The sequence below is a fragment of the Vulpes lagopus genome, chromosome 5 (genome assembly GCF_018345385.1).
Source record: "Vulpes lagopus strain Blue_001 chromosome 5, ASM1834538v1, whole genome shotgun sequence".
Classification (NCBI taxonomy): domain Eukaryota; kingdom Metazoa; phylum Chordata; class Mammalia; order Carnivora; family Canidae; genus Vulpes; species Vulpes lagopus.
In genome coordinates this window covers 7,207,019-7,448,613 of record NC_054828.1, presented here as the reverse complement: position 1 = coordinate 7,448,613, position 241,595 = coordinate 7,207,019, and the positions used below count along the sequence as shown (strand labels likewise).

General features: G+C 48.7%; 7 protein-coding genes, 2 long non-coding RNA genes and 1 pseudogene across 25 annotated transcripts; 5 read left to right on the top strand and 5 right to left on the bottom strand.

Annotated features, from left to right (window-relative positions):
- Positions 1 to 3,037: 3,037 nt before the first annotated feature.
- On the bottom strand, positions 3,038 to 11,483 carry SNU13 (small nuclear ribonucleoprotein 13). Of its 2 annotated transcripts, none has more exons than XM_041757440.1 (3): positions 11,371 to 11,483; positions 5,096 to 5,216; positions 3,038 to 4,256 (listed from the first exon to the last, which is right to left on the bottom strand). In XM_041757440.1, the coding sequence occupies exons 1-3, from the start codon at positions 11,371 to 11,373 to the stop codon at positions 3,994 to 3,996; spliced, it is 387 nt and encodes a 128-aa protein (XP_041613374.1). In that variant the 5' UTR covers positions 11,374 to 11,483; the 3' UTR covers positions 3,038 to 3,993. The 2 variants fall into 2 exon arrangements, with proteins under 2 accessions (XP_041613374.1, XP_041613373.1); XM_041757439.1 differs by lacking the exon at positions 11,371 to 11,483 and adding an exon at positions 6,675 to 6,824.
- Positions 11,484 to 29,143: 17,660 nt separating this feature from the next.
- On the top strand, positions 29,144 to 102,544 carry MEI1 (meiotic double-stranded break formation protein 1). The gene is made up of 31 exons (XM_041756057.1): positions 29,144 to 29,314; positions 32,232 to 32,355; positions 33,153 to 33,203; positions 35,000 to 35,073; positions 36,767 to 36,872; positions 37,396 to 37,599; positions 38,095 to 38,225; positions 42,651 to 42,765; positions 43,542 to 43,658; positions 45,244 to 45,343; positions 45,466 to 45,600; positions 50,046 to 50,160; positions 51,026 to 51,117; positions 51,855 to 51,996; positions 54,171 to 54,282; positions 56,263 to 56,323; positions 57,536 to 57,633; positions 60,170 to 60,338; positions 66,824 to 66,971; positions 75,795 to 76,070; positions 82,273 to 82,438; positions 83,529 to 83,633; positions 85,838 to 85,948; positions 86,266 to 86,426; positions 89,306 to 89,387; positions 89,576 to 89,751; positions 99,253 to 99,334; positions 99,780 to 99,886; positions 101,193 to 101,324; positions 101,511 to 101,620; positions 102,381 to 102,544. Exons 1-31 carry the CDS (start codon positions 29,144 to 29,146, stop codon positions 102,424 to 102,426), a joined length of 3,819 nt encoding a protein of 1,272 aa, XP_041611991.1. The 3' UTR covers positions 102,427 to 102,544.
- Positions 71,743 to 72,290, top strand: LOC121490478 (annotated as a pseudogene).
- On the bottom strand, positions 100,736 to 103,685 carry LOC121491289. Its single transcript, XR_005987921.1, has 2 exons — positions 103,523 to 103,685; positions 100,736 to 101,318 (listed from the first exon to the last, which is right to left on the bottom strand). It is a non-coding gene; the product is annotated as an uncharacterized LOC121491289 (long non-coding RNA).
- A 95-nt stretch (positions 103,686 to 103,780) lies between these two features.
- CCDC134 (coiled-coil domain containing 134) lies at positions 103,781 to 121,283 on the top strand. Of its 2 annotated transcripts, none has more exons than XM_041756058.1 (7): positions 103,781 to 103,930; positions 105,698 to 105,816; positions 106,672 to 106,793; positions 107,009 to 107,093; positions 109,160 to 109,413; positions 109,707 to 109,778; positions 117,185 to 121,283. In XM_041756058.1, the coding sequence occupies exons 2-7, from the start codon at positions 105,714 to 105,716 to the stop codon at positions 117,308 to 117,310; spliced, it is 762 nt and encodes a 253-aa protein (XP_041611992.1). In that variant the 5' UTR covers positions 103,781 to 103,930; positions 105,698 to 105,713; the 3' UTR covers positions 117,311 to 121,283. The 2 variants fall into 2 exon arrangements, with proteins under 2 accessions (XP_041611992.1, XP_041611993.1); XM_041756059.1 differs by having other exon boundaries at positions 103,782 to 103,930; positions 109,232 to 109,413.
- A 1,204-nt stretch (positions 121,284 to 122,487) lies between these two features.
- On the top strand, positions 122,488 to 185,370 carry SREBF2 (sterol regulatory element binding transcription factor 2). Its single transcript, XM_041755377.1, has 19 exons — positions 122,488 to 122,740; positions 148,087 to 148,497; positions 149,514 to 149,695; positions 150,540 to 150,686; positions 152,148 to 152,369; positions 154,104 to 154,218; positions 154,440 to 154,621; positions 157,666 to 157,858; positions 158,496 to 158,677; positions 161,583 to 161,859; positions 164,404 to 164,573; positions 172,496 to 172,664; positions 173,910 to 174,027; positions 174,829 to 174,938; positions 176,580 to 176,712; positions 179,277 to 179,445; positions 181,630 to 181,815; positions 183,034 to 183,145; positions 183,603 to 185,370. The coding sequence occupies exons 1-19, from the start codon at positions 122,653 to 122,655 to the stop codon at positions 183,821 to 183,823; spliced, it is 3,387 nt and encodes a 1,128-aa protein (XP_041611311.1). The 5' UTR covers positions 122,488 to 122,652; the 3' UTR covers positions 183,824 to 185,370.
- A 2,217-nt stretch (positions 185,371 to 187,587) lies between these two features.
- SHISA8 (shisa family member 8) lies at positions 187,588 to 193,548 on the bottom strand. The gene is made up of 6 exons (XM_041755351.1): positions 193,396 to 193,548; positions 192,688 to 192,994; positions 192,029 to 192,530; positions 189,400 to 189,530; positions 188,491 to 188,634; positions 187,588 to 188,224 (listed from the first exon to the last, which is right to left on the bottom strand). Exons 1-6 carry the CDS (start codon positions 193,546 to 193,548, stop codon positions 187,830 to 187,832), a joined length of 1,632 nt encoding a protein of 543 aa, XP_041611285.1. The 3' UTR covers positions 187,588 to 187,829.
- Positions 193,549 to 201,530: 7,982 nt separating this feature from the next.
- TNFRSF13C (TNF receptor superfamily member 13C) lies at positions 201,531 to 204,214 on the bottom strand. 6 transcript variants are annotated; one of them, XM_041757393.1, is made up of 3 exons: positions 203,160 to 204,214; positions 202,534 to 202,866; positions 201,531 to 202,198 (listed from the first exon to the last, which is right to left on the bottom strand). In XM_041757393.1, the coding sequence occupies exons 1-3, from the start codon at positions 203,497 to 203,499 to the stop codon at positions 202,017 to 202,019; spliced, it is 855 nt and encodes a 284-aa protein (XP_041613327.1). In that variant the 5' UTR covers positions 203,500 to 204,214; the 3' UTR covers positions 201,531 to 202,016. The 6 variants fall into 6 exon arrangements, with proteins under 6 accessions (XP_041613327.1, XP_041613329.1, XP_041613328.1 ...); XM_041757395.1 differs by having other exon boundaries at positions 202,561 to 202,782; XM_041757394.1 differs by having other exon boundaries at positions 202,534 to 202,785; positions 203,160 to 204,210.
- Positions 204,215 to 204,219: 5 nt separating this feature from the next.
- CENPM (centromere protein M) lies at positions 204,220 to 223,734 on the bottom strand. 10 transcript variants are annotated; one of them, XM_041757396.1, is made up of 7 exons: positions 223,616 to 223,734; positions 223,034 to 223,113; positions 220,804 to 220,911; positions 217,438 to 217,517; positions 215,982 to 216,073; positions 211,873 to 212,080; positions 210,870 to 211,499 (listed from the first exon to the last, which is right to left on the bottom strand). In XM_041757396.1, exons 1-7 carry the CDS (start codon positions 223,670 to 223,672, stop codon positions 211,384 to 211,386), a joined length of 741 nt encoding a protein of 246 aa, XP_041613330.1. In that variant the 5' UTR covers positions 223,673 to 223,734; the 3' UTR covers positions 210,870 to 211,383. The 10 variants fall into 10 exon arrangements, with proteins under 10 accessions (XP_041613338.1, XP_041613330.1, XP_041613331.1 ...); XM_041757397.1 differs by having other exon boundaries at positions 220,804 to 220,896; XM_041757398.1 differs by lacking the exon at positions 223,616 to 223,734 and adding an exon at positions 223,217 to 223,362.
- Positions 223,735 to 229,440: 5,706 nt separating this feature from the next.
- LOC121491412 lies at positions 229,441 to 233,477 on the top strand. The gene is made up of 2 exons (XR_005987972.1): positions 229,441 to 229,745; positions 232,108 to 233,477. It is a non-coding gene; the product is annotated as an uncharacterized LOC121491412 (long non-coding RNA).
- Positions 233,478 to 241,595: the final 8,118 nt, after the last annotated feature.

Below are 241,595 nucleotides of genomic sequence, written 5' to 3'. Positions count from 1 at the left end.
TAATTTTCTCTATCTTGTTTTGACATTTGGGATGAGGGGTGCTTATAGGACTGGGGAGAGAATGCCCCATGGCAGGGCTAGCTAGTTCCTGAACATAGTTAACCTACTTGCCAGCATGCCTCTCTCATGCGAGCCAAACAGCTTACCAACCTTGCCGCTGCCCTAAATCATCCCAAGGCCAGCAACACGGCAACTGGAAACCACTCATAGCCCAAAGCCCACTGGAATTGTTGACTGGGCACCTCTGCCCTGCCTTGCCTTTGCCACAGAAACCCCGATACCAGCTGTGCCCTAAACTTTCCCCTTGCTCTTGCTCTACCTCCTGGCCAAATCCTTGCACAGGGTGCTTCCCCTGTGGCCCTGTGTGGTGATGCATGCCTCCTTCTCTTGGAAAATGTGAGTAGTAAATTCTTCCAATGGCATCAACCTCTCCTCTCCTTGAATTTATTAGTCCTGTAAATTAAGATCCTAGGAGTACAGATGAGACAGAGGCTCATTGCCATGGCTGGCAGTTAGCACTAGCTGTTGGGTAGACACCTTCGGACCTCTTCACAGGTTGCCTAAAGGACTTCATAACACAGCTGTGACTTCCCTCATAGCCAGTGATCCAAAGACATGAAGGCAGAAGATATAATGTCTTACGGAGCCTTGGAAGTCACACATCTTTGTGCCGTGTTGGGCATGCAGTCTGGTTCTGAGTTGGTGAGGGCTGTGACCGCACAGGGCATGAATTCCAGGTCAGGTTCCCTGGGGGCCATCTTGGAGGCTGGCTGCTGTAGCACATCATGGAAAATACTGACTTTCTTTCTTTTTCTTCCTTCAGAAGAGAACAAGCAATAATACCCACCCACCCCTGGCTTCCTCCTGTAAGCAGAAATGTCTGCCAAAGCCAGAGACACATGCCTGATTTTTCAAAATGTAACTTAGCTGACATTGAGAGGGAAGTGGGGTGATACTAAGTGTCTAGAACAAGCTCCTCTTCCTTCCCTATCACAGTTTGGGATGAAAGATAATGAAAATGCATTGTTCAGTACTTAACATACTACAAATGACCTTTAGCAAGATCATTATTGTAAGTGTAAAAACATCCCCTAATCATGGGTCCTTTCAGCAAACTTTAGATTCTAAAATAGAAGTTCTGGGCAGCCCGGGTGGCTCAGCGGTTTAGTGCCACCTTCGGCCCAGGGAGTGATCCTGGAGACCCAGGATCGAATCCCACATCGGCACCCTGCATGGAGCCTGCTTCTCACTCTGTGTCTCTGCTTCTCTCTCTGTCTCTCATGAATAAATAAATAAAATAAAAAAATAAAACAAGTTCTTAACCAGTGTTTGTTTGAGATCAGAGGACCCTTTCAAACCCGATGAAAGCTATTGGATTCTCTCCAGAATGTTTATATGCAAAATTCGATAACCACCTTCATAAATGGCTAGTTGGAAATTACTAAATGTCCCTCTTGCCTACATGTTTCTAGGCTTTAGGAATTACTCATTCCACACTTCTGCAGCATCTGTTAGGGCACTGCCACAGGTGCTAGGGCATCACATAAATTTCTGCTCTCTAATGAGGGCAATAATTGGAAAATCACCTCTGATATTAGTTAAGGACAAGTTAAAAATCAAACGTCACAGCACTAGGGGAAAGAGGCGAGATGAGGTGGTTTGTACCTCAGGCCCTATAGAGGGATGCTTGAATTAAGACGAACATGAGGAGAAAGGCACCAGAGCAATAAAGGAACACCAGATACCAGAAGAAAGTAGGTTTGCAATGTCCGAGAAACCAAATGTGAAACACTGAGCCAAGACAGGACATAGTGGAGAGGCAGAAGGCCACTAGGAGTAGGGGCAAAAGGCAAGGGCCAGTTTTTTCAGAGGATGATAGATGGACACCCAGCCCTTCGAAGGCTCAGTGTAGCTGTCGCAACTGGACTAACACTCCAGAGTAAACTGGGCCTTAGGGATGAAGATCCCAGGAGTCCCTGCCCCAACCCACTCCTTAGGGCTCTAGTGGAGATGGCCATTTCCAACAAGGTGGAGATCGGAATTCTCGATCTTTGTGCACCTCCCAAATTATTTGTCTTTTAAAAGTATTATTATAGGGACACCTGGGGGGCTCAGTGTTTGAGCGTCTGCCTTTGGCTCAGGTCGTGATCCTGCGGTCCTGAGATCAAGTCCCACATAGGGCTCTGTGTATGGAGCTTGCTTTTCCCTCTGCCTGGGTCTCTGCCTCTCTCATGAATAAACAATCTTAAAAAAAAAAAAAAAGTAGGATTATAAATGTACATACACAACAAAAGACAATAAGCACCTCAAACTCTACCACCCACAAATATAAAACTGCTTGGGGTATTTATAAACACTGGCATGACCTGGGACAATGACTAGCCCAGGAGGCACAGAACAGGCCTTAGCAAGACAGGGTGGTTTCCTGCATATGCTCCCAAGCTGGCAAAAGGACTAAGTAAAATCCTCACTCATCTGCCTATTATGGTATCCAGTTCTCTTTACTTCACAAGAAAACCTCCCTTGCTGAGGTACAAGTAACTCACAGTGCTTACCCTAACAGAAGAGGCAGGTGAGGTGGCAGTGGCTTCAGTCATCACTTCCCCTCACCCCCAACTCTAGCACTTGCCAAAGGCTACTGGGACCCCTAGTTCTAGAAGTTCTCAACTAGGGGTGACTTCACCACCAGGAACATCTGGCAATGTCAGGGGTGAGAGATTGCTACCAACATCTAATGGGTAAAGGCCAGAAAGGCTGCTAAACATTCTACAGCGTGCAGGGCAGCCCCCTATGGTAAAGGATTATCCAGCCCAAAACCACATCTGTAGTGCTGTGGCTGGGGAAACCTTTGTAGCACGAGAGCATCTCAATGATCGTGTCTGTATAAGACACTCTGAGCAACTAGAAATCACCTGAGGTAACGGCTTTTCCACACCTGGGTAAAAAGATTGAGAAGCTACAGCCATTCTAATAATGCTAAGCAATTCTTCATTCAGTTTTTAGCTGGATATGTATCAAGAATCACACTTTCTTTAAATTGGAATATGAATATATTTCTTTATTAGGATGCTCACAAGAATGACACACTAGCACTGTCCTTCTGATGTGATAAAGAATACATACATCTGACCCACATTCTGGCAGGAAACAGGCATAAGGGCTCTCAGAGCTGGTACCAAGTGTCCACTGAAGACAACTCCATTCACCAGAGAGGATGTTTCCTTGATTCCAGTGTCTCTGCTGTAGCTTCCAGTCAGGGCTCTGTGACTTGCTCAGACTTCATTCCAGCGTCAGTGGACCCTCTTTTTTTTCCTAGCCACTTCTCAACTCCTTACATCAGCTTCCCCATGTCTAACTCACCCAGGTAGCCTCTGGAATTTTGCAGCACATCTCTTTGGTATGCTGCTGCCCTGCCACCCTCAGGGGCATGGTTGGGATTTGGGGGAAAGGGGAACATCACATTACCAAAGCAAACAGCAGGAGCATATTGGCAAATGACACTTGGACACACATCTAACAACCTCAAAGAATACATGCTTTCTCCCCTAATGATCCATAATCCCCTAGAGACCAAACACATATGGAATGATTCTGTACTCCAGGCACAAAGGATACAAAGTGAATGGTGTTTACATCCACCATGTCCTACATGCAGCGGGAAGTGAGCTCGAACCAGATCTCTAATGAGGCTCTTCCCTGCATCTGAATGGTGTCACCACTCTGTTTCTGCCTGTTCTCGGCATTAGTTCATTTTTCAAAAGGGAGGATAGGATGGTAGAGAGAGAGTAGAATGGGAGACAGAGGTGGGGTGGGGGATTAATATATGGAGAACAACCTGTAAAACAAAAATAATACAAAAATGCAAAACCCGGATTTAGTACTAGAATATAACAAGAGAAGGTAGCTGGAGAAACTATATGCGAACAGACGATATGATACACAACCCCAGGGGGAGGACTGGACTCAGTGAGGAGTGGGACAGAGGCCAGTGGTTTACACTAAGAGCCTTTCAATGGACTGCTGAATCGACTGGATCTGCTGCTTCAGCTGCGAGCCTTCTTTGATGGTGACAGAACAGGCAATGACAGGCCTGGACACCCCACAGGCCCGCCCGAGGGCCTGCTTGGAGCGCACAAACACGTAGGGCACGTTCTTATCTTCACACAGCAGCGGAAGGTGCAGGATGATTTCCAGGGGCTCAGCGTCTGCAGCCATCACGATGAACTCAGAGATGCCTCTGTTGAGGGTTTTGGTGGCTGAGGAGAGAAGCACAGGAAGCCAGTAAGTGATGGGGCGGTTTGGGCATGGAAGCTACAACAAAGCAATTTCCAAGGGAAAGAAACACAGGTGCAAGAAAACTGGGCAAAACTCCTCAGATACAAGCATTTTCTGTGTCCTACAGTGGCCTGGAAGTGACAACGGATTCAATCGTCAGCCCTCCTCCATGCCTTTCTCAAACCCTACATCAAACCCACCAGTTCTGTCAAAACACATCCTGAAACAGACCACTTCTTTCCTCTCCTCTGCTACCACTTGTCCAAGTCACCACCACCTCTTGCCCAGTTGACAGGAACAGCTTTCACATATGCTCTGCCAGCATGAAGCTCTGCAGTAGAGCACTTCTCAAACTCTGTGATCATGGAAGGATCAGGGTTCAACCCACCCCAATTTGTCATGAGCAACACTTCTGGAAAGCTCACATCCTACCCAACTCACCAAGGAAAATCAGCACCCCACAGCACTGTTGAAACACTTACTCCTGACTGCTCACCTCTGTGGCCCAGTGCTAGTCCACTGATCACATTCTTGTTAACGCTGGAGTAAGGATGACAGCACAGACTCTGCAGCCACAGTGCCCAGGTTCAAATCCTGACTCTCATTCTCATTAGAAGGTAAATGCTGCAAAATGTTATCAACTGGTGGATCTAAACTAATTCTTAGTCCATTAACCTGTTAGCATCTGCTGCCAAAATGCTGCTCCTACATCCTTCCACAGGTTCCAATCCAGAGTATCCAGCCCGCTTTCCAAATGGGAAGTTGAAGCCAGAGACTGTGCCTTTATCACTCTACCTGACGCACTCTCCGGCTGCCTTACCTTCGTTGGCTCCTTTCCGAAGCTGCTTGTAGTTACATGACTGCTGAACAAGGTCCAGTAGTTTCTTGGTGAGGTGGGCATCTGCAAGGGGGTAGGCCTTCGGATTTACATCAGCCTCAGTCTGTGAGGTGGGAAGTGGGACGGGGGTGGGAGAGTCATTAAAGCATCAAACTGAACCCGAACTTGTTTCAGATCTGTCACTTCAATTAAATAACTAATTAATTAATTAAAACACTTCAATTAACAACTGAGACAGAGACAATGATCAGCTTAAAAATTTTTTAGCAATTACCTAGTTCAGTGATGGACACTAAAGCTTATATACTTTTATTTGCCTCTCCTTTGCTTGGTAATATTATAGCAAATGGTTTATAAGTAGGCTCTCATGGCTTGGTATCCACTTGAGTCATACAGATTTGCTCAATCAAAATTAAAGTATAATTTTTAGAAATGTAGCACATTTTCTCTCTCTATTCCCCATTCAATATTCAAATCTTCCACTCTCCTCAGTAAGAATCCTGGTTTCCAAACCTCATTTTCTCATTTATCTGACCCGAAAATACATACAAAATGGCTGGTACCAACAAAATGGTTGGTACCTCTACCAACAAGCTCACCAAGGTCAACATTTTTTTGTTCTTAGAATATATCTAAGGCCATCTAGTCAGAGTATTATATTCAAGTTATTAAAGTCAATTTTCCCCCTGTGGTTATCAATTTGATATACAATTAAGGTTCCTTTGTATTCAGCTTGCTTAAAAAAACTAAGATTTTACTTTTCAAATATATAAAACACCTACATGTTTCCAAAGTCAAAGCTGTTAGTCAACTAAGTGTTCTGAAAACTGGTAAACAGTAAAACATTTGTCCCGCCTTTCCTACACAGATGTATCACTAGGTAACAAAGAGATGACAACTTTCTCTTGTATCATTATTCCATCTAATGGAATGATTCAATCAAATCTCACCATCCCAGCAGCCCACATTAATATTAAGCAATTAATCTAGACATCAGCTACCAATATCACAAGATGCCATGTGATCCTCACCCCTCTTGAAGAACAAAACATCTATGTTCAAGTAGTCTTGGGGGGAAAACAAAAGGATAGAAATCTGATCAAGCCTTTAATTCTAATATTAGGTATTTAATGTTACGGGGAATTATTAAATTTGGGGGTATTATAATGGCATTGCAGTTGCTAAAAACCCTAAATTTCACAGATACTTTAATACCTATAAATAAAATGCTACGTCACTGGCTTTGCTTCAAAATCACCCATGTACGGAATGAACTGGATGGGCACTGCTTATACCACCATCCTTCCTCCTCATCCCGACCTCTCGAGTTCAACCATTTTCATTAATTTCTCATTTGTTTTCCCTATGATTCTTTTTATAAATAAACATATTTGTCTATGAAATTCGGGCGCACCCCACGTTCTCATCGTGAGCACTGAGCGGTCCGCTGCGGCGGCCCGATCTAACCCTGGTTTTGGAGGCTGGACCGCGCGGCACGTGGCACGCGGCACGGCAGTTCTAGGCGGAGACCCGAGGGTGACGGCCTGGTGGGAACACTCACCATCGCGCCTGCCGCGGTGGTCTCCTGCCCGGTACCGCAAGGACACAGAAATGACCCACCGGCAGGGAAGCAGGAAGTGACCCGGGGTGACGTCAGCGGAAATGACATCAAGAGAGATTGCACCAAAACGCCTGGTCCTTAAAACACTGCGGCAGTCCCAGTGAGGGCTAGAGTTCCCCCAAGTGGGGAAAAGGTCTCTTCATTATTGGTCCGCTGTTCTCCATACATTCTAGAATCCACTTCTCAGGGACCACAAAAATCGGCTGGGATAATCTGATTTGTAGATTGATGTAATCTCAATTCCAGTAAAAGACCTTTAGGGGGCGCCCAGGTGGCTCGGTGGTTTACCACCGCCTTCTGCCCAGGGCGTGATCCTGGGGTCCTGGGATCGAGTCCCATGTCGGGCTCCCTGCATGGAGCCTGCTTCTCCCTCTGCCTCTCTCATGAATAAAAAAAAAAAAAAAAAAAAAAAAAGACCCTTAGAATGCAGAATCTGTCAATCACTGAAATATATATACGTAGCTTAGACTGTTCAATATGGCATTACAATTTTTCCAAAAGGCTTAATATCTTGGGATCCCTGGGTGGCGCAGCTGTTTAGCGCCTGCCTTTGGCCCAGGGCGCGATCCTGGAGATTTGGGATCGAATCCCGCGTCAGGCTCCCGGTGCATGGAGCCTGCTTCTCCCTCTGCCTGTGTCTCTGCCTCTCTCTCACCGTGTGCCTATCATAAATAAATAAAAATTTAAAAAAAGGCTTAATATCTTTTAGATTTGCTCCTAGATTTCAGGCTAAGAAAATTCAGTATTTCCTACTGTATTAAGAATTTCTTCTTTGTTAAACAAATTGGTGTGGAATTTTATCAGATTTTTTGTGCTGACTCAGATGAAAAAAACCTTTTTCCTTTAATTTTTCTGTTAAACCACTTTTGCATTCCTGAGATAAAAATCAACTTAAATAGGTTTTATTTTTACATCTATTAGCTAATGGACATAAGGCTTTGTGTGTGTGTGTGTGGGGGGGGGGGATTATAAAAATGTTCTAAATTCCATAGCAGTGATTGCAAAACTGTAAATATATGAAAAACCACTGAACTATATATACTTCAAACAGGTGATGAACTTTTTATAGTACATAAGTGATCTCAAAGGTATTTTCAAAACCAGATATAGGTTTTTTTTCATGAAAAAACTTTCTTTGCTCTTCAGTTTTATTTCTACTTAAATTGATTTTGATACTTTTTTCAGGCATTTTAACATTTTATAGAAACTGTTCATCTGTTTCTATATTTATAGTGATCAAACTTCGTAATACCCTTAATATCTGCAGATTATGCCTCCATGTTTGTTACTCCTATTTATACCTCTTTTGCTTTTTTTCTTGATTAATCTCACTGGAGGGGACTTTACAAAGAAAATCTTCTGTCTACCCTACAACAGTTGCATCTATTTGCTATTTCATTAATTTCTGCTTTTGTTTGGTGTTTTGTCCTTTTATTCTTTTCCTACCTTTTTATAGTTCTTTTCCCTCCAACATAAGCATTTTAAGGTCCAGGTAATACTTTATAGCTGTATCCTACGTACTCTGGAGTGTGGTACTCTCATTATTGATTAGTTCTGTTTTCAGATTTCCAACATAATTTTTTTTTCTTTAAGATTTTATTTATTTATTCATGATAGACACACACAGAGAGAGGCAGAGACACAGGCAGAGGGAGAAGCAGGCTCCGTGCCAGGAGCCTGATGTGGGACTCGATTGTGCCCTGGGCCAAAGGCAGGTGCTAAACCACTGCGCCACCCAGATTTCCAACATAATTTTATTCACTAGATTCACTATGACCACCAGGTCAAGTTTATTGATGGTAGTGTTCAAATCCTCTATTTCCAAACTGATGTTCGGGCTTTATTGTCTACCATTTATATATTTAAATGCTATATAATTGCATATTTGTCTATTTCTTCTTGTAATTATGTCACTTTTATTTTATTCATGCCTTATTTTTTTAGCCACTGTTTATCTTCATGGATGCCGTTCACCTTAAAACCTATTTTTTTTTGTTTATAGAGGCTACACACCTTTTAACTTGGTGTACATTTACCATTCTTCTTGATGTCTTAACTGGAGCACTTTCCATATTTATAAAGTACTGATATGTTAGATTCGAATCCTTCTTTTGTGCCCTCTGTTTGTTTAAAGATTTTATCTATTTATTCATGAGAGACACAGAGAGGCAGAGACATAGGCAGAAGGAGAAGAGGCAGGCTCCATGCAGGAGCCCGATGTGGCCCTTCATCCCAGACACTGGGATCAAGTCCTGAGCCAAAGGCAGACGCTCAACCACTGAGCCACCCAGGCGTCCCTGTGCCTTCTATTTGTTCCAACTGATGTTTCTTTTTCTTTCTTTACTTCCTTTGGGTTTATTATTTTTTCATTCTACTATCCCCTTTACCAGCTTGGGGTTATAAGTCTTTATTCTTTTGGTGGCCACCAGAGAGATTTCAAGACATGTCCTTGACTTATCAAAATCTTATGTTCATCAACAATAAAGGACCCAACAACATTTTATTTCCAATCACTCCTAAAAATATGCTTTTGGTCAGGTATTTCCAATGCAGTTCCAACAACCCATCTCTGGAATTTAGGATTCTCAACTCTCAACAAAATATCAAAAAGGGAAGACTTCAGGAGCCGGAAAAGTTATCAGAGGCCTCACCTTATGTTTTAATTACAATCAATAATAAAAGGTCTGCTCATGAATAGTAACTGAAATTTGCTTAGTGCATATTTATCCACCTTTAATTTTTTCAAGGGTTATTTAAATGAGTGAATGAATGAAATCATATTCCTAGCTATTTTTTTTTTTAAAGATTTTATTTATTTATTTATGAGAGACACACAGAGAGAGAGAAAGAGAGGCAGACACATAAGCAGTGGGAGAAGCAGGCTCCATGCAGGGACCCTGATGCAGGACTCGATCTCGGTCTCCAGGATCATGCCCTGGGCCGAAGGCAGCGCTAAATCGCTGAGCCACCCAGGGATCCCACTAGCTAATTTTCATCCCTAGCTTGATCTATTTGGTCTCCCTTACACCAGAAAGCTAAAAAAACAAACAAAAAACAAAAAACACCCCACAAGGTTTTGATTTAACAATAAATACTGTGTGCTCATTAACACCATACCAAGTATTAGGTGTTTAACATGCATTATCTCATTTAATCAAAACAAAAATTTTAAAATTAGAGAGAGAGAGGGAGAGAGAAAGAGAGAGAGAGGGCTCACGCAGGGGGAGGGGCAGGCAGAGAAAGAACGAGAATCCCAAGCGGACACCACCCTGAGCATGGAGCCAGATGCCATGCCCAACCCAGGGCCCTGAGATCATACCCAAGCGAAAAATTAAGAGTCGGATGCTCAGGGGATCCCTGGGTGGCGCAGCGGTTTGGCGCCTGCCTTTGGCCCGGGGCGCGATCCTGGAGACCCTGGATCGAGTCCCACATCGGGCTCCCGGTGCATGGAGCCTGCTTCTCCCTCTGCCTGTGTCTCTGCCTCTCTCTCTCTCTCTGTGACTATAATAAATAAATAAATAAATAAATAAATAAATAGTCGGATGCTCAAACCACTGAGCCACCCAAGCACCCCTGTATTATCTCATTTAATTCAGCTCTCACGACATCCTCATGCATCTTATCCCCACTTTAACAGTTGAGAGAAATTTAAGTTCAATTTGAGACCACCTTCCTCCAAAACTTTTCGTGGAATGGTGTAAGATGAGCTGGTTTAGAAGCTTCAAGTTCTAGGCTCAGCCACATACTAGCTTCAAAATAGGAGATGGGGGGCGGGGAGGAACCCAACGGGATCCAAGTTGGGATCCAAGCTCCGCTGGAAGGATTAAACCTCACTATGTTAAGTGGAAGCTCTTTGCAAACTCTTCCTTCTTACCAAGTACTAAACAAAACTAGGTACCAAGCTACAGGAGTTGATTAAAGGCTGGAAACCACCAACAGCTTAGAGAAGTTGCACGTGGTGCTACCGATTTCCAGGACCTCTGATTTCTCAGACCACCGCCTCACAGAAGCCTTTCGTCAACCCCAGGCCGGGGTCTGGAGTCACTCCACACTTCCCACAGCCCACAAACGCCAAGGGCTCCTTTAAGTCCCTGGCACGTGTAACTCGCGGCGGGCACTACAGGCGCAGACCCACGGAGATCCAAATCTCTCCCAAACATCAACAAAGGGGGAAGTTAGGGTAGGGGAGATTGACTGAACCCAGGGTTCCACACCATCTTCTAGCGATCCCCCCCCCCAAAAAAATAAAAGAAGATGGAACCAAGTCTTCTCATCCAACTTTCTCCTCTCTCCCACGTGGGTTGGTCTCCTTCTCCCACGCTAGGCCAGGACTCCTCCACCCCACCCCCTGACACTTTCGGCCATGTGCACAGAGTGCCGGAAAGTACCCCCGACCACGGCAGTGGGGGCCCTAAGGCTTCCCGAGTTAGAACCTCGAGCGGGGCTCCTGGGGTCCCGCGGCTGCCCGAGCTCTCACTCGGGGCGCGGCAGCTGGGAGTTCTCGGCCGCCGGAGGTCTAACCCCTGGGGGGGGGCATAGACAGCATACGTTCCGTTCTAAGCCCCGGCAGGCTAGTGCGTGGCCTGAACCCGGAGGCTCCCGCTTCCCAGCCCCGGCGCCAGGCGCAGGGACTCACCATCTCTGCGATTCCGCGGTCCCGCCACCCCTCAGGGAGCGCCGGCGACGTCAGAACGGGAGCGCGCGCGCCGCGGCCGGGAAGTCGCGCCGGACGAGTGGAAATGGCCGCGTGCGGAGGAAGCGGAAGTAACGTCACGAGAAGCGGGCGGATCTCGAGCTCTAAAGGCGCCTGCGGGGACGCGTAGGTTTTGGGAGAGGAATCGCAATTTGCTATTTTTGTTGTCATTATATTATAAATCTTTGGCGGTATCATCATTCCATTGCCTGTTTATCTTTGAGCACGTTCTTGTGCTTTCAGAAATCGTCTTTTTGACCCTGCACTAGCGAAGGAATGGCATGGAGATAATCATGGGTAATCCTAAATGTTTTTCTTCATATTTAGATATCCTTTTCGGGATCCCTGGGTGGCGCAGCGGTTTGGCGCCTGCCTTTGGCCCGGGGCGCGATCCTGGAGACCTGGGATCGAGTCCCACGTCGGGCTCCCGGTGCATGGAGCCTGCTTCTCCCTCTGCCTGTGTCTCCCCCCCCCCCCCCGTGATGACTATCATTTAAAAAAAAAAAAAAAAGATATCCTTTTCTTTTTTTTTTAAAGATTTTATTTACCTGTTTATTTATTTGAGAGAGATAGCTCTAGCAGGAGGGGGAGGACGGAGCAGACTCCCTGCTGAGCCAGAGCCCAGGAGCCCCTTGGGCTCTCTCCCAAGATGCGGGAGATCATGATCTGAACAGAAGGCAGATGCTTAGACCAACTGAGCCATCCAGGCGCCCTCCTACTTATCTATCCTTGCTACAATACTGGTGGGAAACGTAGAGTCCACCGGAAACAATCCATTGAATAGGGAATTCAGGAAGAAGAGCAGGTTTGCGGGTGAGGGTTGAGTTTCTGTCAGCTTGAGTTTGGATATGTCGAAGAACACTGATTTTCTTCTGCCCAGCATACTGCTCTTTTCTTTATGCTGCTCCAAATCTCCATTATTTAAAGGTAGACTCATGCCTCACCACCTCCAAGAAGTCCTTCCTGATCCTTAGGGCCCTTACTCATTTCTCTCCAACATGATGCACATCTTGGGACCATTTGAATCTAACCCAAACTAGATCATTACAGGCTAGTTCTAGTTAATTATTTTGGAAACCTAGAGGTAGAGACCTAGCAGGACCCTTAGGAATCATGCAGCAATTTCTTCATGTTACAGATACTAAGGACCAGAGAAGGGAAGCTGCTTGCCCACAGTCATAGTGAGGCAGTGGCTGAACCAGAACTGGACCTTGGGTTCTTGTCCAATCCCACGACTGGGATTTTGGCTATTGGCTTGGGTTACTTCGGCCAAATCTGGCTGCTATGCCTAGACCAGTTGCAGTATGGGGCAACAAGATGGGTTTGAACTGGCTCCAGGATGGAACATAAATTACATAAAAAATTGCTCCATCAAACTTCACCTCATGCGAATCTTATACAATTTGTCAAAGAACAAAATTTGTCTCCAAGTTAAGAAATGCTCATAGATGGTTCTTGTGTAAGAGTAGAACCTGTAGTTTGGATTCTGTTGCTCACTTTTCAGATTCTGTTTATGTTTGCATATTAATGGGACATGTCAGCCACCATTGTTGGAGGAATTAAAAAAAAATTTATTTATTCATGAGAGACACACACAGAGAGGCAGAGACACAGGCAGAGGGAGAAGCAGGCTCCATGCAGGGAGCCCGACGTGGAACTCAGTCCTGGGTCTCCAGGATAATGCCCTGGGCTGAAGGCGGTGCTAAACCGCTGAGCCACGGGGGGCTGCCCCATTGTTGGGGAATTAAACATAATTCCAATTTATAGTCCTAGATGTGGCCTTATTTGCTTTTTAAATATCCTTTGTAATAATTTCCATTTGTTAATCTGGCCTACCTGGCACCTAGGACCATCATATCTCAGGTCTCCTCAGTAAAGACTGATGAGGACTTGATTTTTTAAAAAAGATTTTATTTATTTATTTGAGAGAGTGTGTGAGAGAGAGAGCATGAGGAGAAAGAGAGGGAGAAGCGGACTCCGTGCTTAGCATGGAGCCAGACACGGGGATCGATTCCAGGACCCTGGGATCATGACCTGAGCAAAAGGCAGACTTAACCAACTGAGCCACCTAGGCATCCCTGATGTTTTTATTACTGTAATGAGACAGTACATCATTACTGTAATGGCTCAATTTCCAAATTCTCTTAAAGCTAGGTCACCCTTTGTGTTTTGTTGTTTCCCTTGCTAGTAAGTTGTGTTGACATATGCTCAAGATCAGTCTGTCTTAGAAATTTGTCTTTTACCACACTTTTGTGCTTAAAATCTTAAATCCTTGCCATAGCTTACCAGTTCCCTCTCCACCGGTCCCCACCTGCATCCCCATGAAAACAGCTCTGCCTACCTTCTTTTTCTACCCTGATTTCTCCAACCCCATCCATCACCCTTCGTTGGGAGTCATGTGCTCCACTGTTTTGCTTAGCTAACTCCTGTTCATCATGTCTTCAGTGAAGCCTCCCTGATCACCTAGACCAGGTAACTGTCCCCGCTGGATAGACCCACAGCTCTGTGCACTTGCCTGTATACCACTTGTCAACCTTGCCCTTATTTGGTATCCACCTTTTCAACCACACTTAGAGCTCTATGAGAGCAGGTCTTGTAGATTCCTTGGGTACTCTGGATACCTATCTTCTGGCACTATTACTGGCCCAAGGGTAGTGGGCATGCAGCCAAAAAGGAATTTGGGAAAAACTCTGTCACGAAGTCCATAGATTCCAGGGGAGTTAGTTGTGAGAGCAGAACCAGCCCTACAGTCTCACTCCACCTTCAATGCCCTCCAGCCAAGGATTAGCAGGAACACACCTTATAGTCTTATTACTTACTGCACCAAGGGAGAATGTACATGAGGAATGATAAGCCTTCTCAATAAGAGGACGTTAGAAAGTATTTACTGTAGGATTTGGGTTGTATTAGGTGATTTTAGGGAGTGTCTAAGGGATTGTGAGATTTGCTCTGGATTAGATGCCATCAGAGAGTGTGAATAATTCTGTGATGGTCACCATTTTTAAAAAAGATTTATTTATTTTAGAGAGAGCGAGCACACAAGGGCAGAGGGAGAAGGAGAGAATATCAAACAGACTCCTTACTTTTTTTTTTTTTTTTAATTTTTATTTATTTATGATAGAGAGAGAGAGAGAGAGAGGCAGAGACACAGGCAGAGGGAGAAGCAGGCTCCATGCACCGGGAGCCCGACGTGGGATTCGATCCTGGGTCTCCAGGATCGCGCCCTGGGCCAAAGGCAGGCGCCAAACCGCTGCGCCACCCAGGGATCCCCAGACTCCTTACTTAATGTGGAGCCCAATGCAGGGCTTGATCTCTTAACCCTGAGATCATGACCTGACTCAAAATCAAGAGTTGGCCCCTTAACTGACTAAGACACCCAGGAACCCCTAAGATGATTAGGCGTTTTAATAATCTTATCTATAAGGTAGAAGTAATGAAGTGGGGCTAGGGCAGCCCGGGTGGCTCAGTGGTTTAGCGCTGCCTTCAGCCCAGGACGTGATCCTGGAGACCTGGGATCGAGTCCCACATTGGGCTCCCTGCATGGAGCCTGCTTCTCCTTCTGCCTATGTCTCTGCCTCTCTCTCTCTCTGTGTCTCTCATGAATAAATAAATAAAATCTTTTTTTTTTTTTAAGTGGGGCTAAAGCTGTAATTGGCAAAGAAATATTGTCACTCATATTAGCCAGGATAAGAGGAATTTGGTGATTTTTGTGGTTTCAATAATGTTTGTGTTTTTGTCTGTGTTCAAATGTGATTAAAGAATGATCTTATTTTTGTCTTGATTATCACAGAGTGGTTTTGTCTGATGTTGATAACCCATGAAATCATTTATGTTGAACAGGTGGATACCAAGGGTCAGCTCCTAGGAACACCAAACCTTGACTGATAGAAATGGGCCAGTTCCTAGCTGTCATGGGCTGCTTTTCTTTTTCTCACCATCTTTCTATTCCAACCTTGGATCTCTGTTATTGACATTAAGAGCCCTGGTAGAGAAAGCCCAATTGGCCAAGCTTAGGTCACACACCTGCATTCCTTGACTGTCTTGGATCTATGGGAGAGTATCAGGTATAAGCTGGGGTGACATTCAGCCAGGATACATCATGTGACATATTAAGTTCTTAAAATAGAGAAATACATCCCAACTGGTTGGTAAGTAGGTGATGCCCCTCTCCTGGAATGCTCAGGAATACATACAATGCAGTTATTAAAGGGTTAAGGCCTGGGCACCTGGGTAGCTCAGTGGTTGAGTGTCTGCCTTCAGTTAAGGGTGTGATCCAGTCCCGCATCAGGCTCCCTTTGGGAGTCCTGCTTCTCCTTTTGCCTGTGTCTCTGCCTCTTTCTCTCATGAATAAATAAATAAAATCTTAAAAAATATAAAAGGTTAAGGCCTGGCCCTTCTAATTAGGCTGATGTTCCTTCCTGCTCCACTGTTCAATATTTTGAATATAAACTTTGGGTGAAAGACAATCTTCAGGGTAGCATTTATTCCTCTACTATCACCGATCCTGAGATGGGAAAGGTAATCCCCAATAGAAAAGCAGAATACTTTGAGCAAAGAGGAAGGAATGCTGGGTGGTCAAATGAGAATACACATGTCCAATACAGTGTTCATTATTAAATGTTTGGTATTGGATGGACAGATGGACACATGGATGAAAATACCTAATAGGAAGAAATAAATCATGCAAATGACAGGTTACATCACCCCATCACACATGGGGGGAATGTAATCTCTTCACTCTGGAGGACAGGATATCTAAAACAAATTCTTCTTCCTCTTAATTTCTTTTTGGCAGTTCCCCAATGCGGTTCTTTTTTTTTTTTTTTTTTTTTTTTTTTTTTTTTTTTTTTTTTTTTTTTTTTTTTTTTTTTTTTAATTTTTTTTTCCCAATGCGGTTCTTACCTGCACTGAGGGCATGTTAACCAGCTCTGGTGCTGGGTTCAGGAGCTGGACCTGAGGCTGTGGCTCCTTTGTGAGGTAGCCTCAGTGACAGGGGTACTATGAGGCAGGGGCTACTTCACCCCAAACGGGCGTGAGGCGTGAGTCAGGCATACCAATCCTGCCCTCCAACTCAACTAACACCACCTGCTCACCTAAGCTTCGTCATGTTGCTGCCACTGCTGGGAGCCTGTGTTGTGGTGGGGCCATTCCAGGGCCCTGAGTGGGAGCCCGTGCTGGGCCTACTCTCTGAGGATCACAGCTGTAGGGACCCTCGGTGTTGTGGCAACCTGCTGGTGCTCTGCCTCTTTCTGATCTGGCAGGTCCAGCATTATTGGCAGCGGATCACCAGGACCCATCCCAGCATGAAGAAGGTCATCAAGGTGAGGGGATCCCACACACCTCCTTCCCTCAGCACCATGATGGTCTCATTCACTTGTTACAAGGACCCTGTTCTAAGCCCTATGTACCAGAGATGAATCACATGGGGGAACTTAAGCCTGGTCAGGGAAAGCATCACCAGGCCCCAGATCCATCTGTCACCCTGGTCTCTCTCCCTCACTCCACACATTCAATCCATCTACAGGTACTGTGGGCTCTATTTGCAAACCATATCTCATCTGATCACTTCTCAAAACCTCATCACAGCCACCTCGGCAAAGCCTTGCTCATATCTCACCTACACTGTAGCACTGCTTTCTGCCTGGTTCCTGTGGCCTCTCTCATCCAAGCACAGACAATATTCCACTTGGCTGACAGAACGACCTTCTTTCTTTCTCTTTCTCCTTTAAAATTTTAATCCAAGGATAATACACATACACAGATTATCTGTGTATAGATCAATGAATTTTTACAAACTTAATACATCCGTGTGCAGCACCCAGGTTAAGAAATACCACTACTGCAGCCCAGAAGCTTGCAGTCAGAACTATGCTGATTCCTAATAACCTAGGCTAATTTTGCCTGTATGAAATCATATGGTAGGTATTCTTTTGCACCTGGCTTAACATTATACTTGTGAGCAAGAACTAACATTTAAAAATAGATCATAGCCCTTTGCCCTTCAAAATCCTGCAATGGCTCTTACCAATATATACTCCCTGTCAAACTCAGAATAAAATTCAAACTCCTAAGCATAAATCCAAGGCCCAGCTGATCTGTCCTACATTTCTCTCTGACCTCATCTCCCAGCACTCTTCATCACCTGTTCCATTCTTGGCATAGGGACTCCCCTCCCCTCCCCTTTTTTTTTTTTTTTAAAAGATTTTATTTGTTTGTGAGACACACACACAGAGAGGCAGAGACATAGGCAGAAGGAGCAGCAGGCTCCCTGACAGGAGCTCAATGTGGGTGGGACTTGATCCCAGGATCCCAAGATCAGGACCTGAGCTGAAGGCAGATGCTCAACCACTGAGCCACCCAGATCCCCTGGCACAGGGACTCCTTAATGTTCTTATGCATGACCTTGTTCTGACCTCTGGGCCTTTGCACTAACATCTCCTCTGCCTTCAGTCCTCTTTCTTCAGATGTCACTTAGTTGCCTATGGTTTCATTCAGGTCTCCAGTCAAATGTCACCTCCTCTGAGAGGCTTCTGTGACCAGCCTGTCTAAAGGAGTTAACTAACTTCATATCCACTCTATTTTTATTTCCATCAGAACACTTTTCAATACCTAACATGTTGTATACTTGATTATTGTGTCTTCCATGTCTGGAAGATAGTTCCTGACAAGGACTTTGTCTTGGTTCATGCTGGTAACCCCAGCATCAAGAATAGTGCCTGGCCTGGAGTAAACTCTTTGTCTTTCTTGATTGAATGCCCTAAGGGAAGTGATTCCCTCTTTTCTGAGCCCTAGCATCCTCATCTGGATACTGGATTGTAATTCTAATCTGTGAGCATTAGATGAGACAATGTGTGACCAAGGATTTTGCTTCTCCATTCTTAACAACAGGTGCCACTGCAGAAGTGGGCAGTGCCCTCCACAAGACATGACACTTGTTTCAGGATGACCCGTGAATTCTTCAGCCTTAGTGATTTCAGTGGCCTGGATGCTCATGTCCAACAATGGGCACAAAAGAAGAGACATGAATACGGGAGGAACCTCCAGGAATCATGGAACCAATACCTGCTCTCTTGGCAGCACCCATGTCAGGGTTCATCTTGGGATTTCTGCACCCCCTTTGAGCCTTTCTTTTGCACCACATCCTTTTCAAGCACCTGTATGCTCTCTCAGGACAGTTCTTGGGAAGCATGGCAGGTACCCTGGTGTCTCAGTGATGAGCAGACTCACCTGATTTGCAAGCCACTATCCTCACCCTTGGACAGGTACCAAAAGATGGAGCAGCTGCTGGTCCACTCCCAGGAAGAATTGATGCCACTGGAATCTGTTGTCAGCATGAGGTCTCACCTCAAACCTATGATTTTAGCCACCTCTCTCTCAAGCCTCCCTTCGTCTCAGAGGCTGCAGTTCTCCTCCAGAGACTTCTTGCCTGATCCTTCCAACCAACAAGTGGGAATGTCCACCTGGAAGTCCTGGGGCTGCTCACAAAAAACCTGGGTACCAGAGAGGGAGAACCACATGCTAGTCAGAGAGGCTCTAGAGTGGGGAAGCCAGACAGAGAGTAGTGGGGAAGATACTTGGGAGATTCAAGCAACTGTGGGGCAACTCCCAATGAACTTTGAGATGGTGGATGATGCAGAAACTAAGGTCCTGGAATGGAGAAGCCAGAGACTAGTAATAAGTAAAACTGATGGAGATATCCTGACACTAGGGTCAAAGAACCAGGACCAGATGGGAATTGAGAATAGAGCCAAAATTCAGGAACTAGGAAATATAAATGAGAGGGAGGCTGAAGGTGAGAATCCTCCTGAAACTCAGGCACATATAGTAGAAAAACAGAAACAGTTAAGATGTAAAACTGATGCAGAGACTCAAACGCTAGAGTGGAGGAACCAGGATAAGAATAGAAATGATGATGCTGTAGAGATCCAGGCATTTGAGAACAAGAAAGAGGCCAGAGAAGAGAATGAAGGAGAGACCCAGGCCCAAGGATTGGGGAAGCAGGACCAGACTGGAAGTGAGGATGGTGAGGAAAACCAGGTGCCCGGCTGGGGAAAACAAGACAAGATTAGAGATGATACTGGTATAGGAATTCAGGCACAGGAGTGGACAAACAAGGTCCATGTTGGAGGTGAGAATGATATGCAAACCCAGGTATCTAGGAGGGAGAACCTGGCAGAAGTAAAACAAGAGGAAGGTGTGGAGACCCAGGCCCTGGGGTGGGAAAAACAGGAATGCATTGGAAGTGAGAATGTTATAGGGATCCTGACCCCAGGGTGGGGAAAGCAGGATCAGGGTGGAAGTGAAAAAGTTGGGAGGATCCAAGCATCTAGGGAAGAGATCTGGAAACAACTAAGACATGAACTTTTAGTGGGTTGGAGAAATCAAGGCCTGAGAAAGGGGGAGGTTACTGGGGAAGCCCAGTTATCTAGAGGGAAGAACCTCAGGGAGATAAGACAGGAGGACTGGGTAGTGATCCATACACCATGGTGGGGAGACGAGAGACCAGTAGCAAGTGAAATTGACAGAGAATGCAAGATATCATATTGGGGGAATCAGGTTCAGATTGGAGGCAAAATGGACAGAGAATGTGAGATATCACGTTGGGGGAATCAAGATCAGATTGGAGGCGAAATGGACCGGGAACGCGAGATACCATGTTGGGAGAATCAGGATCAGATTGGAGGCAAAATGGACAGAAAATGTGAGATACTATGTTGGGGGAATCAGGATCAGATTGGAGGCAAAATGGACAGAGAATGTGAGATATCACGTTGGGGGAATCAAAATCAGATTGGAGGCAAAATGGACTGGGAACGTGAGATATCATGTTGGGAGAATCAGGATCAGATTGGAGGCGAACTTAGAGCAGAAACTCAGGCACCTGAGAAAAGAGACCAGAGAAAAGGTGGAGATGAGGGCGATACCAATACCCTAGCTCCTGAGGAAGAGAGTCAGGGACAATTAAGATGTGAAACTCACATAGATACCCATCCACCAGAGAGGAGGAACCAGGAACAGTTTGAAGATGAGAATAGTATAGACATTCAGGCACTAGAAAAGAGAAATAGAAGGGTTAAAGATGAAGACGGTAAAGAGATCCAGGAACTTGGAGAAGAAAACCAGGGGCAGTTAAGCAGTAAACATAATGCCAAGATTCACACACCCATGTGGGAAAATCAGGAATACATTAGAGGCAAGGATGGTGCAAACACCCAGGCATCTGAGGTGGAAAACGGGGGAGAATTGGCAAGTAAAATTGATGGACAAACTTATTCAGCAGAATGGAAGAAAGAGGGGCAGGTTGGAGATGAAATTGGTGCAGAAATTCAGGTTCCAGAGAAGACAAGTCAGAGAGAAGCTGGAGGTGAGGATGATACAGACGCCTGGGAACCTAGAGAAGAAAACCAGAGCCAGTTAAAAGGTGTTATTGATAGAAAGACCCATTTATCAGAGTGGAAGAACCAGGAGCAGCCAGGAGGTGAGAATAGAACAGAAATTCAGGCTGGAAGTGAGGATGCTGTAGAGAACCAGAGGTCTGAGAGAGAGAAACAAGGACGGTTAGCTAGGGAAACTAGAGAGAGCCACTCACCAGGAAGGAGCAATGGGGAGCAGACTGGAGGAAAGAAGGAGGAAAATCAGACATTGGGGAAAAGAAGCCAGAGAGAGGCTGGAAGTGAGGATAATGGAAAGGTCCAGGGACTTAGGGGAGGGCCCCAGAGACTAATAACAACCAAAATTGATGAAACGAGCTGTTCATCAGAGTGGAAGAACCTGGAGCAGGTGGGAAGTGAGCAAGGTGCAGAGACTGAAATACAAGGGAAGAGAAACCCAAGAGGGACCACAGGTGGTGATGGTACAGAGACCCAGGCTCCGGGGGGAGATTACCAGGGACAGGTAAGAAGTGAAGTTGATGGAGAGATCCGGATACAAGGGCCAGGGAACCAGAACAAGGATGGAGATGAGGATGCTGCAGAAATCCAGGGTGTACGGAGCCAGAGAAAGTGCAGAGCTGAGGCAGCGGCGGGAGGTCCTCATATTCCAAGGGAAGGAAACGAAGAGCAGGTCAGAGAAAAAGATGCTGCTAAAGGTAATCTCCTAGTTGACTCTTTGGAGGGTGAGGGGTCCCCAGCCATCACTGGCTCCGGACATGAGGCCATGGCACAAGAACCACCAGACACCTCTGCTCTCTGTCCTGAGAAGAAACCTCTCCCCAGTTGGAGTCAACTCTCCCTGCAAGCCAGTGGGGAGGGAAAGCATTTGGTCAGCCAGAGCATGGCCTCTGCCAAGAAGCATAGAGCGGGGGTCAGTCTAGCCTTCCAGCAGGCCCCACCTGAACCCTGGAGAAGCCAAAAACAGGATAAAAGGGTGGTGGATCCAGGGAAGACTGCTGGCCTGACTCAGCAACTCCAGAACTTACAATCTGGAGAATTTCTGGCTGCACCCCTGGGCCTGCCCTCCGCCTGCTCCTCTGTCTTATGTGGCCGAGCCCCTCAAGCTGCCACAGCTCTAGCGGGTATTCCCACTGTCCTTACTGTCCTGCCCAAGGGGCCAATCCTCAAAAAGAGTCAACAGCTCCTCCTGGAGTCCCTCATGCGATGGAAGATCGTACACCTGAAGTGGGGCTTCCCCCAGAGGATCCTGGAGTCCCATTTGCTCTTTAACTTGTTAGAACCGTGCTCACTACCCCTTGCTGGCGTGAGGTTCCCTGGATTATACACAGCCTGTGAGCTCCAACAGCAGCAGGAAAGACATTGTGAGGCCCAGGGCTTCAGGCCAGGTCTTAAGTCAACTGAGAGATCCCAGAGAGTTCAGCTCCCAGAAAGAAAAAGCCCAAAACTTCCCACCCAGGACACAGCTCTGGAGAAATGTGGGTCACACCAGTGTAAGTCCATGGGCATTTCCATCCATTCTGAAAAGCCTGGGAGAGTCAGGCCACCAGGAGGCACTAGAGAACCACTAGATGTCCAGGAAGAGGTTCCTCCTAGAGCCAAGGCTGCTGCTCCCAGGAGGAGCTCTAGGCCTGCAGCACAGTCTAGGAGCTGGTGTGGCCCAGAGCTGCCCAGTGAGAACAGCAGAGACAGGAAAATGGTCGGGCCAGGAGCCTCCCAGATGGTAGAGATGGCTCCCTGCAGAGGGGGGACCTCATACCCCAGGACGGGCCATGACCACTGGAGGAAGGAGCGCATATCCCAAGAGGCCCCTAAGCCCCCCAGTCTCAAATGTCAGCGACCTACACATGGGAAAAGAGGAAGCCAGGAGGCTGCCGGGAGCAGCCAGGCTGGGCAACAGCCTTCCTCCTGTTTCACAAACACCTCCAGCTTCAAAGATAGTCTCCACTCTGCTGCAGCAAGGTTGAGTATGACCCTTCTAAACAAGGTATCCTGCTCCTCACACCTGGCCAAGCCTCGGCACTCAGCTCCCAACTTGAGCCTGAGGGATCCTGATCCTACCCTGCTTCCCAAATTGGGTGACCAACATACACGGGATGGCAGCAGTGGAGTCCATATTTCTCTGAAGAGAGACCTTCAGCCACCAGGTCACTACTCTGCCGAGGCCACTCTTCCTAAGACAGAGAGCTTCCGGGGTCAAGGGGAACCTGAGAACATAAATGGAGCCCCACAGAATGCATCGACCCCCCAGAAGTTTGGTTTTGTGAAGCATTGGAGATGTTATCTGCTCCAGCATGGCTTTAGAAAGTAGGCCACAGGCCCAAGGTCCTCAGAACACATAAGAGAAGGCACAAGAATGGTCTGCTCACCCTAAAAGCTTCTAATAAAATTGATTATTTGGGCCCAGTTGGGGTTCTAATATTTCTGACATATATTTTCTGAGTGTCCCCTTTTGGAGGTTGAGATATTTTGTGGGTGGGGTAGAAGCTATTCTAAGGTATTGAAGGTTTTGGGAATGTGGGTCAACCCAATGTCATCATCTCCTTAACATGTTAAGGAGATGTTTCCCTAGCCCCCCACAGTAGATTTACTGAGGTTTCTATCATGGATCTGTCTTGCCCTGGTCCAAGATAATTCTGATTGAAGTAGGGATACTTAAACTGAGCCTCAGCTGCTTGTGAGGAGGGGTGGCGATCTGCACTTAGACACTGTCTTTTAGTCACAAGGAAAGGAACTGATCACGGGGCATCTTCCCAGCTGGAACTCTGCTGCCCATGAACATACTTTATGGAAAAAGCATCCCTCCTACCACTTCTCAAGCACTGTCAACCATTATTACTTGTTGTCTTGCCTGTCTCACCAGGGAGACATCCTGGACCCAATTATTTGTTTTAATCAAGCCTGAAACTTTTGAGCCAAAAGACATTATGTCTTATGACATTCCCATAGGCAGCTTCAGCATGTGGAGGTAGATTCACAGAGTCCAGATCAGTGAGTGCTGGAATTGGGAATTTAATTCAGGTTTTCTCCCTCCCTCTCCTCCATCCTCCCTTCCTCCTTTCCTTTCTCCCTTCTTTTCTTCCCTTTTATTTAACTTTCCTATTAACTCATTGTAAAACCCATACATGCTCATCATAGAGAGTTTAGAAAATTCAGAAAAGGAAAAGTAATCCATAATCCTATTACCTAGTTACTGTTTTGATGTTTTTCTTGCTATGCATTGCTGCCTGCAAAGGTGTTTCCATAGCAATTAATGCCTACGTCTACTACAGCATTTATACTGTGATAGGTAGGCTCTAAGAGGACTTCCTTTTTTTAAATTTTTATTTATTTATTCATGAGAGACACAGAGGCAGAGACACAGGCAGAGGGAGAAGCAGGCTCTATGAAGGGAGCTAGTCGCGGGACTCGATCCCGGGTCTCCAGGATCACGCCCTGGGCTGAAGGCGGCGCTAAACCGCTGGGCCACCTGGGCTGCCCTCTAAGAAGACTTCCAATGCTCCCTACCTCCCAGCATTCATGCCCTTGTATATTCTCCCCTTGCCTAGATTGGATCTAGTGCCTGGCTTCTGACAGCTACGATACAGCAGACATGATGGAATGTCACTTCTGAGAATAGGTTAGAAAGTCTGTAACTCCATCTTGGTCATTTCTCTAGTTCCTTTGCTTGCTTCCTGAGGGAAGCCATCCTCCATGTTGTTAACTGCCCCAATGGAAAAGCATATATGGCAAGGAATTGAGGCCACCGGAAAATAGTTGTCAAGAAAGTGAGGACCTCACCTAGCCTTTGAAGAGATGAATCCTGCCACCAATTACATGAGTGAGCTTGGAAGCAGATCCTTCAGCCTTAGTGAGTCTCGAGATAACCAAAACCTTGTGAGAGACTTTGAACCAGGGTCACTTAGATAAGCTGTGTCCAGATTCCTGGTGCACAGAAACTATGAGATAATCAATGTTTCTTGTTTTAAGCTGCTAAGTTTGGGGGGCATATTAGTTTTCTATGGCTACTATAACAAGTTACCATAAACCTGATGGCCTAAAACAACTTCTGGAGGCCAGAAGTATGAAATCAAGATGTCAGAAGGCAGAGGAGATTGAGAGCGCCTCAATACATCTTGTATTGTATGAAATGAAGATGTCAGAAGGCAGAGGAGATTGAGAGCGCCTTCCGGGCCCTGAGCTCCGAGGGAAAGCCCTACGTGACCAAGGAGGAGCTGTATCAGAACCTGACTCGAGAACAAGCCGACTACTGCGTCTCCCACATGAAGCCCTATGTGGATGGCAAGGGCCGCGAACTCCCCACTGCCTTCGACTACGTGGAGTTCACCCGCTCGCTCTTTGTGAACTGATCCTGCTCCCAGCCTAGCCTGGCCTGCGCTGCCTGCCCCACCTTCACCTTGCTGCATGTCACCTCCTCTCTGTGCTCAAGTATTCCAGTGTCACCTCCCACTGTAAGCTTATGTCTGCTTAGCTTGGGATAAGACTTAGTAGAAATGGTGCTTCACTAAGCCACTTCTGGTCCAGTGGCACTTGCCCTGTGGTTGTGGGACCCAGATTCCTGTTGTGAAGCCAGCTGCCCCATTCCGACTCGAGAAATCTAAACAGCTGGCTATTTCCCTTCTTGTTCTCCCCTCTCCATTTTGTTTTCATGTAAAAGACAAATAAAGGACTCTTCCCCCCCGTAAAAAAAAAACAAAAACAAACAAACAAACAAACAAAAAAAACCTAGATGTATGAACAAGATCTAGAGATCTTGATAAAGATCTAGATAAAACAAGATGTATGAACCTTCTCCAAAGGTTCTAGAGGACAATTCATTACTGGTTCTTTTCAGCTTCTGGGAATTGCAGGTGTTTGTTGGCTTGTGGCACCATCACTCCACTCGCCTCCATGGTCACGTTGCTTCTTTCTTTTAATCTGTGTGTCTCTTCTTAAGACACTTGTCATTGGATTTAGGGTCCTCTGTATACTCCAGGATGATTTCCCCTCAAGATTCTTTTTCTAATATTTTTTTTAATTTTTATTTATTTATGATAGTCACAGAGAGAGAGAGAGAGGCAGAGACACAGGCAGAGGGAGAAGCAGGCTCCATGCACCGGGAGCCCGATGTGGGATTCGATCCCGGGTCTCCTGGATCGTGCCCTGGGCCAAAGGCAGGCGCCAAACCACTGCGCCACCCAGGGATCCCCTCCCCTCAAGATTCTTAATCACAGCTGCAAAGATCCTTTTCAAAATAAGGTAACATGGGGATCCCTGGGTGGCGCAGCGGTTTGGCGCCTGCCTTTGGCCCAGGGTGCGATCCTGGAGACCCGGGATCGAATCCCACATCGGGCTCCCGGTGCATGGAGCCTGCTTCTCCCTCTGCCTGTGTCTCTGCCTCTCTCTCTCTCTCTCTGTGACTATCATAAATAAATAAAAATTAAAAAGAAAATAAGGTAACATGGACAAATCCTGGGGATTAGGATATTTTATAAGTCTGCTCTGGCTGCTACAACAAAATACTATGGACTGGGTGGTTTAAATAACAGAAATTTATTTTCTCACAGTTATGGAGACTAGAAGCCCAAGATCAAGGTTCTGGTTGATTCAGCTTCTGGTAAGAACTTTCTTCCTGGCTTGCAGATGGTTGCCTTCACATGGCTTTTCCTTGGTGCATGTATATGGAAATTGATGTGAGAGATATTTCTTTCTTTCTCTCTCTCTCTCTTTAAAAGATTTTATTTGACACAGAGAGAACACAAGCAGGGGTAGTATCAGGCAGAGGGAGAGGGAGAAGCAGACTCCCCACTGAACAAGGAGCCCGACGTGGGGTTCAATCCCAGGACCCTAGGATCATGACCTGAGCTAAAGGCAGAAGCTTAAATGAATAAGTGCTCCCCTTTTATTTTTTTAAATACATTTTTATTTATTTATGATAGTCACACAGAGAGAGAGAGAGGCAGAGACACAGGCAGAAGGAGACGCAGGCTCCATGCACCGGGAGCCCAACGTGGGATTCGATCCTGGGTCTTCAGGATCGCGCCCTGGGCCAAAGGCAGGCGCCAAACCGCTGCGCCACCCAGGGATTCCCAGTGCCCCCCCTTTTAAAAAATATTTTTAAAGTAATCTCTACACCCAATATGGGGGGCAAGCTCATAACTCTGAGATCAAAAGTCACATGCTCTACTGACTTAGCTAGCTGGGTGCCCCTCTCCCTCTTCTTATAAGACCACCAGTCATATGGGACTAGAACTCCACCCTTACGACCTCTTAACTTTAAATATCTTTTAAAGGCCCTCTCTCCAGATATAGTCACATTAGACATTAGGGTTTCAACATTTCAATTTTGGAGGGCACAATCCATAGCAGACATGGAGACATATTTTTGAAGGTCACCATTCAACCTATCTCATGGAGTAATTTGTTACCCAGCAATAGATAACTAATAGAAACATACTCTATTGCAATAATTTGCTCATCTGTCTCCTCGACTGAACTTGAGGACAAGAATGGTCTCTTGCTCATTAAAATTTTTTTTTAAATTTATTTATTCATGAGAGACACACAGGGAGAGATAAAGACATAGGCAGAGGGAGACGCAGGCTTCTCTCAGGGAGCCTGATGTGGGATTCAATCCTAGCCTCCGGGATTATACCCTGAGTCTAAGGCAGATGCCTGGGATCCCTGGGTGGCGCAGCAGTTTGGCGCCTGCCTTTGGCCCAGGGCGCGATCCTGGAGACCCGGGATCGAGTCCCACGTCGGGCTCCCGGTGCATGGAGCCTGCTTCTCCTCCCTCTGCCTGTGTCTCTGCCTCTCTCTCTCTCTCTGTGACTATCATAAATAAAATAAAATAAAATTCTTAAAAAAAAAAAAAATAAGGCAGATGCCCAACCACTGAGCCACCCAGGAGTCCCTCCTGCTCACTTTTGAATCCTCTAACTCCTAGCACAGTTCCTGGCTCAAAACTTTGTCAAAAAGGATACGTACTTTTAAAGAATATACAGGATAGGGGGATCCCTGGGTGGCTCAGCGGTTTGGCGCCTGCCTTTGGCCCAGGGCGTGATCCTGGGGTCCCGGGATCGAGTCCCGCGTTGGGCTCCTGGCATGGAGCCTGCTTCTCCCTCTGCCTGTGTCTCTGCCTCTCTCTCTCTGTGTCTATCATAAATAAATAAATAAATAAATCTTAAAAAAAGAATATACAGGATAATATTTAATGATATGGAAATGTACATGATATATTTTTCTTTTGGGAGAAGCAGTTTACAAACTTTTGTATGTTACTGTTGTAAAAATCTATAGACTAAAATAAAATATATCAAAATATAGTTTTTTTTCTCATTGCCTTCGTTGACTATGTATTACTGCTATAATGTACTTAAGATGTGTTGAATAAATGTTTTTGCTTGTTTATTTCACATACTTGTATACATAATTCCGCATCTTTTGTGCACAGTATTTTAATAAGAACTTGTCCGTGTTAATACCTATTTATCTCAAACATTACTTCATAATGCTACACTGCACAATAAACCATTGTTTTCTGAACTATTTTGCCATGGAAATAATTTTTTGTACTGTCATACTGCTTCTGAATGTAGAAAACACCTCCTGAACTTACCTCCATCACCATTAGCCATTTGCTGGACACCCTGGTGCTAAATAAGTCCCTGTAGATTGATAGACTTTTACAGCTAATAGGTCTAACAGTAGACAATCTTTTCTTCTGCAGTGTTCTTTGCTGCTCACAAAGCTTCAAGTGTCCTGCAGCCCTCTGTGAGAGGATATCTAATGGGAAACGTCTTAGACTCTTCGAGAAAGGGGTCACGTAAATTTAAAATAATACAGCTTTTAGATCCTTGAGATCGTTTAATTTTTTGATAGTCGAGTTACTCCCTTTCTTTCCTTTCTCAAGCTTAATGATAGCTCCTTTATAAATATTTTTCAACCTACAGAGCGGTGAAGGCGAACTCTTGCGGTCTTAACTGACTGAGCCACCCAGGCGCCCCCCCTAAAGATTTTATTTATTTATTTGAGATAGATCAAGTGCGAGAACGCATGAGCGGGAAGGGGCTGAAGAAGAGGGAGCGACCAGCTTCCCACGGAGCAGGGAGCACCCCTGAGGACTCCCTCAGCAAACTGCCTTGTCCTGGGCAGACACCCGCCAGTCCTCGCCGGAGCGCTTCGGCCGCCTTCGTGGGGGGCTGCTTGCAGGAGATTGGGGTTGCGCAGGCGCATTACCTCGCTTTTCCCTCCCGCGCGCGGCGGAGGGCGGTCTCCCCAGTGCGCTTGCGCACACGCTGCGCGGGAAACGGTGCTGGTGCCGTGGCCGTGGAGTTCCCGGGGAAGGCATGGCTGTGAGGGACGCGGCCCGAGGCCCTCCCGGGCCCGGAAGGGACGAGGAGACGGCGCTGCTCTTCGAAAGGGCTCATTACCGGCATGACCCGTGCTGGCTGCTGCCCGTGCCCCCGCGCCTCTGTGTGGCCTGCATGCTGGAGCTGCTGCCGGAGCCCTGCGTATCGGTGCGAATGGGGCCCCGGTATTTCCCCCCACCAAACTGGGCCTTCCCTCCCCAGACCAACTCCCTCGAACCAGACGCACCTTTCCTAAACCAGGCCCACTCGCTTCGTTAAATCTACCCCCTGAACGGGCCTGCTCCCTCGCCAGGCCACAGCTGCCGCCTTTGCGACTCCACCTCAGCCTCGGTTTACCCCGCAGGCCGCCCCGCCCTGAGCAGAGTAGCCCTTTGCAGACTGGCCTCTGTGCCTCAGCTAGGCCTATGCATGCCCACCCCAAGCCCCCCACCCCTCCGGGACTCACTGGCACGCATGCCCTCCTCCCCTTCCCTTCTCTATGGCTGCCCTGCCATTTCTCCAGGATTTAGCCTTGGCTCGGCCCACGGCCGGGTACTCGCGCCGGGGAGGCTCCTCATTCTCTTCAGACTTCTGAGGGTGTAAGTGTGCCTTGGGCTCTGCGATGGCAGAGATGACACGTGAAGTTAAAGCCAGGCAGTGTGGGGTGAAGAGGGACAGACCTTTCTCATAAGCAGAGCTGGCTGGAAAATGGGATGCCTTTTTTCCTCACTGCCTACCCACCGTTGTAATGAACTTCTTGTCCGTGGAAGCATCCAAGAAAAGTGCGGGAGATCTCTTTCCTCTCAGATTTGTGGGAAGGGAATTCCTGCCTTGGAGGGAGAGGGAATGGGCTAGATCAATGGTTCTCAAGTTTTTTTATTCTCAGGGTGCCTTTACACTTGTAAGATGTGTTGAGGATCCCAAAGAGCTTCTTTTATGTGGGTCGTATCCACTGATGTTTACTGTATTAGAAGTGAAAACAATTTCAAAATACTACTTTAAGAATAGTAGTAAGTCGATTACATATTAGCATAATTGGTTTTATTGTGGCGAAATACTCATGATGTAAAATCTACCATTTTAAGCGTACAGTTCTGTGGCATAAGTAATTTAAATAAGAATAATGATATTTTCCAAAACCAAAAAGATGGGGAAAGGAATGGCTTTGTTTTATATTTTTGGCAAGTCTCTTTAATGTCTAACTTAAGATAGCTGGATTCTCATATATTTCTGCATTTCATTGGTTGTATACTGCTTGTGTAATCTTTGGAAAATTTCACTGTACACTTGTGAAAGAAAAAGAGTGAAAATAACAAACCACATCTTAGGGATCCCTGGGTGGCGCAGCGGTTTGGCGCCTGCCTTTGGCCCAGGGTGTGATCCTGGAGACCCGGGATCGAATCCCATGTCGGGCTCCCGGTACATGGAGCCTGCTTCTCCCTCTGCCTGTGTCTCTGCCTCTCTATCTCTCTGTGACTATCATAAATAAATAAAAATTAAAAAAAACACATCTTAGTATTATATGAAAGTGGTTTTGAACTTTTGTATTCTCTGTAAGGATTTTGGGCACCGTCGGTGGTTCCTAGGCTATGCTCTGAGAACTGCTGGCTAGCTGACTATACTTGAGATTTCACTCAGGCCAGAAGTTCTGAGGCTGCCCTTCTTGGATAGTGAGTCAGAGATACAGAAAGAAATAAGATTGATGTCGGGGAGAAAATGAGAAGGCTAAAAATTACTGGGAATTTAGTAAATAGACATTTGTGGTCAACTGCTGCTGGGATAGGGAGGGAAATTGATTGTGAAAAGGTTTTTTTAGAAGAGGAAGCATGTGAATTAGGCTTGAGAAAATGAGTGATATTTAATATTTAGACCAGAGGAGATGGGGGAGCTTATGCCAGGAACTAAGTATTAGCAAGGATGGGTTTGGGGAAGTAATCATAGTGTTCGAATGGAAGTTGAGGGAAATGAGATTGAAAAGCCAGGTTAAGATGAGTTCCTCCAAGAGTTTGAATCCAAGCTAAAGAGCTTGGACTTAATCTGATGGGTGAAAGTGAGTCATCGAAATTTTTTGAGTAACTCATTTAGATCACTAGCTTAATGTATTATGTGGGAGGAACTGGTGAAGGAATACATGAGATTTGAAATCACACAGGTTACAGGCAACAGGAAATGTACCTTCATCTTTTATTGAATGCACTTTTTTTTTAGCTTCAGCTCTCCCCAGTTGAAAGGGTGATGTAGTTAGTTGTACCCATGCTCCTGCTGTATCCTTGGTGCATTCCCCCTCCCCTGCCCTTTTTTAAATCAAACTTTTGCTACTCTCTTGAGCACTTTACACAGCTACTACCCAGTTCCCTGTACTGGGAAGTAAATTGACTGTGAAGACTTATGTCCATGTTGAATGGAAGGACGCATTTCTCTACTGACCTCTTTTTTTTTTTTTTAAAGATTTATTTATTCATTCATGATAGACAGAGAGAGAGAGAGAGAGGTAGAGTCACAGGCAGAGGGAGAGGCAGGCTCCATGCTGGGAGCCCAACGGGGGACCCGATCCCAGGACTCCAGGATTGCGCCCCGGGCCAAAGGGAGGCGCCAAACTGCTGAGCCACCCAGGGATCCCCTCTACTGACCTCTTTGAGGCTCATGCAGGGTTTCCAGAATTACTCTCCTGGACTGTTGAAGTGGAAAGGGTACTAACCTTGGACAAGAGCTGGTTGGAGACAGATTTGAGTCCTTAGGAATGTCTCTGGGCCTCTGTTTTCTCATCTGTAAAGTAGTGACAATAATACCTATTTTTGCCAACTTGTTAGGTTTAAATGAGCTAGCAGACAAAAGAGTGATTTGTGAATAGTAAAGTAAATATAGGGTAGTAGAAATCTTAGCTCATGTATAATCCTCTGTGTAAATACATGGATTCCTGAGTGTAAATGATGCCCTTTCCTATAGTCTCTTCAGGGATTATGACCTTACCATAGTTTAGATGAACCTTCCAATATCATCTTGTGATTATATTTAGAGATTATTTGTTTGGGTTCAGAATGGCTGAGACTTGCTTGCTACTGAATATTATTTTATCTGCCTCAAGTTGGTGCGTAAGAAGCATGTGCTGTCCTGCTTCCAAGATGCTCTCTTGAGGCATGCCTCCCTGGTCATGCCGCTGGTGGCTCGGGACCAGAGAATCTGTATCCACTTCATAAGCATGCTTTTTGGTAAGATTAAAGGGGAAACTTGTCATTAATTTTGCATGGATAGCATGTACATTTGGGTTTGGAGAAATGGTCTTGGTCTTTAGTTTTTTTGCCATGCAGCAGTTTAACTTATTAGTAAATTGTTTTGTCATAATGATGAAGAAATGATCCCATTTCTAAGACACATGATGCATTGTATGGTAACTGGCTTTACTACACCCAAGAGGTTAGTAAAAGTGTGAATATGAATATGGGAAATGTGCTATCTTTCAAAGAGTCCACTCTGGTCTTTGAACAGGATCAGAAGATCCAGACTAGACTCCCTTGTCCTGGTGTGACCCTGATTGAATTACTTCCCCTTTCCTGTGCCTGAGATGGATTAAAAGGTCCCTTTTAATACAATTATAATGTCCTGTGGAAAGAGCCCTTTCAGGGAGGAAGAGGAGCTAACTCATATTGGGTACTTTACTGTGCTAGAGGCTTTTCAGGCTTTATCTGCCAAGACAGTCCTTTAAGGGGGAGAGGATGATCCCTAAGGCTAAGGGAAGTCATAGCTAACAACTGGCAGAACTGGAATTTTATCCCAGGTCTATTAGAGACTCCAGAGTACTCAGTTTTTATGCTGTGCCACATTGACTGTTTTTATCCTTTTAAAGCCAGAGTGCTCTGGTCACTGAAAGTCTAGGTGTTTGGTGTTGAGGATAGCATTTATCTGGGACATTGCTTAAAGCTGCTATTAGTCTAGAATTTACAGCGTGCCTTTGTGGATTTCTCTTTTAACTATGAACCATCCTCCTCTCTCTTGTCTTGGCTCCAAGAGCTATTATGCAATGTGGAAGATGGGAGTGTTACAGACCTCTGTATTGAAGGTAAGGTGAAACTCTGTTTACCTAGCATTTGAAGCTGGGGATATTAGCCTGAATTGCAGCTCTAGTTGTTTGAGACCTTGATGAAATAAATGTCTCATTTTAGAAACAGATCAAGAAGACTCACTTGTCAATCACTAAGTATGCACTCCTTTCTCAGGCACCTATTCTGTACCATGTACGGTATCAGACACTAGGAATGCATAGATAGGTAAGACATGGTTCCTGCCCTCTAAGAGTTTACAGTCGGGGGGAGAGATTGGGTGGCAAATAATGAGAACTGATAAACACTGTTAGAAAGGCATGTATAAACTCTGTTTTCATTCCATCCACATTGGTTGGTTGGAAGTTGTCTGCACATAGATGATGGTAAAAAAGCTGTGGAACTGTGTCAGTTTACTTATAAAGGGCTCAAGGAGTGGAGTGCCTGATCTTGGGGTTGTGAATTCTAGCATCCTGTTGGGTATGGAGATTACTAAAATAAATCAATAAACTTTAAAGGGCTCAAGGAGAAAGAAGACAAGAGCATTGGGATAGGAGGATTCTTGCAGAAAGAGCAAGAATTGTATCAGAGTCTATTCAGGAATCAGAAACCACACAAGTTATTTCAATGGGAAAAAACTTTAAAGAATAGTTAACTGGCTAACTGGAGGCAAAAAGAGAACACCAAGTTTTCACAGAGGTAGCAATTTCAGAAAGCAGCTCCCACCCTTAGACCTGGGGAAACAAAAGGAGGTTGGAATTATTAAAACATAAATTTTCTCTGAGGAGAAGATGCTGCTTGGCTGCCTCTCCATCCATGACCATCCAACCACACAGCAGCTGTAACAGATCATAAGCAGGTCGTAAACTGTATATACTTCTGACCGTCTCTCAGTCTAAATAATGTGCACAAACAAATGTACCGCTTGAAGTTCTGACTACTGGCAGGAATGGGGAGATTTCCCTTCGCCATTTAGCCACTTTTGAGTGGGGCTATAATCCTAAAGCCATCCACCTCTGGATGGTGCCAGTGTAACTTGGACACCTTCATCAGACCCCAATAACTTTACTGAGGTGGTAGGTACTTGGTAGAGACTGCAAAGCCAGAGAGAGAAGCAGGACTTGCTTCTTTCCCACTGTTTCCTGCTTGCCTTCTTCATGTTTCTATCATTTTAGAGTACTTCTTTACCTTGGAAGTGGCAGTCTTCCTGCAGCAGCAGCTGAATCTATTTTGTAGCTTTTCCCAGACTTGCAGAGCCAGCCTCTTTACCGCTCCTCAAACATACCAGCAGAAGCATCACAAATGATTGTATACAAGGATGAGTTTGGGGTTGAGAGATAATATAGGCAATTATTGGCACGGGAACTCACCCATAATTCTGTTTTCTAGTATATGAAGGAGCAAATTGTGAGGAGGAAAAAAAAAGTAGAGATAATATAAAATAATTTTCAACCTTAGTTTCCCAGTACACTTACCCAAGTAGCTTTATTTTTTTCTTTTTTCTTTTTCCAAGTAGCTTTAAAAATGTCTAAATGCTTAGGCTTTTTCTCTAGAGATTCTGATTTGATTGGTCTAGAGTGGGAGTTGAGCATTAGTATTTTTTTTTAAATTCCTAGGTGATTCTAATGTGCAGCCTAATTGTGAACCACTGATATAAAACAATGAAGAAGCCAGAAATCCTTTGGTTTTGATATTTACACAATTGAGATAGAAAAGACTATACCACAAGAAAATGGCTTTGAGTAGAAGGGCTATGAAAGGTGAAATATGGGCCAGGGGTTGTCTTCTGATTAGTAATGCTACTGTATCTGCTCAGTCCTTATCCAGCTTACAACTCAGCTGAAGTTAGAGCAGACCATCCATTGCCTGCTGGATGAGTGCCACAAAGAGGTCAGTAAATAGTTGTGGGTTCTTGAGTACCCCTCAGAATCTTCAGATATCAGAGCTGGGCCCACCCCTCTTTGGATGGATAGGCGGGGAGATTGAAATACAGAGAGAGAAAGGGACCTGCCTGAGGTCACTGAGTCAGTGGCAGAGCCAGAGGTAGGGCCTGGGTTTTCTGATGCTACTCCATTACTTTTATAGCTTCTCTCCTTCCTCCTTCAACCTTCCAAATGCTACCTCTGTGTGCTGACATAAACATAATTATCCCATGGCTATTTTATTTTTTATTTTAAATTTTTAAATTTTATTTATTCATGAGAGACACAGAGAGAGGCAGAGACACAGGCAGAGGGAGAAGCAGGCTCTATGCAGGGAGCCTGACATGGGACTCGATCCCGGGTCTCCAGGATCACGCCCTGGGCTGAAGGTGGCACTAAACCGCTGAGCCACTCAGGCTGCCCCTCCATGGCTATTTTCTATACTTTTGTAAGTACAACACAGATTTCCCTGATCAATTTATCAAGGAAATCTGTTTACTATGTCTTGGCTTGGTATTTTTTTTTGCTGGAGTTGTATACAATATTTTATACTGAATTTATTTGCTTTTATCAGCATCTAAGGTGAGCACTGAGTAGTTAACCTGCCTTCTTCAAGATAGTCAAAAACACAAATTCAACAAGCAACTTGCATTGTGTTTAAGATTTAGGAATAATATCAGAATCACTTTTTATTTTTTATTTTTTTGCAAAAGGAAGACAGATGCTCATCTAACCCCAAGAACAACATGTAATTATAAATTATACTGGGATCTCTGGGTGGCTCAGCGGTTTGGCGCCTGCCTTTGGCCCAGGGCATGATCTTGGAGTTCCGGGATCAAGTCCTGAGTCGGGCTCCCGGCATGGAGCCTGCTTCTCTCTCCTCCTGTGCCTCTGCCTTTCTCTCTCTCTCTCTCTCTCTGTGTCTATCATGAATAAATTTAAAAAATTATACTAAATTATAATTTCATTATTATTATTCTCCATATGATTATACACCAGATTGAATTCATAATTATATACAATTATATGTATATCCATACTTGTCATTATGATGATACCACTTAACCCTTTAGAGCACTTTCTATATGCAAGGCATTGTTAGGTGGTTTACTTGCAGTATCTCATTTAGTCCTAACAACCCTATGAAGTTGATACTATTATTATTTCCCACCAGGGGAGTTAAGAGTCTTACTTAAGATGCTATAGCTAGTCACTAGAACAGGAGAAATATATACTATCAACTCTCCCTGTAAACCATCAAGCATAGGGCCTGGCAAATAGAGTGTTCAATAATAGCTATGATAATGATAATACTTTTTTTTTTCTGTACTGAGCCAGAATTTTGTCTTTATGATGTTCCCAACTTTCACCCTGAAATTTCAGGCTCTGTACAAGACAAAATATGCTAATTTTAGTTCAGTTTAACAGTCATGTACTGAGAGAGGTACTGAGCACTCTGAGAGGAATTGGACTCAGCCCCTTTCCTGGAGGTCTTCCCAGTCCAATAGGGGAGATAGACACATAGTTAAAGGGGCTGATTACTGATTGCGTTGAGAGACGTATACAGTATAGGCTTTGGTGTGGATAGAGGAAGATGCATTTCGGTGGGGGAATCTGTCCTGATCCTAATTTATAGAATGGAGTGTATTCACTTTCTATAGCTGTGTAACATGCCCTCCATGAGAGGCAGCCTGGCCACCCTGACCCTTCTCGGCAAGTTGGTGGATGCCATCCCTCTCCTGGCAGACAAGCTTGTAATGGAGCACAGTGAGTGACCTCTGGGGAAAAGCTGCTACTACCCTTTACCTGCTTTGATCACACTTGTATCTGGGTGATCCATTCACTATACACACCTGGGAAGTCATTACTTTCCTTTTTTAGGCTTTAGTTTTCCTGTCTGCAAGATGTGCTCTATGTTGGCCAACTTGAAAAAAGTATTTCTTGACTCTGGTCTTGAGCTATTTTTGTTCATTATGTTAACTCAAACTAATTAAGTACCTACTTCTGAACTCTCCTTTGGGTGAAAGGAGGAATTAATTCTGGAATATAAAAGTACTTTTTTTCTATCAGTAAAATGCAAATGAATATCTCACAGAGTATTTACCCAAGGGTAAATCACTTAACTTCTCTAAGTCTTGGTTTTCCCTTTTGATTAAGTGCCCAGAAATCATTTATTATGGGGGATTATAAGGGATTATCATTACTACCCCACTGGGCACAATGGTTTGGAGTTTTATATAGCGGTTGACATTGTGAGGTTTCCATGGCCCCTTGGTTGTTTTCTGGACAGGTGATCTGATGGAGCATCTGTTGAGAGGTTTAGTGTATCCCAATGAGGGGGTGCAAGCTTCTGTCTGTTACCTCTATGGGAAGCTATACTCCTCACCAGTGGCAGCTGAGATGCTTTCGGGCCATTTCCGGGAGAAGCTGTGTCCTCTCTTCCTTTCCACCCTGGATGGTGCCCAGACAAAGGAGCTACAGATCAACTGTTTGGGTAAGACATAGGACCAGAGAGAAAAGAGAGAAAGCTTTTGATATTTTGCTTCAACACTTGTTAGCTCTCTAGTGGTGGAGAAATTTGCTGCTTTGTAAGGTAGAAGTCATGGGTTCTGGAGATAAGATGCACAAACTGTGACAGATGCCTAGAGTTGGTGTGACATCTTAAGAATGTTGCCTTTGGGTGTGTGGGTGGCTCAGTTGGTTAACCATCTGCTTTCTGCTCAGTTCATGATCTCAGGATCCTAGATTGGGCCTTATTGGCTTCCTGCTCAGCAGGGAGTCAGCTTCTTCCTCTCCCTCTGCCCCTGCTTTGTGCTCTCTCAAATAAGTAAGTAAGTAAAATCTTACACACACACACACACACACACACACTCAGGGATGTCTAAGGAGACATGAAGAAGTTTCCAGAGGATGTATTAGGGGCTACCTTGGGTATATTCTTGTGCCTATACTCCTTTTGCCTCACCTCCTGACCCTTTTGTTTTCCTAGGTTTGCTGAGGCAGTTGCTGAAGTATGATCTCTTTGTGTCTCTAATCATGAACAAGTCTGCACTGGCAGAAAGTACTGAGGGTGTTGAGGGAACACCAGGAAAGACCTCATTGCCTTTGGTGCTCAAAAAGGTGATTGTCTTGTGATTCCTGGTCTCTAGATTCAATAACAAGGGAGCCCAAATGGTTCCTGGACCTTGTATCACTCCTACCTAAGATTTCCAAGGTATTTTCTTACTGGTCCAAATAATGTGCTATTAGAGTACTGAAAATACAGTTGACCCAAGGGGTCAATGCAGGGCTTGGGGCACTGACCCCGGTGCAGTTGAAAATCTGCATATAATTTTAAACTCCTCCAAAATGTAACTACTAATAGCACCCTGTTGACCAGAATCCTTACTGATAACATAAGCGGTCAGTTAACACAAATTTTGTATATTATATGTATTATATACTGTATTCTTTTTTTTTTTTTTTAAGATTTTATTTATTTGGGACGCCTGGGTGGCTCAGCAGTTGGGCGCCTGCCTTCAGCTCAGATCCTGATCCCAGGCTGTTGGATCGAGAGTCCCACATCGGGCTCCATGCAGGGAGCCCGATGTGGGACTCGATCCCTGGTCTCCAGGATCATGCCCTGGACTGAAGGTGGCGCTAAACTGTTAAGCCACCCGGGCTGCCCTATATAGTGTATTCTTAAAGTAAGCTAGAGGAAAGTGTTATTTTTTTTTAAATTTATTTATGATAGTCACACACACACAGAGAGAGAGAGAGAGAGAGAGGCAGAGACATAGGCAGAGGGAGAAGCAGGCTCCATGCACCGGGAGCCCGACGTGGGATTCGATCGCGCCCTGGGCCAAAGGCAGGCGCTAAACCACTGCGCCACCCAGGGATCCCGAGGAAAGTGTTATTAAGATAGTCATAAGGAGTAGAAAATATTTATAGTTCTGTACTATATTTATTGAAAAAATCCATGTGTAAGTGGACCTGTGCAGTTCAGACCCATACTACTCAGGGGTCAATTGTAGGTTTTATTTCAGTTGTGAACCCTCAGATACACATCTTCTTAATGTCTAGGCTGGCTGATAATGCAGAATACAGGCAGTGACAGAAACAATGCTGTCTCAGTAGTTTTAGGGATAAAACTCAAGCTTCTTAGCTTGGTACCTAGAGCCCTCTTTCTCTGGATCCTGCTTACCCCTTCAGCCTTATTAGCCTATCTCTTCCACCCCACAACGCAGTGCTCCAGCCATATGTAACTTCTCCCTGGCCTTGCGTGTACTAGGACAGCCTGTTTCTGTGCCTGTGTGGGTGTTCTTCCCCTTTGCCTTTAAAGCCTTTTCTCCTCTCCTTTGTCTCTTGATCCTTCCAGGTCTATAGGGTTCCCTGTCCTCTTGGTTCCTTTAGGTAGAAAGTGCCTTATGTCACAGTGCTTACTTCATATTATGGTTGATCTATTTAGAGTTTCTTTAGGACAAGACCTGAGTCTGGCTGGATCTCTCTGCAGTGTTCAGCACAGGGCTTGGCAGAACTATTTATTCTCATCTGCTTTGGGGATATCATTGATTGACCAGATTGTGGCACTTCTTCTGTAGGAAAGAGGAGGAACCCTGATCAGAAGTGGGAAAGGGAGAGTTGGGGATAGATAAGGTAGGTATTAAAAAGCCAGTGTAAAAAAAAAAAAAAAAAAAAAAAAAGCCAGTGTAAACCGCTCCTCCTTGTTTCCTTGGGATGCCTCTAGAAATATCCATGCAGGGCCTGTGAACTCTGAAGAGCAAGTCCTGTATGTCTGAGCCAGAAAACCTCATATTGGGTTCTTTTCTGTGCTCATTTTGTTGCTGCCATCCTGGAGTCCATGGTAACATCTAATTAGAACATTTGATCTCAGGCTCAGCAGGACACAAGGTCTTGTGTCCTCACAGTGCACCAAGGCAGCATAATGGTGGCAGGGACAGAGATTAGAGAGCACTTTCCTAGGGGGACATGACTTTATAGAGATAGGAGTCTTGGTTTAGGGGTCCTAGCCTCCATTCATATATGGAGACTGTTCTCTTGACAATTTTGGATGGTCAATGTATTATTTTACAACAGCAACCAGCAAGATTGGGGCTAGGGTTAGATGAGGGAGGCACTTGCCTTTGGTGCAAAATATAAGGGAATGCTAAAAAACTCAGCAATCAAGATAGCTAGTATTTTAATACAATTTTTTGAAAAAAATCAAAGTTAATGCAAAAAATTCAGAATGAACAAAATACCAAAATATGTATCCCTTTACCTCTATTCTGGCATTTTTGTCAGAGTCTAATGTTATTCCTTCCTGTCTTTGGCTGATAATCAACTTATTCTTCCAAAATTCAGGTCCCTGGGAATATAATGTCAATGTTTGTGTCCCTGCTATTGCAGTGTTGATTCATTCATTTAGTCAGATATACACTGAGCACTAATGTGATATGTCAGTCACTATGTTAGGCACTGGGAATATCATGGTATGTAAACAGATGAGTTCCATGTCTTTGCACAGTCTAGTGGGGAAGGCAGGTAATGAACGAGTAAGTGAGCAAGCAAGGTAATTCTTGTTTTGCTACAAAGGAAATAGGAGATGAGATAGTGAGGAAGGCCAGCTACAGGTTGGGTGGTCAGGCAGGGCCTCTGAAGGGTTGATGCTTGAGCTGACACTTGAAGAATTAAAGTAAGCCAGTGGTTAGTTATACCTCAGGGGGATAGTTGATATATTCTAAAAGCAGACGGAGACCAATGGGATGGATGGTGGGTATGATGTGAAGGGGCAGGAGATGAGTCTAGAGGGAATATCATGCAGGTCCTGATGGGTCATGGTAAATAATTAGGACTTTTTTAAAGATAAGTTTTCATAATTTTGTTTTTAATGGAAAAGTAGAATTGGAGTGTTTCTTTCTCAACACAATGAGGAGTATGTACTTTTAACCAGAATCATTGTTTTGCTTAAGGATTGAATATCATTTTTGTAAGAGACATTTTTTTCACATTTTAGCAGCTCTGAAATTGGGAGACATTTTATCATCAACGGTGTGTCATAGTTTAATTATAGCTCTTTTTCCCTAGTGGCATATAAAATAATGGTTTGCCTTACATCAATAGCATCTTGAAATACATGTCATTTTCTATATAAAGAGAACACATAAAAGATTAAGATTATCTAGAAACTCCTTTACATATTAACAGAAGACTAGTCAATTATGTGTCCATTTTTAAGTCTAAGATGACTGAGATGGTTTAAGTTTGCAGTCCTCAGATGCATTTCTATCAGATATGATTGGGACTTAGTCCTTTTCCTCTGAAACTTTAAAACCAGGCACACTCTCTTTTGTCTCATGATATATATCTACTCGCCGTTTTCCCACAGGAGGCTAGTTTCTCCTACACTTAAAGTCTTCAGTTGCATTAACCCTTTCCTTGATTTCTGAGAGTGTTATGGGACTCCTAATAGGTAAGGTGTCCAGTAGGAGTTTAGATGTTATCCAGGGTACAATGGAAATTCATTGAAATATTTTGAGTAGAGGAGAAACCTGATCTAAAACTCCGCTGTAGGAAGACTCCTAGATTTGGACGTGGCTGACCTGGGTTTCTGCCTTAGCTTTGCCACTCATTAGCTGTGTGGCCTGCAGTAAGTGACTTAACCTCCTTGAGCTTTAATTCCTTCCTCTGTGTGTTGAGAGTCCCCAAGACCACCCGTAGGTTCAGTGATTCTTTAGGAGGACTCACAGGTTTAGTAGATAGTCATATTCATGGCTAGTATTTATTTCAGTGAAAGATACAGAACAAAATCGGCAGAGGGAAAGTTCAAGGGAAAACAAGGCACAAGATTCTGAATCCTCTCTTAGTGGAGTCAAACAAGGATGCACTTTATTCCTCCAGCAATGAATTGTGGCAACATATGAAATGGTGCCTGGCAGGGAAGCCCATTAGAGTCTCAGTGCCCCAGATTTTTATTGGGGGCTGACTGGTCATGTCAGCACCTTCTGGCTAACACATACCAAAGTTTCAGACTCCCAGAAAGATGACAGGTATTCAGCATAGACACCATTGTTTGTGCAAATAGTTTAGTCACAGAGAGTCACTCCCATTGGTTCTAGTAGTGGCAGGAGCCCTCCTGAAACCCAACATCTGAAACCCAGTCAGTGACCAACTTTATAGACGGGGCTTTCTAAGGATAACAGCCTCATGCCTGCATTTTTAGTTCTTTTTAGCACAGTCTGTAAAGGGGACTCATAGTAGAACTTTCCCTTGTTACCTCTCAGGTTTGTTGCAAGCATCAAAACCAGATGAGGGCTGTGAAAGTACTTTTGTCAATGAAGGCCCAAACCCTTCGTGGTGATGGTTTTAGTGTTCTTTGATGTCGTTGTGTTCTTTTGTTGTTTCCCACCTGCGGTTCTTTATAGAGACCCCTTTCCATGATCGATAAGTGCTCTCCCTGAGCACCCGCCTTGTGCCTTATGCTGGATAGTGCAGGAGGCACTCAGACTGCCGCCTTCTACCCATCAGTGCTGTGACTGTGGTACTTTTTGTTGCCTGTTTCTCCAGCTTCTCCTCTCTAGAGATGAGACTCTGCAGGTGGCCAGTGCCCACTGTATAACTGCGGTGCTTGTCCACTCCCCAGTGAAGCATGCCCCGGCCTTCATCCATGCTGACATTCCAGGTAGGGAGCTCCTTTTAATCTTTTCCTCTGAGGACCCCAGAGTTCTGACTGGAGACCCTGGAGTCACAGCAGCAACAATCATATTGGGGTCCTTTGATAATGTGTACTGGAGAGATGGGTTGATGGCAGGCTCAGTTGTATAGGACAGAGTCTGGGAAGTAGGCCTCATCAAGTGAATCTTTTTGCTACAGCTCTCTTAGATGACGGTGAGCAATCTGTTACTGATAGGGATAACACCTAGTATGGAGTGATAGAAAGACCTGTGGACCAGGAAGACAAAGGGAACTAATGTTTCTCATGACTTGTTATGACCAGGAAATATACCCTAAGGTGCGCTGTCAGCATTGCCACATTTAGGTCCTCAACTTGGCTGTTTTGTGGATAAGGAAATTGAGGATCAGAGAAGGAAACTAACTGGTGTAAATTTACAAGGCTAGTCACTGGCAGAGAAGGGATATGCAGTCAGCCTCTCTGGCTCTAAAAACCTCTCTCTGCATCCTGGAATTAAGAGACCTCGGTTCCAGTCTCACCTCTACCACTAGCAATACCTTTTTCTGGGTCTCAATTTCCTCAACTGTTAAAAAGATGAGGTTAGACCATACCCCGAGGTTATTTTCCAGGTTTATCTGTGAATTCATGATCACATCTCATGGAGAGGGTGCGTAAAGAGATGAAGTAAAGGTGTGAGATGCTGAATAAATCCAAGGCCCTAGCTTTAGTGAAGAGATCATAGTCATACAACTGTCATTTATTGTTTTCTCCCCTCTCCTGGCCAGAGTTCCTCTTTGAGCACCTGTCCTCTTCCAGTGAAGTGCTTGTCTGGTCCAGCTACAATTGCCTGATACTCCTGGCAGAAGAGCCACTCTTCTTTTCCAAGTGCCACACGGTGTATGGTTGGTAGTGGGAATCCTACACTAGCTCTGGGTAGGGTGGTGGTCAACCTTTTTTTTTTTTTTTTCTTTTTAAGTAGGCCACATGCCCAACATGGAGCTCAATGTGGGACTTGAACTCATGACCCTGAGATCAAGACCTGAGCTGAGATCAAGAGTCAGATACTTAATTGACCAAGCTACCCCACACCCCTAGGGTGGTCAGTACTTTGAAGCTGGGCATCAGTAGGAATGATGGGGGACTAGCCTGCACCCTGGAGAGGAGTACTGGGTCTGGTCATTTCCATCAGCCCAAACTCATCAGTTTCCATATGCAAGCAGTGATATCCAGACAGCTCCCTTCACTGATTAGCAGACATATGTATGTTTGGCAAGAGAAAGGTATTCCTTTTAGCCCCTGAATGAATTCCTGCTGTACCTTAAGAACAATTTTACTGGCCTTGGACTTGGGCTTTTCCTGTCCCCCAGATATGTGTCTGTCTAGTTAGTCCCTAAGTTTAGCTGATTCATTCTTTCATGGTTTCTTTTTTTTTTTTTTTTTAAAGATTTTATTTATTTATGACACACACATGCAGAAAGAGAGAGGCAGAGACACAGGTAGAGGGAGGAGCAGGCTCCATGCAGGGAGCCTGACGCTGGACTCGATCCTGGGTCTCCAAGAGCATGCCCTGGGCTGAAGGCGACGCTAAACCGCTGAGCCACCCGGGGCTGCCCTCTTTCATGGTTTCTTGAAACTGTCCCATCCTCTTCTTTTTTTTTTTTTTTTTTCTTTCTTTCTTTTTTTTTTTTTTTTAATTTTTATTTATTTATGATAGTCACAGAGAGAGAGAGAGAGAGGCAGAGACACAGGCAGAGGGAGAAGCAGGCTCCATGCACCGGGAGCCCGACGTGGGACTCGATCCCGGGTCTCCAGGATCGCGCCCTGGGTCAAAGGCAGGCGCCAAACCGCTGCGCCACCCAGGGTTCCCTGTCCCATCCTCTTCCTTCCTGGTGATACTTTTTTGGTCTGGGACTTTTTATATCATGTCTGGATTTTTAGACTGGGCACATTCAGTCATTCATTTTATATTCTGTGTTCCTGTTCTGTGTCAGGCACCAGGATGGGACCACATTTATAATGTAGTCCCTGTCCTCTAAAAGGGGAGAGAGATGCAAATGAACCAACTGGAGCTCTGCTAGAGTGAAGTATAGGAGGTGTGGGAGCTCAGCGGAGGTCCATAGCTCTACGTGAGTGGATTAGGAAAGGCTTCCGGGAGGAGTGGAGGTCTGACCTGATTCTTTGAGAAGAAACGGGAGTGTGACTAATGGAAAAGGCACAACTCTGTCAGTAGGCATTTACTAAATACCTTGAGTTCAAGGGCTTGTGCTATGGCTTATGCTGGGTTTCAGGGAGACAGAGATGAATCAGATAAGTGCCTGCCCTCAAAGGTCTCACAGTCCTATCCCATCAGTTTGATCTTGTCAGGACTCCTCCATGAGGGGACACAAGCAAATGTGTGCTGTCCAGAGCCTCTCACTTTTCCTGGGCAGGCAGTGAAGGAACTACCAAGCCCTGATCCCTGGCCTCTGCCATGTCATTTTGAGATAGGGATCGAGTCAGTGGTGAGGAGTTTACAGGGAAGCCTGAAGACGAACAACACAGAGCTACATAAGCAGGGCCTGCTGCTTTTTGCTGAAATCCTGACTCGGTGAGCAAAGTGATGGGGTATCAGGCCTGTAGGGGCCAGACTGGAGATGGAAAGAAGTATTTATTCCTGGTGGCATCAGTGATAGATATTCACTTATTTGTTATTAATTTATCATTTCTCAGGCAGCCAGAGGAGATCAAGCTGTTCACAAGCTCAGCCATATGTAGAGATGCTGGCCGTGCTCTCCAAGAAGCAGTAAGCAGCCCTGTGTTGGAGGTGGCTGCTGAGGCATTGAAGGCCATTTCTGCCTTTCTAAGGTGAGAGATCTAGGCAGGCTGAACTTTCTACCTTTGTATGCCCCATGGGTTAGGCCAAGCCAGGGGATACTTGTCCTTTAGGTCAGGGAAATTTTCTTGAATTTCTTCTTTCCAGTATGCTCTTTACTCTGTTTTCTCTTTCTGGAACTGCCATTCAAATGTTGAACCTGGATTGGTCCTCTAATTGTCTTTCTTTTCTGACAGCTCTTCATCTTTTTGTCATTATACAATAGTTTCTTGGAAATTTTCTTGACTTTATCTTTCAACCCTCTTATTGTATGTTTTATTTTTGCTTTCATATATTTTTTTAAAGATTTTATTTATTTATTTGACAGAGAGAGAGCGAGCACAAGCAGGGGGAGTGGGAGAGGGAGGAGCAGTCTCCTGGTTGATCAGGGAGCCCAGTGCAGGGCTCAGTCCCAGGACACAGGGATCATGACCTGAGCCAAAGGCAGACACTCAACCAACTGAGCCACCCAGGCACTCCTGCTTTTATATTTTTAGTTTGGAAGAGTTCTTTCCAATTCTCTGCATGATTTTTAAAAAAAAATTTATTTTTTTATTTTTATTTTTTTTATTTAAAAAAAAATTTTTTTAAAAATGTATTTATGATAGTCAGAGAGAGAGAGAGGCAGAGACACAGGCAGAGGGAGAAGCAGGCTCCATGCACCGGGAGTCTGATGTGGGATTCAATCCTGGGTCTCCAGGATCGCGCCCTGGGCCAAAGGCAGGCACCAAACCGCTGTGCCACCCAGGGATCCCTAAAAAATTTTTTAAATATTATATATATTTTTTATTTTATTTTATTTTATTTATTTATTTTTTAATCTATTTATGATAGGAACACAGTGAGAGAGAGAGGCAGAGACACAGGCAGAGGGAGAAGCAGGCTCCATGCACCGGGAGCCTGACGTGGGATTCGATCCCGGATCTCCAGGATCGCGCCCTGGGCCAAAGGCAGGCGCCAAACCGCTGCGCCACCCAGGGATCCTTTTTTTTTTTTTTTTAATCTATATATATTTTAAAATAAGCTTTACACTCAATGTGGGGCTGGAACTCATGACCCTGAGATCAAGAGTCGCATGTTCCACTCACCAGCCAGGTGCTCCATCTGCATTTTTTTTTTTTAAGATTTATTTATTTATTTATTCATGATAGACAGAGAGATTGAGAGAGAGGCAGAGACACAGGAGGAGGGAGAAGCGGGCTCCATGCCAGGAGCCCGACGTGGGACTTGATCTTGGGACCCCAGGATCGTGCCCTGGGCCAAAGGCAGGCGCCAAACCGCTGAGCCACCCAGGGATCCCCCCATCTGCATATTTTTAAATAGCATTTTACTCTATTAATTTCATGGATATAATTTTTAAAAAATCTCAGTCTTTTGTTTTAGTCCAAACTTTCCCCCTATTTTCTTCCTACAAATTGTTCTTTCTGCCCAAAATGCTCTTCCCTAAAATCTTTCCATGACTGACTTCTTCCCATCATTCAGGTTGCATTCAGAGCATGATTCCCTAACCTACCCATTAGGTTGTTATAACACCTACCAGACGCTTGATAGTTCTTGCTAATTCATTTGTTTTGTGTCTCTTTCCACTTTAATATAATCTCCAAGAGGTCAGGGACCCTGTCAGTTTGTTCACTACTATATACCTCACTCCTGAAAGCATTTGAATGAAGGATATCAAAATGAATGGTAAGACTAAGAGATCCTAAGGTCTTTACTCATTTTGATTTTAGTTTGGGTGATTATCCCCCTACATCTAGATAATATGTTTATATAATGCTGTTTCTTCATTTGTCAATTTAGGACATTATTAATTGAGTCACCAGTAAGAAAGGCCAAGACAGATCATATTATTTTGTCTTCTCTACATTTCCTTGGCATTTTTGCTAGTTAATATTTTGTCTTGAAATCTTTAGATCGTATGCTTAAATCTTGTTTTTCTTGTTCCCTCAACTCGAAGCAGTATCTTTTGACTCTCTGCTTGGTTAGCTGAGTTTATGAGCATCCAGCTTTTCCTTTTTCCTCCCTACCTTCTGCTTTTCAGGGTCAGTCAGCTGTACTTTTCAATTTTACATGGTAAACGTTGTTAATATTTATAGTCTCTTCTGTAACCATATTTAAATCTTCTTGATTTGACACTAGGTTGGTTCTAAAAATGGAAACAAAAAATAACATTTACATTACAATGACTTCAGTCTATTTCTTTTCCACCTCTGTCCTTTCCTGGATTTGAGTCTCTAAATCTGGGGCATGAATCCAAGTGAGGGTGAGGTGACTAAACTAACAGTAACAAAGGCACAGAGTAAGAGCAGTGTCAATTAGAGGTGCCCATGTAGAACTGGAAGTCTCCCAGGAGGTCAGTGTTATGGGGGGACTGATAGCACCTTTCAGGCAGGAGGTGAGTGGTGTTTGAGCTGTGCTAAGAGGGATGAGAGAGATTTAGGTTTGTGGAAGGACCATATGCATGGGAAAGTTTAGGGGATTACTTAGGGTATAGTAACCAGTCTGGCCAGAAGGTTGTGTGAAGGTGAGTAATACATGAAGAAGCTGGGAAAGCTGGTTGGGTCAGAATTGTGGAGAGTGCTGAATAGGGGGCTAGTTCTTAATCCTTAGATGATTTTATTTTTCATGTTAATTTCCCAGAATGTGTATTGAGATGGTCCTTCTGAGGTGGAGTGGTTCACTGAGTCTCTGGGAAGCATCACTGGAAGAGGGAATGAGGAATGAGAACTGCCGAAAAGAATTTAAAGATAGTGGAATCAGGGCTTGGCAATCAGTATGGATAGAAACTTAGAGCTTCTAGAAATGAAGAAGGAAAGGAAAATCAAGCCTTAACTATCAGGATGCCTGCTGGCTCAGTGGTTGAGCATCTGTGTTCAGCTCAGGTTCTGATCCCAGGGTCCTGGGATCGAGTCCCACATTGGGCTCCCCACAGGGAGTCTGCTTCTCCCTCTGCCTGTGTCTCTGCCTCTCTCTCTGTGTCTCTCACAAACAAGTAAATAAATTATTTTTTAAAAAAGCCTTAACTATCAACAGTAAACTGAAGGCCTGTTAGAAGGCCCAACAAATTACTCTTAGTGTTCAGAAAAGGCGTGGTGATGAGGGTTGACATAGATTTCTCCTTTGTTACTGCACTGGGTTGAATAGCGTCCCTCTAAAATTCAGGCCCACCGATAACCTGTGAATGTGACCTTATTTGGAAATAGGGCCTTTGTAGATATAATTGAATTAAAATGAAGTCATATAATCTGCGCTCCTAAATCCAAAGACTGGTGCCCTTATAAGCAGAGGGGGATTTGGACATATAGTAACACAGACACACACACACACACAGGGAAGGTCGCCATGTGAAGAAGAGGCAGAAAGTGGAATGATGCAGCTATGAGGCAAGGAATGACAGGGATTGCTGGCAGCCACCAGTAGCTAAGGGGCAAGGCAGGATTCTTCCCTAGAGTCATTAGAGGGAGGCAACCTTGATTTTAGATTTTTAGCCCCCAGAAATATGTGAGGAAATTTTTCTGTTGTTTTAAGCCGTGCAGTTTTGATGATTTGTTACAGTACCCCTAGGAAACAAATACTACTACTAATACAGCTACTTTATACCCTGTCAAGTAGTCATTCATTCATTTAACATCTTTTAAAATTTATCATTAGTTTATAATGCATCTAGCTCTGTTTAGGTAAAATGAAAAGACAGAGTTGGTCTCTGGCCTCTTGGAGCTCACATTTAGACTAGTCTATGACTCTTGCCTCCCTGAATCAATGGAATATAAAAGTTCAAATGGACCCTATGTGTTACTTTCCATATTTACCCCACACTCACAACGATTGAATCTCCAAAGCTAGTTTCTAGTCTTTGCTTATAATTTCTAAGAATGGGGAGCTCACCCTGCCTAGATTTTTTTTTTTTACCTTTATAGAGTTTGACTCTTAGAAAGTAAATTGTGGTTTTTCTTACCACGGTAACAGAGAGCAAATTTGGTCTCTCTTCCCCATGAGAGTGTATTACTAATTTGAGGACAGTGGCCATATATATCTCTTGAGGCACCTTCAGTTCTAGATAGTACTTCGTTTTGAGAAAGCCCTCTGTCTCCTTAATAACAGCAATAATAGTCAACACTGTTATTTAAAAGGGCTTTCTATCTATTAAGCATCATGCTAAGTGGTTGGCGTACATTATCAAATTTAATCCTTAAAAGAATTTAATGAAGAAAGTACTATTACCTCTCATTTAGTAGGTGAAGAAACTGAGGATTAGGGAGGATGAGGAATGTGCACAAAGTCATGCAGCTAGACAAGTGTTGGAGCAAGGATTTTTATCAGATCAGATCCTGAACCTGTATTTTGATCCATCACATTGTCCCTCATTGCTTAAGAACCTGAGGGTGTCTTGGAATACCCTTATCTTACCCTACGCTTGCTGTTGTCTCTCTGGCTGCAGGAAGGACCATCAGAGTACTCCACCTGTGCAGTACAGGGAACTGCGAGCCTTGCTTGAAGCCATGCTGAGTCGCTGTGCAGATTTTTCCCAGACCCCGCTGAGCAGGAGGCCCCTGGTCAGTACACTGTATGCAGCCTGTCTCTTCTGGAGATCATGTATGGTGTGTTTTAAGAAGATAATTGCTTTACCTTTGTATGCTTCTTTATAGCTCTTTCTCATGCACACATATCTATAATGAAATGTTATTTTTTCCCCCTTAATGGCAGAGCTGTGAAGCTTAATAATTGCTATCTTTGTCTTTGCAGATTTGGAAACTGAAGCCACAGGGTTAACTAATTTTTCTCTAAGGTCCAAAACTAGCAAGTATCTGATTTGGATAGTAAATCCCAAATAGTACAACCCAGTAAGTTGTACCCAAACCTACTATATTATACCATTTTGTCTTTTATATCATCCAAGCAGTTAAAGGTAAACATGCTCACAAAATTATTTAAGGCTGGAGTCACTAGGAGCTTAGAAAGAATCTGACCAATGTGCAATGTGTTGGCTTTTAATGGTCCATGGACTTAAAATATCAGAAAGATATGGGTAATATGGATGTTTGTTATGTCTTTCAGAATTAACTTTGGAAACGAAGTTTATCACACCTGATAGGGTGGGATTTTCGTGTGTTTTGGAAGCAACTAACATGGGCATTAGAGCCAGTTAGGCTAATGTCCACCAGCCTGTGACAGCTTTCTGCATATAATAGAACAAGAGCAGTCCTGTGGTTCACCAGGAGACAGATGATTAATGTTCCCCCAGAGCTGTTAGATGACTAAATCTGCGAGGATATATATAACCAGGATCCCCTGGAAAGTGTTATGTGTGTGGGAATGCCAGGCTCCAGTGAGAGGAAGAAGCCTGTGGTCCTCCAAGCACAAATTGGGACACAGAGTAGGTACTTGGCTAATAGGTGCCCTGTCTCCTTCTCACTTCAGGGCCATGCCTCCAGTAGAGATTCTGGGAATGCCATTCTTCGAAGGGGAAAATTCCTGCTGAGCACCCTGGAGGGGTTTAGAAATGCCTGCAGGTGAGGGGCCCTCTGTGTTCTGAGGCAGTATTATGGAGGGTCAAGGTGGAAGAGAATCAGACTAAGGATGAAGTTTTCTTGATTTTTGGTGCTTTGTTGCATAGTGAGAATGCTTTGGCTGGGACAGAGGTTGGGGATGTGTGTGTGGAAGGGTATGGAGAGGAGGTTTGAGGAGGAGGAGCTAGGGTAGGAGGTTTCTAAAGATTCCCTCCTGGTGAAGTTTTTGTTACTCTACATTGAGAATGTGTCTCATTCAGCTTTGTTCCTCTTTCCAAATAATGTGTCAAGCCTGTGGCTAGACAGTGGGAGTAGAAAGATAAGGTCAGATTGACTCCTGCCCACAAGGAGCTCACAGTCTCTTGGGAAAGAGGCAGTTTTGTGGATATATATGGGGAATTCATTAGGTTGTCACAGATCTGGGGAGGGCATTCCTGGGAGAGGGAGCAGCATCTGTAAAGGTAAAGAGATGTGAAATAGCAAGTAGCATGGTATGTTCAGGGAAGTACATGTAGTAGGGTAGAAGAGTCATGTATTATGGGAGAGGAGGTGAGGAGCACGAAGCTGGAGCTGTAGCTAAGGACCAAGTTCTCCATGATTGAGGCCTCTCGAGTTGTCTCCAGATCTGCTGATGGGGATATTTTCCCTGAATCCTGAGCTCAGGTGTCCCTCTGGGAGGATGCTTCTAACCTTTATGTTGTATAGGTAGTAGTGGTTATACTCACATATTGATTTCTTAGGTTGGCTGTGGAATTCCAGAGCGAGCCTTCAGCCCAGGAGAATCCATTCACAGCTCCCAGTGCCAAGAAGGAAGACACTTTGGAGGCCTTCTCAGAATTTCTTCTTAGTGCCTGTGACTCCCTTTGTATCCCCATGGTGATGGTGAGTTCCCTTGAGCCACAGATAGCATGAATTTTGAGGAGGAGAAGAGTATGATACTGAGCCAGGCTGAGACAGACAGCAAGTACTCATCTAGATCTTCTGAGGGTCTCAGCACAACAATACTGTTGTTTAGGCATTTTTCCTTTGGTTTTGGAAACAAAGTGTAGCAGCACCTGGCGGGCTCAGTCAGTGGAGTGTGTGACTCTTGGCCTTGGGATGTGGGTTTGAGCCCCATGTTGGGTGTAGAAATTACTTAAAATTTTTTTAAATTTAAAAAAAAAATTTTTAATCTTAAAAAAAACCCTAAAAACCCAAAAAACTCCAAAGTGTGTTCTTCTTTTACATTAATACATGCCTCTTAATAAAAAATAGAAAGCAGTAATAGTAAAATAATAAATAAACAGTGTTTATGGGGTGATAAGTGCTTCGTATTCATTACCTAATTTGATCATCCTAGTGATTATATGAGATGGGTACTATAATTATCCCAATTTAAAGATGAGGTTGTCAAAAAAAAAAAATAAAGATGAGGTTGTCATGTTCCAATAGTTGTAAAGCAAGTGCACAACAATACTGAAATTTGAACTAGTGTGTCCTTATGATTAGTAAAGAACAGTGGTGAATGTCTATGATTCAAGTTTCACTAAGGAACACATCTATTCTGTAAAATGAGATTCGCCACTCTAAAGAGAGACCTGATCCAAAAGTGCTTTGTTTGGAGCTGACTTGAGATGGAGGTGGTAGGAAAAGCTGGGTCCAGAGCAGCTGACTGCTTGGTTGACTTTAGGTAATAAGTCTTGTCCTCTTTGAGGTTTGGACATCCTGTGATTCTGCAGTGCCTTTTAGTCAGGGCACCTCCAAACACCTACCGGAAATAGTAGGTAGCAGCAGGGAGTTTCAGTAGCAGAACTCTGGTTCTGGGGGCAGAGACCTCTTGGAAGAAGCCTTTAAGCCAGCCTACCAGAGTCTTCGGGTGGGTAACCATCAGGAGCTATAGGCTAGATGCATGCTCTGATTGGCACTCACTAAGCAGTAACACTTAAGTGTTTCACGATGGTTTCCTCATCTGTTCTGCCTTCTTTCTATGAAGTGTTAGTCAGACCTAGAACTAGATGATAGAATTATTATATTATTCTTTCTACTTTTCTGTATTTTATACATTTTAATTAGCATGTATTTTCTTTCTTTCTTTCTTTCTTTCTTTCTTTCTTTCTTTCTTTCTTTCTTTCTTCAATTTCATCTACTTATTCATGAGAAGCACAGAGAGAGAAAGGGGGGGGCAATGATACAGGCAGAGGGAGAAGCAGGCCCCATGCAGGGAGCCCGATGTGGGACTTGATCCTGGGACCCCAGGACCATGCCCTAGGCCGAAGGCATGTGCCAAACCACTTAGCCACCCAGGCGTCCCTTTATTACCTTTCTAAATAAAAACCTTTTTGTTGTTGTTTAAAAACCAAAGGAAAGGTATCTTTAAGAACCACATCCTTGAGACTCTAGCTTTTACATGTAGGGAACTGAGACACTGAGAGGGGAGGGTAACTGACCCATGGGAACAGTGACTTTTTGCAGAGCTTGACTGGAACCCAGGTTTGTTTACTCTTAATCAATCCAGAGCTCTGTCTGCTATATCAAGCTGCCTAATGACTAGTGTTTAGAGATCACATGAAAAAAAAAGTGAAGATAGTTTGTAAACCATATGACTATTACTAACGGCAATGGTCTTAGAAACTTGAGTGTCAGGGAGGGGTGCTTGGCTGGCTCAGTCGGTAGAGCATGACTCTTGATCTTAGGGTCATGAGTTCAAGCCTTTCATTCAGTGTGGAGCCTACTTTAAAAAAAAAAAAAGAAACTTGAGTGTTACTCTGCATTATAGTTTAGAAGGTACTTTTTACAATCAGATATCATTTGTTTCTCGGATATAGGTCTTGTTGTTATTCCTGTTTTATTCTTTTTGGTGCAGAAGCCCAGAGGTAATGCGTCTTATACAACTTATTAAATGGTGGATATAAGCCTTGGATGCAGGCTTGTGACTTCAGGTTCCCTAGCTTTTCTTGTGCCCTTCAAGTGAAAGGAGGTAGTCTACTGTTGCTAGATTTCGTGCCAGTTTTGCTGATGCTTTCTTCTTCAGAGACTCAGTCCTGGTGTGCTGTGTTCTTCCTTCTGGTTCTTTGCAGAGACACTCAGAACAGGCCACCCATCCAAACCTGATGGAAGTTTTCCTCTCGATTCTACACAGCCTCTTTATCATCGTCCCTCACATGAAGGAGAAGTTCTCCAAGAAGCTCGGTAGGCAGCAGGCAAGTGTGAAAGTCAGGAGGGAGGCAGGTGCTCAGAGTATTCAAAGAGAGCCCACTTCCTGTTGACGGAGGTTTATGTAATCACTCAGAGTCAATATCCATATTCTGCTCAGTGTTGGGTGGAAGGGAATACCATCCAACAATCAAAGGTACTTAAAGTAACTTCTCAAATTTACTGATACTTCTCTGAGAATGTCAAGGAGTTCCACCTCAGAGCCCACAGCACACGTCTTTCCATATTGCTCTCCATACTTCATACTCAGACCTCACAAGATGTTTTAGCATCTCTGACTTCTGACTACTGAATGTCAGAAGTACCCCCAGTCATCGTGACACCTGAAAATTGTCCCCACATACTTCCAGATGCCTTGGTAAGGGGTGGCACTCCATGTGAAAGCTGCTGTCTATCTGTATGCTGAACTGCCTTCTTAAAATTGAACCCCTGTGGCTCTCAACTACCTTAGCCATCTCCAGGCCTTCTTGCATCTATTTATTTTCTTCTCTTACTAGTCATTTTTTCCTCCGAAGCATAAACCTTCCTTTCTCACTTTTCCCGTAGTCACCTTGTAGATACTTCAATCTGCAGAATAAGCCCAGGAGTCAGAGTCAGAGTCTGCTTTATTTTCCTTAGAAAGTAGTAGTGATGGTGAGAATGGGAAGGGGAAAAGAGCCAAAAACAGTAAGGGAGGAGAGAGAAAGGTAATAATAATTAATAACTAATAACTAACATTTATTACACTCTTACTATTGTCAGATACTGTCTTTCTTTTTTTTAAGAAACAGACTTTTTTATTTTTTATTTTTTTTAAAGATTTTATTTATTCATGACAGAGAGAAAGGCAGAGACACAGGCAGAGGGAGAAACAGGCTCCATGCAGGGAGCCTGACGCAGGACCCAATCCCAGGACCCTGAGATCATGACCTGAGCTGAAGGCAGATGCTCAACCACTGAGCTACCCATGTGCTCCAGAGCTTTGAGTCTTAGATAAGATTGGTAGAGTCAGATTTCTGTTTTAGAAAGATCATTTGTGGATTAGTGTGGACCATGAGTTAGAGGGAGGCAAGATTGGAGAAAACAGTTCAATCTCTTGCATTAACTCAGTCTGGTGATAGGAACTAAGGCAGTGTTAGGGGATGTGCACCAGCTGACTGTGGGGCAGGAGGGAGAGGGAACAGCTCAGGGTAATGCCTTGGGTTGTAACTGCCATCTAGGTGGGTCATGATGATTTTTATTGAGAGGAAGCTCGCTAGAAGAGAATTTGATTTGGGAAGGTAGTAGAGGATGTGATCAGTATGAGCCAGGATGAGCGTGTCCTAAGTCTGGTTTAAACTGCTCTCAGTGATTGAATGTCTGCCTTTGACTCAGGTCATGATCCCGGGGCCCTGGGATTGAGTCCCTGCATCAGGCTCCCTGCATGGAGCCTGCTTTTCCTTCTGCCTATGTCTCTGCCTCTCTCTGTGTATCTCTCATGAATAAAGATATAAAATCTTAAAAAATAAATCTATCGGGGATCCCTGGGTGGCGTTGCGGTTTGGCGCCTGCCTTTGGCCCAGGGCGCGATCCTGGAGACCGGGGATCGAATCCCACATCGGGCTCCTGGTGCATGGAGCCTGCTTCTCCCTCTGCCTATGTCTCTGCCTCTCTCTCTCTCTCTCTCTCTCTCTCTCTCTCTCTGTGACTATCATAAATAATAAAAATTAAAAAAAAATAAACCTATCAAAAAAACAACAACAGCTGGGCAGCCCTGGTGGCCCAGCAGTTTAGCACCGCCTTCGACCCAGGGCGTGATCTTGGAGACCGGAAATCGAGTCCCGCGTCGGGCTCCCTGCATGGATCCTGCTTCTCCCTCTGCCTGTGTCTCTGCCTCTCTCTGTGTGTCTCTCGTTGATAAATAAAATCTAAACAAAACAAAACAAAACAACAAACAAGCAAACAGCTACTCTCTGCTTTCTTCCCACTTCTCCCAAGCTTCCTCATCGTTCATACGACTAACCCTGGAACTGAAGGCCAGGTTCTGCAGCAGTCTGAGGTATGTATGGTCTCAGGCAGAATTAGTGCCAACCAGCCAGTGTCCTTGATTGGACAAGTAGAAATTTCTGACTGGTGTGGTTTTTTCATGGGGGGATTGACACAGTGTCAGAATTGCTCAGCAGCTGGTGGTATGAGCTGGACGGGCTTCTACAACTTTTATTTAATCTGGTTCTGTTGAGACACTCATTTCATGTGATACTTGGATGGGCATCTGTTACATCAAAGCTGGAAAGCCTCTTAGAGATCATTTGTCTAACCCCAGTCGTTGTACAAATGGGGGAATGGAAGCCCTCAGAGGGTAATGAAAGAAGAGACCAGAGAGAGAGAGAGAGTGAGTCATGTTCTAGATACTGCTAGCTGAGCATTTCCAGAGGAGAAGCTCTCTTGTTCAAGGTAGAGACTTCTGGAATGCCTGGGTGGCTCAGTGGCTGAGTATCTGCCTTTGGCTCAGGGCATTGTCCCAGGATTGAGTCCTGCATCAGGCTCCCCTCAGAGAGCCTGCTTCTCCCTCTGCCTGTGCTCTATCTCTGTGTCTCTCATGAATAAATAAATAAAATCTTAAAAAAGTGAAAACAAAACAAAACAAAAAAACCAGAGACTTCAGTCTCTGTCTTGTTACGTTTCTAGAGTAACCTTTTCTTCCTTCCCATTTATGGTTTTCTACCTGTCTCTGCGTTTACTTGACAGAGTCCATTTGTACTGCCTATAGCCTGCAAGGTGACCATAATGCACTAAGTCTCCTTGCATATCTCTGAATAAAACACCAACCTTCAGGAGGGAATACAAACACAGGGATCTGTCTGGATTCAAAGTCACAATTTTGGATTGGACAGGTAGTTCTTCTTGACTACTTGTCTTGATTCAATAGCTTCGTTTTAAACTAGTATTCCCAAGCCCTTTCCTGGCTTAGCAGCACTCATTTTTTGTTAGTATGGTTTGTTAAGTTGGAGTTCAGTAGCCCTCCTTGATTTATTTTTTCAGTTAAATTTTAGTGAATGCTTGTGTATCTAAGTTACAGCTGTGGCAGCAGGTTCCATATTTATTATTCACAGCTACCTCCAGAACTCTTCTTCTAGGGCCACGGATGGCTAGAATTTCACAGGGCTCTGGCACAAGGCAGTGGTGCCCCGGTATATGGCAGGGATAATGCTGTCCCAGCCAAAGTTGCAACATCCTCTCTCCTGTTCTCTCTTCCCCTCCACCCTCTAAGGCACTCAGCCCTAAATCAGGTATGTTCCAGCTTCCTCTATTACATGATCCTCAACCTCCTCTCCACTCCAGAGAAGACAGAACCACTTTCCAAAGAAGGTAAGACGCTGCAGCCTGACCATTCATCAGGTCAGTGGTGATCTTTTACAGTCTGGATGCCTTTGTTGATTAGCTGGGTAGTGAGTCAATATCACAATAATTATGACCTCTTTGCTAGAAGCTGCCCAGAGGAAACATGAAGTCATGGAATGGTGGGACTGTAGGTTAACACCTAGGGAGATGAGATAGTAGAGTCAGAAAACAATAAGAACCTGAGGTTGCTGGATCCTTAGACTCAAAAGTTGAGAAAGACCCCAAAGTTTATCAAGCCTAGTTCCTCATCCTGGCCATCTCTTCTGTAACTTCCCTTACACCAGACTTTTCGCTCTCTGCTTGTTACCTCCAGAGACTTCTCAAAATACTTTGAATGGCCTGTTCCACTTCTTTGTTTCTTCATTCAAAAAGTATTTCTTGAGCATCTTCTGTGTGCCAAGTGCTGGTTATAGAATTTCAAAGTTCTGTCCTTATGGGATGACAGAGGTAGACAGTAAACACACAGATACAATGTCAGAAATGAGTTAAGTGCTATGAAAAAAATAAAACGACAAAGGGATAGAGGGTGATGGAGGGAGAAGATGCAGGTTAGGTAGGTGGTTAGGGAAGGCCTCTGTGAGTACGTAACATGTTAGCAGAGGTCTGAGGAAGTTAAAAGAGGTATCTTCAGAGTCTAGAGGGGGAACAGCAGATGTAGGGCTGAGAGCTGAAGTTTTTCCCTCTATTGAATATTCACTGAACTGTTACGCCAGGAAGGCCTCAGGGCTGCTGTGAACACAGTGATAATTATGAAGTGTTCTCTTCCCTAAAGAGTTCGTCTATCCTAGACCTCTTTTGGTATAACATAAAATAATCTAATCATTGTTCTGTTCATTCATTCATTCATTCATTCATTCATTCAGCAAAGATGATACCTTCTTTGTAGTACTGGCCATGTTTCCTCTTTTTTACATTTATGAAGATGTGTCATGTCTCCCTACTTCCTAAACCTCTCTTCCTCTTTCTTTTTTTCCTGACGCTGTGCAGAGAGAGACAGAAGCCTAGGTGAATATTTTCATTCCTTCCAACATGGCTTGGCAACTAGTTCCCACACTATAGCATCCACTCCTCTCTGCGTGGTGTCCTGCTCTCTGCCTGTTCAGGTGTGGTCTGGCCTGCAGAGAGACGAGCACAACTACTTCTGCCATGGTTGCTGCCTAAGATATCGTTGGTAGCCACTGCATAGCACCTCTTCTTGTGCTCACCTTGCTAGCCTCACTGCTGCTGACAGCGCCCTCTCTTTTGGGAACAGGACACATATTTGCCACATATCTGCCTTGTCAAATCTGAGTGCCAGGAAAAACAGCAGACCTTACTTACATTGTAGCCTGCTTCTTTCTTTTATATATCAGGAGAACGGGTGGGTGGATATATGAAACTCAAGAATATTAGTTTCATTTTGACGATAATGATCATAGTGTGCTTTGGTGGAGAAATCACCTAAACTTAGAATTAGGAGATCTGACCTGGCTCTGCTATTAGATTGCTGTGTGACATTCTCTATCCTCACCCTCCATTTGGCCGTAAGTCCACTGTACTGGTAGGACAGATTTCACTTGACCTCTCACTTGGCTTCCTGCTTTTGGTCTTACATCCTCCAACCGATCTCCATCCACTGGTGGAAAGATCTATCCAAAAACCAAGTCTTATCATCCTAACACCCTGGCCTTCAGCTGTGGTCCCCAAACATCAGTCTGTGGGGCACTGTGATGAAGTGATGAAGTGATGATCATTGCTTCACAGTGATGAAGGTTCCTCTGATCTGTGGTGAAATGTGGAAAATAAGGGTAATATAGTGAATTTTCTATAAAGTTGACTTTATTGAAAGTTTAAACTCTGAAGTCTTTTCCGAAACGGAGGTTTCATAGGAAATGTATTCTTAGGATAAAATCTAAATTCTTCACTCAGCATTCAAGCTACAAATAATGTCACATAGTTCTGCAACTCCTGAGACTCCATATCTATTCATCACTGGTTCCGTCAGCCTGAACTCCTTGCTGTGCCCTAAACGTGTCCTCTTATGCCTCTGGGCCTTTCAGCACCTTGCTTCCGGTGCCCAGGATTCTCTGCTCTCACTTTTTTTGCCTGTTTTCTGCTTACCATTCATAGTCCCCTCCTTTTGGAGCTTGTCCTCCAAACCCCAGGTGATACAAGTCATACCCTCCTCCATGCTTGAACAGGGTACTTGCTCACATGTCCTATAACCGTCTCATTATGTCTTTTCTCAGCCACCAGCTCCTGGAGATAGGGCCTATGTGTCACAGCCTGGCCTAGAGGAGCCACTCAGGGAACATTTGTCAGTGAATGAATGAAGGATTGTATCCATGTTCTTTCACATGTTACCTTTCATCCCTCCTGGCAGACTGAAGGCTGCATAAAGGAAGCAGAAACTCTGATTTCCCTTTATCTTGCATGTACCCTGCTACCCTTTGCAGTACTCTTCATATAGTAGATACTCATATGCTGATTATGTGTGGCTTTCTCTTGCTTCTTTCTTCCCCAGAACTCTCTGTGGTATCCACGTTCCTACAACATGGGCTGCCCCACATAAGCAGCAGGAACCCTGAAAGCCTTGCCTTCTTATCAGATCGCCAGTATATGGAGAAAACTGCTCGCCAGAGACAGTACTGCATCTTGCTCCTCTTCTACTTGGCCTACATCCACGAGGATAGGTCAGTGTTCCATGCCAGTGGCTGGCAATGCATCCTAGGACTCTCATCTGTAGCCCAATTTAGTTCAATAAATATTCACAGAGACATCTGCTCCAAACCTGGTGCTGAGCACTGGGGACATGGATAAATGAGAAATGGGTTGTATTCCTGAGGGGCTCACATGTTGGAGGGGGGTTAAGGCAGCTGGGTAATCACGGTGTTGAAACCAGAGGCCTAGAATGCTAATGAAGTTTTTTTAGTATGCTTAAAAGGTATTGTTTGTGCATAGAAAAAAAATTAGTGGTTTACTTTGGTTTTAAGAATTACTATATAGGGGCAGCTGGGTGGCTCGGTTGGTTAAGAGTCTGCCTTCAGCTCTGGTCATGAGTCCTGGGATCAAGCCCCGTGGGCTCCCTGCTCAGTGGGGAACCTGCTTCTCCTACTTGTGTCCCTCCCCTCCCTGGTGCTTGTGCACATGCTTTCTCTGTCTCTCAATTAAAATATTTAAAAAGAATTACCACACAGGGGTGGCTTAGTCAGTTGTCTGCCTTCGACTCAGGTCCTGATTCTGGGGTCCTGGGATCAGGCCCCATGTTGAGCTCCCTGCTCAGCGGGGAGTCTGCTTCTCCCCCATACTCCTAGCTCATGCACTCTATCTCTCTCTCCAATAAATAAATAAAATCTTAAAAAAAAGAATTACTATACAGTTTAAGGGGCTCCTGGGTGGTACATTCTGACTCTTGGTTTTGGCTCAAGTCATGATCTCAGGGTCCTGAAATTGAGCCCCACCTCGGTCCCTGCTCTGGGCATTAAGCCTGCTTAAGATTTTCTTTCTCCCTCTCCCTTTGCTCCTCCCCCTCCTTAAAAAAAAAAAAAAAAAGAATTACTGTACAATTTATCAACATTTTAAAATCAAAGCTTAAAAAATGTTTTTTTGAGCTAGAATTCCTATAACGTAGAATTAATATTAAAGTTAACAGTTCAGTGGCATTTAGTATATTCACAGCATTATGCAACCACCACCTCTCTCTAGTTCCAAAACATTTCCATCACTCCAGAGTAAAATCTCATACCTATTAAGCATTCACTCCTTGTTCCTCCTTCTGCTTAGCTTCTAGGAACAACAATCTATGATCTGTCTCTATGGATTTACCTATTCTGAATATTTCTTATAGATGGATTATACAGTAAATGACTTTTTGTGTCTGGCTTTTTCCACTTAGCATAATATATTTGAGACTCATTCAGTTAGCATAATATTTGTAGCACATATCAGTACTTCATTCTTTTGCATGTAGCTTATGTAGATTTGCAGCATCACATGTTACAAAGGCTATTCTTTCCTGCACTGAATTGTCTTGGCACCCTCATTGAAAATCACTTGACCCATGTGATTCTTTTTTTTAATTGAGATATAATTGACATATAACATTAATTTCAAGTGTACAACATAATGATTTCTATATTTGTATATATTGCAAAATGATCACAGTAAGTTCAGTTAGCATCCATCACCATGTGTAGTTGCAAATTTTTTTTCTGGTGTTGAGAAGTTTTAAGATTTGTTATCTTAGCAACTTATTTATTTATTTTTAGATTTTATTTATTTGAGAAAGAGAGAGAAAGCACAAGCAGGGGGTAGGAAGGAGGGGAAAGGAAGGGCAGGGAGGGGCCAAGGGAGAGGGAGGTGAGGGAGGAGGAGGGGGAGAGGGAGAGGGAGAGGCAGACTCCCTGCTGAGCAGGGAGCTTTGTGCAGGCTTGATCCCAGATGACCCAAGCCAAAGGCAGATGGTTAACTGCCTGAGCCACCCGGGTGCCCAGCAACTTTCAAATATGCAGTGCAGTATTATCAGCTGTAGTCACCATGCTGTGCATTACATCCCCAAGGTCTCTTTATTTTATAACAGGAAGTTTGTACCCTTCACCCATTTTGCCCACTCTCAACTCTCATCGCTAACAGCCACAACAGCCACCAATCTGTTCTTTGTATCTATGAGTTCAGTTTTTTGTTTTGTTTTTTTTAAGATTCCAAATATAAGTAAGATCATACAGTTATTTTTTTTCTCCCTTTCACTTATTTCACTTAGCCTAATGTCCCAGGGTCAATCCATGTTGTTTTAAATGGCAGGATTCCCTTTTTTTAATGGTTGAATAGTATTCCATTTTGTGTGTATATGTAGGACATTTTCTTCATCTACTCATCCACCAGTGGACACTTAGGTTTTTTTCCATGGCCGTAGTAAATGGTGCTGCAGTGAAAATGGGGGTGTAGATATCTTCCTGAGTTCAGATAAATACCCAAAAGTAAAATTGCTGGATCATATGATAGACTATTTTTAATTTTTTGAGGTAACTCCATTCTCTTTTCCATAGTGACTGCACCAATTTTACATTCCCACCAGCAGTGCTCACGTATTCCCTTTTCTCCACATCCTTGCCAACACTTGTTTTTTGTCTCTTTGATAATTGCCATTTAACAGATATTAAGTGATACCTCATTGTGGTTTTGATTTACGTTTCCTTGCTGATTAGTGATGTTGAGCATCTTTTCATGTACCTGTTTGTCACCTGCATGTCTTCTTTGGAAAAATGTCTATTTAGATCCTCTGCCCATTTTTACATTGGACGTATTTTTAATTTTTTTTTTACTATTAAATTGTATGAGTTCTTTATGTGTTTGAATATTATTTTTTATCAGATATTATGATTTGCAGAGATTTTTCTCCCATTGAATAGATTGCCTTTTCATTTTGTTGTTCCTTTGCTTTGCAGAAGCTTTTTAGCTTGAAATTGTTCTATTTGGGGCACCTGGGTGGCTTAGCTTGGGTCATAATCCCAGGGTCTTGGGGTCGAGCCCTATGTCAGGCTCCCTGCTCAGTGGGGAGTCTGCTTCTCCCTCTCCCTCTGCCCCTTCCCCCCACTCATGTTCTCTCTCACTCACTCTGCTCTCTCTCTCAAATAAATGAATAAATAAATCTTTAAAAAATGCAATAGTCCCATTTATTTTTGCTTTCAGTGTAGGATCCAAAAAAAATCATCCCAAAGACTGATGTCAAGCAGCTTACTGCCTGTGTTTTCTTTTTTTTTTTTTTTTTAATTTTTTTATTTTATTTATGATAGTCACAGAGAGAGAGAGAGAGAGAGAGAGAGGCAGAGACACAGGCAGAGGGAGAAGCAGGCTCCATGCACCGGGAGCCCGATGTGGGATTCGATCCCGGGTCTCCAGGATCGCGCCCTGGGCCAAAGACAGGCGCCAAACCGCTGCGCCACCCAGGGATCCCTGCCTGTGTTTTCTTTTAGAAGTTTTATGGTTGCAGGTCTTACATTCATGTCTTTAATTCACATTGAGTCAATTTTTGTGTATGGTATAAGAGATTGGACCACTTTTTTTTTTCCATGTGGCGTGCAATTTTCTTAATACCATTTATTGAAGAGACTATGCTTTCCCCATTGTATATTCTTGGCTCCTTTGTTGTAAATTAATTGACTGTATATGCATGGGATTATTTCTGGGCTGTATGTTTATCCCATTGGTCTATGTGTCTGTTTTATGCCAATAACATACTCTTTTGATTACTGACCATGTGATTCTTAGAATGTTTTTTCTTAAAAATCATGTAAATATTCTAGTAAAATAGTTGGGTATAAAGTTAAAGTACATTTCTTTTTTAAAAAATATTTTATTTATTTATTCATGAGAGACACAGAGAGAGAGAGAGAGAGAGGCAGAGACACAGGCAGAGGGAGAAGCAGGCTCTATGCAGGGAGCCTGACATGGGACTCCATCCTGGGTCTCCACAATCAGGCCCTGGGCTGAAGGCGGCGCTAAACTGCTGAGCCACCTGGGCTGTCCATAATGTACATTTCCATACACCTGCTAGAGTTAACTACTGTTATGTACCCTGTGTGAACTTGTCTGTGTATCAGCAAACAAACATATGCTTCTTTTTTTCCAATATACAGAATGGGATATTATATAAGGTCTTCAACTTGTCTTTTAATCTAGCAATTTATCTTGGAGATCTTTTCATATTAGTGTTTGTATTAATAGATCTACCTCATACTTTTAGTAGCTGTATAATATTTATATTATACCTATCATTTATTTTATTTTTATTTCTTAAATAAGCATTTTATTTTGGAGTAATTATAGATTTATAGGAAAGTTGCAAAGAATAGAGAATTCTTCACTAATTTTCTCCTAATGTTAACACGACTGTGGTACTAAGACATCAACCTTGGTACACTGGCATTTTTTCCATTTTTTTTATTGTGGTAAAATACACAAACATAAAATTTATATCTTAACCATTATTAGTGTACTGTTCAGGAGTACTAAATACATTAATATTGTTGTGCTACCATCACCACTATTCATCTCCAGAATTCTTTTCATCTTGCAAAACTGAAATTCTGTACTGGTTAGATAACTCTACTTTTCTCCTTCCCAGCCAACAGCAACCACTATTCTACTTTCTGTTCCAATGATTTTCACTATTCTAAGCGCTTCGTATAAGTAGAATCATGCCGTATATATATCTTTTTGTGACTGGCTTATTTCATTTAACATAGTGTCCTCAAGATTCATCCATGCTATAACATGTTAGAATTTCCTTCCTTTTTATGCTAAATAATGCTCCACTATATGTATATACCACATTTTGCTTATAGATTTGTCTGACAGACACGTGGACAGCTTCCACCTTTTGGCTATTGTAAATAATACTGCTGTGAACATGGGTATACAAATACCTCTTTGAGACCCTGTTTTTAATTCTGGGTATATACCCAGATTGTTGGATCATCTGGTAGTTCTATTTTTAATTTTTTGAGGAAATGGCATGCTCTTTTTCACAGCAGCTGTACTGTTTCACATTCCTGCTAATGCTGTATAAGGGTTCCAATTTCTTTTCTTTTTTTAAAAAAAGATTTTATTTATTCATAGGCACAAAGAGAGGAGCAGAGACACAGACAGAGGGAGAAGCAGGCTCTATGCAGGGAGCCCAATGTGGGACTTGATCCTGGGTCTCCAGGATCACACCCCAGGCTGCAGGCAGTGCCAAACTGTTGCGCCACCAGGGCTGCCTGGGTTCCAATTTCTCTACATACTCACCAATGCTTGTTATCTTCTGCTTTTTAACAGTGGCCATCCTAATGGGTGTGAGGTTATTATCTCATATTTTGATTTGCATTTCTCTAGTGATTAGTGATGTTAAATACCTTTCCCTATGCTTATTGGACATTTGTATGCCTTCTTTGGAGAAATATCTATTCAAGTCCTTTGCCCATTTTTGAATCACCAAGTTTTGTTGTTACTGAGTTTTAGGAGTCCTCTATTATTCTGAATATTAATCCCTTATTAGATACATGATTTGCAAATATTTTCTCCCATTCTCTGAGCTGCTTTTTCATTCTGTTGATGGCACTTTTTGATACCCAGAGGTTGAAAACTATCAATTTGTCTATTTTTTTGTGGTTGTTGTCTATGCCTTTCGTGTCATATCCAAGAAAATCATTGCCAAATCTGGTGTTGCAAAGCTCTTGCTTTATGTTTTCTTCTAAGAGTTGTATAGTTTTAGGCCTGGACCCATTTGGGGAATATTTTTCTTTAAATATTTTATTTATTTATTCATGAAAGACAGAGAGAGAGGCAGAGACGGGCAGAGGGAGAAGCAGGCTAACCATGGGGAGCCTGAGGCAGGATTCGATCCCAGGACCCTGGTATCATGCCCTGAACTGAAGGCAGACACTCAACCGCTGAGCCACCCAGGCGTCCCGGGGAATATTTTTTATATCATGTTAGGTGAGGGTACAGTGTCTTTCTTTTGCATGTCCAGTTTTGCCAGGACCATTTGTTGAAAAGCTTGTCTTTTCCCCCATTGAGTGGTTTTGGCATTCTTGTTGAATTTCACTAGTTTTTCCTCTACTGTCCCTTTTCTGTTCCAGGACATTATGGTTATTTAGTATTACCCATTTTAAAATGTTTAATTTTTTTGGAACTAATTCAATAGGTAGTGAAGTGATGGTGGAAAATTCAAAAGGTATAATAGGGTATATGTCTCTTATATTTCACCAAAAAAAGTCAGTCTCCTTCTCACCCCCATTTCCCTTGCACATACAAGCATTGATGTATCCCTTTCCCAGAAAGTAGCCCATTGAACACATCAATGTTTAATGATAAAGAGTAATGGATTGGTGGCCAAAAAAAGGGACTCCTAAACCCCAGAAGTAGCATTATTCTCTTTAACAGTGCTAGTCCAGTCAGCAGACCCTTCACCTCCTAGTTACTAGTGTGGAGTCTCTGGCCCCTAACAAGGCCTTGTGCAAAGCATAGAACCATGTGCTATGTGCGTATGACAATGTTTTGTAAGTATATGTAGCATGCTCTGTGCAAAGGTGTCATTGGGTTGTGGACATGCTGGGGCAGAGGACAGAAGGAAGCAGGAAGATGTGGCAAGGCAGGACAGCCATTTCTGTCTTTTTCACTCACTCTCCTTGGTTGACAGGTTTGTCTCAGAGGCAGAATTATTTGTGGCTGTGCAAAGCTTCCTCCTGTCTCTGCAGGACCAGGGTGAGCGCCCTCCACTGGTGGTCTTCAGAGCCTCCATCTATCTGGTTTCACTCTGTCAGGACAAAGACAGAGCACTAGATGAGGTATGCACCAAAATGGTTGGGACTCTTCCTTCTCCCGCTATACCCTTTATATCATGGGTCCTTGAGAGACCATGGTGGCACATATATAGAGAGAGATAGGAAGAGAGGGAGAAGGAGTCTTGGTGGAATGGGGAGGGAGCGGGGGCTGACCTGTTCAGAGCCTATGTAATTTAGCTAATTCTCTCAATAGTCCTGAGAGGAAGATTATTATTTCCATTTTTTACAGGTAAGAAAATCAAGACTTGGGTTAAAGTAACTTTCTCTAGATCACACAATTAATTGATGGGGGAGCCAGGACTCCAGTTCAGACTTGACCAACTACCAAGGTTCTTTTCTTAGAAGCACCACCTCTGGTTTGAAAAGGAAGAGAAAAGTGTGAGGTATATATTTCTATAAACAGTTTATCAAAGTGGGTGATCAGGTGATCTTGGAGCACTCTGATAGTGGTTGTTTTCTCTTTCCAGATTCTTTATAAATTCTTATGGATCAAGGACTATATCTGATTCATCACTAAGTCTTTTGCCTCTTTCATTGAATATTGCTTCTACTCCTTAGATATGGAACTTCAGCCTCAACCTAAAGATACTCTTTCTTCACTGACTGAATTTTTCCTCTTTTTAAAAGGTTTTCTTTTCTTTTTTTTTTTTTAAATCTTTTTTTTTTTTTTAAATTTTTATTTATTTATGATAGTCACACAGAGAGAGAGAGAGAGGCAGAGACACAGGCAGAGGGAGAAGCAGGCTCCATGCACCGGGAGCCTGATGTGGGATTCGATCCTGGGTCTCCAGGATCGCGCCCTGGGCCAAAGACAAGCGCCAAACCGCTGCGCCACCCAGGGATCCCTTTTTAAAAGGTTTTCAAAAATTTTATTTAACCTCTACACCCAACCTGGGGCTCAAACATGACCTTGAGGTCAAGAGTCACACACTCCTCCATCTGAGCCAACCAGGCACCCCATAATTCTGCCTCTTTTTGATTACTGTTGAGGCAAAAACGATGTAACTAGACCTGGTTTAATTTGAATGGAAGCAGAAAGTTGTAGTTGAAGTGCATGAGTTTTCAATAAAGTAGACCTAGATATAAATATCCCATTATATCTTTTTTTGTGACATTTAAAGCCATTGGTGATCATTGCCTACTATTAATTCATTAGGGGTTGCAAAATAATGCTATCTTAATTCTGTAATTTAGTCTTTGTTTATTAACTGGGATAGTTGCATAAAAAGAAGCTTCCTTTATCAACTATTCAGTTGCTCAGAATGGTAGATTGTATAGGAAGCATAGGTTGAATATTTGAGTCTTTCCTTTTAATTACAGTTTTTTACAAAAAAGGAATTGGTTGTCTAGAATTCCCTAAGGGGAGCAAAGAGATTTTTTTAGTGTCATTATGAACTCATGGATTTAAAAATATTTGGCATGTTTCAATCTACTGTAGTTATTATCCTTTTGTTATCCTATCTTCAGTCAGTGGGAGCCATTCAGGGTAGCTCCTGAGTCCTTGACATAACCCTCGTAGTCTTTGGCAGAATTTGGGTTTTCTACTCTGATAAGATGCCTTAAGCTTATATATGCTTCCTGCTCTCCCATTTGCTTTTGAACCTACCCCAGTTAGGCTTTCACCCCTACCACATCTGTCACCAGTAACAGATACTTGACTAAAGCCAGTAATCAATATTTAGTCATTACCTTACTTGACTTGTCAACAATGTTTGTTTGTTTGTTTGTTTCTTTCTTTCTTCTTGAAACATTGCCTTTATTTGGCATCTAGAATGCTGTGTACTCCTGATTTTCCTCCGACCTCTCTGGCAGTTATATCTTAGTGTTTTTTGCTGATTTTCTCTTATCATTGGGACCTCTAAGTGTTGTAGTGCCCCAGGGCTCAGTCTTTGATGCTCTGCTTTTCTCTCTAAATTTATTTCTTTGCTAATCTCATATAGTCCCATGGTTTGATTCATGGCTGAATTAAAAAAGATGACTCTGACTGCTAGGACAATAGACCAATCGGGTACAAGGTGGAAGTGTAGAAACCAGTTAGGAGGCTACAGCAATAATCTGGACAAGAGATAGTAGAGGAGGTGATGAAGAGCATTATCTTCTGGATAGATTTTAAAACTAGAGCCAAGAGAATCTCTTGATGGATCAGTGTGAACTATAAGATATAAGAATAAGAGAATAAAAGGATATATATTTTAAAGATTTTATTTATTCTTGAGAGACACCGGGAGGGAGAGAGAGAGAGGCAGAGACACAGGCAGAGGGAGAAGCAGGCTTCATGCTGGGAGCCTGACGTGGGATTCGATCCCAGGTCCCCAGGATCAGGCCCTGGGCTGAAGGCGGCGCTAAACCGCTGAGCCACCCAAGCTCGCCTAAAAGGATATTTCCAAAGATTTTTGGTTCTGATGGAGGCTGAAGAATTGTATTGAAATAGTAGAGAGAATGAGCTGGAAAGATAGTGGAGTGGTGGTAAAGTGGGATACTTGAGTTAGGATTATTGAGGAACATCAGTTCTTGGTAATGGTAGGACCTAGGGGCATGACTGGCTGAGGCAAATAGAAGCGATTAGAAGGGAGAAGAGAATTTAGAGGCCATGTTTCAGGAACTAGGGAGGTGGGAGCAAAAATAGCCTCAGCTTGAGAGATTGTAGGCAAAACAGGTTTCTGGAAGAGGATCAAAGCAACAAGGTGAAGGGAACATTCAAAGAAGAGGCAGAGGACAAGGAATTTGCTGATAACTGTGAGTGACTTCTCTAGAGGGCACTGTGAAAGGGTCTTGGGAGCTAGGAATGAGTGGGAGATGGGAACAGAAGAGGGCATGTTTTGAGCCATATGGGATCATCTAGAAGTTCTGGACTTTTGAGGTGATTAATGTAAACGGGAGAAAAGGATAGGATTGGAATAGTTCTGACCGTTTCAAGACTAATCATGATGGTAAGATTGGATTTGGGAGGCTTCTTTACATATCTACCAGTGGTGGTGTGGAAACTAAAGGAGCCCATGGAGCTCCAGGCTTTCCCTCTAGGGTTGAATACATAAATGATATATAACATTATTTTGCATGCTTAAAAATTATATATAAATACATAAATGATAATACATCATCACAGATTGATTTTTTAACCAATTTTACTTTTTTATCTTTATGTATTATTTATTCAGGATTTTTTATTGTAGTAAAACACAAACAAGATTTATCATCTTATTGATTTTTAGCATATAGTTCAGTGGCATTAAGTACATTAATATTGGGTAACTACTACCACCATTCATGTCCAGAACTCTTTTCATCCTGTAAAACTGAAACTCTATACCCATTAAATAATAACTCCCCAATGTGGATTGACCACTTGACAGGTGCCATGTGGGCTCTTGTCAGGATTAGGGTGAATCAAACATGTTCCCTGCCCTCAAGGAGCATCAATTTGGCAGGAGAGACCAAAAGATTCTCTATAAGAAGGCAGTAACAGCAATGAGTGCTCTCCTGGAGCTGGAGGACTTGTCAAGAGGTATGAAAACACGCAGAGAAAGATATTGTATCTGATTATGGCATCAGGAGAGGCTTCATTGAGGAGAGAATTAAGATACAGAAGTAGGGAAGTTTTCTATTCTATCCCTTCAAGGGAGAAAGTCTAGTCTAGTCTAATCTAGTATGCCTTAGCTAAGTCATATAAGAGACAGAGTGGAGAGAAGCTGGAAAGGTAGATTTAAGTCTTTAACATGCTCAAAAATAAATTTAAGAAAACAATTCCAAGATGCCTGGGTGGCTCAGATGGTTAGGCATCTGCCTTAGCTCTGATCCTAGGGTTCTAGGATCAAGCTCCACATCAGGCTCCCTGCTCTGTGGGGAGTCTGCTTCTCCCTTTCCTTCTGCCCACTCCAGTCCCCCCCTCGTGCTCTCTCTCTCTCTGTTACTCTCTCGGTCTCCCCTCTCCTTCCAAATAAATAAAACCTTAAAAAAGAAAAAAAAGAAAACAATTCCATTTGTAATAGCATCAAGAAATAAAATACATTAGAATAAATTTAACAGAAGAAGTACATTTCTGATCATTGAACATTATAAAACATCATTAAAAGAAATTAAAGAAGACCTAAACAAATAGAAAGACATCCTGTGTTCATGAGTCAGAAGACCATAACCAGTTAAAAGATAAAAAAAAAAATTCTAGGATATAATGTACAACATACTGACTATAGTTAACAATTCTATTTTACATATTTGGGAATCACTGGGAGAGTAGAGCTTAAATGTTTTAATCACAAGGAAAAGGATTTTGTAACTGTGTGAGGTGATGGATGTTAGCCATACGTGTGATCATTTCACAATATATATATTTATCAAATCATTACATCATATATGTTAAACTTACAGAATGTTATATAGCAGCTATATCTCAATAAAACTGGGGAAAAAAGAAGACTTAATAGTGTTCAAATGGCAATAATCCTCAAATTGGTCTGAACATAATCCCAATCAAAATCCCAGTTGCCCCTCCCTCCCTTCCCTTCCTTCCCTTCCTTCCTCCCTCCATCCTTCCCTCTCTCCGTTCTTGAAATGGACAAGCTGATCCTACAATTCATATGGAAATGCAAGGAACCCAAGGTAACCAAACAGTCTTGAAAAAGAATAAAGTTAGAGGACTCAAACTTTTTGATTTCAAACTTACTACAAAACTGGAGTAATCAAGGGAGATTCTGTAGATGTAAGAAGAGCTGCTTGGAGGTGGTAAATAATAGCTCTTCAAGTCTGCAATAAAAAATGGCCTCCAAAAAAAAAAATGGCCTCCAGTAAGAGTACATTGCAAAAAATGGAAAAAAACAGAATGAAAGAGTAACAAAGTAGAAGAAGCAGAGCCTGAAGAGTTTGTGGTGGAAACAGTACTGGACAATAATGCAATGAATGAGAAGGTAGAGTATTTATTTCCTCAAGTGGAAGGGATTTACAGATGCTGACAGTACCTGGAAATTGGAAGAAAATTTAGATTGTCCAGAATTAACTGAAACATTTCTCAATTCTCAAAAAGCTGGTAAAGAAAAAGATGGTACAAAAAGAAAATCTTTATCTGAGAGTGAATCTGATGATAGCAAATCAGAGAAGAAAAGATGCTGCTGATAAACTAAGAGGCTTTGCCAGAGGTCTTGATCTGAATGAATAATCTGCTAGACAGCAGGGGGAGAATTCATGGTTCTCATGAAATGGAAAGATTCAGATGAGGCAGACATGGTGCTGGCAAAAGAGGCAAATATGAAGTATTCTTAAATTGTAATTGCTTTTTTTGAAGAGAGACTAACTTGGGATTCTTGGCCAGAAAGTGAAGTTCCATAATTGTTATATTGCTTTATATATACATATATAATTTATATGTACATGTATATATATGTGTATATATATGTGGGTCTTGGTTTTTTATTAGTGTGAAGAAATAACATTCTAATGAAAAACCAGTTAGGTTGGTTTTGAAGTAGTATTGGGGGAGTTGTTAAGGTTCTTTTGCATCTATAGCACTAGTTACACTGAACAAATAAGTTTCCTGTAGTTGCTTCCTTTATCAGAAAAGAATATTTGCAAGGCACCTGGGTGGCTCAGTGGTTGAGTGTCTGCCTTTGGCTCAGGGCATGATCCCAGAGTCCTGGGATCGAGTCCTACATCGGGCTCCCTGCAGGGAGCCTGCTTCTCCCTCTGCCTGTGTCTCTGCCTCTCTCTCTGTCTTTCATGAATAAATAGATAAAATCTTAAAAAAAAAAAAAAAGAATATTTGAGACTATGGTATATTATTTCCCTGCATTCAAGAACACCTTTTCTAAGTGTTGGGGGAAATCTTCATAGTTGTTACTGAATCAGAATTTGTGTTTACTTCCCATATGCCTAAGGACAATTCTGGGCTTTTTGTTTACTTGGGGTTTTTTGTGTGTGTATACATTAAATTACATACTTAAATAGTTTCCTTATCTATCTCTCTCTCTCTCTCTCTCTCTCTCTCTCTCTCCCTCTCCTTCCTTTCTTCCTTCCAGTCTCTTTCTCTGGCTTTCATTCTTTCACATTTACCAAAACAAAAAGAACATTTCATAAACACGGATAAGCCCATGTTTCTGGAATGCCATCATTTTCAGCAAACTAAGAAATAAATCACTTAAAGTTAAATTGAAAATTTTCCTGAAACCTTAACCTTTCAAATTTTGTAGTTAATTGGGCAATTTAAATATAATGTAAACAATTTAAATTGGACAATTTAAAAGCAGCCGTATCAGAATCCATATCTGTATCTATAGTTATGTGAATGCAACTTTATTTGCAAAACCCCTGGGAGGAAAATTTTATCACAACCTCCCCACTCAGATAAGAAAACTAGACAAGTCCTGGTGTGTTTTAATTAGGTGAGCAAAACTTAGTTAAATGGACATTTAAAGGATCCTTTTAGTAAACCATTCCTTTTCAAGAAGTTGAAAGCCCTGTGCTGTTTTGGCTAAAAGGTCATGATTCATGGAATATCTAAGACTTCTTTTTTTTTTTTTTTAAGATTTTATTTATTTATTCATGAGAGACACAGAGAGAGACAGGCAGAGGGAGAAGCAGGCTCCATGCAGGAAGCCTAATGTAGGACCCTCCAGGATCACACCCTGAGTCAAAGGCAGGTGCTCAACTGCTGAGCCACCCAGACATCCCAATATCTAAGATTTCATTCATGGAAACATAATCATAATTAGATTGTTAGAGATATTGGCAGTTTAGGATCTGCTGGAATAAATGAGTGAACAAACTGCTGTAATCTAAATTCCTGACCTGTATGTTTTTTCTTTACCCCAACTCATTCATTGCATGTAGGCTCAATTTTCTCAGTATTTCGGTTACTGGTTCAGCAGAAGCTAGGAAAAACAATAACTTTGTAGTAATCAGAATGTTTTCCAACTGTATATAAATTTAACATTTTTAACATTTATTGAGGATTCTTGCCCGAATCTGTCCATATCCTAATGGTTACAAACTTTCTAACTCTACTACTCCTTCCAGTACATTAGAGGGGGAAAATTTTTTCATAATCTCCAAATCCACAACAATAAAACAATGTTGGAAACTGCCATAAGAACACAAGTGAAAAAAAATCTTTTCTAAGAACCACAGGACTATAAATTTAAGAAGGACACAAAAAATTCTAAATGAATCAAACTCATCAAATTATATACATTAAATGTATGGCTTTTTAAAAAAAGTTACTCATATTTCATTTGAGTGGTTTTAAAAAAGAATCACCAACTATATATTGTTTATTGTGAATCCTGGTAAATAGTGATCAATAGTTTTCCTTTAAAAAATACTAGAATAATCAAGACTGGGTTTCTGACATAAGGATAGTCATCTAGATCAATGGAATAGAATTGGCATTCCAAAAATAAACCCACATATTTTTTTTATAAGGATGCCAAGACAATTCAGTGGGAGAACAGTCTTTGTAACAAATAGTGCTAGGACAACTGGATGTCCACATGCAAAAGAATGAAGTTGGACCTTTATCTCCTAGTATACCTAAAAATTATTATTATTTTAAAATATTTTTATTTATTCATGAGAGACACACAGAGAGGCAGAGACAGGCAGAGGGAGAAGCAGGCTCCCTATGGAGAGCCCGATGCAGGACAATCTCAGGACCCCAGGATCATGGCCCAAGCCAAAGTCACACTGTCAATCACTGGGCCACCCAGGCGTCCCAGTGTACACAAAATTTAATTCAAAATGGATCAGACCTGGGCAGCCTGGGTGGCTCAGCGGTTTAGTGCCGCCTTCAGCCCAGGGCCTGATCCTGGAGACCCGGAATCGAGTCCCACGTCGGGCTCCTTGCATGGAGCCTGCTTCTCCCTCTGCCTGTGTCTCTGCCTCTCTTTCTGTCTGTGTCTCTCATGAATAAATATATAAAAACAAAAATCTAAAAAAAAAAAAAAAAGGATCAGACCTAAATGAAACAGCCCAAACTATAAAACTTTTATAATAGCATATTAAGGACTAAGCTTTGCTATATGTGCAATGGGAAGAGATGGGTTTTTGAGGGTTAATAAATGATTCAACACATATACCCTTTGCCGCCTCTGTGCCAGGTCCTATGCCCGGTGCACAGATTAATCTGCATCAGTCTGTTCCCTCAAGCAGCACAAGTCTAGTATGGGAGGTAGACACCTACACTGATAATTACAGCACACCGTGGTAAGTATCATTATAGAGCTGGGTTTCTCAGCCTTGGTGCTATTAACATTTTGCACAACATAATTCTTTTCTGTGGGAGGCTGTCCTGTGCATTGTGGGATATTCAGCGGCATCCCTGCTCTCTCCCACTAGATGCCAGTAGTACTCCCTAAATCAAGAAAATAAAAAATGTCTGTAGACATTTCTAAAAATCTCCTGTGGAACAAAATCACTCTAATTTGAGAACCACTGTTAAAAGGTAAGCACAATGAGTTTTCTTCTCACCAGAGGGCACCGGTTGAGCCACTGAAGATGTCCTAGAGTACTGAGATGCCAAATACATTTTTCCCACTTACATCTTGGCTATGTTTGTTGGGCTCTTTGGGTCCTCTGCAAGATTTATTTAATTTCTTTTTTCTTTCTTTCTTTCTTTCTTTCTTTCTTTCTTTCTTTCTTTCTTTCTTTCTTTCTTTCTTTCTTTCTTTTTTTCTTCCTTCCTTCCTTCCTTCCTTCCTTCCTTCCTTCCTTCCTTCCTTCCTTCCTTCTTTCTTTCTTTCTTTCTTTCTTTCTTTCTTTCTTTCTTCTTCTTCTTCTTCTTTCTTTCTCTTTCTTTCCTTTTCTTTCTTTTCTTTCTTCTCTCTCTCTCTCTCTTTCTAGGCTGTGGTCAGTGCCATCAGAAAATTTTTAGAGGACATCCCAGACCTACGCCTGGTTTACACTCACCATCCCCTCCTGCTCAAGTTCTTCCTGTCGTATCCTGAGCTGATGAGTAGGTTTGGGCACCGTGTCCTGGAACTTTGGTTCTCCTGGGAAGAGAGCAGCTATGAGGAGCTGGATGATGTCCCCTCTGCTGGGCAGTCCCCCCTTCCTGCCAGCTTAGCAGCCCTATTCCACATGCTCAGAAGCAGCCCCAGCATCCTGCTCATTTTGCTAGTAGGTGACCTCTTCCTCCTTTCTGCATTCATAGGTGGTGGGGCTCTCTCTGGGAGTTGGTTTACTGAGGTCAGAGGCAACTACAGTTGCTTCTGCCTGCTTCCAGATTTATTGCTGTTTCCATGTGAATGGGAGGTCCTTTTGGCTGGCAGGTGCCTGGTTTCTATAAATCCATACTCAGAATTTTCTAAGTCTGATGGAGGGCTGCTTACTGAGAGATCTGTCCCTCTGTATTTCTCAGGAGATAGAACTATGAAATGCTGACCTCAGTCACCATTCCCTCTCACCTCCCTGTCTTTTTTCAAGCAGATTCTACTAACAAGGATTGAATATCAGAGGAGATCCTTGGGGCATGGAGATGGCTGATTGTAGAGGATCCAGGCCTCTTTTTTGCCATAACTCACAGGATAATGTTATATATGCAGTGCACTCCCTTGGGCAAATCCAGAATTGTCAGAAATTCTAGCACTTTTTTTTATGAATTAAGACATTCCTATAATTTCTATCAGGTATATCAGATAAATCAGCTGCCTGTTGTCTGGAGTTTCTTTTTTTTTTTTTTTTTTTAATTTTTTATTTATTTATGATAGTCACAGAGAGAGAGAGAGAGAGGCAGAGACACAGGCAGAGGGAGAAGCAGGCTCCATGCACCGGGAGCCTGATGTGGGATTCGATCCCGGGTCTCCAGGATCGCGCCCTGGGCCAAAGGCAGGCGCTAAACCGCTGCGCCACCCAGGGATCCCTGTCTGGAGTTTCTAATATGCTAGCTTTAGTGTTATCTTTTCTTCATCCACTCAAGAAACTGAATTAATGAAAGTGACATTATTTTATTACAGAAGTAACTGCTATAATTTATTTATTTTAAAAAGAAAATCATTTGCACCATTTGACACTTTGTATTTAGTGAGTGACTACTAGTGGCAGGTGCCAAACTGACCACAGCACAGCAGCATAGGAGACACTTAGTTTAAAACCACTGCTTTTCGGGCAGCCCCTGTGGCACAGTGGTTTAGCGCCGCCTGCGGCCTGGGGTGTGATCCTGGAGACCTGTTATCGAGTCCCACGTGGGGCTCCCTGTGTGGAGCCTGTTTCTCCCTCTGCCTGTGTCTCTGCCTCTCTCTGTCTCTATGAAAAAATAAAATCTTAAAAAAAAAAAAAAACAAACCACTGCTTTCAATGCCAGCTCACCAACTTTGCCCTTTCCTGGACGATGTTCTTAATCATCAACAAACATGGTTTCTTAGAGTGTTTTCTTTTCTTTTCTTTTTCTTTTCTTTTCTTTTCTTTTCTTTTCTTTTCTTTTCTTTTCTTTTCTTTTCTTTCTTTTCTTTTCTTTTCTTTCTTTTCTTTTCTTTTCTTTTTCTTTTCTTTCTTTCTTTCTTTTTTCTTTTCTTTCTTTCTTTCTTTCTTTCTTTCTTTCTTTCTTTCTTTCTTTCTTTCTTTCTTTCTTCTTTCGATTTATTTATTTATTTATGATAGACATAGAGAGAGAGGCAGAGACACAGGAGGAGGGAGAAGCAGGCTCCATGTTGGGAGCCCGATGTGGGACTCAATCGTGGAACTCCAGGATCGCGCCCTGGGCCAAAGGCAGGCGCCAAACCACTGAGCCACCCAGGGATTCCCCTCCCCCCCCCCCCCCCCCCCCGCCTTTTAAAAAAGATTTATTTATTTATTTATTATTTATTTATTTATTTATTTATTTATTTATTGTAAACATAGAGAGTCTTAGAGTGTTTTCTATTGGACTATTAGAGTGACTGTGGTAGAAATAACACCTTCATGTTGTATACCTCACTTCCTTAGGTACGTACTAATGTCCATATTCACAAATGCATGCATGCACATCCCCCTCAAACTTAAATCTTCACCGTCCACCCTGGAGATCTGTCATCTTGTGAGGTCATGTGTGTTGGCTTGATAGGGGCTGCATTCAGGCTTTGACTCAAATTCTTTCTTGGAGGAGCAAGGAAGGAGAAACAATGGGTTAAAAATAAATTATCAGTTCATAGAGGAGGAAGGCAAGATGGGTGCCAGGGAAAGTAGCAATGGACAAAGTGAGATACTGGATTTTCTTTGCCAGATGAAGCATTCAGGGTTGGTTTCTCATACACAGTAGGTACTTATAAATATTTGACCCTTTGAATTAGGGTTCTGGACAAAGTCTCAAAAAAAAAGCAGATCTTCTGAAATATTTTTTTTTCTTTTTAAACAAATGAAGAAATAGGTTTAGGAAAATTTTCCATAGGTCACAAAAGTTGAGATTAAAACCCAGATTTTGACTCCCTGTCTAATGTTCTTCCCAGTAAACTGAGCTAATTCTGAGAACAAGAGAGAAATAAATCCTGATCCAGTGTCCTATATAACAGGAGAGCTGTCTATTTGAGCAGGGAGGGTATAGGGAGGAACTGGACCTACAACCTGCCTTATGGGCCAGGGAGGGAATCAGACACAACAAACCAAACATACCTGTCATAACAGTGTGGCAATAAAAGTCAGGCAGAATGCTTGGGTGGCAGGGAGGTTAGAAAGGTGTCATTTCTGTCATATATTGCAAAAGATTTGATAAGTGAAAGTGTTGGGGGAGAATCCTGCTAGGCCAGCACAGCAAGCATCCAAGTGCTTATTGCGATTCAGGGACAGTGAATGAGTGGTCTGGTGTGATTTTGGAGCATGGAGGGTATTTCACCATGAATTGAGATTGGAGAAAGATAGGAATGAGCAGGTTTTTAGAAGCCCTGAGTTTAGTTGTTCACTTTTTCTTTTATCATGTATTTATTTGGTTTTTATTATTAGGCCCTAGATATTGATATACAAAGATAATTCAGATATGGTTGGTCCTTGCCGTTGAGGAAATCACAGATGCTTGTTTCATCTGTAACCTTGTAGAGACTTTTAAAGCATCACTGGAAGGAGAAAATCAAAGAATGGTGAGACTAGAAAAAAAAATCTCAGATCATGACCGTGGGCTGTGGGAGTGGTAGGCAAGTCTAAGTTCCTATAGACTTACTCCTGGTTATTCTGGTTATCTTCTACTCGGACCCAGACTCTCCCTGGTCCTTGCCCTCCTAACCCTTTCCATGTTTTTGTCCTTCCCTTTACAGTCAAATTCCTAGAAGTAGTTTTCTAGCTCTCAAAATTGTCATTTTTTATTCCCTCACTTATTGGCATTTGCCTCCATTGACACTTGAACCATTCTTACCAAGATCAACAGCAATGTTCTTGTGACTACTTACAGTGGACTTTTTCTCATCTTACATGACCTGTTATTTTTTGACAATTGTCCACTTTTTATTGGCACATTCTTGGTTTTGGCAATACGAACTCCCTTAATTTTTCTTTTACCTTTATTGGTGCGTCTCTCAGTCTCTTACAGTTTTCTTTCTGGCTAGTGCTTGAAAGTTGATTGTTCCTCAAAGTTTTTTTCCTAGGCTCTCTTTTTATTCAGTTTCTTCTTTCTAGGCTGTGTCAATAATTCTCATGGATTTGGTTGCCTCCTGCTATATGCTGATGACTTAAATCTCTTTCTCCGTGACTTTTCTCCTGAGCTCCAGCTCCATAAAGCTAACTATTAGACATTTCTGTCTAAAACGGAGCTCATTATCTTCCTCCCCTAAGTTTTCTTTTTCAGTCTGGGTTTTTCTAGGGTTAAGATCCCTCCCTGGTTGAAGACTTATCTTAGGCTACTAGCTTTAAGGAACATAAGTACTTAAAAAGGCCAAATAGAAAATGAATCTCGAGAGACCAAATCCTCAGATAGACCCTGTGTCAGGGAAGCTGAGCAGGTGCCCCACCCTTTGTTGTTGGTGACTCAGTTTTTGTCCTTGAATGTGAACCACACACCACCCCTCCTTCGTGGGCAGAGAAGGAGCCTTGTACTTTGCTGGCCTAGAGTTCAACAGGAAGGATCTATCCTTAGGGCTGGATCCGATGTAGAGACCCAGGAAGATGAAGACTTTTCTGAGCTTTGGTTTCCTTGTGTATAAAGTAGAGATAACATGTGGATAAATATATGGGAATAATATGTGGAAAGAATACGTAGGGACACTCTTGCTATTCTATACACCATAGGATATCATTCACTGATCATTGACTAACTCTGAATCAGAGAATGTTGATCTCAGAACAGCGTATTGAATTGTTCAAGGTCATGTAACTTATAAGGATCATGACTGTGATTGGAGCCTAAAGTTAATGAGATTTTCACTAAATTGGATCCTGGAAACATCAGTGGTGAAAAAGAATAGCCAGGAACAACTTTGCTGTCTGTTTATATATATAATTCTTACCATTTCTCCCCAACTTCTAGCCACAGGAGGGGAAGAGTCTTAAAATATATGTTGGTACCAATTTCTGTTTTTGACATGGGTAATTAACAGCTGAAAACAAACGTGTTAATTGCCACTCTTATCAATGGGTGGTCTTTCATGTAGGTTGTTTAAATATGAAAAACGGTAATGTCACAGAAGCTCTGTTTGTTCCCTCCTTGGCCACATCACCCTAGTTGATCCAACCCCAGAAAATTCTGGACAGCTCTGGGCAGGAGCTGGGCCATGTTCCACCCAGAGCTTTCCCCACTGACCCACACAGTGGGGTGCAACTCATCCCCCCCTCCCCCGCCCCTGCATTTACCATAGCCACCAAACGCTGAGTAGCTCTCTTTCTTTTGGACTATTAAGATTTAACTCAGGATTCTGCAGGACTAGGTCTTTGGTTAGGCAGCCAAGTGCTGGTGATGAAGCAGGATCAGGAAATTGGTTTGACCTTGGGCAAATCATGCTTCCTCTGGGCTTCAGCCTCATACCCTGTAAAGTAAAAGGGTGGATGTAAATGAACCAGTAGTCTCTCTAGCCCTCCTGTTCTGTGATCCTTTCCTTCCAGAGATGTTTTCTGAGTCCCTGCAAGGTAACAAAGATGAAGCCAATCTTATCAGTATTTTTCATTAACTCATAGTGTAGGGATCCCTGGGTGGCGCAACGGTTTGGCGCTTGTCTTTGGCCCAGGGCGCGATCCTGGAGACCCGGGATCGAATCCCACATCAGGCTCCCGGTGCATGGAGCCTGCTTCTCCCTCTGCCTATGTCTCTGCCTCTCTCTCTCTCTCTGTGACTATCATAAATAAATAAAAATTTAAAAAAAAAAAAAATAACTCATAGTGTAGTAGAATTTACAGTGCCACTGCTGTCTTAATAGGCAGACCATTTAATTTACTCATTTGAAAAATTAGGGTGACATCTACCTGGAAGAGTTATTAGGAAGATACAGATAATGTATCAGCAAACATACAGCTACAATTTGAATACATTACAGTGCCTGATTGAGCAGTTGCTGTTGATTTATAGTTGTTTCTCTGGCAGCTATGGACATTTGTGAAGAGCCAAGCCCTGATGCCCATGTGTCACTCAGTGATCAGCACATCTGGAGTTGTCTAGCTGGGTGCCCTGTAGCCATGTCTCTATGTGTCAGCTGTCCTCCCTGGAAAGGGAGTCTGTGTGTGACCTTGGATTCATAGCACTCAGCATGTTAACCTGTCCAAAGGAATTGGCTTGTCTGAGCTGGTAGGTGCCAGGAGCTATCAGTAGGATAGTCTCTGGTGTGACTTCTGACTGGCTTTGCCTTTAACATATACTCATTAAAATAACTCTGAGAGCAAATAAAAAGTGATGTCCTTTCCTACTTTCTGAACCCAAGGCCTTTACAGCTTGGGGCAGAAATAGCCAGATGCCATGGAAGAGAAGGGGCCTGACCTGGTCTTTGCTTCCCTTCCTGTGCCCTGAATCTGTCCTAACCTATCCTTTTCCTGCCTTGTGACATCACCACCTCCCTCTCTTTTCCTCCCTTAAGGCACATTCAGGTCCTCTGTCCCGAAAAAACCTCTTCTTGACCCTAAAACTTACATTTGTCAGAGAAAGGCATCCTGGAAAGTAGAAAGATATTTGGACTTGGAGGTAGGAGATTCAAATCTTAGCTGTGCCACTTACCGGGTTATGTGACCTTTGGCACACCATATAATTTCTCTGAGGCTGTTTCTTCCTAATTAGGATGGACCTGTTCAGCAGATTAGTACATAACAGGTGTCAAGTAAGGGACCACTCCCTTCCCCATATTTTATGACACCATCATCCTGGGTCCTTCCCCAGTCTCTGTCTTCTTCACTGTCCCAATTATGATATTCTCTGAGATCTGGCTTCCTTTCTCCTGCTCAGGATCTCATCTATTCCAGCTCAGTGGACACAGCCCACAAGGTACTAATTGTCCTAAGAATGTTTTTGAGGAGGAATGAGGATGTTGAAGTGGGTGGTCTCATCCGAGGCCACTTCCTGCTGATCCTACAGCATCTATTGGTGGAACATGGGGCCTCTCCCTCAGAAGGTCAGTCTGCAGCTGTGGGGGGCATGTTTTGACCTGAAACTCAGAAGTGGGCATCTCTGCCCTGATGAAGTCTGCTCTAGGAGAAAGAATCAGTTTTCTTTGCAAAATAAAAGTCAGGCCAGTGTGGCATCAAGCTAAACTTTACCTCCTTCCTCTCATCAAAGAGTGAGCACTCAGCATATTTGGGGTGTGTGTGTGTGTGTGTGTGTGTGTGTGTGTGTGTGTTACATATGTTTATGTTTAATGTCTCTGTTTAGCATAGGTGGGTGTGTTCAGTGTATGCATGCATGTCCCCACCCTGCATGGCATGTGCTTAGAGCTGTTTGTCACAAGAATGGTAACCTCCAGTTGGGAAGAAGAAAGAGGGAAATAAGGGGGAGGCCAGGAAGGCAGCAGCAGTGCACAGGAGTGGATCTGAAATGTCTTAGAAGCTGCCAGTGAGATACAGAAGGATAGTTTCTAAATCTGGAATGGGACTCCTTAGAGTCAAAGAAGTTTGATGTTTGGTACAGTATAAAGACACTGAAAAGGTTGGCATTGGGTTCTCTTTTCCTATTTTTAAAAAGTTGAATTTTAAAATTTCCAAGCAATTAAGAGGAAGTGGGAGAACTATGGTTCACTTGATCTAGTCCTGACTGAGGATGGAAGTTTGGAGGTAGATTTAAGGGTGTCTGGAGGAGATGAGTCCTTCCATTTCAGGAAAGGATAAGTCCCGTCTAAACGATAATAATGTATAAAAACTATGAGATTTCGTGGAAACAAAATTGAAAAAATGTGGACGTTGAACTCAGATTTAGGTTCAAGTCCTGGCCCTGCTACTAACTGGCTGTGGGAGCACTCAGCCTCTCAGCCTGTTTTCTTAACTACAAAATAGAAATAATCCCTATTTCACAATGGGGATTGAGATATCAAATTTCTGGTACCCAACCCAGAGTTGCCACTCAATATGTCAGTTGCCCCTGTGCCCAAAGAAGAAGACAGAAAGTAGCAGTGAATCCTGACAAATATTTACAAAGGGGTAGGGTATCTGTCCGACCTTGGGGTGATCTGAGTATCAGGTCTCCTGATCAGCCCTCCTTGTTCCTCACAGCCTCAGGGAACCTGCCATTGCTACTGAGCCTCCTTTCTTTAGTGCAGCTGAAGAACACGTCAGAGCAAGAACTGGACAGCATGGCCATGAAGCTTCTTCACCAAGGTGCTTGGGCTTGGGACAGTGCTTAAGGGCCCAGGGCTGGGCATGCTCCTTTATTCCATCATTCAGCCCTTTGGAAGAAGCTAGTGGGTCACTGTTCCTGTGGGTTTCTTGCTATGGGACATTTTAGATCTTTCTCTAGTTGTACTATGGGACTATTTGGGAAATGAAACAAAAACAAAAACAACATTGTGTGACAGATACACCTCTAGAGTCAGAAATGCCTGGGTTTATTCTCAGTCACTAGCTATGCAATCTTGGGCAATCACCTAGCTTTAGGTTCCTTACAAGTTGAATAGTAGTAATTAGCTGATTTAGGGTTGAAATAAGGGGTAACTAGATGTGGAATGCTCACAATGCTTGGCATGCAGGAGACCTCCAGTGGAACTCTTTGTGTAGACTCACTTTTCCTGGCACAAGGTCAGTTCTCCACCTCACTCCACAACTAATGACTAACTCCTCACTCCACAACTGACTAATGACTAACTGACTAATGATCTACTTTACAGTTCTCTAGACCTCTTCCACCCATACCAAACCACATTGGGACCTTTCACTACTGATTAATGTAGTTGCCCTTCATAGGCAGCATTTTTTTAAAGATTTTATTTACTTATTCATAAGAGACAGAGAGAGAGAAAGAGAGGGAGAGAGAGGCAGAGACACAGACAGAGGGAGAAGCAGGCTCCATGCACAGAGCCTGATGTGGGACTCAATCCCGGGTCTCCAGGATCACGTCCTGGGCTGAAGGCGGCGCTAAACCTCTGAGCCACCCGGGGTTGCCCCAATAGGCAGCATTCTTAGGAAGATTTATGGAGGAAATACTGAAATCAATAGGAAAAATGGTGTGTGTTCAGTACCTGCGGACTGTCAGGTGTCGTGGCCGCAGATGAGGATGGTTTCTCCTCACCTGGAGCCCAGGCCTCCTCATGAGATCAGTGTCAAGCTTAAAAAGGGCCTTCAGGCCTGGCCTGGTGTTGGACCCAGCCTATTTGTCAGATCAAGGATAACACTTAGCTGGGAAGGAAGATTGCCTGTGACAAAAATCAAACTGCTGTCAAAAGGGCCTCTGGAGGGGGTAATGATGACCTGAAATATACATGTGAAATGTAATATACATTTACTTATAATCCTTGAGTCTTTTATTTGAGAGCATTGTAGGCAGAGGACAGGGGTGAGGAGGGGGGCTGCTTGTCTGGTTGACCACAAGCCAGTTAGGAGTCAAGTATGATTTGGCTGCCAACACAGTGAGTGGAGACTTGGATAGATTTCATATTGGGGATGGTGGGCAGGGGAGCAGAGAGTATTGAATCTTAGGAGGAAAGGGATGTATAGATATACACTATAGATATCTACAGTGTAGAAACTACTCTGAGGAGGGCTAGGGGAGCCTGAAGAGGCATCTAATCTTGCCTTGAGAGGTTACAGAGGGCTTATGGAAGAGATAAACTTTGAGTTGAATCTCAATTGCTGAATAGGAGTTAAAGATTTAGTCAGATGAGGGTGATGTGAGAGAGAGAATATGGCACGTTAAGGGAACTGCACACTGACGGTGAAGGAGTCCCCTGGGAGGGTGGTGAGTACCCATTGCTGGAAGATTTCAGAGGCTGGATCTTCTCTTGCTCAGATGGCAGGTTAGCCTGGATAACCTCTGCAGACTCTCCAACCTGGAGTCTTTGCCAGCAGGAATGCTGTTACAGGATGCCTGTAGGTCACTTCAACTTGTGTAGTCTGTTTTTTTTTTTTTTTAAGATTTTATTTATTCATGAGAGACAGAGAGAGAGAGAGAGAGAGAGAGAGAGAGGCAGAGACACAGGCAGAAGGAGAAGCAGGCTCCCTTCAGGGATCTTGATGTGGGACCCGATCCCAGGTCTCCAGGATCATGCCCTGGGCCAAAGGCAGGCACTCAACCGCTGAGCCACCAGGGATCCCCTGTGTAGTCTGTTCTAAGTACAGCTGAGGGCTGCTTGCCTGAAGTTTTTTTAGATGAGAGTGTGAACATACCTTCAGGTTTGTCTGTATTTGTTTCTTTCCATTGGCTGTATTACCAGGGACACTTAGTTTGTGCTTGGTCCCCAAGACTGACAGATTGACATCTGACATTAGCCAGCAGAAGGATAGGTTAAAGATAACCTATGAGAATTGTGAGTGCTGGTAAGCATTTAAAACATGGAATGCTACATAAGGGGTGCCTGGGGCTCTTGCAGTGAGCAAGCTGTGTGGGAAATGCAGCCCTGCTGATGTGGATATCCTGCAGCCCTCCTTCAACTTCCTGTATTGGAGCCTTCATCAGACTACACCGAGCAGTCAGAAAAGAGGTGCTGGGGCCCCAGCTGAGACAACGAAGAGAAAAGGGTGTTGGGTAGTGTCTGTAGCCATTGCTGCCCTTAGTTTCTTCCTCTTATAAAAATATATAAGGGGAGGGTATAGCTGGGCCAGATGGTCATAAGGTCCCTCTGGTTCTGATAACCTGTGGTTCGAGAATGAAGTTGGAACCCTTAAAGCCTCAAACTGATCTGTTTGTTTATTCACTATGTGTGCATGAAGTTCCCCTCAGGTGCTAATCATGAGGCTGGCACTGAGCCGGGGCTCCTGCATAACCTCTGTGGCCCTTGCTTCACCAAACCATCTACAGCTGCTGCAGTACTCCTTAGCAGTACTGCCCTGATTGAACTTCTGGAGAAGACTCTGGCACTCACCTGGACCAAGGTGGACTCTCCCAGGACTGAACTCCTTTGCTCTGCCTGGCTGCTCACTGCCTCTTTCTCTGCTCAGCAGCACTTTGGCAGTCTGCAGGTTAGTCACTAACTCCTGTGGCTTTGGGGCATGGGGAGGCATACAAGGGAGTGACAAAGTTCCTGAGTTCTGGTTCTAGCTCTGTGGCTTATTAGCTGAGTAACCTTCATAAGGTATTTGATCTCTGAACTTCAGTTTCCTTGCCTATGGAATGGGGAAGAAAACATCCAGGGTTGTTGTCAGGTTGGTTTACATTAATTTACCATACATGGATAACCTACATGCCCGTCTGTGTTCTAAGCACAGAGAAATAAGAAATACACCATGTACCCCACACTTGGGAAACTTGTAGTCTCTAAGCAAAGCCTTGAAAGGTAAGTAAGACTGTACCAGGCAAAGATAGTGGGGAAAAGATGTTCCAAGTAAAGAGGAATATTTGAGCAATGACATGAAACTACGCAAATTTAGGACATAGTGTACATACTTGGAGACTGGTGAGGTGCTGTGTGATTAGAATGTACAGAGTGGATGGTCAGATTGGACAGGAAGACAGAAGCCAGCCTATGATCTTGTGCTGGGTGGTAAGCTGTTTAATGCCACATATGTAAGCTGTCGTTTTGATTGTTGGGGAAGGGAACAGTGGACACAGCCACAGAGCACCTCCTTTCTTCTCAGTCCCTCCCCACCCCCTTGTGTAGGACCTTGTCATCATAGAGCCCTGCAGGAGGGCGTCTGTGGGCTGCTCCACATTCAGGTGTCTCCTTCCTCAGCCTGACTGCACCTTGTGGATAGAAACCATCTTCTAGCCTTTGAGATATCTTTGCCCTGTGCCCAACTCTGTGCCATTCTAGGGCCAGGCACATGCTCCTTTGTGTAGAAGTGAAGTCATTTTTAAAGTTTGGCCTCTAAAAAAAACCAACCAACCAACCAACCAGCCTCTAAGATGGCATCAGGCTGTGGCAGATCTAAACTATAGTAAGTCTTCTGGTCGTTGACCATGCATCAGTTTGGGATAGGAACCTTTTCTGCTTTTCTGTATGAGGCTGTTGGGCCCACCTGTACCGCTGTAGTTACCTGTCTGGATGGAAGCCTGCACTGTGTCCCTGGCTCTGCCCTGGTCCTCAGCTTACACCCAGCCAATTACCTACTAACCACCTCCACTCTAAGTCCTCCCCACTCCCTTAGCTCAGGCCTGATAGTTCATCCTCACCACTAATGTGGCCTATTCAGTCTCCTGGCTCCTCTCCTTTCCCTAGCTCCACATCTCTTGTCCCAGTAGCCAGTCTCTGCATTCTCCACATGGCCGCTGAGACCCTGCTTACCTGGCCCTTCTGCAGCCTTACTTTCTGCCATTCTATCCTCCTCCTCTGTCCTCTGACCAACTGTTAGCTCTTATCCAGATCAGCACTACTCTTTCGCAGCTCCATACTGTTGATGGTTTGGTTTTGATCAATTGATTTTTAAATTTTTTTAAAGATTTTATTTAATTTTTTTTATTTTTATTTTTTTAAAGATTTATTTATTTATTTATGATAGACAGAGAGAGAGAGAGAGAGAGAGAGGCAGAGACACAGGCAGAGGGAGAAGCAGGCTCCACACAGGGAGCCCGATGTGGGACTCAATCCCATTTCTCCAGGATCACGCCCTGGACTGAAGGCGGCACTAAACCGCTGAGCCACCTGGGCTGCCCTGATTTTTAATTTAATTGTCCTCTTAAAAGTTGTTTTATTTATGAGATTGAGAAAGAGAGAGGGGAGGGAAGGGGAGGGGGAGGGGGAGGGGGATAAGTAGCCTGGGCTGAGCGTGGAGCCTGACTTGGGGCTCAATCTCAGGACCCTGAGATCATGACCTGAAACCAATAGTCAGACGCTTAACCATTTGAGCCTCCCAGGCACCTCTAATGGCCTTTTTTTTTTTTTTTTAAAGATTTTATTTATTTATTCATAAGACACAGAGAGAGAGAGGCAGAGACATAGGCAGAGGGAGAAGCATGCTCCCTGCGGGGAGCCCAATGTGGGACTTGATCCTGGGACTCTGGGACCACACCCTGAGCTGAAGGCAGACACTCAACCACTGAGCCACTCATGCATCCCTATTTTTAAGACAGTTTTAGGTGTGCTGAAAAGTTGAGCAGATAGCACAGAGTTCCCAAATAACTCCCACACAGTTTCCTCTATTAACATCTTATATTAGTATGTTATCTCAATACCTTTGTACAAGTTGGTTCTTCTGCCTAGAACCTGCTGATTTCACTAGCCAACAAGCATTATTGAGGAACTGCTTTGTGTCAGACTGTGATAGATCCAGTAGAGAAGTAATTCCTGCCTTGAAGCAGCATGTGTTCTCTGGGTAAGGAGAGCAGAGCAGACTTGGCTTTGAACGTATCCCCTCAGTTTGGACATTGCTTTGGCTTTATTTATTTTTATTTATTTTTATTTTTTTGCTTTTTTTTTGCTTTGGCTTTAAAGAGCACATTCACTAATGCTGATCCTCAGCTCTTCTTCACAGTAGTTCTGGAGGGAGTGAAAGCAGGTGGCCTTGTTCCCATTTCATACAGAAAGGCTGGGAGAGGGGCAGTGATTTCCCCTTGACCACATGGCTAGCTAGTGGCAGAGCCAAGGTTTTGATTCTGTCTGACTCTAGATCTAAATTAGTTGGATGCTGGGCTGAGGTGGAGACTCAACCACAGATGAGGCCAGTGAGGCTCCCTAGTGAGACAATGGGGGATATTTGGGAAAAGAAAGGTTTTCTATGTACAGGTTAATTTGCCTCCTCACATTCCTGAATCTAGGACTGGTGGGCTCACAAGACTGTGTTGTCCTTTCTGTCCCTCTGAATGTAGTGGGTATGTGTGGGTACCTGGGAGATATTGGGACAGCTTATTTTCTGCTCAAGCTGCCAGACTGTGGGAGCTATCCCCTTACCCCCTGTCCTACCAGGTTCACCAGACACTGTCCGTGGAACTGGACCAAGTATTGAAGGTCCTCAGCTTCCCAAAGAAAAAGGCTGCGCTGCTCTCAGGTATGGCCTCAGGGGCCACTAGCAGGAAAAGATGAGCTTTTCCCTTTGGCTGTGAGATGGGGCTATCCCCCACCAGACCAGCCTATGGTCACCCCATTGTTATCTCCACTTTCTTCCCCCTGTGATAGAGCTAGGTGGGACGTGGGGAAGGGGGCAGAGACTGGGTGTAAGGGATTTCTTGCTTTCAGCTGCCATCTTATGCTTCCTGCGGACAGCCCTGCAACAAAGCTTTTCCTCTGCCTTTGTGACCCTGGTGCCCTCAGAGGCCCAGCCACCACTGGCCCCTGAGAACACTGTCTTAGCTCCACTGGGAACATCACAAGTATTGTCCCTGGTCATCGGACTGCAGAACCTCTTGGTGCAGGTAAGGTGCTTGCTGAGTGGGACCCTGTTGGTGGAGCCTGCTTTATCCAGAACAATAGGAAGAGATGGCTATCTGTCAAGAACCTGGTATTTCCTCCAGGATTGGAGGGTGGATTAATTGGGACCTTTAAAGTTACAGTGATAGAAATGAAACTCAAAATGGGTCATAACTGAGAAGGTCAGGGGTTAGCACTGGCTTCAGGCCCAGCTAGATCCCAGAGGTTCAGACAATGTTATCAGAACTCTGTCTCCAGTCTTGGTTCTGCATTCATCTCAGCTTTGTTCTCATGGGATGGTAGGATAAGCAACAGAAGCACCTGGCTTATATCTTTCCAGGAGCAAGAGACTTTCTCTTTCCCAACAGTACCTAGAACTGAGTCTCATTAGCCTGGCTCGGGTAATGTGCTGTTCACTGTGGCTGGGCCATGGGATGCTTTGGTTGACCTGGCTTGGACAGCACCCTTTCCCAGAGGATGGGACATATGGTGAGCTTTCCATAACTCAGTGTAGACTGAACATGAAAGAAGGATGGTTCTCCAAAAGAAAACTGTTCACAGAAAAAGGAAGGGTGAATTTCATGTAAGCCAAGACAGTAGATGTTTACTCCAAAGGGTTTTATGTTTCACAGCTTAGAGGACTTTTGGAGTTCATTGTTTATCCAGCCATCAAATACTGTGAAGAGTGGTGAGGGCATGGAAATATGTCAGGTGCCTGCCTTTGAGGAGTGAACATTTGGGGAGGGACTGCCACAGAAATAAAAGGTGATAACACTGTGATCAGTTTTGGGGTAAAGGGACACACTGCACTGTGGGAGTTCAGGGTAACTAATGGGCTAGTGTAGGGTTAGTGCAGAGCTGTCAAAGGTTTCCTGGAGGAGGTGCTTGAGCTGGGCTAGAAAAACCAAGTGACTTGTCCTACCTCCCCAAGGGCAGAGGGGGCATCAGAAATGGGACTGATCTTGATGGCAACATTATTTTGTTCTCTGGTATGGACTTATTTGCTGTCCCTGGTCTCGTAACCTGTCTCTCATCCTTGATTCTCCAGGACTTTCTTCTTTTTTTAAAGAGCTTATTGTGTATTATTTTCAAATATGAGCTGGTTGCTATGGGGTGACTGAAGCCCTAGATGTTATTCTGTTATTCTTGGACTCTCTTTTCTTGCCCTTTGGAGCTTGTCCAAGGAGACAGTCAGATCTGGTCTGATTTGATAGCAAGTCATTCATGGGCCAAGAGGAGGGAGGTGAGAGGAGCCAGCAAATGAATGAGAGGAGTTATAGAAACTTCCTGGGGGCGAGGTGAAGGCCTTGATTTGAGTATACTCTATTTGGTGTCAAGATAATTACTGTGCATATAGAATATGGCTGTTGATTGTGGGAGATTATGTTTAAGTATTGATCCCTACTGGGCCTGTGCACAGTATGGAAAAAGTTGGAGATGTAAAGGAGATAGAGGATGCTCCAGGAGTGGCTCTGTGCTGACTCTGTGGTTGCTGAGACTTGTCCTGCCAGCACATCTATGCACAAGGCTCTATACCTTTAGCATTCTCTGTTGTACGTTCCCATTTTCATACCAGTCTTCACTGGTATGAAAGAAGTTCCTTCTTAAAGGAAGGAACTGTGTTTGACTAATCTTTGAGTTTTATTCCCCTTGTGGGTTCAAAACCAGATGAGAAATCAGGAATCAGATGAGAACCAAAACATTGGCTTTATTTCTGGTAAACACTGTAGTAGAATGTAGCTGGGACTTCAGGTCATATGGGCTTTTTTGGCCTGGAATTTTTCATATAGAGCAAAGGTAAAAGAATTTTATAGTGGAACATTCACACACCCACCACCTAGATTCCACTATTAACATTGTAGTATCTTTATATCTCTCCAAAAAGAGTGTGTGTGTGTGTGTGTGTGTGTGTGTGTGTATAATTTTTTCCCCCAAAGAGAGCTTTTATAAGTGTTAAAGGGGGCACCCCGGGTGGCTCAGTGGTTTAGTGCTGCCTTCAGCCCAGGGCCTGATCCTGGAGACCTGAGATCAAGTCCCATGTCAGGTTCCCTGCATGGAACCTGCTTCTCCCTCTGCGTGTGTCTCTGCCTTTCTCTCTGTCTCTCTGTCTCTGTCTCTGTCTCTCTCTCATAAATAAATAAAAGAATCTTAAAAAAAAAAAAGTGTTGAAGGGTTTAAACCACTCTCTTTTCCCCCAGGCCAGATCAGAAGCCCATAGGCAAGGATATTATGTTTACTTTATGGACACTTTGCCACCTAGCCGTGATCTTAAGAGTTTAAGTTTAGGGACGCCTGGGTGGCTTAGCAGTTGAGTACCTGTCTTTGGCTTTGGGTATGATCCCAGAGTCCCGGGAGCCTGCTTCTCCCTCTGCCTCTGTCTCTGCTTCTCTCTCTCTTTGTGTCTTTCACGAATAAATAAATAAAATCTTAAAAAAAAAAGTTTAAGTTTATGGGAGCATGACCTTTAATACCTTGATCCTGTTCTGATGGCACAGTAAATGTTAAGCTAGCATTTTACCTGTTAGATAAATCTCTCCTTGGGTGAAGAGGAGCCAGTTAAATGTGGGAGCAAGGAGAAATGCTTTTTCTCCAATGTTTTTAACAGGCTGAGGTTACTATTTTAACATTCAGAAGTAAGAGAAAAATGACTCTCTTATACTCAATATCCAGCATAAACCCTGGCACCAAATTAGCATTCAGTGTTTGTTGAATGAATGAATGAATGAAGACATAGAAATGAATATAATATGGTTCTAGCTGAAGTACACAGATTATAGGAAGCATTAATGATTACAATTAATGCCAAAATGACCTATTATTTGAATCAAGAAAGTCTCTATAGGAGAGGTTGCATTTGAACCAATCCTTAAATGATTGAAGAACTTTCCTTAAACCAGTAGCCTAAACACTAAGGGGTCAGTGACTTCCTGTACCACCATTACTATTCACCTCCCCTGCCCGAGCCTAGGGGTCACCAGGCCTGGGACACTCTTCTGTGCCCCTGGCAGTTTTTTTTAATCATGCTAAAATATTACATAACAAAATTAACCATTTTATTTTTTTTTTAATTTTTATTTATTTATGATAGTCACATACACACACACACACAGAGAGAGAGAGAGAGAGAGAGAGAGAGGCAGAGACACAGGCAGAGGGAGAAGCAGGCTCCATGCCGGGAGCCCAACGTGGGATTCGATCCCAGGTCTCCAGGATCGTGCCCTGGGCCAAAGGCAGGCACTAAACCACTGCGCCACCCAGGGATCCCAAAATTAACCATTTTAAAAATCATTTTAAGGTATAGTTCTGTGGTAGTAAATATATTTATGTTGTTATACAAACACTACCACCTTCTATCTCCAAAACCTTTTCATCTTGTCATACTAAAACTCTGTCCATATCAAACCATAACTTCCTATTGCCCCCTCTCCCCATCACTTGATAACCACTGTTCTGCTTTCTCTGTTTGGCTCTTTTGACTATTCTAGGTAGCTCATTTAAGTAGAATAATATCTCTGGAAGCTTTTTGCTATCTTCACCAGTCCTTGGAAAGAGGAATCAACTTGAATAACTCATGAATTCTTCATGAAGAGGCTCCTGGGTCTTTGCTGGGAGTTGCTCAGCCTCACAATCACTGTCCCTGATGAACAGGACCAAGTAGCCTCTTCCTCCCTTCTCTCAATGACACACTTCTGAGAAATTCCCTGGCCTTCTGCTTTCAGCCATAATGACCTTTCTATCACTGCCCTTGACCCAAGGAAGTATATGGAAGAGCCATTTTGTTTCTCTGTCCTTCCCCCAGGACTGGAGCTAAGCCTCCTTCAGACCCCTCCATAGGTTTGCTGTTTAAAAATAGTTCTGTATTTGTTCAGTCATTCATACATTCAGCGAACATTATTCCACAGTAATCCAAGAATAGAGGAGGTCTGTCCTCCCCTCTTTCTCTCCCCCACCCCCACTTCTGAGCTCCAGAATGGTTTATTCAACCCTGTAATGAGGATCGCATTTATCATATTTTATTATATGATCAGTGATTTGCATTTCTGTTTTCTTCCATAAAACTGTAAAATTTTTTTAGGCAAAAACTTCTGCTTGCAGGGGTCAGAGGAGGCCTCACAGAGAAGGTGACATTTGAATTCAGCCTAAAACAATGTCTAGGAAGAGGTAGAGGGAAGGGCATTCTGGGAGGGGAAGACAGAATGAGCAAAAGTACATGATATAGAAGTGTGCAGTGGGGAATGGGGGCAACAAGAAGTAGATGACAGTGAAGAGCTGGGCAGGGGCCATGCTAGTCAGTACCTTATATACCAGGCCAAGAAGTGCTGAGAGAAGCCACCAAGGGCTTCTATCAGACTGATCATTGGCAACCTCAGTAGGGAAGAGGGAGGAAAAAGCCTGAGGCAGGGGGGACTGTGGAGCAAGAGGTTGTTGCAGTGACCCAAGTAAATGAGTGAGGCCCATTTCACACCCACTGGGATGGATAGCTAATCAAATAATATCAAATTTTGGTGAGAATGTAGAGTAAGTAAAACTCTCATACATTGTTGGTGGGAATACAAAATGATGCAGCTACTTTGGCAAACAACCAGGAAGTACTTCAAAAAGCTAAACACGGAGTTACCGTATGACCCAACAATTCTACTCCCAGGTATATGCCCAGGAAAATGGAAAGCATTTGTCTACACAAAAGCTTGTGTAGACAAACAGATGTTCATAGCAGTACTATTCATAATAGTTCCAAAGTACAAACAACCCTAATGTTCACCAGCTGATAAATGAATAAATTGTATGTACACACACTTGAATACTGTGTGGCCATAAAATGTAATGAAGCAGTCACATGCTACAACATGGATGAACCTTGAGCCTCCATTTCTCTATCTAAAATAAAAGGAGTCTTTCAGTGTTAAATGATTTGGGCCTATGAGAACTGCTTTAATTCCCCCAGGAATGGAACATAGCAGGGAAGTGCTGGTTGCAGTGAGGATGGAGACGGTGTCCAGAGTTCATTATGCTGGGTCACAGAGGGGAAAGAAGGGAGTTTAGTAGCAGCAGTGGAAGGGTCTGAAGAAGGGCTGTGGTCACTGGCATGATTTGCATTGGAGTAGGGCGAAGCCAGGGCAAACTTCCCTTCTGCTTAGTTCTTAGAGGAGCCACCAGGATTGTAAATCTCTGAATGTCTCCAGAATAGAAATATAGTAGGTTTGTTTTGGGTTTTTTGGAGATGGAGACCATGGCCAGGAGGTGGAGCTTGCCTTTTCTTGTGGGGCAGGACTGTGTAACTGGATTCCAGTCCAGTTGCTACATTCCTGTGGAAACCTAGGGAAGGGTAAGTGTGGGCCTGGGCAGGGAAGAGGCAGTTTTTCCTTGTGCTCAGACTTGGCTTTGTGATCGGGGTGGGAGTGGAATGTTGTTACTAATTTGGAAATCAGTGAGCTAATTAGTTTTACAAGATGTGAGGTTTTGATCTCAAGGATCATTCTTACAAGAGCAGAGGTTCATGTCAGGTTAAGGTTCTAGGAGAGTAGGAGGTGGGGAGGGGACATCTACTGAGTGCCTACTCTGTGTAAGCACTTGGCACATGTCATTTATTCACCACAACTCCTCTAAAAGGTAGAAATTACATCTTGGTTTTTTTTTTTTTAAGATTTTATTTATTCATGACAGAGAGAGAGAGAGAGAGGCAGAGACACAGGCAGAGGGAGAAGCAGGCTCCATGCAGGGAGCCTGATGTGGGACTCGATCCTGGGTCTCCAGGATCACACCCTGGGCTGAAGGTGATGCTAAACTGTTGGGCCACCGGGGATGCCCGTTTTTTTTTTTTTCTTAAGTAGGCTCCAGTGCAGAGTCCATTGCAGGGCTCGAACTCACAGCCCTGAGATCAAAACATTGCATGCTAACCGACTGAGCCACCCAGGTGCCCCTGATCTCAGTTTTATAAACAAGGAAACAGAGTCCCAGAGATAGTAAGTAACTTGTCAAAGGTCACATACTTTTAGGTCAGAATTCAAACCTAAGTCTCTTTGGCTACAAAATCCATGTTCTTTCAGTGTTCCAAGATGCGCATCTTGTGAACAAGTGCCATTGTTACCTGAGTGGTAGTACCTAGCTTTCCTAATGCCCAATGGCCTTGGCTCTTCATCCACCTTTCAGCTGGCCCTCATTGGATATATAAGGTATTATGGACACTGGGTCAGAGGTGGCACTCAGGCCACAGCTCTTCACCAGATGGGGAAGCCAAAGGCAGTGGCTGGGTATTATACCAAGTCGTCTTGGGTATTTGGGAAGAAGCTGGAAGTTCCCACTGGTTAAGAGTTAATTTTAGATTGGAGAAGGAGAAAGGGCACAAAGCCTAGGGTTTTCTAGACCTGCCACCTATTGATATGTACAGGTGTCCTCAGATCAAGTATTTTTTTTTCCTCTGGCTCTCATTTTCTCAGCTATAAAATGAGGTGAGTAGATTAGCTCAAACATTTGAAGCTATGTGCCTTGGAGGCCTTAGGGTTTCTGTGGAGAAAACCCAGGGGTTGTTAAAGAGGGGAGTGTTCTTCTGTTGTGCATTTTATGAGGCTGCTCTCACCCTTTATTGTTTACTCTGTGTCAAGCACTGGCTGAATAGTCTATACCATTCTCATCCAACCCTGTCAGCAACTCGGTAATTTTTTTTTAATCCCCAGTCAGCAAGGATAAGTGACTTTAGCCAGAGTCACCTAGAGTAAGTGATTAATAAGCAAGGATGCAAGCCCAAGTCTGTCCCATATTCTTTTTTCTTTCTTTCTTTTTTTTTAATTTTTAATTTTTATTTATTTATGATAGTCACAGAGAGAGAGAGAGAGAGGCAGAGACACAGGCAGAGGGAGAAGCAGGCTCCATGCACCAGGAGCCCGACGTGGGATTCGATCCTGGGTCTCCAGGATCGCGCCCTGGGCCAAAGGCAGGCGCCAAACCGCTGCACCACCCAGGGATCCCTCTTTCTTTCTTTTTAAAAGATTTTCTTTATTTGAGAGAGAGAATGAGAGCATGGGCAGGGCATGTGGCAGAGAGAGAGAGGGACAAACAGATTCTCTGCTACTGCTGAGCAGGAAGCCCAACTCAGGGGCTCAATCCCAGGACCCTGAGATCATGACCCAAGCCAAAGTCAGACACCTAACCAACTGAGCCACCCACATGCTCCTGTCCCCTCTTCTTAACCACCACATTGCTGCCTTCCAAAGAACAGTGTGAAGACAGCATAGCCTTTTTGGGGGTTAGTTTTTGCATTTTAAAAAATGCAAGTGTTAAAAAAAATAAATAAATAAATAAATAAATAAATAAAAAATGCAAGTGTTTTTGAGATGTAACTTACATGCAATAAAATTTACTGGTTTTAAGTGTACAATTAAATGAGCTTTTACAAATAGTTTTGTAAACACTACCACAATCATGGTATTGAACATTTCCATCACTCCAGAAAGTTCCCTTGTGCTCCTTTTAGTCCATCTCTTCTCCCTATCCCTGTCCCTCATAAACACTGATCAGCTTTCTGTCACTATAGTTTTGCCGTTTCTAGAATTTATATAAATGAAATACATAATGTGGTCTTGTGTGTCTAGCTTCTGTCACTTAGCCTAATGCTTTTGAGGCTCATTTACATTGTCATGTGTGTCAGTACTTCATTTCTTTTCATTGGTGAGTAGTCATCCATTATATGGCTATACCACAACTGTTTATCCATTCACCTATTGATTTGGGACTTCTAAATTTTTGGCTATTATGCATAAAGTTCTTAAACTGAAGTATAAGTCTTTGGACATATGGCTTCATTTCTCGTGAGTACATATCTAGGAGTAAAATTGCTGGGTCAAATGACATACTCACTTTCTAACGTGTGTAACAAGTTACCACAAATGTAATGGCTTAGCCCCACACTGTGTATTATCCCACAGTTCTCTACTCAGACTCAGAAGTCTGGGTGGGTTTGACCAAATTCTTTATTCAGGGTTTCACAAGGCTGAAATCAAGGTGGTGGGTGCTTATCTGGAGGAAAGATCCACTTCTTGGGACGCCTGGGTGGCTCAGTGGTTGAGCATCTGCAATCTGCTCAGGGCATGATCCTGGAGTCCTGCACTGGGCTCCCTGCATGGAGCTTGCTTCTCCCTCTGCCTGTGTCTCTGCCTTTGTGTCTCTCATGAATAAATAAATAAAATCTTAAAAAAAAAAATCCACTTCTTCCTCAGCGGCCTCTTCCAGGTTCTTGAGGTTGCCCACATTCTTCCTTACCCAGCCCCTCTATCTTTAAACCACCAATGCATGCTGAGTCCTCACACCTCCAGGTTCTCTGGTTCTGTCACCAGCCAGACAAAACTGTTTTTCAAGGGTTGGTGTAACTAGATTGAGCCCAGACAATCTTCCTTTTGCCATATTTCGTAGCATAATCACAGGAGTAAAATCTGGGGGCAAAAGTCAGGAGATTGTCTTAAAATTCTGCCTACCACATAAGGTAAGTATATGTTTACTTTATAAGAAACCATCCAACTGTTTTCCAAAATGACTGCACCATTCTACTTTCCCACCAGAAGTTGAGAGTTCCAGTTGCTTCACATTCTGGCCAACATGGTATTGTCAGTCTTTTTAGCTATTTGTGGTTTTTTGTGGTGTCTCATGGAGTTTTCATTTGGATGCCTAATGATAGGCATCCAAATGCCTGATGATAATGAGATCTTTTGGTATGCTTATTAGAGCATAAAATTTTGTTTGATGTAAGGTTCTGCTTGAAAAAAAGGTTGAAAGAGGGGTGCCTGGGTGGCTCAGTCTGTCATTTGCCTTCAGCTCAGGTCATGATCCCAAGGTCCTGGGATGGAGCTCTGTGTCAGGCTCTCTGCTCAGTGGGGAGCCTGTTTCTTCCTCTTCCTCTGCTTGTGTTCTCTGTGTCAAATAAATAAAATCTTAAAAAAAAAAAAAAAAAGGTTGAAACCTACTGGCTTAGATAAACTGAGGTTCTTACAGAGTCTGTAATCTGTGAATCTCTTAGTGGGGCTCAGGGCTTAACCACTTTTCTGAAACAGTGAAACAGTCTCTCTTTTCTTTTTTTAAATATTTTATTTATTTATTTGAGAAAGAGAGCAGGAGTGGGGGCGTGTACAGAGGGAGAGGGAGAAGCAGACTCCTCGCTGATCAGGGAGCCCAAAGTGGGGCTCTGACATGGGGATCTATCCCAGAACCCTGAGATCATGACCTGAGCCAACAGCAGCAGCTTAAGCAACTGAGCCACCCAGGTGCCTCTCCTTTTCTGAAACAGTCTCTTGAATGTAGATAAATGTAGGTAAATCGTCAGTATAAGCACTATGCTCCATGTGTGGTTTAGAGATGAAAGCAACAAACATTTCTTGATTATCTACAGGGTTACAATCCCAAATCTGAAATTCTGAAATCCAAATTATTCTGAAAACCAAATGATTTTTTCTTGGTTGGTATCAAAACTCATTGGTAGCAAAACTTGACATGAATGGGTTTTGTTTATTTTTTTACAGAAGGACCCTCTTTTGTCTTATGCCTGTGTTGGCTGCCTGGAAGCCTTGCTTGACTACCTGCATGCCCGGAGCCCAGACATTGGTAGAAGCCCTCCCCATTCTCTGATGTTCCCCTAGGGCTGGCCAGCCCCTGACACCTTTCTGTCCCAGACTCCCAACCTCTGGTTTTTGATTTACATTCATTTTGTTTAATTCTTTTCACAACATGTAAGGGCATTGAAATGCCCATTATATGGATGAGGACACTATGGTCCAAAGAGGTCAAGTAACCTGTCCAACCAAAATCACAAAGCTCCAAAGTTGCAGAACCCTTCCCACAATAGTGGAATATGTGGTCTCCCTAAGCCAGGCAGCATAGGTGGATAGAAGCCCAGGGAAAAAAGAAACTTCCAGTGGCCAGTTTGTCCAATGCCCTGCCTCTAGCTGAGCAGCCCCTTTTTAAGCCAATAAAAGAAATTCCTCTTCATCAATGTTCCAAGGCCTATGGAAAAGCAGTAACAACCCAGGGTGACTGATGTTTCCTATAGCATTTCATGTGGTCTCCCAGCCCTGGAATCGGTTTTTGCTGTTTACCCTCCTGGATGCTGGAGAGAGTTCCTTCCTCAGACCTGAAATCTTGAGGCTCATGACCCTGGTAAGTACAGAATGGATGGTCCTATGGGGTGAAGAATGTCATTAGCTGGGTGTTTTTGAAGAGTCCAGGTAGAAGGGTAGAAAGTAGAGGGGCTGGGTAGGCCTTTACCTTACAAGAGGCATGCTCAGAGAATTTCCTGTAAACACCCACATCTTTTCACCCCAGAAGACCCAAATACTCTAATTCATTCACACATGAAACATTGGCCAGGGCCTGCTGCCACATCTAGATCCTATGCTAGGGACCAAAGAGGTCACTGAGCCAAATGCTCTGGCTTTTAAGGGTCCCTCAGTCTAGAGGATATAGATAAGGAAACTAATAGTTAAAACATGACAGTATTAGTGGCACAGAAGATACGCTAAGTGCTTGGAATGCAGTAAGTGCCTATTGAATAAACAACAAAGCAGTGAGCCTGTGAATGATAGTGAAGTGGATCAATGAATAAATCAGTATTTGGTATGGGAACACAGAGAAGAGTACAGTTGACCATTGAATACTATGGGGGCTAGGGGTGCTGACCCCCTCACAGTTGGAAATCTGCATGTTAGCTTTTGACACCCCCCCATACTACTAATAGCCCACCGTTGACTGGAAGCTTTACCGATAACATAAACACGTATTTCACATGTTCTATGTACTAAATACTGTATTCTTATAATAAAGGAAACTAGAAAAATGTTAAAATCATAAAGGGAAACTACTTTTACAGTACTATACTATATTTACCCCAAATAAATCTGTGTATAAGCAGACCTGTGCAGTTCACTCCTGTGTTGTTCAAAGGTCAACTGTAATAGCTTCTGCCAGAGCCAGAAGGGAGAGGTGAATAAGGATGTAGTAAGCACTAAGTTAATGCCTGTATTTCTTTAATGAAATGAAAGAACATTCAACAGGAAGGTAACATTTTAGCTGAGACTTGAAGGATTAATAGGCCAAGAAGAAAAATATTCCAGGTAGTGGAAGTGAAAGCAGGTACACGAGCACATGGTGGTATATTTGGGTAACCACATGTAGTCTATTTTGGCCATGAGTGTGAGGTGACAGGCCAGGGAGTGAGGGGAAGAGTACTGAAGGGGTCAGCAGGACCAACTCTCAGGGTTTCACAGTCTGCCTCATTTACCCCACTCTTCTATGATACAATCCCACCACCTCTGCCCACCGACCCTGAGCTCCTGAAGGCAGGGTTCTCTGGGCTTCAGATCTATGCCCTCAGCCCAGTGCCAAACACAGCAGAGGCACAGGAAATGTCAGTGAATGAAGGAGATACCAAATCCCTGTGTATTTGGGGCTTTTCTCCCTGGCCTAGTTTGTGCGGTTCCAGAGCAGCAGTGCCCTCTCTCACGAGGAGGTGGATCATGTTCTTCAAGGCGCAGCTTTGGCTGATCTCTCCACCCTGTCGAACACCACGCTTCAGGCTCTGCATAGCTTCTTCCTGCAGGTGGGTGGGAAGGGAATGCTGTATAGCCACCATAAGGCTAGATCCACTCACCACCATCTTTGCTATGGAGAATGGGCACTCTAGCCACAGTGGCCAATGGGAAGCCAGGAATGCAGAGGGTAGAGGGTAGAGAGGGTCTGTATGGAGTGGCCACTGAGGCCTGTATTCCCTGCCACCTTTTCTCAGGTCCAGAGCATGGGCCTCCTGGGTGATCACAGCATGGCTCAGACCTTGCAGACCTCATTGGAGGGCCTTGCCCCCAGCACCTCCTCCGCCCAGCCGCCCCTGGACATGCTGTATCCTTTCTTGCATCTGGGAGCCTTGGTCTGGGCAAGGTCACCCAGGCTATGGGAGGCTGTGGCATCATGCTTCAGAGGGGTGACTCTGTAGCCTTGTCCTTTATATGTGTTAATGAGGATAATTAATAGTGATAGCAAGGACAATGACTTACTCTGTTTTAAGTTCCCACCAAGGACGAGACACATTACATGCACTGTGTCTAATCCTCACAGAAGGTAGAGGTGTTAACATAGCTGTAACTTAGACCAGAGAGGTTAAATGACATGCCCAGAATCACACAGTGATAGCATCAAGATGTGACCCCTGTTTGTCTCCAAAGCCACATCACCAAACTCAGGAAGGAGCCAGTCTTTCCCCAAGAGTTTTAGAGAAAGTAGTCCAAACCCAGTTCATACTGGTGCTTCCCTCAGCCTAATGGTGCATGTACGCATGCGCTCGATGACTGACCTGTCCCCGAGAAAGACTGGGGCTGTGGGCTAGAGGCCCTCTGGGGTGGTTGTGGTGCTCCAGACACCAGTGGAGCTGGTGGGTGTTGTGTGGTCGTGCTTCCTCCACACCCCCACTGGCTACCTCCCTGTCCCTCCTCCTTCCACTGTGCCTGAAACGGTTCTCTGTTAAATAGCAACTACCTACCCAGGTGTTGAGGTCCCAGTGTTAGAATCCGGCCCACAATTCTGAAGAATTCTGGGCTCTGGAAGTGTGGTTCTCCCGTGGTTGGCTCTACCTTTCTGCTGTTCTCCTCTCATGTTCTGCCAGTTACCTGGGAGGAGTGGCTGTATCCCTGTCCCACATCAGAGACTGACCCTCAAGACTCGAAGGCCCAGAAACAGAGAGAAGAGAAAATCAGAGCAGAATTATTGGGGAAATGGATGACAAGTGTAGCCATTTACTCCATTGTTGACATGGAATCAGGAAATAAAATGATACACTCGCATGTCTCTGTTGGCTCTGTAAAAACATTTCAGTCTCAACTTCTCTGGACTCCCTGGAGCTGGTAACTCTGCCAGTCAGATAGTGGATTGCTTCAGAAAGGAATGTGTCCTGGTAACATGTAAGGAGCACCAGCCGGTTGCCTCAGCTGTACTCAGAAAATACCCGTCCGGGGGGACCCCTGGGTGGCGCAGCGGTTTGGCGCCTGCCTTGGGCCCAGGGCGCGATCCTGGAGATCCGGGATCGAATCCACCGTCGGGCTCCCGGTGCATGGAGCCTGCTTCTCTCTCTCTCTCTTTCTCTGTGTGTGTGTGACTATAATAAAGATAGATAGATAGATAAGAAAGAAAGAAAGAAAGAAAAGAAAGAAAGAAAGAAAGAAAGAAAGAAAGAAAGAAAAAATACCCGTCCGGCCATCCACGGGGCTAGAAGTGCGAGAAAGGCTAAGTGTTCGCTACCCGCTACCTGTGCGATCCAAGTGCCCTAGAGGCACTCTACCTGCTGCCTCACCTCATGTGAAGGTGGAGAGAGGTGCAATGCCCAGGTAAGGAGGCTGAGCAGGGCAAATCTGCCTCGCTAGCCGGTCCCCACTGTTCCCTGGCTGAAGCAGGCCCCTCGTGTTTCCCTGGGCTCTCCCCAGCGCTTGTATTTCTATGTCCACGTGTGCGGTTCTTTCACTGTCGACTCTCCACACCTGTGCCTGCTTCCTGCTTCCTGCTCCTCCCAGCTCAGCCCACCGCGCCTCTGCCTCCCGGTCCCCCACCCCCACCCTCTGGGTGCCGGGAACTGGGCAGCCCACCCTTACTCCTGGGGTCTGGCTGTACCGACCCTGCACAAAACTGAACTCCGGCCTAATAAACGGATAGGGAGGCCCCCGAGACTGGGTTTAGAAGCTGGTGGGACTGGAGCAGAGGCGCCAACTTCGCACTGCAGGGTTCTTAGAAAAACAACAGCGAGTCGTGACCCACCGAACCGATCCGGTCAACTTCGGTTTAACACTGTCAGCTGATGGAAAGTTTCGGTCAGGGCCCCAGTCCGCTGACGCGCCCTCTGAGTCGGGCCCAGACCCCACGCAGACTTCACTTCCTCCAACCTGAAGGAGACGGGGCGATCAGCGCGAGCGCCCCGCACGGGGTGGGCGGGACACAACACCCCTTCACTGCGCCCGGGCCGCGGGGGGCGGGGCCGGAAGTGAGGTCAGCGGGGCGGCGGTCGCGGCCCGCGCTCATTGGCCGGCAGCGGCGCTCGGAGGTTCCTGCGCTACGGCTGGCGCGTAGCGTGAGGTCCCGCGCCTTTGCTACTCGCCCGGCGGGTCGTGGAGCGGGGTTGCTCGCCGGAGTCCTGCCCGCGCGCCCCTTCCCGCAGCGCCCGGCCAGGTAGGTGGGGGCAGGGGTCGGGGGAGGGCGGGCTCCCTTGTGGGGGGTGGGGAGGCAGGACCCAGGGGCCCTGAACCTGCTGCTGGGTTAGTGGATGAGACTCGCGGCTCCGAACACTTCTTGTTGGAAGGACTCGTTCCCTCCCCTGGGGAGACCCAAAGGGCTCGGGGCAGCAAGCCGGGTCCGCGAGCCCGCGTGGCCGGCTCAGATCCCACCGTCGCCATATCCACCCTCACAGAATGGGTTCGGAGTAGCGTACCCAGCACCCAGCCAGGAGGAGCGCTGGGAGCGCACGCGGCGGGATTGAGAGGCAGGGCGAGCGGGAGTAACTAGAAAAAGCAGAATCCGCCTCCCCGGAGTCCGCTTTTTCGGTTTTCCTTCCCAACTTCTTTTCCCTTTCAGTCATTTACGCCTGTCTAATACCCCCAGGCTTCAAGTTCTGCCCTAGCCCAGGTCTGGTTCCCTGAGTTTAGAGCTTCACGTGGAAGGCAGGTGGTCCTGGGTGCACTTGGGCTACTCCTTCCCATTTTTAAGGCTTCAGTTGTCTCCTCTTCGTAGGATGGTTCCGAGGCGGTTCTCTGAATGATCTCTGCAGGCTCTGTCAATAACAGCATCTTTCCCCTGGAGCAGGTGTCCTGATAGAACAGTGGCAGCTTTGAGGTAGCCTGTGCTCATTTAGAATCTTGGTTTAGCCTGCGGATAGCTGAGTTCTTTGGGCAGTCACCTCACTTTTTTTGTGCCTTGGTGTCCACATTGGTAAAATTGTGCCGCTCTCATCTCAGTGGGAGGCTTCCTCTGACCACGGTTTCATATTGCATCCCACCAACTCCCTCATCCTTCTCTGCTTATTTTACAAGTTTATTGATTGTTTCCCCTACTACAGACAAAAGTACCACGAATGCAGTGATTTTGTTTGTATTAGACACTGCTGTATTCCCAGCTCTAAATGAATGTGGTACTCAGAAAATAATTAGGGAATGGTGCTCCAGTAGGAACAGGTGTTGTGGTGCCCGTGGTTCCATAGTGAATGAGTGGCAGCCTTCTTACCCAAGCCTGTGCTGCCTCCTTTCCTGCCCTACATCCCTTCTTCTGTTCTTTTTTTCTTAAAGATTTTATTTTTAAATAACCTCTACACCCAGTGTGGGGCTCGAACTTACAGCCTCAAGATCAAGAGTTGCATGCTCCACTGAGTGAGCCAAGCAGGTGCCTCATTTCTTTTGTTCTGATGATAGAAGTCAGAGAAGGAGGGAAACTGCAAGTTTCATATGTCCCCTGACTGCTTGGGCTTCCTTTACCAGATACTTTCTTGGGATCCAGCATGGGATGTGTTGAAAGGAAATAATGACCAGCCCCTCTTTCCCCAGGCTAATACTCACCCAGTCCTTTCTCCCTACAGCAAGGAGATGACTTTCTTATCTCTGTTTTACAGGTGGAAAAGCTGAGGCTCAGAGAGGCTGAGCAATATGCCTGAGGGCCCACAGTCAGAGGCAGAGCCAGAGCTCCAGCCCACAGTTCTAGACACTGACTCCTGTGCCTTAAGCATCCCTAAATTACCAATATTATCTGTTTCATCCTTTCTACCATCCCACAGTGTTTGTGTGTCTGTTGGTCACAGGCCCTGGGCTGAGACTGGTGCTCCAGAGCTTCCCAAAACTGAATTTGTGGTATTTGGAGGCCATGTTATGTCAGGAAGTTGCCATTCACTTGCACTCTGTGTTTTATATAACCAAGCTCTGGATCTCACCTCTCTCTGGGTTATTTTCCTAGCTCTAGGATCTTACCTATGGATCTTCTTCAGTTCTTGGCCTTCTCCTTCATCCTGCTATTGTCTGGGACAGGAGTCACAGGCGCCCTGAAAACCTCCCTGGATCCTAGCCTGGAAATCTGTATCCTTTGGGATGGCAGGGGGGTTAATGAGCTGTTTCTGAGGAGATCTATAAACAGTCTTTCTGTACCCCTTGGATTCCAGGGTTGGAGCAGACCCAGCCTAAGGGGACAGGGGAGAAAAAATGAGGTTCTCTAACCAAACTTTGATCAAGTCAATTCTCTTCTGATCCTCAGGTTCCTCATATGTTAAATGGAGAAGGCAAGGCAACCCCCACAGGGGCTCTGAGGATTGTGCATGTGTTTTGCATGTTGTGGGTAAGACTCAGGCCCTGGTATACTAGGCTCCCTACTTTGGCCAGGCTTTGGGGACACAGAGAAGAGTCAGGACCAGTCAGTCCCTCTCTTTGAGGAATTCACAGGCATCACACTGGACTCTGTAATCAGCACTAATGAACCATGGACGGGGAGGAGAGGCATGTAGATACACGGTGCTTTGGCTTTGGAACTGGGTCTTAAAAGAACAGAAACTCATGGAGAAGGGGTGGTGGCATCCCAGGCAATGTACAATATAAAGTGTACATTATAAACAGAGGAGTGGAGGTTCTGGGAATAGTGAATGGTTGTAAAAGGTGGCAGGAAGACCATGGGAGGGGAGGACAGGAGCCAGTTCCTAAGAGATGTGTTCAGGGTGTTGGATATAGAATCTTGTGTGAAATGGACAAATGATACATTGCAGGATATCTGTGCCTCTCAGTTTTTCTTCCCTGGAGGTGGGAGGATGGGGAATGTTTCAGCTATGGGCATCCATGGCCCTTGCAGATACTTGCTGGTCGGGAATGGGCCCTCTAGACTGGGACCAGTGGATTATCCAGGCAGGAGTATGGGTGTAAGCCCCTTAACTTAATGCTGTTCAGACAAGAAGATGTTTGAGGTGAAACGACGAGAACAGCTGTTGGCATTGAAAAACCTGGCACAGCTAAACGATGTTCACCAGCAGTACAAGATTCTTGATGTCATGCTCAAGGGGCTCTTTAAGGTGCGTAGGGGCTCTTTAAGGTGCGTGTGGGCATGGGGTAGCTCATGGCAGGCCTAGTCTTTGTTCTGGGCACTGATGATGGGTAGGAGTTCCCTAAGGGGTTGGTGTTCAATGAGGGGGAACTATATGCACAAGATTTGAAATAGGGTTTAAATAAATAGGGCCATCTGTGAAGGGTTCTGCAAAGCCGCTCAGCCTGGGTGGGGTTCCCTCAGGTGCTGGAGGACTCACGGACAGTGCTCATTGCTGCAGATGTGCTCCCAGATGGGCCCTTCCCCCAGGACGAGAAACTGAAGGATGGTATGGTCTTCCCAATCCTACCCTTTCCTCCTCCCCACTACCTTAATCTTCTACAGCTGCTCCTTCCCTCCTATTCTCACTTTTTTTCTCTGGAAGTATCCTCTTACAACACCTTGTCCCATATTTCTCCAGGCATTTCTAGGCTTCAGAGCCAGTTTTCTGGGCCCCTGATGTGGGTATATTCCTTTGTCCTGTACTGTGCTTGGGGCATGAGAGACAGAGAAGCCTCTGCCCATGACCCCACCTCAGGGATTCTTGCCTTTTCTACCATCGTGACCCTTGTAGAGAAGGCAAGGGTTGTTCGTATTTATAGGAGAAAAAGCAGTTCTGTTGAAGAGACTGGCCAGTGGGGGCAGTTAAGAGTGCTCTTTACTACTGTTTTAAAGCCCCAATTCCCTTAAATCCTTTTTGAGACACTGGGAAGAACAGATAAGATAATGTTCTGTGTCCTCTTATCTCCTCTTCCAAGAATTGTTCTCCTGTGGTAATTCCCCCCTCCCCCATTAAGTGGTTATATTCTAACAATAAAACTGGTTAGATTATACTGTCTGGGAGAAGATGGAAATAGCACTTAAATGTCAAATGGTGGGGACTTTACAAACATCATCTTAAATCTCCGCTCTCAGAGGAAGGCACCATTGCCTCCATTTTCTAGATAAAAGAGGACAAGTAGTTTGCTCTTGCAAACCTGTAAACCAAGCTAATTCCTGAGCTCTTTGAGGTTTAAGATTGTTCTGAAGCCCAGAGGTTCCCACTCCACTTGTCTTGGACCCAACCTGGCATCTACTTATCTCTCTGTGTGGCCTGGCCAGTGCTGGTGAGGGCTGCCTGGGCCTTATCTGCAGTGGTGGCTCAAACAGGGACTTATAGCAGGGCTGGGTATGTAGTTATAGTTCAAAATAGCCTAGGTTGCGGGGGGACCTGCTGCCATGATGGACATACTAACTTAGTCTGAACTGATCTGTTGATGAGAAGAAGGACATTAATGGGAAAATTGGTGAAATTCAGATAAGGTCTAATAATTAATATCGATGTTAATTTCCTTGTTTGGATAGTTGTACAATAGTTATATTAGATGAAGACATTAGGGGAAGCCAAGTGAAGGAATTTTATAATATATGATGGAAGCCTAAAATTATTTTAATATAAGGTCTTTTTTTTTAAAAAGGTTTTATTTATTCATGATAGAGAGAGAGGCAGAGACACAGGCAGAGGGAGAAGTAGGCTCCATGCCCGGAGCCCGACACAGAACTCGATCCCGGGACTCCAGGATCATGCCCTGGGCCAAAGGCAGGTGCTGAACCGCCTAGCCACCCAGGGATCCCCTAATATAAGTACTTAAGTAGTTAAAACATAATAAAATCGGGAGGTGCCTGGGTGGCTTAGTTGGTTAAGCATTTGCCTTTGGCTCAGGTTATGATACTAGGGTCCTGAAATCTAGCCCCACACTGGGCTCCCTTCTCAGTGGAAAGTCTGCTTCTCCTTTCTCTCTGACACTGCCCTGCTTGCGTGCCCACGTGCTCTCTCTCTCTCTCTTTCTCTTTCTCTCTCTCTCAAATAAATAAAATCTTTAAAATAAAATAAAACTGGAAAGAGATTTAAAAAACCGCCAAAACCCTAATGTGTTCCCTGGTTGTCCTAATAGTCATGACCCCTCACACATACTACAGTTGTGTTAACTGTGGGGCCTGGCTCTGGATATTTAAAGGCCAAGTTGGGGAAATAAGATCCAGCCAAGCCTCATGTGATGCATGTGTCTTCATGTGCAGAATGGCACCCGTCTCTCTGGTCCCCACAACAAATGACATACAGGGGGAAGAGCATGGCCTTTGGAGTCAGACCTGGGTTTGCAGCCCAGATTTGCCACTCACCAGCCATCTGAGCCTCATTTTCTGTCTGTAAAATGGGAACAGCAGCCTTATCTCCCTCAAGGTGGCTTTGAGGATTCATTGATCTGGTGGACCTACAGCCATTAGCACACACTATACACGTGGTCAGCACCTGTGGATAGTGGGCACAGTTCCCTTGTCTGATTAGTAGGCTTAGTGGGCTTCTACTCTCTGTAGGGTGGCTGGGGCTGGCCAGATGGGCAACAGAAGGGCATCTGCCCAGGCCACTCATCAGGATCCTCTTGCCAGCTTTCTCCCAAGTAGTGGAGAACACAGCCTTCTTCGGTGATGTGGTGCTGCGCTTCCCGAGGATTGTGCACCACTACTTTGACCACAATTCCAACTGGAACCTCCTTATCCGCTGGGGCATCAGCTTCTGCAACCAGTCGGGCGTGTTTGACCAGGGGCCCCACTCGCCCATCCTTAGCCTGGTAAGGACTAGGGCAGAGGAGGTTCAGGAGCCCTCTGCCTGGTGGTGTGCTGTGAACCTTGAATCTGCCTTCATTTGGGCCTGAATGTCAGCCCTTGGTTGTGCTTTCTGTGATAAGCCTCAGGGCGCCTTGAGATGCTATCTCAGGGAGTTCTGTGCTGACCTGGGTCCCTAGGGGTCATCACCTTTTTCACATCTGCCTAAGTGTTGGGCCTGGGTCCCACCATGGAGGGAGTGGCTGTGGGTAAGGAGTCAGGAGAAGGCAGAGGATGACTAATTTTTCTTCATCCATAGATGGCCCAGGAGCTGGGGATCAGTGAGAAAGACTCTGACTTCCAGAACCCATTTAAAGTAGACCGCCCAGAGGTAAGCTGTTGGGGCCTATGGCCATGTGTGGTCTGTCTCTGCCAGGTCATGGGAAGCCAGGTCATATAGGGGCTGGAGCATGAGGGCTTTCAACTTGGAGCCAGACATACTTGAGGTTGGATCCATATTCCATCACTTGCTCATTGGTGCCTTTGAGTAAGCCCTGTCTTCGTTTCAGGCTCGCTGTCTTTTCATGGTATATGGACCCCAGCTGCAGGGGAGGCAGTCAGAGGCTGCAAACACACCCATCCCGATGTATAATAGGCATCCAACATCAAGTGGATGCTGGGGAGATCAGGCCATGCTTCTCTGCCCTTGAGCTTCTGAGCACTCAGCCAGGCTTCTGTCTCACATTCCTGCATATGCTTTCATCCAGAGGTGGGCTCTAAGGGCTGAAGGCTGCAGGGTAGGATGACAGATGGGGACACATACAGTAGAGGGGAGAAGGGAATCAGGTAGCAGGGGCAGGAAAGGCTGGAGGACTGGACTTATCAAATCACAGGCTCTCAACTCTGGTGTAGGGAGATGTGTCAGGGTCTTCGAGGGACCTAGGATTTTAGCCTGCTACTGTCCATAGATGCTGAGAGGTCAGAGACATCGGAGTTTATTATAGCAAAAGCAGTATCCAGACTGTTGGCCTGGTCATATGGGTTCCCCTTGTTCCCCAAGTCACCCATGCAGATGCTATGCATGCAGTGGGTTTGTGTGAATCTGAAAAATACCAAGCTTGAAATATTTATAGCCTTTATAGTGAATAGAAGCAAACCTACTCTTAGGGGGGCAGTTGTCATGTCATCCTTCCCAGTTTTCTGCAAGCTGTCCTGACAAATAGCCCAGATACAGACTGATCGGGGCTTTTCTTTCTTGGTGTACCCAGTGAGAACATGGAGGGATGTTCAGGGCCCTGGTTGATTGCCTCCCCCACAGTGTCCCCCATCCCTCCCCACACCCCCTCCCCAGCCCTCTTAGCTTAACTTAAATTTCCACATGAATGTGCTATTCAATCTCATTGATCTGATAGGTAAAGGCTAGGACCAAATATGTTCAGTTTATTTCATACTGCCATTAGATTAAAGCTTCCATCATAGGACTCTGAGCAACAGAATGAAGCCAGCCTGCAGTGTTGAGCTCAACCCTCTAGTGTTGCAGATTCAGCTAGCTGTGATAAGTCGTGGGTAGGCCAGTAGGTCTTAAGTTAGACAATCAGAATGTGCTCTAAGGCCAGTCAGTTACTTGTTACCGTCCACACATCTTTGATGTCATTGTCAGTAGTTACAGGGAGCAATAAATGGACCCAAAGCAGCCCTTATCCCCAGCAAAAGGACATTTCTTTTTTTTTTTTATTTAGAGAGAGAGTATGCACATTCATGTGTTAGTGGACAGGGTGGGAGGGCAGAGGGAGAGAGAGAGAGCAAGAGAATCTTAAGCCGGCTCCATGCCCAGCATGGAGCCTGACATTGGGGCTCAGGGCTCCATTTCATACCCCTGGGTTTGAGAGATCATGACCTGAGCCGAAATCAAGAGTCTGATGCTTAATCAACTGAGCCACCAGCACCCCAGTAAAGAGGCATTTCATGGCCCACTGCTTCCCACATGCTACTACTTGATTTGAGTCATCATTATATTATTGACCTGAGCCCTGAGGGCAATATCACTATGGAGTTGCAGCCTCAGTTGCCCTACTTGGCATAATGGAAGGGCACTCAGGCATCAGGAGAAGCAGATGGATTTTTATCTATCAGATTAAAACAGGTTGTACTGCCATCTATGTCTGCACAGGGTCATTTTGGGAACTGCTTTTGATGGCATTGGGCACATTAAAATAGTTCACTACTGACCATATCCATAAGAGTTTTCCTATCACAAGGTTGAGAGTAACATACCCAACAGCTGATCAGATTGTCAGCTGCAGCTGCCACTTGGCTTGGGCAGACTCTAGAATTATTTGCCAAATGGCAGGGCTAGATCTAAGAGACCAAGAGGATTAATTGTTCCTTCCCCAGATGCTAAGATTATTGCTACAGAATCAGTGTGCCATATCCCAGTACCCATAATTCCACTTTTTCTCTAATCGTCCCCTACTCTCACCTGGACTTTCTTTCCTCCAGAAGGGTCAGATATGAATGGGACAAGAGCATTTTTACAAAACATTCAAAGACACATATTTTCCTGGGGAGATCAGGCCATGCTTCTCTGCATGGGCCTGATCCATCATGGGCCACATGGGCCACTGTAGGGGGACTAGAGGGAGCATACCCAACCAAGTGGTCATTGTCCTAACGATCTCAGGTCATACCATTCCAACCAGGGAGTCTAGGTGGTCAAGTCAGAAATACAGAGTCCTCTGCTTTGCTCCTGTCCCTGGTGGAAGGTATGTCGCCAGCCTAGTACAATGATGCATTTAGGTGGCAATGCTAGTTAACTGGGCATTATAGTCTTGATCAGTGTTTTGATTCTGGTTGGTCTCATCAGGGAATGGGCCTATGACAGGCATCTAAACAAGTGATCTGGATTATTAAATTATCAACCACTATTTGTTTTCATAGTTTGTGGTCTCAAAGAGGAATGGTTGTCTTTGATCTGCCCATCCATAGTCTTCTGAGTGGCAGGCCATTAGCATAATGACAGTCAGTAGAAATATGCTGTGCGTGATATTAGGAATATTATCTAGGCAAGGCTGGTGGCTTCTAATTCTGATTATTATCTGACTGGCCTTGTTGCAGTCAGTCTTCCAGCATTGTCACTGGGGCTGCTGCTGCCAATAGACAAGAGTGTCTAGGGTTCCCAAGAGCACTGCATGCTTGATGAGGTTTGATGAGGACTGAGTGTATAGTTCTGCTCATGGCTGTAATTTAGGATACAATGCAAAATCAGGAGAGGGAAAAGGCTCATAGGGTGAATTTTGAGGGAAACCAGGCACAAGCCTCCAAGAGTCCTCCCAATAGAGTTCTTTAGGACTTCATTCCCTCAGCAACAAGATGTGACATGTGAGAAGCTGTCTGTCAGGGAGGTTCATTAAAGACTCGGTGCCTAGGTTGTTTTGGTTTTTTTTTTGCCTAGGGTTTTTATCAGGAGCTGGTCACTTAAGCGCCTACGGCCCAGTGCATACCAGAATTCCAGACAACCAGGGGAAAAGCACGTGTTCAGCATAAACCACATTGTTGGCAAAGTTTAGGCTCATCACTTAAGGTGGTGAGAGCCCTCCCAAAATCCAAGTTTCCAGATACCAGCCAAGATCCAACTTTAGAAGCAGGCCTTTCAAAGGATAGCAGTTAGACTGGCTATTTAACTCTTCTGGACAGCGCCATTAGCTCTTAATTTAGGTGAACAATTAGTGGATCAGGCATCAGTATTTAGTGGAACCTCTGAATCAAGGCCCCCTTTGAACCAGAGGCTTTGCTTCAGGCAGTAGAATGGGAGATGTGGGTTTTCCTACTAGGGTTGCTGTCACCCTGTCATGTAACATCCCTCAAGGTTGCTTGCTTCCATTGCAACCCTGATAAATGGCCAGTGTAAGAGCAGTCAGAGCATATCCAACAAGAATATTCAGGGACACTCAAGGCCATGGCCAATTGCCTTTTTCAGTGAGGGGCACCCACAGGGATGCTTTATTGCTGCGATACTGGCTCTCCTTGCCCTGTAGATCAGGAATGCCTCTGACATAGGAGGAGGGTGAGAGCATTCACCAGAGAGAATGGGTATAGGATAGATTTAGTTTGGCGCTGTCCCAGTGTGCTCTGCTTGGAAATAACCATAGCAGTAACATCCTTGCCTTACTTCTTGTTGGCTGGGGACATTCTCAAGATTTTACCCACTGTTTGGCATTCAGTAGGGACCTGTCCTACCAGCAGCAGTTCAGGTTTACTCAGCTCCCCTCATGTACTCTCCATGCTAGGGTGTATTCTGGGATGTCCTCTCCTCCTTCTTAGGTACCCATCACTAGAATGAACTCCCACCTCTCTGCAGGCACATCCCAGACCTCAGCCCTCTGGAGGCTGGGGAGGAACCAGCAAAGAAGTCCTAGAATGACAGTCAGTGTGAGAGTAGAAACCCAGGAGGTGATTGTTTCCCAGAGACCCTGTGAGGAGAGTGTAGCAAAGAGAGAGTGAGTGGCTTGTAGCAAGCATCTGCTGGAAGGCCGAGGAGCGTAAGGCCTGAGAACTGGCCCCTGGCTTTAGGAATATGGACACTGGCTATCAGAGATCCTAATATAAGCTGTTTTGGTGGAGCAGTGGGGACAGAGATTAGATTTCAAGAGAATGAGAGTCAAGGAAGTGAGCACAGCAAATGCAGACTACCTTTGAAGAGCTTTCTTTTCAAGGGGAACAGACCAATGGGAGAATAGCTGGAAGGAGTGTGGATTCCAGGGGAAATTTTAGGTAGGAGAGACTAGGCATTTTGGCATGTTGATGGAAATAGCACATTAAGGAAGAAGAATGGATGGTGCAGGAGCGGGAGAGTTGCTGGAGCTTCATCGCTGAGCAAGTAAGGCAGGGGAGATTTGGTGCCTGGAAGAGCAGTGTGGGCACAGAAGCAGCTGGGTTGATGGATGTGGAGGTAGGAGCTTGTGGAAGTTGTCTTGTGAGTGTTTCTGTCCTCTACAATGGTGTGTGGGGGAGGAGTGGAGTAGGGTTGGGGGCTCAAAGTGTGTCTAGGAGAATGGCTGAGTGAGCAGACCAAGGAGACATCCCAGATTGCTAGGCAGCACGAAGGGCCCACTTGAGGTTAACATCAGGAATTTTTTTTAAGTTTTTATTTATTTATTTATGAGAGACACACAGAGAGAGGGAGAGACATAGGCAGAGGGAGAAGCAGGCTCCATGCACCGGGAGCCTGATGTGGGATTCGATCCCGGGTCTCCAGGATCGCGCCCTGGGCCAAAGGGAGGCACCAAACCGCTGCACCACCCAGGGATCCCCCTTTGTTTGTTTTTAATTTCTACCTTGATCAACATTTGTCACATTTGCCCTAAATAAATGGGCATATTTCACAGCAGAGTTAACTTGAGTTTGGGGTACTATTGCTGCATTTCATATTCTAACATGGTTCATTCATTTATTTAAAAAATACATACTGGGATGCCCGGGTGGCTCAGTGGTTGAGCATCTGGTTCGCCAGGGCATGATTCCAGGGTGCTGGGATCCAGCCCCACATCAGGGTCCCTGCTCAGCGGGGAGTCTGCTTCTCCCTCTGCCTCTGCCTCTCTCCCTGCTTGTGTGCTCTCTCTCTCTCTCTCTCAAATAAACGAATAAAATCTTAAAACAACAACAACAACAACGTACTGAGTGCCATCTATATGCCAGGCAGGGGATGCCTAGGTGGCTCAGTGGTTGAGCATCTGACTTCAGCTCAGGGCGTGATCCCAGAGTTCTGGGATCGAGTCCCACATCGGGCTCCTGCATGGAGCCTGTTTCTCCTCCCTCTGCCTGTGTCTCTGCCTCTCTCTGTGTGTCTCTCAAGAAATAAATACACAAGACCTTTATTTTTTATTTATTTATTTTTTTAAATTTTTATTTATTTATGATAGTCAAAGAGAGAGAGAGAGGCAGAGACACAGGCAGAGGGAGAAGCAGGCTCCATGCACCGGGAGCCCGATGTGGGATTCGATCCCGGGTCTCCAGGATCGCGCCCTGGGCCAAAGGCAGGCGCCAAACCGCTGCGCCACCCAGGGATCCCTACACAAGACCTTTAAAAAAAAAAAAAAAAAATATATATATATATATATATATATATATATATATATATATATATATATATATAAGCCAGGCAAGTCCTGTGCTAGGGGGTAGTATCGCAGTGAGCAACACCTGACAGGATCCTCTTGTCCTTGGAGAGTGTTTGGGGGGGGGGGGGGACAGGCACGAAGCATGTGATCATGAGGGAGGAGCCAGCCCCAGCCCCAGCCAGGAGTCAGGGCAGGTCCCTGAGAGTGGTGACTGCTGAGCCGGAGCTAATGTAGCAAAGGGGGCAGGGACAGGACCACAGCATGTACAGAGGCTTGAAGTGGAAGCGAACAGGGCATCCAAGAACCCAAGGCAGGGAGTGTGAGGGGGGAACACGGGTAGGCAGCATGGGCCTGCAGATGCAGCATTTGGAACTTGATCCTGAGAGTAATGCAGAGTCATGGAAGGGTTTAAGCAGGAGTGTGACATGGTCAGATTTGCATTTTGCTTTTTTTTTTTTTTTTTTAAAGATTTTATTCATGATAGAGAGAGAGAGAGAGAGAGGCAGAGACACAGGCAGAAGGAGAAGCAGGCTCCATGCCGGGAGCCTGAGGCAGGACTCATCCCCGGGACTCCAGGATCTCGCCCTGGGCCAAAGGCAGGTGCTGAACTGCTGAGCTACCCAGGGATCCCCACAGATTTGCATTTCAAAAAGAACTAACTGCTGTGAGGAGAATGACTAGAGAGGGACCAGAGTGGGTGGAGAGAGTCTTAGGAAGCCCGGAGAGTCTTTGGGAGGGAAGTGGAGATGGTGATGGGGTTAGTGATAGGAGAGACGGAGAGAAGTAGATGAGTTTGGGAGAGACTTAGAGTTGCAATGAGCCATGCCTTGGCCAAGGACTCCATGTGGAGGGAGAAGGGGGGCAGCATGGAGCCCTGCTGTTCTTGAGGACAGGGACACTGGAAGAAGATTGGGTTTTGGGGAGATGGAGGCATGCCAAGTCTGGGGCATATTTGGGACATCCTAGTGGCGTTTAGATATGGAGATGTAGATTTGAGCAGCAACTGACATATACACGTAACAAAAGCCGTGGGTTTAGATGAGCTAGTCTGCAGAGAGCAGACGCCCTGGGGATTGCAGTTGAGGAATGCCTCCACTGAAATCCTCTTCTTCCCACCCTGGCTCGCCCTGTGTTCCTGTCTCCTCACCAGGACCACCATCCACGTACCATGGAAGCCAAGAGCCTGGGCACTACCATCTTCTTTTCCACCTCCTTTTCAGGGTCTGCCAGTTTGACCTCTGACCCACTGCTTTCTGTGTACTCTAATGCCTGGGCTTCTCTGCAGCTTGTTTGAAAGCAGCAGGATGCCCACAGTCCCTGCTCTCACTGGTGCCCTCCCCTCCTCAGGGTGTGGGGGTGGGGGGTGGGCCTATGGTCATCTTGGGCACTCAGCGGCCTCATCTTGAGGAGTCTGCTTATGGTTTCTCAGATGTCCCATGCAGGTTCACACCTTAGCACCTGCCCCTCTCTCATCCTGTTTGCCTGGTGAGCTCCTGGTTATCTTTCAAAATGCTCTAAGCTTTTCCCAAGCTTATTGAACTATCTCCTTGTCTGTAGGCTCCATGAGGACAGGGCCTGAGTCTAAGCAATCTTCCCACCACCAGAAGCCTACAGCAGCCTAGCTCAGAGCAAACTCTTTGCTGCCTGCAGACTAAACCAGCCTGCTCTGCTCTTCTCTCAGTTCATTTCCAGCACCGACCCTTTCCAGAAAGCCCTGAGGGAGGAGGAGAAACGCAGGAAGAAAGAGGAGAAGCGGAAAGAGATCCGAAAAGGCCCACGGATCTCAAGATCCCAGTCTGAGTTATAGCCATGAGCAGCCCAAGGCTCAAGGGGCCAGGAGGAGACCAGTTCAGAGGAAGAGGTGGAGGTATCGACTGGTGGTGAGAGCTGGCCCTTGTGAAAGAGGAGGTGGCATTCCCTCAGCCCTCTGGAGCCGGCTCTGCGCCCTAACAGAAGTGACTGGGCCACAGAGGGCTGGATTTCCTCCCAGGGGCCTCCCTGGAGGGAGTTCCAAGGGGGCCTTCAGAGGATGCCATGCTGCAAATCAAACCACATCAAGATGCTGGGGGATGCTGAAGGGATCCCAGCTGGACTCTCCCTTTGGGTTAGTACTGCTGGCCAGCTGGCTGCCACCCTTCTGGAGGAGGCAGCAAAACCAGGCTCTGAGCCACTTGTGGAAGTGCCATGCCTGCTGCTGGCCCCACTGTGGCACTAAGCTGCCCAGCACAGGTCCCAGCTCCCTGCAGTGATATAATAAAAGCCAGCAAACCCTCCGAGCTAACCAAGGCTGGTTTGGGCCCCAGGGAGCTGTGAACCCTTTCGTGGGGCAGGGGCCCGGGTAGGGGGACCAGGAGTCCTCCAGGATGTAGAGACTACCTTAAAGGATATTCCCACCTCATTACAAGGAGCCCTAGGCCCTGGCAAGGCAGTGAAGCAGGGCTTTGGCTTAGCTTTCCTATTCCCTTCTCAGCACTGTCCTTCATGAAGGAGTGAGCAACACGATCTCTGTCCTCAGATCTCTGGAGACAGTTCATGAGCAGGTGCAGGGTAGAGTCAACATGTAGTGTCTGGCAACCCTAGAAGTCCCTTGGCCTGTGGGTAGAGGATGTCAGGGGACAGGCTATAGCTCTGCAGCAGGCTGTGTTTTGCAATGGCAGTGCTGCCCCAAACTGGATTGGTCAGATGGAGAGTTCCCCATAGCAGAGTCCAGGGGCCATAGAGCAGGGAATCTGTAAGAGGGAATTAGGCCCTGAATGGGCAGCTACCCTTGAATCATGCTCCTCCCAGGCAGAGGAAGGAGGGACTCCGATGGGAATTCCAGTTCAGTTTCTCTGACCTTGCCAAGTCATATCTGTCTCTTAAAAGAGGAGAAACACATGACTATCTCAGAACCCTCCACCACCACCCCCCACCTCTGACAGAGTCCAAGAGGGATGGGAGTTTTGTCTCCGCCCCTCAGACTTGCTGAGTGACCTGACCCAGCCCTTCCCTGTGCTGTGGCTTCATTGGTAAAATGAATTTTAGTCTGAATCCTCTGCCCAGCCCTAAACTGCTTCTCTGAGTCTGGGGCCTGGCTTCTCAGTGACAGATGCTCTTTTCTGATGGGTCTTATGTCACCCTGTATGTACAGTTAAAGAGAGGGGTCAGTCTTACCTATCTTCACCTCTGTCCTGTCTGGCTCCCCTCTCCTTCTAGGCTCTACCTTCTACACCTTCAGCCTCTCCATCCTCAAATGGGCCCAAGTTTCCCCATCTGACACCTTCAAAGAAAGAAACAGAACCACTCAGCTCTCCCCCTCTCTCCTTCCCTTTGATGCCACTGGTGAATTGTTCCTGGAACTCCACCTCAAGTCTTAACTGTAGGCAGAGCCTTCCCATTTCCTTGTCAGGAAGTATAGAGGCCGTGGTTCCTTGCATCTAGTATTCAGTCCTCTGAGCAAAGTGCCATTAACCAGATGTACCAACCATAATGGGAGTTGTGCTGGTGGAGGTAGTGGCTGCTGGGACTAGAGTTATCAGTGGGGCAGGGGATGAGGGCGGTTCTAGTAGCCACACTGTCCTCACTGGTGTTTTCAGCATGGTCTTAGATATTGTTCCTGTCTGCTGAGCTTCAGAGTCCAATCTGAGGCACCCCTGGAGAATCTCAGAGCTCCCCTGTATCCTTAGAGGCAGGGTTTTTCAACAGTGGCATTTATTTACATTTAGGGCCAGATAATTCTTTGTTGTGTATATGAGGATGGCTGTTGAGTGTTGTAGGATATTAGCATTCTTAGCTTCTGCCTACCAGATGCTAGTAGCAGTCTCTGGACTTTACTAGATGACCCCTGGGGGCAAAATCTCCCTGGTCCACAGCCCTTGTTCCTCCTTATCCCAGCCCCACATCTTTGTCTGCTGTCCCTGGTTCCTGAGTCAGTGCCCCCAGGGAGATGCTGTTGGAAGCTCTCTGAGATGATCCTTCCAGGCTTCTGGGCTAGTATGTTGTCCTGGTTCTCTACCCTCAGCCTGAGTCTGCTCTGTCTCTTCCTGATTCCTCTTTCCTCACCTGCCCCTTAAACAAAACATTTTTTTAAGCTAAATCTCTTCTCTCTGCTCTTTTTTTCTTAGCAGTTGCATCCTCTGAGACTCCAAAGCTGATGGCACCTGCCCTCTTGCCCCTTATAACCCTCAGTCCTTATGTTTCAGTTTTTCCAAAACCAAATTTACTAGTTCCCATCCCCAAGCCCAATCTCTGTGTCAATCCGTAGGGTACATGTTCTTGCCTAATCCTGGAGGAGGTGACAACTAAATCTGGGGGAGGAGGGAGGGCACGCACGGTGAGCAAAGCCCTAAAAAGGGAGGTGTCAAGGTAGTAAATGAAAAAGGATATGCAAAGTTCACTTCTCTGGCCTGTAGTAATTGCCCTGTATGTGGTATATCTCTGGATATATGGTTGTCTGCTCCCTCCCTTTTCAAGTGGAGAACCTAGGTCCCCCCCCCCTTTTTTTTTAAGATTTATTTATTTATTTATGATAGAGAGAGAGGCGCAGAGACACAGGAGGAGGGAGAAGCAGGCTCCACGCCAGGAGCCCGACGCGGAACTCGATCCTGGGACTCGATCCCGGGACTCCAGGATCGTGCCCCAGGCCAAAGGCAGGCGCCAAACCGCTGAGCCACCCAGGGATCCCCGAGAACCTAGGTCCTAAGGAGTGACTTGTCTAAGGCTGCTCCAGCCCCGAGAGCCAGTCTCTGTTTTCCCAGTCAGGACAAAGTGCCAACTGAAAGAGATGTTCAGTTAGGTGGGATCCAGGGCCACAGGGAGAATGCCAGTGTTCTGCTGAGGCTGGGTGCAGCAAAGCCACCTTTCTTTGGCAGTTTCTACTGAGCCTTCATGTGTGCCTCTGGAGGGCACTTTGTTAGGCACTGCAGCCTCTGGACAGGTCCAGTTGGGAGTTGTGGGGACAGTGCAGAGTGAGAGTAGGATGTGCCTACTTACCTGTTCATGTAGCCCTCTTCTCTGGGTTGGGAGACCACTACACCAAAGTGACTTATGGTAGGCCAGCAGACAGTCACCCTTCAGTGTGGGGAGCCCTGCAAGAGGCTTAGTCAAAGGTGGCACTGCCCAAGTCAATGCCTGGTGCTGAGCAGAGCAGCAGGGTTTGGTTTTCTGTCTCAGGGTAAGACTAGTAGGTGTAGTCTGCATGTGAGCTCTTCTACATGTGAACAATGAAGAAACATTCTTGTCCTTTTTTCCCCCCAAAATAGGCAACCTTTTTCTTGTTATACATGTTCATTATAAGAAGTAATTTAAACAATGCTGAAATACCAAGGAGGTAATAAAATTAACCCTAAATCCAACCACCCTGTAATCAATGACTGACAGTCAGCTGTTGGGCCTTCCAGCCTTTTAACTCTTTTTTTTTTTCCCCAGCCTTTTAACTCTTAATGTGAACACATAGATCTCTATTTTGTTGGTTACAATAGCTACTGTGTATGGGCACATACAGTATGTCAGGCCTTATGCCAAGTGTGCGCTGGCAGCAGCAGCTCCTGCCTTAGGGTCTTTGTCCATATCTGTTCCCATGGCTACGCGAGACATGATTCCTCAAAATTTTAGGTTTCTTCTGAATTGTCAGAGTCCTTTGTTAGTTGCATCACACCCACTACTTTCCCTTGGTGATTTGTGCCATTGTCTGCTTTTTACTTTTGTTTAATGTCTGTTCTTTCACTACCGGAAGCTCTCAGAGGGTCAGGAACTGCCTCTTTTTGCCTGTCAGAGACGTTCAATAAATATTGTCGAATGAATGTGCAAATGATCTCGTTTAATCTTCAAAACTGAGAGAGCACTGTTTCCCCTGCATTTGAGATGACAAAACTGAGGCTTAGAGCAGTTATTTAGCCAGCCCAAGGCCACACTGGATCCACCTGTCTGCCTCCACGTGGCCTATGTGCTCTATGTGCTCTCACCTCTTGACCACAAGAAACCTACTTTTCCTTTTTAACAATATATTGTGAGAGTCTTGGTCAATAAATAGACATTTATGTACCTAATCTTTGATGATGCCATGGTATCCCATCGTGTGGCTGTAATTTGTTCATCCACTGCTTTATTGGGCTTCCCAATTTGTCCCAGTTACAGAGGGTCTGTGATGAACGTCTTTGAACTAACATGTTTGGGCACTTCTTTGAGCACTCATGCTTTTATTCTATAGGGTAAATTCCTATTAGTCTGCACATTTGTTTATACTGTGACCAACTGCAGGAGGGGGCCACGGGGCGCGTGAAGGAGTGGGACTCCGAGCGGGCTGCAGTACCGTGACAACGCTCATGCCTGGGCCACACCTCAGGAGGCCTTTGGTGGTCTCGGGCGCCCCAGGGCCGCCTTCTGAGGCGCCAGGGGTGACGACTGTCGGAGTGGGCGCGTGGCTGCGACAGGTGCAGAGAGGCTTAGAGGTTGTATGATGCACTCCGCACTCGGGACAGCTCGCGGCCCGGGCCGAGCCTCCGTTTCTACCTTTTTAAGAAGCTTGCAAGGAATAGCGACTTGAAAGATCCAGACTCTTCGGGGCCCCAGTGTTGGGGGGCCAGGTTTGATTCTACCCGCTCTCCCGGGCTGGCTGGGCGGGGGAGCAGCTGGGAAGATGACGTAATGTGCTCCCAGCTCCGGGGGCGGCCAGCGGGCGGGGGCGAAGAGTGTTAACCCTTCAACCCCCAGCCCGTGGGTGCGAGAGCTTGCCGAGGCAAACCCAACGGAAAAGGGAGCGGCGCCTTTAACCGTGGGGAGGAAGGCTGGGCCGAGGACCTGCGGGCTACTCTCCGTATTTGCTACGGGCCCGCGAGGGGTGGGGCCTCGCTATGCAAATCTAAGCTGCTGATCGATGACGCGCCATCACCCCACGCGCCGCTTCGTTCGCCGATTGGCCGCGATGGGCCTGGTCCCATAGACAACAAACAAGGGGGCGGGCGGCCTGGGGGCGGGGCCGCGGAGGGCGCGGGTTGGGGCGGGGGAATCCCGCCCCGCCCCTCCCGCGCGGCGCAAACATGGCGGCGGCTGGCACCGGCCGGTGAGGCGGTACCGGGAGGGGACTGTCGGGTGTCATGGGCGGTGGCGGCTGCACCGCCCCCGCGTCTCCCTGAGCGGGACGGCAGGGGGGCCTCCGCGCCGAGCCGGGCGATGGACGAGAGCGGCGAGCTGGGCGATCTGGAGACCATGGAGACGCTCACAGAGCTGGGCGACGAGCTGACCCTGGGGGACATCGACGGTGAGTGCTGGTGGGTGGGTGGGAGTGCGGGGGCGCGCGGGGAGGAAGGGGTTACGGCGGCGCGCGGGTGCGCGTGCGCCCACCCCCCGCAAGCCCTGGCGCGCGGGAAGGCTCGGCACGCGCGGTCGGCCCGGCGGAACCCAGCCCTGCCGAGCGCTGCGAGTCTGGGCCCCCGCGCGGCCGCCGGGTTCTGCGGCGCCGCGTGTCCGGAAGCGGAGCTAGGGTCGTGGGACCGGGGGCGCGGAGCCGGGGGCGTCCCGAGCCCCGGGGGAGCAGCCTGAGGAGAGCCGCGGCCGCCGCCTCCCTCGCGCGCCTACACGCGCCGCCCGGGGTCCCGCTCTCCCGCCGCCCGCAGCTCCGCGGCGCACCTGTCACTCCCCGCCCGGCTGCGGGGGCGGCTTGGGGATCACCGAAACCGGGTCCCCAGGCTCCGCGCGCTGCTCTCTGGGCTTGCCGGGGCTGACCCGCCGCCGGGTCCCCTGGCGCTCAGGGAAACTTTGGGCAGGGAGCGGCTGCAGAAGCAAGTTGCTGATGAAGCGAGCGGTGGCGGCGGAGTGTGGACACTTCTCTCCGGGGTGGAGACCCGGGCGCTCCTGCTGCCGCGCTGCAAAGGGAATTGAGCAGCGAGAATTTTGAGTTGTGGCCCTTCGGGGACAGGCTGGGGAGCGGGTAGCCTTTGTTCCGGAGACCTTAACAGCGGAGTGGAAGAGCTGGTAGGAGCCCAGGGATTCTCTCTTGCAATGCTCTCATTTTGTGACCATGGGAACCCAGTGTTTGGAGAGGGTCATCTACTTGCCCAAGGTCAACCAGCTGGTTAGAGAGCCCATCTCCTGGGCTAGTGTTGGGGTCACTGTATCAGGCTTTCATCTGACTCTTGGTAGTGAGGAGTCCAGTGAATAGGTTAATAATCATAATAGTAACTCAATAGCTGGGTTCTTCTGGTGTTGTAGTCCCCAAATTCTTTTTATTGTTTCACTTCTCACTAGGGCCCCATGGGAGACTGAGGCTAGATGTTTGCTTGTCTAAGGTCGCTCACCTGAGATTCTCCAGAACCCATGCTTTTAAGCAGTGACTCAAGTGCATTGCGCTCTTAGTTTATAAAGTGCTGTCGTGTCCAGGATTTCACTACAGTCTTGCAGGCAGAAACAGTGGCTACATCCCCATTGTACAGATGAAGATACCGAGGCAGCAGAAGATTCTCTTCTAGAGGGAGAGATAAGTGGCAGCAGCTAATTGAAAAGGTTCTGTTTCTCATTTTGCTTCTGTGACGTTTAACCCCTTGGCTTGTCCTTGCCTTCTGTTTTTGGCCCTCCTGGTGGTGAGCTAAGACCCTTAATTGAAGCCCCAAATCTAACCACAGATTTTTCCACGAAGTGCTCCTAAATAGAGATGTATTAACAAATGGAGAAGAGAGGTTCTTGGAACTTAACAAGGACAGCTAACATATTTTGAGCATTTATGTGCCAGGCACGGTGTTAAGCACTCATACGTGTTAATAATCTCAATCCTTGACAACACTTTCGCCAGGTAGAATAACATGTTATACTACTCTCATCTCCTTTCATAAGTCCTGAAACAGAGGCTCAACGTGGTTCATTAACTTAGCCAAGGTTACCCAGCCAGTAAGAAGTATGTCCAAGGCTGCCCACCAGCAAGCTCACACGAAGGAACTCATGTGCATTTTGCCTTCTCATTCCATAACTGATTCCTATTTATATTAATTTCTAAAGTGTTGAATTCCCTAGTAGTTAAATATTAACCTTTCCCCTATAGTCTTCTGAGTAAAATATACCTTATGGAAACTACCACCGTGGTTCCGTGGCTTCACAGGTCCCCATACCAGAATTGGGAAAAAATGACTCCCTGTCCAAACTGGTCAACAAGTATTCAAGTGCCAGCTGTGGTTTCTCAGCTGTAGGGAACATGAGAGACAGGAAAGAGAATTTTATGGCCTCATGGAGCTTAAGATGAACAACAATAAAACTAGTAATGCCAGGATAGAATAGCTTATACTTGCTCAGAGCAGTAAGTGAAAGTCATCACTGAAGGAGTTTGGTAAAGACTCATACCAGGAAGACCACACCAAGGAGGTGGCCTTTGACCGGGGTCTTGGAGCACAAGAAGGGCTGGGCAGGGTGAAGGCCAGTGGTCTGCAATTACAGATATCCCTGAATTCTACATCCATTCCTCCTCCAGAATGTCAGCTTCATGAGGGCCAGATCTTTCTGTTTCCTTCATGCTGTATTTCTTGCACTTAGAACTAAATACTTGCGAATGCCTGAATAAGTCCAGCAACCTTGGGCTGGACTATCTAAGTTATACTAGATAGACACAGCCCCTGGGGTTGGGTTAGATCAGTTGCTTCTAGGAGCTAGTCAGGTAAGGAAGAAAAGACTATGAATATGAGTACGCATACTTTGTGTGTGATGGGGGGTGGGGGGTGGTACTTGGAACATCGAGCTCTCATGCCTGCCTCCAGGAACCAGGTGGGCAAGGATGCTTCACTGAGCAACATCATGCCTGCTGTAATCCATGAGGGTCCTTTGAGGATGTGAGTCCAAGGAGGCCGCATCCGTTCATTTGTCCAGCACATCTCTTAGGTGGCTTCTAAGGACCCATTCGATGGACAGAGTGCCGAGGAGAGATTTGAACAAGACATACACATTCTCTTCTCCCTCAGGGAACATAAATTCTTGAGGGAATAAACACAAGCTGAACAAATAACTGAAATGAACACTCTGGCAGGATACATGAAGAAAATAAAATGGGCCCGTATTCTAGAGAATGACTAAGGCAGACTAGACTAGGTAGGTAAGGGAAGCCTCTTGGAAAAGGGATCTGTCATCTGTGAAATATCCACATTTTAAAATGTTGGCTCAAAGTGGTTTTTGTTTGTTTTAAAGAAGCATACTGTAGGCCCAACAAAGAAACATGTTGGTTGGTCTCCAGGACCTTGTTCCACTGCAGGATGCTCTGTTGTCCCAGGCTACCAGCACCACCCCTCCCATGATGGAATATCTAGAGTACTTTCTTTTGTGGCAGATAGCTGTATTATGAGAAAGTGCCTCATGGATTGTGATAAACCAAGTCTTCTGGAAAGGCAGAGAGGTGAGATATTTTTTCCCACTGGGATCAGGAAAAGCACAGTGACAGAGGTGTCCTTCTTATGAGACCCAAAAGGGTGGGTAGCAGAATCAGCGTGACAAGCACATGGCAGAGGAGAATCAAGCTTCCTTAGAGATAAAGGATTGCTTGCAAGTTCTTGGACTCTTATGATGTGTGTAAGGAAACGGTAGAAGATAAGGTCTGAGAGGTGAGTTGGAGCTAAACTGGAGAGTCTTCATACCTGATGCACATGTTTTGTGGAATGTACAGAGGGAACTGCTGAGGATTTTTAAGTAGGGTGATGACACACTAACCACTTATTTTAAGAAAATTTGACTGTGGCGATGAGCAAGGAAGATTGGAATCAGGGAGACCAGGTCAGTGGGAGGGAACTGCAGCCATTTCCAGGTGTGAGATGATGATACTAAGGGTGATGGGGTTGGGATAGGAAGTGGCCATCATGCAAGATGGTGGACCTAACACAATGGGGCCTCAGCGAAGGCCTCACCCTGAAGGCAGAGTAGAGGTGGAATTCTAAGATTCCATCACAGCTTTGATCCTGGGGCATTGGGAAAGTTCAGGAGCCAGCAGGAAGAACTGGTCTAGGAAGATGATAAACATTTGTCTTAAGTGGGCAGAAATTGAGGTGCTGGGGGTGGGGTGGTCATCCACAAGGTAATCCAAGGCCAGTGCTCAGGAGGAGGTCAACTGGGGATGGAGATTGAGGAGTCATCACTGGAGTTGAGGCTAGAGGTGAGAGAGAAGATAGAACGGAGAGGTCAGATCAGGTGAGGAAAGTGTAATGAAAACTAAGGGAAGGAGAGCTTCTCAAGGAATGGCTAGTGGATGATGATGGGGATAGTGCTGCAGAGACAGCAAGGAGGACAAAGCCATGAAAGGAGTTGCAGGATTTGGCAGTTTGGAGGCTGACATGGGACAGAGCAGTTGGATGAAGGGATCAAGTCTACGTAAGCCAGAAGGAAGTCAGGAATGAGTGGGTGAAGGCAAGTTGAGGCAGCTGTTTTCTTTGGAAAAGATTGAAGAGACCTCTCAGTGAGCTCATTTACCTTCGTCTTTGTGGATTTGCCCTATTCTGAACATTTTACCTACATGGACCTACAAGATGTGGCTTCCTTCACTTAGCATAATGTTGAGGTTCATCTCTGTTGCAGCATAGTGTTCCCTTGTGTGGATACGTCATGCCTTATTTACCCATTCATCAGTCAGTGGACACCTAGGTTGTTTCCACTTTTTGGCTGTTATAAATGAAGCAGCTAGGGATATTTGTATACAAGCTTTGTTTGGGCAGACGTTTTTATTTCTCTTGTGTAGATCCTCTACATTTTTTTGTTGCTGTTTGTGTTTTTCCTCGAACTTAAAATAGCATCAGTTATTCACTTGCTTACTTTCCATGTTCCTGCAATGAATTCAGCCCTAATTCTTGTGACAGAGATTCTCAATAAGGGGTTAGTTGCTTTTATCCCCCTATTGGGATAAAAAGGGAAGCTCTCCTTCCCTTAGTTTTCATTACACTTTCCTCACCTGATCTGATTTTATCCCCCTTGTCACTGTCTCTTCTGAAGCCCTCCGTCCTTTTGCCCCATGTCATATTTGTCTAGCTCTGCTGTCCCACACTTATCCTGGGATTGCTTTAGCCATCAGTAGGGAGCGGTGACCTTGAGGCCCCTGTTCCCTGGTTCTTGTTTTTTTTACTCCCTAGTTTTGTTGGAGCACATCCTCCAGTAGCTTTCTGAGAAAAGGTTACATTAGAGGGAAATTGGGGGGTGGGATGGGGCTTTGTCTATCTTAAAACATCTTTATTCTGATTTCATGCCAGTTTGCTAGTTTGGGCGGGTTTAGAATTTTAGGTTGGACGTAATTTTATATCAGATGTTGGAAGGCATTGCCTGATTGTCTTCTAGCTTTTGGTAGTTGAGAAATATGATACCACTTGATTCCTGATCTTTTGTGTGCCACCTGTTTTCTCCTCTGGAAGCTTATAGGCTCTTTATCCTTGGTATTCTGAATTCCATGGTAACATACACTGATGTGAGTGATTGTCAGCCACTGTACCTACATGGTGAGCTCTGGGGGGCTCACTCTGTCAGGCACTTACACTTATGTAGTCCTCCTATGGCTAGTCCATGCTGAGCCCCAGCCTGCCAAGGAACTTCCAGTTCCTGAGCCTTTGGGTAGCACTGCCTTGTCCTCTGCTGTCTTCATTCTTGCAGTCAGCCCTGTCTTTGGCAGAGACCCTGACACTACCTAGTACTGGAGAGGCGCTCTGGAAAGGTGTGTCTGATAAAGGATAGCACCTCAAGCCCAGGGTGTTGTGTGGGCCCCCAGCCAGGTGTCCACATCCATGGGGAGTTTGGTGTGACCAGCATACCATTGGGAGGCCCAGGTCAGGAGAGGGATGGAAACCTACTACAGGCTTCTCTAGGGAGTGTGTTTGGGGAAATTGCTCAGTAAGGTGAAGCACAGATCTACTTTTTACCCTTGGGTGTATCATTTTCAAGACCTAAACTTTGTTTTGACTCTTGAACATAGATCACTGTAGCTAATGTTTGGGTGGGAAGAGCTGCTGTTGCTCACAGCTTGTTTATTTCCTACCTCATCTTAGTTCCTGATCTCCTCTAGTTCAGTTTCCTAGGATATAAAGTTTTCTGAGGTTGCTCAGATCACTGACTCCTCCTGGGGTCTGTCTGGCTATGCCCTTGACAAACACTGTTCTGCATTCACACCCAGGCCTTTGGCCTTTATTGAACAGTATTTTTTTTTTAAGATTTTATTTATTTGTTCATGAAAGACACAGAGAGGCAGAGACATAGGCAGAGGGAGAAGCAAGCTCCTAGTGGGGAGCCTGATGAGGGACTCGACCCCAGAACCCCACCACCTGAGCCAGAGGCAGATGCTCAACCACTGAATGACCCAGGTACCCCCTGAACAGTCTTTTCTGTCGTTCTCCTACTCAGCTCATGTATTGGCATAAGATATATATATAATATATAATATGTAATATATAATATATATATATAATATATAATATATATATATATTTCTCTTCTCCATTTCATAATTTAAGAAGTTCTTTAACAACTTGATTCAGAAAGCGCTTTCTGACTATCAGATTGTCAGTATCCTCTGGATTCTGTGTGAGTTCTATTAATGTATGCACAAATTGTTACATTTTTATGTAGGGGTTGCTAGGTGTTGAAATAGTTTAGGTGGAATAGCCATATAATCCAGTGTAATCCACCCAAATAGGCAGGCCCTTGCATATCCACATCCCGTGGAACATTTGCGTCATTTGCAGCTTTTCATAACATAAGTACTATTGTCCTGAACACGTAGGAGCAAGTCACTTTGGAGTCAGTTCATTGGTGTATGTTTCCCAAAGAGGACTCCATCACGAGGTGGGTTATAGCTCCTTCACAAGACCAGCTGTGGCCCTTCCAGTTTGGAAACTCTCCAGGGCTTTACATTTGCTGGGATTGCTGTGCTGATTGGGACTTAGTACTCGGAAAATATTTTTATTTATTCAAAAAGGCAAGATGTTCATATGGTGAAATAAAAAAATGTGAGAGGGTACTGTGAAAAGTCATGCTCCCAGCCCTTCCCCCTGGTGCTTAGCATCTACCAACTCTGCCTCCTCATAAGTAATTCATTTTTTAGTTTCTTTTACCTTTTTCAAAACTTGCTTAATGCAAATATAAGCAGATAAGTGTGGATTTTAATATTCGCTCCCCTTTTTTATTTCTGCACAAATGGGTAGCATGTGACAGGCTTTTCTCTTCTGTATCTTACCTTTGTTTTTTTCACTTAACTGTATATATTAGAGATCTTTCCAGTCTTCATTGCTGCATGGTTTTCCATTGCATGAATGCCTGTAACACATTCATCCAGTCCCTTTATGGTGGATATTTGAGGGTGTTTCTAGTTCTGCTATTACAAACAATGCTGGGGCGGCTGGGTGGCTCAGTAAGTTAAGCATCCAACTCTTGATCTCAGCTCAGGTATTGTTCTTAGGGTTGTGGGTTCAAGCCCTGTGTTGGGCTGGTCCACACTGGATGTGGAGCCTACTTAAAAAAAAAACTTAAAAAAAAAACAAAACCACAGTGCTGTGGTAACTAGCTTTGTAAATTCAGAATTTTATACACATGCAGATCTAAGTGTGGGATAAATGACAAAAAATGGGATTGCTGGGTCAAAGTGGGGGTGGTGATACCTACATCACAGATGCTGCAAGAATCAGATAATATAAGACGTATAAAAGGAAGAGACAGGAACTAATATTCTGTTCTGGCCCTATGAGTTTGCAGTTTTAAGATATCCTAGGAAACTTCTGTCCACAGTGGATGTACCAATTCACATCACTATCAGCGTGTAGAAGAGGGCCTGTTTCCCCTCAGTTTCCTGGTAGAGTCCAGAACTCTGTCCCTTTAGTCTGCCTGTCTTTGCCACCTGTGTGCCATTCTAGAGCTCACAGCGCTCCCTCAGCCCCCGACGACACACATATAACAAACCCCTCTGTCCTGGCCTCCAGAGCCTCACTTGACATTTCTGTATTTGAGGCTCCTGGATAGTCAATGGGTAGCAACCAGCTTTCTGAATGATCCCGTCCTGTGCCTCAGATGTTCTCTTTGCTTGCCCAGGACCCTGGTTCTTGTGACCTCTGCCACTTTTGGTTTCTTGGAGCGATCGTTCATATGGTTTGCTCACTCTCTTTACTTTTCAAATTGATCCTTGGGGCGCAGGGTGCTTGGTCTGTTGAGCCTCCCACTCTTGGTCTCGGCTTGGGTCTGTATCTCAGGCTTGTGGGTTTGGGCCCCAGGCCCAGCATGGATTCTACTTAAAAAAACAAAACAAAACTCCTGAATGTACAGCAGTTCCTCATTTTCAGCTTTCTACTTGGGGGGACTTGAAAAATGATTTGTTTTACCTTGTTTCGTTGGGACTCTCTTCTCTGGCTGTGCTCTTTCATATAGCTTCATGGTAGCAACCCTTGCTGCCCTGCAATTGCAGTGCATCCTCTCAGAAAAAATTTTGGGGGCTTTCCATCACTATAAATGGTGTCCTGGAAGTTGTTTCCTTTTACCCGAATTCTCTTACGATGACTTTTCACCAAAATTGGCAGACATTTTAGGAAGTATCGTTTGTTATGAATAGCCCCGTTCTCATCATACCTTCCTTTGAACTTTAAAAGTCATTGGTGTTCTCTCAAAGAATGTGACTCATCTTTTTCTTTGTTGTTATTGACTGCCTCTGCAGTTGCCCCTACTTTTCCATCCTTCAGCAGGTTTTGAAATCACTGTGTCTGCAGCACCAGCCGTGGGCCTTGCAGTGTCTAAGCAGCCCTGCAGCTGAGACCTTTACCCAGGGCATGTGTTGTGCTGGGCTCTGTGTGCAGCGCTGGCAGGGGAAGCAAGGATCCTGCCCTTCACACAGCACATATGGCCTTTTGTCTACGTTGTCTCCTAATATGTTTTGCTTTTAATCCTTTCTCCCAATTCTGTGGTACGCTACAGATGAGAAACTGAGGCCCAGACCACACAACTAGTAAACGGTAGAATGGTGACCTCAATCCAGACCTGCCTCACTCCAACAACACCCGTGTCCTTTTCCTATACCTTGTGCTGTCTGACGTAAGTGAGCTTCCGAGTTGCAAACAAAAGATGGTGTGGTGGGCTAAGGCCAGGGGGACTGAGGAGCCTCTGCTCACTTCTCATTTGGGTGAGAAGGGTCTAGAAGGTCTAGAAGGGTCTGCTCTGTGCTGCCCTTCAGGTGACTTCCCTGGGTCCTACAGCACTTCTCTGAGTCTTAGTTTCTGCTGTGAGGTGGAGGCTGGGGATAGCTACGTCACATGCTGCAAGAAGTAATCGAGCCCAAGCATATAAAAGGAAGAAGGCAGGAACTGACGTTCTCTTTTGACCATATCTGAGAATGAATGAGGAACTTCACATTGCAAGTTGACTCTTAGGACCAAAGGGCCTTTTTTAGGATACGGTTTTGAAATGTTTATTTCTCCCTTTTGAAAGGGCTTTTGTAGGTGTGGTGGGCAGGACACAAAGGAGTAGTCACAGAGTGCAGGGGAAAGTGTTCCATTCTTGGACCACAGGATTCAAGGGTTAAACTTGTTGACATGATGGAATTTTTTAAAGAGTAGCAGGATCTCAGAGGCTGGGCCTCTAGGTAAGACTCTCTGGGGATCCTCTGTTTAGAAACTAATCCTAAACCATTGACAGGCTTGGAAACTGGAAAAGCAGAGCTCTTTCTGCATTACTTAGGCCCTTTGGAATTGCTAATGAATATGTGTCTAAATGGCCCTTATAATCTGGCTTTATCATCTGGCCTGTGGAACTGGTCTGTTTGGTTCAGAGTCTGGTTTGGACCAGTGATGAAATTCTGTCTGCCAAACCAGATGTAGAGCTGCCTTGTTAAACTGGTGTCTGCCCAGCTCAGGCCTTCACCATCCCACAGCAACAGGGGAAGATAATGCTTCTTGCTAAGTATGAAATTTATGGTGAAGCCTTGGACTTTACAAAAGTCCTTCTGATACATTCATCTTCCTGACAGTGCCGTGAGGTAGATGCTTGATTTTTATTCCTGTTTTGCAGATGAGACACTGAGACGGAGAAATAGAATGAACTGCCCAAGGTTTCCCATGCTGACAGAGTCAGGAGTTGTATTTGGGCCTTCTAACGTGGGTTCCCATACTCTTTCCTGCCCTGTGGGAACGAGGTGGGAGGTGTCCTGACTCAGGAAGCCTGTCTAGGAGCCCCTGCTCTGGTCAGAAGTTATTTAAAAATTTTTAAATATAATTTTTAAAATTTGTTCAAACCAGTTCAGCATGAATGAGTACCAACATATTCCCAGCACGGTGTTAGACTCTTTGGGGGTATTGGAGATGAGTGTGAAACAGTCCCAACATTCAAGGAGCTGAGCTCCAAACAACCTGACCTAATACAAAGCGAAATGCAACAGAGGTCATAACAGAAGGACAAACCTTCCCAAGTTTTTTGAGCACTAAGGAACAGAATTAGCAAAATTTTCACAGAGACTTTGGCATCTGAGCCGAGATGTGAAGGATGAGGGGATAGAACTTTAGGGTCAGGGTGTTCATTGAGAATAATTTGGCACACTCTGAGAACATGATTCAGGGTGGCCAGAATACAGTGTAGGACTGAGGTTCTCGAACTGCCAAGTGTCTAAGAACCCACAGGTCTGGGATGACATCCAGGAGGGGCACTGAATGAGTGGAGAGGTGGGATCAGAGAAGGTTCTTATGGAGGTACTTTGTAAGCTGAGGCCTCAAGGCTAAAGGGGCAGGAGAGAGGAGTCATGCTCTAGGCTGAGGGACCAGCCCTTCCGAAAGGCACCTGCCTTGCTGTGTAGGCCATGGGCTGGCCACAGTCCTGATAACTGTTATCTTTCTCAAACACGATTTTGATCAGCTCCCTCCCTCTGCTGCTTCAGTGTGCTCTCAAGAGTCTGGGTGATAAGCAGCAAAAACTGCCTCTGGGTAGCCTAAACAGAAAAGGAATTTATTGGAAGGACAGTGGTGCACGAACTGGCCAGAGAAGCTGCAGAGCCAAACTTGGAAAATGGGCCAGAACCAAGGGAGGTTCAGCTAAGGATAGCCCAGGGGCAGTTGCTAACCCAGTTGGGTTAGGACCCCATTGCTTTCCTGGGTCACTCCCAGTTGGGGGTATGCATGAATCCAGGCTGGGTGACAGAAAGCCTTACCTCCTACCAAGACCACCTGATAGGGGTTCTCCACTAGGAATATCAGGGTGCTAATGGGGTGCGTTGAATGATGGACAACCCACAAATGTCCACTAGCAAATGTCCACTACATTCCCTATTCTCTCCTTACCTCCAAAATAAGAGCCAAATGCCTAAGGGTGCCACTAAGGCCTTTCACAAGTTAATTAGAAGCAGCTCCTTCTATCTCTCCACTTCAGCTGCTTGCAGGGCATTTCCTGGTGCTGTGGTTTTGCTCAGCCTGTTTCCTTTGCCTACAATACTTCCTTCTGTCTAACTCCTAAACCTCTTCATCCACTGCCTTCCAGCATGGATCCATGCTGTCTCTACTCTCTGACAGCTCTTTCTTTGTGGGGCACTTGTCTGTTCTCACCCTTGTCACGGTGCATGGTAGTTGGTTGGCTTTTTCTTCCCTGTGAGATGGGGAGGTGGGAAGGGAACCAGCCCGTCGGAGTCCTTGCTCTGAGCTGGAGCCATGGTAGGTGCTCAGCATCCTCCAGCTCTCAACACCATAACACACAGGATATGCAGGTGCTGGTTGGGTTTTTTTTTTTTTTAATTTTTATTTATTTATGATAGTCACAGAGAGAGAGAGAGAGAGAGGGGCAGAGACATAGGCAGAGGGAGAAGCAGGCTCCATGCACTAGGAGCCCGACGTGGGATTCGATCCCGGGTCTCCAGGATCGTGCCCTGGGCCAAAGGCAGGTGCCAAACCGCTGCGCCACCCAGGGATCCCTGGTTGGGTGTTTGTAGCACAACTTAATAACCTACTTTGCAAGTATTTGTTTTGTCCTTAGTCTTAGGGAGGTTTGGAGGTGGTAGTGAGTGGAAGGATGGGGTGGTGGGTTATAGAGGTCTTTCACCTTTTCCTGGCTGGTTTCAGGACCGAACACGGTTGAGAATCCTCTCAATGGAGACTCTGCCCCCAAAAGAGTCAGGAGGGTGGTTCAGCTCGCTATTGATTTCATGGACCCTCGGTTCCCTGCCACTGTGAAGTGTGATGCCCTTGTCTTCTAGAACAGGACCATACAGTATTGGTTCCTTGGAGTTGTACTCTTTGCATCTTGTTTACTTTTCACTCTTTCCAGGAGAGTGAAAGCAATATGATGCAGGGCAGAGCAGGTGAAGAGCCGAGAAATAAGGGAAGACCAGAGATGACAGTCCTTCCCTTTTCAGTGGGGGATGTTGGCTCTCATTTGTAAGTGAGGCACTAAATGACCATCTGCCCGGTGCCAGGTTCTGTTTGGTGACGTCCATTCAATAATAGAACCGAAGCATCTGTACGGTGTGGCAATTAAGAGCTTGACCTCAAATTCCAGCACCATCACCTGCTGACTGGGTGATGTTGGACAAGTTACTTAACCTCTCTGTGCCTCATTTTCCTTGTCTGCGAAATGGAGGTGATACTGGTGTCTACCTCAGAATGTTGTGGAGATTAAATGAGGAAATCTAGGCAAAGCGCTTAACACAATTGCTGACACAACAGTTATATACTATATTATTGCTACCACTAATTGGCTCAGATGTTTTCATCTTAGTTGTCGTTCTTAGAATCTCTTCTTAACCTCTTGCTAAGAGTAGGCATTTCAAAGTAATGAGTGGAATAAGAGGGACAGCCTTTCAAACGTGGGGTGCCAATAAACTGACACCTCTCATTTGGCCTTAGGTAAGGATTGGAGGCCTGGGTTTGCTGGCTGGGACCTAGGGTGGGGCTCTTGCATGGGTGGTACGGCCTTTGGTTATTGACTGCAGCATTCATTCTGAGCCCAGGCCATGAGGCGGGGCATCCGGAAAGGAAGCTCCATGGTGTGATGGTTGGGGCAACTTCTGGTGCAGGGTGCTTGCAAAACGATCACAGGCTTTGGAAGAGGAGACTGCCACACTCTTACCCACCTGCCTATGACCATGTGCAGGTCACTGCCTCTTTGGACTTGGACTTGTTTCTTCTGTGTAACCACCGCCACCACCACCTTTCAAGAACTTTTGTGTCAGGCACTGTTCTCTGGGCTTTATACATACTAACTCTTTAAAAAGAGTACTTGAAACATTTACGTCACAGGGTGATTTGAAGATTATATACTACCATATGTGTGAAAGTGCCAGCAAGGTGTTAAAAGCAAAAACAACTGGGTGACAGTGCTAATGAGGTTCTTTTCCAGTTAAGAAAAAAAAAAGTCATGCTTAAATTTTGCATATAAATGTATACTTACACACAAACACCAGATAAATAGCAGTAAAAATCAACAACAACAAAAGCTTTTTAAGCAACATAAGCCACAGGTACTTTTCACATTGTGCACCTTCTTTTTATCCTAACAGTTGGCACCTGGCCACGGCAGATGTTTTATACAGGGTTTTGCCATCAAAACACATACCTCTTGAAGGCATTTAATTTTGTGTCTGGCACATAGCAAACTCTGTTAATGTTTGTTAACTGCATATCTTAAAGGATGTGTCTTTATTGATTTGCTTTGTATTTTAAAGGAGAGAGACTTGAAAAAGCATCTTGTCGAGGCAGAAAGTCTCATTTGGAGAATAATGTAATCATTTGAGTAGGAAGGTATGTTCACAAAACACAAATAGCCAGGCAAAAATATCTCTCCCCTCTTCCCCCGGTGAGTCAGTTACATGCATGCTTACCTTGAGATTAATCTTCCATTCACATTGAACTTAATATTGGAAATAATGAGATGGATTACATAAGCACCCCCCCACACACACACACCTCTAAATTCTCATTTTATTGTCACTCCAAGTCTCTCTTGAGTCTCTCTTCCAGGTTGTGATGAGCATAAATGTAAAATCCAAGAAATGTTTGTTTTATAGGGGAAAATTGTGTGCATAGAGGAGAGATTCAGATAAACCTAAATCTATCTCAATTCAAATCTTGGTTCAGCCACTTTGTATCTTATGAGGGGGGCTCCAGCAAGTAATTTAATTTCTTTGAACCTTATTTTCCTCACTTGAAAAGCAAAAGAATAATACTGGTCTTAGGATTTATATAAAGTACTAAGTAGGTGTCAGTGATAGCTATTATTATGTTGTTCACCTAGAATCAATAAGAAATTAATTTTAGTCATAGCCACCTCTGTACTTTTAAATAAAATATAAGTGTGATATCTAATTAGAAAATAAGTTTATTAGCTTCATCACTGAGTTACTTTTGCTTTTAAACATCAATAATGTGGAGCGCCTGGATGGCACAGTCGGTTAAGCATCTGACTCTTGGTTTCAGCTCAGGTTGTGATCTCAGGATTGTGGTATCGAGCCCCATATAGGGCTCCGTGCTCAGCACAGAGGCTGCTTAAATTTCTCCCCACTCTGCCCCTCCTGCTCATGCTGTCTCTTTCTCAAATAAATAAATCTTTTTTAAAAAAAATCCATAGCGTGACCATTGGTTTTTATTCAAGGGTTAAATTAGAATCTAACCTGGAGATGATGCCCTTTCATATTTGTTATGTTTAAAAATAAAACAACACTATGAAAGAATCAAATACTTTTTTATGTTCTGGGTATATTCATATATATGTTTATAAAATGTATATATGTGTGTGCATTTATGTATACACATACACATGTGTGTATGTGATATATATACCTATATCAGAGTTTGGTTAATTCCCATATCTAAAGGAAATGGACGCTCAGGGAGATTTCTTTTCCAAAGGCAGCTTGACAGTTGCACTGCTAGATTCATGGCCCAGTGTTGCTAATCCAATAGCCAGGTCTTCTTCAGCCAGTTCTATGTGAATTTATACTTGGGAATCCCTTTTCTGTTTGGCCTTCCAGTTTGTTCTTAGTTTTTAGCTTTTTGACCTCCTGCTTTTCTCCCTTACTATGATTCTTTGCCATATTTCCCTTCACAAAGTCCCTAGGAGGTGGCCTGTTTCCTGGTGTGGGCCATTTTCTAGAACCTCGCATATAACTAGAACTTTTCTTGAATCAGTTTTCAGAAGATTCTCTTCATCAGTTGAAGTTACCCAACTTTTTGTTCCAGCTGTTCTGATATTATCCTCTCAAGTCAGAATTCAGTCCTAAGTTTGTGCTTAGGATGATACTTAATGTGTTCATGATGTGTTCTGGGGAAGCCAGCACCCCCCCTGTACAAACCAGCATGAGCAACCACTGAGCTAGAGAGGCCTCCCCTTCCTAGAGCATTGTTGGATGACTTGATGTGGCATCTCCTGTTTTAATAAGGAGAAAGACCAAGTTCATCACCATGAGCTATAGAACCTGTCATGATTTGACCTTGACCTACCTGGCCAGCCTGGTGCCCTACCAGTTGCCCATTCTCTTCCACAGCCCACCATGCTAGCTTTGTGCCTTCAAGCCTTGGCTTGTGAGATTCCCTGGGCCTAGAATTCATTTTGGGTGCCCACCAGCCTTCAATCTAGCTCCCTCAGGAAGCTGTTCCATTGTCCCTTCCCAGTGTCTTCCTTGCTGCTGTGATTATGTCACTTGCAGTAACTCATTGAGGTTAAGGAGTTTTTTTTTATCATCTCTCTAGGCCAGCACACAGTGGGTGCTCAACATGTTTAAATCCTTTTGCATTTATGTACCCACTCCACCAAAAGTAGAAGCTTTGCAGAAATTGCAGATTTGTCCAGATTTTCCAGGATAACCTGGATTTCAAAAATATCTTGTCCCATTGTGAGGTGATATGTCCCTTCCAGTTTTGGTTCAGAAAGCATAATTGCCATTTTTACAGATTGCCTGAAAGTTGCTTTGGGGAGCATTTCAGTGAATTGATGCCAGTTTTTTTTTAACTGCCAGAGTGGTTAGTGCTTGGAGAGGTACAGGGGAACAGAGTTTGTCTGTGCACTTGTGAAGCATAAAATATAAGAAAAGCATTTAAAAATATAACTTATTACATGTAATGTGGCAAAATAAAATTTTTTAATGTTATAAACCTACTCTTAGACTGATATCAGCACATATCAGAGATTTATTAACATTATTAATGAGAAAACCGTCAGGATGACAAAACTGGATCCAAAGAGAATGTAAGAAACTGATATTTATGTAGTTTAAAAGAGGATGCGGGAATAAGATTGCAAATATAGATGCAAAACTGGTCAGTGTCCTACAGGGCAATAAAAAAACAAAGCCTTTGAGTTCATCTTTTTTTTTTTTTTTTTTTGAGTTCATCTTTTTTTAAATCATTTGCAGCTTATCGATTTTCTATAAGTGAACATCTAACTTTACAGAATGTGGGCCTAATCCATAGTAAATAGAAAGTCAAACAAGTTTATGTTTACACAGCATATCAGATGGCCTTTGTGTAGACAGGGTAGACATGACTACCTCTAGTATGACTCTAAAGGAACTTTTTTTTTTTTTTTTTTGGCCTTATTTTCAAGTTTCGGTAATTTTTTCTTTTTTCCTTTCCTTTCCTTTCCTTTTTCCTTTCCTTTCCTTTCCTTTCCTTTCCTTTCCTTTCCTTTCCTTTCCTTTCCTTCTTCTTTTCTTTTCTTTTCTTTTCTTTTCTTTTCTTTTCTTTTCTTTTCTTTTCTTTTCTTTTCTTTTCTCTTCTTTTCTTTTTTCTTTTCTTTTTTTAGAGAGCATGTGGGATCCCTGGGTGGCTCAGCGGTTTAGCGCCTGCCTTCGGCCCAGGGCACAATCCTGGAGTCCTGGGATCGAGTCCCACGTAGGGCTCCTGGCATGGAGCCTGCTTCTCCCTCTGCCTGTGTCTCTGCCTCTCTCTCTCTCTCTCTCTCTCTCTCTCTGTCTTTCATGAATAAATAAATAAAATCTTAGAGAGAGAGAGAGCGCATGTGCAAGCAGGGGTTAGGAGGGCGGCAGAGGGAGAGAGAACCATAAGCTGGCTTCATATCTAGCAAGGAGCCAGGGCATGATCTCACCACCCTGAGGCCTGAGCTGAAATCAAGGGTATGCTTAACCAAATGAGCCACCCCTCAGATAATTTTTCTTAACAAATAAATCACAGATGGGTCCAAGAGCACAAAGATGACTGGATCTGAGATAGAAAAGAGTGTCCTGGTTGAGAGTAATTTTAAGTGATTTTGAAATAGAATTGTGAAATTCAGAAAGGAAGAGGGTGGTAACAAGCAGAAAAGGTGAGGCATGGCAGTCACAGAGAAGGATTCCCTCCCTAATCCTGCCAAAGGTATGTGCAGGAAAGGGTGTGGGTATTTTCCCCAGGTGGATGATGAGCTAAGGAGAGTGGGAAGTGAAATCCTTTGGAGTAGGAGGGAGCAATCGGTAAGAAGCTTTGAAGCTTGTGTTTGAGAGATTTGAGAGATTTGATTTGAGAGACTGTTGGACCAACAAGATACTCAAAGAAGACAGTTGTCACTAGGGAGGAGGTTACAGTTAAAATCAAGGTCGAGTATAGAAGTTAAGCAAAGAGAACTCTGATACCATGAAAGAACTCTTGATACCAATCAAGGTAGAGTATAGAAGTTAAGCAAAGAGAACTCTGATACCATGAAGTTCGTAGTAAACTTCTGGTAGAGTAAAGAAGAAAGACCAATTGAAGGTGATGCTGAAGATCATTCTCCTGGTTGAAACTGAGAGCTGCTTGGGGGCCCTGCTGTGTTGGACAGAGAAGTTAGGACTGGCCGGCCCAGCTGGGATTCTGAACCTGCCCCTGACACCCAGCCTGGCAGATAGGGAGAGAGAGTCAGACAGAGCAGACCAGAAGACCATTGGAGAATGACTTTCGCTTCCCTTTGTGCTTTCTTTTACTCTTAATTTTCAAATGTTTTATTTCATTATGTAATATTTGATATATGCAGTGATACATTTGTGTTATGTAACACGAGCATTTGAGAATCCCACCTCCCTGCCCGATTTTCCTTTGTGGTTTCTTTGCCAGTAAAAAGAGTGTACTCATCCCTTGCCTAAAATATAGGATGCCTGAGTCACTAGTTTGCCATCCGGTGTCATTCAGCCCTCCTCCAGACTCCCTGTCTCCCAGGAAGGTGACCCAGAATTCCCTTGATGTACATGATGCTGTCCCTGTGCTATGAGCTTCTTAGCAAATGTGCTCCCTGGTGTTTCGAGTGATTTTAGGCACGAATAGCCTGAATCTGTTATAATTGTCCCTGCGTTCCTTATATTATTGCATTCCAGGGTTTCTACAGCGAAGGGTGTAGGTGTCAGCCCAGCTCCTGAACTGCTCTTCTGGGTGACCTAAAGGGGGTAACTCATGTTTGAGGTCCTGAGAAAGCAGTGGTGATTACAGATAGCAAAATGGTAGAGAAAGAAAAAGCTATCTCACTATTGACCTTCAGGTTTGATACTAGTCTACATTTGATTTCTTTTTTAATTATTAGAAAAAAAAAATCCTAAGAGGGAAGATCGGATCATCAGCTTGAGTGCAGGATACTTGTTTCTTAAAGAAGCATACTTGTTGGGAACTAACTTTTGTGTTTACCTCTTGCTCACTGGTTGTGGTCCATCTAATTCCCAGCAGCCTACAAACATCACATACCACACTTACTCTGTCTTTTATGTTGGTTGGGCAGATCTAATGTGAAAGATTAAGTGAACGACACTAAATTAAGAAAGTTTAGATGAATGTCCTTATAATCTTGGGGATGAGGAACTTTTTCAGTGTAACACAAAAACCAGGTAATTTCATTACACAGTATTAGCATTTGCATATAGTCAGTTCTGCTATAATACAACATATACATTCCTAAAAATCACTGCACTGAGCAAAATCATGTGATGCAAACCAGAAGGCTTATGAGGGAAATGGACTTTTTTTTTTTTTTTTTTAAGATTTTTTATTCATTTATTCACAAAAGACAGAGAGAGGCAGAGAGAGAAGCAGGCTCCATGCAATGAGCCCAATGTGGGACTTGATCCTAGGACTCCAGGATCACGCCCTGGGCCGAAGGCAGGCTCTAAACCGCTGAGCCACCAAGGCGTCCCGGGAAATGGGATTCAGGTCACAACACTCAAAATCTTTAGAAGTGATTAAAAAAAAAAAAAAAAAGATACCTGAAAAAACTAAGAGCTAAAAACCTAATAAAACAGCTTAGTTTTATAGATTATTAAGTCAGTAAGAAATATGAAATACCACAAGAAATGGGGCCCCTTACCCTAAAAAAGACCTGAGGTTTGCTTGTGGAAGTGAGTGTTAGAAGTTGTAGCTTCTGAGTTATTGTGAGGTGATGGACGAAGGGATGTCTGCAGTCCGATGGAAAGTTCTGATCCAGATGTGGATGGTTATGATTCCTAATACATGCTGTGACCTGACAAAGCTGGTGGATGTTTGAGGTGTGCACCTGTGCTCATTTTGTATACCCCTATGTGGCTCATTTCAGCTGGGTGTGTTTTGCATTTCCTAGTGTTTCTCTCATGCATAAGTAAACACAAAATTCGTGACATGCCCAAATTGTTCCCTAATATAGCCAAATGCATTGGAACAAATTCACATTTGCAAAACAAGAATCCAGGCAAAACTGTCAAAAAAACCTGCCACAAATAACATGCACTAGATACTACTGAGTGCCAGGCACTGTGCTTTAGACTCCATGCAACCTCTCTCTCAGCAGCCCCATGAGGTAAATATAATTTCAACCCCATTTTATAGATGAGAAAACTGTGACCCAAAAAAGTAAAACTTACCCCCAAGTTATAGGGCTAGGGCATGATAACGTAATCACTGTGGCATTATATTTTCTCAACAAAAAAAATTTTTTTGAAGATCTTACTTGAGAGTGAGAGAGCATGTGAGCAGGGGGGAGAAAATGGGGGTGGGGGGGGGAGAAACAGATTCCCCACAGAGTAAAGAGCCTGAGGCTGGGCTGGATCCCAGGACCCTGAGATCTTGAGCTGAGCCGAAGGCAGATGCTTAACCGATTGAGCCACCCAGGCACCCCTCTTTTTCTCAACAAATTAAAAGAAAAATAAAGTGGATTGTATTGTCAACCATACTTCAATAAAAAATAGGGATCCCTGGGTGGCGCAGCGGTTTGGCACCTGCCTTTGGCCCGGGGCGCGATCCTGGAGACCCGGGATCGAATCCCACATCAGGCTCCCGGTGCATGGAGCCTGCTTCTCCCTCTGCCTGTGTCTCTGCCTCTCTCTCTTTCTCTCTGTATGACTATCATAAAAAAAAAAAAAAAAATAGTGTGGCAGATATATGCACATATATAAGGAGGAAATACTCATAGTATATGAAATTTTTTTGTATCAGTAAAAAGAGACAACCCAATAGAAGAATGCATAAAGATCAAGAGCAGGCAATTTAGAAAGAAAGAAATACAAATAGTCAATAAAATTGGCAGGGAGACATCCAGCCTCATTAGCGCTCATTCATCCAAGCCGAAACAGTTTGATGTTGTTCTTTCCCCACTGTCTGGATGACAGAAGCAGATGTGGGGAAATGCTGGCAGAAGCATAGGTTGTTACAGCCTCCCCAAAGCACACATACCTGTCTTTTGACCCAGCCAGTCAATTTCTAGAAATTTATCCCAATCATCAAATCAGTGGGAAAAGATTTTTGTAAGACTGGGTAATGCTGAGGCCACCTGGGTGGTGCAGTCGGTTAAGCATCTGACTCTTGCTTTCAGCTGAGGTCAGGATCTCAGGGTTGTGAGATCAAGCCCCACGTCAGGCTCTGTGCTCAGCTCAGAGTCTGCTTGAGCTGTCTCTCTCCCTCTGCCCCTTCCACTCATGTTCTCTCTCTCTTAAATAAATCCTTTAAAAAAAAAAGTTTCTAATGCTAAAAAATTGAAAACAGCCATTTGTCATCACTAAGTGGTTAAATTCTAGTGTGTTGATACAATATGCTATGATACAGTACTGAGGGACTCAAACAAAGGATGCTGCTAAATCCACAGTGGTTGACACTGAATACTTTGTGTTTTATTAAATAAAGGGGGCAGGGTACAAAAAAGCATCTTCAGTGTGATCCCACTTTTAAAACTGTTCTCACACGTGTGCTTTTGTGCACAAGCAAGCCATGCCTGTGTAGAGGAAGGACACATCAAAACATTGACAAGTAGATGCCCCAGGGAGGTGGAATTGCTGGATTTTTTTTTTTCATTTAACTTTTTTCTAAATTTTTTAATAGTTTACTTTTATGATTTTTAAAAAAAGGTTGTTATTTAAAACATTATCTGGGGTGCCTGGGTGGCTCAGTTGGTTAAGCATCTGCCTTCGGCTCAGGTCATGATCTCAAGGTCCTGGGATGGAGTCCCACATGGGGGCTCCCTGCTCAGTGGGGAGCCTGCCTCTCCCTCTGCCCTTCCCCCCAGCTTGTACACACTCTCTCTCCCTCACCAATAAATAATCTTTTTAAAAAAAATTATCTGGGCAGGGGCAGTCCAGGTGGCTCAGCAGTTTAGTGCCACCTTCAGCCCAGGGCCTGATCCTGTAGGCCCGGGATCAAGTCCCACATCAGGCTCCTTGCATGGAGCCTGCTTCACTCTCTGCCTGTGTCTCTGCCTCTCTGTGTGTGTGTGTCTCTCATAAATAAATAAATAAAATCTTTTTTAAAAATTATCTAAGGGATCCCTGGGTGGCGCAGCGGTTTAGCACCTGCCTTTGGCCCAGGGCGCGATCCTGGAGACCCGGGATCGAATCCCACGTCGGGCTCCCGGTGCATGGAGCCTGCTTCTCCCTCTTCCTGTGTCTCTGCCTCTCTCTCTCTCTGTGTGTGACTATCATAAATAAATAAAAATTAAAAAACATTATCTAACACAAGGGGGTAATAAATACGAAATATAAGAGTATCAGTGACCTTTCTAAAATCATTCTCTCAGCACATACCTAGGCTAGGTAGAAAATTCCTGCTAAAGGATATTGGCTGACATGACTATGCAGTTTGGAGACTATGTTACCTCATTTGGGGGCTTTAGATTCTATACTCCTGACCAAAATTAATCTGCCCAGATTTCAGACCACCTCCCTCTCAGGAAGATGTTGCTAGCTGGGCAGGACAAAGTGCTTGATGTTACCTCCATGTTGCAAACTCCATAAAGTGCACATGAACTTGGGGTTTCTTCGGATGAAGCTCATGACTGGTTGCAATGCACAGGTGACAGCTGCAGTCTCTGATTTTGATCACAAGCTTTAATGAGACCAAAACTCAGGAGTAATTTCTTGGGGCCCAGCTTCCTTGATGCAGCAAAATTATTCCTTATAAGAAGCAACTAAAAAGGGCAGCCTGGGTGGTTTAGCAGTTTAGCACGGCCTTCAGCCAAGGGTGATCCTGGAGACCCGGGATCGAGTCCCATGTTGGGCTCCCTGCATGGGGCCTGCTTCTCCCTCTGCCTGTGTCTCTGCCTCTCCATCTCTGTGTGTCTCTCATGAATAAATAAATAAAATATTTAAGAAAAAAAAAAACAGCTAAAAATAGTTCTGTAGCTTATTTGAGGAGGGTAACACCCAGGAGCACCCCTGCTGTAAGCTAGGATTTGCAGGCCAGAGGGTGGCCTGCCTAGCTCCCAGGAGGCCCATCCAAGTTTGGCCTTCCGCTCTAGGGACCACAGCTCATCGTGCAGGATCTGGAACTTCATTTTCAAAGCCCCATAAAGCTTGTGCCTTCTTCCAGGCCTCTCTTTTCTGGGTTTCACGGCTCTCAGAGGAAATGAGAACTTCTATAATTGCGGCACTCCAGTGATTGGAGCAGGGAACACGAGACATTAGGATACTCCCACGGGTACAGCTTGGAGCTTTAGAGCAAAACTGTACCCGAGGTGGGCCTTTGGCATCTTGGTTCTCCAGGCCTCGTTCTGGCTGGTGGGGCCTCCTCTCCTCTGTCACTGCAGACCAGATGGGGTCCTGGGAAGGCCCCACCTGCCTTGCTGGAGCTGGGGCTCAAAGAGCTTCTTCCCATCACTTCTTCCTTCAAATGCTTGGTCTTAAGGGGCCCCTCTGTGCGTCTCAGCCCAGTGCCTATCTGCCTTGCTGCAGATAACACCACCGGAGCTTGTCATGTGTGGGTTGAAAAGGATTTATTTTTTTTTAAGTCGTTGCATCCCATTTGCCTCCATTCTCTTAACCTGCTTTGTGAACAAGCTTTAGGACCTCTGCAGGTTACTTCACCATGCCAGCCCAAGTCTTTCTCCGCGAAAGGTTTTAGAGAACACTCAACTAGATGAGATCAGTGGAGCCAAGTGCCCAGGCGGTAGGTGCTCTGGAATTACCACTGATAGGGACCCTTATAAGGGTCTGCCTCTCACCAAACACTTTGCACAAATTATTTATCAATCCTCACAACAGAGAAGCCAAGTATTCTTAAGGCAGCCTTTTGTGGTGAGGAAACCCACGTGTAGAGAGGTGACTTGCCCTCTTGAGACCCTACCTAGTACCGAAGTCTGTGCCCATCTGCCAAGCCTCTGGCCTCTCTTGCCTTGTGCCCTCCTTAGCTTTCCATAGATGAAAAGAGTCAATCAGGGATTGACGTTCTTTTGGCTCACAAAACACCTCTGGGCTGATTCCACAGGGTAAGAACTTTATGGGCATTCTGAAAAGTTCAACAGGTTATTAGGTTTCTCTTAAGCATTTTCTTAAAACTTTTTATAAATCTTGTGTTGTGCTTGGATTGTTTAGCGCTAAAGTGTGCTTTGTTTAAATTCTGTGCTGAGTTTAAGGACATTTCTTAGTTTAATCATTTACAAGGAACTGGAATTGGTTGGTACCAATTACAATATCTGTGGCAATGTGCCCATTTCTCCTTCCCACACACAGCAGGCTGAGTGTCGAGGGGACACAGCAGTGTTGAGGTGTTGGTAAATAATACTACTACATAGTCATTTAATCTTATAAGATGCTGTTTTGTCAGCAGGTTGAACTGATGAAACGCTGGAAGTAATGAGCTGCTAAACTCCAGTCGTCCTGTATGGTCATCCTAGAAACCCCGAGTAGCTTTCTGCTTGCATAACATAGGACTCTTCATAGCCCAACCTGCTACCACCACACAGGAGCATGTGCATGTGCACACGCTGTTAGAGACCTGGGAAGGTGGGAGGGACTTGGCTGGTAAAGGTTTGGGAGAATGAAAAGAGTTGGTGTGTTTTTTGTTTGTTTTTGGTTTGGGGTGTTTTGGTGGCTAAGTCAGAGCATCGAGCGACCTTGAATGTTTAGAGAGGAGCGTGTACAGTTCAGAAACAAGCAGCAGCTCCTTGGGAATGTCTTAGAGAGGAAGGGGGAGGGAATGGAAGCAGTGTGAAGAACCTTAGGTCTGAAAATACCCATGAGAAAGCCAAGGTTCCAGACTTCTAATGGGGACCAGCCCTGTGGGGAGGCAGGAGTCACAAGAGATGAATTTTAGTTGTGGATTAAGTTGGGTTTTGGTAAATTTCAGGGTGAACTAGGGGAAGAGATTTGGGGCCCTTTGGGCTGGGAACTTTAGGGGTCCCAGGTACTTGGAACACACATCCCAGTGGTCCCACAACTCTTTGCCCCGAGAGAAGGAGCATGGCCAGGGTGGGCCCTCTAGAACACAGAATCCAGGGCCGGGGTTGCTCTGCCCCAACCTTCTGGCCGTGAGTGTGCTGTGGTGCAGTAGAAGAGCCTGAAGCTGGGAGGCAAGGAACTGGTCCTAGTCCTTGCTGTGCCCTGATGAGCTGTAGGACCTTGGCCAAGTTATTTCCCTGTTCTGGACTTCCATTATGATCTTTCCATCCACTCCACCCCCTGAAGTTCCAGGACTTGGAGGCTATTGATTTTGTCATCCCTGAGTGTTCCTGAGGGTACCAACAGTGCCCAGTGCCCAGGGCTATGTGCTTTCTGGGGAGAAGGCCCAGAGGCTACCTGTGGTAAGGAAGGAAGGCTGCCTGAGGTGAGAGCAGTTTAGGGTCTGGCCAGACCTCCTGACCTCCTGATTCCATGCATGGTCATGGGGAGCAGTCCTGGGTTGGCGGTGGCTTCACACCTGAGGCTACTGAGCTTGAAATCCTTAGGACAGAGACTACCCACTTTCCTCCCCAGTGTCCCCAACTGCAAAACGAGCCTCCAAAAGCAATACTTACCTAGCCCAGGGGTGGCTCTTGTTTGGCCTGATATAATCAGGAAAGTTAGTGGAAAGGGCCTGGAGGTGGGGTGGGGAGAGAGAAGAACATCAGACAGATGAATCCTGACCTGTTGTTCTTCGGTTGGCCACCTTAGCTCAGGAGGCTCTCCTCCTGGGAGGGAGGTGAGGGTCTCCTGACCCATTTCTGCTATGCTCGTGGGAAAGCCTTTAGCTTTGCATGCCTCGGTTTCTTTTCTTTTCTTTTCTTTTTCTAAGATTTTTTATTTGTTTGAGAGAGAGCCTGAAAGCAGGAGTGGGGGGAGGGGCGGAGGGAGAAGCAGACTCCCCACTGAGCAGGGAGCCCGACTATGGGCTCCACCCTAGGACCAGCCCCCGCCCCCCCATCATGACCTGAGCCCAAGGCAGACGCTTAAGCATCTGAGCCACCCAGGCGCCCCCATGCCTCAGTTTCTTAAGCAAATTTGGAAGTTAATAGATATTTTGGATGGCAATAAAATTACTCCTTTTCGTTTCTTTCCAGAGATGCTGCAGTTTGTCAGCAATCAAGTTGGAGAGTTCCCTGACTTGTTCTCCGAGCAGCTGTGTAGCTCCTTCCCTGGCGGCGGCGGCGGCAATGGCAGCGGCAATGGCGGGGGCGGAGTGGGGGACCCCGCAATGTCGCGGTCCTTCAGCCAGGTCCCGCTACCTGCCTTCTCTCCCGCTGCCGCCTCGCCGCAGGCTCCCGCCCTGCAGGTCAAGGCTCCCCCCACCACGGTCCCCACCCCGCCGCGGGCCACGCCTGTTCTTCAGCCCCGCCCCCAGCCCCCGGCCCCGCCCCCGGCCCAGCTGCCGCAGCAGACGGTGATGATCACCCCCACGTTCAGCACCGCTCCGCAGACGAGGATCATCCAGCAGCCTTTGATATACCAGAATGCAGCCACCAGCTTTCAAGGTGATTCAGAAGTCAGAGATGATGGTGGTTGGTTGGTTCAAAAGTTTATGTGCCAGGTTGCAACCACATCCCTCTCTGGGGATGATGGAATCAGCAATTTGGTCCTCTTCTGATTGAGTTTTGGGTAATTGCAACAAGGATCGTAGTGTGGGGATAGTCCACACTCTGCCTCTTCAGATACCCTAATATCTGTTGTGCCTGCTTCAAGGATATTGGGTCAAAGAATGGAACAAGCAGAGCAGGTGCAGGGCCGTGCTGGTAACTGGAGCTAGAGGCTTGAATAAAGTGAGTCTAGAGACTTACCTTACCTGAACAACAGCCAGATCTTGGCACCTCGAAGTTGAGAACTATTCCTTCAGCAAACATCTCCTGAGCAGCCACTACAGAGACTATGAATTAGAGCAGGTGCTACATCTCCGTTCAGCAGGCCCTCAGGTGTGTGGTGATCTAGTGAGTGACTTTCTGTTGGGCTGTGCCCAGTGCCTTTGCGGCAGACCTCCCTCCGTTTTCGGACCCTTTGGGGGAGCCCCAGGTGGGATTAGTATTACTCTGAATTTCAAAGGATCTTAAAGTTCTTCAGTGGGCTTCTGAGGGTTTAGGGCCTACAGAGAGGCAGCAAAGCAAAAAGCTGAGACTGTCATCCCAAAATGCACTGTCATCCCAAAGTGCACTTTCTCTTCCTTCCATGAGGAGCAATGGAGCCATATGGAATTGTTGGTTCTCTGTATCTATCAATTCTCCTACTGGGTGCAGTCTTTTGCTGATTAAGCTCCCCTCATGTCTACCCCTCACCCAGAGTAATAAAATAATCTGTTCTCATTCCCTCAGAAATTGATGCAGCTCCCATGGAATGTTCTTGTTATCTAGACCAGCCTGTAAATGGCTGTGTACATCTTCTTCAGCAGCAGGTGGGGAGTTGGGCTCGTTCTAAGGCACCCCATCCAAGGTGGCTACTGCAGCTACAGTGACATAATGCATTCCTCGTCTGTGTGACTTTTCCCTCCTCTTCTCCCAAGTCCTTCAGCCTCAAGTCCAAAGCCTAGTGACATCCTCCCAGGTGCAGCCAGTCACCATCCAGCAGCAGGTGCAGACGGTACAGGCCCAAAGGGTGCTGACGCAGACAGCCAACGGCACGCTGCAGACCCTCGCCCCGGCCACGGTACAGACAGTTGCTGCACCCCAGGTGCAACAGGTCCCGGTAGGTAGCCGGTGAGGATTCAGGAGGGTGCTGGGTGGAGCTGGGGGCTGGTCTTGAAGATGTGGTATACATACTAAGAAGGACCAACAGAGTGTAAGGGAGCAGCATTTGGGCCGTGGTGAGCTGGGCATGGAGACCTAGCTGGGATGGCATCTGTGGAGGTACACTGGCCCTCGCACAGTCCCAGTGGAGGTGGATTATTATTTTTTTAATCTTTTTTTTTTTAAGATTTTTATTTATTTATTCATGAGAGACAGACAGAGAGAGACAGAGAAAAGCAGAGACACAGGCAGAGAGAGAAGCAGGCTCCATGCAGGGAGCCTGACGTGGGACTGGATCCCGGGTCTCCAGGATCACGCCCTGGACTGAAGGCGGCGCTAAACTGCGGAGCCACCGGGCTGCCCTGGAGGTGGATTATTTACCCCGGTCATGGGTAACTGGAAAGGGATGTGCCAAAATGTCTTGAATTTATGTATTACGGTGGATTGTAGTTTCTCACTAACAAGGTAATTTATCTATAAAAAAAAAAACACGCAGGTTTTTTTCCCCCATCTGCTTCTCAGTCCTGTTCCTGGCTTTGCTGGGTTTGTCGAAAATCAGCCCTCTGTCCCGTCCTCCATCCCCAGACTCTGCCCCTGCCAGGCCCTGGCGTTACTCTCCTTGAAGCCTTCCAGCCTTCCAATGCAAGACCCTCTTTAGCTATACTCTTTCTCCTTGTCATCAAGTTGTGTTCTTGGTTTTAGGGAAATGTTATTTTTTCTTCTTTCCTGGAGGGAAAGAAGCTAAAGCAAAAGAAAAAAAATAACACTGCCTTCCTTTTTCCTTTTCTTCATTCTCCGTCCAGGTCCTGGTACAGCCTCAGATCATCAAGACAGATTCCCTTGTTTTGACCACCTTAAAGACAGATGGCAGCCCTGTCATGGCCGCAGTCCAGAACCCAGCCCTCACCGCCCTCACCACCCCCATCCAGACAGCTGCCCTTCAAGTACCAGTAAGAGCTGCCTTCCTCCCTCCACCCCCTCCTTTCCTAGAGGTGTTAGGCCCCAGAGATGTTAACAAAACCTCTACAGAGTGGGTAGGTGCAGAAGCTCTATGGAATGTGTCAGATTGCAAATATCACCCCCTTTTAGGTTCCCTCCCCACTGCCTTGAGAAGTACCATCAATGTATGTTATATGGGAGTACTAGGGACTGAGGGAGGAGAGAGGACTAGCAGAGGGTCCCCGGTTCCCATGTAGCAGCTCCACACAGGAATGTCTGCCTCTTAGGTCCTGCTGATAGAGGTTTGACTTCTGAGGGACCCTAGACCCATCAGGCAGGAAGGGGCTATAAGGTGAGGGACATGGAAGGCCCCCATCCTTGGGTTGCAGGGTCACAGCCGCTTTGGTATGTTATGGCAAGAGAGTCTGATAGAGTAATAGGTGATCAAAATTTGAAAGTAAGCTTTATTCATAAGAGCCAAGAACTGGAAATAACACATGTACAAAAAGAACTATTGATACATATGACTGCTGAACCTCAAAAATAGTATGTTGGGCAAAAGATGCCTATCACAAAAGAGTTCATGCTGATGATTGCATTTATATGAAGTTTTAAAAGAGGCCAAACTAAGCTGTGGTGATAGAGGTCAGAGCAGTGATCACAGAGGGGGAAGGGGCAGACAGAACTGGAAAGAGGCACAAGAGAACTTTCTAAGGGGATAGGAATTGTCTGTGTCTTGGTCTGGGTTATTTTGGTTACATACATTATATCCCTATGTAAAAATGTATCAAGCTATATACTTAAAATGTGTATTTTTTTATTATGTGAGAATTATTTCTTAGTGATTAATGAAGTTGGGTGGTTTTTTTATTTGTTCGTTGGCTATTTGGATATTGAAGCCATTTTTTGAAAATAAAGCTAAAATGAGTAAAAAATAGAAACAGAGAGGGGAAAGCAGAGTTGAGGAAAGAGGAGCCTCTACAGTTGGCCTGTTTACTCAGTAGAATGGCTCTATCGGTTCTGCTCTTGTGCTTGTTGATGGCCAAATTATATAAGGAAAGGCAGCAAGTGATTTTACCGTCATGTGAGAGGAAGAGATGTATCCTACACCAGGAGAAACTTTGCCTTGGAGCCAGAATGCTATGGTACATTTTATGCGAGCTCAGAGGTGGCTAAATGGTTTGACACCAAAGCAGAAATCATAATCTTTCAAGTACCCTGAGACCAAAGGTTAAAATATATTTACCCACATTAATCCTATTGTGGTGTGATTTGTTGACAGTGGTTCTGGAGGGGGCTTAGTAACTCAGATACTGTGGCTCCTGAGGTTTCTTGGGGCCTGAGTTAATACAGCCAGGAAGGGCATCAGACCGGGCAAGGCCACATGGCCAAGGCTGCAGGTTTGTGTTCTGGGATTGCTTCATTCAGACTAACCATGGGCTAATTCTGCTCTGTGTCTGTGCCTGTTCTAGACTCTTGTGGGCAGCAATGGAACCATTTTGACCACAATGCCTGTGATGATGGGGCAAGAGAAAGTGCCCATCAAGCAGGTGCCTGGGGGAGTCAAGCAGCTAGAGCCCCCCAAAGAAGGAGAGAGGCGGACGACACACAACATCATTGAGAAGCGGTATCGCTCCTCTATTAATGACAAAATAATTGAGTTGAAGGACCTGGTCATGGGGACAGATGCCAAGGTGGGTGCCAAGCATTACGGTATTTCATGGGCCATCATCTCCCCATCTACCTATCTTTGCTTTAGGAATTTAGGAAAACCCAGGTCCAAGTGAGTGAATGTAAGGATGGCTAGAGGTGCTTTCTTTCTGTAGCATCTTGGGGTTTTTTCAAGATTATAAAATATTAACCAACATAAGGGAACTGTTGGGTTTGGGAAAGTAGCAGCCTGGCTGGACCTTTGACTCTGCTCTGTGGTGATGATGGATCCCAGGATCCCAGGTGGAGGGCTGCCTACTGCTCACTGGCAGTCAGGTGGAGATTGTATGTACCTTGGAGTCAGCTGGTGGTGTTTCTGGCATATGTTTAATTGTGTTCATGGGTGGTTAGCAATATTTTTACCTTGCAGGGAAGAAAGAAAATGGAGATCAGGTCTTTAACCAACAGCAAATAGAGGGAATAGATTGTTCATTATTTTGAGTTTTTCAGTGAATGTGTCTTCTGTCACATAGTTTTTTTGTTTTTGTGTTTTACCTATTTATCTTCATCATCTCTATTTTATTTTGTTTTATTTTATTTTTTAAAAGATTTTATTTATTTATTCATGGCAGAGAGAGAGAGAGAAGTAGGCTCCATGCAGGGAACCCAATGTGGGACTCGATCCCGGGTCTCCAGGATCACACCCCAAGCTGAAGGTGGCGCGAATCCCACATCAGGCTCCCGGTGCATGGAGCCTGCTTCTCCCTCTGCCTATGTCTCTGCCTCTCTCTCTCTCTCTGTGACTATCATAAACAAATAAAAATTTAAAAAAAAATAAAATAAAAAAAAAAAATAAAAGAAAATTTGATTTTCCTCATAGCCTATAGATCTGAAATGTGCTAACATAACTTAAGATGGCTATCCAACAGTCCTCCGCTTTTTTGTCAGTTGTTTTCTTTAAAGTTTGTTTTGGCTCTAGGATTATTATAAGAAAGAGGAGTACTAGGGACTCCTGGGTGGGTGGCTCAGCGGTTGGGCGTCTGTCTTCGGCTCAGGCCGTGATCCTGGGGTCCTGGGATCGAGTCCCACATCAGGCTCCCTCCATGGAGCCTGCTTCTCCCTCTGCCTGTGTCTCTGCCTCTCTCTCTTTGTGTGTGTGTGTGTGTGTGTGTGTGTGTGTGTGTGTGTGTGTATGTCTCTTGAAAAAATAAATAAATCTTAAAAAAAAAAAAGAGGGATCCCTGGGTGGTGCAGCGGTTTGGCGCCTGCCTTTCGCCCAGGGTGCGATCCTGGAGACCCGGGATCGAATCCCACATCGGGCTCCCGGTGCCTGGAGCCTGCTTCTCCCTCTGCCTATGTCTCTGCCTCTCTCTCTCTCTCTCTCTCTGTGTGTGTGACTATCATAAATAAAAAATAATAATAATAAAAGAAAGAAAGAAAGAAAGAAAGAAAGAAAGAAAGAAAGAAAGAAAGAAAGAAAGAAAGGAGTGACAATATTTATTTATTGTCACTATGTACCAGATCGGGGGCTACTCTCTGTACATGTATTATCTCATTTTACTCTCACTACAAGTTCATGATTCATGTATCATCATTATCCTCATTTTAAGGAGGTTCAGAGATGCTGAGTAACTTGTCCTGGATAGCACAGCTAACCAGTGATTGAGCCCAGCATCTCAGTCCGGAGCCATGCTTTCACCCCATGAGCTCTGGCCTCCCCACTCTCATTGTGCCACCTGCAGTGATGCCACTGTGTTTTTACCTGGCTTCCTTCCAAGATGCACAAGTCTGGTGTTCTGAGGAAGGCCATTGACTACATCAAGTACTTGCAGCAAGTCAATCATAAACTACGCCAAGAGAACATGGTGCTGAAGCTGGCAAATCAGAAAAACAGTGAGTGTGTGCTCATTGAGAGAAGGATTATCAGGCCTTCTGGTTGTAGAAGTCCTATGCTAGGCACTGGGGAGAGCCCACGGATGCTGTGTACAAGGTACCTTTGGGGGTGAAGCAGAAGCAAGGACCATGTGCCCCTTACCCAGCTCAGCCCTGGTCCAGGCACCCAGGCAGGGGCTCTGTACAAACAGACTATTTGCCAGATGCGGTTTTCTTTGCAGAGCTCCTGAAGGGCATCGACCTAGGAAGCCTGGTGGACAATGATGTGGAGCTAAAGATTGAAGACTTCAATCAGAATATCCTTCTGATGTCCCCTCCGGCCTCTGACTCAGGGTCCCAGGCTGGTTTCTCCCCCTACTCCATCGACTCCGAGCCAGGAAGCCCTCTGTTGGATGATGCAAAGGTATGAGCTTTTGAAATCCTCTGATCCCTGGAATCTCTCCCATATCTCCTAAGTTAACTGTGGAGAAGCTGCCGGTGGGGAGGCAGGCCAGGTGTTGAGAGGACTGGGGCGGGAGAATAGGAATTCTGTGAAATCAGGTCCTACTGTGTCCCCCACAAAATCCACTTAACTGGTTCAGTGTAGTCCAGTTTAACTGGTCCTTGCTGAAAGAGCCCATCTGAGAGGAATAAGGGCCAGATCCAGAATGGGAACACACAGCAGCTGTCATGCGGGTGCTAGGAGTTGCCGGAGGCACCTCATTACATCCCTCACTCATAATGGGCCTGGCAAGACCATTTTTTGATGTTGCTTGGTTGGTTTAGGGCAAGGCTGCCTCTGGGCCCTCTTCTGGAAATGATTACAGTTTCCAGTCTAACAAATAACATTCCAGCCAAGGGCCTTTCATCGTCAAAGAAAGCCCCTGGCAATTGTGGTTTAATGGAATTAGCCAATAGAGAGGCTCAAGCCTAATGATCTAGTAGTCCTGGGAACCCGTGGAGGCCACTGGCAATTTCTAACTTCAAAAGCACAAACTTCCCTTCTAGCCTGTTTTTTTGATCAAACTATTTATAGTATCATGTTCTTAATCTTAGTGACGAAGCTCTGTTTGTGAAATACTTTGTAAATGTGATTCTGTTTGGTAACAGAAGGCCATATAATGTATACATTGAATTAGCTAGGCATCTGTCATCAGAAGAAATTTTCAGATGGCTTTAAAATACTGAAAAGGAGTGGTGTGTAGTATGTGCACACTGGAAGTTGGGAGAGATCTGGCTCCAGCCTTCCTCCCTGCCCCTCTCTCTGGGCACCCTGGGCAGACAGGGCTCCTTTCTCCAGTCCTCCCTCTGTAGGACAGGGAGGGGGAGAAAAGCAGCCTTCTGGTTTTACCACAGGCAAACTCCTGTAAATAGATCCATACTGAAGTTGTATGGGTTTTTTTGGTTTTGTTTTGTTTCTTTTTTGGTAAAAATTTTGTTTATTTGAGAGAGAGAGAAGAGACCATGAGAGAGAGTAGAGTACACGCAAGTTGCAGGGAGAGGCAGAAGCCGACTCCCCACTGAGCAGGGAGCCTGATATAGGGCTCAGTCCCAGGACCCTGAGATCATGACCTGAGCTGAAGGCAGACGCTCAACTGACTGAGCCACTCAGGCACCCCAGTTGTAGGTCTTTAATCAGGTCTGTTGGTGTTTAATTTACATGAGATAAAACCCTTATTTTACAGTAGCATGAAATACTGGCATACAGTGTGAGGAGTTTTGAAAAGCAAGGGTATACACATATATAACTATCACTATAATCAAGATATAGAACACTTCCATCACCCACAGAGCTCCTTCATACACCATGGCAGATAGTTCCCACACCCCTCTCCAGCCTCAGACAGCTATTGCTCTGATTGCCGTCACTTTAGATTAGATTAGCTTGCCTGTTGTGGAATTAAACAGAAGAGCAGCCCCGGTGGCTCAGCGGTTTAGCACTACCTTCAGTCCAGGGCGTGATCCTGGAGACCCAGGATCGAGTCCCATGTCGGGCTCCCTGCATGAAGCCTGCTTCTCCCTCTGCCTGTGTCTGTGCTCTGTGTGTGCGTGTGTGTCATGAATAAATAAGTAAAATCTTTAAAAAAATAAATACATAAATAAATAAACAAACAGAAACAGGGATCCCTGGGTGGCGCAGCGGTTTAGCGCCTGCCTTTGGCCCAGGGCGCGATCCTGGAGACCCGGGATCGAATCCCATGTCGGACTCCTGGTGCATGGAGCCTGCTTCTCCCTCTGCCTATGTCTCTGCCTCTCTCTCTGTGTGTGTGACTATCATAAATACATAAAAAATTTTTTTAAAAACTTAAAAAAAAGATATTGAACATTTATTTAAAAAAAAAAACCAAAAAAAAACAAACAGAAACAGAATCCTACAGAATGTTCTCTTTTGTGCTCTCCTTTATAAGCAGGACTCCCACGGGATCCCTGGGTGGCGCAGCGGTTTAGCGTCCGTCTTTGGCCCAGGGCGCAATCCTGGAGACCCGGGATCGAATCCCACATCGGGCTCCCGGTGCATGGAGCCTGCTTCTCCCTCTGCCTGTGTCTCTGCCTCTCTCTCTCTCTCTGTGTGTGACTATCATAAAAAAAAAAAAAAAAAAAAAGTTACAAGCAGGACTCCTCTCCCTCTGGTCTTCGGAACATATTCTTGTCCCAGGTGGCAAGAGGATGAGCATTCCAGTGTCTGAGAAGCAGTCAGAGGGAGAGCTATGGGCTTCTTACCTGTGTCCCATGCTTTTCCTGTCTGACTTTGTTTTTTTTTTTTTTTTTAAGATTTATTTATTCATGAGAGAGAGAGAGAGAACGAGGCACAGACACAGGGAGAGGGAGAAGCAGGCTCCATGAAGGGAGCCTGATGTGGGACTCGATCCCCAGTCTCCAGGATCATGCCCTGGGCTAAGGCAGTGCTAAACCGCTGAGCTACCCAGGCTGCCCTCCCGTTTGACTTTGTAGTCTTGAGTTTAAATCTCATGGTCTGCCTTCAGTTCATATAAAAGCAAAATGCTATAAAAACCCATGCAGGGGATCCCTGGGTGGCGCAGCGGTTTGGCGCCTGCCTTTGGCCCAGGGCACGATCCTGGAGACCCGGGATCGAATCCCACATCAGGCTCCCGGTGCATGGAGCCTGCTTCTCCCTCCGCCTGTGTCTCTGCCTCTCTCTCTCTCTCTGTGACTATCATAAATAAATAAAAAATTTAAAAAAAAAAAAAAAAAAACCCATGCAGGGATCCCTGGGTGGCGCAGCGGTTTGGCGCCTGCCTTTGGCCCAGGGCGCGATCCTGGAGACCCGGGATCGAATCCCATGTCGGGCTACTGGTGCATGGAGCCTGCTTCTCCCTCTGCCTGTGTCTCTGCCTCTCTCTCTCTCTCTCTCTCTCTGTGTGTGACTATCATAAATAAATAAAAATTAAAAAAAAAAAAAAAAACCCATGCAGTATTTAATTCCAACCTCTTGGCCCTGTTTTGAAGGTCAAAGATGAGCCAGACTCTCCTCCTGTGGCGCTGGGCATGGTGGACCGCTCTCGGATTCTGCTCTGTGTGCTCACCTTCCTCTGCCTCTCCTTTAACCCCCTGACTGCCCTCTTGCAGTGGGGAGGGGCCCACAGCTCTGACCAGCACCCATATTCCGGCTCTGGCCGCAGCATCCTGTCACTTGAGTCAGGTAGGCAGAGGACCCCTTGTACCACCTAAGCGTGGGTGGGCGGCTGTGACAGGAGATGGGCCCTGTGTGTACAAACTGCTCAGCTTGTCCACCAGGTTCCAAAGGGCTTTTGTAGCAGGCCTGATAGGGACTGGCATAAGTCCCTATTTGGAAGTAACAGGGCACACCCAAGCTCCATCAGTAAGAACAGAAGAAATCAGGAACCTACACTTCTATTATTATAGGGGTTGGGGATAAGGGAAGGGAGGGTACCTATTTGAAGGAGATGTGATATTTTTGTCCGAGTCATGAAATCAGTGGTCTAACCAAACCCACCTTGATTGACGGTGATTTTTGCTATCTTTGTTATCTAGCTATGGTACCTAGTTCCATAGTGACAGGGGCTACGGAGCTCCTATTTAGGCTACAGAACTGTTCCAGATTTGCCTATTGTGTGGATTAAGGTTATGTTTTATTCTTATGGAAAGCTTTTAGACATTGTTATTAAATGAAGCAATCTTGTTACCCACACTTCTGAAAATGAGGTAGAAGGCTTCTAACCTGTTAAATGCTGGAGGTTAGTCAGATGCCCTGCAGTCCCCTAGGGCTGCTCTAGGAGGCCATTCCTCATGGGCTCAGTGGAGACCTTCCTTTTTAGGTTCTGGGGGCTGGTTTGATTGGATGATGCCAACGCTTCTCTTATGGCTGGTAAATGGTGTGATTGTCCTGAGCGTCTTTGTGAAGCTGCTGGTCCATGGAGAGCCAGTGATCCGGCCACATTCACGCTCCTCAGTCACCTTCTGGAGACACCGGAAGCAGGCTGACCTGGACCTCGCCAGGGTAAGTTCTGCAGCTGATAACTCAGCGACTTATATTGAATACCCTGGTATATAAATATGCCCTGTGGTAGGTGCTTGTGGGTGGTAAGAGTAGGAAGGGACCTGGCCCCTGATGGTCATAGGCAGCAGAGGACAGGACTCCTATGTGTAAATTATTGCATGAACACGAGATAATCAATCTATAGTCTGGGTTATGACAGAGGAAAAGTAAAGTTCTACGAGAGTTCAGACAGAAAGGACGAGTTCTGGTCAAGAGGATCTGGGGCTTGAGCCACACGGTCAGAAGCAGGAAGGACCTTCTAGGTGGAGAAGTCATGAATAGATGGGGTACTTGGGAACCAGCAGGTAGACAGGTATGTCCAGAGTGCAGGATATATCTGGGACAGATGAGATCTAAGGCTGATAGTGTATCTCTGGCCCAAATTGGAGTTAGTAGTCGAAGTAACTGGGCTTTTTTCCCAGTTCTCTGGAGAAATCCAGGAAGGTTTTTGAGCAGAAAAATTAGCTGAAAGTTTTCTGTTGAAATCAACAAAGAATTTCTAGGAAGGATTCTGGGGCAGCTCACAGCATCGAAAGAAGAGTTCAACGTCACATCTCAGAGAAACAAGAGCCAGAACAGTCCTCAGTTTCAGTAAACCACAGGCCGGCTCTCCCCTCCTACAGGATGCCATGGCCACCAGAGAGAACCAGACTGACCAGCCTGGAACTGTAAGCCATGCCTAGGGCTGTGGCACCTGGAATACAGATGTCATTGTTAGGGGCCTACCCCTTGAAGTGAGACTATTCCTAGAAAAAAAGCATTCCAAGCTGTATATCCTAGAGGCAGATTCAGGTCCATGTTTCAGGATTGTTACTCTGGCAGCTGCATGAAGGATGGGGTGCATGAGGGGGCACAGAAGTAAGTTGGGGACTCTTGGAATAGACCAGAGGAGAGGTGGCAAGAACCCAGAATTGAAAGGAAAAACTGATTCCAGAAATATTTGAGATGTAAAGTGGAGAGGAGGTGATGGGACACTGACACCAGGGTGGGGGAGTCTGGAGCTGTGGTAGCCTCTGTCTGAGCCATGTTGCTCACAAGTGGGGTGAGAAGGGACCAGGAGGCAAGGCTGAGGTGGGTCAGGACCAGAGTGTGCTGGAAGCTGCTCATCAGCCAGGAGAGAGGTGCTGCCCCTGCACTGACCACTTCCCGTAGTGATGCCAGAAGGAAGTACAGGTGTGCCCACTGCAGGACAGGGGAAGGGAGAGGACAGTCTCCTTGTTTGCCAGTGATGAGAGAAACAGGTGTTCAGTACAGGGCCATAGACTCTCCACTAGACCCTCTCAGGCTGGCCAAGAGTAGTTTATCTAGATCCTTGGTTATAGTAGTCTAGCCAGGTATTTTTTTTTTCTGTTTATTTTTACTTTTATTTTTTTTTAATTAATTTTTATTGGTGTTCAATTTACCAACATACAGAAAAACACCCAGTGCTCATCCCGTCAAGTGTCCACCTCAGTGCCCGTCACCCATTCCCCTCCAATACCCGCCCTCCTCCCCTTCCACCACCCTTAGTTCGTTTCCCGGAGTTAGGAGTCTTTATGTTCTGTCTCCCTTCCTGATATTTCCCAACATTTCTTTGCCTTCCTTTATATTCCCTTTCACTATTATTTATATTCCCCAAACGAATGAGAACATACACTGTTTGTCCTTCTCCGATTGACTTATTTCACTCAGCCTAGCCAGGTATTTGTGTAAAACAGTGGTTCTCAGACTTTAGCAGGCAACAGAATCTCCTGGAGGGCCCCAACCCCAGAGGTTCTGATTCAGCAGGTGGCGCAGGGTCGGGCTAGAGCACCAGGAATTTGCATTACTTTTTTTTTTTTTTAAGATTTTATTTATTTATTCATGAGAGACAGAGAGAGAGAGAAAGGGGGCGGGGAGGGAGAGGGAGAGAGAGACACACACAGGCAGAGGGAGGAAGCAGGCTTCATGCAGGGAGCCCTAGGTGGGACTCGAAGTGGGACTCAAAGTAGGACTCGATCCCAGGTCTCCAGGATCACACCCTGGGCTGAAGGTGGCGCTAAACCACTGAGCCACCCGGGCTGCCCAGGAATTTGCATTTCTGACAAGATCCCAGGGGCTGATGCTACTGGTTCCAGGAATCACACTTTGAGAACCTAAAAGCCTAAAAGATCACATTAGCCTGAAAAATGATCATTGTATCCACTTTATCATCTTATGTGTAAAACTACTGTGGGAAATTGTGAGTAGTATTTGCTCCAAAGTAGACCAGAGTACAATCCCAATTTAGTAAAAGGCGAGGAGAAAATACGTGTAAATGTCAGCTATCATTCTTCCTGGGGTGTAAGGTCACAGGTGATTTCTTTTTACTTTTTCATAGCTTTCTGAATTTTCCTGGACTCTTCAATGAGCATGTATTACTCTGGTAAACTAGGGAGTGAAGGGAGAGTAAAAGTTTTTGCTAAAATAAGAAGAGGTGGGTGCTTGGGTGGTACAGTCTGTCTGACTTCAGCTCAAGTCATGATCCCAGGCTCCTGAGATTGATTCCACAGCAGACTGTCTGCTGAGTGGGGAGTCTGCTTCTCCCTCTGCCCTTTCACCCTGCTCGTGATCTCTCAAATAAATAAATAAAATCTTTTTAAAAATTAAAAATGAAAATAAAATAAAAAAGGGCACCTGAGTGATGCAGTCAATTAGGCGTCCGACTCTTGATTTCAGCTCAGGTCATGATCTCAGGGTCGTGAGATTGAGCTCCGCATCAGGCTCTGAGTTTAGCAGAGAGAGTCTGCTTAAGATTCTGACTCCCTCTGCCCTTCTCTCTCTAAAATAAATAAATATTTAAAAAATAAAGCAAAATAAAAAGGCCACAGCAAGGCCAGTGAATGTCACACCTCTCGCTGCTTTCTAGGGGGATTTTGCAGCTGCTGCAGCCAACCTGCAAACCTGCCTGTCGGTGTTGGGCCGCACACTGCCCACCTCCCGCCTGGACCTGGCCTGCAGCCTCTCCTGGAACGTGATCCGCTACAGCCTGCAGAAGCTGCGCCTGGTGCGCTGGCTTCTCAAGAAGGTCTTCCAGCACCGGCGGGCTGCCCCAGCCACCGCCGCAGGCTTTGAGGACGAGGCGAAGGCCAGCGCCCGGGACGCGGCCCTGGCCTATCACAGGCTGCACCAGCTGCACATCACAGGTGAGGGTTGGCCACTGCTTCCTGGCTGGCCTCAGGGTGCCCGATGCCATCTCTCCACCTTGGCTGGGTTTGCTAGTTCTCTGGCCCATCGGAGCCCTCTTCCCACTGCTGCCCTAGAACAGTGGGACGGACCTTCCACCCACAACCATGGCCACAAAGCTGGCTCATTACTGTAGCCCATCAGTTTAAGATGCACATTTTTTCACATTAATGTCTCTACGTTTAGGCTATGTTCTTTATATGGTGGCATGGTACGGTTGAGTTGGCACTGTTTTTTCCTTAGTGGTTCTTAAATTAATAGTAGACTTAAAATTGATGTCATCTTAGATTCAGTGAAATATTTATTTCGTTCAACTGCTGCTCTGCTAATAGGCAGGCAGGTCAGCAAATGAATTATGATTTAGTGTGGTAGAGGTAGGAGAAGGATCGGGCTTCAGTTGCAGGGCGGGGGTGTACTGCTGAGGAGGGTTTCAGGAAAGGCTTTCTGGAAAGTCTTGGCTTTGTATGACAGGATGGGTTGAGTTTGCCCGCTGTGTGGAAAGGGGTGTGCCTTCCAGGCAGAGGGATGTTCCCAGGGAGGAACCCCACCTGGGGTGGCTCTTGAGAAGAATATTTCAGTTGTCCTGGAGCCAGCTGCCAGGCAAGGGGAGGGTGATGGGAGCCAGGCAGTGAGGGGCATTCGGACAGTGATGACACCATCAGATTCTGATGAGAGTGGATTCACTCTGCTGGCAGGTAGGAGGTGGGTGGAGAGGATTAAGGATTGCATCAGGGAGTCCAGGTAGGAGCAAATACAGCTGGAGACGAGAGGTGACAGGAGGAGAGAGAGCAGAAGCTGATAGACAGGACTTGGGGAGCCATGGGATGAGAGGGGCAGGAAAGGAGTGGCAAGGTTGGTTCCCTGGTTTCTTGCTTGAGAGTTTGGGGAAATGGTGTTGCTGCCAATAAAGGTGAGGGAAACAGGCCAAAGAGCAGTTTTCCAAGGAGAAGGTGAGCAGTTTAGTGGAGAATGATGAGCGGCGGTGGACATGCTGGCTCCGCAGCCTAAGAACAGGGCTTGGTCTCTGGCCTACAGTGAGAAAACTGAGGTTGCTGATGAGAGGCTTTTGGTGAAGGGGACCTTCAGGGGACCCAGAAAACACCACATACTACGTGCAGGCCAAGGGCAGGTCAGGTAGAGGCTGCCCGAGAGGTTTGGTGTTGGGGAAGCAAAGTCAGAGGGTTTGAGAAGGGAGGTTGCCATGGGGATATCCAGTGAAGGTCAGAAAGCAGCAGTGGGATGTGGTCCTAGGAAGGTGATGGAAGTGCCCTGGTGATGAGGGAGCTGCAGGCCCCAGGGGTGACATGAATGGGAGATGGGACCTGTGGGGCCAGCCGTGGGGTTTTCACACCTGGGGTCATGGTGATTTCCAGCAGAGGGCCCTTGTCTGCAGACCGTGCTTCACTCTTCTCTGACCTCTCAGTGTGCCCTTGGGGGATGGAACCAGCTCCCTCCCTGTGTTCTCCCAACTGTCATGTTCTGGAGAGTTCCAGCTGGAGTAGTTCACATCACTCATTCCCTCCACGTTTGCTGAGCACTCTGTGGGCCTGGCTTTAATCAAGGCACTGAGAGGACAGGTGACTAAAACATGATCCCCTTGTTGCCGCCCAGCCTCCCTCTCCTGAAGAGAGAAAGCCAGCTGGTGTCTCCTGGGGGAGAGAGAGACCTGATGTCTGTGCAGAACAAAATGTAGGGGCTGATAGAAAGATGAGGGAGGCAGGGTGGCCCCAGGGGGGAAGAACGTGGGGCTGATGAGGTCAGGAGGCCTGGCTTGGCCACTGTCTGGACCTTTGACAAGGGGCCGCCCCCAAAGTGCAGCCTCCCTCAGTAAAGCTCGTGTTCCCTGGTGCCCTTCCAACCCCGTAGCAGGGACCAAAAGCTCGGCCTCAATGGGACCTCGTACCCGTGCAGGGGCACTTTGGCCCCTGCCTTCAGGGTCACACCACATGACTGCAGCCCTCACGTGGGAGCATGTAGGAAGCCTTTTCTAGCCGTCCACCTGCTCACCCAAGACGTGTCCACCATCAACACCGATTTGTGTTATTTCCCCTGTGGAAAGGGATGTGCTCATTACATACCGTGCGTTCTTTTACAGTGAAAAGAAATTCATGTCGGTTTCTCTTGTTTTGTTTTTTAATTTATATTACCTCTCTCCATGTTTGGAGACGCAAGATGTTTCAGCAGAAGTGGAAAGTGTGGAAGTGCCTACCTGAGTCCCATTCAACGACCTGCAGTCATAATTGCTCTCATTTCCACAGCCCATGTGCCACGTGGCAGGCACTTAACATACATTTTCACTTGTCCCGACAACCTGTGAGGTGGAAAGGAGCACACAGCTACTTTGGTCTCAGAGCCTCGCATCCCATCCAGGACCATCTGATGACAGAGTTCAAGCACTTTTTTCAGTCCTTGTGCTCTTGCTGTGATGGCACTACAAAAAACAGGAAAAAAAGCTTGGTTTGGAGGAATCCGGCCACATCAGTATCTGTTTCTGCCTGCTACAGGGAAGCTTCCTGCGGGATCCGCCTGTTCAGATGTACACATGGCTTTGTGCGCCGTGAACCTGGCGGAATGTGCAGAGGAGAAAATCCCACCGAGCACGTTGGTTGAGATCCATCTGACTGCCGCCATGGGGCTCAAGACCCGGTGTGGAGGCAAGCTTGGCTTCCTGGCGGTGAGTACCCTGCAGCTCCCTGGCGGTGAGTACCCTGCAGCTCCCTTCTGGGGACTTGCATGAAACCCCCTTCCCTGCCCAGGAGCTAAGATACAAAAATGGGTGTGGGCTCTGCCTTTGGGGGCCGACTACCTAGAGGGTTAGATAGCCAGTCAGTGGGTCGTTTCACAAATATTTAGGCACTGAACAAAAGAGACAAAAAAACAAACAAGCAAAAAACCAACAGAACCCCTCCTGGCCCTTAGAAGCGTAAGCAGACATTTCAGCGCCTGAAGAAAGAAGATTGATTTCAGTGATACAGTGACCTATATTCAGGGGGTTAAATATATGACTCTCCTGCTCTTCCAAGTGGTCATAAAAATTTTTGACATTTTCTGGTTGTGTCTCCTGGTGTTTTTACTCATACCAAAGGTAGCAGTTGCATTCCTTGTAGTAATCACAGCACTCTGAATCCTGAAATGAAAAATGGTGCCTGTCTTGGCGGAGCCCAGGTCAGCCCCAGGGCAGGAACGGGTGTTTTCAGGCGCCTCCATTGTGCCTGGCATAGGGCCAGCCTTGGGAATTCACTGTTGGCGAATCCACAGTCCTTGTTATCAGCTAGCTCGCAGCATCTGCTGACCTCAGGCTTTCTCTTACTCCAGCGGAAAGAGGCACATTCTGTTCGGTGCCCGCTTCGAGGAGGCTGCTGAATGCATCAGCCGTGTTCAGCACAGAAAGATGACATCTCCATTTGTTGCCTTATCTCCAGAATGGCACCGATGAGCTGATGAATAGGAATGTGGCCTGTGGTGACACTGATGTTTCCTGAAGTGTGTCACCCTCATCTAGGTGACAGGGCATGAGGAAGCCCAGTGTACTCTCTGTGTCTCAGTCCTGTTTCAGGGACCTTAGATAATGATGCTCATTCAGCAAATGTCACTGAGTCCCTGCTCCGTACCAGGCATTCCCTAGAGTGGAAATGCAGTGGAGAGCAGAACATTCACCCTGTCCTCAGGGAGCGCACAGTCTGGCAGGGAATCCAGACTAGGAATGGGGCTTCTTGTTCTGCCCAGAGAACACCCTGTTCTTGACCCAGGCTTAAGGAAGTGAGGGTGACATTTCTGCGCAAGGTTAGTCTAGGCTGAGAGCAGGAGGTGTGGGCTAAGCTGCTTCCCTATCCTGTTTGTTTGTCCTAGTGCTCTGGGTCAATGTCATCCCACTTGTAACTTTTCTGCCCCCAGAAAGCATTTCGAAGACATTAGTTGTATCAAAATACAATGCACATATAGAAAAATGTGAGCATTTTAATTTACAGTTTGTTGAATTTTCGCAAAGTGAACTCACCCATGTAACAGCAGTTGTCCAGATCAAGAAGTAGGACTTCTGGGGCGCCTGGCCAGTTCAGTGAGTGGAACACATGACTCTTGATCTCAGGTTGTGAGTTCGAGCCCCACATTAGGTATGGAGATTACTTAAAAATATGGGATCCCTGGGTGGCGCAGCGGTTTAGCACCTGCCTTTGGCCCAGGGCGCGATCCTGGAGACCCGGGATCGAATCCCACGTTGGGCTCCCGGTGCATGGAGTCTGCTTCTCCCTCTGCCTATGTCTCTGCCTCTCTCTCTCTCTCTCTCTCTCTCTCTCTCTCTGTGTGTGTGGCTATCATTAAAAAAAAAAAAAATCTTATAAAAACAACTGAGGCATAGTAAGAGGATAAAATAAACTTGCTTTTAAAAAAAATAAAAAATAAAAAAATAAAATCTTTGAAAGAAGAAGTAGAACTTCCCATCACCCCCAGAAGCTTTTGCGGGCTTTTGTTCACACTGCCCCCTACAAAGATAACTGTTATTCTGAATTCTGGCACCATAATTTAATCTGCCTCTTATTTGTTATTTCTGTAAATGTTTTACTGAAGTATAATATCCATGTAGAAAAGTGCACAAGTCCTAAATACACAGTTCAGTGACTTCACAAAATGAATATACTCATACAGCCAGCAGACAGATCAAGAACAGAACAGAACCAGGACCCCAGAAGCATCCCTTGGGCCCCCTGCAGTCAGCATACTCCCCCTACTGCCAAGGCCTCCCACCAGGGTAACCACCATCCGGATCACTTAGGTGTTTTGCCTGTGTTGGAACGTTATAGGAGAGTCACACAGCATGTAGTATATGTGTCCAGCTGCTTTCACGCAGTGTCGTGTGTAAGATTCATTGTTCTACGGTATTCCATTCTGTGCCTAGACTTAGAGATGGACTTTTTGAGTTGTTTCCTATTCTTGGTTACTATGAACAGCACTGCTGTGAACATCCTTGTTCGTTCTTTGGTGAGCGTGTGATTGCACTTCTAGGGATGGTATTGCTAGGTCAGTGGTTACACGTATGTTCAGCTTCAGTAGACAATGCCTAACAGTTTTGTTTTGTTTTTTTTAAGATTTTATTTATTAATGAGAGACGGGGGGTGGGGGGCAGAGACACAGGCAGAGGGAGAAGCAGGCTCCATGCAAGGAGCCTGATGTGGGACTCGATCCTGGGTCTCTAGGATCAGGCCCTGGGCTGAAGTTGGTGCTAAACCGCCAAGCCACCTGGGCTGCCCCCTAACAGTTTTCCAGAGCAGTTGTACCAGTTGCCACTCCTCCCGCAGTGTATGAAAGAAAGTTCCAGTTCTACATCCTCTCCAAACACATGATAGTATCATTTCTGGCCTTTCTGGTTTTCATTGGTAATTTCTAGGGCGTTAATGATGTTGAGCACCGTTTTATTGGCCATTTGGATAATTTCTTTTGTGAAAATCACGTTCAAGTGTATTACCTGTTTATTTGACATGTCTGTCTATTGATTCAAGGTTATTTATTTTGGCTTTGATCCTTTGTTGGATATGTGCTTTGTGTGTATCTCCCTCTTGTGCTTGCCTAGTTTCTCTCTTTTTTTTTTTTTTAAGATTGATTTATTTGAGAGAGAGCACGAGCAGGGAGAGGGAAGAGGGAGAGAGAGAATCTCAAGCAGACTCCTCACTGAGATAATGACTTGAGCCAAAACCAAGAGTCGAATGCTTAGCCAGCCGAGCCACCCAGGTGCCCCTATTTATATTAGAGAGAGAGAGCGGGGGGTTGGGGGAAATGGGGGAGGGGCAGAGAATCTCAAGCAGACTCCACCCTGAGCACAGAGCCTGACTTGGGGCTCGATCTCACGACCCTGAGATCATGAGCAGAGACGAAACCAAGAGTCAGACCTTCAAGGAACTGAGCCACCCAGGGGTCCCGCCTAATCTCTCTCTTAATGGTGTCCGTTGATGAGCACAAGTTGTTAATGTTCATGAAATGAGACGTTTAGTCTTTCCTATCACAGACACTTTCTGTCCTGTTCAGTGCATTTTTGTCCTGTCTCAGTTACAGACACTCTACTGGGTTTCTCGCCAGTCGCTGTGCTTTCTGTTTCCACACCCAAACCCATATCCACCTGGAATTGACTTTTGTGTGAGGTGAAGGTAGAGATGCAAGATCTACTTTATTTTCCTATATGGATATCTCCCTGCCCCAGGCTCTATTATTAAAATGCTTGTCATTGCCCCGTTGGACAAACTGGCACTTTTGTCATAAATCAAGTGCCCATGTGTAACGAGTCTGCTTCTCGATGCACCACCACCACACACCCTAATGGTTGAGTCTTCTAATGTGTCTGATATCTGGAAGTGTCAGCCCTCTAGCTTTAGTGACTAGCTTGTGCCCTTTACCTTCCCCTATAAATGTTGAGATCATCCTATCATACTGAAAGCCCCCCCCTGGGGTTTTGACTGTCCTTACTGCCAAGACGCAGCAACGCTTCAGAGGGACTCAGCCTGCTTGAGGAGGGTATATGTGTGGCAGCCAAGGATCAGGAAGATGGTGCCCTTGAAACTGTCCCTGCCCATGAGCCCCTCTCCCCAAAAACATCTGATATGTCTAACAAAGGGTAAGCAGTCACTGTGTATTTCCTCAGAGTTTCCTCCTTGCATGTACTAACATACACGCATTATCTATTTAATGTGATCCTACCAGGGGATCCCTGGGTGGCTGAACGGTTTGGTGCCTGCCTTTGGCCCAAGGCGCGATCCTGGGGTCCCGGGATCAAGTTCCACATCAGGCTCCTGGCATGGAGCCTGCTTCTCCCTCTGCCTGTGTCTCTGCCTCTCTCTCTCTCTATGTCTATCATAAATAAATAAATAAATCTTTAAAAAAAAAAAATGTGATCCTACCAGAAACCCTGTTCTGCCACTTGCTTTGTCAACCAAACAATGAGCCGTGGGCCTCTTTCTTTGCTACCTTCTTACTCCACAGAGAGGTACCTGGTACTCTAGCACGTTTGCCGGGGCATGTTCAGTTGCCTCTAATATATGCAGTTACGGTGCTGCCGACAGTGTCACCACACACTCTCCTCACCCACTTGTTGTATGAGTCTCCCCTGAGGTGAAATCTCTCAAAGTGGTGAGCTCGCTCAGAAGGCATAAATATCTGGAACACCGATGGTATTGCCAGATTTGCATTTCAGTAAGGTGGACAAAGAAGAGGAACTGATTTCTAGGAAAGTAACCACTCCTTTCATCTGTTGGCTTCTCTTGAGAGGTGCCAGACTAGCAGACCCAGACAGTACTTAAAGAGGAAGAAGCTTTGAATTCAGTCAAATGCAGCTGAATTCAGTCAGCTAGCAAATGAGTCGGGCTTTGAGGGCAAGCAGAAGGCTGGACTCTGTGAAAATGGTTTAAACCAGAGGTTCCCAGTCTTTCTCCATTCATGGCACTCTTTGTGTCCTCAGTAATTTTTACATGGTTGCCCTGGGCTAAAAGAAATACCTAACTGTTCTGTTTATTAATTAGTTATATACAGACATCTTAATGCACATTTAGGTCTTAACAATTTAGTAGCCAATAAAGAAATAGACACAAAATTGAAAGAAGAAATAATATTTTTATTTATTTAAAGATTTTTATTTATTTATTCATGAGAAACACAGAGAGAGGCAGAGACATAGACAGAGGGAGAAGCAGGCTCTCTGTGGAAAGTCTGATGTGGGACTCGATCCCAGGACCCTGGGATCACGACCTGAGCTGAAGGCAGACACTGAACCACTGAGCCACCCAGACATCCTGTATTTTTATTCTTGATAACTGTAAATAATTGACTGCTGGGGTACATACATGTGCCTGTTGGGTGTTGCAAACCTTCTCAAGCCTTGAAATCAGAGTAGCACCACCAACTTCTGGTAACACCACCAACGCTTGCTTTTTACTACAACAGCCTCTAAAAACTCAGCTTCGTGAAGCTATGACATCATCCAAAGGAAGGTTGTGCAGTCTCACGTCGAGACTTCAAACTACCACCACTTAGTAGTTTAAGTGGTGTCTGACTCATGTTGGGCACGGCTATATTTACCTCAGAAATGTGAAATATCCAGTGGTGCACCTGCAGGCTCCCTGTGGTGCTTGGGGGTACCTGGGCACACAGTTTGAGAACCATAGGGTAAGCCTGGTGTGGGAAGACAATGTAGAATTGGGACTTCAGGGTGGCTCTCAGGATCTAAGCAGTTCTGAGTCTCCTGACATGGCTGCTCAGTTTGGCAGTTAGCAGATGAGTTAGAGGAACGGGGGCTCATAGGCCATAGCTTGGGTGGATTCTGGTGTCTGTAGAATTTAGAGAAATTAGGGCAGCCCAGGTGGCTCAGCAGTTAAGTGCTGCCTTCAGCCCAAGGCGTGATCCTGGAGACCCGGGATTGAGTCCCACGTCAGGCTCCCTGCATGAAGCCCGCTTCTCACTCTGCCTGTATCTGTGCCTCTGTGTGTGTGTGTGTGTGTGTGTGTGTGTGTGTGTGTGTGTCTCATGAATAAATAAATAAAATCATAAAAAAAAAAGAATTTAGGGAAATTATCAGAGTGATAATGCCAAGAAAATTAAAAGAGCAACAGAAGTTATTCTTTCAGTTTGCCTTCTAGAAATTATACTGTAGATGATTATATCTCAGGATTTATATGTCTTATTAATTCAAACCACTAAACTCCAGCTCTCTCACACACGCACGCACGGGCACTGAGATAGATGTCTTAAAACTAAGGTTTTTCTTAAGAATTAAGCTTTAAAATGTACTCTAACTGAATGATTTCCTTAATCATTCCTTGGGTTCCTCTTGTAAAACCACCTATCAGGCTTTATTGCTGCTTCATTTGGTGACGTTTGGGCCCTTCTGAAGAACCAGTGGTTTTCAGCTTCCCCTGAAGCAGCACCCTGCTCCCTTGCTTATCAGGCAAGTGGTAGAAGGTTCTCTGACTTCAGAGGCCCCGGGATTGCCACCACCCCACCCCTAACCTCTCTCTGTTCAGTTCAGGCTCCTCCACTGCAGTTACTGGCTCAGATTCAGCAAGCACTCTGTTGACAGTCAGGAGGTGGTCATGGATTTCCTCCGCACTTGATCTCCAGTGTCCCATCTCAAATACAGCGGTCTGCAAAGAGTAGGGGAGGCCATTAGTGCTGCTGGCCCCGTGATGAGAGACTTCGGGGAAGATTCGTGATTGTACTAGAGTTTCTCCATAGAGCAGTTTGGCCAGGTCATTTTCTCTCAGATTCAGGCTCCACTCTCCAGATCTCCTGCCCCCACCCCAGGAGAGTCCATCATCTCTGTCTGTTCCCTGAGTGGCACTCTGGCTGGTGGTGCTATTTCTGACCCTGGCATTCAAGTCTTCTGAAGCTGTTATATTAGCTGATGGCTACTTAGAGCCCAGTAAAGGTCAGACCCATCACGCTGAACCAGACACGGAGGCGCTGCCCTCATTGTGGGCGCCAGGGAGGAAGTGCGAAGGCCGAAGGCCGAGAGCATGTCCCAGTGGCCCCTCTGGGCTTCCTGAGCCCTGGGGGTTGTACTTCTGCCTCCCTCCCATCCTTCTCTGCTCAGCTCCTCATTCAGATGAGCCTGCATTGAGCAGTTTCATGGGTTGGAAATCATGGGTTTTAGAGTAACAATATCCTCACTCAGTAATTGACAGGATTTCTGAAAACATGGAGAGACAGCGTGTCTGCAGTTCTTCCTGGGAGCCTGTTACCTGCAGGTAGAGGAGGGTCCTGGAAGATGAGGGCACTGGCTTCGAGCTTCCCAGAGAAGGGGCTCTCAAAGTCTTTCCTAGCCTTCCCTCTCAGGCTAGTGTTCACATCCGGGAATCGTCTAGGGATGATGTGGTGGTCCCTTTAGGGTTAAATAAAGCCCTTCAGGGGCAGTTCTTGGTGGGGAGACATCATCATATGCACACATGCCTGCATGGGTCCTTAGAGGAGCCTCGGGGCTGCTACCCTTCACTTTGGTGCCTTCCAGTGTGACTGTTGCTGTGTGCCTTTTCTATACTCTTCATACTCAGAAGTAAAAGAGATGAAAAATCAGTCAAAGCAGAACACAGTTTTGCCTAAAAATATCCTAAGAGATAAGTAATAGAAAGGACAGAGAAGGAAAAGCCCCAGGATCCAAGGGGCCACCTGGCTGGGACACAGGCCTTCACAGGGCTGTAGGTGGAAATGCAGCTGGGGGGCCCCTGTGACCTCTCCCACATGATCCACCCCCTCCCAATCCCTGCAGGTTGAATGCCAGCAGGGCCAGAGGGAGATTCCAGGAGGGGTGAGGCAGACGGAGCAGGGCAGGGTGCCACGGGTCCCCACAGGTACCCTGAAACCCTGTCCATCCCTCCTGCTGCAGGCTGTGCCTGGTCACCATGCCCGGCAGGCTCTACTAGAGCCACTTGCTCTAGTTTCACTGGTGGCGTTTACTCCCGGGGATGGAGGCGGCGGGGGGGGGGGGGGGGGGGGGGGTTCCGGCCCTCCCGCTGATCTTTCCCAGCCTGTTTCCACCGTCATCGTGCTTTCTGATGACCCCAGGGTGGCTGCAGCCAGCATTCTGCCGCCCTGAAATCACCCCTGGTCCTTGTCTGTCCACAGAGCTACTTCCTCAGTAGAGCCCAGAGCCTGTGTGGCCCAGAGCGCAGCGCCGTCCCTGACTCACTGCGCTGGCTGTGCCACCCCCTGGGCCAGAAGTTTTTCATGGAGCGGAGCTGGTCGGTGAAGTCGGCTGCCAAGGAGAGTCTGTACTGTGCTCAGAGGAACCCAGGTGAGAATTCTGCAGCCACTGGGGATTGGCAGCAGTCACGAGAGCCACCAGTACTTCAGGGGGACTGTGCTCCAAACACATGGGGACACAGGTGGTCTCAGTCTTGTTTTCCCCAAAGCTCGGGGACGCCACAAGCCTGGTTAGCTAGGCTCGGTATGCAGCTCGCCTGTCTCTGACATTCAAAGCCTGTGGTCCATACCTCTCCACCCTGTTCTTGCCCTCGTTCTGGCTGCTTTGGAGACACACAGGATGTGTGGAGTTACTGTTCTCTGGCTCCCACCTTCTGGGCCCCCTGGAAAGCAGATGTGTATAAGGAGCAGTTAGAGAGCAGTAGGTGACAGGCGGTCATCAAGTGCTCAGAGTGGTGGTGGCGACAGGGCTCCAGGGAGCAGAGGAGACACTGGCTTGCAGTCCCTGGCATTTGACAGTGATTGGAGGCGACTTGTCCCACTCTCAGACTTGAGCGGTCAGTGGCTTTCTGCTCCCCGCGTGCGTTCCCCTCTAAAGTGGGAGCCTGGGGAGAGTGAGGCATGTTCTGCAGGTATGGTCTGTGTGTGAGCTTCTGCTACCCTTTTTTTTAATGATAACTTTTTGCTCAATATAAGAATGGTGCATGACATAAAAAGAAAGGATAAAAGTGAAACCAATCCTTAGTCTCAACTCCATCCCCACAGTCTGCTTTGTCTACACTGCAGACTTCACAGGCCTTCTCGCCTCGCACAGGCTCTTTCTAGGCCTCATTGCCCAGAATGTGCCCTGCCTCCCCATCCTTGTCAGATGGAGGCCCCCACATCTACACGTGTGAGGGGAAGTAAGGGGCCACTGCCACCCTGCTTCAGGCCTGCCATTGGGGACTTGGTAATGACAGCCGTTGCAAGCACGGCAGACCATCGCTGGCCACAGAGGTCTGGAAAGCAGGTCTTCTGTGTCATGTCAAGGCAGTGGCCACCTCCTTGTTCTCCTTGGCTGACTGTCCCTCCCATTTTCTGTTTACTGATGAGGCTTGCAGCCCCAACCTTGAAGTACTAAGTACTGTGCAAGGAGACAGCACCACACACCTCCCCACCACCTTCCGGCCACCTAACAGGGTGGTTCCAGGCTTTGGTTGAGAAGGGGCTTTGATCCTCATTCAGAGAGGAGAGCTGTTCCTCAGGTCCCTCTCCCCACCCTTCATTTTCTCTGCAAAGACAAAATGGGCTCACGATAAGACCAGCTGACCCTTTTGGCTTTTCCCCTCTTCTTCAGCTGACCCCATCGCACAGGTCCACCAGGCCTTCTGCAAGAACCTGCTGGAGCGAGCAGTTGAATCACTGGTGAAGCCTCAGGCCAAGAAGAAGGCTGGAGACCAGGAAGAAGAGAGCTGGTAACGTTCCCCGGATGCGCCCCTGCCTCGGTCATCTGCGAGGTTCACACACCTGGCAGGAAACAAGCCTTTGTGCAGGGTCTGCAGGGAAATGGAATGATTCCTTGGTCTTTTTTTCTCAAACCTGGGAGCCCTGTGAGAGTCCCGAGTGAGCTCTGACCTGACCTCTTTGCCCTCTCACACCAAGTGTGCTGCTTTTCCCCTCGTCCTTTCCCCATACCTCCACAGAGGCAGTTCTTGGAGCGGATCAGAGATGTGGCTAGGTTGCGCTGCTTTTTGGGGTGGGGAGGGGTGGCCTGGAGGGGGCATAGGAGTAGAACGTGGAAGGCTGAGCAAAAGGCAGTCTTCTGGGGAACGCAGTGTGCCAAGCAGTTTCTTTCTCTTACACAGCAATTGAGTTACCTCCTCAGAGTAACAAGATAAGACCTGTAGGGCAGACAGGTGCCGGGGTCACTGCCCTACAAAGCCCAGGTCCTGCCCAGAGTGCATGTGAGCAGGGCAGGGAGGGCAGTTCTGTCCTGTGACATCAGCAGCTTTGTGGGAGGAGATGATGCTTGAATTAGGCCTTGAGGGGAGGAGTCAGAAAGAGAAAGGCTGGAGCATCAGGAGTGGCCCAGGGACAGGCAAAGAAGGCCTGTGGAGACTGACTGGCATGGGGGCAGGGCTCAGGGTGTGCTTGGTGAGGGGGGGTAAGGGGCCACAATGGCCACTGGCTTTCAGAACTGGGGCACAGGTGCTAACCACAAGGGTGGGCCTTCTGTACATCCCAATATACAGTAAAGCCGTTTCTTTTCTCTCTAGCGAATTCTCTAATGCTCTGGAGTACCTGAAATTACTGAATTCTTTTGTGGACTCTGTGGGGATTGTGACCCCGCCCTTCTCCAGCAGCTCCGTGCTCAAGTCGGCCCTTGGTAAGCACCCTACAGGGTGGCTCTGCGGGCCTCATGTTGCATAATTCACTCCTCACAGCCCCTTTGTCCCAGGGGCTCCAGGGCAGTGATGAGTGTGCACCAGACACTCTTCCCTGGACCTGAAGCATGGGTCTGTGGCCCACACGTAGCCCCCACCCATAGTTACCCTGCTGAGTGGGATTCTGGAGATAGGAAATAATGATTCTCCTCAAAGTATGACGGTGAACAGTGAATATATTTCCTGGGCCCTAGCCGAGTGGGGCAGACATCTTCCCAAACACCCAGACTGGGCAGCAAGTGGTGCAAGTAGTGGCGGCTCACTCTCTGATGCACAGTGGTCCCAGGGCTGCTTTTGGGTTTGACGCTGTCTGCTGAAGAGACTTTTTGATCCGGGTATCTGTACTGCTCTGCAGCTACCCATTGGTTGAGCTGGTGCAAGCCACTGACTGAATAGGCACCAGGACATTCTTTGTTTCCATCTCTCGACTGCCATCAGGATGATGGCCTAGCAGCTGTTTCAAGGCTGCTGGGAGAAGGAGGCTGTCAAGCTCTCTCCTGGCCATTCTCCCCAGGGAGGAAAGGATTCCAGAAAAAAGGAGCTGCCCCATCATGATCCCTGACCAGGTGGCCTAGCTTTATTTATTTATTTTTTTTGTTTTGTTTTGTTTGTTTTTGTTTTTGTTTTTGTTTTTTGGCCTAGCTTTAAAGAAGCAAGGCTCTTCCACCTTTTATCTTACTTAACACTTCCGCCCCCCACCCACCACCCACCCCTGGCTTTGTGAGACCACTAACACCATCATCCTGCAGCTGAGAAAACTGAGCCTCTGATAGGGAAACACTAAAGATTCTAACAAGAGCTTCTTACTGCAAACACTTGAGAAGCCCCGTTTTTCATGACTCTTAGAGATTCAGGTTGTTTCCAGCATTTTACTGAAAAAGTACACTATAGGGGCACCTGGGTGGCTCAGTTGGTTGAGCATCTGACTCTTGATTTTGGCTCAGGTCATGATCTCAGGGTGGTGAGATTGCTGGGAGGGGCATCTGCTTGAGATTCTCTCTCTCTCCCTCTGCCCCTCCTCCCTGTTCGTGCGCATATGTGCTTTCTCTCTCTCTCTCTCTCAAATCTTTTTTAAAAATTATACTACAGGGATGCCTGGGTGGCTCGGTACTTGGGCGTCATCTGCCTTTGGCTCAGGGCATGGTCGCATGGTCCCGTGGTCGAGTCGCACATTGGGCTCCCTGCGTGGAGCCTGCTTCTCCCTCTGCGTCTGTCTCTGCCTCTTTCTATGTCTCTCATGAATAAACAAAATCTTTTAAAAAAAATTATACTATAGTAAACATCTTTGTTCTACTTTTTTTCTCTATTTAGGCCAATTTTTTGTGATAGCTTGCCCAAGATGGGATTACTAGATTAATAGGAGTGAGCATCTTTAAGGCTCTCCATACAGATTGCCAAACACTTTCCAAAAGATGGTCCTGGCTCGTGACCACCAGAATTGCATGAGAGGGCAACCCAAAGGTCCCCAGCCCATTACCAGATGGTAGTGATGGCTTGTGCACACGGGGACTAGGTGCAGGCAGCCAGGCTGAGTGCCGGAGGTCTATGGTGCTAGAGTAATGTTTGGTACTATTCCCTCCTAGGTCCAGATGTCATCTGTCGGTGGTGGACATCCGCCATCACTGTGGCCATCAGCTGGCTCCAGGGAGACGACGCAGCTGTACGCACTCATTTTACCGAAGTAGAGCGTGTCCCCAAAGCCCTGGAAGTAACAGAGTACGTAAGCCTCCTTGATGACTTACTTGCTTCTTTCCAGGGGATTCCCTAAAGCCAGGGGTGCCAGGCCCACTGTTCTGTGTTAGCAGGAACAGGCAAGTCTGAGTGGTCGTTGGAGTGAAAGGTCAGGCAGCCCAGGGACTACATGATAGATGGAAGGAGAGAGCCAGCGGGAGGAAGAGGGCGGCATGGAGATACCAAGCTTGGCAAGCACCCCATCCGTGCCTGTGCTGTCCTTGCAGCTACCTGCTGATTCCAGGGCCACCTCCCCCATTGTCCATGGAGCCACAAGCTAGAGGGAGGGCAGTGTGGCTCCTGGCATCTCTGGAAGCTCATGGAAGGTGGCTCCCAGCCAGCACGGGCTGTGAGGGGCCCCGAAGATCCCTCTCTTGTGGGCCAACACTGGACCCATTTTCCTTCTAGCCACCTCAGCCATATCACTCAAAGGGCCTTGGGCCCATAGCACAAGGCATAACTGGAGAGCTTTTGACATTCCTCCTGGGAGACTCACGCCTGCCTCTTGGATGCCTTTGGCACTGCCTGCTGACACTGGCTGTTTCTGACTGAGTGTCCCTAACATCTTCTGCAACCCCAGAGAAGTAGTAAAATGCTCCAGCAGGTCCTGTCCTCAGAGCCAAGGCTGGAACATTTCCTGTCAAGCAGACTATTAACCAGGAGAGCAGGAAAGAGCTGAGAAAAGAATGTCTAGGCAGATTCTCTAAGGTAGGGCAGCCCTGGTGGCACAGCAGTTTAGCGCCACCTGCAGCCCGGAGTGTGATCCTGGAGACCTGTTATCGAGTCCTACGTCGGGCTCCCTGCATGGAGCCTGCTTCTCTCTCTGCCTGTGTCTGCCTCTTTCTCTCTCTGTGTGTCTCTGAATAAATAAATAAAATCTTGAAAAAAAAAAAATATTCTCTAAGGTAGGTCTGACACCCCCATTTCACTTAAGTAACCTGTTGTCGGCACCCCAATCCGTCAGCACCTACCTTGCACCCTACCCTGTGTGTGTTGTCTCCCAGCCAGTGTGCCTGAGGACATGGCAAGAAATTGTCCAAATTCCCCTCATGTGAGCAGCAGAGCCCTAGCATCAAGCTAAGACCCTCAGCAGACATGCCTCACCCAGAATTCAGTCACCCTGGGGTCCTTAGGGATAATGATGCTGTGGGACCCCACCCCCACCCTCCCCAGCCTCTCCCCAGTCTGCTCTATGAAAAGACACTAGTTTCTCTAGAGAGTTGAACACCCAGCTTCTGAGGGGATGGCCCCTCAGCAGGTGCAAATCATGGAGTCAATACTTTATGCCCCCATAGGTGGCAGCAAGTGGGACTGTGGCCACTTTATAGATTGTTTGACGGTTAGATGGCTCCTTAGTGACAGTCCTGGTGGTTGAGCCCAAGTCTCTGATCCTTTCCTCTTGGCCACATGCCCTGTTTCCGGGCCTCCTGGACCTCTTCCATGATTCCATCATTTATTTGGTGGATGCTTAACTGAGGGCCCTCTCAGTGCCAGCTGGGTTCTAGGCTCTGAGAGGCAGCAGGGAACACGAGCAAATTACAGCCAGGAGCAGGTAGATAGTGGCCAGACCTGCACAAGCTCTTCTCCTGTGGGCACCTGGTGCGATTGCCTTTGCCAGGCCAGCCGTGACTTCCGTGAGGCAGCCAGTGCCTCTCTTCCCTGGGAGGTGTCTGGGCCAGAGGGAGGGAGGCCCATCAACCACAAGTTGGTGTCAGGGGAACCGGAGGTGGATACGAAGGGCCTGACTCAGTGGGCAGCCAGAGGAGGCTAATAGGGGGCAGGACAGGAGAAGGCAGCCCAGGGGCACAGCAGGAGGACTAAGTCTCAGGGGACAGGCTGGTGAGAATGGGCACGCCCCTGCGTCCACGCCAACAGAGGCACAGGAATGTGAAAGGAAAGGAGGTGAGCTCCGCATGCCCGCATCCTGTAGCAGGCAGAGGCAGGGGTAGGGTGGGGGTGGGGAACGGGGCCACGGCTGGGCTGAGAAGGGCCTGCCCTCCCTCTGCTCTCCTTGTTTCCTCCCCTCCAGCCACGCTGGCCCCCGGATATTCTCCGGTGTGTCAGAGACTCGGGGCTTTTGCACCTATTGCTCCTCTGCCCGGAATCCTCCATAGAAAGCCACACAGCTCACTCCTCTGTTTGTTAAGGTCTCTGCTAAAATCACTTTTCCAGAGAGGACATCCTTGACCACCATCCTTTATAAGATGCCTCCTCCTTCCTCTGCCTGACTTTCCTTCCTGGCGCTTACACCACCTGGCGTCACATCTTCAGTGTCCAGTGCATTTATTACCTGACTCCTGTGCTAGAGAGTGCGTGCCCGCAGGCAGGGACTTGGGTTGTTCACCGCTACATCGCCAGGCCTGGGCTCTGCCAGCATTCCTTGGATGAAGGGGGTGCCCGCCCTCATCCAGGGCTGGTATTTCGGATCTGGGGTCATCATGGCAGCATTGGAGTGGACAGGCCCACGTGTCACCAGCTCAGGCTCCTCCTCGTGGTACCCCGGTGATGCTCACTGACCTCTTGCCTCTTGCCTCCCTCTCACTGCCCAGGAGCCCCCTGGTGAAGGCCGTCTTCCACACCTGCAGAGCCATGCACACCTCACTCTTGGGGAAGGCGGATGGGCAGCAGAGTTCCTTCTGCCACTGTGAGAGGGCCAGCGGCCACCTGTGGAGCAGCCTCAACGTTAGCGGGGCCACCTGCGACCTCACCCTCAACCACGTGAGTGGGGCTTGTCTGGTGCCTCGGGGAGGTGCTTAGCTGTGGTGGGTAAGAGCACTCGGACCCAGTGTGTGGGGCTACGTAGGAGACAAACCAGGCCAGCTGTCCCTTTCCCCCAAACATAGCCTCTTGACTCAGTCGGGGTCCCTTTGAGTCCTTCAGGCAAGCATGTTTTCACCTGCACTTTTGCTGAGTTTTCCGGGTCCCAGATCTTGCTGGCCAGGGCTCTGTGTTTACTCCAGGCCACTTGCACAACTCCCCCAGGCTGCTGAGGGCCAGCCTGCGAATGGGCGCCTACCTGCCACACACGCAGCCTGAGCTGACTGACCACCCCGGACACTCCGTGGCCAGACGGGCACCTCCTAGCGGGCAGCTGTGGTGCATTGTAGTTGCATTGCATGTTCTGGCGGTACCCGTGCAATGTTTCCACAGTGCATCATGGAGGCCTGCCTGGCCCTCGAGAGACTTCTCCCTATGCCTTGTTAGAGGGCACCGCTGTCATGTTAGACCCCGAGGCATGGCCATCCCGGGAGAGGGGAGGGAAGGAATGCACACAACTAAAAGCAAAGCATCACCTGCTCCCTCAGGAGGGAATGGTTTTACTCCACAGAGGGAAGGGCGAGCTATGGTCAGACTCTGAGACTCACCGAGGTTTGGTCCCGAGTGGCCAGCCTGGCATTTATGGCTAGAGGTGGTCAGTGGTCTCAGATACTGGGGTGAACCCAGGAAGCAGGCCCACCCTGCAGGACAGGCAACGTGCAGAGAGGGCCCAAGAGCACAGGCCCGTGGAAGAGCCACATCTCACTTTGCACCTGTCCTCTGCTGGTCTCCTGTAGAGTTTGTCTTCGTGAGGGAACCGGGTAGTCTCAGCTGAGTTTGGGGAACATGAGAGAGGCCGTAGCACCCTCGGGTGGCTCAGTCGGGGTCCCTTCAAGTCCTTCAGAGTTGATGGGAGTTTATTCTTTATGGGAGAATGGGCTGGGAAGAAAGAGACCCCCTGGATCGTGGCATCTCTCAAAAGACAGAATCCAACCCAGGCTGCCACCCCTGCCCAGAGGTGCTCCCCCAACACTCACCTCTTAGAAATGTCAGGTTTTGTTTGAAGAGGAAAGCCTTACCTGTGTCCCCTTGAGGCTGTCATCAGCCAGAAAACAGTGTGGCAAAGGGTCAGGGGCACTGAGCGGACATGAAGCAGGGTCCAGGGTGGATCCAGTGCCCTGGTGAAGGGGCAAGAAGAGGAAGGTCCTTAAAAAAAAAAAAAGGAAGAGGAAGGTCCTGGGGGAGTCCACGTGTGATCCCTCTCCAAAAGGACTGGGCTGTCTCCTCACCCTGGTGCTGGTGGGAGCCAGGCAGGCAGGCAGCCCAGCCTCGTGGGTGTCATGCAGACAAGAGGATCTCTCTACCGTGCCCCACACCTGTGGCATCCGTGCCCAATAGCAGCTGGCATTTACAGTACTTCCCAAGGCTGGGCATGGTACCCACAACAGTGCTCTCATGTAACACAACAGCCTTGTGGTGCCATGTTGTGGATGAGGAGACTGAGAGCTTCAGTCGTGTGCTGGTCAGTGGCAAAACCACAATTGATTTAGGTCGGTGGGTCCAAACCCAGGCATTCCATGGCTCCATGGTTCCGCCTTCTTGGGCTCCTGTTTCCCCAGCTGCAGGGACCACCTGGGCTGAGCCTTGCTGCCTTCTGTTGGAGTGAGCCGCTCCTCCTTCCCCTCCTCCATCCCCTGGCTGTGCTGCCATTTCAGGCCCTTTGATCCTACTTGATGTACTAGCAGGGCCATGGCACCTTTTGTGTATCTCAGCCTCCAGGCCAGCCATGGGGTGCTCCTGCGAGGTGGGAGGAACCCCAGCCTTTCTGTCAGATCCACGAGGGTTTATTTCCTGGCCCTGCCCCGTGTGTCTCCCACACACAAGCTACTGCCCCTCTCTGGGCCTCACTTCCTCATCCACAGAATGGGAAGAACAGATCTCCCACCCGGGGCCACGAGAAGGACTAGGTGCTGTGACTCGAGTTCGCCCATCAGCTGTTCTCTTGCTCCCTGCAGAGTGTCTTCCAGGCTGCTACTCCTCGGGGACACTCCACTTCCTCCCGGAGCTGCTGAGTGTCGGGCTGGGCGGGGCCTGTCCCAGCAACGGGCCGGTCACCCTTCTCCTCCCTTGTGGCTCATCACACAGGTGGTCCAGCTCCTGACCTGTGACCTGCTACTGTCACTGAGGACAGCACTTTGGCAAAAGCAGGCAGGCGCCAGCCAGGCTCTGGGCGAGACGTACCACGCATCAGGTGCTGAACTGGCTGGCTTCCAGCGGGACCTGGGCAGCCTACGCAGGCTGGCTCACAGCTTCCGCCCAGCATACCGCAAGGTGAGGCGCACCGGCCACCAGGGGAAGGCAGGCAGGGGCCCTGGAACCCGGGGGGCCCAGTGTGGGGCCCTAGCCTTGGCCCTCCGAGGTCAAACACTGGGATGGGTGGGAAGGGCACGGACGAGGCTCTACTCTGGTTTTTCTAACTGGTATCAGAGTGAGAAAATCACCCTACAACTTCATCTAATTATTTTCTGAGCCACTGGGGGCTTTGGTTCTGCCTCCTGGCTGCACGCAGCACCCCCTTGGTGGTGGCCACGGGATCTGAGAAGTCTCCGAGGGTAGCTGTATAATTGGGCTTATTGGACCCAAATACTTTTTTTGTGTGTTTTATTTTTATTGCTAATTAGAGTAATGTACTCAACATATTCTTGCCTGAATTATTTTCTAAAAATTCAAGTGAAAAGGCCAAAAGCATCAGTGAGATGGGAAGGGCCTGAGAAAGCAAGGCTGCTCATCAGGCCCACTCAGGGTCACTCGGGCCACTGTGTAGGGTGAGCCAGGGCAGACAGTGGGCAGATATCCATAGTCAGCACTGACCCAAACCCCGCTGGGGAGAAGAGGAAGTGCGCCCCAAGTTTCAGGGGCCATCAAAGGCCTCCTCCTCCTGAAGCACCATTGCCGTCCTACCTCCCCCACTGCTGATCTCTTTAGCGGCTCTCCCCTTCTCCCCCACCCCCCTCCCCCGTGGCCTTCCTGGGTGGCACCCCAGACCCTCCCCACAGATGGAGACATGAAGGTAGGGAGGGGCCTTGAGATGTTAGAGAATTACAGATCTAGGCCTTGCCTCCCATTCCCCAATGACTTGTGTTCACAGAAGAGCGGTACTTTCACCTGGAAACCTTCAGGCCTCGCTTTCTGAAGGAAACTCTCTGGTGCCAGCCCAGCTCTCCCTCTCCTCCGGCTGCCCCCCCCCCCCCGCCCCCTCCAGGACTTGAGGCTGCACCCAGGCCTCTGGTCCTCCGACCCCGGGGGGCATGTCAGTGCTCTTTGTCTCCAGGAAAGGGGAGCAGTCCTTTGCTTCTTTTTTGACTCAGTCTCCCTGCTGCTCCTCCAGGGGTCTGGCTTGGATCGGAGGGCAGAGTGAGGACAGTGGTTACTTCCCAGGGGAGAGCCGGGCAGGGGGTGTGGAGGGAAGGGCCATGGGGGGTGGCAGACAAGATGCCGAGAGAGGCACCTACGGGAGAACAAACAGGCGGCCCCCTCTGCACCCCCCAGGTGTTCCTGCATGAAGCCACTGTGCGCCTGATGGCAGGAGCCAGCCCCACCCGCACCCACCAGCTACTGGAGCATAGTCTGCGCCGGCGGACTGCTCAGAGCACCAAGCATGGTGAGTGTGCCTGCGCCCCAGCTCTAGGCCTGGTGGGGGAGGGAGGAAGCAGGGCCCCAGCCCAGCACTTACCTTGGCAGAGCCCCAGGGAACATCCTTACCTGCAGAGTCTCAGAGGTGGTGTGAGAATGGAAGCAGCTGAGGCCTGGTTCCGTGGGCTGCTGGGAAGGATCCCAAACCTGTGGGGCCGGGGTTTGGTCGGGTTGTGGCTCCAGCCTCAAGAGTGAGGACAGGAGGGCTGGAGACACTGTCCCGGTGCGGGGCCCTGGAGCCACACCATGTGGGGTGCTAGCCACGCACACATCCTGTCATCCGGGAGCCAGGGGAGCACCAGAGCCTACCATCCTGAGTGGGCCGAGGTTAAATAAGCGAGCCCACAGCAAGCCCTTGCAGCAGTGCCTGCGTCACGGAGGGCTCTGGGTGAGTGGTTCCTGTCCGTCTCTGCTCACTCCCACAGGAGAGGTGGACGCCTGGCCCGGACAGCGAGAGCGGGCCACCGCCATCCTGCTGGCCTGCCGCCACCTTCCCCTGTCCTTCCTGTCCTCCCCCGGCCAGCGGGCGGTGCTGCTGGCTGAGGCGGCCCGCACCCTGGAGAAGGCGGGTGACCGACGCTCCTGCAACGACTGCCAGCAGATGATTGTCAAGTTGGGGGGCGGCACGGCCATCGCCGCCTCCTGACCCCTGGGCACTGTCCCCTCAGCACCCCGCCTCCCTCTCCCTCCTCCCTCTGAGTCTCTCCTTCCTCCCTGTCCAGCGGTCTCTCTCTCCCTGCTCGTTCTGGGAGGGGTGGGCTGAGCCTTGTCTTCGGAGCTGTCACCTGCCAAGGCCCTTGGACCACCGGAGCCTGGCAGGCCCCTGGGCAGAGCCCCAAACGCTGCTGCGGGAAGGTGCCCGTGGTCCAGGGCCCCGTGGGTCTGGGAGAGGAGAGCCAGGGTGGGGGGCAGGAGCTGAGTTCCCTGAGGGGAGAGCAGCCGGGCTCCCAAGCTGCTTGGCCCCCTGCCCCCAGCCCGCCACCCTCCCCAGCTTCTCTCTCTCTGAACACCTCCTCTCCTGCTTCCTTGTTTTTTATCAGGCTTTCCCTGTGGGGGACGGAGGCCCCTGGGCACCAGAGTGCTTCACCCACGGCTCGGTGCCCCCTCGCCCCTTCCCCCTTTTTATACAGATGTTTTTATATCCGTGTGCTTGGGTTTGCCGTGATGCAGGGCTGAGCTGCTGTGGCATCTTTATTTCTCTCCTTGGGTCTGTGTCCCCTCCCCTGTGCCTGACAAAGCCAGTTCATTGTTTTCTCCTCATTACACAGGACAGCGGGGGAAGGAGGGGAGCCCAGCCCTGGGGAGGCAAGTGAGCGGCGGGAGGGGGCAGGCCTGGGCTTGGATAAAATAATGTTGGCATTATTTTTTAATTTTTTTAAAAAATAAATGGTATCGTATTTAATTGTCCTGTTCCTTCCCACTGCCCGCCCCCTGGGATGGCAGCCCAAGCTCAGGGTAGGCCCCGGGGGGCTGGGAGAGACGGAGCCACCCATCAGGACTGAGGACCAGAGGCCCTCCCACCCCAATTCCTACCTCCACGGCCAATTTTTATCCCTAATTCATGACCTGAAAATAAGCGGGGGTGGCCAGGACCAACCCCCAGTCCCTCCCCAGGGACAGGCCCCTCCGCGAGGTGGACGCTAGTGATGAGGCTCTCTACCTTCCTAGGGGTCCTGGGAGGAAGAGTGCGTCCCCTTTTCTGGATCCCTGGCTTGGTGCCTCCCCCGAGGCTGTTTCTACCAGGACCCAAGGACTGCCTGAGACCCCAGAGCCTGCTGGGAGGCTGGGAGGCCGATAGGGGCCGCCTGTGCACCTCCTGCCTCAGGCTGGGTGGGGTAGAGAGTGGGCAGGGCCCAGGGCCTCGCGCCCCCCCCCCCCCCCCCGCCCCGCATGGACTGGGGGTTGCACATGGCAGGGGCTGCCCTGACGCCAAGTACGGGCTGAGGTGGCTCAGCTTGGACCGAACCCGTCTTTCCCTGCTGCTCGTCCCCCCACACACTGTAATTTGTGGCCTGTGCCCGCCGGGTGAGCCAGCCCTTGTGTCATGTGTATATACCGTGCCTTTTCTCATTAGTGTTTAGGGGCGGGAGGGGGTGGTTTTTCACTGACGGGGATACACCTATGGCTTCCTTGATATGGAATCATTCACTGTGTCCTGGATGTAGGTGATTCAATAAACACAGATTGGTACCACCCAGCATGAGGCGTGTGAGGGTCTGTAGCGTGACTGCTGTCATGACCAGCCAGGTGGCTGCGTGGCTGGGCTTCTGGTGGGTCCGGGACGGAGGATGCCCTCCCTCTGCTGAGAGGCCCCTGGAAGGCTTCATGCAGCCCCTCCCCAACAGTGCAGGGCTGGGACGGGGTCTGGGATAAAAGTGCAGCCGGAGGAGCTGCTGGGGTCAGAGGTCACCGTCCAGGACACAGCCGGCTGCTCATGGCTGCTCATGGCTGCAGCTGTGGTGGTGGTTTCAGACTCTGGGTGCTAACCCCGGGCGTGTTTACCGCCTCCAGGATAAATCCCTCCCCTCCTGGGTGGGCTGCCCCCTAGTGTCCCCTCCTGGGCCTGCAAGTCACATCCTAGCTGGGTCACCCAGAGAAAGACATCACCTCCGCCTCTTGCCATGTGTGCACAACAGGGATGACAGTCCCTGCCTTTGAGTCCCCACATGCCTGTTGGCCAGGGTCAGTGGTACGACATACAAAGTACCGGTTTACAGCTCCGTACCTTGTGAGTGACAAGGGGTAAGACCACAAGGAGCAGAGGGCCAGAAGAGGAGACAAGTGACTGGGGATGGGCCAGGGGCAAGGAGGGCAAAGTCTGCGACCTGACCTGGCTAAGAAATGAGCCACCCCCATCACAGGAGGGCGGTCCCAGCAGCTCCGCTGCCCCAAGGACCAGAGCAGCCAGGAGGCCTAGCTGCAGCAGGTCCAGCCCTGGCCCTACCCATAGCCTCAGCCTTGTGCCCCCTGGGATGGAGACCTAGGGTCCTTGGGACTGAAAATGAGCAGGGGTTGCACCCACCTCCCAGCAAAGCCCAGTCCGGGCCTTTGTCACCAGGGTGGGTAGCTGTGGGTGGCCCATGTGCCCAGGAACATGATCCTTTTAGGAGCCTGCAGGCTCCGTGACTCAGCTCCCACCCTCCTCCCCCGGCTCTCTACACAGCTGCAGGATAGGTCCTGGGAGCACCTCACCCCCAGTTGAGGGTGTGAGGACTGTCTCCCCTACAAGCTCTAGGAGCCCTCGCTGCAGGTGGGACTGTGGACTCTTGGCTCTTTCCTGTCCTGAGGCTTCTGAGCCTTGGATTCCTCAAAAGCCAGAAGAGATAGTGAGGCAGGCCCTCCTCCAGGTGAAGAGCTGGGGTGGGGGGGGGGGCCTCAGGGCAGCCCTGCGGGCAGGAGGAGGGTCTGAGACTGCATGTGCCTCAGGAGCACCACCACCCCGCCCCCTGGCACATGCCTTCATACCTTTCCTGTCCCCAGAGTCCCCAGACCGCCCTGCCTGCCATGCATCGATTCAGCCACAGAAGACAGAAGAGTCCTAAGCTAATTACCTGGGTGACCTTGGTAAGTTACTTAGGTCTCTAAACCTCAATTTCCTCATCTGTAAAGGCACACACCCACCGGGCTTTAGTAAGAATTAAATGAAAGCAGCAACAGATGGTGGCCACGGTTAGTAAAACAGTATATGCCATGCCCAGGGTACACGGGAGGGAAACTGAGGGCCAACTGGGCGGCTTCGTTGATGCCACACAGTGAAGGGCATAACCCAGACCTCAACCTCCCCAACTGTCCCTGGCATAAAGAAACTCGATACACCCAGGCTGCTGGCAATGCCCTGAGACACAGCTAGGTACCCGGAGCCGGCCTGGCGGGGAGGGGGAGTGCTGGCAGTGCCGAGCATGTGCGAGCACCCCCAGTGGGGCACTGCCAAGGCTCCGTGTCCAGCATCCCCATTCTCTTTGCTCCCAGAGCAGCTACTGGGAGGAGGCTCCCCCATCCTGAGCACCAGCTGTCCACTTGGCCCACCGCCCACACCCATTAGGGGGGCGGCCCTGGACCAACCTGGCCAAGTGGCCTGCAAGCCAGGTGCCGGCTCAGGGCCAGATTATGTCAATGAGGATGAGCTGGGCTCAACCAACTCAAGATGTAGAGTGACTGGCTGGAGGGGGCTCATCTCCGGTAAGGGGCACGGACCCTCCCAGGGGGCCTCCCAACTGCCCCCTCTCCCATGGCTCCCACTGGTGTGGACATTAAGCTTGGCAATCGACCCTGACTACCCTCTCCAGCCACTTCTCCCTGGCTCCCAGGACACCTGCCTGGCAGCTCTCAAGAGCAGTCCTTTGCTCTTGCACATGCTGTGCCCTCTGCCCGTACTGCCGTCTGTCCAGTCAATGACCAATGCCTCCACCATCGGTGCCTCTCAGGGCCAAGCCAGGGCTCCTTTATTCTCAGGGATGGGAGCCACACAAAAGGCTTTATTTACATGAGGAACCCGCCCGGAGATCGGAACCCCTGGCCTTCCCCAGTGGGCCCCTTAGCTCTGCAGGCTCCCAGGCCCCAGTCCATTGGGGCAGGCATGAGGGCGGGCTGGCCTTCCACGGCCTGCGCCCCCCAGGCAGGCGAGGGCCCCCAGAAGCACCGGCGCCCCGTCTTCACACGGTGACCTCGGCTTTGCTGTTAGTGCTCAGGTGCCGGGGCCCGCGGCCGGCGCTGCCGTAAAGGGCAGGGGGCTGCGGGCTGAAGGCCTCAGGCAGCTTCTCCACACTGAACTGGCTCCGGGGCGCGTGGCCGGGCCTCCGGGGCGCGGGGGAGGCCTGAGCCCCCGGGTGGCCACGGGGGGTGGGCCGGGGCTGGCGGCCGGCGACCCAGGCCTTGTAGTGGCCCGACGGGGCAAGGCTGGCGGGGGGCGCGTAGCCCGGCGGGGCCCAGGGGCAGGCGTCGAGCAGTGCAGGCAAGTCCTCGCGGGGCCGTGGGGCCCGTGCCGGGAGGGTCAGCGGGGCAGCTTCGGCCGCGGGGAAACGCTGGTAGAAGTCCTGTGGGGTGGCTTCTGCGGGGACAGTGAGGGTGTGGGGAGCGAGGTCAGGCCCAGGGGCGGGGCCCGGGCTCTGACAGCTGGGCCAGGACCAGTGGCCGGGGGAGGGGACGGGAGGCCACTGGCTGCATAGGCACGACACAGAAGTTGGCCGGAGCACTGCCCGGCAAGGATGGGAGCTGTGGAACTGGAATCAGGACCCCGAGCCCTGTAACCTAGGAGCTTGGATATTCCAGGTGCAGCGCTCCCCGCTCCCCTCGGGGCGCTCTCCGGCCACTCACCTGCGACCTTGAGCGCTGTGGCCTTGAGGGTGGCATACTTGGCATAGGGCTGCAGCGTCATGCTGCCCCCGCCCTGCAGCCTGGGGCCACGCTGGGGGCCGGGGGTCGCTGACCCCAGGGGCACATTGTTGGGGCGCTTCCTGTCTGGAGCAGGGGAAGGGGAAATGAGACCCGGCATGCTGACCCGAGTGCACTCTCCACCTGCGCCACCACCTCTTCACTGTCCTCTCCCCACCAGCACTTCAAGGAGAGCCTGTGGGAGGGCTGCTTGGAGGAGACAGAGCCCAAACCACCTTCTTGACAGACTCTCCAGGGCCTGGGGCAGGGCCTGCCTGGCTCAGAATAACCTGAATAATAGCAGCCAGCTCTGAGTGGCTGCTAGCCTAAGGGATGGCTCCCAGCCTGTCCAGCTTGGGCCAGGCTCGGAGTCCCAGGACCTGCTTCTCAGGAGACAGTTAAGGTTTGAGAATTCCAACCCGCAGAGGGGAGAGGAGAGGAGGTTGCTGTGAAGCCTGCCTCACCAGCAAGAGGCCAAGAGGCCTGGAGTTTAAAAAGACCCCCTGGAATCCATAGGCTGGTGCCAGGCAGCCCCCAGGGCACTGCTGAGCCAAGGCCTAGAACCACAGCCTGAGCCAAGGATCCCTGAACCTGGAACCTTCCTTCCTCACCGCATCCCTGTGCCTGGAAGTTGCAGGACACCTTGGAGGGTCCCTCTTTACCACGGGGAGCTGACCAGCTTGCCCCACCCACACTCACACACCTGCAGAGCTGCAGGCAGCTCCTTAAAATTTCGAAACAGCCAAGAGCCTCTTGCCCCTCAGCGCCCCACTTCCCCTGGTCTCGGACCCACAGCAGACAAGGGAGGCCCGTGTTGTAGATCGACATAGGCCGCTGTGCCCGCTTACACACCTGTGTGGTTGGGGGAGCCCCGGGGGGGGCCATCACTCATCTGCACCTGGACACAGCTACCCAGAGGTGGGCCCAGAGGTGGAGGCAGTGGCTCCTGGGAGTCTGGCTGCTTCAGAAGTTCTGTGAGTGTCCTGTGGGGAAAGAGTGATGAGAGGCAGTCCTCCCAACCTCCTGCTTCCCCACTGGCCCGCCCTCGTCCTAGCTAATGCCGGCCACCACCGCTCCGTCACTCTTTCAACCTCCCTGGGCCTCCTCTCTGCCCTGCAGTTGATCTTACACATCAGGTTTCCACATCTCATTTCCCCAACATGGCCACTTCCAGAGCAGGTCAGGAAATGCTATGGGTCCCCTGTCACCTGGGCTACCTTGTTTTTCAAAGACTCTTCAGAATCCCTAAGACCTTCTGAGTTGAGCCTCCTCTCCCAGTGAGAGCTCTGCAAGCGTCTCAGGCTCCTTGCTTCTGCTGTTTTCTGTGCCGACGACCTTCCTCCATCTCCTTCCACAAAACTCCTACTCATTCACACCCCACCAGAGTCCCTCCTCTTCCAGGAAGCCTTCTTTACCTGCCTACCTAACTCCCTTCCTGCAGCAGAGGCTTCCGCTGGCACAAAGCTGCCACATGGACGCAGAGGGGAGGACAGACAGACGAGAAAGGAGGGAGGAGCCAGGAGATCCCACCTTGGCAGCCCCGTACCAAAGACTACACGACCTTGGGTAGCCGCCTCCTGGGTACCGGGACACCCAGCCCCACCCAGGTGTGACAGCGTCTGACTGAGCCTTCCCTGCTGACAGCCAGTCCCAGCCTTTCCGCCCAGTGCCTTTGGTGCCCAGAATCTCTGATTTTCTTTTGGGGCAGTTTGATCCTCCCTCCTTCCGGGGCTGGGGCCTCAGTGGCTGAAGCAGGAGGAAGCACGGGGACCCTCTGGGGTAGGTGCAGTTTGGCTGCAATGTGGCAGGGTCGGGAAGTCGTGTCCCCCCCCACACACACACCTGCCCGAGCTGCACCTCTGGTCCCCAGCCCTCCGCTGCCCGCCCCTGTGTTCTCAGCTCTGCGCTCCTCTGCCAGCAATCCCTAACACCTGAGTAATTTTCATGCCTCTGGGCCTCTGCACAAACTTCTCAAGGGACAGATCCAGCTCCCCTCCAAGCCTTGGGGAGCTGACCATCAATCTCAACAGAGTGAGAACAGGGGTTCAGCACACACCCACACATGAGCCTAAGTGGGGCTTCAGATCTCCCCAGAGGAGAAAAAAAAGAGAGCATGTGGGAGCTGAAGCCCAGAGAGAGGAAGGGACTGGCCTAGGCCACACAGCACATCATGGGTGGGCCAGCTCTTCCAGAAGCATCGCCAGACCTGCTTCCCCGTCCCTTGCAGATGAAGAGGGCCCTAGGTGAATGTATCAGCTAGGCTGCACCGGCCGCCCCCTCTACACCATCACGGCCCTCAGCTCCTGCTGCCCTCACTCTAGTCAAGGACATGTCCTGTCTTCTCTTTGCCCGACATGAAGGACTCAAGCTCAGGACCTGCCCCCACAGCACCCAGGGCTCAGAACCAGAGCCTCCACATTGCCAAGGCAGCAGCACAGTGGCTGAGGTCAGGGGTCCAATCCCAGTTCCACCTTGTGGCTGCTGGGACACAGTAAGTTAAGTGGTCTGGGAGACACGGGTGCTGCGTGGAGCCAAGGAAACCCTCATCCTGTGCCCCTGAAGACTAGGAGGCGGAAGCATCCATACCTGGCCTACGCAGGCCCACGCAGGCATGGGGGCTTCTCTCTATCATTGTCACCTCTAAAAACCAGCCTGTCGCACACCCCAGGGAGCCCAGACCTGGGTAAGTGAGGAAGGCACAGGCCTCAAAGCACGTGGGCATGAGTGTGGGGGTGTGGGTGAGAGTTCCAAGGTGAGGACACAGGATCCCAGAGTCGTCATTCTAGCTAAGACCCCACTTAACACAAAGCTCAGGCTCAGCTAGCACCTGGCCTCGGCAACAACGAATCTGTGTCCCCCCACATTTCCAGTGCCTTCCTACACAGGGAGAGACCCTGTCCCTTGCCTGGAATGGGGGGGTGTATTGAATGGGGTGTGTGGGGGAGGCCTTATCCCCAGGGAAAGGTCAGGCCTGAGTCACAGCTATGGGGGTGGGGTGGAAGGGAAGTGGGGAAAGAAGCAGGAGGCGAGCTACAGATAAAGCCCCCTCCCTTCCCTACGCTACTCTGGGGCCCAAGACGCCCAACACTACATCAGCGCACGCCCCCACCCCCGCTAGTGGGGCTCCGACCTTTCCTGGGTGCGGCCTCTGTGCCCTCCCGCCCACTCCGGAGGAGGAGGGAGCCGCGGGGGAGGGCGGCTCAGCACCCAGCTCCCTCCGGAAGGTCAAGGGGAGACGGTATCAGCTGTCTCCCTCCACGAAGTGGGGGTGGGGGGAGTAACAGGCCTGGAGACAGAGATGGGAAGGAAAAACCAGGAGGGGGCTGCGGACAGGACCAGAGTTCGCAGACGGGGCGGGGCGGGGCGGGGCGGGGGAGGATGAAGGATGGCGAGGGGGGCGCCCACGGGCCGGGGAGGGCTGTCCAGGCGGCGGGGTGGGGGGATCCCGGCCCGGCCCGGCCCGGCCCGGCGGCGCGCTCACCTGGTCACCGTGCGCCGCGCGCGCGGGCTGTGCGCCCTCTCCAGGCCCAGGCGCGCCCCGATGCCGGCCAGCACGAGCAGCGCCGCGACGCCGCACACCGCGTAGACCGCCGTGTGGCTGCGCTCGCGGCCCGGGTCCCGGGGCGCGGTGGCGTCGCGGGCGCGCGCGGGTGGCCGGCCCGTCTGCACCCAGGCCGGCGTGTCGTAGTTGGAGCAGCGGCTCTGGTCGAGGCGCCGCGGCCCGTCGTGGCAGCAGAAGCGGTAGCCGCACGTGCCGCAGCAGAAGCTGTAGGCGCCCGAGCTGCAGTTGAAGGGCGGGTCCCACTGGCCCATCACGTCGTAGTAGCCGCGGCAGCGGTCGCCCCCCGCCGGGGCCGCCGTGGCGGGCGCCGCGGGCTCCTGCGCCTCGGGGGCCCCCGCGCGGCCCGACGGCGGCCGCGCCAGCAGCAGCGCCAGCCCGAGCGCGAGCCGGAGCCCCGGCGGGCCGCCCCCGCCCCCGCCCCCGCCCCCGCCCCCGCCGCCGCCGCCGCCGCCGCCGCGCAGCCCCGGCGCCCCGGCCCGCTCCATCGGGCCCGCGCCTTCGGCTACAGCGCCCGGCGCATGGCTGCGCGCCGCGGCTCCCCGCCGCCCGGCCTCCGCGCCGGCCCCGCCAGCCCTCACCGACCGCGCCGGCCCCGCCGCACGCCTCCGCGGCCGGCGCCCTCCTCCCGGGCCGCAGGGCTCGCGGGGCCGCACCTCCGGGGGGCGCGTCCTCCGCCGGCGCTGCCCCGGACCCCAGCCGGCCGTCCTCACCCCGGGACGCCCCGGGCCCGGCGGCCAGTCCTCGCCCGCGCGCCCCCGGCCTCTCCGCGGCCGCCGGGTGTGCGTGGCCCGGGCCTAGCGGGGGCGGCGGGCCGCCCGACACCGCTGCCTCCCCGCCGCCCGCTCGGCGCTGCCCGCGCTCTGGCTGCGGCTGGGGCTCCGCGCGCTCGGGCGGGCGGGGGAGGGGGAGGGCGGGGGAGGAGGGCGGGCGGGCGGGAGGCAGGGCCGGGGGAGGAGCGCGGCCGCCGCCAGGGGAGGGAGGGGGCGCCCCGCCGCGGACCCTCTCCGAAGGCCTCCCCAAGCCACCCCTCAAACGGGGGCCCCAGGGCCTTCGGGTCTCGGCTCTCAGCGCTGTGACTTCGGACACAGGCGGGCGCGAGTGCGCCTCTGCTTTACAGGTGCGGGGACTCCGGGCACCGAGAGGCCCCGGAGGGTCGCTGCCGCCCCCCCGCCCTGCCCCCTCCCCGTCCTCTCCGTCAGTTCTGGCCCACACAGAAGCGGGACAGGTGGCAGGCCCTTCGGCCTCTCTGCGCCTCGATTTTCCCGCCTCTCAAATGGGAAGGAGACCCGCGCGCGGAGCCGCTGCCGGAGGCCAAGCGCCGGCCGTCCCCGCGCCGCCCCGAGCGCTGCGTTAGCCCCGGGGCGCGCGCCCGGGTCCCAGAAGCCCGTGGACCCCGGCCTGGGGCCCTGAGGTGTCCCCACTTCTGCGGCGATGGGCATGGCCTGGGCCGCGTCCTCCCGGGGTGTCCTCGCTACCCCAGGTGTAGGGGGAGGAGATCCGGCTGGACCGGGACTGGGGCGAGGGGGCGGGGCCGGGCCGGGCCGGGGGCGGGGCCGGGCCGGGGGCGGGGCCATCCGCCCCTCGCCCCGCCCCCCAGGACGCGAGGGTCCCCTCTCGGCCCCGGGAGAAGGGGCGGAAGGTGGTACGGACCGTGCACCCAGTGCGGAGCCGTTCTCTGGGGTTTTCGAAGCTAGATTTAACTGGGAGATGTGACCGAACCGGGCACCTTGCTTCCCTCTGCCTGTTTCTCTTCTTAACATCAAAAACTCTTGAGGGGGAGGGGCGGGCAGATTCATAATCCCTTTCAGGAGGCAGAGGCCAGTATGATGCCCCCCACCGTCCGGATGGGAGCACCCGGGGAGCCCCAGTGCTCCCGCACGGCGTCCTATCTGCTGAATGAACAAATGAAGTGACTTTAGTCTCTAGTTTTTGTAAAATAAAGAATTTGGGCTCCTTCCTGCTCCCCTTTGCGTCGGGTCTTCCCTCGGAGACTGGGATCAGCTTATTAAAATGGAGGAAGTGGAGGGAGCAAGAGGGAGGATTTACATGTAAAGGAGGATCAAGTCCCTGTGTTGCCGAGATGAGGGGCTGACGGGCACCTTTCAGGTCTCAGTGCTGAGAGGCCCTCCCCCTCAGGGTCATTCCTCCGGAGGTAGCCTCCCCCCTCCTCCTCCACCGGCAACTCTTCGGATCCAGTCCCAAGACCCTACCCCATTAGAAGACTTTACTGCAATTTTAGAGACAAAGAAAATAGATGAGCAAAGCAATGAGATGAAATTGCCTTAATCCCATCACCAGGGACAACAGGCTAAAATATGCCCCACTTTACATACTGTTTCTTAGTGCCTGGTTTACTTTTTGCCATCAGACTTTCCATTTATTATTCGGTTTAGAATTTAGTCGCTCTATTTTCTGGAGCACTCATTCCTGCTTCCTCAGGGTGGGGTGGGGTAGTCCCAGAAAGGACTCCATGGCACGAACTGTCTGATTTGTATCAGGGCCCCCACCGCGCCCTGCTAAACTGCCCTCCTGGTTATTGGGGCCCTGAGGGTGACTGCTTCTTCCCCTTCCTCCCCTATTGCTGCGCACTAGGTTTAAGCAGGCTTGTCTCTGCCCCCCATCCTCCCAGGACTGTGGCCCCTTCTCAGGTAGGGTGACCCTACCCGGCCCTGAGCTCCCAATGTTCTTCCCTGAGTTATGTTCCTTCCCTGGACCCTTCTCTCACCCCACTGTCCTGGCGTCATTGGGTGCTCCACTGAGCTTCCACCCCTGTCGCTGCCATCGGGCCCATATATATTTGCCCAGTGCAGGAGCTGGGGGCTGGATTCCAGCCCCCCACCCCCAGGACTGATGTCCAGCCTCCAGCTCCTCCACACACCCACGGCTTCCTCTCTGTCTCAGTCTGGTTCGGTGGTCAGCCAGCAACCACAGATGCCCACATCTGACAGGCCTATCCCAGGCACTTACCGCCCTCTCAATATTAACACACAGCCTGGGGCTGGGGAGGGGGGTTCAAATGCAGAGACAGGCCACTGCTGGCTGACTCAGCCCTGGGATTTGGCTATTCATTGAGCTGGCACTGCCCTTCAGGTGTCTGGCCATTTGCTGGGCAAGGCTATCTAGAAATGGAGCAGTGCAGCTGAGGAGTGACCCTTTTGCCCAGCTGCCCTCCTCGGACCCTGGGGTCTCTCTCCACAGCAAGGCACCAGAGCACCTGCCTCTTGTCTCCTCTGCCTGCCACCCCCCCACACCCTGTGTCACCAAAAATTGCCCATTGATCCAAGCTTAAAATAACCCCTGGCATCTGCAGCAAGCCCCACGGGGAGGGCAGAGGAGCCGCATTTATGTGCCTGAAGGGCACCCGCCCCGCCCCCAGCTCTGAGTGCTGGCAGCTTGAGTACGAGGCTGTCTAAGTATGCTCATGACTGTGAGCTCGAGTGCATGTCTGGGGCTTGCATGATCATGAGAGTCTTCCTTCCACCATGGACATGTGTGCGCACATGTGTGTCGGTGTGGATGCGCCTGTGCACACATGTTCTCCCCTCACAGCTGAGCCCTCGCCTGGTGCCCAGCTCTGGCTGTGCAAGGCTCCGGGTCCTGAGAGGTCATGGACATTTAGGAAAGCTCGAGGCGGGCCTCAATGTTCCCATTTTAGACTGTGGGCCAGTGACCAGTCTGCCCAGCCCTGGGCCAGGGAACTTGGGATTTCCTAGAGACAAACCCAGGCCCCAGTGAGCAGAAATGACTTGCTGTAACTGGCACACAGCCAGGAAGGACCAAGTTCTGGCTTGGAACCTGTGCAGAGTCCCAAACTGGCTCCTTCCGGCCAGCTTAGTATAAAGAGAGAGAGCAGCTGGAGGATCCCAGCCCAGGGCCCAGGGAAGTGTTCCTAGGCTCCGATAGACGACGCCTAATGCGCCCTGCCTCCTCCTTGAGCTCCCAGGCCTTGCGCAGGCTCTGGGCTCCTGGAACGCCCTTCCTGCCCCTCACACTGACGGCACCTATTTATCCTTCCCTTTGGAGCCAGACTAAGGTGGGTTGGAATTCCTGCTCTAATAGGACCTGCAACCTTTCTTGGCCTCTTTTCTCATTTGCAAGATGAGCTGCTTGCACCTTTTTGACGGGGCTGCTGAGATGGTGATTGCCACCATGGGTACCATCTGCACGCCTCCAAGGTCACATTCCCAGGCCCATTTTGCTTCCATTTCTTCCATGATGGAGGGTTACCCAAAAAGCAGAGATTCTAGAGAGCTCTGGACTCCCTGCTAGCACAGATAGCACAGATGCCTATGCCAGTACCGGGAGGGAGCGGTCGGGAGGGGAGGGCCCATGGCTCCTTTGTCTTCCTGAGAGCAGCTTGTGACTCAGGCTCCAGCTGCCTGTGGGAGGGAGGGGGCGCCCAGGCTGAGGTCGAGGGGGAGCAGGATGGGGGGAAAGAGGTGCAGGGGAGCTGGGGCTCAGCCTCCAGTCCGAGGTCCTTGCTCACCCTCTCCCCTGCGAGCCCTTCCTCGGCCTCAAGGAGTCGCCCAGCCAACATCACCCCTGGAAATCGCTGGTTACCCCCCCAGAGTCTCTCCCTTCTGGACCCTGCAGAGGCCCCAGTGAACATGCAAATCTGGAGCTGGCCACTGAGTCCCAACGACAGGAATAGATTCAGAGAGGACAGGGCTCAGCGGAGGCCACACAGCGCGTCCACCCACCGGAACAAGTCCTCCCTGTCCCGCAGCCTGCCCGCCCCTGGACACAATTCTGAGGTCGGCTCCGAGCCCACAGCCAGGAGGGGGGCGGGAATGTTGCACCCCTTGACACAGACACTTCGATCCAAAGCCGGGGCCATGCCCTGCATCCAGGGTTTGGAGAGGGTCCTGGTGATCTTGGCCCTGCCGCTCGCCAGGTGCAGCCCTTTCTCCTCGCCCCTCGGCCTTGAACCCGCGCCTCTGCTCGCCGCGGCCCCGCCCCTCTCCCACTCCCCCGAGGCTAGGGGCCCTCTGGGGCCCCCGTCCCTGGCCCCGCCCCGCCCCCTCCGTCCCGCAGCCCCTATCCCCGGCGGCGCTCGCTCGGCGGCCGCAGGTCTAGGTGCCACCAGCTGGGCTGACCGCAGAAGCTGTGGAGATAGACTTTCGCCTGCCCCGGAGTCATCTTCTGGGTCCCAGATTCTCTGCAGCCCAGGGGAGGGAGGAGAGGTTCAGAGGCCCTCTGGCCCCGGGACCCCTGCAGCGTTGCCTGCGCTCTACAGACCCCTACAGACCCCGGGGACAGGGGCACCCGCGTCTTCCCGGCTCCTCCCCAACCCGCCCTCTGCGGGACCCTGGGCAGTCGTTCCTCCCCCACCCCCACCTCCACCCACGGGGTCACCCCAGGCAGCTGCGGGGAGCAGGCACAAATTGGAGAGAGGTCAGATTTCTTTTTTTCTTTCTTTTTTTTTTTTTTTTAAGATTTTATTTATTTATTCATGATAGAGAGAGAGAGGCAGAGACACAGGCAGAGGGAGAAGCAGGCTCCACACAGGGAGCCTGACGTGGGACTCGATCCGGGGACTCCAGGATCATGCCCTAGGCCAAAGGCAGGCGCCGAACCACTGAGCCACCCGGGATCCCAAGAGGTCAGATTTCAGCTCTGAGTGAGGAGGAATGTGGCCTGAGCCACCCAGAAGAGAGCAAATGGACTGAATTCCCACCCTGCGACCAGAGGGTGGCCAGAGGGGCTGGAGAAGCGCCCGGGGTTCCCTGAGGACAGTGCCCCCATGTGCCAAGGGGCAGGCATGAGCACAGGCCAGGTTCTGATGCAGCCTCACCTGGCACTCCCAGGCCAAGGTATCTGACTCTCCAGCTCCCCACCTGAGCTCTGCTTCTTGACCCTTCTGCAGCCTCTTCTCTGCACCTTTACACACAGTGCCCTGGACCAGGTATGGCTGTTCTCTGCTCCATTCCAGTAGGGAAACTGGGCAAGACTCAGGGCATATACTTCCTACTATCCAAAGCACTCCCTAGATGCTGGATCTGTCAACTTGCTTGGAGCACCCCCTGGCCCTGGCAGGGATCATCACCCTGTCCTGTCATCGTGTCCTGCTCCATCTCTCCCACCGGACTAGACCTAATGGCAGGGCCTGAGACTGACCTCCAAGCATTGCCTAGAATGGCCCTCGCACAGAGCAGGTGTGTTCGACTCTGGTGTGATCAATGGGGCAGCACATGGATGAGTGGTAGGAATGGGAAGTGCTGAGTCCAGAGCCTCAGACCAGCTCTGGGAAACTCACTTTCCAGAGGAATTTCTCATGGTTGGTGACTCCAGGCAGGAAGTGTCTGCATCCCAGGGAAAGGAGGTGGGGGCCCTCCAGGGTGAAGACCCTACTTGCCACATGACCTCTTTAGTCTCAGAAAGTTCGTTGGCCCTTGGGCTCCATTTTGAAGATGAGGAGACAGGCTCACCGAGAGATGCCATCAGCTCCTGAAGGGAAGGGCTGAGACAGCCAGAGGTGAGGGGTCAGGTCTTTCCTCCCGGGCCTCCCTAGCTGGGCCTCCCCACCCCCACCCTGAGCCCGGAGCCCAGGGCTGCTGGGCAGGAAGTGAAAGGTGCCTGCAGGAAGCCCCAGGAGGAACTGAGACTTGAGCCAGCTCCGCCTCCACCTGCCCGGGCCCTGGGGACCTCAGGGAAACCAGACCCTCCTTCAGGAAAAAACGGGCCAGAAACACAGATGTGGGTGAGGGGGAGCTGCTTCTCTTAGCTCCCACCCCGACAGGCAGCTCTTCCAAAGTCTATCTTGGGTCCTTTTTACAGCAAAAGGAGACCGGTTGGGCAGAGAAATCTTTGAGTAGTGATGAAAACAAGGAGTAAAGCCTGGAGTCAATCCCTGGAGTCGCTTGCTCCCAAGGAGGGCACTTGGGCCACTGGCCTTCTGCACAGGCACTCGGGCAGGGGCACAAGCCTCTGTCTGGCTCAGCTCCACCGCGGCATATCATAGTTTGGGCCAGATTCTTTCACCTTCTAGGCCTCTCTGTTCCTATCTGCAAAATGGGACATCTAATCCCTGTTCATGGACTGGAACTAGTCTAGATTTTCAGGACATCAATTCAACTGACAGGGGCCATAAAAAAAAAAAAAAAATCCCAGGCAAAGATTTATGTCAAGGAGATGCTGCTGCCTCAACTACGACAGCAAACACCAAAACAACCAAATGCTCAAAGGGAAAGCTTTGCAAATGTTGAAGACCTTGCTGGCAAAGGGTTTATAGACAAGAGGTGGGACACCCGGGTGGCTCAGCGGTTGAGCGGCTGCCTTTCACTCAGGGGGTGATCCCCATCCCAGGATCGAGTCCCACATAGGGCTCCCCGCAGGGAGCCTGTTTTTCCCTCTGCCTGTGTCTCTGCCTCTCTTTCTGTGTCTCTTATGAATAAATAAATAAATAAGATCTTAAAAAAATTAATAAATAAATAAAGACAAGAGAAAACTCACCAGATATGACAGCCAAGATATGAATTTATATGTGTGGGATGGTTACAATTACATGGAACCCGTGTCTCAGGGGCCTGATGTCACTGCATCATGGGTCATTTCTCCATGGGCTCTACCCTAGGTTACTGTCCTGAACTTTCCAAAGTGCCTATAAAATATATGTCTCGATTTTTTTGTAATAAAAGAAAACTTTTTTAAAAGCAAACAAGGGATGCCTGGGTGGCTCTGGCGGTGAAGCGTCTGACTTGGGCTCAGGTCAGGATCTTGGGCTCCTGAGATGGAGCCCCACCCCACCCAGTGGTCCTCAGGCTCCCTGCTCAGCAGAATGGGCTTCCCCTCACCTCTTCCTCTGCCCTTCCCCCTGCTCGTCCTCTCTGTCTCTGTCTCTGTCTGAAATGGGTAAATAAAATCTAAAAAAAAAAAAAAAAACCCAAAAACAAAAACAAATGCTCATGCCCCTCCTCCAGGTGCTGTCACTAAGATCAAATGCAGTAACCTCATGAAGTCTCCTTAGAAAGCTAATTAGGACAGAGAACCAGGGACTGGAGGCCCCTGAGTGGTAGGGTCCTTTCCCGGGACCCTCTTCTTACCCACATCTTCCCCCCCTCCTGGTTCTTCCCCAAGGAAGAACCCTTCTGTTATTTGCTGGACGGCAATGATGCCGAGCCTTCTCCCTCCCTGGGGCTCAGTCTCATCTGTAAAATGGGGGAATGAAGACAAGGCTTCTTCAAGGTTCTTTCAAGTCCTTCTCCTCTGAGGGCCATAGGCCTGGAGGAGCACTTTGCATCCAACCCCCCCCACCCCCACAACAACTTTTCAGAAATGGAAACCGAGACCAGAGAGGAAGCTGGGGTTTGGCTGGGACATAGTGGGGCCAGAGGTTTGCATGTCTGGACCCCAGAGGGGTTTTGCCCACTTGTTGTACCTCCAGGGCCCAGCCTGCGGCTGTGGTGGAAAAGGTGAGTTGGAGATCGAGGGGCCAGGAACAGCCCAGGCTCCCCAATCCTGAGACAAAGGGGAGTGGATGTCTGGCCCATCCTGGGCCTGCTTCCCACCCTCCTGCCTATAGGCCTGGCCACCTGACCTTGCCCCAGCCACCTGGCAGCCCGGGGGGAGGGGCACCTGGGATGCATTCAGGGACAGGGTGGCTGGGGAGACTTAAATGTGGGTGTCAGGATTTGGGGGCTCCAGACCATCTTCTAGGCTGAGAAGGGGGGGCGAGAAGGGCAGGTCAGGGACGGGTGGGCAGAAGGCAGCTGATGCATGGAACAGCACATGGCCAAGGCCCTAATGGTACCCCAAACTCCATCTTCTGACTCCTAGTCGGTGCTTCTCCTGAGAGTGCTAAACTACAACACGTTCCAAGGAGTGTCCTGGACAGAGTCCGGGTCAGGAGGTTCTAACTCCGTGTAGGAGGGCCAGCAGGAGAGGCAGTGCCTGACCCAGTACGGCGTGGCCCACTGGAGGAGATGGTCTCACCCGAATTCTGAGAGCAAGGGGTGCTGTTGTCAGAGGACCAAATCCACCAGGATGATGGGTGACCCCAGGGGCTGGCAGAGAATGGCCAAGTGACCATGGCAATTGGGACCTAGTGCTTGAGGAGTGCAGGCCATACAGAGAGGGAGCTCAAGGGACGTCAGGTCAGGCTGGTTCAAGGCCACAGGCCTGCTCTGGCCTCTGAACAAAGGAGCCTCTTGAGGATCCTGGGCCTTTCCCTGAGTACAGCTGAGTGTGCCTTGAAGGCAGCTGGGACTCCAGGTGGCCTCTGACAGAGATGCCTGGCAGTGTGCCTCCAGGGTGAGTGCGCAGTTCAGCCCCAGAGGAGCTCCAGACTTCCTCCCAAGCGCAAGCCTGGGGCTCTGGGAGCTGCTATGAGGGTGAAAATGGCATCGCAGGTCCTAGAAGATTGGGCCAAGCTCAGGGTTGACCCTCGGGTACAGATACCTGAGAATTAGCACAACCCAGGCTATTTGTTAAAATCAAATCATCTTGTATTAGATCCTGAAGCAAACCAGTCAGTTGGTTACTTGTGGTTGCCATTCGCCTCAGTTAAAAGCGGGACAACTCTGAGAGCAAGTATTAAAGAAATACAACACCCAGCTATAAATTAAGCATCCTCCCACTTGATCCACTTCCTAGATTCATTCTGGTTTACGGTGGCTTTCTGGCACTGAAAGAAAAACCTCCTACGCGACGCGCCCCCACCACTCAAAAGCACAGGAGCTCAGCCACAACCTTCCAGGGCTGCCAGAGATGGTCTGGTTTGAAGCCAAAGGCTCTGCGCCACCCGAGCCCTGTGGCCTGTAGTCTGTGGTTCTGCAGGGTTAGCTGAGGAGCAGCCTGGTTCCCAGAAGAGGGGCAGGTGGCCCCTGTGATGAAGACCTGAGTCCACCCTCCAGGCCGCTGGCTGACAGCTCACAGGGAGGACAGGGGCCACCTCCTGGCCCCTCCGGTGCTACTGTTGCTCAGGCCCAGCTGTCTTGGTGGTCACCAGCTCGGTGGAGCCCAGCTCTGTGGCTGGCACAGGGACGCTGTGGGCAGGCGGGGTGTTGGCTGGGTCTTCTCCAGCCGGAGGCCACACGGGAGCTGTTGCATCAAGGGGTCCCGGGGGGACGATGATGACATTGTCCAGGGTCTCTAGTTGGGGGAGGGGGGGCAGGGAAGGCAAGGTCAGGGAGGCTCACAGCTTTTCCCCACCCCTGTTCTGGAAGCCTCAGGGGAGGGACCGCCCGGGACTGAGAAAAATCCCGAAGCCCGGCAGGGATGGGGAAGGGTGGCATGTGTTGGGCCCTCGGGACAGGAAGTACAGATGGGAAGTGCCGGCGGAAGGGAGAAGCGGGGGCCTCCTGTGTGGGGCTCCGGCGGCTCCGGGGCCAGGGCTGCGTCCCTCCCGCGGGGAACCGGCCCGATCCGCTGCACACCTCCCGAGCGCCCCGGCCCCGCCTCCCTGCCCCCCGCCCCGCAGAACTTACCGCGCGGGTGCGGGTGCGGGTGCGGGCGCGGGTCCGGGGCCCCCGGGGGAGCCGCCGCGCGCAGCCGCCGCCGCCACCTCCAGCCCAGCAGCCCCAGCAGCACGAGGGCCAGCGCCAGGCCCAGCAGCGCGGGGGCGCCGAAGAGCAGCGCGGGCAGCGGCAGCGCGGCCTCGGCCTCCGCGGCGGCCCCCGGGCCCACCGACTCCTGCGGCTGCAGCGCCGTCCCGGGCGCCAGGCTGCTGGGCCCGGCTGCTGGCGGGGCGGACGGGGAGGGGGCGCAGGGGGCGGAGGGGAGGGGCGGCCGGGGAGGGGGAGGGGCGGAGGGAGGCGAGGCTGGGCCCGGGGAGGGGGGAGGGGGAGGGGGAGGGGGAGGGAGGGCCGGCGGGGGGGGCGGGGGGAGGGCAAGAGAGGGAGAGGTGAGGGCCACATGGTGACCGCCGGTCCCCACGAGGCTCCGCTTGCAGCCCCCCATCAAACCAGTCACCGCCCCGCCCCCGTCCCGGGTGGCCTGCGGCTCCCGCAGGTTGCCGGGTGGGGGGCCCCTCCCCCTCCTTCCCAGGGCCCCTCCCCCTCCTTCCCAGGGCTGCACCCCTGCTGACCAGCTGGCTGAGTGGGTCGGCTCTTACCCGGTCTGGGTTCTGGCGTCCGAAGCAGCTTGCAGGCCACGCAGTTTCGGACCAGAGGGTCAAAGCACTCGGCCTGGACGCAGCGCGTGGGGGCCGGCCCGTCCCTGCCCCGCGGGCTCCTGCCCCGCGGGCCCCGCGCGCCTCTCCTGTCGCTGCCCATGCTGCCTGCCGTGCCCAGCGCTCGCTCGCGGGGGACTGAGCCTGGCTTCGGCTCCCAGAGGAGGAAACCGGGAGGGGCCGCCACCCACTGGGCCCCGCCCCACCCTCCTGCCTGCTGGGGTGGGACCACTCGCAAGGCCCCGCACCCCACACCTTCTCTTTCTACCTGTGGTTCCTCCATTCAACCACTCAACCATCACCCCCAGACGACTGCTGGGCCGGCCCTGTGCTGGGGCGCAGACCCCGCGCTCCTGGGCAGTAGAGGATGCGCCCCTGCAGTCAGGACCTCTGGGTGGCCTCCTCTGTCCTGCTCCCCAAGGCCAGCTCACAGCCCCAGACAACCCCCACCAACCGTATCCTCCTCACCTCACCTGGTCCCCCTCTGGGGCTCCTTCCAGCCCTTCCCAGGTTCACAAGGCTTCCTGAGTGCCCAGGGTGCTGGGGAGACAGCGCCTCAGGGCAGCAGTCACGGAGGGGGTGGGAAGGCTTCAGAAAGGACGTGATGGTGAGAAGGTGTCTGCCGAGCGAGGTCTAGGGGAGCATGACTGACAGAAGATGACAGAGATGGGGCCCAGAGACTGCTGGGCCCGGGGCTGGGCTGGACTCGTGGCTGAGGGTTAAGGAGCCAGGGAACCACGCAGGGATTTCAGCAGACAGCACCATAGTCAGACTTGGGTGACAGTGGGGAAGCTCTGGCTGGAGTAGAGGACACAGTGGGGGGAGGGAGACGGTGGCGGAGGGCCCGAGGACAGACAGCTCAATCCCCAGATCCGAGGCAGGAGGGAGAGACTCCAATCAATAGATGAAGAGAGACCAAGACCCATGGGTCCCAGGGCTGTGTGTGTCCTGGCCTGTCTGCCTCTGAGTCTCACTGGGGTCCCTTCTGTTTCTACTCTCTGGTGTTTGGCCCGTCACCCATGTCTCTCAGATTGAGCCTCAGACACACACACAGGCCCCTCCTGCCTCCCTTGCTGTCTGCAGGGGCTGGCAGAGAGCTTCGGCGGGGATGGGGTCGGCCATCCCAGCTCAGGGCTGGGGAGCGCAGAGGCAGGGGCTGCCTGGACCCGGATGGGGCAGGAGCAGATTTGGCAGCTGCGAGGGGGCGAGAACGCTTCCAGCAGAGACGACCTGGTGAGGGCAAAGGCAAAGAGGGGGAAGAGGGGAAAGCTGAGTCTGGAGACAGGCAAGGGGATGCTGCAAAGGAGGGGAGGCAGGGGTGCTCTGGGCCTCCGCCTCAGGCTCCTGGGCCCTGGGGAGCCCCTACCAGAGCACAGGGAGAGATGCTCTGAGCTGTGCTGCAGAAGCGACCCTGTCTCTGGCTGCTGTGGAGCTGGAGACAGGACTCCACGGTCCAGAGCAGGGGAACCATCTAGAAGCTGTTTAGGAGCAAAGAGTGATGCTGTGGCGCAAGGGGAGCAAGGCTGGCCCCGGGGTTTCTGGCTCGAGGGACTCCGGCAGCCCCCTGGGTGGGCCGGCATCCAGGAGCCCTGGCCCACTGCCTCTCCGTCCTCTGCCCACGGCCCAACAACTCCAGGGCAGGAAGGTGTAGGCGTCAGGGCAGCTGCAAAGGAGAAGTGGGTCTGGGGTGGTGGGTGTGGGTGTGAGTGTGGGTGTGTGGTGAGGGGGTGGGGGGGCCGGGAGCCCAGAGAGGAGGGGGGGCCGAATCGCCACCCCCATCACTGGTGGTGCCAGTATTGCCTGGGAGCCCTTACACGGGGCCAGGCACCTCGTTAACCCTCACGCCGTCGTTGGGCAGAGCAGACTGAGTCTTGTGGGAACCTGGAGTGAGGATGGTGTCCCTGGGAGAGAGTGGCCCGTGGGGCTGGTCTGGGGTCACTTACAGGAGCCACTTCTATGTGGCAGCTGCACCTGCTCCGGCACAAAGCGGGGGAGGCGGCCTTCAGGGGCCCAAGCCAGAGGGGCAGAGTGGTGATCTACCCGCGGCCTCCTAGGGCCCAGGAGGGCACGTGTCAGGGACAGGCCATGGCGAAAGGCGTGTGCGATTAGCGTCGGTGGTGTGTGCAGGTGCCTGACCCCGGAAAAACCTTGTCACTTGCGACTCCTGAATGAGAAGCAGAGGGAGGCCTTGAATCCCGACTTCACAGTTAAGAGAAATTTCCCCAACAGACCAAGGTGATAAATGTTAGGTTAAATCCTCAGCAGATTCCTTATTTGGGGTTACATCTCTGAAGTCAAGATTATTATTTCTTTTTTTAAGATTTTATTTTAATATATATTTTGTTTATTCATGAGAGACACAGAGAGAGAGAGGCAGAGACACAGGCAGAGGGAGAAGCAGGCTCCATGCAGGGAGCCCGATGTGGGACTCGATCCCAGGTCTCTAGGATCAGGCCCTGGGCTGAAGGCGGCGCTAAACCGCTGAGCAACCCGGGCTGCCCAGATTTTATTTATTTATTCATGAGAGACAGAGAGAGAGAGGCAGAGACACGGGCAGAGGGGGAGAAGCAGGTTCCCTGTGGGGACCCTGATGTGAGACTCGATCCCAGGACTCCTGGATCATGAGTCTCATGCTCGCTCACTCAGGCACCCTATGATTTTACTTTTTTAAATAATACCTACACTCTACGTGGGGCTTGAACTCACAACCCCGAGATCAAGTCTCACGCTCCACCGACTGAGCCAGGCCAGAACCTGATAGTTTTAAACACTTTGGTATCATCACCTCAAAGCTACTGAGTAGGAAAGAAGGGACTTTGCTGCTGAAACCCCATCTCACGGAGTGTCACTCGGTGTTCTCATGTTCTCGTTCACTGATGAAGTGTTTTACAAAGATAACTAATTTGGGGTCTTTCGGAGGAAAAGGAGTCTCTGATGATCTTTGTCCCTCAAATTCCCCCCAAAACACCCTCCCAATGGTCCGGACACGGGCGGTGCTATGATGTTGGGTTTCCAGATGGTGAGGCAGGGGCTCTGAGGGGCCAGGGATGACCCAGCGTCGGGGCAGCCAGGACAGGGCCTGTGCCCGGCCGCCTGTGAAGCGTGGCCTGTGCCCTTCATGCCTGGGGCTGGGGTGGGGGCAAGGAGGAAGCTGCCGGTGGGACACGCTGGGTGCTAAGTGGGGGGGCATTCCCGGGGGAGACCGAGGCCCCACTCCCCAGGCCTAGATGTGAAAGTGCTCGGAGCTCCAGGATGTACTCCTTACGTGAACATCATTTTTAATTGTAATTCTGTAATACCTGCACACACTCTCATGAAAAAACCCTCAAACAATACAGAAGTCTATGAGTAAGGAGGGGCATTTCCCTGCTGTCCCCAGAGGGAGCCTGTTCTGGTTTTTTACTTTTTCATCCCATCCTGTTTTGTGCCTTTAAATTGTCAGGCAAGTGCCTGCGGGGAAACAGGTTCTGTGATTCATCAAAGGGGCCACACAGTGGGAGCTGCTCTGGGGACTTCCCTGCCCTCCTCTGCCCTGTGGGCTCTCTCCTTCATATTTGGTTGTATTTTGTCTCAGGAGTGGTCAGGGGCCCCAGGGCAAGGACCCCTTTTTCACGTACTTGGCGCTGGCAAATAGGACACTGCGAGGAAGCCCCTCTCACTGGGGGACAGCGGGAAGAATGTGAGGACAGGACCAGGGGCAGGAGAGGCAGAGGATCCACACGAAGTCCTGGTGAGGCTGGAGCGCCCCCAGCCCCTCTCCCCTTGACCCCCTTCCATGAAGCGGTTATAAAATCCCTGTCCAGCTTTTCACAGGCCCAAGCTCCCTCATCGCCCCCACCACGTGCCCATACACACACGTGCACACACATGTACACACATGCACATGTGCACAGTCCAGCACGCCTCAGGGCAGGGCTCCCCAGCAGGTCTGAACACGGCCCTGGGATGGGGGACACGGGCCGTCTATGTGAGATCAGAATGGAGACCCCAGACCCCAGCCCCTCAGCGTCTCAGCCACAGGGAGCAGTCTGCGCCTCCTGGGGGCTAGGCTGAAGGCTGGGGTGGGGCGCGGAAGAGCAGGGAGCCTCCCCAGGGGCTGCACCTCCCTCAGGCCCCATTCAAGGCACCCCACAGCAGCGGGGACAAGGGCCGGGCTCTGGGTCTCCCTGCAGGCTGCTGACGCTCAGGCGGACCCACGAGCAGACTCCTCCATTCAGTCACCACTCACTCACTGAGACTTGCTGTGCACCAGGCACTGTTCTAGATTCTGGGGAGACGGCAGGGAAGCACAGAGACAAAATCCAAATGGGGAAACCATATAGTAGGTGAGGGGCTGAGAAGTGCTGGGGAGAAAAATTCAGGAGGGAAGGGTGTCAGGGAGGGCCTGAGAGTCAGGGAAGGCCTGGTGAGATCTTGGCACAGAGGGATGGAGGCAAGAGTGACCCCCAGGACCAAGGCCCAGGGAATGGCACAGTCACCCAGGAAACGGCAGTGCTCAGCACGGGTTGACTGCCTGCCTGGCCCTGTGCCCTTCAGGAGCCCACACCCCTCGCCTCAACCTGTGGGGAAATGGCACCGTGATTGCCTCTTCACAGAGAGGAAAGCAGGCTCAGAAGGATCGGGGACGAGCCAGGCGGCCCCTCAGTCCCTGAGCTCTCCCCCCACTGCTACCACTACACACACATCTCTGGAGTAACCTCCCTGGTCAGCAGGCGGGGAGGCAGATCCAGGCCTCTGCGGCCTAACACAGCAGAGGATGACCAGGTGCCAGGAGCCCTGGGCCTGGCCTTGCAGGGCTATTATGTAGCCAAGCAGTAGCCCCTGGGACCCCCGAATGCCCTTGGCATTCCTCCTGATGGAAGAGGGTGGCCCCAAGGGAGGCTACCTCCTGCCCAGGTCAGGGGCGCTGGGACTCCGCGCCCTCTCTCCCTCCCAGAGTTGGGCCCCAGGGACTGTCCACAGGGTCACACTCAGGTGGGACTCCGATTTGGGCAGGTCCTGGCAACCCACTACATCGTCCCTGCCCTCCACCCCTTGAGCCTCCAGGTGTGTATGAGAAGCCTTTCCACCGAGATTCTCTGCCGCTCGACTGTGGCCCAGGGGAGGCCCAGGGAAAGAGGTTAAGCCAGCAGGTGCCTGGTGGAAAGAGGACCTTTCTGCTGGAGTCCCGTCAGGCAGGCCTGGCCCAGCACCAGGTGAGGGAGGTGAGGGCCATGCTAGGGCAGGGCCTTTATCTCAGGAGCTCCCCAGCACTCACCCTGCCCACCACGCCCCTGCGCAGCGGCAGCCAACCCCAGGACGGTCTGTGCGGGGCACACACGGGCGGGCACAACAGGCACGTCAGGCTCTTTGGTTTCTCTGAGCCTTACGAGAACCTCAAGAGACTGTGGGGACGGGAAGACAGGAAGTGACCTGCCCCGGGTCACACTGCAGATTGGCCACAGACCCCAAGTCAGTGAGACTCACAGGCTGGGTCCTTTCCCACTGCACGACTTCCCCTCCGTGACCAGGCTGCCCTGTCGGAGCTGCAGCCCGAGGCCGCCCCAGCCTCTGCTCAGCGAGGGGTGAAGGAGACACAGGTGCCAGGTTGCAGAGCCCCCTCCTCACTGGGGCAGGAAACAGCGTTAGACCGGGGCCAGAACACACAGGCCACAGGCCCGGCCATCTCCTACGAAGTGAGTTCCCTGGGGTCGCCCAAGGAACAAAACAGGCTGTGACCTTGAGCAAGCCCGGCCCCTCCCCACAGGCAGGGCCCACCCCAATACCCAGCCAGCAGGGGCCCAGCAGCTCCCAGATCCAGCAGAAAGGCATCTTCTCCTGGAGCCTCAGGCTGCCCACCCATCCACACAGCTAGCCCACCCCCAAAACTGCCCCCAATGTGACCATCTTGTGACCAAGGCCAGCCTGAGAGTCTGACATCTGTTTAAACTAATGGCTTATGCTCGGACCTGAGACCAGCTGAGGAGAAAGGCATTAAAAACTAGCCCGACCTCCTCCTACAGACAAGGAAACTGAGGCTGGTGGAGGACAGCTGACTTGCCTAAGGTCATGAGGCCAAGTGCAGCGTCTCCCAGCTCCCTCCCTGCCACCACAGCACCAGGCACCAACCAGGCAGCACTGGGCATAAAGATGTCCCCGGTCACCGGCCCCGCAGGTGCAGAGTGGCTGCGCTCCCTGGCGGGGGTGGCGGGCCTGGAGACCTGCTCACTGCCGGGCAGGGGCTGCTCAGCTCTGCGCGGGGCCAAGGCGGCCTCTGGGTTCCTGGGCCCCGGCCAAGCTCCCGGCGGCTGGCACAGGAGCAGCATCACGTTCCCCTGGCACTTGGAAGGCTCTCAGATCCTCAGCTGGAGTGTGATGCCACTTCTCTTGTTAAATGGCACCAGGTGGCACAGAAAACATGGCACAAGGACCAGAGAGACGTGCGCCCCATGCTGGCTGGGGGGAGGCTCAGGGGTATGGGGAGGACCTTCTCCTGTCAACGTGACGTGCCTGGCAGAGGCAGGCAGGCTACGGTCCACACCCCACCTCTCCGCCTGGATCCTGTGCTCCATCAGCTCCCCAGAAACACCCTACTTCTGCTCGCCCCCCACTCTGCCCTGCAAAGCCCCACCCTTTATGGCCCAGGCTACTGAGGGGCTGAAGACAAGGCTGGTTCCCAGGAGGCACCTCTGCCGATCCGATCCTGCCCATCCTCTCAGAGACCAACACGCACTTCTACTTCTCACCTCGGCCTCTTCCTTCGGCCCTGGACACGGCAGCCTCACCACAGAAGCTGGCCTCCCTTCCTCAGCGCCGAGGAGCCCCAGCCTTACAGTTGTGCTCTTCCTGGCTCGGGCAGTGTTCCTATCCTGCTCCTCGCCCGCTCCTCCACCAGGCCTGCCCCTGTGCTAACGGGCACCTTGCAGGCCCGTCCTGAAGTGTGGACCCCAGCATGTGGGAGTGGCTCCTTGAGACTGCCCTTCCTGACAGCTGCTTTCTCAGGCACAAGGCTTGCATGTCTACCCTCGTGACGCCTGCCATGAGTTCCAAGCCGGCCCCCCTTCTCATAGAGCATGGGCTCCGGCCGTGATCCGTGACAGCATGTCAGAGCAGAGATGCTCCGGGGCTGGCCCCACCCAGGGCACCAGGCAGGGCTCCTGAGGCCCAAAGATGCAGGCAGGTCCTGGCCCAAGCCGGGTGTGGGTAGAGGGCACATCATGGTCCAAGGGAGCCCCAACCTGGCTCTCCTCCCATTGTCTCATCCCCCAGACCGCATGTACCCAGTGCTGCCCATAGGGGAGTGGCAGTGGCCTCAACCTGGCTGACCCGATTTCTGGATTCCAACCCTGGCACTTCTGTAAATTCTCATTAGACCCAAAGGGGAAGGGGAGCCATAGTCATGGCACAACCTCTGGCCACCAAGGTGGGAGCCAGCCCTCTAGACAGCCTTTTTCACGATTCCCACAAACTTACCAATTCATAAAGAGTGTAATTTCTGGGTTCACACCAGCTTTTGAACCTAGCTCTGTGATTTCAAACAATAGTTACTGTTCACTGAGTGCTTAGCTGGGACAGTGCAAGGCCCTAATACAACGGATTATGGGCTACAAGTGGACAGAGAAATACAACAGCAGGCTTGTCACCTGTCATTTCATTCAGGTCTCACACCGCAACAAGGTCAACAGAACGATCTCCATTACACGCCTGGGGAAACCAAGGCTCTATGAGGCCACAGCAGGCTCTGTAGGAACGGCAAGGCTAGGATGTGGGGTCAGATTGGGTCAGAGAGTCCAAGCTCCCGCTGCCCGACCCTCCTAACTGTCCAGAGTCGGTGTCCTCATCTGCAAAATCAAGGTGGTGGAGACCAGGGGTTTTCAAACTTTTTTTGAGCCACGGACACTTTGTTCAAATGAAGCCTGAAGTGGAGATGCAGCCCGGCAGATGGATGAAGACACAGGGTTCTGCTGCGGTGAGCATGGGGTGGGGGGGAGGCTGCAGCCCACCTGCTGGGCTCCCTGCTGCAGCGCAGAGGAGTCTGGGCTGTGCAGGGAATGACTGCTGACCCTGAGCCTGTCAGGCCCTGACCCAGTCTTTGACAACAGTGGAAGTTGACTGCACAGGGCACCAGGCCGCGGGGAGGGCCAGCTTGGGGGCCAGCGGCTCTCACAGGTCCTCCGGGGCGGGGTTCTCAGAGCTCCTCAACAGGGACAGCAGGTTCAGGGCTGAGACGCCGGGCACGTGGCCAGCGCAGATCTGCAGCATGCGTACCAGGCGCTGCGCCACGGTGGCTCGAAAGCCTTCCCTCTGCAGGGGGAGATTAGAGGACAGTAGTGAGGCTGATCCAGGGCAACGTGCCCCACTCCCCTTACTCAGAGTAGCCGCACAGGCTGCCAGAGGCGAGCGGAAGCTGAGCTGTGGGGCCAGCTTTGGGCACCACTGCCCGTCACAGCCATGCCCCTGTCCAGAGCATGCCTCACCGAGCAGCTTCCAACTGCTCCAGCTTCCAGAACCTCCAGACACCCTCCAGGACGCCTCAGACGATGACCCCTCCTCCAGAGGAAACAAAGCTTAGCAAGCAGGGCTGGCGAAGGAGGGTCTAGTGGCCGCTGAGCTGGGATGTGAAGCAGAGCTAGTTCCAACCACCGCCCAGGAGGCAGAGGCCCTGAAGGCTCCTTACCTGGGAGCTGAGAAAGACAGTCCCAGGCATGGAAAAGAGGGCAGAGGCCCTCATGGGGATGGGGGGTGCGCCAACATAGAGTTCTCTCATCAGGGCTTTGGAAGGCAGGGGCCCAGAGGCGCCGGTGGGGTCGGGTCGGGTAGGGTGAGCAACTCTGTCCCCGGGCCTGGTGCCAGCAAGCGCAGCAAAGGAGGCGCCATGTCAGTGCCTGGTGAAGGACAAACCATGCTCAGCCGCCCTCCCTTGTCAGCGGCCGCGGCGGAAGCATCTCGTCCTCCCCCTGCGCCCCCTTTCCCTGGGGAAGTGGGCATCAGCATCCAACCAGTCGCCCTAACTAGAGACCAGGCACCCTCAGTCCCCCGGCTCTTGCTCCCTGCCATTGTCACTTGTGACTTCTCGGTCCAAATCCAGAGGCAGCTGTCATTTCCACTGAGTCTCTTTTCCCTGGAATGCTTTCTACCCGCCCCCAGGACGCCACACTCACCTGGTCCCTCCTCCTGCCTCATAGGCTGCTCCTTCCTGTCACACATCCAAGTGCTGCCCCGGCCTTGGCCTTGCCTGTGCAAGGCTTCTCCCCCCCACACACCCTGGTGACCTCATCCAGTTCCGGGATCTAAAACCATCTCACTGCCCACGATACCCAAATTATATCTCCAGACCCTTCCTCTGAACATCAGACACACATGTGTGGTTGCCTACTCGATTTCTGGGTAGACATCTGACAGACACCCTGATCTTATTAGCATGTCCCCAGGGGAGTCCCTGAGGGTTCTCCCAACCTGTCCCTGCCATAGTTGCCCCATCTCAGCCAAAGACACCTCTATCCTACATTCTAACAGTTGCTCAACTGAAAACTCCAGGGCCATCCTGAGTCTCTTTTATCCCATGTCTCACCCCCAGGTCACGGGCACATCTGTTAGTTCCACCCTGGAAATACCCAGTATTGCAGACTGTCCTGTCTTCCTCTTCCCCAGATACCACTGAGCCCAGGCCACTCCTAACTCTTCCAGAAACAGCCTCCGGGACATTTCCTCATTTCTGCCCTTGCTTCTCTTCCACACATTCTTCTCCCAACAGCTGGAGGGATCCACGTAGACCCGCATCACATAAACAGAAAAATAAAAATAAGGCCCATGTTAGGCCACATCCCTCCCTGCCCCCGCACCCTCCCTGCAGCTCCATCCAGGTTTACTCAGTGAAAGCCACCACCCTTACTAAGACCAACCAGAGGGATCCCTGGGTGGCACAGCGGTTTAGCGCCTGCCTTTGGCCCAGGGCGCGATCCTGGAGACCCGGGATCGAATCCCACGTCGGGCGCCCGGTGCATGGAGCCTGCTTCTCCCTCTGCCTCTCTCTCCCTCTCTCTCTCTCTCTGTAACTATCATAAATAAATAAAAATTAAAAAAAAAAAAAAAAGACCAACCAGGCCCTCCTGCTCGGCGAAGTCACTCTGATGCACCAACTACTACTGTGCCCTCTCTTTGCTGTGCTCCTGCCCTAAGCCTCCCTGGGGGGGGGGGGAAACCCTGGACACACCAGGCAAGTCCCACACTCCAGGCCTTTGCACTTGCTGTCTCTCTGGCCTCTGTGCTCCTCCACCAAGAGTCTCCACGGCCTGCCTACCTTCCTACCTTCTTCAAGCCCATAAAGACCTTTTTAACAGTAATTCCTGTCAATCCCACTAAACCTGACTGCTTTTACCACCTGATGCACCACATCCCCATTTTCTAACACTTTACGGCCTCCACCCCAAGCCTCGTCTCCGGCCAGGCCTCCTCCACATGCCACACTCCAGAGATGTGGCCCCCCAAACCCAAGTCTGACCACATCAGACTGCTCCCATCACCTGCAGGAAGGACCTCATCCTACTGCCAGGCTCCTACTCCGACTGCTGCTGCACACCATGCCTGGTGGTCTAGCTTACCCGATTCTGCCAGGGCAGGCGTGATGCCTGGCTCATCTGTGTGTGTCAGGGAACAGCACAGGCCCCATCAGCGGTGCTCGGAAATACATTCACTGGGCAAATCCCCCAACTTCTCAAATGTGTTTCTTCATGTGTTAAACCAGGCAAGGCCTTGAAATATGGTGAGGCTCAAATTTAAATATGCAGAGTGTGCCCTGCAAAGGCTTGCACAGACACGAGGAGTGATGACTGTCCAAACACGCAGTGCTTGGTCTGAGCGAGTGCCAGGTTTAGTTGTGGGCAGGCCAGCTGCTACTGGAAACAGATCGCAGCTGCGGGCCTTTTCCTGGAGGGCTCGGGCTCCCGGAGCCCCCAGGAGCTGGTGTGGCCTGCCACCTCCTGGCCACAAGGAGAACTGCACCTACTGCACAAGGAGAAGCACCAGGTAGGGGGCACCACAGCCGGGGCTGCCTAAGGTTCCCGAGCTGTGGAGCAGATTATGATTCCCCTTTAGCCATAAGGAGATGAGGGCTGCATGTGGGTGAAGTGACTTGTTCAAAGCCACTGAGATCAGGCTAAGAAGGGAAGGAGACAGCAGCCTGCAAACCTGCCGGCTCTACCACTAACATACTAACTAGATGACTGAGCAAGTTGCCTCTCTTCTCTGGGTCTTGGGATCTGGGCTATGCTGTGAGGAAAGCCTAGAAGGGCAGGCACTTTGGGTGTATCCCAGGCCTCAGCGTCCTATCCGTGCCATCAGAGTGCTGACTAAAATAGTCCTCAAATATGAAAAATGAATTAGTGACAGAGTGGTATGTGCATCTTTATTGATGCACTGAATAAGGGGATCTGTCCATCTGCATATGAGATGGAAACATCTGTCATTTCTGTTGGTGACAGCCCCAGCCCCTGCTATACTACTGATATCTCTTGCCTATATTCATAATGCTAAATTTCACATAGAGTTTAGTGGGAGAGAAAGAAGTATTTTTTTCTCATACAAGTTCACAGATCCCCTGAATTCTACCCACAGGTTCCCTGAATTCTACCCTCAGAGGGGTCCACAAACCTGTGAATAAGAACCCCAGGTCTGGGTGGTGGTAAGGGACAGGATGCTGACTCAGTTCTCTCTACATTACATCACTTTGCCTTGGGAACAGGTGCAAGACCCAGGACAGAGCAGAAATGAACCTCAAAACCAATAAACAGACCCCAAAATTAACCGAGCAGGTTGGGTACACAGGTGGAGCAGCCCAGGCCCCGGGAGCCCTCTGTAGTCCTCATAGAGAGAGCAGCTGCTGAGCACTTTTAGCAAAAAGTCTGGATTCATACTGCAGAAAGAGAAGCTAAAGAGCAAAATTTATCAGCAAAATAGAAATCTGCTCTGCTATGCTCATAATTAGGATCACCTATGAGAAACCTATGACAAACACCAACGGAAGTGAGTTGCGGTATGGGCCTCTGGGTGGCTCAGTGGTTGAGCATCTGCCCTTGGCTCAGGGCATGATCCCAGGGTTCCGGGATCGAGTCCTACATCAGGGTCCCTCAGGGAGCCTGCTTCTCCCTCTGCCTGTGTCTCCCATGAATAAATACATAAAATCTTAAAAAAAAAAAAAAAAGTGGGTTGGGGTAGAACCGACACCATAGATATCCCTCCAACCCTTTACCCACCCACCCACTCCCCCACCATTCTGGCTGCCTGCTGGATGCCCTGCCCCAGGCTGGGACTGGACCAGTTCTGCAGTCCACGGGCATAAGGGGGACAGTGGACATTCTGACTGTGGGAGGACATGAGGCAGCACTGGTTAATATAACAGACAAGATGCCTGGCGTCATAGCACTTACAGCCAGCAGGAGAGTGAGAGATTAATGAGGATCCACATATATATACACAAGACTGAGTTATGAGCGAAAACAAAGCAAACGAAAAAGCAAGGTAACAAGCCATAGCACCTGGCATCTGAGAGGCACTCAGGCTGAAAGCATATCATCGCCCTACTTTACTTGTGTGTACCCCAACTCTTTGGGTGACTGATCCACCCAAGATACAGCCAATGAGCAGAGAAGCCAGGATTCAAATCAGGATCTTGTGGTCTTCACGTCAGGACCCCCTCGCTTGGGCACACCCTACCGCTTCTCGCTTCTCGACACACCCTACCGTGTGCTGACCACCCTTTCCCTGCACCCATGCAATCAGCGTCCTCACCTCTAGGTCACAGAAGAATACAGGGCTTCTGTAGGTGTTGGCCAGCTTCGTGACAGTGTTCCGATGGATGCTACAGTGGCTCTCCTGCCCAGCTGCAAAGAAGCCGTGAGTGCTGCAGGCTGAAATGTCTACCCTCGTGGCTGCGAGCCAGGAAGCACTGGGCAAACTCACTCGCTACCCTTCTTTGGGCCTCAGGTGCTTACTGGTCAGTGGGGTGACCATCCTGTTTGAATTTCTTTTCATCAAATTAGAAAATAAAGCTGGAAGGCCTTGGAGAGAGTGCTCTGTAAACACATGAGTTTCCTCATCTATAAGATGAGGATGGGAACAGCCCCCAACCCACTGAGGTACTATAGAGATTCAATGAATTAATATGTAGGAATGACCTGGCATTCCTTTACTCATCAAAGTTTATTTTTATTTATTATTATTATCTTTTAAAAGATTTTATTTATTTATTCATCAGGGACAGAGAGAGAGAGAGAGAGAGGCAGAGACACAGGCAGAAGGAGAAGCAGGCTCCTTGCAGGGAGCCCGAAGTGGGACTCAATCCCAGGTCTCCAGGATCATGCCCTGGGCCAAAGGCAGGCGCTAAACTGCTGAGCCACCCAGGAATCCCACTTATCAATGCTTATTGAGAAGAATCTATGCCAGGCCCTCCTTGTCAGTTTAGCTGGGTGGAGGTGGACAGCTCAGATACCCCACTGGTATAGGAGGAAAGGTGGCAGGTCTATGGGATGGACACCCCGGGACCCAGAGTGCAGGGCCAGTTAGGGAGGTGTCCCCCAGGAGATGGGATTTAGGGGTTAGCTAGACAAATAGGAAAAGAGCATTCAAGAGAAGCTGTGTGATATATAATCATTAAGGGTGTGGGCTCTGGGACAGGACTCTCTAGGTACAAACATTGGCTCTACCACTTTTTAGCGATGGGCCTTGTAAGGTTACTTAACCAGGTGAAGAGTTTCCTCAGCTATAGAACAACAATATGTGCCTCAAAGGGTTGTGTGTAATTTATTAAGTGATTAAGTGATTAAGTGATACAGAAACGAAGCACTTTTAGAACAACATCTGGTAACAGTGAGTGCTCCGGAAAGGTTAGCTGCTGCTATTTCTGCTGTTAATATTACAAAGTCTCTGGAACAGCAGGACTTGTTCAGAGAACAATAAGCTGACCAAAGAACAGGAGGGTGACAGGAGACGAGACCAGACAGGAAGGTGGAAGGCCAAACCTGGGCCTTTATGGGAGATGGGGATTTTACTCTGAAAGCCACAGGGAGCCACCAGGTGACTCTCAGCAATTATCTCAGCAGAATGCTCTGCTCAGATTTGCTTTCAGAGAGACCGCCAACAGGTCATTTTCTGAAGCTCATGTTCTTTTAGGCCTCCGGGGCGGCCTCGTTGAGGAGTCTACCATGGTGCCAGCCACATGGCGGGGGCGCAGGCAGGACGCACTTACCACCCATGGCGAGGAAGCCCACCTTCCCCAGGAAGAAGGTGGCGTCCACGTGGCGCAGGGACTCCTCTACGTTCTGGAGGCTGGCGTGAGAAGACAAATCAGAGGACAGACCTTACCCCAGAGAAGGCAGAAGGCTGTGCTCCTCATCTCTCAGAGACCGGAGAAGGTGCATGAGGGTAAGAGGAAACACCCCTAGAGTAATATTTTGTCTTTTGTTTTGTTTAAGTACTTTTAAAATTACAAAGTGACTCAAGCCTGTATAACAATCCAATATGGATGTATTCAGTAGACAGATTAAGTCTCCCTCTCCAGCACCACCCTTCTGTCTCAACATCCCAGAGGTTACTGCTGCTCACAGTTTGGGATATAATTCCATTTGCAGGGACGCCTGGGTGGCTCAGTGGCTGAGGGTCTGCCTTCAACTCAGGTGGTGACCCCAGGTTCCTGGGATCGAGTCCCACATCAGGTTCCCTGCAGGGACCCAGCTTCTCCCTCTGGCTAGGTCTCTACCTCATTGTGTGTCTCTCATGAATAAATAAATTTTTAAAAAAATTCCATTTGCATATGAATTTCTCATATGCAAATAGAGGCAGTGATATGTATAAGCACGTAGTTGGATTTAACCTGTTAAATTCTTTGGAATGGGGACGCCCAGCAGTTAAATGTCTGCCTTCGGCTTAGGGTGTGATCCTGGAATCCTGGGATCAAGTCCCACATCAAGCTCCTGGCATGGAGTCTGCTTCTCCCTCTGCCTCTCTCTCTGTGTCTCTCATGAATAAATAAATAAAATCTTTAAAAGAAAAATTATTTGAAATCACCACCCAGTATCACAATCTATTTTCTAGGTGATGGACACTTGTGTGGTCTCCAATTTTCACCATTACAAAAAATGCTGCATGGGGGCACCTGGGTGACTCAGTGGTTGAGTGTCTGCCTTTGGCTCAGGGAGTGATTCTGGGATCTGGGATCGAGTCCCTCATCTGGTTTCCTGCTTGGAGCCTGCTTCTCCCTCTGCCTATGTCTCTGCCTCTCTCTGTGTGTCTCTCATGAATGAGTAAATAAAATCTTTAAAAAAAAAAAAAAAAGAATGCCACATGAGCATTCTTTTACACATATTCTCACACATGCAGACAAATGTTTTTGTAGGAACGATGCTAGATGTAGAACAGAGCTGGGCCACATTATGTGTCTTTAAAATGTACCTAGATAGGGATACCTGGGTGGCTCAGACGGTTAAGTGTCTGACTCTCCACCTCAGCTCAGCTCATGATCTCAGGGTCCTGAGATAGAGCCCCATGTTGTGTTCCGCATTGAGCTAGGAGCCTGCTTGAGATTTACACTCTCCTTCTCCCTCTGCCCACCCTGCCCCCCCGCCTGTTGACCCCACTTGTGCAAATATACCCACGCTCTCTCTTTAAAAAAAAAATTACCTAGGTATTGCCAAATTGCTTTCCAATAAGGTGACAATATTTATAGTTATATCACATGTATGAAAACACTCTTTTCCTCTAGGACCTTTGGGCCTTTGACCTTCTGCGCCAAGGGTTTCATTCATTGGTGTCCAAGGAGTGATGAAGAAATGTTGTGTCCTGGCCAAAAAGCCATCTTGGTCAGGTGAACCAAGCCAAGGTTTCAGCCTGAATGAGCAAGGTCTGAGGCAAACAGTAAGAATGGCTCTCTGCGCCTAAGTGTGACTATAGAGCAGAATCTCCACAAAGTGTCCCTTTTGGTGAACAGGGTGGTCATACCCAAAGAACAACAGATCTGCTGAGTTAGGACCAGTGGCAATCATGGCAGATCTCAGCCCTTTCTCTGTCACACCATAAGCTCAAGTCACTGCTCACCTGTTCCAGCTGGCCAGGCAGTATGTCTGGACTTGATCCTGCTACTGGGTGTGTCTAGTAGCTCTATGTCCCTAGTTCCAGGTGTTTCCACCACAGCCTTCCCTTAACCCCCACCACTTGACTTGGTTTCTATGCTGGATGCTGCACCAAACCCCTCAGTCAGCCATCCCCCAACAGGGAGAGAACAGATCTTCTTCTGTACTCCCCAGGGTGGCTGCTGTCCTGTCTCCAGGGTTGCCAGTGCTAAGGGAAGCCAGGCTGGGCCCCAAGCATCATCACCAATCATGTTCCCCTAGCTATAGCCCCACACCACTCTGGGCTCCTGACCCTGGACTGGCCTTAACAGTCCTGCACACGTTATGCCCTTCTTTCAGTTCACATTAACCTTTCTTCACGTAGAACTTTCTGCTTACTCCCATCTTTACCTGGCTACCTCACCTCCAGTAGAAAGCCTACCCTGCCCTAAGTCCTGAGAGTCAGAGGTCTTACTGGGGCTCTCATAGCCCAACACACTCTTCTTCTTTTTTTTAAAGATTTATTTATTTATTCATGAGAGACACAGAGACAGAGAGGCAGAGACACAGGCAGAGGAAGAAGTAGGCTCCCTGTGGGGAGCCGGATGTGGGACTCAATCCCGGACCCTGGGATCATGCCCTGAGCAAAAGGCAGACACTCAACCACTGAGCCACCCAGGCATTCCCCCAATGCATTCTTCTTTTACGGTAACCTATGCCAGATACTGTAATCACCTCTTCGGAAGTCTAGCTTCCTCTCCCAAGTGGGCTAGGAACACCTTGGGGACAGGAGTCTGCTTCTTCCATGTCTGTGCCTGCCCTCAGGGATACAGAGAAGGCTGCAGAAAGCACTAGCTAAATGGCCAATGACACTGTTGGGGTTTATCAGTGTCTTTTTTACCTTAAAATTAAAATTTAGGGGATCCCTGGGTGGTGCAGCGGTTTGGCGCCTGCCTTTGGCCCGGGGCGTGATCCTGGAGACCCGGGATCGAATCCCACGTCGGGCTCCCGGTGCATGGAGCCTGCTTCTCCCTCTGCCTGTGTCTCTGCCTCTCTCTCTCTCTCTGTGTGACTATCATAAATAAATAAAAAAAATATTAAAAAAATAAAATTAAAATTTATTTATTCATTTGAGAGAGAGAATGTGCCCAAGTACATGGGGCAGGGCAGGGGAGGTGCAGAGGGAGAGGGAGAGAGAGAGAATCTCAAGCAGACTCCCTGATAAATATGGAGTGCACACGGGGCTCAATTCCAGGACCCTGAGATCATGATCTGAGCCAAAATCAAGAGTCAGATGCTCAACTGATTGAGCCATCCAGGTGCCCGTTTAGCAGTGTCTTTAAAATATCATTCACTTGCCACTGGCTCCCCATCCTCACCTTCTGGGCTAAACCCAGGCAGCCTCTCCCTGTGTCCCCTCTTTCCCATCACAAGTGAGGTCATCATCCCAGCACACCCCTATGCCAAGTCTACCTGAGCCCCGTCAGCCCCTATTCTCTGGCTCTCACCTGTATTTGCTGTGAAGGTTGACCACAAACATGATCAGGTCAATTCGAGGCCGATTCACATCGGAGGGCAGAGGGAGGGATCTTGCCAGGTGGCTGAAAAATGAGAAACTGCAGGATAAAGATATATATACCCACATCACAGGGACTATTCACATGCTGCCCTCCATGGGGTAAGAGGCTCTCAAGGGCTCCTCACCTATTCCCCAGATGCCCTTGTGGGCTAGACTCCTCAGGTGAGCACAGGGGCAGAGCAGAACTGGTCCTATCTAGACTTAATCCTTCTGCCAGAAAGGAGCTCCATTTGGTAACCACCTCGGAAAGAGGGAGTTTAGGATATAAGATGGCAATGGGGCTAGCCAGCCACACTGCATGCTGGGAGGGAGATCAGACTCAGAAGTGGGGTGTTAGGGATCCCTGGGTGGCGCAGCGGTTTGGCGCCTGCCTTTGGCCCAGGGCGCGATCCTGGAGACCCGGGATCGAATCCCACATCGGGCTCCCGGTGCATGGAGCCTGCTTCTCCCTCTGTCTGGGTCTCTGCCTCTCTCGCTCTGTGACTATCATAAATAAATTAAAAAAAAAAAAAAAAAGAAGTGGGGTGTTAGACTATGAAGATTAGGGGTTAAAGGCTGAACCCCTGGGGCACCTGGGTGGCTCAGTCAGTAAGCATCTCCCTTCAGCTCAGGTCATGATCTCAGGGTCCTGGGACAGAGCCCTGCATGGGGTTCCCTGCTCAGTGGGGAGCCTGCTTCTCCCTCTCCCCCTTCCCTCTGCTTGTGCTCTCTATCAAATAAATAAATAAAATCTTTTTTTTTAAAGATTTATTTATTTGTTCATGATGAGAGAGAGAGAGAGAGAGAGAGAGAGAGAAAGAGAGAGGCAGAGACACAGGCAGAGGGAGAAGTAGGTTCCATGCAGGGAGCCTGATGTGGGACTTGATCCCGGGACTCCAGGATCGCGCCCTGGGGCAAAGGCAGGCGCTAAACTGCTGAGCCACCCAGGGATCCCCCAAAAAAGATTTTTTAAAGTTTATTATTTTTTTAAGATTTTATTTATTTATTCATGACAGAGAGAGAGAGAGAGAGAGGCAGAGACACAGGCAGAGGGAGAAGCAGGCTCTATGCAGGGAGCCTGACATGGGACTCGATCCAGGGTCTCCAGGATCAGGCCCTGGGTTGAAGGTGGCGCTAAACCGCTGAGCCACCAGGGCTGCCCGAAGAAGGTTTTTTTAAAGTAGAAAATCATGCATAATATTTGACAGTGCACACTTAATTTTAAAGAGCACTTTAAAAAAAAAAAGATTTTATTTATTTATTCATGAGAGACACAGAGAGAGAGGGGCAGAGACACAGGCAGAGGGAGAAGCAGGCTCCATGCAGGAAGCCTGCCCAATGTGGGACTCGATCCCAGGACCCCAGGATCACACCCCGAGCCCAAGCAGACGGGCTCAACCGCTAAGCCACCCAGGTGTTCCCAAATAAATAAAATCTTAAAAAAAAAAAAAGCCTGAACCCCTTTGGAGGGTGATGGAAGTGGGCTCAAATCTCGGGTATGCCAATTATGAGCTATGTGACCTCAGGTATGTCACCCTCATCATCACTGTGGTCTAAACTTGTCCCCTCATAGGATTCTTTAAATGCTATAATGGGGTTTATTCTCCTAGTAATGGGTGTTTCTGATTCCCACGAAGGTACACCCTCTAGATTGGGATCCTTCCCCTTCAACATGAGCCCCTAGAGCTTATCTATCAGGGAGAATGACACCCACATATATCCAGTCACTTGATTCCCACCAGCAGCTGTTTCTTCTCTCCATCAGTTAGAAAAAGAAAAACAAAATTACTACTTTAGTCAACTTTTCTCCAAATCTGGGGGCAGCGCGGGGCGGGGGGCAGGATCTGAACACTACTCTGTGCCAAGTACTGTTCAAAGCACTGGGCATTCAGTAGTGAACAAAAGTCAAAGTCCCTGACCTGGGGGTGGGGGGCTGACCTCGGGGTTCATGGAGGTGGCCGACTGAAAACAAGCAAACTAACACGTGAACAAGGACATTTCCTGCGGTGACAAGCGCTGGAGGAAAACTGAAGTATGTGACCGAGGGAGGGAGGATCCTTCAGCTGGGGGCAGATCACGCCTGGGCGGGGGGCCGGCCCCACCTGCCCCCGCCTCCCTGGCAGCGGGGCACAGTCAGGCCGTGGCGGAGCCATCGGACACCCCCGCCCTCAGCTACGTACATCTTCAGCTCCGAGGCGCAGTCCTCCTTGAGCATCGCGTCGGCCAGCTGCTGCAGAAGTGCATCTTCCGTGCCCACCAGCTGCCCAGGGAGAGAAGGCGGCCTACTGACGCCTGGGGCTCGGGCCATCGACCCGGCACCGCGACTCCCGGGTTCCCGCTCCCGCGCGCACGGCGCGGTTTACCGAGCCAGGGCCCCGCCAGGCGCTCAGGTCCTGTCCGCACAGCAGTTCTCACCCGGGCCCTCCCTCCCGCGGCCAGACCACCGCCTCCGACGACCGCCCCCGCCCCCGCCCCCGCAGCCGCCCAGCCTGGAACGCAGGCTCCGGGACTCGGCCAGTCTCCCCGCCCGGCCACTCCACCAATCAGAAACCGGAAAAGAGCCCGCCGCGCGCCTATTGGTGGATACGTCCTCCAGCCTCAGAAGGCGGCTGTTCCGATTGGTTCAGAGTGTGGCTCTCCCGCCCACCACGCCCCGGGCCGAAAAGCGCGCGCCAGAACCTCAGAGAGCCCAGAGGAGCGAGCAGCGGAGGCGCCGCCGACAGAGAAAGGCAGGCGGGGGAAGCGGAACGGCTGACGCCTACCAGGATGGTGGCCGTGTTCAGGCCAGGCTGCTTGTCCAGCGGCCGCAACACCGACATCCCAGGCCCGGGAAGAAGCGCGGCTGTGGGGCGCGCGCGGATCCTTCAAACCACTCGGCGGCACGCCCAGAAGTGTGCGGCCGATAGGCACGTGACTCCCGCTTGGGCGGGGCTTTGGGGAACGGGGTGGGGTCCTCTTAAAGGAACCCTGACCTCCCTTTTTAAGCCTGTGGGACAGGCCCTTTATTTCACGCCTCAGAGAAAGAAGGTAATTCAATGATTGATTCGTTCATTTTCGTTCATTCATGCATATTCATCATACTCTTGATTCCTTCCAAACTCGCCCCTCCCTTGTCATCCCCAGCTCAGTTGACTCCATCCTTGCAACTGCTCAGAACAAAACATTGAGGTCATTCTTGGCCCCTCTTCTTCACACCCTCATCCAATCCATAAGCAAGCCTGTGGGTTCTAGTGTTAAAATGCATCCAGAAGCTGACTACTTCTTGCCACCACCAGGACAAGCCACTGTCATCTCTCACGCGGACTTGTCACTGGCTCCCTGCTTCCAGCATGGTCCCCAGGGTGGCTGTTCCCCACACAGCAATCAGAGTTATCCTTTTTAAAAAAAGAATCTGATCAAAATCCACCCAAAGTTCCCATTTCATTCAGAGTACATTGCAAATGCTTCCGTGGACTTTGAGGCTCCGTGTGTTGTGATCCCTGACAGTCTCCCTGACCTCATCTTCTGCTCTTCTCTCTCTTACACTCTCCTTGTCACAAGGGCCACTAGGGTGTTCTTCAAATATTCCAAGTATCCTTCTACCTCCTGCCTTGTCCTTGTTGGTACCCTGTGGCTGAAAAGAAAGCTCTTCTCCCAAATACTCACTTGGCTTGTTTTCTCATTTTGTCCATGTTTCTGCTCCAGTGCCACTTTATCAGAGGAGCCTTTCTTTTTCATTAAAATTTTTTCTTAACGTTTAAATATTTAATTAATTTATTTAAATTTTTAAAATTTTTTATCAATTTCAATTTTTTTTAATTAAAAATTTTGGAGAGGCCTTTAACAACCTACCTAAACAACCCTACCTAAAATAGCAAGTCTTGGGGAGCCTGGTTGGCTCAGTTGGTAAAGCGTGCCACTCTTGGGACGCCTTTGGCCCAGGGCCTGATCCTGGAGACCCGGAATCGAGTCCTTTGTCGGGCTCCCTGCATGGAGCCTGCTTCTCCCTCTGCCTGTGTCTCTGCCTCTCTCTCTTTCTCTCTCTCTGTGTGTCTCTCATGAATAAATAAATAAAATCTTTAAAAAGAGAAAAAAAAAAAGTGTGCCACTCTTGATTTTGGGGTTGTGAGTTCAAGCCGCATCCTGGGGGTAGAGTGTATTTAAAAATAATTTTAAAATATTTACAAATATTTAAAGATTTTATTTATCCTTTTGACAGAGAGAGAGCACAACAGGGGGAGCAGCAGGCAAAGGGAAAGGGAGAAGCCGGCTCCCCGCTGAGTGGGGTGGAGCCCCATCCTGGGCTCCATCCCAAGACCCCAAGATCAGGACCTGAGCAGAAAGCTGATGCTTATCTGACTGAGCCACCCAGGTGCCCTAATAAAAAGTTATTTTTAAAAACCCCATTATCTTGGGGCACCTGGGTGAATCAGTGGTTGAGCATCTGCTCCCTCTGCCTGTGTCTGTGCCTCTCTCTGTGTGTCTCTCATGAATACATAAAATCTTAAAAAAATTATCTTTTAAAAAATAGCAAGTTGTCCATACTCCTTGTCTTTCTTTTTCTGCTCTATTTTCTCAATGGCACTAATCTCCACTTCACATATAGTCAAGAACTGTACAGAGTCTGAGATTGTACCATATTTACAAACTAATAAACTGTTTATTATTGTTTAGTAATAGTGTGTTGCTGTTTCATGGATGAAACTCCTGGGTAAGAGGCAAAAGATTTTGTCTAATTTGTTTACTGTTACTCATGGTAAAAACAGTAGCAGAGGCTCCATGTCTGTCTGCATCAATGTCCCATGTCCCCCAAGCCCTGCAAAGGACCCACCACGGAGCCCTATACACCTCAAGGATGGCAATATAGAAGAGGAACACAGGGATTAGAGATTCACTGCTTTTATAGCAAGTGGTAGGCATGTATGTTCTTTGCTGGGGGTGGGGGGAGACGTCACCTTCTCCCTCAAGGTTGCTTGCTGCAAACGCAACCCTGAGAGATAGTCTGGGCAAAGAGCTTTAAAGGCCTTGCTTTCTTGGCATTCACAGCAAGAACCCGCAGGGATGTGCAGAGCCCATGGCCAGTTGCTTCTCTCAATAGTTATAAAATTACTTACTCATTGTCTCTCCAGCTACAGCGTAAGACACAGGAGAGTAGAAACTTTGTCATTTTGTATGTCCAACACTTTATTTTTTAAAATATTTTATTTATTTGAGAGAAGGAATGAGCAGGAGTGAGGGGCAGAGGGAAATGAAGAAGTAAACTCCCCACTGAGCAGGGAACCAGACATGGGGCTCAGTCCCAGGTCTCTGGGATCATGATCTGAGCAGAAAGCAGACACTCAGCCAACTAAGCCACCTACGTGCTCCTGTCTAGCACTTTAAAAAGTGCCTGGCCTGTGGTAGTTGCTTGGTAATTATTTGTTGAATGAATGGATTGATTTATATCCATTGATTAATTCTAAGCAGCGATTCTTTCATCATCTCCTAGGGCAGACCCTACCCCCCACCTCGAGAATACAGATGAATCAGACATTATGTATCAACGCTGGGGTTGGGGAGCCAGGTCCTGATCACACAGAGACATACTCCCTGTCTTACCTAAATCCTTCTCACTGCAGACTAGACTATATCTTGCTTAGAAAGAGCTGGAAGTGACTTTGTGGAGTTCCTGCCCCAGCACAGATGGACTTTGATTCTTCTGGCGTGGGATGTGGAGGGGACTCCCCAAAAGCCCGATGGTGATGAGTACTCTGAACATAAGGTAAGCCAAGCTGGGGGATAGAGAGGGACAGGAAGAAGCTATGTTAGGTGAGGGGAGGCCTCTGTCAGCAGGTGATGCTTGAACAGAGGCCTGAATTCAGCGGGAGAGGAGCCAGTTAAGTATATTGAAGAGGATTCGGGCAGAAGGAGCAGCAAATGCCAAGAGCCTAAGGGGGGAGCATCCCTGGCACTTCTGAGGAACAGCAAGGAGGCCAGTGGCTGAAGCAGATGGAGTGAAGAGAAAGTGGGGAGAAAGGAGGCTACAGAGATGACCGAGACCCTTGGAGTGGCCTGGAGAGGCTCAGGCCCTGTCAGCACTTTCTGAGACCTTCAATTAACACATGCTGAGTGCCTGCCTTGGGCCAGGCCTGGTGCTGAGCACTGGTGACCCAGGCACCAGAGGTGTCATCCTGGCTTCAACGGCAGATGGCCAGATGACAAGAACTAATGCAGCACATTTGGTGAGAGCCACCCCAGGAAGCAGCAGGAGCCCAGAAGCATGAAGGGTCCCTGGGGAGCCATCGCTACACTTGGCTGGGGATGTGACTATTGGCTGAGATGTTAAAATGAGTTGGTGCTTGTCACATGAGCAGTGGAATAGAAAAGAGCTGTGTGTAGGATACCGTGATACTCATGACCTGAGCTGAAGGCAAGACACTTAACTGAGCCACCCAGGTGCCCCTGAGATAGTGTTTTTCAAACTGGCTTCTATAGAGCCCTGGGGAGATGCGTCGGGGATGTACTATAGGGATAAGGGGAAGCTGTGTAGGTAGGGTCCAGAAACTGCACCCCATTATTTAACAGAAGCAGCTCAGGCTTTATCTCTACTTTATATTGAACTTTCCATATGTTTGTGTATGAATAAAGAATTATATGGCTAAAAGTATCTAAAGCTGTTAATACATTTTTACAGCTTTATCAAAGTATGATTGATACATGAGAAGCTACACATATTTTTTAATATTTTAAAATTTTATTTTTTTAAATTTAATTTTAAAGATTTTATTTGTTTATTTAAGAGACAAGGCGGGAGAGAGCATGAGCAGATGGAAGGGGCAGAGGGAGAGGGAGAAGTGGACTCCCCACTGAGCAGGGAGCCTGACGCAGCTTGATCCCAGGACCCTGAACTGAAAGCAGACGCTTAACCAACTGAACCACCCAGGCACCCCAAGGTGCACATATTTAAAATATACAGTTTGATAAATTTGAGCTATGTGTCCACCTAGGAAGCCACCACACAATCAATGTAATGCACATGTCCATTATCCCCCGAAAGTTTCTTTGCATTCCTTTGTCATCCCTCCCCCAACTCCTCTCTGTCCTCCCACTCCAGACTGTTGAGGAGCACTGTGGAAGCTTTGCTCACAATAGTCTCATACTGGACTGGAAACAAGCCAAATGTCCTTCAGGGGTCAACACATAAACTGGTTGTGGTGTACTGATCAGTGTAGCCACATCAGTGAGTAGCAAAAACACTGTGCTGAGAAACAGAAGCCAGACACAAAAGAGTCCGTATTGTTTGAGTCCATTTGCATCAAATAAAATAGAGGAAACCCTAACTTATGGTGATAGAAATCAGTGGGTACCTTTGGGAAGTATGTATTGACTGGCAAGAGGCAGGAGGGAATAGTCTGGGGAGATGGAAATCTAGACACTGATCACAGCTGTATACACAGATCACTTAAGATCTGTATTTTACTATATGTACTTGGCCTCATTACAAATCCCTCTATGAACTCAAATTCACTCCCCATACCGCATATATGCTGGAGAGGACCCACCACCCTTGCAGGGGTCCAGATGGTCCCAGAGCAGGCAGGGTATCTGTGGCATGGGGAACCCAGGGTCCTGAAGGCATCTCTCCCCACGGCCTCTCCCATCTGCCTGTCCTCAGGTTTCTGGGAATGGACTCCCTGGGGAAGTGGTTCCTTGAAGCCTCTTTCCCGCCCCATAGGCCTCCAGGGCTGCTCTGTCCTCCTGAGACAACAATCACTGATATTTACAGAATGCACACTAGGTGCCTGACACTTTGCTGACTCTGTCCATAGCACAGGAGGCTTGGGAGGTGGACCCCTTACCCCACCTTTACTCCCCGGCTTTGTCACTGAGAAGCTGGGTGACCTAGAGGAAGGAGAAGGTAAGTGGTGTCACTTCTCTGAGCTGTAGCTGCCTTGTCCCAGATCAGCTCTCAACACCAATCCAGCTGGAGGATGGAATGAAGTGGTGTGTGGGGCCATGCCTGGGATGTAGGTATTCTCAGTCCCTGGGAGTCACAACCATCAGAGGCCGTGTCCCAGCCAAGGGGACTGTGGGGCTGGTGAAGCAGAGTCTGGAGAGGCAGCCCCTGTGGGAGCCTGAAGGTCAGGCTAGGGCTCTGACTCTGGCATTGTTACTTTCTTGCTGCGTGACCTTGGATGATGGATAAATGGATTAATATAAATAAAGCGCTGAGCGCAGGGTCTACATCAGACTGATGTGTCCAGAGTCTCAGTCTCAGTCTTGGTTCTTTCCTTTACAACATACAACTCGTTGGTTCTACTAGTTGCTACTTCTCTGTCCCCACCTGCCTGCTGGGGACCCTCATCTCTCCCTACCCACAAACAGCAAGCCTCCAAACCCATTTATCTCAGCTGCGGTCCCCTCATCTCCAGGCTCAGCAGCCAGGGGACCCAGAAGCCTGCTGGGTGGTTCCCATCCTCCCCGAATTCTCCCAACCCTGTCCGGACTGTCATTTCTGTACCACGTGCACAGTGCGAGGGATCCAGAAGAGGAGGCTGGTTGCCAGGACAACGGAGGATAAAGCCCTTGCTCTGCCAGTGTGCTGATTGGCTGCGACACGTCCCGCCTCCTGCCATCCTGAGGGTGGGGGGTAGGGGGAAGGGTCTCGGATGGGCAGGGAGAGGTGCCAGTGTGCCTTGCCAGCCCAGGACTGCCCCGTCCTGGCCCAGTCAGAGCCCCGGGGCCCAAGAAGCTCAGTCTCCCACGGGGGGCACTGGCCTCGCCCTTTCTCTGCCTCCAACACCCAGGGCGGTTGCAGATGGCAGTGTCTCTGGAGACAGCAGCTGTGTCTGAGTCTGCAGGCCGACGCTGAGCTGCTCAGGCTGAGGTGGTGTGCTCAGCACGGAGCCCCCAGAACAGGCATCTGCACGTGAGGTGGGTCTGCGGGCATGCGGCGGGGAGGGGGCACCGAGTGCTGCCAGTGGCTTGGGAGGCAGGCAGCAGGGCTCTCCAACCCTCACACTGTCCTGGATGTGACTGGCTAGAACGGGGCTGAAAAATTCCTGGTGACCCCCTCTCCCAACTTGTCACCGTGCATGGGGAACCCTGAAGCCCAGAGAGGGTGAGGTGTGGCTCAAGGTCACATCGGAAGCCAGTGAGTGATCTGTTGTTTCAGGGAGGCTAGTCCCCTGAGAATCCAGGAGGAGGTCTAGGGGGTCCTCAGTCTGCATGAAATGCCTGGGGTTTTGTTCACAAGGCTGGAGAGGTTGGGAGAATCTAAGTTGTGCTCCCTAGACCCACACCACGGCAGCCCAAGTGGCTTCAGCTCTGCCCAAGATGCTCATTCTCATGTTTATGCTGCAAGGGCCCTGGAGTCCTGCCTGTGGCCAGGGGTGGGGCATGAATCATTTGGCATCAGATTAATTTGGAGCAGCCTTTCTGCCTGAGGTCCTCTTTTCCTGACTTCCCCTCAACCCAGCAGCACCAAACGATTCTGAACTCTCTTTGGCTGTCCAGAAAGGCAGATAGTTAGGAGCACACTTCGTTTTACTTCTCCATGAGTAGGGCACCTTGAGACATTGTCTGTGCTTCAGAACAGCCAATGGGAACCCTGGGTGGGCGGCAGGCACCGGATGGATGCGGGACCAGGAAGCAGCATCTCTCTCTCCTCCTGGGGTCATGGCCCACCTTGGAGACCACCTGGATATAGTGGGACAAGAGGAGCTGGAGTTTAGAGACAGAAGTTGAGAAGCAAGAGCTTCTATTTAGCTTGCCCTAGAGGTTGTTCTGTCCATCACTTCTTCCCTCCCCAGAAGCCAACATGGGCCTCTGCTCATTTCATTCTGCTCAGGAGTCTTTACCCACCTCGGAGGACTCAACCCCCAGGACACCTCTAGGGGGTTGGGGTCCAGCTCTTAGTTACCTTCAGATTGGGTAACCCAGGGCAAGTTAGCAGACCCATCCGGGTCTCAGTAAAATGCAGACAGTGACACCTACCCCATAGGCCTCATGCAAGGTTTGTGAGCACATTCGAACAGTGCTTTCCCTGTCTTGCTGGCAGAGGTGCAGTTCCTCACCCTACCCCCTTCTTCCCCCTCAGGAAAGGTTTAAGGGGGAGTTAAATGGGTCTTGCTTTATCCCATTCCTAGAAGGGATAGTCTGCGATCCGGCTTTGAAGTGTGAGTAGGAGTCTGCCCCACAGTCCAAAAGACGCTCCAGGGAAAATGAAAGTGTCTGAAAGACACGCAGGTGCATGCAGGTGACTGACAAGCAGTCCTGGAGGATGGCACGGAGGCTGAGAGATGAGGCTGGGAGGTTGGCAGAGTGCAGCTGTGGGGACCTTTGGGCCATTCTAACGGGTCTGGGTATATGTAACATTTGTGAAGCACCTTATACCTGCTACCTACCTACTATTTTCCTGCCTCTGGTTGGCAGAGTGAAGTAAAGTGAGGCTGACTCTGGACCATGCAGCATGGTGCTAAATGCTCGCCAGGCCGTATATTGTCAAATATTCACAGTGACCTTAAGAAATGGATCCTGGAAAAAAAAAATGGATCCTGTTTCTATCCCCATTTTACAGATAAGGAAACTGAGGCTCAGAGAGTCAGAACTATGTAGCAGGTGTTATGGGCTGGGCATTAATTCTGAGTATTTTACCTAAAATCAACCCATTTAATGGTCACAACAGCTGTGAGGTCTAGGCACTACCTTCATTCCCACTTTACAGATATGGAAACCCAAGGCCCAAGGTTTTTGGGCTGGTGCTTGTGTCCACAGGCTTATAATTACGAACTTGGGTGTGGGCCTGAATTCGGGGAGCCTGTGCCCACCCTGTTGACACCAATCTGATCCCCTGGGGATGGTTGTTTGTTCAGCACACTTTCACCAGGCCACACCCAGCCAGGATGTGCGGGCGGCTGGGGACCCAGTCATCTGTGAGGGTCTGGCTAGGGGCAGCATCCGCAACTGCGCAGTCCAGCCCCAGGGGTTGGCTCAGAGGAGGCACAGACCCAGCTGTCCTTTACTGAGTGCTCTGAGTCCCCCCTAGGCTCAGTTAGTGTCCTCTTCCACAGAGGCCAAGGATGCTGAGACCCAGAGAGCTTAGGGAACTTGGCTGGAGGGCACCTGTGCCCCAGAGGGGCTGAGCCAGGTGCGCCCCTCAGCCATAAGCTGCCTTTTTAAAGGGTGAGTAGGGGCCAGGTGGGCGCCTGTGATGGGGGCAGCTCTGCTCCTGGTGGGGGCAGGGGCGGGCTGCCCGGTCATGCCCGCCGCCCTCCTGGGCGCTTCTCGTCTCTAGGGTGGTGCTGACGTCCTGGCCCCAGGCAGCCTGCGCGTCTCCCCCGGGCCGGCGGGCGGGACGAGGGGCAGCTCCGCCAGCGCTCGCCGCCTTTGTCTCGGCAGCTGAGCCGCCGCGATGCCGCACTTCCTGGACTGGTTCGTGCCGGTGTACCTGGTCATCTCCGTGCTCATCCTCGTGGGCTTCGGCGCCTGCATCTACTACTTCGAGCCTGGCCTGCAAGAGGCGCACAAGTGGCGCATGCAGCGCCCCCTGGTGGACCGTGACCTCCGCAAGACCTTGATGGTCCGCGACAACTTGGCCTTCGGAGGGCCAGAGGTCTGAGCTGAGCGGCGCCGGTGGCCGGTCCCCACCCCCACCCCACCTCCGGGCGGGGACCCGGCGCCCTCCCCCTCCTCCACCACCCCCTCGCCCAACTGGAGACCCTGGGCCAGAGAGAGGACAACCCCTGGTCCTCCAGTCCATCCCTCTGGAGCCTGGATCCTCCTAGCAGAGGCTTCTGGGTGCTCAGGGTGGACCCTGGGTGCACCCAGTGAGATGGGGCACCTGGGTACCTTAAGGTGTCGCTGCCACTGGCCCAGGGCTTGCTTTCCACGTCGAGCCAGTTCACTCCACGCCTGCCCTCTAGGTTTATTCCCCATTGACCCCCAGTGCCTTTGTGCTGCCCAGCACTCTTGCCCCTCACCTGGCGTCAGGCACCGCTGTCCCTGCCTGTCCTAGCCTCTGGATTCCACCCCCCCACTGAATCCCTGGTGATGCTCAGTGGCCCACTCCACCCAAGGCACCCACCCTGCAGCTTCACAGGGCCCACTTCAAAGCTGACCCAAGGAAAGGGCCCTATTTGGAGGGGTGTCTGCTTGGTCCACCCCAGGCCCCTCCCCTGGACTCACGCTTGGCACTGGTAAGAGTGTGAGATGGGGAGGCAGAGGGGGTAAGGCCATAGAGAAAGGAGGTGTGTGTGTGTGTGTGTGAGAGAGAGAGAGAGAGAGAGAGACAGAGACAGAGACAGAGACAGAGAGACAGAGAGAGACAGAGTATCTTGGGGGCAGTGGAGAGGCATGTGGGGAAGGGGAGATGCAGGTCTGTCCGTGTGAGAGGGAGAGTGGGAGGTGGTGGGGATAGTGTGAGCTTGCGAGTAGCATGGAGGGGGGTGCCAGCAACAGTTCCCACCTCCCTCCCTCTGCCAGACTTCTCTATCTCTCCTTCCCCAAGGGCCCTGCCCCCCCCCCGCCCTTCAGATCCTATACCCCCTGCCCAGCACCACCCTAGCCCCAAAGAGAGCCCTCCTCCTGTGTGATTGGCAGCTGTCTCACTCTCCTTGTCTGTAGCTTCCCTCTTAGTTTCTTGCAATAATAAAGACTTCATGACTATTTCTGCAAGACTGTCTCCTTTCCCGGAGGGAGGATCATGTCTGTCATCTCACTGGATCTTCATAAAAAAAAAAAAAAAAAAAAAAAAAAAAAAAAGCCAAAAACATGGAAATGCAATATTCCTTTTTTTTTTTTTTTTTTTAAAGATTTTATTTATTGGGATCCCTGGGTGGTGCAGCGGTTTAGCGCCTGCCTTTGGCCCAGGGCGCGATCCTGGAGACCCGGGATCGAATCCCACGTTGGGCTCCTGGTACATGGAGCCTGCTCTTCTCTCTGCCTATGTCTCTGCCTCCCTCTCTCTCTCTCTCTCTCTCTCTCTGTGACTATCATAAATAAAAATTAAAAAAAAAGATTTTATTTATTTATTCATGAGAGATACAAAGAGAGAGAAGCAGAGACACAGGCAGAGGTAGAAGCAGGCTCCATGCAGGGAGCCTGATGTGGGACTTGATCCCGGGACTCCAGGATCATGCCCTGGGCTGAAGGTGGCGCTAAACCGCTGAGCCACCCGGGCTGCCCCTCGCCCCATTTTTTAAAGATTGATTGATTGATTCATGAGAGACACAGAGAAAGAGGCAGAGACACAGGCAGAGGGAGAAGCAGGGTCCCTGCAAGGAGCCCGATGCAGGACTCGATCCCAGGACCCTGGGATCCTGCCCTGAGCTGAAGGCAGATGCTCAATTGCTAAGCCACCCAGGCGTCCCTCTCACCCCATTTTTAATTCTTGCTTCTGTGCACCCACTTCATGAGCTACCCCGGACCCCCTGATTATGGAAAATGTAGCAGCCACTTGCTGACCACTGCTCCAGCCACTGGGAAGTTAGTGACTGGTCCCTCTCTCTGGCCTCAAGCACCAGTATCCTATGGGAGGGATTCACTAGCTTATCCTAGGGCAGGTACCTATTTTAAACCAATCATCCAAGGGTAGGGCAATGTCCTGTGTATGGTCCAGCTTGGGGGCAGTGTGCCTCTGGACCAGCATCATCTGGGCTGGGGTCATCTCAGAACAAGGCAGCTCTATGGGGATGTTGGCAATGGGGCAGAATCCAGAAGAGATTATGTGAACCACCCTCCTACGGCTCAGTCCAAACACACCAAAAAGGCCCTGTTGGAGGTGGATTGGGCTGGACTGGCTGAGCCTGCGAGGGCCTCAGGCTAGATCTGGCCTGCAGCCTAGTTTGGTTTGTCCAACACAGCCGTTTGAACAAAATGCAAATTAATTGGCAACATTTATAAGTCAGGAGATTTCACACGAAAAATCTCTTTTTCTCACCCCTCTTTAAAAATAAAACCTCAGGCCACGCTGGATTGGAAGTGTGAGTGTGTTCAAGGTTATTAACGCCTAACCTCAGCAGGATGGATGTTGGGCATGGCCCTACCTGAGGCTTGGGCAGTGGCCAGTCTTCCTCACAGGAGAGCTGCTTCTGCACAAGGGCAGCAGCAGGGCTTCCCCATCCCCCTGCCCCTGCGGGCCTGCTGAGGAGGAGCCTGGGCTCAGAGAGGGAGAACCAGTCTCACAAGCCTTCTGCTCTTAAACGTTCCCAGTTTCTAGGGCTTTCTTTCTTTCTTTCTTTCTTTCTTTCTTTCTTTCTTTCTTTCTTTCTTTCTTTCTTTCTTTCTGATTTTATTTATTTATTTATTTGGGAGAGAGCGAGCGTGAGCAGGGGGAATGGCAGAAGGAGAGGGAGAGGCCCTGACGTGAGGCTTGATCCAGGACCCTGGGATCATGACCTGAGCTGAAGACAGAGGCTTAACGGATGGAGCCACCCAGGTGTCCCGCAGTTCCCAGGGCTTCTTACATAAATGTTTAGTTACACCTGCTCTTCCCATAAATAAGGAAGAGTTTCAGGAAGGTTTCAGTTAAAGAAGCCACATACATGGGGGGTGAGAGGAAATGTTCTGACTCTGACTCCCATGGTGATACCATTACTTGTCTCTGAGCTTCCTGGTGGCCAGAGGGAAAGAGGAAACATGAAGAGATCATTTTACTCTTGTTATGTGATAGAAGGGAGAGAGATAGACTCTTCATGAAAGACAAATTTCTGGCTCTAGATACTAGGAAAAAATGCCTCCAACGGGATGTTAACACAACAGACTGCATCCTGAGGATTTTTTTTTTTTTTTGACAAGGGGGAGGGGATAGACTCAGCAGGGCCCACAGAAACAGGCCAGTGCCCATGACGCCAGACTTTTCCATCTGCCAGAGCGCACCAGAGGACTGTATGGGGAGTAACTTGAGGTCAGAGCCTGACAATAGTAAACCCTATAAAACTGTTCATTTGCATTGCACATCCTGGGCAAAAGCTTCCTTAGCTCTCAGACATACATCTGAATTCATCAAGTGTTTCTGTGGGCCAGGCACTCATAGGGGACTGAGGCCCAGATTAATGTCTGCTGCCAGTGCCTGGCATTGTGCTCAGCTCAGGGCAAGTTTTCCATAGACAGCTGGTTGTTTCCACATCACTCCTGCCCCGCCTGCCCCGCTGGGTTGTGGCAAATGTCGAAGGAGATAGTTGGGAAGTAAGCACTGTATGAATGCTGTGCCTCTTACAGCTACCCTCCCGAACCCCACAGAGCCATGCCATGTGCCTGCTCTACCCCAGCACGAGGCCTGGCACCAAGAATGCAATGACAAAAGACAGAGTCTCTGAATCAAGAGATCTCACAAACTAGAGGGGCAGACAGATGTGTAAACAAATTACAAAAGTGTCATTGCAGCAAGGAGAAGTATGTATGAGAAACTGAACACAGAACCGAAGACTCTTGGGGCAAGGATTTGTCAAGGAAAGCTTCCTGGAGGACAGAACTATGCAGCTGGGTTTTGAAGGCTGAGTAAGAGTTTCCCCTATAAGGGGAAGAGTGGTCAGCAAGCACAGAGCCATGGAGGCTAGAGAACCCAGTGCTTTCTGAAGTGTGAGTGGTGTCATATGATTGAAGCATAGAATATCAGCGAGTGGTGGGAGGGGAGAATGAATGACCAGGAGGTAGTTTTTCACATAAGGCTTAGATCCAGGGAGAGAATCTGATGACATTCCAGCTGCTACCTCCTCCAGGAAGCCCTCCCTGACCCCACCAGCAGCTTTCCCCACTACAGCCCTAATCTTATGCTGTGATTTTGTTTATGTGTCTATGGAGAACAGCAATGGCATATCCTCATCTCAGCCCACAGCCTGCCTGGCACTGGCCAGGGCCCCCGTGAAAGCCTGCTTGTTGGATGAATGGGCTGATTTCTTTGGAAGTCTTGCCAGGGGTTTCCCATCTGTTTAGACACTAAGATTTTAAAAAGGCTTAGAGGCTTCCTGGGGGACAGGGGGGAAAAAATCCCACAAAACTGTTGTGCAGGTTTTTAAATGCTTTGAGATGTTTTACAGAGTCCTGAGAGCTTTTCCTTTCCCACCATCTGGGAGCTGTCAGGATACAGTGGGTGTGTCTGGGCCAGGCCCAGAACAGGACAGGAGGCGGGAATGTGCAGGGTCCCTGCGTAGGAATGGTTGCAATGTTCAGACTCTGGCCCTGGAGGGGGTGGCACAGGCTTCTCATTGTTCCACCCCCTTGGCTCTCCACTGTGGAGGGGTTAGGAAAGGGCTTGGAGAGGCCAGAGACCGGCTTTGGGAGGAGGGCAGAGGCTTCAGGTTCCCGCAAAAGACCATCATACTGTCAATCAACACTCCTGCAGAGAACCTTGGGTGGGCACAGCCCCCTCTCTTCTGTCCCATACAATAGGAGGGGCTCAGAATTTGGAGACCTGGATATCCAGCCGCTGCTTCATTGTGTGAATCTCAGCAAGTCTACTTCCCTCTGTATCTGCAGCTGTAAACAGGTGGAACTGATGTGGAAGTCACAGGAAATCATGAGAGCAAATAAAAAAGGGAACCAGAATTATAAGGCAACAATTTTAATGGCTAGCATGGATTGAGTTCATTGCACTTCTCACTGTATTCATTCCTACAATCGTGCAAGTGGGTCATCAGTCAAGTTCATCAAGTATTTCTGGCTCATCCCCTCTCTCACATAGTAGGGTTAACTTCCCCACCTCCTTATGTGTGTGTGTGTGGGGGCATGGGACTAATTCTTGCCAGTGAGTTGCGATCAGAAGTGAGTCTAGGCCAGGGGTACCTGGGTGGCTCAATCAGTTAAGTGTCCAACTCTTGATCTCAGCTCAGTTCTTGATCTTAGGTTCATGAGTTTGGGTTGGGCGTGGAGCCTACTTAAAAAGAAGGAGGAGGAGGAGGAGGAGGGGGAGGGAGTCCAAGCCAAAGTTTTTCATAGCTAGTGCACATTTCACCATTCCTTCCTTCCCTCTGCTTCAATGAGCAGCAAGGCTCCAGAAAGTGGCTGCTCCATCAGTGTGGGTCCCAGAGTGGAGATGACATAGAGCAGAGCTTCTGCAGATCCAAACCACAGTGGACGTGAGAAACAAATGAGAAGTAAATCTTTGTTGTTATGAGCCCCTGGGATTTTGGAATTGTTATTGCAGTATAATTTAACCCATCTGACTGATAACAATTCCCATTTTTACAGAAACTGGAGCTCAGAGAGCTTGTGACCTGTTCAAAATCACACAGCTGTAACAAACCCAAGGTGGAGATTCTAGAGCCTGCACCACTTGCCTGGGAAGCTACCACAATGATTGTTTTTTTTTTGCTTGGGTCAAAGTCTGTCCTCTGAGGCTACTTACTTCCAGGCCTGCAGATGGTTCCCTTGCTGGGGAAAGAACTGCGGAGCAGACATGAGGTCACTGCCACTTTGGGCCACCAGAGGGCAGCTGAACCCAGGCTGTAATCACTGGGCAGGCTGTTTCCTCCAGGCGCCCCGCCCCCCAACCTGAGGACAGAGCAGGGCAGATGAGTGTGAGGGATACAGACATGAACCAGATTCATGCCTGGCTCTTAAAAACCCCAACATCTTGGCAGGGAGCCAGAGGGAGAAATTCTAGATCTTTAAGGCAGAAGAGACCAACCACATGAAGGCACCTGGGACCTATTTGCAAAGGCACCTGAGACCCAGAAGGGTAAGTGATTTGATAGAAGCTGTATAATGACTCATTTGCCAAAGTGGGGGAGAGAATCCAGGACTCCTGACTCCTGCTCAGGGCTTCCTCATAGAAGATAATGCAATCCAGTGGGGCTGATCAGTAAAGGGTCCCCCCACCCTATCTGTCCAGGCAGACCTGTGCTGTCCTGTCCCCCAGTCACCTGTGTTCTTCCCCAAACTGGGCTGGTCCTCGGGCCTCAGAGCAAGAAGAGAAGGGGGAAGAACTCCAGAGAGCTCCCCTCCCCCATCCACTGGGCTTCCAGAAGGTGTTGCCCTGGTAACCACAGCGCAGCCAAGTTTGAAAACTTAAAGGTCGAAAAGGAAAAGAAAGGATGAAGAGGGGAAGGTCTGAGGTCCACGTTGTCCCCATTCACTCAGTCGTTTCATTCATTCATTCATTCATTCATTCATTCATTCTACAGAAACTTCCAAGGCGGATGCTCACCTAGGACCCAGAGAAAATAAAATCCAGGCCTTTTGGAATTGTGCTGTTCAATACAACAACACGAATTAAAGTGGACTAAAATAAACAATTCAGTTCCTTGGTTACGGGTAGCCACACTTTAAGTGCTCAATAGCCCCCCGTGGTGAGGGGCTGTCACACTGGATGGCATAGATATAGAACAGTTCCATTATCATAGAATGTTCTATTGGCCAGTGTGGCTCCAGAAGCTCACTCACTAAGGACAGAAATCCCCGGGGAAAATCGGCGGGACAGCACAGCACTGTGTGGGCTGCAGTGAGCTCATCAGCGAAACGGAGGCGACAAGGCAAAGATTACTGGAGATGCCTGGAGGATGCTTAGCCTAGTTCCTGGCTCAGGGGGGCTGCTCGCAGCTGCCCTGTGCTGTCCCTGCTATACGACCAACCGTAAGGACCTGTTTACGTACTCATCCTCCTGAGCAGGCTGCCAGCTCCTTCCCAGCCCCGCCACAGTGTCTGGCATATAGTAAGTGTTCAGTAAATGGCATCTATGATTAGCACGATTACTATTACTACGAATGCGATGACAAAGGCCGAAGAGGGCACTCAGCCCACAGGGTGGGTCTCCTAAGCCCTGGGCTGGCTCATCCTCAGGGTACAGCTGGAGTTAGCAGGAGGGGCTCAGGGAATAGGTGTGGAAGCAGACAGCCCCTGCTTTAGTTTCCAGAAACTCCAGCTTGCCCCGGAAAAGAACTCAGCTGGGTGGGCAAGGTGGCTTGAGGGTCACCGAACTACACAGGGTGTGGGGGTAATGCAGAGGGAAGTCAGAAGTAAGGATGCTGCCGGGACCACCAGAGCGTGGCTGCATTTGGAGTCTCCTTAATCTTTACTGGAGAGACTCTCAGGGGTCAGAGTCTGTAGGAGACAGAGTAGATTTGGGGAGGGCACGCAGCAGGGCACTGCCCCTCCCCCAGGTGGCCTTGAGTCCAGGGCAGCCCAGCCTGGCCATTAGGAGCCTTCTCTGGCCCTTCAGGATTCCAGACGCTCAGAGCAGCCATTCACTGACGCCCACTGCTGCAAAGCCAGCCCCTCCCTGCCCCAGAGCCCAGCCCAGCTGGGGATGTAGCTGCTGGGACAGGTCAGGAGAGGGCTGGGCCCTCGGCCTGGGAACTACGGCCTGGAGGCTGAGTGGAGGCCTGTGAGGGGATCAGAGGGAAGAGGCCCCTGAGCTGGTCACAGTGGCCATCTGGGCGCAGAGGAGGGCTTCTCCGGCTGAGGAGCACTGGATTTATCTTGTCCTCTGATCAAGGTAGGTGGGTATTTATGCGTGTGTGTGGAGGAGGGAGAGGGTGGGATAGGACCAAGGGCTACACGATGGGAGTACGGCTCAGTGAAGGGCTGGGGACCTGGTGACATGGGAACAAATGGTAAATCATATGGAGTCCGGAGTGTGTACCAGCTGGCCATGTGGGGGCCTCAGAGCCCACCTCGGAGAGTGGCTTGTTGACACAGACCGCCAGCCAGATCCTTGGCCCCCACCTTTCCCCACCTCCAGGTGCTCTCTTTTACCCCTGTGCTGACAGCCTTCTCTAGCTCCATACCCAGCTGCAGAGTTTCAGCAGTGTCCCTGCCTCTCTCCTTGTCTCCACTTCTGACCTCCTCTGACCCCTCTGTCACACTGCATGGCAGTGGCTATCCCCACCAGCATATCTGACCGGGTCATCTTCCAGGGCTAAGCATCGCTGTGGCCTGGCCTGGGCCTTGCTGCACCTGTGGCCTTAGGCTGCACTGTCTCCCGCTTTCCCATACAGCATAGGAATCCCACGGTCCATTTTCAGGAAGATGCCACACCCTAACCTTCGGGCAGCCTCTGGTCCAGCCTTCCTCCTCGGAGGCCAAACCCTGAGTTAAGGCTTCTTCCAACACCCACCTCCGGCTTCATCCTGCCTGCTTCACTGCCTGGCATTGCTGGGGATGGCAGGTTCCCCAGGGGCGGGGACTGTGGCTTGTTCACTTTATAAGCTTCCTCCTGCACGCACCTATTATTTCACCAGGGCCCCTCTTTGGCTCTAGCTAATTCTGGCTTCAGCAGCAAGCCAGCCTGAGGCTCTTTCCTGATTCTGGGCAGAAGCCACAGAGGCAGACCCTGTTCCCAAGCCAAACTGGTCATCCCTCAACCTCCCTCCTGGATGCCTGAACTCCTATTTTGGGTACTTTGGGTGGAAACCCAGAGCCTGCTGGCCCCTCCTGGAAAAGACAGAGGCAGACAGGCTTCCATAACAGCTGCCCTCCTGCAGGGTCTCAGAACAGACCCCCTCAGACCTGACAGTGCCTTTTTTTTTTTTTTTTAATTTTTTTTATTATTGTTATTCATTTATGATAGTCGCAGAGAGAGAGAGAGAGAGAGAGAGAGAGAGAGAGAGAGAGAGGCAGAGGGAGAAGCAGGCTCCATGCACCGGGAGCCCGACGTGGGACTCGATCCCGGGTCTCCAGGATCACGCCCTGGGCCAAAGGCAGGCGCCGAACCGCTGCGCCACCCAGGGATCCCCCCTTTTTTTTTTTTTTTTTTTTTTTTTTTAAGTAGGCTTCATCCTTAATGTGGGGCTCAAACTCACAATCCTGAAATCAAGAGTTGCATGCTCTACAGACTGAGCCAGCCAG

Excerpts from the sequence above, each read along its gene's own strand:
- SNU13 (XM_041757439.1), bottom strand. The coding sequence starts at position 6,782 with ATGTCATTTCCGCTGACGTCACCCCGGGTCACTTCCTGCTTCCCTGCC. Across the intron at positions 5,217-6,674 it reads CCACCGCGGCAGGCGCGATG|ACTGAGGCTGATGTAAATCC; the intron begins GTGAGTGTTCCC and ends CCCACCTCACAG. Across the intron at positions 4,257-5,095 it reads TCGGAAAGGAGCCAACGAAG|CCACCAAAACCCTCAACAGA; the intron begins GTAAGGCAGCCG and ends TTCTCTCCTCAG.
- MEI1 (XM_041756057.1), top strand. The coding sequence starts at position 29,144 with ATGGCTGTGAGGGACGCGGCCCGAGGCCCTCCCGGGCCCGGAAGGGAC. Across the intron at positions 50,161-51,025 it reads CGCTGAGCAGGAGGCCCCTG|GGCCATGCCTCCAGTAGAGA; the intron begins GTCAGTACACTG and ends TTCTCACTTCAG. Across the intron at positions 54,283-56,262 it reads GAAGTTCTCCAAGAAGCTCG|CTTCCTCATCGTTCATACGA; the intron begins GTAGGCAGCAGG and ends ACTTCTCCCAAG.
- CCDC134 (XM_041756058.1), top strand. The coding sequence starts at position 105,714 with ATGGATCTTCTTCAGTTCTTGGCCTTCTCCTTCATCCTGCTATTGTCT. Across the intron at positions 109,414-109,706 it reads ACTCGCCCATCCTTAGCCTG|ATGGCCCAGGAGCTGGGGAT; the intron begins GTAAGGACTAGG and ends CTTCATCCATAG. Across the intron at positions 109,779-117,184 it reads TTAAAGTAGACCGCCCAGAG|TTCATTTCCAGCACCGACCC; the intron begins GTAAGCTGTTGG and ends CTCTTCTCTCAG.
- SREBF2 (XM_041755377.1), top strand. The coding sequence starts at position 122,653 with ATGGACGAGAGCGGCGAGCTGGGCGATCTGGAGACCATGGAGACGCTC. Across the intron at positions 179,446-181,629 it reads GCGACCTCACCCTCAACCAC|GTGGTCCAGCTCCTGACCTG; the intron begins GTGAGTGGGGCT and ends CTCATCACACAG. Across the intron at positions 181,816-183,033 it reads TCCGCCCAGCATACCGCAAG|GTGTTCCTGCATGAAGCCAC; the intron begins GTGAGGCGCACC and ends TGCACCCCCCAG.
- SHISA8 (XM_041755351.1), bottom strand. The coding sequence starts at position 193,548 with ATGCCCATCGCCGCAGAAGTGGGGACACCTCAGGGCCCCAGGCCGGGG. Across the intron at positions 192,995-193,395 it reads GGCAGCGGCTCCGCGCGCGG|CGCGCGGAGCCCCAGCCGCA; the intron begins GTCTCCTTCCCA and ends CGCCCGCCCGAG. Across the intron at positions 188,225-188,490 it reads CACAGCGCTCAAGGTCGCAG|AAGCCACCCCACAGGACTTC; the intron begins GTGAGTGGCCGG and ends CTGTCCCCGCAG.
- TNFRSF13C (XM_041757390.1), bottom strand. The coding sequence starts at position 203,499 with ATGGAGGAACCACAGGTAGAAAGAGAAGGTGTGGGGTGCGGGGCCTTG. Across the intron at positions 202,867-203,159 it reads GACGCCAGAACCCAGACCGG|CCTCGCCTCCCTCCGCCCCT; the intron begins GTAAGAGCCGAC and ends CCCCGGGCCCAG.
- CENPM (XM_041757396.1), bottom strand. The coding sequence starts at position 223,672 with ATGTCGGTGTTGCGGCCGCTGGACAAGCAGCCTGGCCTGAACACGGCC. Across the intron at positions 220,912-223,033 it reads TGCGCCTCGGAGCTGAAGAT|TTTCTCATTTTTCAGCCACC; the intron begins GTACGTAGCTGA and ends TTTATCCTGCAG. Across the intron at positions 216,074-217,437 it reads GGGCTTCCTCGCCATGGGTG|CTGGGCAGGAGAGCCACTGT; the intron begins GTAAGTGCGTCC and ends GCTTCTTTGCAG.